The sequence below is a fragment of the Eucalyptus grandis genome, chromosome 11 (assembly GCF_016545825.1).
Source record: "Eucalyptus grandis isolate ANBG69807.140 chromosome 11, ASM1654582v1, whole genome shotgun sequence".
NCBI classification, from domain to species: Eukaryota; Viridiplantae; Streptophyta; class Magnoliopsida; order Myrtales; family Myrtaceae; genus Eucalyptus; species Eucalyptus grandis.
In genome coordinates this window covers 46782834-47068623 of record NC_052622.1, presented here as the reverse complement: position 1 = coordinate 47068623, position 285790 = coordinate 46782834, and the positions used below count along the sequence as shown (strand labels likewise).

Sequence of the window (285790 nt, the reverse complement as noted above, 5' to 3'; positions counted from 1 at the left end):
TTTGATGTACATATCGTGATTGATTTACAGTCATCAACTTCAGGAAAACTCTAATCCTTTTCAAAGATCATCGTAACAGACCAGAATAAAGGAGCATTCTCGGGGAATATAAAGTGAATCAAAACTAGGCAAAGAAACCAATAATCATAACTTAAGCAATATCAAGGATAACATACACGAGCAACAATGTCGGCATCAACAACAGGGACACCATGGGCCTTGAAATGGTTGGAGACTGTACTCTTCCCTGATGCAATTCCACCAGTCAGACCAACTATCCTCATTCTTCTTGTTTTACTTCTAGTTATCGGATCAAACACTCTGAAAAGTGGGGGTGCAATCTGTCAACTATAAACCAGAAAAAATGGTAGATTTGTCATTCTCACTTCATTACCAATCAATGTCTACATGTAAACCTTAAATGCTACAAACTCTACATACAATTAATCTCATAACAAACAAGTCAGTTAGGTTGGCAAAGATAAACATTGAATATAACTTTTGATAAGAATCGCCAAGATCTGTTATTAAAGAGAAATGTATCATATGTTTTGCACATTTATCTAAACCAAAAAGCTTTGATCTTCCATATGTTTCTTGACAATCAGCAGACCAATATAAGGTAGACATACAGACTTAAATACAGGATAAAAAAGCAACTAGTGGCTGCCGTGATGTCGTAGTGAGAACACAGACATATCTAATTTCACCCCAACCGCTCTATGCTATAATGGGGCAAGGAAAAAAAGGATGTTACCAGTGCTAACTTCAGCTGCTTCAATTACAGCTTCAAACTCATGTTTGAGCAGCATCATTTCTTATTAGTCTCTAAATTTCTGCGGTAGATTCTGGCGATATCTTCAATTTCTACAGTATATCTACAGATTACTTAAAAGACCCAAAATCCAAGCAATGTTAGTAAACCTTTTGGCTCTTTGGACATGATCTGAATAAGGTCATCGAAGTTATTTAGAAAGAGTAGAATATTTATACCACGCTTACATGTCAAAGCTAACCAAGAAAACAATAAGCTGTCATTAATCAAGAAGGAATTGGAAAATTTTCACATTGTAAGGCTCCGTATGTTTAGCAAGAAATGTGACATTTCAAGAAAAAAATTTCTAGGAAGTCATTTTCTAGGAAGATAACGATATTTTTTGGTGTCTGGCTGAGACCAGAAAATGAAAAGAAAAATATTTTCCATGATTTAGAAAGGAAAATATTTTTCTTTTCTAAATAAACACGCATATCTGATGTTTGGTCTTGAGCCCGACCTCTGCGGACCCGAGTCTACAAGCCAGGCATGGACCCGAGTCAACCAAGGCTAAACACCAGACTCCATGCCCGTGCCTCTTTGTGCCCTAGCCAAGGTCCATTGAGCCAGAGCGCTGATCACCATCGGAATTATAACGATGTGGTCTCATTATATAAAGTATGGATCGTCAAGTTTCATCTATTTTGACCCCATTCAATCGGAAGAAAGTTGATCCATAGAAAATTGAGCTGCGAAATGACCCATACCCGACCCGACCCATACCCAATCCATACCCGACCCGTCCCATATTAATAAAATATTTTCATATTTAACCAAATTTAGGAAAACTTATTCTTATGTTTTTTTTTTTTAAAGATTATATTACTAAAATACGTCCAAGCAATACAAATCATACAAATCTAATCAATAATTTTTCAATTTTTTATAATTTTTCAAAAAAAATTATTTTTTCTTTTTTCTTTTTCTTTCTTTTCCTTTTTTTCTTCTGCATCCACAGAGGTTCACCAGCCAACCTATTTAAAACCCATTAAATTGCTAAGCATCCACCGACCAAAAAAAAAAAAAAATGCTAAGCAACCCATTTATGACCCATTTAAAAATTGCTCAAGCTGACAATGAAAATTGCTCACTTTCCCATTTTCACTCCCAGTCAGAAAATTGCCTTCGGCAATCAAAATATTAAAGGAGAAGAGACATGTGAGTCTTAACCCTCTCTATTCTAAAGCTGCAGCAGAACCTCACTATATCTGAAGCTCACTAGAAGTAAGCTTCCACTCAATACCGTCCACAAGTAAGCTATCCAGCTCCAGGAAGCGCTCACTCAACCAAGTTCTATACAGCATAAGAGTCAGATCTTTCTACCCCAAACAGAACTGCCAGTTTGTTTAACTTGTTCACAGTCTAATTCAAAGCAACATCATTGGTAATAAAGAACACGAACAGAGTTGTCTAAATGATCTTTACCCAAAAAAAATAGAGTTGTCTAAATGATCATGCAAAGAACCATAGCTCAAGAAGATACGAAATGCCACCAATTATATCAAGGGTACATCCGCCAAACAGCACAAAAACCTCAGATATACAACTTCCATGAATAACGTGAGACAGGCAACTGTCCTAGTAAGGCCCTGTCTACCCAGACAGCGAATCAAACCCGGCATCATCTTTCGGGTAAGTCTAGGTCTCGCTGTAAAGTTGCCATCGACTTGTCGAAGCATAAGTAGTGGAACAAGAGGGAGATACTGTTTAACTTAGACTAAAGGCGCCTATTCCTGATAGTCCACGCTATAGCAAAAATGGTGAGACTTTGTGAGTGATGATTGTAACTTAGACCAGTCGTTTGAGCCCAATCTTCAGTCAGGATATTGTCCAGCAGCAAGGACACCGATCGCTCGAATTTCGCAACGACACGAGACCAGAACGAGAACCCAAAAGAAAGGAGGGGGAAGGGGGGAGGATAGAGAGAAGGATAGCAACTCACAGCAGAGTTTAGGTTTGCGGCCAAACCGCGCCTGACGACAGCGACGGAGATCTAAAAGACCGCAGATCCGCCCAATCAAAGCGCAATCGCTTTCCGCAAGCGAATTCGATCGCCCCCTTTCCGGAAAATTCTCTCTACCCCGCCGTTCCCTCTACTTTCCGCGGAGGGCGAAGACGGCGGCGGCGGCGGCGGCGGCGGTGGTTGACGGCGGAAGGAGGAGGAGAAGAAAATGGAGGTTTAAGCGAGAAAACGACGAGAACGAAGAGGAGAGTAAATCGCGTTCGTCCTGTAATGGGTTTGGGTCCATTTTTATTGGTTGATAAATGGATGACTAATTTAAAATCTATATATCTCCATCTCTTTATTTTAAAATTCATTAGGGTGATTTGAAAAATAAGACTTGACCTATTAAAAATCTATTTAAATAAATATATGTTCATAAATGAGTTATGTACCTATTTTAACACCTCTAATTTCTACAACTAAATTTTACATAGAAAAATATAGACAAGTTAATTCATTCTCCACAGAAGACAAACATCATTTAGAAAAGGATTCTCATTTTTCTCAATATTATGTCCAAACCCTAACTTTTTATTTTCAATTACTAAGAGCGCGCATGATATAATTTATACTTCTCTATTTTTTTGTTTCTCTATTCTCCATTTTCCTAGATTTGAAACAAAAATCCGTTTGATAAGTTAATTTGATTTTTTTATTTTTGAAATAAATTTTCTATTTCAAAATAGATTTTTAATAATAATTTCTGAAATTTCTAGAAATTTTGTCATGCGCACTCTAAAATCAATTTCAACAATGTCGAAATTTTGTTATACGCACCTTAAAATTCATCGGTCAACAGTTCAAGCTTCCTTTTTAGATCTGCAATTCACCATCCTCAACACAACGCTTCAACGGAAACTTCCCCCCTCCAGCAAGAGCTTCAACATCGGCCAATCAATCACAGGCTAATCGCTATTCAAAGGAACAGTAGCAAACAGACCACAAATCTGCTGACATGGCATTACCTAATTGTGTGTGGAAACGGGCCGGGCCGGGCCGTACCGGGCTCTGCTGGTACGGTGTCGAGCCGCAATGCGCATTTCGCCTTCCCTGCCTGGTTGTTACGCTTTATATAGCCGCGCTGCGCGGCTCGTATATTCAAGCAATAAGTATGGATTTATTAATTTATTATTCCTAGGCTTTTGTTTTTTTAATGAGTTTAAATTTCACAGAAAAATGGACATAGGAAAAGGATCTCAAATTGCGTTCTCTAACGATTATCTCTTTCGATTTTTTTCCATTGTTGATTTTAAATTTGAAAAAAGGTAAAAAGAGAAAATACGGTTATATATATGTGTGTGACAAACTTACCGAACACTAATTTTTCACCATAAAAAATCTTAAACTGGTACGTATATAAAAAAATTACTTCAAACTTATTTTTTGACTATCAAAAACTAAAAACCGATACATTTATGACAAACGAAAGGTAAAACCCCTAAATTAGTACAATCATCAACTGTCACTTGTTATAAAACTCACTAATTTGACAGTACAATTTAACGGTAACAGCGGATGATAAATTTATCATAAATATATCAGTTTGTTAGTTTTTGTTAAATTTGTCACGAAAATATCAATTTCCTTTACATGGTATTAACGTGGTATGTAATTATCTTTTTGAAACATTTACTTTCAAATTTTATCTCTCATTGATATTTTTTTTAAATAGTGAATAATCATTAAATGCATTGACATGCTTACCTAATTGTGTGTGGTTGAGGGGAGACAGAGGCCTCTAGATGATGGAGGCTAGTGTTTGTGAAACAGTTCGGTGGTTGCATTCACAAAAAGAGGCATATGGTCTTTTCAAAGAAGGAATTTTTGTGTAAAGGTATCCAATTGTATTCATGATTTTAGTAATAAGTAAAAAGCGGGGCAAATTTGGGCCTAATATCCTAAAAAACCTTCAACTTTAACTTTTATCCAAATTCTATCATAAACTTTTTTTTTTTATCCATAAATAACCCACACCTTTAGATCTTGTCCCAATTTTACCCAAAAAATTTTACAATCTCATAAAAAACCATAAAATTTCACTTGAGTCACGAATCTACCCCATTAACCATTCATCCAAAAATTCTTGTTGACAATTGTGAGATGAAAAACTCCTAACTACGAACTGTTTGAATGTCCCAAGTGCGAGCTCTCTGACCACGAGAGATGGGACATTCCCAAACACAAAAGATCAAAGATTGAGCATAAAATCACAAAGGACGATTTTTCTGAAGAGTTAATAGAGGTAGATTTGAGACTCAATAAAAGTTTGTGATCTTTTTTGAGACCAAAAAAAAGTTGAATAAAATTGAAACTAGAGTTTTTTTGATAAGGCAAAAAAAAAATGTAGGGTAGAATTGGTACTAGACCTAAACTTGAGGATTGTTTATGAGATTAAAAAAAAAAATAAGTTTATGGTATAATTGGGACTCAACTTAAAGTTGAGGGTTTTACCAAAAAAAAGTTTATGATAGAATTAGGACTAAACTTAAAGTTGGAGGCTTTTTATGTGACAAAAAATAGAATTTGATCAAAAGCAAAAGTTTGAGGTTTTTAGGGTATGGGCCTATTATTTGTATTTTTGCCATAAGATCCCATCCGAAAAGGGAAAATATCAATTAAGGGCCTAAAATAGATATTGTTTTAAATAGGGGCATGAAGTAACGATTTAGTCTCAAATAAGGGTTTCAACTTACAAGCTAGTCAAATCTTATTTGCAGCTAGGGTATTTTCATCTAAAGACTTTTTTTCTTTTTTCTTTTTTATTCTTTTCTTTCTTTTTTCATCTTGCTCACCTCATTCTTGACAAATACATTAGACTCCTCATGCACAAGCTTGCATAGGTGCAAAACAATTTGAGCAATTTAGGAAAAGAAGAAAACGGAAAGATATTCGAGAAGTTCTGCAGTTTTGCAAAACTGCAAATTGTGTACTTCAATTCTACAGTCTCCCTATCAACAAACTTCAAAGCGCATGCTCTACATTATGTAATTTCACATCCTCACCCAAGCACTCATTGATTTTGGCATAAGCCAATTTTTAAGTTATTCGCCACCAATCACCTTCTCTAACGATGATAATGAAGTTGAGAATCGAGATATATCCATAAGTGGGTTTTGTCTTTATTCAATTTAGTTGTAAAAACTTATGGCAATTAAAGTAACAGTTTCATGCTCTCCCTGCTAATGAATTTGGCTATGCCGTGATAACTTTCACTTGTAGCTTCTTGGGAATGTTTTATTAGGTCTAGGTTGGACTATTCATAACATTCATAGATGCAACTTGCATTGAGATAGAACATGTGGCTTCTTGAGAGGGTCCAATTGTGTCATGCACGCTGGTTATCTATAAAAGCTATTGAATCATTTTGACTCGTGATTGAAGATATTTGCCTCCAGTTGTGATTCGAATCAAATAGCACTCAATCTAAAAAATGGATGACTCTGGCCTACACATATACAAACAAATTTGCCTCTCTAACTCTGAAATATTATTAGCACAGATTTGAGAGAGAATAACAAGACAAAAAAAGTGCAAAATCGCTCAAAAATCCCCAAAACCATGTATTTCACTGAACCAATCAATGCATATGAGTATCACGGAGATTCCTCAAAAACCTCTAATAAATTTGGCTTAGGCACTTCAATCCGACTTCTCCTCGCTAAGATCAATCATAACCTACGTGAGGACCAATTTGAATTTGAGCATCGGCGACAACAAGGACAGCAAGCTAATGGCTTACACCTCATCGTGCTTCATGCTTGACCATGACCACAAGATGTGGGGATCGAATCAAGCTGAGCGTCACATCTTGATCCACTCATGCTCGATCTAGGGCTTGGATTGACCTACATATTTTGACAAAGGTACTAGAATTGCTGTTGAGGGCAATGATGAATGAGGTTGAGGGCATTGATGGCTATTTCAGTAGGGAAGATAGAGATGGACCTTGGAGAACACGATCTAAAGAGTGAAAAGGTGGAGGCATAAGGATGATGAAGAAAAGAAAGAAAAGGAGAAAAAAAAAATTTTAAAAAGAAGGAAAAAAAGTCTTTAGACAAAAATACTCCTAGTTACAAATAAGATTTGGATGGCTTTTAAGTTGAGGCTCTTATTTGAAACTAAGTTAGTCACTTCAGATCATTGTTTGAGACAATATCTACTTTGAGTCATTTTTTGAGAAAACGGTTCCACTTCATGTTTTTAATTGAAATTTTCCCCATCTGGAAACTAACTAATACTTTATAATTTATGCTTTTTTTCCTCGTCCTTTCTCTAAATCAATTTCAAATTACATGGACTTTACATGAATAATATTCATATTGTGAAGTGTACTTATTTTAGCATGTGAATAAGTAAGCAATTTATCTATCTAAAATTAAAATTACGTCGAATAATTCAAATGTTAGATTATTTTATGAGTTGTATTTTTACTTAATATCAATTTATAAAATAAGAAAATAAATAATATAACTTAGTTGAAACATGCCATTTGACATTCCATTCAAGTTTATGTCATTCTTTAAAACCCACTTGTTGTAAAAAAATCTAAAATCCTTTAAAGCCAATCTGTTTTCAATAAGGAAAAAAATGAACATAATGGAATCTAAAGTGCACGTGACTTATAATTAATTATAAAGAAAAAGACCAGGGAAAAAAATTCATAAATTATAATGTATTAGTTTATTTCCTGACGGGTTCTTTTATTGAAAATACGAAAAGTATACCTCATTTTTTACTTATCACTAAAAACATAAATCTGATTTGATACCTCTACACGAAATTCCTATTTTCAAAGACCAAATGTCCCCTTCACCGCACACCACCGTCCGACGTGGTCGGCCACCCGCCCCGCCACGGCCTTCACCATGATCAACTCTCCTCTCCACTGCCATCATCGACCCCTCCCCTCGCCGCGAGACGCCAGATTTGGGCCATGGCCGCCCAGCTCGGATCTAGCGCGGCCACCGCCACAGGACGCCAGATTCGATGCGGCTATAGCGAGAATAATTGCAGTTTAAGACAGCCTTTTTCTTATATTCATCCGAAAGTCAATAATCACTTTCTAAACGTGGGAAACAAACAGGTTGTAAAGGGAACCCACGTCATTTATCCTTCCATCCATATGTCTCTGTCGGCCAATAAAAAAAAAAAAAAATTGGCCTGTCACGTGATTTTGCAGAAAAGGATTAAAAAATTATCTTTTTCATTTTCTATAAGCAATTGTATAAAGCTTTGCATATCAAGTGAGAAAATAACACAAGTACTCTATGAATTATAGTTTAATTTGCAAAGTTACCTCTAAAATTTTAATTTGTTCAATATAGTTATTGAAATATCGATAAACATCCAATATAATCCTTAATCTATATGAAAATACTCAATATTATATTTCTATTCATTCAAATTTAATAAAATCTACTAATGTGACTTTTTCTAACGTGTTAAGTTTTAACGATATAAAAATGAAGAAGTTACACATGGATTATTCATGTAAAATATTAAACTTAGTCCAAGATATCCATGTTATCAAGGAATGATGAATATTTTAGCCTCTTGATTTTTCTTTTTTCATTTAATGAAAAGTGGACATGTTGAGTCATGATTTTTCAAAAATCCAACTTACCATATAATAATTCGTGTCATAAAAATAACGTTTGATTTATTGTTTGAATAAATCAAATGACTATATTAAATATTTATTAATAATTTAAAAACTATTTTAAGTAAATTAAAAGTTCAAAAGTTATATTGGATGATGAGTACCATTAATGTCATTTTCGTTGCTTAGATCTCCCAACGTGTGAAAATTAATCTCCAAGTGAAAAAATGAACAGAAGATTTTCAATTTTCTGTACTGCAGCTTTGACTGGCAAGCAGTAACACGTGCAGCGCAAAATTTGCTTCTGCACGTACAGATTTTTCCTCTTTTTCTCCTGCTCATCCCTCTCTTTTTTACCTATTTTTCAATAGTACGGTGAAGGGAACTGTTGATTTTACTGTCTCGCAAGTAGAGAGCTTTGCAGCCGATAATGCGGCCATGGCAGTGATGGCACCTCTCCCCAAAGAGACGAAAAGATAGAAAGAGAGAGAGAGAGAGAGAGAGAGAGAGATGATGATTGGGGCGGACGAGAGGACAGATTTTACTTTGTGATTACGATTACACGAAGGTTTGTGTCGATTTTTTCAGACTTCTGGGGGTTAAGTCAGCATGGCCTGTTTACTTTTTTGAGAGTGACATTTTTGTTTTGGGTCTAATAGAGAGTGACATTCCGATGGCCGCTATGTGCTATGTGTACTCTTCTTCTTCCCCTTTCCTCTCTTTTGCTTTTTTCCCCGTCGTCTTCTTTACGATAAGCAGCCAACCGCCACCGCAGCGAAGTGCTGCCGCTGCTGCTGCGACTGACCCTCTTCCACGCACCTTCAATCGCCGCAGCTCTCGATCTCTTTATGTGACATGTGCATGTTGTGCACGCGGCCTCTATTCGAGGGAATAGTCGGAGTTTGCACGAATCATTACAGAAACAAAAAAAGGGTCTCCGGATCACGAAGGGTCGATATGTAGGAACTACATGTTCTGGCCACTTAGTAGCGATCGAATTTCGAAATTCCGTTTCTCTAAATGACCAGATTATTTGGTTGCATGAGCTACTACGCAACAGACGATATGTCTAGCGACCAAAATTTCATGTTCTTGTTGCCGAAAGGGACCTATAGGGTTGCTCTAGGTCATCAGTTTTGGTGACCGACGTTGGGGAGCTCGATCGCGGTGGTTGGAAATAGACTTTGCTAGAAAATGGAGTTGGCAAAAGTTCAGACACACACCTTCCGATTAGCCTATAAACCAATCACACAGAACGGGCACTACACAGTACACTAGCACTGAATCAAAAAAGGCAAACACCTGCACGACATTTATTTTTCTTTCGTCTTCTCCACTTCACTCACTTCTCAAACTTCATGCCCTCGGCCACCTTCTTGAACGCCTCCCGCCCGCACATCCCCTCCCACCACGCCTTCACGCGGGGGCGGTCGGTGACCGCCGCCGCCCACGGCGTCTTCATTAAGTAGAACATGTAGGGGAAGTGGTGGAGGTCGGCAAGGGAGAAGAAGTCGCCGGCGAGGTACTTGGTTTTGCCCAGCCTCGCCTCGTACACGTCGAGGACCCCGGCGAGCTTCGCGAGGTGGTCGTCGATGATGGCCTGGTCCGGCGCCTTGCCCTGGAGCGGGGCCACGAAGTGCTGGAAGATGATGGGCGACATCGCCGGCTGGAAGTGGTGGGACTCGACCTCGACCCACACGCGGACGGCGATGGACTCCTCGGGGCTGTCGGAGCGGAGTAGGTCGTCGGTGGCGGGGGCGTGGTACTTCTTGGATATGTACTCTGTGATTGCTCTCGACTCTGACACCATCATTTCGTTTTCCAGAAAACAAGAGAAATGAGAGAGGGTAAGACCACAAACTAGCCAAATATAATGAACAAGAGCATGAAAAACTGACCGAAAATGGTAAGATCACCATCTTCGAGGACCGGAATCTTCCCAAAAGGCTGCAATCAAAGGTACAAGAAGAGCAATGATCAACAGAAACAACCCAGAAAGAGGACACACAAAGCAACAACACAGTGGAGAGGAGAAATCGCCTAGTCTTTTCTATACATTCTTGGCGAGGAAATCCGGCATCTTCTGCTCGCCGGCGAACATGTTGACCGGGACGAGCTCGAACTCGACCCCTTTCTCGTAGAGGCACGCCATCACCCTCACGGTGCACGACGACATCGGATGCCCGTACAGCTTAACCCCCATTTCTCACTGCTTCGCTGGAGGAGGGAGGGAGAGAGGGAGGGGTGACTTCAGGATGAAGAAGGGTAGAAGAGCGAAGAGCGAAGACGAGCCCTTTTATATAGGGGGAAAGTCTTCTGCTGCAGGAGTGGTTGGATTGGCGTGCGCACAGACGCTACGCTAAGCATACATACAGACACGATGCATGTGAGGACCCGGACTTTTCACAGTGCACACATGCAGCATTGTATTTCGTACTGGAAGCCTTTCTGACCGTGACAACGATTGGACCGAACGTCGTCCGCCCCTTTCCATGATGTATAATTCGTCGAAACTCAACTTCAGATGGCTCTTCTGGGTTACCTGATGAACGGCACGCACATAATAAACACACCAAGACTTTCATACAAACTGTCATTAACTTCGTCTCGCTGGAGAACGAGTAAAGTCCGATATGACATTTTAGCAAACGAAAAGGAGTGTATTGAACAATTAACAACGGTTCAGGGACTACTGAAAAAGAATGTATACGTGATTATTGATTATTTCAAAGCTCAAAAATAATTTTCATGTTGGCTGTTCTTATTGGTGGGCCTACTGAAAAAGACAGTATGGTCTTCGCCTTATCTTGAGCTTATTTTCTAGACGAGAAGTGATTGATAAACACCACAATATTTAATCGCTCATTGAAAGAGAGAGAGAGAGAGAGAGAGTGGGTAGATAGAAGCTTGCATCCCGTTCTTAGAGCTACCACGCTATGCGATGATGATGAAAGTGACGGCTTCACAGATGGCTCTAGGTCTCCCTCTAATGGAGATTAGAGTTGTTGATTTATCTACCTCGTGGGCTCAACTAATTTTTGGCACTTGCCCAAATTTGAGTCGACAGTAAAAACTTTGCCCTTTCGTTTTCCCTAAAACCCCAATCCCTCCATTTTTGTAGTTTGAGTAATGCAGACGTTTTTGCTAGTTTATCTTTTATTCGAAACTGAAGTACCCATTTTTGGCCTCTTCCCGAAAGAGTCCCAACATCTTTTCTTATTATTTTAAAACAGCCAACTAGGGATGCTTCTTCCCAGCTCTTAAGAGAGTGAGAAGCTTAGCATGAGATGTTTAGACAGAAGTAGTTGCCCAGTCCGTCCTTAACCTATCGTGTGGAAGCTGATTAGTCATAATATTTTTAATTTCACTAATTCAATCCCAAACTTCTACATAAATAATGTAGTAGTTTCCATCAATTGCTATTGAAAATCGTTGACATGATGATGATATTGATAATGTGGATTGCTGCATTGGTAATTTACGGCAATAATTAGATAAAAAAATTATATTGATAAAATTGAAAAGTTTATTACAGAATTATAATAAATTTAGAACTAATTCGATAATTTTCCTCGTTTACAAAAAGCATGTTGCTTTCTTAGCAATCTTAAGTTTCATTTTTCACTGCCCTTTCTCTTTTTCTTTTTTTTTGACAACATGTTGAGCTTCTACGGCGACAATAACAATGTTTGGTCAATTCCACGAAAGCTACATAGCGAGACAAAGTCAAAAAGAAGACACGAAAAGGGATACGGTGGAATAATTTTTTTCTTGAGAACAACGAAATTAAATAGTGAATTATTGGACTCGTGGTCAGCAAGCTCTGGGGCTTCAATCGGTTCCATCGGGTTAATCGAAACTTGGAGGTCCAGTTTCTGAATAATCCCCTTTGTTTATATCTGCGCCGTTCGCTAACTACGAAGCATTAATTTAGATGCAAATTATTTTGGAGGACCACTTATTATATAGTATAGTCTTTTCCTTTACCATTTGTTTGAGTAGCCTGTGTTTGTATATATTTGGTGAAATTGTTCGAAAAATCTTAAATTTATTGCATTTTTATCAATTCAGTTATAAATTTTTCAATTTTGTTAATTGAATTTTAAACATTTTCACATTTTGCTAGTTAAATCCATCCGGTTAATTTCAGCCGAAATTACGACGTGAACACCGACCATCCTACATAGCACGGTCGATGCTGATCTAGAATATGAGAGGTGGGAGGTTCGAATCCCCTCATTCTCAGGGAGGTTGGGGTAGGGATGATTTAGTTTCGAGAGTGGGTTTTAATTTCCACGCCCTGTAAGGAGACAGGGTAAAAGTCACTAGAGTAGGAATAGTGTAGGACCGACAAAAAAAAAAAAAAAAAATTTATTGAATCTTTTATTTTTCGTTTTCTTCTCTTTTCCTTCTTTCTTTTTCTCATTTTCCCTTTGTCGGCCATTGTCAAGTCTTGTCAATGGCCAACCAAGGTCACTGGCCTCAAGTGAGGGACGCTCAGGCCTAGGCTAGTGACTCTCCCTCGCTTGAGACTAGTAGTCATCGGCCATCAACGAGGCTTGGTGGAGGTCGCAGGAGGAAAAAGGAAAAAGAGTAAAGAAAAGAAGGAAAAGAGAAGAAAAAAGAAGAAGAAGAATGTAAAAATTTATTAAAAATGTTAAAATATCATTAAAGATGTTCACATTAGTGTCAATCATACACGTAAAATGACTAGCGTCTATATCAGTAATTTGCAATCAAAATTGGCCGAATAGATTAAATTAGCAAAACATGTAAATTTTAGGATTAAATTGGTAAAAATTGAAATCTTTAAGACTAAATTAGCAAAAATGAAAATAGGTTTAGGATTTTCTAGACAATTATTCCATATATATTTAGCTTTTTAAATTTCACAAGTATAGAAATAATTCAAGTAAACAGCGGAGTTTCACTTTCGGTCCATCGCATGCTTTCGCTCTGAATCCCAATGCTCGGATGGAACTTCGGAATCCTTAATCTACCTTGGATTGAGAACATAATCCCAATATAAAAAGGGCCTTCATGCAGCCCTTAATCTCTCAATCTAAGGTCTCCACAGTCGGTGAATGTGCTTAATGTTGTTCGTAGAACGGTCAAAGAACCCCCCAAAAAAAATTTAATGGTTGTCAGACCCAGAGAACAAATGCCACTACCGATGCAGCAATAGACTATAGTTTATAATTTAAAAATAATAACAATTCGTTCCTCTTCTTTTCTAGGGTTTCAGCTAGTTGACTTGCGGTTTCATCTAGGCTTGGTCTTTAATGGAGCGGTTAAATGTAGATTAGCCACCCCCCAAACAAAAAAATCGCCATGTGCATCGACTCAAAGAGATTGCTTTATCAGTTCAATTCTGAAGTTTTTCATTAATTTCTCACTAGAGAAATCATCCATGTCATGTGGCATTAAAACCTGACTATATACATATATACATGTCGTAATCTCTTCACAAATTGAGTTACGAGTTTTTTCGCTAAGTAAGTAACCCTAGAGCCCGACGTCGGTGTTCGTGCTTGCTGTGCTCCTCAAAGGGCGCAATCAAGGCATCTTTGAAGACTTGTAAAGGGGAGCTCCATGCCGCTCACATTAAAGTGACTTGACCAACTAGCGGATGCCTCATGTTGGTCTCTATAGTTAAAAGATAAGAGCTCAAAATAAGTAATCAGGTTATCAAGTTATGCATATCGAGAAAACTTTATGTTATTTATTTTTGGCCGTGAAATTTTGGAGAGTCTTAAAATTTTCAAGACGGCGAGCGCAAAGTTTTTACATAATTAAGGTGTGGGGATTAATTTTAATTAGGTCGCTAATGAAGCCTTTGGTTTGTCAATGCAGTTTCTGACATCAACCTATCGCGTGGGCCGATGTCCTTCCTAAGTTTGATAGACCACTACGTGTTCATAGGAAAATAATAATGTCGGACCACTCTTTTCGTAAATATTTTCTTTTTCTAAAAAAAATTATTCTTGGATGAGGAGACATTTTCAGATTCTCGATTCATGGAGGGAGCCGAGGCTGTTCACAGTATAATTTAATATATATTATTTATTTTCATTTTGTTTTTCTAGAGAGGAGTGAGTAAAAAATGATCAGTCAAATCAAACCACAAATTTCAGTGCGGTGATCTGATGTTTTTAGAGACTCTCACGAATCGTCTTGAGATCCGACATTGCCTTTGCCTCAGAATGCGTACACGACACCGGCGTCTGAGGATACGTAACGTGACATAATACAACTGCAGATTGTTTATGCAACGGGACGTGCATTATTTTATAGTTTGCCCTCTTTCTTTTTTGAATAATATATATTAAAAGGGTACCTTTTCTTGGGCCAGAAAAATAAAAATGGGGTGAGAAAAATGCGGAGGAAAATGAAACGGCGCTTCAAGATGCGGAGTAGAAACGTGAAAAAGGAAGATCTAACGGACCGAAAGAACAAAGGAAATCTTGACGGAGTTCACGAGTGAAACGAAAGGATTTCAACAAGGAAAGATTCGAGGCGGGGGTCGCAACGAAGATGGCGTTTCCACCACGTCGAATGCGAACGGCCGTGTGAAACCTCATTAACGTAAGGTCGGGGGACGAATTGAATTATTGCTTTCAAGTCGTTGAAATAGAGGGAAGGGGATGGTCCCGAGTCTCATGTAGATGTCGCAGGCCTAAGGCTCGATTCGAACACGAAATCGTAACTAGACTAGAATGACCTGACATGTCCACATAATTCGAATCGCAGGCATGACAGATCGAAAGCTGGTCTAAAAAGTCATGAGATAGTCATATGAAATCGAAGAAAATGCTCGAGAGGACGACTTCTGAATCCCATTTTTTTCAAATTGTAGCTGTGGACCACATGTGCTCAGAACGACAGAACATGTCGGCGGGGCATCTTTTTGAATAATTCAAAAGCAAGTCCCATAAATCCAAAATCCAGTACCTATCTGTTCCCCCCGCATGTGTCCATCTTTCGCATTTCAAAAGGGGAGGAACGCAGATTTCGCAGAATCCTGCTCTTCGTTTCGTTCTCGAGCACTTCAAAGAATCAACTTGGACGCAAGCCCTGGAACCATATTCTTCGGAATCGGGCGACGATGCTGTGGATGATTACACGACCGTCTCCTATTGCTCCGCCAGAATTGCTTGAGTAGGGAAGAAATTAAGGAAGCGTGGCACTTTTTTTTTTTTTTTTTTTTTTTTGGGTCTTTACATCGTTTCTCTCTGGACAAAGTGAGATCACATGCCAACTTTACACAATACTCTGCTATCTACATAAGGTACAAGGAAGTTCTATATAGGGACACATTCAAAAACTTACATAATATAAAGCAGAGAAAAAGTCCGGAAAGAAGTCACCATCACGAGGCTTGGGATTCCAGAAAGTTGTGGTACTCCAACTGGGTCATCTCTCCACCAGTCACTTGATCAAATTGACATCGATAAAAGCTGCAAACAAATTCCAACCGAGGTTGATTAATAACCAAATCCATATATGGCCCTTCACATAGAGTGTAGAGAGAGAGAGAGAGACGATGATGATGGATGAAAGAAAGTAGTTAGTGGTATGCTCAATGTCATCTAGCAGCAGAATCTAGCAACACTTTGCCACTTTTCAATAGAAAGAGGTGCCAGAGAAAGGATAAGCTACAAACTGGGGGAAGAACACGGAGATCAAAAACCAATGCGCAGACTTATTTATAAATATATGACATCTCTTCATGCAAGGCTGCAGAAACAACTATTATACAGTAATATGGTAATACCTTCCATCCATCCCAAGAATGACAACTGTGTTCTTCTCATGACCGAAAGCAACAATATATGGAGACCCTTCACGCAAGTGATACTGAGCCACAGACCACTCTGAGCTAAAATATTTAGGCAAAACTCCTGCACAAGGAAATTCACATTTAAAACCAACTCCGTTGAAATGCAGTAAGAAGCGAAGTTATTATGAGCAGATGAACAAAAGACATGACATTAATCCAATTGGCTAATACAGTATACCTACGGCACTGAAAACTACACATTGCTGCTCACTGAAGACTCTCAGAACATACAGAAATGATGGGATGAGAGCAGAGATGGCATCTCATAGAACCAAAACTTCTTGTGAATGCATTCTATTTGGTCAGCGTCCTCCAGATGACAACTAGATTCAATTAACACACCAATGCAGCCATAGAACTTTACTCATGGCATTTTCTGATGAGGTGAGATCAGAAAGCAACTCATGCTAAGACTTGCAGAGCCCCTCAATAGCAACTCCACATGCTTTACAGTAGAAAGCCAGCAGGTGAAATGAGTGTCTAAAATGCGTTTATGCTTTCCAGCAAAAGCTGAACCTGAGAGAAACTTCATTTGGACCCTTAAGCTGTAAATGAGGAGCATCATTTTGCTCGTTATCATGACACATGGGATGTATTAGAGTGAATTTCAATGTTACATAAACCTTAGCAAGAAACATCAGCCTAAAAAAGCCTCAAAGTTTAGCCAACTTATTGCAAGTATTCTCTGGCAATATCAAAGTTTCTAGGACATCCATGACCCTAAAAATTCAATCATTTCTGCATAGAAGATATTCAACAAGAGTCTATGTTGAAGGAAGAGAAAAGCAGATTGCAAGTATGATGATCATCAATAAATAAAGTCAGCATCTTCTGGAGGACAAGTTTCACCAGTTCGGCTCAAACATATCATCAAGAATGCTATATAATATCCAAAGCCATCAGAAAATGAACAAGTAGCAATCTGCTTGATTATTCACCACAGAATTAAAACTTAGTGATAGCATGCGGGTTGGTCATCAACAGGAGGAATTTTACCTCTAAAAAACGAGCGAGATGAATTTGACGATGTAACAACAGAACTAGAATCGGATGCACTTCCAGAAGCATCATTGCCTGTGGATCCTGAGTTGACTTTAAGGCCAAAAACATGGACAGTACCCTTGTCACTTGAAACTGCTAGCCATTGTGCAGTTGATGAGAAAGCCAAGCTATGGATTACCGCTCTATCTGCACCTCTTCTCACCTGCATGTGTTTTTGTCGATTGGAATCATTAATATGCTTCAGAATCATGACAAAACTAATTACAACGGTATTCACTCAAATCTTTCAGGAGAATAATCAAAATAACTAAGAAAATGAAAAAGAAGCCCAACAGAACATGCTATGTGAATATAAGTTTATATTTCGATATAATTAATTATCAGAATAATGAAAATTTTGATGCTGGATGAAAACCATACTAGGATGAATTAGACAACTTACGCCATCATAGACAAAGAATAAAAATCCAGAAGCTAACTCAAAAAGAATTAAAATTAGCAGTCGCAACATCAACCCAATTTCTATCTGTGAAATGCCAACAAGTGATGGCCAAAATGAAATTGCCAACAAGTGCAATTGCATCAAAAGTGCACTTCTTTTCTATAATGCAAAAAGCTTTGAAAAGGAGTCCAGAGGCTTCACACATTAAAAATCCATGTGGGCTGGTCCAATGATTCAAAAAATTGAGCCAACGGAAACTTTGTAAATGCAACTGAACATTCTTTAATTTGACCAACGCGATATAAGACATAACAAGGACTCAACCTAGAGCCAACTGCCCGTAAGGGAAAAAAAATTGAAGATCAACGGCAGTACATGGCTGTCAATGGTAGGAGCAGCACATAGGTAACACTACATCTTACCAGCAACAACTGATTTGCCTCAATACACGAGGTGTCTTAACATGGTGGACTCACAACCAATGTAACTTACAAGTTAGCATCGTAAAACCAGATGATCCAACCTAACTCTCAAATAAAAAGGTCCAGGAAAAATCACCCACATGGAACGGGATTGACAATAACAAACTATAAATGGGCATTAGCAACACTATGAGACCAATGGAACCATGAGTTACACAGTGTAGTCCAACCAAATTAAGCAAAGACAACTAGAAATAGAGGTTTACAGCTGTTATATACCAGTAACCAGCTCCTAAGAAATAAAACACTACTCAATGCATAACCCCCATTAAAATTTGGTCATAAAACTGCCTAATAATTATATTCACCAAAGTCACTTTCTAGATTTCAAACCCATGTTTTGCTGTAATATTTTCTCTTAAAAGGAGTACGTCATCTGACAATTCAAATGTTCTTCCAATTCACTCGTTTCTGAGCTCAACAAAGGGCATTGGACACCTCAATTTAGCTAAAATAAAATGCACAAACCACATTCCAGTTCCAAATAGACTAATTCCTCAATCAAGACAACTTACCTCCTGCAACAGAGTGCCATCAACCGCATTAAAGACCCTAATGAGAGTCCCTTTCGTGCTCGCCGTAGCCAGGAACTTGCCGTCCTGAGAGAGCGCGAAGCATGCGATCCGCGAATCGTGCGCCATGACGAATTTCGTCCTCTTCGACGCGTAATGCTCGATCCTCACCTGCCCCTTCTGGAGCCCTGGGCAGACCAGCACGAGCGACCCTGCCGTCTGCGACACGACGCAGAGCCCCTTGGGGTTGGCGATCGTCTCAATCTGGTGCAACAGCTTCATGTCCGCGAAGTTGTACACGAACACCGTCTGCTCCAGGACCACCACTATCCGGTCCCGCCGCAGCCGCACCGACCGCACCGCGGCCCGGAACGTGAGGTCACCTATGCACCGCGACTGGTGGTCGTCCCAGATCATGACCTTGTTGGGCGCGTACTCAGGGGCCGGGCCGCCGCCGACGAGGGCGAGGATGTTGCAGCGGAAGAGCATCTCCACCACCCCGACGCCGCCGCCCCCGCCCCCGCCCCCGCCGAAGTCGCGGCGGAAGATCTCGCGGAACAGCTCGCAGTTGTAGATGCGGAAGCCGTGGCCGGTGCCGGCGGCGAAGCAAGTGTGGTCCTGGTTGAAGGAGACGTGGAGGAGCTTCGGGGGAGGGCGGGCGGGGCGGCCGGCGAGGGGGCGGGGCCGGCCGGGGCGGAGACGGCGGAGTCGGGGTCGGGGTCGGGGTCGGGGCTAGGGTTTTGGTGGTGGAGGTCGTCGTCGGTGATCAGGGAGAGGGAATCTACGGTCTGGGAGAGATCGGAGGGGTCGGATTGGGGGAGGAAGTCGTCGGAATTGGGGGCCGGCCGGGGTTCGGCCACGGCGGGGAGGAGATGGCGGAGAGCGTGGCCATGGAGGCGGCGGTGGCGACGACGACGACGACGACGACGGTGGCGGTGGTGGTGGGTTGGGCTTTTAAAGAGATCCGGGGGTGGCTTCGCAATTTTCAAAAGAAACGATTCAGATTTTTTTTTTCTTTTTCTTTTTTTGCCCCCGATTTGCTCGTCCAATTGACGGTCTTGTCCCGGGGATGTCCGCGGTGATCTGGGAGGGGGCGGGGACGATTTGAGGATTTCGCAGGAAAATGGCGGGATGAATTTTTGGGATTTTCGATTGAATTCAAGATTCGTTGATTTAGGGGGAGACAGCGTCGTGGGGAAGGAAGCGAGGGCAGCGCGCGTGTCGTTCGCGTCCGCACCAAGCAATTACGTCATCACTCTGACTTCCACGACGAGCCGTTTTGGGGAAAAAGCTCCTTTTTCCTTTTTCTTTTTCAGCGTTTCTGTTTGTCCATTTGAAAGAAGAAATAAGAGCAATGATTCGGAATCGAACATGCATAATCACAAAGTCCCTTTATGCCCCCCCCAAAAGAGAATTTTTTAAAAATATATTGGAAACAATCATTAATGATAAAGATTGTCCTTAGTTGGAAGGAGTTCTTCTTCACACAATTCCGACAACATCATAGTTATGAATTTTGGACCAACGAAGGTGGTAGGGATTGGACTGCTGCTTTGTTGGAAAGGGAAATCGCCCCACGAATCCAAGGAAAAAATTATTGCTTGAATCAAGATTACGTGATCTATTTTGTAGTTATTGTTGACTGGATAAAATGAGTTTCGCATAAAACCTACATAATCTAACTGTTTACGTGATATAAATCCACATGATTCGAGTATAGACAAACGGTTTCTTAGGTACTCACATTCTATGTGACCATTGAATCACTCACATTCAATCAAACCCATAAGTCCCATCTTTTTCCATCATATTGAGATTAAACATCGGAGGTCTAATAATCATAAAATGTGAGGATGTGATATTTAGAGAGCATACTATCTAAAGATCATATCAAGCACTCATAATGTATACTTAACGAGAAACATCCAATTTCAAAGAAGTGATGAATATAGTAAGGAAAAAAAATGCATTATGATAAGAAATTTAGCAGGATCTTATCTGGCTTAGCAAGTATCTTAATGAAACTCCTTATTTCTAATAAGGAAAAGACATGGGAGAACGACCTTAGAACATTGAATCATGACGAAAAACAATGGACGACAGTCAAGTGCGGTATAGCCAAAACAACTCTCACTCAGCCCATAGAAAATGCTTGCTTTGTCGGATGATATAGTCAGTCCTTAATTTTTCCGTGGCAAAAGAGGAGGATGAGATGCTCCATGCATGCTTCTTGCTTCCTTACCTTAAGTGCAAATTGATCGGATGGATGCCAACTACCACAACGAAAAGAACACGTTCCCACTTAGTCCGAAGACGTGAGAAGGTATCCGAAGTTAATGCCACCTCGAGATCTTAGCTTCTAAGCTTAGTGCCTTGTTTAATGTCTCCAGTGTCAACCCCCGCACCATCGCATTCGCCTTTACGTTCCCATTCCCATTCACATTCTATAATGATTCCGCCCTTCTTTTTTATATGGTGAAACAGACATAGGACATAATTGGGCAGGATAGCAAGACACGGCATCGGATGCAACGCTTCGGACACGCCAACCAGATAGGTAATTTCCATAAATACGTACAAGTGATAAGTGAAGCACAAGAGGTCAAATATGTTTTTCCTTCGTCGTTTCGATGGAAGATGCAAGCCGTTCATCGAGTAAAAAGTGAAGTACAAGAGGTCACCCAAAGGGAAGCGGGGAGAAAAGACAGGTTCAGAGACAAGAGAACGAAACTCGCGGGAGTAATTTACCAGAGCATTCCAGAACTGCGCAGTTCAAGTGCTGGACTCATTCCGACAGGGCTCATCCGTTGCCTTGCAAGGCGGGGTTGCTGGAAGCATAAGTAAACGCGGGATTAGCACATCCAATCAATTCTGCAGCAATCAATGCATACGTTTCGGCCACACAAGTTGGAAAAGCCCACTCATCGAGGTCATGCCGCTAGTACCCAAAATTTTTCTTTTGTTAAATCCAGTATCTCAACTTTTTAAACGAGAGTCAATAGGAAGCACTAGTTAAAATCGTGGATGGAATCTTCCCATCTTCCCACTTGACTAATAACACCGTTAAATAGTCATTGACTGTTTACATTAACGTCCAATGTGTCTTCCCGAGATGATGATACGTTAGCACAATCATATTGAATTGTCAAAATTGTCTAAGTTCATTCTCTCCCTCTCATCATCGTCAATTATACTTGAATTCTGCTAAACAGGTAAGTTACGTCAACAAAATCACGTGATGTGACAATTTATTTAACAGATGCCTCACATTAGGCCGGATTTAAAAAGTTGATGCACCACTGCAAAACCCAAAAAGCATATAAATTTCCAACACATATAATGCAATTCCTAAGCATTAGCAAATAAATTGGCGTCGAATAGAGCATAATGACCCTATTTAAAAAAGAAATCCAAAAAGAAGTTCATGTCAATTCCTAGTAAGAAAATCTCAGTCCAGATAAATCTCTTCAAACGAACACTATTTTCATTTATGTTAGATGTAAATTGCAGAACCCATTGTTTGATAGGTGCCACCACATCAGATGTGACAGACTTGACTTAGGGTGCGTTTGGGAACCACTTCCCAAAGCCCCTTGGGAGTCCAAAGCCCTTTGGGCACAAAAAATGGTGTTTGGCAAAAAACTTTGAAAGGGACTTAGGCAAAATGCTAGCATTTTTAAGGCTGAAAGCCCAAGGCAGGTGGGGGGCTGCCTTGGGCTTTTCAGCATTTTCGGCATGCTGAGGAGCACTGTTCACTTTTTTTTTTTCCAAAATTGTCCTCATGAATTATTGGTTTTTCCTAAGTGCGTGCCCTTAGATGAACACTGTTCATCTTCTTCGGCGAACGACCGCTACTGGGGACGCCGCGACCTCGCCGCCCTTCGTCGGAGAGTCGGGCGACCTCCGCGAGTCGCGGCGTTGCGCTCGGCGACCGTCGCCGCCGCACCGCGACCTCCGCACGGAACTCGCCGGGCCGCGCGACCCATCCGACGTCGCGAGCCTCGGGGTCGAGCGACCTCCGCGAGGGTCCGCCGGAGGTCGCAGGTCACCGGAGGTCGCAGTCCTCGCGGCGACCTCGCGGCGACCGGATCCGGTCGCGGCGACCTCGGCCGCGCGACCTCTGCGCAACCGGATCCGGGTCGCGGAGGTCGCACGACCTCGCGGCGACCGGATCCGGTCGCGGACAGGTCGCCGCGAGGTCGCGCGACCTCCGCGCGACCTCCGCGCGACCAGATCCGATCGCCGGAGGTCGCGCGACGAGGTTGCGCGACCTCTGCGCGACCGGACACTCCCGGCGACCTGCATCCGTGGTCGCCGAGGTCGCCGGAGGTCGTTGAAGGCCGCCCCTTGCCGGTCATTTTTTTAATTTTTTTTTTTTATAATTTTTTTTACCACAAAACTCCATTTGCAAGTGTAATTTCCCAAACACTATTTTGCTCAAAGCACTTCACAAAGAGCTTTCAAAGTATAATTTACCAAACACACTTTGCATTTTACAAAACACTTTTAAGTCAAAGGTATTTGCATTTTCCTAAAGGCTTTCCCCAAAAGTGGTTCCCAAACGCACCCTTAACCCCCCCAAAAAAAAAAAAAAAACAAATACAAGGGATTACGCAACCGGAGAATTCGCATTTGATTGTGCCTCAACTTCATAAAGATGAACAGAAAGCGTCGACAGATTAATCAAATGAACTACCCGGGAAGGTTCTGCTGTCACCTCCTTGGTCAGACCTGAAGTCAAACTGAGACATGAGAAAAGTACGTCGACAAAATAATGCTCTTCTCATAGCCCATCACTTGAACCTCCTTCCTGCAAAGCACTTTGGGGTCAGTTATTAACTTTCAGCAACACAAACGGACGCTTACTACTGTCACAGATCATGCCCACATCCACGTTTGATAGAACTTCAAATAAAAACAGCATTTTGAATGTGTTTTTTCCACCCAAAATTCAAGAAATAAAGATATATTTACAGGATACAAGGTAACTGAATGACCATAAATCCTTGTACTAGCAACTTGTAAGGGAAATTCTGGTCCAAAACTACAATAACTGACAAAGATTTCCAGATGTAAAGAAATCTCGGCGAGCAATATTTTTCTGTGAATTTTGGCGAACAGATGTTAGTAGAACAGTACTTCAAACCAACTATACCTACCAGGGGGAATAAATGCGGATCAGGTTTCCAATTTCGAGATCAACATCGTTGCAAATTCTTGGGTTAAAAATAACAGTCCTCTTTCTTCCTGTCAGATCTGCCTGACTACAATGTGGGAATGGGGTTCCCTGCAGACACGGAAATGAACATTCACGTCCTATTGTGCCCACATTTTTACATACATGAATTTATACACAAAAAAATAGCGTCACTATCGGTACTTACACAAAAAGGGAAAAGCAAGACGGTTTCATGAGAATAAGCAGTTACAGTTCAGTAATTCATATTTTTCCAATATGAATCAGAGTAACAAACAAAACCTTCCCTCATAATCTATTTATGATTTTCCAAGTCATTAAGCAAAAATATACACATTGACAACAGCTCTTGCACTTAAAATTGGCGTCCACCAGATGGCATAAAATCTGGATAATTACTATTAGAAAGGAGAAGCTCAATAGCCAGGCTTTTCAGTTAAGCATGTATGTAGATTCCTCCGAAATCTCTTAGATTGATGTGCAAGTTATGCAAATGATAATAAATATTCCTTAAAGTGGATTTTAATCACAATTTGACCTCTTGATTCTGTTCCAGAGAGCAAAGACAAATTGTGAGCTTTGCATCCAACTTTCTCGACAGGATCATTACATCAATGAAGCCTGACATACCTGAGGAAAAATTGACAAATAATCAAAATTAGGCCACCAAAAAGAAAAAAAACACCTTCTCCTAGACACGAAGAAACAATTTTAGCAAATTCTTAATCCATCAGTAATTTTACCAATCTTTTTGTTTGATTAAGCCTAATCTTTTATTCTATTTTAGAGGAGATGCTGCTTTCAGGGAAAAAAAAGCAACAAGATCACAAGTTGCAGTGGTACCAGCCTGCAGCTTCTTCAAGAATTCCTGCTCACTCTCCTTTTCAATCTGCATGACCTGTTGCAATCTTCCAAATAGTCCAAAGCTGCAGAATGATAGGCAAGTGCAGTCAGGACTACCGTCCGCTTTTACCACCATAAGTGTGTGAACAAAACTTTAGTCCCCAAAAACTACCCCAGTGACTTTGGAACTGTGATAAGAGCCCTTCCACTGTCCAAAGGGGTAGAATCTAAAACTCGCTGAATGCAATCCGCCATGCTTTGTCGTTTACAGTATGCTACAGGAAGCTTCAGCTCATCAAAGTTGTTCTGGATGGAAAAAATACAAACAGTCTCTAGTGTATCCAAGGAAAAAGCACGAAAGAAAAAAAGATTCAAAGTCAAGGAATACCTCATCTTCACTAGGTGATTTACTATCCATTGCCTCAATCTCCCCTTCATCGTCTGGCTTTCCTTGTCCTGTAGTGAAAGTACTTCTCTTGCTTGCAAAGCCCATCCTAGGCCGTCTTTTGCTACCAGACTTCATTATAAAGTAAATCAAAAAGTAAATCACTTGTCCCGGCTGGTATAAAATTTTCAAAAAAGGAAAGGGCAAACCATTTCATTTGGAAGGTTACTGCTGTCATGGAGTCCATCTAGAAGGTCAGCCATAGAATGCTTAGCATATCGATGTCCAAGAACTAGCGCATTGGATGGCATGCCCTCTGAATCTTCCTTTTCTTCTTGATCGAAATCATCAGAGGCATCTACCGCTTGATAGCCCGGCTCTATTCCCTTTACATCTTCATGTATTTCAGGCTGTTCACACACTTTTTGTAACCCCCTAATTTCAGCCCTTGGAATACAGGACAAGTGTTCATCCTTGCGGTGAAAGCCAAATGAAAATTTTGCCTTGGCTTTGCCTTTGGAAGCTGTTGCAGTTAGTTGACATATTCAACCGCAGATCATGCCATGCAGATCCATGGAGAAAAAAATACAGCAGACTTCAAAGAGGTGACAATGGGTGAGAAGTAGATAACATGCTATAGGATGCAACGGAACCAAGCAAGAAATTCAAGAAGGAAAGGAAAGAGTCAAACAAAAGTAGGAAACTAGTCATCACAGGCAATCCCCCTAGACAAGTCAATGTGCAGTTTCAAAGGTAATTAAACCCAAGTGCTGTAATTAGGCTTAGATTATCAATAACTATCCAACCAATCCAAACGAAGTTTAGTCTCCGAGAAATAAAGCTAGCTACCTAATGACTGACAAAAATCAAATGGTCAAATTTCATACCTATATTGCTGATTTCTCAGTTTTCAAGGACAAAGTTTGGTGATTAAAGGGAGGCAAACAAGGAACTTACAGAGAAATATAAATCATGACATAGGCAAACTGTAAATTATATTGCAAGATTCAATTTGAATAGTTCAGTCAAAAGTAAGAAATTTGATTTAATCACCACAAACTCTCGGATAGAGAGATGGAGTAGGTATAAAATCTAAATCAACTAAATTGTAAGGTCGAAGTCACAGAAGAGTATAGGAAAAAGCACGTAATCCCAAGTAAAATATAACTCATACTTATGTACTCTGTCAATTTTGACCTCAGAATAAATCACCAAGATGATTTTCTTGAAAGAGCATACGATTCGTGTCATCAAGAATTGAACTCTCTATAACAACCTACACCATTATTGTGTGACGTCAAGTCTACTTTAGTTCTATAAGCATAGAAAACTCTCCGTGTCCAAGTTGGAACTTTAAAGAACTGAGATGCATAAGTTGTTTTCCATTGGATATAGAAATTCTAAACCCTAATGAAGCAAGTTTGTAGTTGCCTGATGGCAATGTACATAAAGCTACAGAAGGAAATTTCAGAAAGGCACAAAAACAGAACAAAACATATACAATTAAAACCTCCAAAGTTATGTAACCTTTGGAACAGTGGTTTGCTCTAGAGTGGCTAGCATGTCTCAATGAACATGAAGTACTTTGAATAGACTGGACTGATTCTCCAACATCTTTGACTACCACAGAGAGTGTTGCCAATTCCTTTGCTTTTGTTTTGGAGGCATGAAAGCCAACTTCCTCAATCTTTCTATAACTCGATGGAATGGAAAGGTTAGCAAGAGGGCTACTTTCCTGAGCAAGGTACAATAAAGCAAATGAGGCTTAGATAATGCATGACAATATACAAGGGCAGGTATGCCATAGCCAAGTAAAGGGCTGACCTAATTCTTGATGTACCTCATCATCAGATATCACTTCATCATCATCTGCAGTGCAGCACATGAATTCACTCTTCGGAGAGCAGATGAAGCGGCGGTCATTGCCAAAATCAGGAACTTCAACTTCATCCTCCAGAGGGAACTCAGCTTGCTCCTAATTGAACAAGTTTCACAATTAACAATAAAATTAATTATACTGAGCAAAAATAAGCTGAAAACATAATCTAGAGAAACCTTTAACACCTGCCTCAAATTGTTTAACCGAGCTCGAAACAACAGAAGTTTCTCCTGCATCTGTTCAAATTGCAGATATTTGAAAATTCAGTGATAGAGAACAGTTAATGTGAACACTAGGGTAACAGTAGCAGCATCACTTGCCAGATCATAGGTCGATTATTAAGGAAATATCAACATCGATATTCTTCACAACGAATTAAAAAATACACAGTGATCGTCGACAAACATATCGATTCAAAGTGAAAACGACAATTTCAAGGGAAAAGGAAAAAGAACCAGAAATGCATATACCTCTAAGTTTTTCCAGCTGAGACAGAATTTGCAGTCCGTCCTAAGTAAAAACACAAAATACACAGTCAGAACAGACGATCCATGCGCATTCGGTATCTCAAAAAACCGAGTTGAATTCGAGAGGCGGCAGCAGCATCCTCGCACACAGGCTTAGAAGCATGAACGCTCGTTCCGTATTTTCCCGGACAGAGCGACCAGAAGCGGCCGAGCATAAGGATCACGCCGGACGCAATCCATCGAAACGAACGAACGATCCGACAGAGAGCCGAGCGCTTACCTCTCTCCCGGCGCGCGCGTCCAACGAGGCGCAGTCATCCGACAGGTCGCCGTCGATGTCCTCCTCGTCGGCTGCCATTGTTCAGGTTCACCGCAACAACGTGAGAGAAAGAGAGAGAAAGAGAGAGCGAGGGTTGTCGAGGCGAAGAGCGACGTGAGGGCACCTGAGAAGCTCCGGTCGGAGACCGGATTTTCCGGCAAAATGTTTCGCCGCCGCCGCAGCCGCCGCCGCCGCATCTCTTTTGACTCAGGTCGCTCCGGCTCCCCGAAATTTGAAGTGGGAAACGACCGAGTCACTGAGTCGCGGGTGCGAGGGCCGAGTCGGGGATGATTGGGCCTTCGGTGGTCTTGCTGGGCCCCACGAAAGCTTGAATCGCGGTTCTTCCGTTGGGCCGGAACCGGCTAAGGGCTTCGATCGGCCGGTATCATTAGTTGGTACTAATGATGATTATTATCGAGATTAGCGATGCCTTTTGTCATTAGAAGTAATGATCACTAATAAGAAAAGTTATTCTTATTGTCGAAATAAATAAACCAGATTGATATATGAAGTTAAGGAACAAAATATTCAAATGTTTGACGCGTTGAACTATGTGTATCTTAACTTAGCCACTACAATGACTAATTATCATGTACATCTTGCCCTAACACAGATATTAAATTTTCTAAATCAAGAGATGATTGCAAAGGCATATGTACATATGCGCGCATATATATATTTATATATTATTTGGATGGAAATATACTATATCAAGTTCTAATATATAGAAATGTGTATTTATTCTAGTTTTAGCTCAAATGCCTGAAATGTAGATAAAAACACAAAAGTTGTACTGCAAAAGTAAAATTTGTAGCCTTTTCCTTATCCACATTTTCATAGTATTAAAATGAAATAGATTTCTTTACTGGATAGATAGATAGATGTAAGGGTTAATATCCTGAAAAACCCCAAACTGGTACACAGGTGACCAATTTCAAACTAATTTTTTTATTATGAAAAATCTCAAACCGGTACACCTATGATAAATTTACCTCAATTGACCATAAAAAATTCCAAATTAATATGTTTGTGCCAAATTTACCCCAACCTAATTTATTCAACAGTAAAAAATCCTAAACTTATACATTTATAATAAATATACTTTATGTTAAATTGAATTAGTACCATAAAAATTATAAAAATTATATAATTGTGACAAATGAAGAGTAAAATCCCAAACTAATATATTAGTCAACTGTCACATGTCATTTAATTTAGTAATTTAACAGTAAAATTTAACAGAAACTAGCATAAAGTAAATTTGTCACAAGTATACTAGTTTGGGGTAAATTTGTCAAATGTCTATCGGTTTAGGATTTTTTGTGGTCAAAAAATTAGTTTGAGATAAATTTGTCACAAACGTACCAGTTTGGGGTTTTTCAGGGTATTAACCCTAAATGTAACTACTAATCTATTAATTATTCGCATTTAAAACAAGAATGCCCTTAAAAAAAAACACCCCTAGAATATAGGTACATTTCTCTTATCACCTTCAAGAATATTTTAAAGTACTTAAGAAATTCTAGGTACTTAAAAATTTCAAGGCTTTTTCGATCATATTGGATCATTCCTTAATCTATCATGTTTTGAAAATCTCTAAACCGTGACATTCTTCTTACCTAATCTGGTAATGCCCTCGTCGCATCTACGGCATGAAAGGCATCAATATGCTTCCAGAATTGCTAGAGGGCTTTTGTAGGTTCTTAGCTTGCTTTACTCTTTAGTAGACCCTTGTTCTCACTTTGGTGCACAATACCACTTTCGTATGACTTGACTAACCATTTTGTTTTCACCTTGAGAGGTGCATGTTGTGACTCTCTTCAGTTGAATCCTCTTCATTTGGATGCAATGATTTAAGTATACTCACACAGGACATCAATGTACCTTTAACTTTGGCAGGAGCTCTAGTTTGTATACCACATTTCCAATTCACTACAACCCTTGAGAACGGCCCTTTGTAACGACAAATCAAACCCTTGTGAATGTCTCAATATTGAAGAACTAAGTGTAGCTTGGCCAATATCAGGTCCCCAACTTGGTACTCCACATGTTGTCGCTTCTTGTTGGCCCATTTTTTCATGCACTTCACGACTTTATATTGCAAGTTCGTGCTAAGTCCACTTGTTCACATTAGTCCTTAGCGAACTAGTAAATGGATGGGCTACTCTCTTAATAGCCCGTTACAATCATACTCGGAGTGAGTAGTTCTCAAAAAGACTCTGGCTTGTGGACTGACTATGCTACAAATTATAAGAGAATTGGGCTCCATTGATTAATTTCGCCCAATCTTTTTGCATTATGCTCACATAATGTCGGAGGTACAACTCTAAAAGTGTATTCACCTCTTCATTTGGCCATTGCTTGAGGGATGTAGACTCATGGAAGTTGAGGTCTAATTCTAGCAACTTTAACTTATTTAATAATCTCTCTATGAACCGATGATTGTGATCGCTCATGATTATTTGCGGTACGTTCCAATACTTGACAATATGTTTAAAAACAGCTAAGCCACCACTTTGGTCGAGCAATCCTTTGTAGTTGGCATGAGTGTCGCGTATTTAGAGAATTCACCGCGACCATGAGAGTCTGACGCCTTGCGGACTTGGGAAAATTTACAATGAAATCCACAAAAAAAAAAAAACTCTCCCATGGACACTTGAAGATGAGAAGTGATTCAAGAAACTTTGTTGGTAACTGTTGCTCCAATTTGTCTTGTTGACATGCTAGACATATTTTTGCATGTGCTTCGACATCGTCACGTAGTGAGGCCAAAGTACCCATTCTTTACAAGAGCTAACGTGCAGTGGACCCTTGGATGATGCACTCACTTAGAATTATGGTACTTGCATAATACCTCCTTTTGTAACTTTCCACCAAGAGATATGCTTAGTTGTTGATCCTTGATGTACAAGTCATCTTCACAAAAAGAAGGGCTTTTAGCAATTGAGTCATGTTGTAGTCCCTTCTTGATTCGCTCGGTCTATGAACACTCGGGTCAATTGATGGTTGCTAGCTCCATCTTTTTGGCCAAGTGCTTCAACCACAGAATTAGCTTTCTTAGACTTACTTTTTTTTACACATAATCGAATTCAGCAAAGAAGTTTTACCAACGGGCTTACTTTAAGCTTAGCTACTTCTATGTTTGCACAACGAAAGCTGAGAGATAGTGTCGCCATGTATGAAGGTAATGCATCACTACCATCATCTTCTTCTCTTTGATTGTGTACCATCGAGTATCATTCAACTTCATTGATTCGAATACCATCGAGTGTCCTTTTTGCATAAGTACACTCCGAATAGCATAATCGAAGGCCCCTGTCTCTACCTCGTATGATTTGGAAAATTAATGTGGGGCCAAACATAGGCTCCTCAAACATTGCAATCCAATCAAACATCTCTTGACATTGATTAGTTCACTCCCATGGCCTTCCCCTTTTCTAGCAAATCCATGAATGGCACATTGATGCTCGAGTAGTTTTGGATGAACTGCCGATAGTAGCTAGTGAGACCAGCGAACAATTGTAGCTCTATTACCTTGATTGACAACTCCCACTCCAAGATAGCCCGAATATTTATCGGATCCATGTGCACTGATCCACCCCCATTGAAGTGCACTAAAAGACGGTACCTCCCATTGTGTGAACGCATATTTTTTGTTTAAGTGCTCAATTCTTTTGCAATATTTGACAAATATATTTGCGTGCTCAATGTGCTCCTTGAGTGTTCGATTGTAAACCACATTGTCATCCATGCAAACCCCAACAAAATGATTAAGCAATGTGTGGAGTATCTTAATTATTGGTTTGTAAAATGTTGCCGCGCATTGATCAAACTGAATGGCATGATAAGGAATTGATAGGAGCCATATTGTGTTATACAAGCAATCTTAGGCTCGTCCCCCTCAGCAATCCTACACTCAGTAGTACCTTGACTGCAAATCAAGCTTTGTGAACCAATGTGCACCACCACGTTGGTTGAGCAATGACAATAAATGGGATTGGCTACTTATTCTTATTGTCAGGTTGTTCAACGCTTGGTGGTCGATACACATACAAGTGACCCATCATATTTTTTTTCGAATAGGACCGGGGTGCCAAATGGTGCCTTTAAAGGGTAGATGTAGCTGACATTAAGCAACTCCTTAGGTTATTTCTGCAATTCCCCCACCTTTAGGAGTTTGATAAAGTGCCATAGCAGGTGATCGAGCATCGAGCACTAGCTTGATATAGTGATCCACCTTACTCAAGGCAGTATCTTCTTCGACAGTTCGCAAGGCATTAAAAAGAATTGAGGACTTGGGATATTTCCATTGTGATGTCACTCTCTTCACTTGTGAATTCTCAATGTTCAAATTTCCTGAGTGAGTTATCTTTCCTCTCTTTCCTCTCTTAGAGATTTGCATTGCCAAGCATCACGAGTCATGTCGTGTTGGTCTATCACAAGCTTCATGCGCCCCATCGCAAGGGGTATTGGTGACTTGTCTCCACTCGGGCAGTGAAATTTGTTGTCATCTCCTCCACCAACACCTTTGTTCTTAAGTCGAGAGGCTAACTTATCCCCTGAACTTGACTTGTATTACTTGAGTGTCTTAACTATGGGCATGACCATTAAGAAGTCTTTCGCACTATGCCATTTCAACTTGACCCATCCATCATTTGAGAACATTCATGAATTGGATAATCTTCCATCCATTCATGGAAGAGATTTGTAGGTTCAACAACGAAAATTCTTTCACACACTCTCAGACTCTACCTCTTTATTTCAATTGACGAAGTTTGTCTCAAGCCTCCTTATTTGCATATGCGGGGTTATATTGTCAACATAACACCTCGAGACATGTTTCCTAAGTTGTGATTGGTTCGCCACTTCTATAATCATGCATACGTTGCCACCATAATAAAGCATTTCAATCATATCCATGGTTATAATAATTATCCAAAATGCTTTGTTAGTAACTCTTGTTGCTTGGAAGTATTATTCCATGTATTCTGGGAAGTTGTCCACATCTTTAACCACACTTGAGCCCTTGAATTCTTCGGCTTATGGGCATTTAGTCATGGACTAGCTTGCATAGCACTCACTCCACTTGCGTGTGCATCCTTCAATTAGGTGATCTCCACCTTGAACTTGATTGTTTTCGTGTGCATGGCTTTGACCAACACTACAAAGGAATTGTCTCATTGTTAGAGTTCATTCGCTATGGCGTTGAAGGTGCCTAGCATCTCTTGTCAGAGTTCTCCTATCCTGGATTCAAGCTCCTATACATTCACATAGAGCTCCCCATTCCGAATTCAACCCTTTGATGCTCTAATCATGTCCTCAAATGTGTCTTAGACCTCTCCCTTTGCCATTTCCATGTTAACCAAACGAGCCTCTAATGTAGACAACATATCCCTTGAACCCTCATGGTTCCTTTTCCCCTTAGTGATTTATTGATCAATAGCATTTCCGCCTTATTTCTCAACGATCTTCTCACCTTGTTGACCCTCTACATAGACGGACACGTTCTTGGAATGGTTTGCCATCATGACTTGGATTGATTGCACTTTGATACCACTTATCACAAGCCAATCAATCTAGAGTGAATTTCCTCCTAAGTCAACTTACTTACCACAATCATGAGAATCTTATGGAGAAACTCGTAGAGAGAGAGAGAGAGAGAGAGAGAGAGCTTTTGAATTTCTATTACTTATGAGATAATACAAATAAGGAGAATGGGACAACTATATATAAGTATTCTTTTGATTATGGTCATAGATCTCCCCTTAATCCAACAGTGAAAAATTCTATTTCCCCATTTACCAACTATCTAAATTTAATACAAGAATATCTAAGAATATAATCTACATTTCCCATATTGTCCTCAAGAATATTCTAGAGTAAGAAACCCTAGGTTCTTAGAAGATTTAAGGCTTGCCCAATTATCCTAGATTATCCCTCGATCCATCATGATTTAGACCGTGACACCTACATGTCCCTTTTTCTCACATGAGACGGATTATAAAATCCTATGCTATTATTGTTTAGTTCCATTTTTATTTGTCATACCTATATTTTTCTTTGCCAATTTAATGCAGCAAAATAGTTTTGTATCATGTGCAATTAGAAATAATGACACACCAAATGAATATAAAAATAGAAAATTCATTATTTAATATAATGTAATGTCATTTGATCTTCAAGAGCTCGACAAGTGAAGATGATAGCTTAATCGATAACAATTCCGTTGCTACAGTTGCCCTTAAGGTTGATTCAAGCTCATTACTACTTTCTATTACTTTTCACCATCAGAAGATTGATTAACAAACAAATAAAATGCCATTCATTTAGAACCATGATGCTCCACCATGGATGGATTAACCTTGTCATCGGTTTTTATAATGGTGTATCATTAGGAAATTGATGAATGAACAAATGTAATGTCTTTCTTCGTGATATTTTCTCATACACCATGGATGATTCTTGTTCATTGACACCTTCTATAATTATTCACTTGGAAATCATTTGATAAGCAAAAACGAAGCCTTTTATTAACTGTCATTACGATGTGACCAATGTGGATGATTCTATCTTATTGCCACCTTGGACAATTGCCCTTAGGAGATTGATGATCGAGTAAAGACCGTCCTTTTCATCAACAATCACAACGCTTCGATTTTGTGTCATTCAACCTTATTGCCGCCTTTGACAATTGTTCTACAATAGGTCAACAAGAAAACATAATGGACTTTGTTGACAACAATGATGTGTTCACTGTGGATGATGATACGGTTGTTCAAAACGAGGAAATTAATCAACAAGTAAACACTACCTTTCACCAACAACCATGAGGCTCCCACTTTGGATTATTTATCCTCATTCCCACTTTAGATTATCCATTATCATTCTCACATTATGTCGTTATACACCACAAGATTGATGAACATTGAAGCATTATGCCTTTCGTCAACAACAATAACTTGTCAATCATGGATGATTCGACCTCATTGATGCCTCGTTCAATTGTTTACTAAGACATTCAATGAGCAAACATGAATCTAATTCATAAACAACTATGGTGGAATTTTTCCCTATATTGATGCTTCGTTAACTTCTCAAGGTGACCAACCTACTTCAAGTCCATGGGAATCACATGAGCAATTGAAGATTGTGAATACCATTATTGGTTTAACTGGATAATTAGTAGCATAAAAAAGGAGAGGCTGATTTGATCGGATGATGGGCTTTCATTTTCAATAATAATGATATCGCTTTTACACTTGGAGATTCAGATTGTGCGCTTGCATATGCACTCCATGCTTTAAGTTAATAAGAGTTGATCATCATTGAACCTTGATGGCTTTGAGGCCATAGTCAAGCAAGTTATAGATATGGAAAATTCTAAATAAGAGTCTGAAGTGCTCTTATTTTCTCAAAAGATGGCTTAAAGTAAATATTGCTTCTAATAAATACCCGAAGTGTCTAAATTAGTCTCAAATAAAGGACAAAACATGCTGGTTGGCAAAAATTTTCGCCAATCAGTGAGCATATGATATTTCCATTGATTGAAATAAGGGCATTTGGTTTAAAAGTATTTTTATTAAAAAAAAGAGTCTAAAATTAAAAATCTCAATATTAGTGTTCTCTTCTCCAATCTACTAAGCAAGAAGTGTTGTAGAGCCAGCATCAGTGGGTATTGGTGGCTTATAACTAGATAGTGATGTGAATCAAATGGCAATATTGATGACAATTAAAGGGTGAATGATTTTGTAAGAAACTCAAATTAAAAACTTTTCTTATAGTTCACGTAAAACATTCATTTCCCAATTCAAAAATTATTTCGATTGTGTTTTTCATTTTGCTTCCCTAATTCGGCCATTGTTAGTTTTTTGAAATTGAGCTCTAATTCGAAATCTTAATATCCTTAAATCCTCTAATTTATTTTGTTTGAACAATTAGTTTCCTAAGTTGGTTCAACTAGTACTTTGTTCAACCAAGACTTACATTTATTAAGTAACATGTATGAGTATGTCGTGAAATACAACATTGATAGTAGTACATTTCATTTTCTAATAACAAGTTGTATTTATTATATATTTTCTAATTGTATTTGCTATCATCGTGGTCCATACATATCATATCATTCATGGTCTATGTTTGCCAATTATTTAATAATTTCATTTTGTTATTTACATATATGATGTCATTAACAATCACTTTACTACCTTATATTTTGTTGCTTATTGCATGAACCATTTTTTTCCTTATTCAATTTATTACATAGTCTCTACATGAATCTCGTTTGTTAATAATTATTCATTTCTTGTGTATTGTCAGTTCTCTTCAATTAAACTCAATTTGGTGATGGAAAAAATCTGATATGTATTAGGTACTAATTTGGTTGTGTCATTTCTTAATTCAAATAAAAGTTTTAAAACTTATAAAAAGTCTACAATGATTGAATTTAATTGATTTCATTACTATTTTAATTTCTCATTATAGAATTAGACAAATTGTAAATGAAATTTATTAGTTTAAAGTTGATTAATCATGTTATTAACATGTATTAAAACAGGGCAATGGTGATTATCAATCTAGACTGGTGTAAAGACATTAAATTGACATTTATAAAAGTGAAAATGGATTTTGTGTATGAGATATGAAATATTTCAAATTTTACTAGTTTAATGACTCCACAAGTTCGAATGACACCTCCCAATATATTTTAATATGTTGTAATTGTAGCTTGTGTTTATCAGTGTACATAATTAAGTTGGTGTGATTTTATTGAATTTATATAGACGACTCTAATATATTGACTTTTTTTCTTGAATTTGCATTAGGCGAAGGATATGAAGAAGTGAACTATGCCATGTTTAATGGGAGATGTGTTGAGGATGTTATAGAAAATGATTTACTATTATTGATCTTAATAAGTTATATAGAATAAATATACGATATAGAGAATGTGAAGATTCAACATAGATGTAGATACATTATTTGACAATGTAGATTTCCTAAATATGGGTAGTTAGTTTGAGTAAACACAACAAGTTCAATGTGACTTGGTTATAAAGGATCCTATCTTCAAGTTGGTAATACGCTTTAACAATGTTAAAGTGTGTAGAGAAGCAATTATGAATTATGCTATAAAAACTGTGAGACCTGTGATGTTTGCTAAGAATGCACTAAATATATTACAAGCAATATGTTTAGACGGTTATGATTATCTCATATATCTTTCAAAGTGTAAAGAAAACATAGTATACAAGTCAAAACCCTTAATTTCATCCATTTAATAAAGTTCTATATCTTCATTAATTAAGTTCTAAATGATTGACAAACAAGTATTGTAATTGTTGAGGAATAATCCAACATAGACAAATGTTTCAATGAGGAAAACAATGAAATATGAGAATATTTTGAAACTATTTGAGCAAATGGTCTAAAGAGTTAAGGTTATAGCAATTAATATGATTACAATATTCAGGAGTTATTGTTAAACACTCAATGATTTCAATCTACAATCCATCTTTATAATCAAGAGTGAGTAATGTCAAGACTTATTCAAATTTAGAGAAATCTGCATATGCTTAAATGCAATGAGAAATGGTTTTTAGAAGGATGTAAGCACTTTGTGGGGTTTGATGATTGGCATTTGTCATCAGAGTACAATATTATACTTCTAACATTATGGATATAGATATAAATGATTAGATGTATTTATTTGGTGGACAGTTATGAAACAATAAAAATATCAAACATGACATTGGTTTATTAGTATGATTGCAAAATATTTGGGTACTAGACTTTTTTATGTGATAAGCAAAATAAATTGGTGTAAACACTAGCTAATTTGATACTTGAAGCAGAATATAGATTTTGCTTGAAGCATATTTATGAAAATTTAAATTGTCTTACAAAGGTTTAGAACTTAAAATTTTGGTTTGGAAGGCTATAATAGAAATGAGGATATAGATTTTAACTTGGCAATGGAAGGGTTTAAGGAAATTAATAGAAAAACTTATGATTGATTATTACAAATGCCTTTAGTCTAGTCAAGTAATTCCTACTTCAAGACAAGCTTAAAATGCGATGCTTCCTTGAATAACTAGTGTGAACACTTCAACAAGAGCATCATCAACACTAGACACAAGCCTATTATCACATTGCTCAAAACTATAAGAGTACTATAAGTGTGTAACTCATGGAGAGGATTTATAAGTAAATAGATGAGTTAACTAATTATATTAAGATGATTTGTTCTAAAATCTATAAGATATTAGATCTTCGAAAGGAAAAAAAAAGTGACATATAATGGATTTCTACATAGAATGTGGATGATGAGTTTCAATTGAGTGGACCATATAAAGACAAGAGGGTAATTAATATAAGACATATGACTTGTAATTATAAAAAAAATGTGACATCAGTGAAATCACTTATTGTCATAATGTAGCAACTTTTATATATATGAGAAAATTAGCTAAAAGATGGGTTCGCATATGTTTCAGATTAGAAACATTCATGTAGACTTATAGCCATACTGTACATGCTATAAATTTTAGGGACATGTGGCTCCTTAAAAAGGATTTACTCCCATCCACTCAGCATAAAAATGAAACAAAGAATAAAATTGATGAATGAAATGACCTATAACAATTTAAATATAAAGAAGAAGAAAGTTATGCAATAGCTTATGGGAATAAAGTTGAAGAGGGCAAAATACCACAATCATTAATGAAAAATGTGGTAAATCAAATCATAATAGGTATGATTACAAGAATTTAACGATTGCATCAATGACAATAATAGCAATAGCAACATCATCAACTACAACAGCTTTTACATCTGCCTCATGTTATAAGATGTAGAAAAAAATGGCCAACAAAACAATTTAAGACAGTTAATTTTTTTTTTTTTGGTGACTCGGGAACCCCTGTACAACCGACAGCCGGCGAGGTAAACCCGAGGTGACACTAGCGTAGGACCCACCACCATGACGTCACGCTTAAGACCTCTAGTGACGCCTCTGGGATTCGAACTCCTCCCATTTCGTGAGAGGGAGAGAGCTTGAGCCAGCGACGCCACCGCAAGGGGTGGTTTAAGACAGTTAAATTTTGTGTCAATTTTAGCAACATTTCAAGCTCAATATCATTTATGAAAAGAGAGAAGATGTAGGCATTCATTTGTGTTTTATTTTGTCTTAAAACTATTATTACTCATACTGGATTTTATTTTGACTAATGATTTATTTTATGATTCAACTGTCGGTAAATAGGAGGATGTAGGGATATCAACATTAAAATAATTGAAAATTAGCAACTCTTTTAGAATACGTAAGAACAACAATACTAACAGTACAAATTCCTTTTATTTAATAGTTAGTTAAAATGAATAGGTTTGTTTTAAAAGTATCTTAATGGATACTCAGACCCCTGGAGTGCTAAAAGTTGGCACAAAGGGACACTTAAGCCTTATTTGGCAATTTATGTTTTTGTTCCTCGGAACACAAATTTTTGTTCTTTTGTTCCCAGGAACAAAAAAAGAACAAAAACGCATTTGTTTACACTTTTGTTCCTGAGAATAAAAAATCTATTTTTCTGTTTCCGAGAACAGATTTGGAACGAGAACAAGAAGTATAAAAAAACTTGTTTCTTGTTCGCGAGAACACTTTCGAGAAACATTTTCCTCTCATTTTTCTTCTTCTTCTTCTTCTTCTTCTTCCTTTTGCCAGTCACTGGCCTTGGCCATGGCTAGTGCTGGTAATCGGCCAGATGAGAGCCGGTGACCTTGTCGAAGTGTTGCCAACCCCCAGAGAGGCCGAGCCACGGTGAGGCCGAGCTCGCCCAACCACCGGCTCCGCCTCGCTGAGCCACCTCCAGGATGTCGTCGCCTAGCAGTGGCCCTGCGAGGCTCGGCCTTCCTAGCCGACGCGAGGTCTGGCCTCGCCAAGTCAAGGCGGGTCAACCTCGTCGGGGCTAGGCTAGGCTAGGCTAGCCTTCGACGAGGCTTGGCCTTGCCGAGCCACTGTTGGGCGACGTTGACCTAGCGGTGGCCCGTCGAGGCCGAGCCTTGCCGGTGGCTGGGCGAGCTCAGCCTCGCCAAGGGCCGGCGAGCCTTGCCGTGGCCGGGCGAGGCCGCCGGCGATCCAGCCAAAATGAAGAAAAGAAAAAAAAAGAAAAAGAATAAAAATATTAAAAAATTAAAAGAAATAAAAAAATTATACAAGTTTACCAAACGTGTTTTATTTATTTATTCCAGAATAGAAATTTTGTACAGTTTCCAAACGCGTTCTTTTGTTCAAAATTTGTTCCTCGTTCTACTGCTTCCGGAATAATTTTTGAATAGAAATGTTACCAAACACACCCTTAAGTGCCAAAAGTTACGAAAGTGATATTTAAGTGCCAAAATTGGAGCAAAATAGATCACTTAAGTGCCACCAACGAGAAAATACGGTCAAAACGCTAATATGTCAATTTTCCGGTGAGCTGCGCACAAAACGACATCGTTTTGCATGCTGATGTGGCTAAAGTGTCAAAACGACGTTGTTTAGGTATAATTCAAATTTAATTATAATAATTAATTAAAGTAAATTTAAAATAAATAATTAATTGATTAATTTAAAAGGGGAGGGGGAGGAGGCCGCCGGCTCCCCCCGTCGTCGGGAAGGTGGGGGAGTGTCGGTTGGGGCCGCCGAGCCCGGGTCGGGGCCGGCGGCCCCAGCCCGACCGGTGGCGAGGGCCTGCGTGCCCTCGCCGTGATCTGGGGCAAGGGTCGCAACCTCCCCTAGATCCGGTGGGGGTCGCCGCCCTCGCCGGCCAACCCAAGGGCCGCCCCCACTGGAGGATTTGGGCGAGGGCACGCAGCCCTCACCGCCGGTCGGTAGGGGCCGCTGGCCCCTAGCCAAGGCTTGGCGGCCCTAGCCGACACTCCCTCTCCTCCCCCTTTTTAATTAATTAATTTTTTAAAATTTGCTTTAATTTATTTTATATTAAAATTAAGTATACCAAAACGATGTCGTTTTTGTGTGGTTCCACGTAAGCAAAAATATTAATAAAAAAAATGCTAGGTAGGATTTCCGGCAAGTTTCGCCAAATGTGGCACTCAAGTGTCCAATTTTTCATAAAAAGTTGCACTTTCATAACTTTTGGTACTTAAGTGTCCATTTGTGCCAACTTTTGGCACTTGAAATGATCTTTTGCCTATCTTAATGTTAAAGTCTGCATTGCTCTACTGTGTTGAAAAGATTTCTTATGTTGTGATGTTGAGAAGATTTCTTATGTTGTAATGTTTCTGTTTTTCATCATACAATGTAGATTAATTCGAGTTTAACTGATACTATTTAATTTACTAAGAATGTTCTCTCAATAGAATGCTCACTTTTTGTTCACAATGGATATACCATCATCATCATTAAGCTTAGCATAATAAGAATCATCAAGCAACTATCATCAATAATTATCAACAACTCATCTTTAAATACTTGAATATGTGTTTACAACTTTAATATGTGTGCTTTGCATTATACTCAATAGAAAGCTCCATTGATCGCCATCCATTATAATACAATCATTCTAAACTCTAAAAGACACCTACAAATAATAACTAATCATAGCCCTATCACATCATCCTGAAGGTAGTACATTATTCAAACACCTAATAAATATTCTCATTTTGCTTTGTTGAAGATAGGTCTTAATCAATTATACTCTTCGCAAGAGCCCAAGGAAGATTTAGCAGCTTGGATCCAAACTCCTGATTTGGTTTGCAAACTTTTGATGGATCTCCACCTCTACTGTAACTAAACTAACATGATCATAGAAATAATACAAAAGATATATACCGAAATTAATATCTTTGATAATCAGTTCGTTTGATTATAAAAAAATGCATATTTGCTTGTTTGAATATATTGGGATAATCGGTTTACTTGATTTTAGAAAATGCATATTTGCTTGTTTGAATATATTATGCCTAACAAATGATTAGTAATTTCATAAAAACATGCTCTTTTTGACATATTCTTCATTGTATTCAGACTCCATGGTTCTGCACTAATCACGCAAGAATTAGACACATTCGATAACACTAGTCTAATTAATCATGCATTCACATGAAAACATTATTAATCCAGTGTGAGTAATTAATTCATTATATTATCCAAAATATATTGAGGTTGTGGTATCCAACTCTCGCCTTTTGGTGATTAGTAGAACCATTGATTTATCTAATGTAAGCTAAAATAATTTAATGAATGTGTAACTTAGCAACCATATATTATGTTTTATCACCGAATAATTCACCTTACACATGTAATAAGTAAAAAGGAAAAAAATGATGACTTTCTAACTTACGATTAGTCAAAATCAAACACTATGATTAAGAATCAAACATTATGATTAATCCCTATTGCCAAAATGCCTTTTTTCCAATGCTTAGAATCAAACACTATGATCAATATTAAGAAACTTCACCCAAGATTCAATTCATTGAGTGTTAAATTGAGCTTTGACGTAATCCACCTATGATCACTAGATTACTGTCCCTCAGCTATTGACTGTTGCCAACGCTTATACAAACAACCATTGTATGATTGAAGCAAACATAACATAAAGTGGAACAAAACCAATAATTCAATGCAAACGAGTTTGAAGATTAGCTCATTTCATCATTTTGGAAATTGACTCCTCTATGGCGACCATCATTGAATGTAGCAGAGGATGACATGCCATCACATAATAGAAACGAAAAAAAGATGTATTTAGATTCAAACTTGATAATAATGAAATATTATTGAAATTATGTCCAACAACCAATGATAAATTTATATAATGCAAAACATGTCTATGTACCCTTAAAAAATCAAAATCATAGACTAGTCTATATAGATTAAGTTTAGGCATTTCGTCGAGCATGTGGTGTGTGGTTTGGTCATGTAGTTTATATATAAATTTACACTAACGACTCATCTCAATTCATCATAATAAGAGTAATCAGCTCAATCTTAATTATATGAGATTTTAAGCCAACACTACCTGAAGATTTAGTGTGTGTTTTCATTTTAAGAGCAAACAAGAATTTCATTTAATGGAACCCACGTTCATGCAATCGAATTTCTAACTTCAGACCATAAGAAATTCGAAGTGCATATATTTTAAATATGTCACAAAGGAGGATAAGAAGCTTGAAATTAGGCAAGATGAAGCAACAACCAACATTTTAGATGATTAACTAGAGGAACCCATAACATCACGTTGCCGCTTGGCCAATTGTTGACAGCTCCCAGTGGTCCTTTCTTAAGCAAAACCTTTTTTTTTACCCTATTAGTTTTGTTCATTACATAGAGTTATAGAAGAGAATGCAAATTTTGGGATATTTAATGGGATAAGTGCATTCGAAGTCCTAAAATTTGTCATGAAAATACAATTAAGTCTTAAAACTTTCAAAAAGTGCAATTAAGTCCTAAAACTTGTCATAAAGTGTAATTAAGTTCTAAAACTTTCAAAAAGTGCAATCAAGTCATAAAACTTATCAAAATTGTTCAATTTAAGTCATTCCATTGATTGCATTTTTTGAAAGTTTTAGGTCTCGATTGCACTTTCAAGACAAGTTTTAGGACTTTATTGAACCTTTTAAAAGTTTTAGGACTTGATTGAACTTTTGTGATAAGTTTTAAGACTTAATTGCACTTTTTGAAAGTTTTAAGACTTAATTACATTTTCATGATAAGTTTTAGGACTTCCAATATACTTATCCCATATTTAATTTTAGAGTTTTGGTTTTTTTTATTCAATTTTTTTAAACAAAAATGCCTTATTTCGGTCACCGAAAATATCACATGCTCGGTAGCCAGCAAACATTTGATCGGTCAGCAAGTTCTGGGCTTTATTTGAGATTGATTTGGATATTTCAAACCTTTATTTGAAATAATGTCTACCTTGTGTCCTCTTTTAAGAAGGAGATAAATGTACTAGAAGTCCTAAAATTTTATCTGAAAGTGCAATTAAGTCTAAAACATATAAAAAATATAATTGAGTCTTAAAACTTGTCAGATTAGTGCAATTGAGACATTTTATTAACTTTGTCTAACTTGATTAATGGAAAATATTGATGCGATTTTTTTTAAAATTATTTTATCTATTCCACACGACAACATGGCTAAAACAACATCCTTTTGGTCCAAATCTAACTAAATTTAAAAAATTGAAAAAAAGGAAGATGAGAACTACCAAGAAGGACTAGCAAGGGTGAAGGATGTCCAGTAGGTGTCGCCCAGCCTTGGCCACTGGCCGGCAGCCATCCCCTACCCTAGCTAGTTCTCACATTTTTCTATTATTTAAATTTTAGCTTATTTTTAGATTTAATTTAAACAAAATTGTATTAAAAGTCAAATTGGACCAAAATGGCATCGTTTTAGTCTCATCATTGCCACATACGAGAGAGAAAATATTAAAAAAAGTCACATTAGTATTTTTTGTTAACAAAGTTCGATAAAGTTAACAAAATGACTCGATTATACAAATTTGACAAGTTTTAAATTTTGATTGTGCTTTTTAAATTGTAGGATTCAATTGCATTTTCATAATAAGTTTTAAAACTTCCAATACATTTATCCCTTTGAGAAAATAAGAGCATTTCAAATTCTTATTTGAAATTTTCCCTAATATGTATGTAGATATGCACAAGCAAAGATTGGGCCAAGTAACAAATAAAAGTTTGAACTTAAAACTTATTTACAAGGAGTTATGATGGGAAAATTATAAAGCAATACTTTTCAATAAGATTTTTTTTTTCAATTAGGTAAATGACACAAATATACCCTAAGTATTGTTTTTTTTTTTTTTTTTTTTTGGTCGGTAAGTATTGTTTAAATGTATAATGTTGTTATCTATGAACTTTTATTCATTAAGTGTGACACCTTGAACTATTCTTAAATGTTTAAACTAGTCCCTAAAATTTCAATTTGTTCAATTTAATCCTCAACTTTGCATAAAAAGTCAAAGGTTCTCATAATTATTAACTGGAATTTGGAAAATCTTTTCTTTTCAATCAATTTCCTAAATTACCAAAAAATAAGACCATCTTTTTATTACCTTTTTACATTTTTGGTATTTATAAACATTACAATAGTTCTATTTTAAGTATATTTTAGCTTATGATCTTTATAATGGTAAAAGAAGAATTTCATTTAAAGATGTACTGGGTTGCTTGTTGTTTTAATTTCTTAATTTATAGATTGAATTAAATTTAATAAAGAGAACACAAAGCACAAAAACTTGAAAAAAATTATCTATTTAAATAATCAGGAACAAGATTTGGATTAATATAAGTACTTGAAATCTATAGATAAATTAATAGTCTATTTAAATATTTTTATGGAAACACTTATTTTTAAAATAAAGGGAATATGAATCCAATATAACCCTAAATGAAGGTATATATACTTGAACGGAACTATGGTAATATTTATAAAGACTAAAAAGGTAAAAGGCAATAAAAAGATATCATTTTTTTTTGTTGATTTAGGCAATTGATTGCAATGAAAAGATATTTAAAAATCTGGTCAATATTGTAATTTTGAAAATTTGAGAATAGTTTAGAAGGATTGATTTGACTTTGTTTTGGAAAATTGAGGAACTAGATTGAACAAATTGAAGGTTTAGAGACCAGATTGAATACTTAAAAAGATTTCAAGGGCCGCATTGAATTAAAAATCCAAGAATGACATTGCACATTGGGTACCATTTGTGCCATTTTTCTTTTCAATTTTATGTTCAATTAACTGGATTTTCTTGAATTACTTAGAATAAGTGGATTTCAAAGAAATTAACCTTGATGAAGTTTAAACAGACAGTCTTTCAAACAAATTGGAATTTGTAATAAATCACCTTTTCAAATCATTTCTGAGCTTTGACAAAAAAAAAAAAAAATTTGCAAATTTGAGAAAAATGAATTCAATAGTACATAATTTGCAAAATAACGACTTTCATTTAACCCATGCAACCTAGATCGAACCAGATTGCATCAATTGTTTCCCCAGTTTCTTCAAGATGCTTGCATAATTCCATAGAGCCAAGTTCTGCTGCCCTATTCCACCTTCCATTTTGAACTACAGACATCATTCCATGCTTCCTTGGCTCCCTTAATAAGCTCGAGCGCAACTTCCTTTCCCAAGAAAAGCAGCACACCACATTTCCACGACCTTACTTATTTTATTCAGGCCGACAGAACACTCGAAACCAGAATATTGTCATGCGGTAAATGACAGATCTTATCAGTTGGGGAGTCTTCCAGCATTTTCAAAGGCTTAACTGTCCAAGCATCCATTCTCTAGGTGATTTTATCATTCATGGCTTGCATTCCTTGTCAGAAAGCCTACCAGAAACAAGGGGCAAACCATGACTCTAACTGGCTATTCTCTTTTTGGAAAGCCACTCATGGTGATAACCTCTGTACAATGATTTGGAGTCATACCCAAAAGTCCTCAAAAAAATAAAATTGCAGGGCATTTATAATGAGAGGATTTAGACGAATTAATGGACAAGATCTCATTACATAGTCAAGTTTAGTAAGATTGGTAATTGATAGGCTGTAACCTATTATCGGAACCATGGCCAATAATAGGTTGTCACGTGTCCTAAGGATACGGACCAATAAAAGGTCACTATGGTCATGAAGACGCGGACTAGTATTTGGCCTACTAAAAGAGTTAGGAGTAGGTACGGTCTTTTCAAGTAAGTCTCGCCTTTTATGAGGTTCCGCTAAAATGAGGATAACTCAGGATTCTATCGCTAATTTTGACTTATTCCCTAATGGAGCAATTTTTCATGAGGTGCCCTTAAAAAGAACTCTTAGACATGGAAATTACAAAAAAGTACAAATTATACAAAAGCTAAAGCCAAATTATGCACTAATAAACTGTTGAGGTTTAGTTTGCCATCCAAACAAATAATGTCCCATCGTGATCACTCCGAGGCTTGAACTCATGAAACGCGAGTGGTTTCGCACTAAGGTAAATCAAACCGGACAGCATCCCTCTCTCTTTCTCTTTCTCTCTCTCTCTCCCTCCCCCTCAATCTTACAATTCGTTCTGCTAATTCTACATTCTCTCTCTTTGGCCAAGTCCTAAAGAATTTAACTTCCCTCAACTGGAACAAAATCATCTTCTGTATATGTATCTTCTCTCTCTGTCTCTCTGTCTCTCTCTCCAACATGACTATTTGCCTTATTCCCTCTGTTTCTTGTTTGCTTTGCCCTCTGCTTCCTCCTTAATTTTTCACGACTGAAAGGTGGCAATCAAGTATCAACCCAAAGACCCACTTGCTTTGTTGTTCGTTTGAGCGCGTGGCTTGTTGACGTGTGAGTTCTTTCTCCAATGGTTACATCACTGTTTTTTCCTCGATCATTCTTTGCATGCTCAACCTTGTCAGTTATATCCATTTGGATGCATCTCATCATTGTTTCGTTGTTTATCAGTTAAATGTGTTTTGGAATTGTATGGGTCTATACAAAACTTTGACTGATTGTGGTTGACATGGTGATTCTACGATTCCTTCACTCGACTGCTATTCGTTTTAGCTTTGATGTCTATTTATTTGATGTGACATTGCAGGTTAGGGGTATCTTCTGAATTTGCAGATGTCTCGACGATTGCTGCTTGTAGCACAATAGGTGTTTTTTCATGGTAGCGTTATTCATGTATTGCTTTTGGGTTCTGAAGCAAATCATAAAATGTGTTCTTGTTATTCATGATCGGGAACTTTGAATGTGGTTTTGTTTGCTTAGTGATTGATTCGGGAATGACATTCTTCTCCTCAGAAAGCATTTGCTTGTGATGTTTGCTGATTTACTTATTAGCAAGTCGTTTTGTGATCTTATCGTGATTGTTTGTTGCTCATTTTCTAGTTTCAAAAACACCCATTTTCCTTTTTGAGCTGGAATGCAGATTTTAATATTCTAGGTAGGCAAATGACTGAGCACTTGTGGAAGATAGATACGTTAGTAAAAGTTTCAACTTTAGCACTTTCTTCATGTCATTTGATGATTTTGGTACAATAGGAGAACTGGGTGGTATTTCAATTGGCTTGGATGTTGCATATCACTCTGATGCAGTCTCGTGTATAGTATCAATATCAAACCAGAAGTAATAGATGATGGGGTTCACTAGTGGCTTGTTATGAAAACTGAGGCATCTAGTAATAGGTTTATATCCCCCTTTATCAGTGTAGAATATTTATAGTTTGATCATATACTTGAACAGGCCAATGACATTTATTATTACAAGATTGATTGTTCAAAGCCTTTGTAAGTGGTCCTAAACAAAGGCATCAGTCCCTGCTTTTCGTAACTTGGGTTGCACAAGATGGAAACAAATTGACTCTCTGTTTAAATCACTATCAATTTACTTTAGTCTGAGTCCCATAACAAGTCCCTTCTTAAATGTTCTATAAGGTTATTCTTTGACTTGCAAGATCTTTATGCTTTGATTTTTCCGAAAATGTTTTGATTTACATTATTTAAGTGATGGACTTTCTTTATTGATCACAGCAAGATGGAAGGTAATGAAGAGAAATCTGCAGACCAGGTACTTTCTACTTGTTTATCTGAGACAAGTGATGGTTTTGGAGATCCACAGGCCATACCACGGGTTGGAGATCAGTACCAAGCTGAAATTCCTTCATTAGTTGTGGAGTATGTTCCTATACAGAACTCAAATGAATTAAATGGGGCCCAATTTGTCAGCAAAGGAGAGAATCTGATTGCCCCAAATACAATGTTTACTGGAAAAGACATGAAAGATCTTGAATGGCTTGGTGAAGTATATGGAGCTGATAAGATGGATGTGCATTCTTTAGCAGAGGAACAGAAAACAAAGATGCATCTAGATGTTGGCGTCTACTATCTGCCTGACTCATCCAGTGAAGCTTGGACTAATGCTGAATGTGATGGCTTTCTTCTTGGTCTGTATATCTTCGGGAAGAATCTTATCCTTGTTAAGAGGTTTGTTGAAGGTAAACCGATGGGGGACATACTGCGCTATTACTACGGGAAGTTTTATGGTTCATCAGGATATAGCAGATGGTCAGGCTGTAGGAAGCTCCGGAAGAGGTCTGTTTCTGGGAAGAAGATATTCACTGGATGGAGGTACCAGGAATTACTCTCTCGATTAATTTCTCGTGTCTCAGAGGATTGCCAAAAGCTTTTTATTGAGGTATGTTCATGCTTATTCATCCAGTTGGACAGATAAATTAATTGAATTTGCATTGGAACCCTCATATTTTGATGTTTTGACTTGAATGTCACAGATCACTGCCCTTTTTTCCCCTAAAAAATGTTCCAGCACATGATCAGCATACTAGTAACTCTGGCTTGGCAGCTGATGTCTCTGGTGTTTGCTAAGATAACTTTCAGCATTGTGTTTAGCCTTTATGATCATTATTCTCATTACTATGTTGTGGCCTGTTTTAATTCCCTGGCAATAATTGCTCATACACTTAGTGAACATTGATATTTCCATGATAAACATCTTATTTTAAATGCTGTTAACCTACAAGAAACTTCAACTCTATAGATGATGAATGTTGAAATAAACAAGTTCAATATTGGACTCTGTTATAATGCCACGGCACTTTACAATAATTGAAACTTGATATTTTGACCATTTAGATCTCTAGATTTAAACATTGCTGTTGTGTCAGTGAGAAGTGTGTTTCTTCCACGCTGTTGGTGTTAAACATTATTTGGGCAATGTAACATGGCCAGTGGGGCCACGGCTTGGAAGATTGAGCGAAGTGACTTATATCCTGGGAATTATGGTTTTTCCTTTGAGCAAGCACCAGGGATTTTTTATATTTGAGTATTTTCTGTTCCTCTGCTCATTGGGCTAAGTACCGAATTTTGCAATGCATGCTAGGAGTAAGTTCCCGCTATTATTGGCTCACACCTGCTAAGTTAATAGCCATAGCAGCTTGATAAGGTTGAAAGGAATCTATGGAGTTAAATCGTCCCTTCATCCTCTTTAAATTTCACAATATTTAAATTTGTTAAGTCACTGAAATTACCGGATCTTTCTTCCCTGTTGAACTGTAAAGGCCCTAAAGCTGAGGATCTGTTCTGTTTCTCTAAAAGTATGGTTTCAACATCAGACAGGAGTACCTAAAAATGTTACCCTGAATTTGCCGCATTATTTTTTTGCCTCTTGTCTTAGGACTATTACTGTGAATTCACACTGTTTTCGCATCAGCCAATTCATTCCAATCTTTAGGACACATCAGTTTCTGTGAAGGCTAGATATGCTGGCGCAGCACTATATTTGTTACTCAATCTGTATCCTTGTAATACATATGTTTTAGTGAGAAAAGCATCACATCATGCTGATCTAGATATTTTGGCTGCAGGTTTCTCGGCAAATGGAAGAGGGAAGAATTTCATTTGAAGACTATGTATTCACTGTAAAGGATGCAGTTGGTCTTGGCAATCTAGTCGAAGCAGTAGGAATCGGCACAGGAAAGAGAGATCTCACCCGTGTGGTCAACGAGTCAACACTAAAGAAAAGCTTGGTTCCACCGATTCCAACTGGCAAATCTTGCTCTTCACTCTCACCTGCCAAAATAATCGAGTTTCTAACAGGAGACTTTAGGTTAAGTAAAGCCAAGTCAAGGGATCTTTTCTGGAAAGCTATTTGGCCCCGCCTTTTAGCTAGAGGATGGCACTCCGAGCAGCCTCAGAATTACAGTCTTTCTGGGTCAAAGGATTCTTTGGTTTTCCTCATACCAGGTGTCAAAAAGTTCATAAAAAGGCGTCTTGTAAAAGGAAACCACTACTTTGACTCTATCAGCGATATCTTGAAGAAAGTTGCATCGGAGCCCGAGCTTATCGAGTTCGAACTTGGAGCAGTAAAAGAAATTAGTCTTAAGGAAGAAAGCTGGCAGGACCCATCTTCGAAGGGGGACTCAGATAATGTTTTAGATAGGAAATGCCACCAGAGGTTTATGCAGCCCCAGAATTCAAAACCCAGTCCCGCTTTGGCTGGCTTCATGATAGTGGATACTAGTTCAGTTTGTCAAGGACAGGCTAAGATGAGAGGGGTGAGACTTTTACCAAGTGAGATGACCTGTGCATCTACTCATTCTGGCCAAATTGAAAAAAATGCTTCTGAAGTGTCTGAAGACAAAGATGATGCAACTGATAATAGAGCAGGCTCTCATAAATTAGGTGATGCAACAAGTGCTTTTGATGATAAACAGCCAATCTTGCTTAAGAAATGTCGATTTGACTTGGAAATGAATGCTGGCCACCCAGATTGCGAGGGTTCCACCACACAACAGCAAGATTTCAGTCCTCTTGCTTGTGGAGAGTCAAACAGTTGCACTGGGAATCTCTCTGCACAGAGAGAATCATACAAGAATGAGTTTCATTTCCTTTCGCCTGTCAAGAACAAGAGCATAGTCTTGCAGGGAGGTTCATCTCAAGACTTTACAGTTGCATGTTCTTTTGTTGAAGTCAGTCCGGATGAGCTCAAGTCTGAAAGCTGTAAGGATGAATTTCCATCTTTGGACAAGAAATATTCCCATGCATCGATCAACTTGAGTCTCCAGCGAGTATCAACTGATACCAGAACTCATGAAACATTGACCCCGAAAGTAGTGCAAAGTCATGATCAAACATGTTCTGCCAAATCATTATGTCCATCCTCTGGGTCAGATCAGCCAACAGAGCAGCACAATCCATCCTATGGCAATCCCAACATAGAGCAACAGTATAATAGGTATGGCTGCAGGAAAAGTACTAGGAACCGGCCATTGACAAGAAAAGTATTGGAAGCGATGGAATGTGGGTTCTTCAACACAAAGAAGAAGAGGAAAGGAACTGGTCATTGACAAGAACCGGCCATTTCAGCACCGGTTTTTCCCCATCAAATGCCCATGACAGCAAGTGTGAGCCCAACTTTCAACGATGGTTCAGGACATTGTGTCGCACACCCCAGAATCAAGCAGGGAGGCCCCCAAAAGGGACCTCAATAGTAAATGCAACGTGATAGGTTAGTCTTGGGCTTGTCTCTTGAATCGATAGGTGGTCATATTGCTCGGAGCTTGTTGTTCGTCATATCTTAGCTAGTTTTAGTTCCTTTTCAATGTGTTTTCTGAATATAGAGGGAGTTGCCCTTTTGATGTTTATACCATCATACACATGAATAGTTTGAATTCACAAAATCTAGGGACGAGACAATGACCGGTCAAGTGAATGATTTATGTGAGAAATGTCAAAACTTGGATGAACCGGATCTTCATCCTGGAAAGCTGAGGAAGGTAACATTGTTTTGGATTTGCAAAGAACAGAGAATTAGTTATAAGTTGTTGGATAGCTTTCATTCTTTATGGTTTAGTCTTTGCGTCATCTTTCTATACATTCTTTGATGGCAATAGAAACCAGTAAATTTCGTTCTTGGTCACTGTACTCTAGTGCAATTCGTAATCGTTTAGTCGCGAAATCAGCCAAAGAACAAATCCCTCCTTAAGAGCCGTTAGTTCCCCGTTCAAATCCTTCCAACCAAACATATTGTTATTTCCTAAGGCTTCTAGACAAAGCAATTCACAGTACATTCGTACATTTCATAGCATGAAGTTACTTTCACATGTCAGAGACTTGTGCCTCTTGAATTGGTCAGTAACTTCTCTACATGATAATACTAAGAAATTGTATAGGGTAACCATTGCACTGTAGTTGATAGGTTTTTATTTTTGTTTTCTAAAGGAACTCAATTATTAGTGACTAGTTATTATTTTATGTGATAAGTAACTTTGAATTCCGAAAAGCAATTTTCGACCACCTTATAGTTGGTAAATTCTCAATGCGGATGGTAGTACCAGTAACTTTCATAGAACAAAATAGGCTTGACCATTTTAGCTACTATTGATTTTCGACATGGTCAGTAGCTTTCAATGTAGTTTATTCAAGAAAAACTACGCAACCAATAACTTATTTCCACAGGGACATTAGCACTTCTTTGTTATCAATATTATTCTATAAGCTGGCAAAACTTGAGTCAATGTCATCGACTGTGCGTTTCGAGAACAGATGCATTCTCCTTTATATTAACACTTTCAACGAGGTGTGGAGGGAGGCATTTCTTGCATCTCCTACGTTTTCTTCAACCTCAATCGTCCTAAAACTACGAGGGTTGTAACACCCTAAAATTTGCAAAAGCATCATTACCCGAGCTACTTCGCAAAGACTTATTTTTAATATGTAGGCATGTCGGTGATTTAGAGGGTGAAAACCGAAATTCGAACATGACTAGTTCCTTCGTGCTCTATGAGCGAATATGAATATGAATCTCAAAATTGAAGAGATTTTTTTAGTTCACAGCCCAAATATCTCGAATTCTAATCATTAACGATATAGAATGCTCTATTTATCTAGTTTTTTTTATATCGAGATACAGATAGATGTCAACAACTTGTTCCCCAATGCAATACAAAAGTCTTAATTGTACAAGTGAAAATTGGCTAATGTGTATGGGTGATCGGTTTTAAGATAAATCAGTTAGTTCTCACTTTGAATTAGGAACTACATCAAAAAGGCCAATTTCCTATTTGTAGAATTGGAACCAACAAACTTGATCCTGGACCCACTTGAAAACCAAATCAACTGATCCGATTTGTTTCCCGAGTGGGTCCAGGAACTAGTTGTATCTCCACAAGATTGCAAGCGTTGTCGCATAGTCTAAACTCCTTCATGGTGTTAATAAAATAAGCTCATGATAAGCTAAACATTGTGATTATTTCCACGAACAAAGCTATAATGATCATCTCTATGATCAAAACTATAATGATCATCAAGAACTAAGTCTAAGAAGTGTCAAGCCGCAAGGGAGGCATGACTAAGATGAGAGAAGTGAGAGTGAGAAATGTGAGCCACAACTATGCGCAATTGAGTTGGAGCAAGAAAAAATGGGAATTAGAGTTTTGGAAATTTGGAATAATAAGAATTTTAAAAAAAATTGGTTTGGTCCGGATAATCTGGGTGGATCCACCACCTAAAACTAAGAAGCAGACCAATATTCACTGATTTCAAGTCTTAAAAATCGAGAACGGTCTAAAAACCGGCCGGTTCAGTTAGGTTCTTTAACAATACTTTAGCCCTAAAATTAAAAAATTCTCTATCTTTATAGGCCCATTTCCAAAGTTGCGCGTCATTTGAGTCCGAGTTTACGAACCACGTTCGGCCCACAGTGGCCCATTCCTGTCCTGTGTCTGCACCTCTCTCCTCTTCCACTTTCCACTCCCAACTACAAAAACCCTAACCCTAATTTCAAGACCTGCGCTGCGCCCTCCACTCTCTCGTAGGTTCTCCTCGTGTATATATATATCTGAAGGAGAAGCCACTTCGACATCCGTCGCTCCCAGCTGCGGAAGCGCATGAACTCTCTCTCTCCATCTCTTTTTCTCTCTGTTTTGCTTTTGATTTTGATTTTGATTTTGAGTTGATGGTGTAGAAAGGGAGGAGGCGATGATGCTGAGAACTACCTATTTTCTGATGGAAACTCATTCCTCAGTGATTACAAAACTTACCAATGGATCCTTCTGAGCCCTCTCCCTCCCTTCCTCTTCCTGCCCTTTTCCTCGTCTCGATGAATTCGATTCGGTTCGTGACGAAGTTGCGATCTTTTGTCGCCGAGCGGTCTTGATTTATGCTTCTTGCTTTTTCGCTTTTTGTTGATCTTTTTCCTTCTTCTCTCTTTTTTCTTTTGAAGCTGAATCAGAGCCATTGATGTGATGATAACATTGTCGGAAACACAAAAATATGTCGACTAAAAATTATCAGACTACAATTATCTGATCAATGGTTCGTCGAATCTTTCTCGTCCAGCCTGTTCCCTTCAAGCTTTTCCCGATGTTCTTTGCTCTCTTTGTTTTTTGTTTTTGTTTTTTTTAATATTATGATAATCTTATGCTTCAGATTTTTTGTCCTTGATTAAGGCGAAGCCTTAGATTGGTTGGAATTTAGAAAAGGATTTGGCAGAACTCGAAAAAGTTGTCGATGGATCCGACAATGACCATCTGGATAGACAGCATTGTCCCATAAAGGAACCGTCATCATTTGTTGGGTAGCCTCTACTTCTTGGCCTATAAATCCACATCACACCAACATTCTTTTGAATTCTTTTCATTTGTGACCAATGGCTTTCTTTCTCCGACCTCAGGTTCATGGCCAATAAATCCACATCACACCAACGTTCTTTTGAATTCTATTCATTTGTGACCAATGGCTTTCTTTCTCCAAGCTCGGGTTATAGAAGGAATCGAGATATCAGTAATAATGGGTTGTAGAAGGAATCGAGATATCAGTAATAATAGGTTTTTGGGGAAAAATCTAGCCAAAACAAAAAGACAAAAAAGTTAGAACAGTTCAAAATAACAGCATTAACAGCATCGAACTTTTTAGTATCTCATTCCAGCCCCAAAGAGCGACAGAAAACAAGTACAAGGCTATTCAAAACTTTAGCCTTCAAAACTTTAGCCTTCAAGGGTGAAACAAGTCTTTTCATGGACCTAATCATTAGTGTGTGAACCATTACCACATACTATGAGGAAGGGGAGGAACAGATTTTTATTCTTCATATATACTCTCTAACCTAAATGGCATATGTTGGCGCTTCACGGGAGATATCTCCAATGAAGCCTCTAAACTCGATTGCTACTTGGCCTCCCGATTCATTTCTGATTCATTTCTTCTAAATCATCATCGCATCGGGGTATTCGACGCCCTAAACTTAGTTGAAAGCTGACATGAACTATGTTAGTGTCGGTCTTCAAAACCTGCTCCTCGGCTTCTTTCGCTACCTCCATTGCGTCTCTAGAACAAAGAATGATTAACATCATCAGACGACCCAGTACAAGGTCATATTTTAGCAAAGAACGAAGCCACAATAGTGGTAAGAGTATCTACCGTATTAACATCTCTGGAGGCATGGAGACCTCAACCTCAAGTAGGACTTTGCCTTGCAACACGTGGTGTGTTATGCGCTCCACAACCATTTGCTGAAACAAGCTGGAGACTGTCATTTTATATGCGGTTGCAATGGAAAGTTCGGAAGCCAATGCCATGAGGTGACTTTACGGTGGAATATGGCATGTAACTATAAAAGAAAAGCTCAAGCCATATGCAAAGGCCATGCACATGATGCTAAGTTTCAGAAAAACCCAAGCACTGGTATGGCCTAGTTTCATATTTACATTTGGCCACACTGCGCTTTATTTGGACCAAACTATGGATCTGTCCTTAGCAACACTAATTGCAAGGCACACTAGTTGGCTTCAGGAAAGTAATCATCCATATGTAATGTATGCACAAACAGATTTCCGTGCCCAAGGATGCAAATTCTGAAGTTATAATTCAATAGAGTGAGATGTTCTCAACAATGTAATGAATGCCTGTCTATTCAAAACACCAGCAACTAGCAAAAGATGCAGCAACAATCATAATAATCAAGTTAAATTGCCAGTGCATATCTTGAATTCAACATGAAAAGAACTAACAAGTACCTTTGAAAGCTTTGATGAGACAGCATTATGGACAACAGCTTCAATTGCCTTGTCATCGACACAATTGTTTCTGTTCGGCACAACTAATCCCTCTGAGAGTTTTTGTTCATCCATTTTTGTTGGAGAAAACTGAGAAATCGAAGGGTCTACAGATATTTGACAAAAAAAGAAAAAAGAAAAATTAGATTCAGCAAGTTGAATGAGAATGCCGCAATGTCTTTCAGAGGTTTCATATGAGACATTAGTTGAAGCTGAGGGAAAATAACATCTATGTTCAGCAGAGTTCATTCACTTTGCATTGATTTCAGAGTTTGTAAAAGTACTAAGATGAAATTTTAGTCCCTACATATTCATTGTGACATTAATCAGAGCAAAAAACTGATGTAGGATTGATGATTGTCAAAGGAGTGAGCCCATTCTGGATTTAACTTTAAATGGAACTTATCCTTTTGAATGATGAAATTTTATTGGAAATTGCAGTGAACACCTAGGAAGAGTAACCTCCTTTTGGTTTCATACCTAAGGCTTCCATTGTAATATTTAAATAATAAATCACGCCTTCATCTAACAATTTAAGCTTTTAGAACAGTTGACTATAATCCCACCAAAATCTCACATGATATAAAAACTAGAGGTTCTGAGTTCAAATTTTACTAGACTTCATTTGCCTTCCCAATTAAATTTCCACGCTTAGTACTAAGCAAAAGACCAAGCTAAGCGTGAGGGGGAGTGTTATAATATTTAAATAATAAACTATGTCTTTATCTAACAGTTTAAGCTTTCAGAACAGTTGACTATAGTTGAAGAACTACATAACATCATCAAAAGCCGTAAAATAGGGAGGTTGAGGAAATTGTCAAGATACTAATAATAGACTTCTAGGTTATGTTAAAAAGGACAACTAACTTTGACTAGTTGAGAAATTCTAATCCCATTGGAGTGTTGTCTGAGTGGCAGATTGATGCAAAGGTCAATCTTCATTAAACATGACGATAATCTCAATGTCACAATAATTATCAACTCATTTGATCTAGTGAATTGGATCATAAATCTTTACTGTATTGTTCATGCCTTCAATCATTCTTTGCTGCTATCAATTTTCCATGAGATTTGACTTGAAAATTTATGCAGAATAAATAAATAAAAGTAAGATGCCGGAACGATGAGATTCACACTTCCAAAGTTTCTCTCTGAAATTTCTTGAATTATGACAACTAACAGGAGACGTGCTCCAATTGCTTAATTCCTCCTATTTTCTAGTAACTTCATGTCCACCATGAGATTTTTCTCGAAAAGTTATGCAGAATTAATAAAAAAAAAGGATCACCGAAACCCAAGGCTATTACTGTAGCCTAATCTATATTTGATCTCTTCATGCCAGTAAAGAAGTAACAAACCAAGAATGCCCAGTTTCATCCATTTGACTGAATAAAATATCATCAAAGACGCTAGGATGTCCACATAAACAAATATAAATCTGGAATTGACAAGGAAGGATGATACCTATGTGTATGAAAACTTCCGTAACTTCAGGGTGGGACTCGTGAATTTGATGACGAACGGTTTCACCAATTCCATGTGCTGCACTAACACTAACAAATGGATCAACCTGTGGCACATAAGTAAGACAAATTGTCAAGCAAAACCAGTCCTGCAGTTTCAATCACACTATGTGTGAAAATTGGAAAGTTCCAGCTGCTTCCTATGAATTTTCATTTATCACTACATGAACTGAACTTTGAAATTATTGGAATAAAAACTCACCTCAATATGCACATCAAGATAAAGAGATGAACCAGCTCTCCTTCCCCGTAATCGATGACATCCCTAGAAGAGTATCCAATTGTCATGTTGTACAAGTGCTTTTTGTAGCATTGCATAGTTTACATTGAATTTGAGAATATTTACTCGTTAAAACACAAGTCTTACCAGAAATCATTCATCACCTAACCAAGGATTAATTATTATGATTCAAGGGCTACAAATGATCAAGCGTTAAACACCTCCAATCTAATGCTTGAATTACAATACGACTCTCTACATATGGTTTAAGTGCCGAAAGCAAATTTGGAATGCACATAATGTCTACTTTGCACAAGGGATTTGTTCAAAGTATAGAAAGTTGTAGAATGAGTTCCACAAAAACTAACTACCATTGCAAAATAACAATAAAAACTACACATACCTTAACTCCTTCAACTTTAAGTATTGTTTCTTTTATTGGATCTAAATCTTCAGCAGGAATTGCAGCATCCACCAGTTCCAAAATGCTAAATTGTGGTCAGAAAAGAGATGTCAGAATGAAGAGTTTAGTTAGAATGCCATGATAGTACATCCAAGCTTAGGCACTAAAAACTTATTTATGACCATGGATACTTTAAGCGCTGAAAGAAAGACGAGAAAATTGAGATTAATGTTGAGAATAGGATAAAGTGGAAAATGCGTTAGTTCAATGGATCATAGATACAATGTGAAACTTTTATGTGAACAAACCAATCATTATTACGACTTCCTCATTACAAGGTACATTTTAGCCATGCGGCTCTTCTCAGCTAACTTACTTGAGTGCCTTTGGCTAATGAGGAGTGACTGAGATTCTTCAAAGAAATAAAAACAAATTTTCATGCCCAAGATGAAGGAAGGAGCAAGTGATCATATAATAGTATTGAAATTTAGTATAATAGAAGAAATCATGTTATAATACAAATGGAAAGCACTGAAATTAGGTCTAGCAATTATTATGATTGTCTTGTTAATTATCCAATAACAATGAGAGGTAAATATTCAGAAAGGAACAAAACCTTTGGTGACCAGTTTCAAGTCCAGCCTTAAAGATCATGCCTGATACAACAAGTCCTGCTAGGGGATCCAGAAACTTTATTCCCAGGATGGAGCCTCCTGAATCAGGACAAATGACTCCGTATCAGCATTTGTCAATTAGAAACCAAAACGTTCATAGACAATGCCTCAAGAGTTGAACTAGAAGGTTTATTGAACTACTGCTAAATCTGTGCAATGCATGTAAATTTTCTTACCTACACCAAGAAGAGCAACCACTGATGAAATTGCATCTGCACGATGATGCCATGCATTTGCTTTCATTAGTCCACTGCCTTGCCTTTCACCAGCTCGTTTTGTTATCCAGTAAAGACTGTGTTACAAAGAAGACGTGCATGAACATATTATTAATTAAAAGATATGAAAATTGGTGAAATATGAAGTTACATGTTTGTCAAAGCACAGAGGTGAGAAGACCCACTTGAACAACATTAACAAATCGTATGGTCATGCAACAAGGAGAGAACCATGCAATGTATTCGTATACACCATGCACACTAAAAATTTCCCTTTCTATGCAATCTCCACAACAAAAAACCTATTTTATTACGTTGGCAGAGAAAACTGATAAACCCACCCTTCTTTAGTAGATATTGATATGATTGTCACACTGAGAGCAAGGATGGGGTGCTCCATGTCAACTCCATGGTGATGACCACCGTGATGATGACTGTGAACATGTTCATTTAGGACGGAATGGTTGACTATTTCAGGTGTGGCAGACAACAAACCCTGCAAGAAAATAAAAGCAGACCTTACAGCTGAGATGAATGCATCACTTATTAAATAAGGAGATCGAATTCACTCGATCATCTGAGAATATTATTGCAAGGAACGGTTTAGGGAACTACTACTTTTTCCAGTAACACATATTCTTCGAGACAGAGAATGAGTAAGAAACATATCATACAAGCAAAAGATCTAGAGCATGCCAGGCAATACCACCAGCTGTAGCCAAAAGCATACAAGAGATTCCTAGTGCCCCTAAAGTCTCGAATTTGCCGTGTCCTGCAGCAAAGAAAGCGAAGCCTTGAGCGAGCAAACACAGTTGCTTTAGTTTAGCATCTCAACAAAAACAGCACTAAAACAGATCATGTCACAGAACCTCATCAACGACGAATAATCATATTAATGTGCATATCTATTATGTGTCAGAGATTTCTCTTCTAGAGCGTTATGACATGTCATGTAATCTAATTATTAGTTTTCAACCCAATGTCGATTGAAAGTAAGCAACACGAACATTCACATGAGATAGAGAATAAATGTCATGGCCACACACAAATCGGATTCACTGTAAGGCCCAGCAAGGCATGAACCACCATGCATCAGGTAATAGAGACTCAAAAGAAGAGATGACTTTTAAAACTGGACCATTACATATGATCCATAAGGAAAGGGTACGTGTGTACATCCACAGCATTTATGTTATCCAAAAAGACAGACACAAAGGTTAAGTTGCCAAGGCCATGCAATTTCAGAAACATTGATACTGTTCTTCAAGATCCCTGAGGGTTTCTACAGTGTTGCTCCTTTGTGTTGATTTCAATTCATATAGAATACAGGTATAGATTGAGATGAGAATAAAACTTATTTAAGTCAGACTAATGAGGGTATGCGTATAAATAGATTACCATAGGGGTGATCTTTGTCTTTAGGAACGTTTGCAGCTTTATATGACCATAATGCAACGCCACTAAGAACCTGCAGTTAGGAAAAAAGTGATAGATAGAAGAAACAAGGACAAAGCATAGCTGTTGAGCACAAAAAATGGATGTTTGACTATGCCACGCAAAACTATCCATATGCGACCAAACACAAAACTAGCCTTTTACTTTACTCCCCTGGATACCCCAAATAGTCCGATTGCGATTCAAATGAAAAGAAGAAGTACAGCGATGAGGTAAATCTGGGATATGCTTGAGCTAAGGATGGGCTCCCCACTGAATTTCTAAGATAACTCAAATTTACATTTTCAAGATGATATGATGTCCTCAAACGGTTCATCTTTTTCATTTTCAAATTTCCCACAACTTTGTTTTACAAAAGGAGGAAAACCATCACAAATCTTCTTTGCTCTGCCTTGACCAATCTACGGAAAATTTATATATATATCATAGCCCACTCTCATCAATGGAAATGCATAAACTCTGTTTACACATTCAAAAGTTTTCTCAGATTCTTTGGCACTTAATGTTTTTACGTTAGAATGAATACATTAAAAAAGCTATTGAGTTTGCTTCCCAGAGCACAAAAATTAAAACAACCCAAGTCGATCTGAAGCAAACCCAATTTCGAAAAGCAATCCCAAAGAAGAAAAAACTCTATTTCTCGATCCAAAGATATAAGATTGAGAACAGCCAAAAGGAAATGAACACAACCAAGTGTAAGAGAGCTAAATTGACCAACCACATCGGAGACAGAATGCGCAGCATCGGCAATGATGGCGGTGCTTCCGGACAAGTAGCCCGTCACGGCCTTCCCCGCGGCCAGGCAGACGTCGGCGGCAAGGCCCAGCCGGAAAATCCGCACGCCGTCCTCGCCGGCGGAGAACGGGCGGCGGTCGTGGTCGTGGTGGGAATGGCCCAGGTGCCACCTCCTGGGGACATCGTAGTGGCCGCCGAAAGACGGGTCTCGAAGGTGGGGACGGAGGTGCTGTCGGATCACGCGACCGTGACGGAGGATCCTGTCGGCGTCCGGCGATGTTCTCGAGACGGAGGCTCTGTAGACAGAGCTGCTTAGGTTCCAAAATCTGAAGCCCATGGTTGTCGGAACGAGGTTTGTTTTTTTCTTTTCTTTTCTTTTCTTTCAACGATGGCTATTTTCCATGGGAATGGGGAAGATATGAGCTGAGAAGTGTCTGTATTTTTTTCTGAATTATAAGTCATCTTCACTCAAATAATTGACTTTCTTAACCCAAGAAACTTTAAATTAACTTCAATTTTGTAGCGGTTTGAATTTTATGTTTTTCCTGCAATATCAGTACATCATGTTGCTCTCTTAAAAGAAACTCAAGGTGAGACTCTCAACCCTTAGGAAAAAAAAAATAATGATAATAATTGCACTTACAGTCCTAAACCTTTGGCTTAACGATTTTCAAAACGCTTTGGAAATGCTATTGGTGTGGCACCATGTCACCAACGATATAATTTTTTTTTTTGGCAAAACACAAAAAGCCAAAATTCCCACAAAAAGTGAAAAAAAACCCTCAACTATATTTAGGGTGACACGTTTATCATAAATTTTTTTATGACATAAATAACATCAAATTTATACCTATATGACATGTTTACTCTCCATCAAGATTCTATTAGATTAAGCTTCTAATTCATTAAGTCACATAGGGCTGTCAACATTACATCTGTATAAATAAAAGAGATAAGTTCATTAGAAGTCCTAAACTTGTATGAAAGCGTAATTTAGTCCTAAAATTTGTAAAAAGGTACAATCAAATTCTAAAACTTATGAAATAGTTGCAATCAAGTCATAAAATTAACACCGTAAATTTAATTAACGAAATTTTGATTTGGCAATTTTATTAAAAAACAAAACTAAAGAGAAAGAGAGAGAGGAGAAGGGCTGGCCAAGCCATGCTGGTAGCACCAGCACCAATGCCACCCATCTCCGAAGGGGCCAACAACCTCCATCGGCCTTGAGCGAGGGTGGCTAGTTCTCACCAATCCTAAGCTGACCACCCTCGAGAGGCGTCGCTGACCTCACGCAAGGGCCAGCAACCCTCACTAAGCTTGGGTTCATGCTCAAGCGCCCAAATCTAGGTGATGCTAACCCTTGCCTTGGGTCGACAAGGCCTCGCTTAAGGCTAGCGAAGCTCGCCGACTTTAGGCAACAGCTGGTGTCGCCCAAATCTAGGTGGGTTTCTAGTTTTGGGCGCCCTTGCTCGAGTCGACGAGGCCTTGTCCAAGTTCTGGCAAAGGCCAATCACTCTCCTCCGGTGATGGGTGGCAACGGTAGCAGCGCCTTCCAACATGGCCTACCCTGCTTTTCTCTTTCTTTTTTTTTTTCTTTTTTTTCAGTTTTGTTTTTTAAATAAAATGTTAGCTTTTTTGTAGTTTCTTTTTATATGATTTAAATAAGATTTAAAAAGAAAACATCAAAAAATGCCAACTATTAGAGATAAATTAATTTAAAAATGACAAGTCAACATTTTTCGTTAAATAAATTGATTGTGTTAACTCTAGGAGTTAATTGCACCTATTTAACATTTTTTAGGACTTCTAATAAATTTATTCCCAAATAAAAAGTTGGGTCAATGTCTGGAGTGGTAGTAGTAGATATATAAGTAGAACTATAGCTAGAACCCCTATAAGTAGAATTATAAATTCGTATTTATGGGTCATAATCGAGTTTTATAATAATATTTTTTGGCTAAAAAAAATGCTGTTTTAGGACAATGTCTGGAGCGGTAGTGGTAGGCATACGGGTGGCAGAAAATGCTGGCTTGGCATTTTCGGGTACATTTCAAGGACGCCTGGTATTGAAGTCATCCGAGGGATTGTCTCTGAGTAGGAAGACCGCGGATGAAGCTTCATTGCATACACTCATCAGGAACCTGCAAATTCGTTGGTGAGTTTGAACAAATCCCCGTTGAATCAATTCTCAACCTCTCGGGTAATTTTACTTACTTCCAACTTTTGTTCCATGGTCAGGTAGAAATGGAAATGCTTTCAAGCTGAAGTGGAAGTGTAAATGATGCGTCATGGGATGTCCATTCTCTACAGGCAGCTGCGCTTTTGCTATACAACCGGTCAGATACGTTGAGGCGCTTAGCGATCGACTCGTGCATGGATTGAATTCAATCCACATGTCTTGGTTAGAGGGCTCGAGTCTCCATCGTGTGGAAACAAATTGCTGCGCAAGCAACCAAGCACATCCACGGTGTCCTGGACCCACCACTACTTCGAGAGTTCAGGTTATTTTCAGTATCGAGAGCACCTTTTCTCCATGACTGCTGCCTTCGATTCGGCTTTTGCTTCATTTAGTTTAAGGGTTGCAGAAAACATTTGCTGCAGATTCCTCTCCCTCCATTGATGCACACGATGGAGCGGCATAAAGTCTTGAGGCATCAACCGCTGGTTGAAGAATGTGTCAAGCGCCAGCAGCGTATGTTGAAGGTATGAGTCTTCCCTCCAGGACCCAGAATTAGCTTCTAAGTCATTTCATTGTTCCCATCTTAAAGTTGTAATGTGACTGAGATTAGATATGCTTGCAGCCAGACATAAAAGAGTAATCAAGAGGCGGATGGAAATTTTGATCGCCATAGACTTTTCAGAAAGGGATGAGGACAATCCGAGCTTGCTAAGATACATACCCCGATGGCCGCACACCAGATTCTCGTTCTAGTTTTCCATCCCTCATCTCTTCCGAGACAAAAAGGGGGGATAAAACATCCTTTGATAAGGCATTTTGTATTGGAATTTAAGTTAGATGCCATTCTTTTTGCTTGTTTGGTGATACAAAATATGTCAAAAATCATACCTGAACCCTTAACTCAAACTGTCTGCTCATAGAACACAGTTACTCTTATCTTGAAACCCTTAACAATCCATTGATTGTGTTCCTGTCATTACAAAATATTTGGCTTGCTTCTTTTCCCTGTCTGACACGTTAAACATTCCGGGAATGAACTAGGGCTGGAGTAACAACAGGAAGGCGGAAATGAGACATGGGATCGGGACAACGCTAATTTGCCTGATAATACATTGCCAATGTATCTGATATTGACATGAACTAGCAAGACACGTCACGAGTGCAAGATGTATGCCCGCGTCATTCACTCAAGAAAATAGCAACAAATTTAAGTTTTTGTAAATATGAGGCAGATCTCTTGTTGGCCGAAAAAAAGAACGGGGAGATCGTTCATTGAGTAGCTGGGAAAGGGATCTATAGATGTTATAGAGCTGTAACTTGAACGAGTCTGGTGCAACCACGGACGAACTTGTTTCAGGTCGACCGGTGTTTGCTTCCTAAATTTACCTGATTACTCGAGTTCGTGTAATCAAACCCAGTTTAGAATTTAACCAAATATCATATCTTTGCCTTTTTTCGTCGTTCAATTTAACGTTTTCTCGGTCACCCTGGAGACATAAAAACTTCTGCTCTACTGAGCTGATGTTAATCGTACTTCTTGGGTCACTTTCTTTGGGTAGTTTGAATTCTGGTAATTGTAATTGCATTACACGCAATTGATTCGACAAGCCGAATGATGATGTGGCCCAACGTCAAAGCGAGACATCAACCATACACCGAGAGAGAGAGAGACGGACGGACAGACAGACCGCTGAGGGTCGCGAGACCATTACTCAAGCTTGGGCAAGAATAGCCGGACCATGGCCGGTCTCCATCCTTTTCATTTTCAGGCTTCTTTTTGTGTGTTTTTCTGTTCAAGAAACCAAATCAGCTAAAAAAAAAAAAAAAATAAGAATGTACTCTAGATCGGGCGATTTCTGTATTTGTTAGTCCCATAATCATGTTGAAAACCATGAGTGAAGAATTTGTAGTACTTGATGCTCAAACAGTCTTCAGTAAAAACAGCACACAAACACACAGTGCACTATAGACAATACTTTTTCGCTGTCAAACAACCCATTAACATTTTGGCCAGATCAAGTTCCATTAGATCTCTTTGGCTGATGCGATGTGATCATCATTTCACATGAAAAAAAAAAAAAAACCCTCAACTCCATAGTGCTGACTCCGTTTAAAACCTCCAAAGGGATACAAAGGTCAGACAATTTATCTGGGAAAGAATCAGATTTGGTTCTCAGATCGGATTGCTACACCATTAACATGCTCCCAAAACTTCATATGCCCACAGCGACAGATATAAAAAGCAAAACCACTGTCAAAACCTTTAGATGCTCTCATTTCGACTTCAGCAACATTTTTATGCGCCCAAAAATTTTCAGGGGACACCGCAATCTAATTTGCACAAGCATTAACTGAGAGTGCACAACAGAAACTAATCAGGACATCACATTCTTGAATTGATTAAATAAAGAACTTCTCATATCTATTTCTACTGTCTACAAAGGCCAGACTAATCAAATGAAAAATTATGTTGCTATCATAGAGATATAATTACAACTATGTGTACATACCTATCATAAAGTTACATCGTCTTACAAATTGGAGAGAGAATGGTTCACCCAACAGCCTCCCCATGATCTCGCTTCTAATTCTAACACCTCAAAGAATTAGGATGTTTGGACAAATACCTATTTAATAGTTTTGTCCCTGTTCAGCTAAAGAAGTTCCTTTGCATTAGACACTGCAGAAGGAAACAAAGTCAGGATGAGTATATTTCAACGCACTAAAAATGTCGAAGCCAATTCGTCAAAAAGTTCAACTACACGGACCTCCCAATAGTACAACCACAAGGGGAGAATGGGAGCTTTGCGTTCACAATTACTGTACAATCTCTTGACACCATAGAGAGATCCCGCCTTCCCTTTATTCATCTTATTGACATCAACAATTGGTTAAAAATTCTCATACTGCACTGAAAACTCTAGAAGTGACCTGCACAAATTTGGACATATAGTCAATAAAACAAGCAAACATGCTTCTGTTGGGGGGCCATAGGTTTTTTTCTTTTTCTTTTTCTTTTTGTGGGTGTTCACTGTTGGGGGGAAGAAGCGAGCATTAGCTTTACAGAAGTAGAACTTACCAAAACAATGTAGTTGTCTACCTTCAGCTAATACACTGGTAAGGGATTGCGCGCTGGAAATGGTCTATACAGAGACAGTATATACATGCTGGCAGCTTCCCAAACTTGAGTTGTTTTATTTAACCACAATAATTCAGCAGGCCGAAAACTTATTCCCGCAAAACTATGTATACGGATACAAATGATGCTTCATCAATTGTGACTCTGATATGAACCTTCAAAATCATCAATAAATCCTCAATGCATCTCTAGATGACAATACCAGATTCTTCACCACTGGCAATCAAGTGAGGAAGCAGCAGATGCATTAAGAACCATTAATCCGTACATTCTGCGAATTCATATCTCAGACTTTAAGGGAGGTCACTGAACTGTGGCTTTTTTGTTTTGCAGATTTAACCATTTAGTTCAGGAACTGAATCGAAGACCAGCCTCCCTTTCATTCCCCTCTAGCTCGACACCAGTCGATACAAGCACCAAGCAGCGTGTACTCATGATTTTGAAAACTGAACCCTTTTATCGGCTTATAGCCTCTGTTGCGAGGCGTACGAGTCCCAGCAGTCCCTCTACATCTTGGAAGTTAAAATCAAGAGCCTTCTTAATGCACGAAATACCTTCCTTGGACTGAGCATCCGCTGCTGCAGCTTTAGCAGCACTAAAAGCAACCCGTGATTTTTTAGAAGCCTCCATTGCATTGTTTACATCCTGTGCCTGCAGAAATACACATTTAAAGATCTTAACATTAAAATTATAAAAGTACGACAGTCTAAAAGCAGCCATGGAAGCACAACATATTTAGCCATAAATTTTAGCTTTAGAATTTTCCAAAATACCAGCGCAGAGGAAATTTGACATGGTATCTCAATCTCATCATGATCACTTACGAAACTGAGTAACCGGGTGAAGTTAGACTTCATCCGCATGGAAATAAAGTTATTTCCAAGAACTTGAGGAGAGCTCACACCCTTGGGCTGGGCAACTTTATCAGCTGTTGCTGAGTTGTTCACATTATCTACATCTGATGCAGAAGAAGAAGGAGACTCGCCTGATAAAATGGTCAATAAGCACCAAAGTCGCATCAAAGGCATTGCAATATCCAGTTTCTTCTTATTGATCAGAACAAAATCATAGTTTGAAATCACAATGCATTGAAAATAAAAGGGAAACCATATAATGTGATTAGTTGGAGCAATATAATGGTACAGAAAGTTAACATGTCAAGCTCTGATCCCAAAAGAAGAAATAAAGAAAAGAAAAAACAGAACAGATGAATAGTTTTCACGGGGAAGTGATGAAGGCCTCGCTGCACAAGGATTTACAAACTACATGAGCTATTCAATGATTTAACAGGAAAGCAACTGGAATAACCTAAACCCTACATGACTGAAAAGGAAATCAGGTTTTCATTGCACATATGCACACACGCACATTCAGAGAAACAAGCATAATCTAACACAAAAGCAATCCATTATCAGGATGAGGATATCATTCGCAATACCTTGAGGATTTGTTTTGAATGCTGGCAGCAACTCAAGCCGATCTCTGCTTGCAGCAGAGTTGGATGAATAAACTACTTTCATATATGCTACTTCCATGCATTTGTAGGCCAAAGCAGCAGAGGCCATATCTTTGGACTTCTCATATTCATGGGCACAAAACCTAAGGATTGCACAGATACTAACTTATCAAAAAGATGAGGAAAGAAGCCACAACAATCCAGGTTTACCAAAGAAGAGGGCCAGAAATGAAATAGGACACCGTAAATGACATGCTTTTGCTTCTACGTGCTACCCTAGTATAGAACAATCTATACAGACTTAATAGACCATGAAGAGATATCAATCCAGATTCATGAAAGTCATGCACTCCACAGATAAAATGACTGTTCAACCATACATGCCGGTTCCCCATGTCATAAATACTTTTGGCAAGGATCTGAATTGCTTTAAACCAGAAAGGAAAAGCAACACCAAAACCAGATTTGGATAAATAGAGGAGTAACTCTACATAGAACAAGGATGTACTGAAGCGATCAGAGCTTCTAACACTGAAGCAGAAGTACATGACTCATGATAGGCTGTCAAGTAGGGTAATCAATGAAGCCTTATACTGAACCCCAGCAGGTTGATTAAGAGGTAAGCATGCTTTCTTTTCTTCTCAAGGCCTAGGTCTCTACCACCACAAATTGTTCTTAATGCCACCCAAGTAGAGTGGGCAGGTGTGATTCAATTAAAACCAGTGCGCATGGCACAGGAAATGCACAATGGATATCAGCCGAGTGCTCAATGTGCACCGAACACCCCATTGTTATAGACACAAATTGAAGCCTCATTGCAACAGATTAAACCACTGTCATCAAGTTATGTACCATTTCTTCAGATACAAATATCTATAAGAAAGGCTAAAACAAGAACCGATGGGTAAGTCACTGGAAAACTTTTGGAAAAGCTTTGATATTCATATCATTTCTCAACATCGAAAAGAAGCACATGTGCTGCAAAGTATAGGGGCCAACACTTGATACTTACTCGCACAAATTTGCAGTGCTGCTATATACTGATGCTGACTGATTCATCTCTCCATGCTTTGTACTGTCGCTTTTGCTAGATTCGAACAAGGATGCTCCATGAAGAAACTTGAGGGCTGCCTGGAAGTAAAGACCAGTTCTTTCTCCAGAGGACTGCAAAAATGGAATGTAGCTAAGACACCAGAAGATAGGGGTAGAGGTACCCTTTTAAGAGAAATAAATACAAGTACCTTCAGACGATCAGCAAGATGTTTCAGATCTTTCGCCTCTTTCAAAGCCTTTGTTGCAGCTTGGTTTGATAGATAATCTCTTCTAACTGGACTCTGGGCATCGATATGACGAACCCCATTTCCATTGGAGGTGAGTCGTCTTGAACTCTGATGCTGACTACCAATTTCCTTATCTGCCTCCGCCATTTTCATCTTCGCCTTTGATGCAACATTACCTTCAACAGCGTCTGCTTTTGCAAGTCCTGCTTCATTTCCCCTAAGTGGCAATGGAGCGACTGCAGAGCGAGATCTCATTATCTCAGTATGACCTGCTCCTGATGGTGGCACCAGAAGTGGCCTCCCTCTTTGAGATAAATTTCCTGCTTGATCAGCTTTATAAGAAGCTAACCCTACGGATGATTTTTCTTCATCCCAATTTGAATTAGAAGGTACATCCTGTGTATGCCCAGCATCTAATTTCACATCTCGATCCTCGTGCCCTCTCAGATTCGATTGACTTCCTCTTGAGGTCCTCCCTCTCGATTCTCCAGCAGAATCCTTCTTTTCAAGCTCTTTATGCTCATTCTCCTGAAGATCTATATTGTAATCCCTGGACATTGCTTCCTTTAAAGACACAGTTTCTTGGAAGTCATCAAAAGAGATCTTAGTAGTCTCAGCATCACTTCGGTATTTGGAACTCTTGCTTCTGTCCTTGACTTGTGAAGAAGAGTCCTTTCCAGATTTCTGAGAATGATACCCACTAGCAGGATACAGGTCCCCATTCTCTCTGTCATTACTGCACTGGTCTGAATCCTGTTTTTTACTCGGACAAGGAGTATCCTGATCATAATCAACTTCTTCTTTAATAGATTTGCGATTAGTGACTTCTGGAGAAGGCAGAGACTGTCCTTTTGCATTGCCAGCAGAAAAATCATTTCGAATGGCATAGTTTTCACCTCCATTATCAACATCAAAGCTCCTTCTCGGGCTACCGATGGGAGGCAAAGTGGCATCTTGAGAATCATATTTCTCCTTGAGCTTTCTAGTCACTGGAGTAAGCTTGCCAGGCTTTGAACTTCTAATAGGAGATGAAGAAACTGATTCTGCTGGAGAGCCTCTTGTATCCTGGAGACTTCCTCTGCTTTTACGGGAACCACAAACCTTAGAAGAGCTTGAAGTGGCTGCAACAGGTTGTGAGGATTTTGCTTTCTTTTTCGCAGGATCTGTGTCCACACCAGCCAGATCATCTTCAAGCTGTTGGTTCCTCATCTTACTGCCCCCTTTGTCAGATCTACTGCTTCCTTTGCATAGATCAGATTCTTTTCCTTCAGACTTGGAAGTTCTTGGCTTCTTTTCTTTCTTGCGATCGATCTCTCTGACTGGAACCTCACTGTCATTATGTTCAAAGTCCATACTTGGTAGAGATTCTGAACCAGTCTGGGAACCATGGATGTCCCTTTTCTTCCTCTTTTTTGTAGCTAACTCTCCTTCATAGGAATTCCCAGCTTCGAGGCACCCACTATCTGAAGAATCCCGCACTTTGTCTCGCGGATACTTGGCAGAGACTTGAATCTTCTCAGCTGTGTTGGATTTTGAGACCTTCAAAGCAGTTCGGTCATCCAATTGCTGATTTTTCCCCACAAAAGCAGGAGATCCACTACTAGAGCTATGACCAACCTTCCTTGTAAAACTACCATCATCTGACCTCCAATCTTCTTTAGCATGCAACACTCCTTCATTCTTGACTTTCTTTGAAGCCTTAAGGTAATCTGGCTCAGTTTCCCTCTTTCTACTGGACTTCAGCCGATTCCCATCACCTGGTCATTATACCACTGCGTAAGTAACAGAGTTTTGACCAGAAATATTTCCAAAAAAATGCAAATTTCTAGATTAAAAAAAAAATTTACCTCCACTGGAATGTCGCTCGCGTATTTTATGCTTATGGCCGTGTTTCTCTGCTTCTAGGTCATGATTCTTACTTAGCCGCCGAACATCAGCTTCATTCTCCAGAGAAGTCCCATTTACATCATTTAAGCTTCTACTATTAGATGATGCAATGAGCTTTTTCTCAGAGTCTAAAGGTTGAGCAGGACCATCTTTGTTCCTTGGAAAAGATGGCTTTTTTATTCCATGTTTCTTCTTTTCACCAGAAGATAGAGGTAGAGCTTGAGGACTACAACTTCCCAAATTCTTATTTAAATCCTGGTAGGAGGCAAAGTTTAGGCCCATCACATCAGAAGTAAGAGGAGCACTTTTTTGAGCATCAGGAACAGGGAGACGAAACATTTCATATATTGCTCTTGTAGTTTCTTCCTCGCTTACACTACATCGGTTCATCCCAGACCTAAACAAGTCAAATGAGCAAATTAGTTGTGGAAGTAGACCAAAATTGGATAGATCATGGAAGCAATGTACACCCTCACTACCTCATTTATTATAAATTAAGCAAAAATCATTAGCTCAAATAAACATATCAAGCACCTTATTTTTCTATAATTATTGGTTTAAATCACAAGAAGAAAGATGCCACTTGAAAGGAACTTACAGCCAATCAAGCATGCTACAGACCCACTTCTCAGGCAGGTCAATGGGATTTTTTCCAAATGGTAGAAGCCGCCATTTTCGGCACTTATCGCAACCCACCCAGTTTTCTCGTATTAAGACAGGAGCCGCAGTAGAAGGAGCTGCATCACCAGTGGGGTTAACTCCAGAGCCAGAGCCTAAATGTGTAGCTGTATTATACTCTGCTTCTGATGTGGACGCCATGTCAGTTCTCTTGCTACTTAATCTCTCCTTTTTCACGTCATATCCTAAGATGCCTTTTTCAACGGCACTAGAGTCCTTCCGCCTTTCTTCAGGGGCCATTTTCATCAGCTGATTTTGACTTTCTTCTTCTCCACACATATCCCCAAAGAAATCTTCATATCTCTCCCTTCCTTTTCCGGGTTTTTTGGCCCGTTTAGGGTCCTCGCGCCCACTTCTAGACTTAGAATTGTCTGTACTATGGCTCTTGTTATCCTTGGTCACAGATGTTGAACCACTCAAGCTCTCTTTGGATGCATCTGCAGCTGCCGCACCTTCATTTTTAACTTTCACTTTTTCTTTCCCATTAGAAGATGGATTAACCTTTCCAGAAGGTAAAGTCAACCCATCTTTGTCCATATAAGAACCTTTTTTAGCAGTAAATTCACAAGGACTATGTGTCTGAACCACTGGCTCAGCTGAATTATTCTTTCCCCTTATGATACATAAGTCAGGTTTTGACTCCCGAACATTTTCTTCCGCACTAATACCTTCTTTCCTGGAGTGAACGGCAATATCATCAATGGCAGTTCCTCTTTTATCCCTTGCAGGTTTCCCAGCACCACGAGCCTTGGGCTTCTCAAGCGAACCCAATTCTTGACTAAACAATGGTTGTGTACTCTCTTCTGCAGCTTGATCAGAAAGGATATTGTCCAATGCTACAGTGCTGGCTTCATGGGCACCATAAGATTCCCCAGGTGTGCTTTTCACCATATCACCTGGAGTGCCTATGTTAGATATGATTGGAAGCTTCAAAGTCTTCAAAACTAGTTCCTCACATGCCTGCGTGTCAATGTCCAATTCCATCTTGGGTGCACTGGGTGCAGCATCAGCACTGCTCCGAGAGCCCTTACGGCTTTTTGCCCCCTTCAAATCCTCATTTTTTCTTGATGAACCCGATTTCTTTTTGCCGATCAACTTTTTCCGATCCTTCGGACAATTAATTCCATTTGCCTGCATGCCAGAGCTTGCTGGATCGGCACTTGAAGCAGGCCCAGTCCTGTGATCAGATGGATGCTTCTCTTTTATGGTGAAAAAAACAAGATCGTCCGCAAGTGGTGATAGCAGCAAATCTCCATGCACCGGGTACGAAGTCATCATCTGATCCACCGAATCAGTAAACATATTACAACTAACCTCGAAATGGCAATTAAAAAACTGGTACATTCAAAAAATGGTCAGGAAATTATTCACCCTTAAAATACTGGTGGGAGACTCAAATGACGTGTCATGGGGTCCATGACTCATTCCCTCACTTTCAGAGGGGCTATCCTCCGTCGATGAAGTTGGGGAGACATCAAGGCCAAGACCACTGTATATTGCAGCCCTTTTCTGTGTCGACAAGTTATCCGCACCTACTTTGATTCTAACCTTCAGCATTTTCTGATCAGACAAATTGGCAGACTTACTGTCAGCATATTCTACAGCCTGGAGAGGTGGCATGCACCCATCTTGCTTAACTGACTTTTCCACATTCGTTTTCTTCCTTGAAGTGTGTGATATGGTGGCAGCAGAAACAGGTCGATCTCTATTCATATGGGCAGCGGGCAAGGAAACTGAAGAATCGTTGCGCAAATCCTGAGTCAAAGCAGAATTCTTTAAGTGCTAAATCCAGTAGTAAAAGGAAAACCAAATTGAAAAACAGGTTTCTCTCTAAGGAAAACACTCTCTACCTCTACATTCGAAGCACATGTCGACCGTGGTGTACCATAATTCTGACCTCTGGGTGGAGATTTTGAATGGGACAAGACAGGAGACCGCCGGTCAGCTGGTAAAAACGAACCGTAACCACCAAATTTTGCCCCTGTGGAATACATATCCCCAAAAACTTAAGGTTATACACATCCGTCATTCTTGGATCACAAATAAGTATCATCTTTAACTTTTCCAGTTACCCAAGTTCTCAGCTGATACCCCTCCTTCAAAATCTTTACGGAAGTGTCCCAGCACATGCTGAAGTTTCTCTCCCTTCAAAATTAAAAGAGCAACGTCAACCATTCCCCAGTAATTACACGGTAAAGGGGACAAGGATACATAGGAAACCAATCCTGAAGACACTTAGACAATTGACCAAAAGAATGAAGGAGACAGAGTATCGGTTTATACAAAGATATAGCCATACCCATACTGTACCCAAAAGTCTCATGAAGAAGAGGAAAATTACTTCATAATCCTATCCACCATTCTTCCTCTCTTCGTACTAAATTTTTTTCAAGATCAAAAACTTCGCTTAAGTAAAAACCCTTTTCCAGCTAAATACCTTTCCCCACACACATAAAACTGCTGGGAATGAAAATGAGAACGCCAACAACAGCTAGACAATATCCTGTGCCAACATATCTTTCTCCTTCTCAAATTAAATCGTTCCATCAAGTGTTCTTCATTACCTCCAGATTCTTAAGACTTAGCCTCGTATAGAATGCTTAGAACACGTTTGGTGAACAAGAAACTCAGTCCAATAGCATCCAAACCCCGTAGCAAGAACAAATCTCTGTGCCATACAGACACATTTAAACATAACCACCTATAAAAGTGTCTCCAGCCCACAAATGGGAGGTAAAGTGGACCAAATATGGCAAGTCAAATCCTAAAATCCAGCACTTGTTAAACACAAGAAACTCCCCACAATAAATGAACTGGTTCAGAGAATGTAACAGAAACGAATACAAATTAGAAAAGAACTCACAATGTAAGATAGAGAAACATCAGGGTCTATGCCGTCATCGAAACCATGACCGTTCTCATGGAAAGAATAAGCCTCGCCCTCCTCGAGCTCTGTATCCTCCATCTTTCCGTCGCCTCCAAAAGATCCTAGAGCTAAACTTTTTCTTGCATCTCTGTTTCTCGCGGTAATCATCAAGGGGCCAAAAAAACAGCAAAAAAGAAAAAAAAAATCAAAGAAGCTACTCAAGAACCGAAAGCTGTCTCCTCTAAACAACAAGAAACCTTCGACCCATTATCCAGCTCCGAGAAACAAGCAAGACCCAGCTGGGGATTCCCCAGCTTCGATCAAAATCGAACCTGATCAAGAACGCAACGCCCGCCCCCCTCTCCTCTCCCCTCCCCTCCCCCAAAAGAAAGAACCAAAAGAAAAATCCGAAATTGCTTCAATCAGAACAACCCCTCCAACCAAAAACTCCGCACTAATTGACCAATCGACCTGCTCGAGAAGACGCTCCCCAGCTCCAGTGTGCAGATCGCTATGGCGTGATCTACAATTCTCTATGTGGGTAAGAATCGAATTAGCAGAGAGGAGAGAGAATCAGAGAGAGAGAGAATGAAAGAAAGAAGAGAGAGAGAGAGGTCTCTCTGGTTTTGGTGTACAGAGCAGCCGCGTTATTTTCTTTTTCCCCTTTTTTTAATTTTAACTCAAATTTCCTTTTTTTATTTTTTTGTTCTCTTCTCTCTCTCTCTCCGTGCCCGAAGCGAAATCATTACATTACGCAAAATCGCCCTGTATGAATTCCATAGAAGACCGACCAAAAAAAAAAAAAGTCCACAGAATTGGAGACCGGACTGATCCGAACCAACCAGACGGCGAGAAAATCATTGCAAACGGAGACCGGTAAAAAAAAAAAAAAAAAAAAAGCAAACTTAAAAACGAAAAAAACGTTTTTTTTTTCTTTTTAACCCACCAGAGCTAAAGCCGAGGGATGTTATCCAAGCGTTCCCCTGCGACGACTTGTCCGAAAAGACTTGGCCCCCGACCCCGACCCCGACCCCGCCCCCCGCCTCCTCCCCTCCTCCACTCGCCCGTCCCAGCGCGTGCGTCGCACTCGCTCTCTCGTTTCGAACCCGTTTTGGAATTCTGAAAGCGGCGACCGTACTGGAGAGGGACGCCAAATCTCCCGCACGCTTTATTTTTTTTCGACCTTTTGAGCAGGGATTTGCAAAATAAACTGCCTGGACCGGATTAGATCGGCTGGTGTGATCCGATTTCTATAAATGTTGATCCAATTCTTGATTCTTAAAAATAAAATTGGTGTCTGGATAATCCGATTCTCTATTCTAAAGAACCAACAAATATCTCAATCTAGTTACAAGTAGTGAGAAAAAAGTAATAAAAAATAAATAAGATTAGATTGGATAGATAGTTTAATCCGGTTCATGGTCTTAAGACCAACTGATCTGGTCCTCAACTTCGATTTTTGCGAATCAGACTGGACTATGAACCAATCACCCATACTTTCTAGTTTGTGCCACAATGATGTCATGAGATGGTGTAATTGCAACATGTTTTGATTGGACGAGTTGGTTTTGGAGTTAGTCATGCATGTTTTATTGGGGAAATATGCTTTTTGCGAGGAACAGGAGGCCATCGCGGACATGTAAAATGGAGAAAGAACTAGGAGCGACCAAAGAGGAAGTTCTCAAACAAGAAGAGCTTGACTCCTAAGGGGAGATAAGCCATTTGCACAATTATCATGGTATCTCTAATTTAAGTATGGGGTAAGATTGGCAATTCTATAAAAGCGAGACAAGAGCCAATGGTGGCTCAGAGATATAGATTGCCAGATGTGATTTTGAATTTTGTAAGTTTGCTTAGTGGGTTCGTACCAATGCTAAATTGAAGGTTTATGATTTTATTTGTTGATCGTGTTATGAACAATTCCATCTAAAAATATGAGAAAATCTCTCTCTCTCTCTCTCTCTCTCAAACTAGTGACATGGAGACGAATCTTGATATTTGAATTTTTAAATGTTGCCGATGCGCGTTGGGTTGCAATAATGTCTATTACATTATAGTTATGACTATTACACGTTATGGTTTTTGCTTGGAATAGCAGTCATTATATTGTAAAATCATTAATTATGGCCGTCACGTCCATTAATAACATCAATTTATAATCACAATCGCATTGATATATTGCAATTTATAGTATGAAATAATTTAATAACATATCATAAACTAATATATCCGAGATATATTATGCTTAAGTATGTAATTATTTATTCGTAACATCGTAATTAATAGAATTATTAGAGATTATCTTCGGATCATTTGTTTTTTTTCCTCATTCTTTAAATGATTGAGGGCACTTTAGATCAATCCATATTCGTCCACTTTCACATTGTCCAAACGTACAATACCATAATTATAACATTCATTAAACCAAACTAACAGGATGGTCGGTTGTGACGGTTCTATCCATTTACAATTGCAGCAATGGTCATCACAGCTTTTAACTAAAATTGCGGTTAAAATGCCCAGCGAATCTCTCTATCGGATGATGGAATCTCATTTATTGCAGCCAATTATTGCATTATTCGGGTCTTGAATGGCACTAATGCAGAGTTTAAAAGTATAGACAGGCCGTTTCCAAGTTTGACATGTTGCTTTCTTAAGAAGGTTAGCTTTTTTTTATAAAAAAAATATCTATCACACGCCCGCTATAACGTATCTCAAATCAATTTTGTAAATAAAAATTGACACTAGTTTCCTTCAAATTATCAACATTAGAAAATTACAATTATTTCATGCGAAAATGATGATACTGATAATAACGCGGATCCTAATAACTAATCTTTAAATGGTTCCAATTTTGAAAATTTTGGAAGAAGTTAGAGTAGATTTTTTTAATATTGGAGTAGATTCAGAACTATAGTGAAAGTTTTTGATATCGTATTAAATGAATAAAAAATTAGGGCAAAATTATTATTTAATTTTAAAGTTGGGAACTTTATAGGGAAATAATCCCTCTTACAAGACATTGCACTTTAAGTTATTGAAACAGGTCGCTTTTAGGTTATCTTATTACGTCATGTGTCGTGGTCGCAACGGTGGCCCTGGGCATTGGGCACTCTGCTTGGAGCCACAAACCGTCAGCGCGTGTGGCGAGTCTCTCCAGCACAGGCGCGTGGGTTTGACGTGTTCTTAAAAGTCTGCGATGACCTCCGCCTGCGTGGGAAATCTCGCAGACGTCTGTTCTACTGCGGGGAGTTAAAAAAAAGAAAAAAAAAAAGATCTGTTTAGACGATACGGTTTATCTCTTTGTTTTCATCTTCTTCCTTTTTTTTTTCTTCACCATTTTGAATTTGCAAGCCACTTGATTTAGGAGGAAATTAAATTTGTTACGCATAGAAAATGATTCGATCGAGAAAAGATCCTCTTTACTTTCTAGCTGTGATCTTTCAAGAGACTAAAAATGTTAGTGGATATAAAGATATATTTACTCCGATGATGACTGATTGGTGATTTTATGATGATATTAATAAAAAATTTAAGTATGCAATAAAAAAGAAAATTGGTCGTATTCATAGTTGCGGAATATGCTGTAAAAGGACAAAAGATAGCGTGAGCATTTAAAAATTCACAATCATCATGTTAACCAAAAATGATCATCAAAAAATTATAAATTTTGAACTTTTAAAAAGAATTCACGAAAATCCACGTCTCCTGTCAATGAATCATTAGAATCTAAGCTTATATTATTTGAAAATAAAAATAAAAATTTAGAGAGGGCCCATATAAGGATTAGTGACCATAATTAGCTCATAAAGTTTTCGCATTCGCTGGAATTTAAATTCCGATCTCGTTGTCTATAAGCGACATTCGACGGTCGGACAAAATACTGAATGCAGCTCCACTTACATCCATCGTGCCCCTACATGTTAAATTAATTTTCCTACAATAATTGAAATTGAAATTCTCATAGATTCGCCTTTCTTTGTCCGTTTTGTTGACTTTATCATGTATTCACGAGTGAAATTTTTCTTGGTACGTATGAGGGTCGTCGACATAACAAAACCTTAACGTATGGTGCATTTATTTTCTCGAAGAATAAATGATTTAGCAAAATATTTTCCTAAAAATGATTATTTATATAAAAAAATTTAATAAATAAAAACATATGCCTAAAAATATTTGTGGAGGATGAAAAAATTATTTGTTCATTCATTTTTATAAGCAATATAAACCATCATTTTTTAGAAAAAAAATTAATCATTAATTTTTGCTAACAAACAAAGCCATAAATTTAGATTGGAAATGGCACTTTTTAAAAACCTATCATTACTTCAATTAAAATTCTTTGATGCAGATTGATTAGTGTGATATTATATTCTCTAAGACAAAAAGTTGATGACCATGGATTCAGCCCATTGTTTTGGGAGGCACTAGGTAAAGAAAATTAGGAGATGAATTGCCACAAAATTAGATTTTCTCCGATGCAACTTCTCATAAAAATTTCAATTTGTCTCTCTCTATTTCCTTCCTAATTTTCAATCTCTCAATTTTCCATCCATTTCTTAAATTAAAGTAAAGTAAAATTAATTTGGGTTCTTCTAGAATTGAATAGGTTTGGGATTTTTCATATTTGAAATAGGATGGGAAGGGATTGTCAGCATTATCTTGTCATATTTCATCTTTTTCAATAATTGACTGTTAGCATTAGTAACCCTTTGGACGTTAACATTGGGAAAATTGTCCAAAAATTATAAATTTATTCAAAGTTTCCAAATTTATTGTATAACACCCAATTCGATCCTACACTTTTCTATTTGATCAATTTAGGTCGAAACATTTTGACAATTTTCTAATATGGTCCATATGTCCAATTTATGATGGAAATACGTGGCGGTTTAGTTAATGTCAATTATTTTACATGACATGACTAGTACTGGTGAGAACAATTTTTATAATTTTTTAAATTTCTGATTTTTTTTTTTGTTTTTTTGCCTATTGTACTATCCATCTTCTTTCTCCACCGATCCTCAAGCCTCCACAATGGTTGGCGAAGGTCGCCGCCCACAAGTGAAGGGTGGTCAGTGAGGAGTGGTTGGCGAGGGCACTGCGGCCCTTGCCAAGATCTGGTGACGAGATAAGGGACAATGGGGTGGTGTACGGGAGCCGGCACTTCGAACGGTTTATTAGTGCGTCGTAGTCGAACACTTGCATCCTTGACCATGCTATCCAAGTCATGATTGTCGACTACAGCCCCTCATCAACCATCGCCAAGGCATGGCGATTGGCGAAGGAACAAGATGAACAATAAAATATTAAAAAAAAAGAAAAGAAAAAGGGAAATTTCAAAATATTCTAGAAATTTGCAAAAATTGTTAACATTAGCATTTTTTGGGTCTAAATTAGTTGGGTGGATCACAATGATAAGTTGTCAAAATGTAAAGACTAAGTTGATCAAATAAAAAATTTAAGACTGAAACGATGACTTTATAATAATTTGGGTTAACATCCTGAAAAACTCCAAACTAGTACATCCGTGACACATTTACCTAAAACTAATTTTTTGATCACCGAAAACCCTAAAATGACACACTTTTGACAAATTTACCCAAAACTGGTACGCTTATGATAAATTTACACTATGTTAGTTTCCGTTAAATTTTATTGTCAAATTATTAAGTTGAATGACACGTAATAGTTAATTGGTATATCAATTTAGGACTTTACTTTCCATTTGTCATAGTTTACAATTTTCGTGATTTTTTTTTTTTGGTATTAATCCAATTTTACAAAATGTATATTTATCATAAATGTATCAGTTTGGGGTTTTTGGCAGTCGAATAAATTAGTTTGAGGTAATATATCAGTTTAGGTTTTTTTTTTTTTTTTATGGCCAATTGGGTTAAATTTATTATAAGTGTATCGGTTCTGGGTTTTTCATAATAAAAAAAATAATTTGGGATAAATTTATTGTATATATACCAGTTTGAAATTTTTCAATATATTAACCATAATAATTTTAGAGCTTTTTGGCCAATTCAGCCAATTAGCATCAGGGTCGTTCTGCCGTCATGGAATTTAAAACTCTCTCCTTGTGACGGTGGACGGTTTCCTCACGAACTTTTTCCCCCAGTTGCAATGAAATATGTGCTTCCGTGGAAGAAAGACTAGTTCAAGAACTACCCATTTGACCGCGCTTAATTGAAAGACATGCTTGACCATTATTTAGGCACTCGTTATTATTCTTTATCGAACTCAGGAAATTAGATACACAAAATAATATTATAATTCTGTAAAACAAAAACATCTCGTTTTCAAGATACCATATTGATTTGGTCTTTGTTCCTGAGGAAAAAAAAATTCATTTTAAGACCATATAAATACCTTTCTTTTTCCTACGAGAAAATCTATTTTTCATATATGAAGCCAAATGATAAATCTATCTCGAATGAGTGTGGTGAAATAGAAATTAGTCTTATTCATGCACCTTGTGAATTTTGGTAGAATGAATAGTACACTCAACAAAACAAAAATTTTGTGAATTTTGGTAGAATGAATAGTACACTCAACGAAACAAAAATTCACAGATGCAAGAATTATTGATGAAGGGAAAAGTTATGATTAAAAAAACCTATGCTTACTTTGTAATTTACCCATATACTCTTATTAGTATTCATTTCGGCACATTTTATGTTGAAAAAAGGAAATTCAAGAGCATATTGACATTTCATGTGAAAATATTTGTGTGTAAGCTTTTTCTTCTCGAAGGTAGACGCGCAATTTCAATATTATCAAAGGATATCCCAATGATTATTCCGATTGACAAATAATCCTTTCGAACTACGGATTGACAGAGAATCCTACGTCATTAATCAGCAAATCGATTTTCATAATAATGACAAAATTAAGAAACAATTGGATTGGACGGTGATTGACTTGACTCCTCTAGCTCGGCTCCCGAGAAATTAAAAGGAATTAAATTTCTTTTCAGTCGGCTGCTCACCAAACTGAAAGTGAGCGAGCACTTGATTCGCTTGCATCTCAAGGAAGTTTATAACACGTGCGTGATATATGGTAAACTATGTATGGATAGTTTAATATGATAAATTCCATCAAATTTAACGGTTCAAATACAATTTAATTTCTTATATATGATAAATAATAATGAAGATAGCCACGAGATGAGAGCTATTTCTGTAAAAAGTAAGATAGACTAAATATTTATACAAAATATGGTAAATTGATAAAATAAAAGTCGCAAAAGAGGACAAAAATATCTTATGTCATGTACCGCATGGCAATGGCAATGGCATGTGAATATAAATAAAAACAAGAGTTTTGAGATTGAAAAAACAATAATTGGTTAAAACACATGTCACGTGAACGACATGATTGGCCAATTACATCACGACAACCGCACAAATAAATAAGTCGAAATGCTATTTATATGGAAAATTAAGAGGTGTTTGATCAAGGCAAAAGTCAGATCTTGATTTAGCCTATAGCAGACTGCTTGTGGTCTAAAATCAAGAAAGATCCTTAACCCAGGAATTAAGAAGCGAATATTCTTGGGGAGTTCTCTGGGGTCATATTCCACTTCCTGTATTCCATGTAACTGTCCGCCGACCCCCCTTGGAAAACCTACTCAGCCCTTCCAGCCTTCAGGGACATGCATATTGCATAACGCACCGACGAAGTATACAGCAACGTTGCTGTACCATGGCAGGAGAAGATAGTAATGGAAAGAGACGCACGGCGGAAATGATTTCACGGGATCCCAGAGACGTCGAAGTTGCAGGGTCGTGCCCAGCAACTTTTTTGTTGATTTTATGGCGCTTCGTACCTCGTAAAACAATCGCATCTACTACCGTGCAGCGTCGTACCGTTGGAAAGAGTGCCCGGATTTGTACACTGTTTGGAACCTCACCTGCGTCAAACGACTTGTAACTTTTACCAGTCGGTCGAATGATCAACCTCTGGAAAGAGCAGTTGGAAAGGTCACCAAACCCAGGAGAACAAAAAGCTTTTGGTCAAAAAGCTCGAGAGCCGATCAAGAAGCTGCACGGTAGCTGAACAAACGGCTCACGTAGCTGTTACAACCAACGTCAGGGTCTGCAAAAGGAAGTCCTCTATTGGATTCGTCTGCATAAGACATGGAAAAGGCGAAACAATCTCCCGGTCGAGAAGAGGACGTAGACAATTTGAGCAAGTTAAATAAACGCTACCGGGGTATAACAACAGAGTCGGCTCCACACACCACTAGCTAGAATATTTACCGACATGAGCTAACGTCACTTGAGTATTTCATTTACTCTAAGGACTAGCACAACGTGGGGCTGCATGACTTTTGCAGGGATAAATATACTAAAAGTATCAAAAATTATGTATGACGCTCTTTTAGATAACAATTTTTTTTTTCAGATTACTTAAACGTCACTTAAAAAAATTATTATTTAAGTGTCAACTCCAATTTGACTCGTTGTAAATTTGATGTGGCTATATATTTTATTAATTTTTTAGTCCTGCATGGCTTGCAGTGTGCCTAGTGAGCATATAACTCCTAAATTACATTGTCTAAAAGTTGTTAACAGTAATAATTAAATGGCTAAATTTTGTTTAAAGTGATTACTTAAGTGCTAATTGTTGTTAAAAAGCAATTACTTAGTGCCAAGCACACCACGAGAAAATGCCATGTGGATTGGAGTTTTTAAAAAATTTGCCAAGTCATATTAAAATTTTAATTATAAATATCACGTAATCAATTTGACTGGAATTTCTTACCATTGTCATTTTTTTTTCGAAAGAAAATTGTATTCATTATTCAAAAGAATGCAAAAGTACATGGGTTTTCATGACAAAGTAAATCGAAACATAGCATGAATACTAAGAAATAAAGCCGAATTCAAAACACAAGAATGATTAATGGAGTAATTGCAAAGTTAAGCACAAACTCGTTTTATATGAACAGATCTGTTAAACAAAATTGGGATCGATAATCGGATCTCATGTCTTTATCAGTGATGAGCACATGCCGAAAATTCCTGCTTCAATAATTATGGGGTTGCTAATTGGCAGTGCATGTCAATGTTCGACTTCCTCTACACTATTGTCGTACGAAAACAACCATAATAGGTTAAATAAATACATATTTAACATGTGGAGAGGTAAATTTTCGTAATTCAAAGAGATACCAAAAGTGCTGCGATCATTATTGAGATTGGAGGCAAATAACTTGTACACGAATAGAGTAGGGGTATCAAATCTCCAAAAGCATATTTATTAAACTCCCAAATCTACATTGGGAGAGGATAGCATCCAAATCTAGAATTAGATCGAGAGAGTTCAAACTCTCAAATTGAGAACTAGATTGGGAGAAGAGAACTTCCAAATGAAAATCGAGAGAGAAAAAAAGTAAGAAAAGAACAATAAATGCAAACAAAATCAACAAAAGAGAGGGGAGGGTGAGACTAGCTCAAAACCTCTATGGTCGGTCGAAGATGATGGGAAAAGAGAGAGAGGAGAGAAAAAAAATACTTGGCTTCCTCTTAAGTTTCCTCGTCACTTAATCTCGCTGTTAGCACTTAATCGTTTTTCTTCTATTTGGCACTTAAATAAGCCAGTGAAAATTTTTGATACTAAAATGAGCTCCATACATAATTTTTGATACTTTTAGTGTACTTATCTTCCTTATACACCTCGTGTTTCAGTCCTCCACTCCGTTAGGATGCAATTCAAAGGGATGATCCAGGTGACGTCTTCGCTCCAACAGAGCTTGCGCTGGTGATCCAGGCGCTGCTAGTGGTGTCGTCTTCAGCAGCTTCAGCGCCCGTCAAAACAGGAGTAAGAGGAGCGCTTTCTTGAGCACTAGGAGGAAGAAGATGAGACATGTCGTATAAGGCTTTTGTAGTTTCCTACTCGCTTACGCTACACCGGTTCATGCCATGCCTAAACAAGGAGAACGAGCAAATAAGTCGGAAGTACATTCAAATTGGACAGATGAAGCAACGTAAACCTTCATCATCCCATTTACTGCGAATTAAGCGAGTGTCATCACCTCAAATTAGCAACAGATCAAGCGCTATCGATACTAGTTTAAATCACAAGAAGAAAGGATGCCACTTGAGAGGAACTTACAGCCAATCAAGCATGCAACAGACCCACTCCTCAGGCAGGTCACAGGGATTTTTTCCAAATGGCAGAAGCCGCCATTTTTGGCACTCATGGCAACACACCCAGTTTTCGTTTATTACGACAGGAGCCGCGGTAGAAGGAGCTGTGTACCTGAAGCCTAAACCTGCTCCCGATGCGGACGCCATGTCAGCTCAAGGACCTAAAGCTCTCTCTCTCCACAGCACCAAGAAGCTGAGGAATCCAAGAACCCTTCGGAATTCCTCAGCTTCGATCAATGCCGAACGTGACCAAGAAGCCCAACGGCCCCAAGAAAAAAAGGATCCCAGTTGCTTCGACCAGAAGAAACCTCCAGCCGAAATTCCACGCGACCGTCCAGTTCGCCCGGTCGGAAAAGATGCTCTGCAGCTGTACTGGGCAGATCGCCGCGGCGTGATCCACAATTCTCTACGGGGGTAAGAATGGAATGAGCGCAGAGAGAGATTAGATGGTGACAGACTTTAACTCCTGCAACTTCCTGAGAAGATGAAGCGTTCGACTTCACCGCCAACTCGGCCAATCCGACGCCATCGCGCGGTTCTTTCAGGCACATCCAGCTGCTCACCAAACTGAAAACGGACTTTGCTTTGCTTATGTTTCGAGCAAACATTCGATGATGGTGTTTTATATATGTTAAGCTACGTATCACACGTACATTTCTCTCACATTTCCTCCCATCGCGTGCTGTTATTGGTTACCATGTAGTTTATCGTGAGGTGAGAGAGAAAAAAAATTGCCTAAAAGTTCATGTAAGTGATGAATATATTTGTCATTACAGAATAGAAGACAGATCATATTATACCTCGTGACAATGATACGTGCACATAAATAAAAATGTGATTTTAAAATTCCAAAAACAATTATAATTGATTAAAGACATATGTCACGTGAAAGATGTGATTAACTAATCACACCGCACTGAGTCATTGACCATATAAACAAAAGCATCGGAGCACTATTGCATGGCTCCCGCTTACAACTAAACGTCAGAAAAATTAGTAGATGTTGACCCAAGAAAAAGGAAGATTTTGAATAGTTGATACTTAGCGGACTCTTCCAACAAGGAATTATGAAGCGAATATTCTTAGAAGTTGTGCCACTTTGTTATATTCCATTTTTTTTGGTATTCCATGGTTCAAAGCTCAATGGGTGATTTCTTTTCTTTGGGGAGCCAAAATTAAAAATTGAATGACCATTAAAAGAATGTTGTCATGGAACTCTCCAGTCTTCACCCATCGCCATCCAAAAAGTTCTAGGCGGCCATTAAATTTTGAACTTCTCAATTGTGCTAAATCGAACCTTTTGGTGATTTGTTAATTTAATTCTTCTAATTAAATTTGGTTGGAAATTGCAGAAGTGAACACTTGTTGGAGTATGACCGACATCGATGTAAATAATTTTTACAAATTTTCTAAATTTTTGATTAATTTTAATTTTTTCTATCTTTTTTTTTTTTTTTAATCCCTTCACAAGGTTGGTGATCTTGAGGGCAACATAGCTCTTGCCCAATCACTTGCGGGCTACGAGCGAAAATTGTTGCCCTCATGAGGGCGGGCAAGGCCTATGACACCCTTGTTTCAGCCCACAACGCCCTTGGGCAAGAGCTCCGTAGCCTCTATCGACAACCCAACCTCATGGAAAAAAAATATCAATAAAAAAATTCAGAAAGTTTTACGAATATTATTCATATTTGTGCTAATCATGCTATATAAAACAACCACATGCATATATAAGCAATTTCTAGTTAAAATTAATCGAAATGACTAAATTGATAAATAATCGAAAGATTCAAAACTAAGTTGATGCAACTGAAATAATTAAAACTTAAATAGCCGCCGATGCATAAGTTTAAGACTCTTAAGACAATTATCCCACCTATTGCCTCGTAAACCTCTTTTAACCGCCCATGTGTGTGTATATCTATATATATATATATATATACCCGCGCGTATAAATCCAATATGTAAACGACAAGGAATTCTTCAATGGCGGAAGAAAACTGAATGGGAAGAAAAGCTTAGTGGAGCAGAAAAATACTCAGCAATCGCATCACGACTTGCGTGTCCATTTCTGTCAGATCACCTTTACGGGATCTTGGAGATGTCGAAACCGCATAGATTAGAATAAACTCTCTATCGTGAAATGTCGTGCCATGCATCTTTCTCAATTTTTAAAGCGCATCTTCGTAACACGATCGCAATTTCAACCATACAATGTTGTACCATTCGAAAAAAATATCAAAATTATAAACTATTTTGAACCTCACGAGCATAAAACAACTCGCGACTTCACCAGTCTGTCAAATGGTATGTCCCAGAAGGAACAGTTGAAAAGGTCACCAAACCCAGGAGAACAAAAGGGTCAATTCACAAACGTGAAAAAAAAAAATATGATTAAAAAGCTCCATGTTAGCTGTGACCAAACAACCGGTCCAACCGTAAACAAGCAACCAGGCCCTGCAAAGAAAACTCCCCTATCGAATTTGTCTTATATAGACTCGGAAGAAAAGTCAATCTCCCGGCCAAGAAGAGGACCATGAGAATTGGGGGCAAGAAAACAATTCACATCACAAAGCTAAGCCTTCAAAATGGCCCTTTTATTACTATAACTACCACTACCAGGGCACATGAACAGTCTCATCTCTATACACCACCAACTACAATTATTTACCGATCAGAGCTAAACATGACTCGAGTACGTTATTTACTATTAAGTACTGGCAAAGCACATAGCTGCATAACCCTTTCGCGCCTCGTGTTTCAGCACTCCACTCCATTAGGATGCGATTCGGGCGGCTGATCTAGGCGACAGCTTCGCTTGAAGAGAGGTTGCGCTGGTGATTGGGGGGCTGCAAGTGAAGTTCTGGCACACAAGCGCCACCACTCTGTCTTCAGCAGCGTTGTTTTTGGTCATCAGCGCAATGTTACTGTTATGCTCTTCCCAGAACTGTACCTCCTCTGAGTTTGCGGGATCGATGTGAATCACCTGTCAACAATTGCATTTTAGGAACTATACGTGCAATATGACACTAAAAAAAAGCCCTCTATATTCTGATACAGTTACATACTGTTTTGTTCGGTTCATATTCCGCATGAGCAGCAACAAGCATCTTCTCAAACTCTTGAGCATCTTTCCGACCAATCACAACGATTTGCTTCTGAGAAGGCACGGAGAACATATCAGCCGCACAACACATCAACGGCACGGCCATAGGCACTTCCTTCAATCTCGACTCGAAAACGGCCTACATCATTGTCGCGGCAGCATTGAAACAACTTATTTTCTCTCAATGGGAAAGAAAAGCAAAGAAAGATTCTGACGAAGTGAATGTTTACCAAAAGATGCTCTGCATTCTGCCTGTACCCGGCAGCCCTACTTCCTGAAACTAAAGATGCCAATCTCACGAGATTTATTGCTGACACTGAATTTCCTGATGGCTCAGCCCCATCGTGATCTTCCTTAACACGGAGGAGGATGGATGGATCTTGCCCTGTGGTGTTGAAATAGGCCCCTCCCTCTTTGTCAAGGAAGAGTTCATCCTGAAAAATCGCAATATAAGAAATAATTCAAAACAGATAAAAAAAAAGCATACAATTTAATAGCAGTGTGCAAAATAAACTTTGGCTGATAGATCTAGCCTGTGTGTCCTGCAACTGAATCGCCCATTTTAGCCACTGTATAGAACCGCCAAACTCATACAAATCCAGTAACCCTGCTATTAGAAAAGCATAATCGTCCAAAAATCCCGGAGCTTTGGATGGGCCTTTGCGGAAGCTATGTTGAAGTCTCTGTGTCTGCTCATCATAAAGTTGCTTCTTTATAAAAGAGGCTGCCTTCTCCGCTGCCTCCAAGTACTCATTGGGCTGCAAATGGAAAATAACAGTGTGTTCATGACTACATGCTATAAGCTTTACCAATAAGCACGTCAGCTAGTCAACCAAAGCACCATTAACAGTACCCATAATTATCAATAGATGAAGAAAATAGCAGTACATAAAGAACAATATCTTAACCGCTAGTCACAAGCAGAAGGCATGTAATTAAGAATAATCACTACAATAAATGCAGAGCAGACAAAAGCATTAAGTAAATCAAAAGGCAGCATAGCTTACATCAGAGCCGACAACAGGAAAATGGAACTTGGTTCCTTCTGCTTCAGTCCTGAGAATTCTAGATGCTCTTGCAAAAGATGATATCACAAGCCCATTCCATGAAACGATGACCTGGCAAGCACCTCCAATTAAATTATACATGACAGGTAAAGACACAGTGCATGTTTTATTTCGTTTGAGGAAAAGCAGAGGACAGTTCCAGGATACATTTTGGTCACAGAGAAGCATTACATTAGTCTTTTTCTAGGTTCATTACATGGAGAGATTTCGCAATTGTTCCCTCACAAAAATAAAACAACTCTCCCGAAATTACCTTGTCATCCAAATGTGGTCGAGGACGCCTTACTCTTACATCAAAAAGCTTTTGTCTACATTCTCCCAAAATGTCAAGATATTTGCTTATAGGCATCCCGTGCTTTGATGCCTGTGCTGAAGGATCACCTCTCTCAATAAGCACATTTTTCCCCTTAAATTCATTGTGTGGATCACTTGCTCTAGAGAGGTCGCAGTTGCCGGATGGTTTTATGTAATAGTGGTCCTTGAAAAGTTCCGAGTGCTCTCCAAGTACATCATCAACCTTCAGAGAAGCAAACCAACATTTTCAATTTAGACAAGCAAACTAGCTCAACTCTTCATTCCAGAGATTAGTCACAGAAGACAAATGAAGAAGCTACAGACAGAAAGGAAAAGAAAATGTTAATCGCATTTTTTCCTCCTTATCAGGGTACCAACTTAACAAGCAGTATGCATAATGTCATCATATCCTGTCAAGTTTATGGACGTATTTGTAGGTCCTGGAGAGTTATGTGAAGCACATGTGAAGATTCTATTTGTGTAAATTTTGCGTCTTTTGTTGCTCCCAAACAGTCATTGGAACAGTCAACAGAGCAAAAATGAAAAGTTGAAGCCAAACAAGGATAGCCCATATCATTAAGCTAATCAAATGAATTTTCAGAGTAGAGATGATATGACTAAAAGAGAAGCCTAGCAAGTAGTCCATTTTATATGACATTTATATCAAGTAAATGACAAGTGGAGGAGGTACACAACGAAAAAGGACACTGAGAAAATTCAAAACATATTGATAGCTCGACTATTCAGATTATAAGGTAAATACAAAACGTACATGTCTAAATAAATCACTTGGAAATGAGGTCAGATGCCTCATGAACTCACCTCTTTGCTAGTCCACACATAGAAGGCACCTTCCTTTTTCCTTGGGTCTCCTTCATATTCTGCGCTATCTGCATCCTCTGCTGAAAATATTTCACCTTCAGATCCGGTCATGTCTCTCCTCAGATAGTCCAGAATATCACGGGAAACACACGAATAAAACACATCTTTCGTGATTGCAAAAGAATCCAGATATACATTGGTAAGCTGTCCTTGATCATACAACATCTTCTCAAAATGTGGAACTGCAAAGAGAAAGGAACTTCAGTTATTTCTATCAAATTCACATCTCACAGAAAAATCTAACAGGAAATATCCACCCCCAAGTAGAAAAAAAAACCCAAGAAAAGGGGGAAAAGACAAATTCTTCCCCTTTGGAAGGAACTGACCGTGCCAGCATTCATCCACACTGTATCTGTGAAAGCCACCTCCAATGTGATCATGGATGCCTCCTCTCGCCATGCACTTCAAGCTAAAGAAAACCATACCCGAAGTCTTATCTGCCTGACTTGATTTCCCAGCCTCCTCCAGCTTTTTGGCATAATAAAGCATCAACTGCGCTTCTACAGGTCTGGGAAACTTCGGGGCTGATCCAAATCCACCATATTTTGGATCGTAACTAGCTGAAAGCTAGAACAAAGATATATATCCCATCAACAATGGAAATCACAACATACAACTAACATATATATATATATATATATATATATTTTATTTATTATTATTTAATGTGAAGCCAAGCCTAGAGCATTTTGGTCAGCGGAAGGAAATTCAAGGTGACAAGATAATAAATTGAACAACTGTGCATCAATGTAGCAAAGTATTTGGAGGGCACTTCTTTGTGAAGCCAGTGCTGTATACTAAGAGATCATCTACATAGACTAAGACAATTCGAAAATGTCAAATACAAAATCATCACCTGGTCTGCACATTTGTGCACTGCAGTTTGGGGAAGTCCATCTGACAACTTATTCAATTCTGCACTCACTGATAGTGCTTCCGAGAGCTGTTCAATGGCAAATGCTCCACTTTTAACAAGCATATCCCTCCTAGTATCCCATGCATCTTTCACCTTTCTATAACAACATGATTGCAGACAAAGATCAGAATCGATTAAGCATACAACTACATAGCATTTGCACGGACAATCAACACTCCTCCTAGAATTGAAACGTTCAGCAAATACAAACCACTAGCATATATAATACACGAATGAGTATACATTCTCACCTTAGCACAGTCTTGAAGCCTGGTCTTCCCAACTTATCATCGGGAGGGAAGTAAGTCCCACCCATTAGAGGTTTCAGGTCAGGTGAAAGAAAGACACTCAGAGGCCAACCTCCACCACCATACAAGGCCTGCACATATGTCATGTATACCTGGAAAACAGAAAATAATTTCTTTTATCAGGGGTTCAAGCAATAATCTAGATATGTTAACGGCACATTAGCTTCACCTAAATTCTATACGCAGCTCCACATTACCAAAGTATTTCTGATATATACTAATCATTGCCAATATAACGCCCAGACATCTTTCATTTTTATTTAAGTTGAAGACAAAATTAAACACAACACTGACAAAAACATTGCTAGTAAATGAATAGTGACAATTATAAACCAAAATTATCAGGAACATCCCCTGAGTGAGAAATAAGATACCTTGTCAACATCCGGTCGTTCCTCTCGATCCACCTGTAGGACAAATGTGTTAAAATATTCAGAGCCAAATAACTAAAATAGCTTCAAAACTAGCATGCAAAACTGAGTAGCAACCAATGCACTAAAGCAAAGGAGGCGATATCCTCCTGTATATCTTTACCTTGATACTGACAAACCAATCATTAAGTAGCTTTGCAACTCCCTCGTTTTCAAAGGATTCCACCTCCATGACATGACACCTACTCATGATGAAAAGTTCACTATACCATTAAAAACCATCCACCCAAGATATTGCACAAAGCACGAGCGCATTAAATTAGAATAAGTCTCACCAGTGGCACGTACTGTAGCCGACTTCGAATGAAAGAACGGACGGATGCCAACAAGAGATGCACAGAAAAAAACATGTAAGCTGGCGACGCATTATGATGTTATCAAAAGAATCAGACCCGAAAACCACAAAGAGAACGAAAACGAGTTTCATATTACTTGATAGGAAGATGGGCACGTCCCTTTTTCTTGCTTCGGCGAAAGCCTCCTCACCCCACGGGTACCAGTCGACCTTGAATCCACAAAAATCGAAACTTTAATCAATCTCACCGTTTTACAAGCCGCGATGAGAACGTACCGATTCCCCTCCACCATATTCTCGTCGTTCAAGTCACTCCAAGATTACCGGGGGGGGAGATCCAAACAGTGTCAATTCAGAAACCAATTCAAAAACACTCGAAAAATTCCGACGCACGGGCCAGTAAGCGACGACCCAATTTCTACCGAACGGAACCTCAAAATCAAACCGTCGAAAGTCGAAACATTTCGCTCCCGAACAGTTCGCTCGGAGAACAAATTCATACAAAAGAAAAAGAAACAGAGAGAGAGAGAGAGGGAACCGTTTTCACGCACGGGATTATGGGCGTGCTGGAGGAGATAAGGGCTGTGCTCGGAGGCGAGACGGTTGGCGTGCCTCTGAGGCGGCTGCGACGAGGACGACGCCGGGGCGTCCGTGTGCTCGGCCATGGCGAACGCCCTGCGAGCGCGGAAGGGTCGAGGGAGGACCACCACGGAGAGGGGCGGAGAGAGCGGAGGAGAGCCGGTCGGCCGGAGCGCGTGCTGGAGCAACCGGGAGCCGCGGGCGGGGAGGGAGTGCAGAGAGGGAGGGCGCAGAAGCAGCCGGGGAAGCATAGAAAAATGGCAGGAAAAGGAAAGGGAAAAATTGGGTCAACCTCTGGACCGATATATGAGAGAGAGAGAGAGAGATGGAGCACTCCGAGGAAGGGACTTCGACAATGGAGAGGCTGCCATGTGTGTTGGTGGAGAGTCGGACATGGCGAGTAGGAGGGGATGGCGTGGCATGCAGGCAAGCGGCGCATCAGAGGACTCGTTGAGAGCCTCTCGCCTGCGCGCGCGTGGGGAGACGATAAGAGTTTGGACCTCCGCAAGGCTCCGGTGTCTCGTTCGACGCCACGCTCGTTCGTGCCTGAAGTTTGATGATTGAGATTTAAAAGATCTGATAAGCATTGGTACAAGAAATTGTTGAAAATAAGAGGCTATTAAGAAATATTAATTATATTTTATTTCACGTTATAGGGGCAATTTGGAAGGATCGTTGAGATTAAGACAAAATTTACATTTTACTTTAATATATATATAAAGAAAAGTTCTAAATAAAGACTTGAACTGTCCTTATTTTCTCAAATAAAGACTTAAAGTGAATATTATTTTATATAAAGGTCCAAAGTGTCTTTATTTTCTTAAATATGACTCTCAAGTAGATCTTCTTTCAAATAAAGACTTGAAATGACTGTATTGGTCTAAAAGAAAGGCAAGAACTCACCATCTTGTGGATGGCAATTTTGTCCTTTTAATTTTACTAATTTTTCCTTTTTTTTCTTTCCATAAAAAAAACTAAAACTTAAAAATAAAATAAAATGAAACACATAATACAAAGGGCTTCCTCCCTACCATCCCATGTGGTGGTGGTGGTGGCGTTGGCTTCAGGCTCCTTCCCCTAATGCAAGGGAAGGTGTTCGAATCTCCGTGTCGTTACTAGTGGTCTTAAGTACGGTGTCGTAGTGGTGGTCCTACGTTAGCAACGCTCCGGGTTTACCTCGTCGGCTGTCGATTATACGGGGATTCCCGGGTTACCAAAAAAAAAAGGGCTTCCTCTTACCTATGGTTGCCAACCCATCATTGGTGGGGCGGTGACGATAGCAGACGCCTAGGTAAAGGTGGCTGACCATCGCCTAGATTTTTCCTCTCTTGTTTCTAGTGAGGCCATCACCTAGGTGAGGTTGGCTGACCCTCACCCAAATGTAGGAGTGGGTCAGCACCATTTTCCATTTTTTAGTGAGGTTGGCAAGTCATATGAGATTTATGTTTAAAATTAGGGAAAATCAAATTAGTTGCAGCAGGTATGCTACCCACCGGTAGGAAAATCTTATGTTCAAGCTCTTCAGGGATTGTTTTTTTACTGTAAAATACCCAACGATTTAGTTCATAGAGATGCTTAGTGATGCAAGGATGATAACATTTATAACTAAGCGAACTATATTTCTCAAAGGATCTTACCGGGCTAAAGGAGAAGTGTTTAGAGAGACATTGAGAGATTTGGGAGATCCGAGGCCTTTTATAGGCCGTTATAGGGATGGGTACATAAAAAATCTGAAACAATAGTAGGAAATAAAGATAAGACAGGACAACACAATAGACTGGGGTCCTTAACATAATTACAATGAGCAAAGGTCCATGACCAAATTATTGTAAGCTTAGGATTTTGAATAGGGATTGGGTACTATTTGCTATAGTAGCAAATAATGACCGATGCTATGGTAATTTTATTACAAACTTATCTCCATCCGGAGTTATAGTTATAGGCTGACTTGTTTGAGCTGTGAGTGAATTCTCTTTGTAGTAGCAAAGCATCCCACATGTCTAGACCATTTGAAGAATGTCTCTCTTCAAGTTCATGTCTCCTGGAAGGTCTTGGAGTGTTAGTCTCCACGCTCAATCTTTTAGGTATGATTGGTTGACACTAGTTTGATATTTGGAGATAATGAGAGATGGTGTTGAGGTCTAGTCCAAGGGATAAGGGAAAAGGTTCGTGATCATAGGGGTCCTGAAAAATGGGTTCCCTCAATTGATCTTGAGAGGATTGTGCAGGATCGTCTATGTTTGCCATTTCTTGCTCCTGTGATTGAGTTGTCTTTGCTTGATTTGTGCTCGATTGAATTCTTCTAGACCTTCACGGTTCCAAGGAATAGGTGTCAAGTAGTCCCATACTTCTTTAGGAATTGTCTGATTTTCTTGACGTAGAACTCTCTAGAATTCTCTACAATAATATATAACGGATCCGACACAATCAAGAAATGACTTCTAAACACGATCTTCTCGAAGATGTGGCTGAGGTTTGTAGGTTGTAGCACCTATTTTGATTGGAGCATTGAAGAGGGTGCCATTATTATGTACCAAAGGCCATGGATGATGAAAAAACACAATGGTGCGTGTTTTAGGCTCTGCTCGGGCAGTTCTTAGTTCCACTAGGAAGGGGCATTTTCAGTAAGCAGGAGGATAAAATCACTTGAGCATAGTTAAGAGATTTCTATCATTCTGATTTTCATTATTATAATTGAGTGCAATTAGTTTGAGAAATTTGACAATGAATTTTCTAGTGGGAAACTCAATAGCTATTAAATACTTGTTGGTTAAATACCATAATAGCCATCGGAGTTTTTTAGGGAAATCATCTTCCTTTTAGATTAATGGATGTATAAATGGATACTTAGGGTTTAATCCAAAATGATCAAGAATTAAGCCTCCATGCAATCTGAAGAGATCTATGTGGTACCACATGAGATTATCAAGACTTTCAGTGAGTTTATCATTTTGGATTTGCTCAATAATCTTTTGAGGGTATTCTAGACTTGGCTATTCTCACATTTTTTCAATTTTATACTTTTCTGACTAGGAAAAAGACTGCATTATAATGTATATGTTGATCTCTACTAATGCTTTTGGTTTGAAGAGAAAGTCAACAATTACATTTTTCTTACTTACAATGTATTTTGGTTTCAAAAGAGTACTTCGAAAATCACTCAGCCCATCGAAGCAATTGGGAATGAAGAATCTGCTTCTACTTGGATTTGGTCATTTGGGGAAAAGATCCCATATCCAATTTTACTAGGAAATGATGGCCAATAAGATAGAACTCAAATTATTTTATTCTATTCTTTACTGTCAATATCTCTTTGAAAGTAGAGTGATAATACATTTCAGCTTGAAAAAGCTTTTTACTTTTGTAAGCGTACTATTAATTTCTTCAAATAGTATGTGTTGATACCTAAATTTTGGCGATCCGATCATTTATTTATTGCATAGAAAATTAGAGGGTAATTTTATCCCTGAAAAAATATTAATTGCATACCATATACTTAGGTGCATTTATTCTTAATTTGCTTTTTTTGCATTTATTTATTGGACCGGTGACAGGTAGGTTCGAATTAGTGGTTCTGATCTTTAACTTGAAAGGCCGGACTAAGTCCATGAAGTGAGCAAATCGGCCCAAGCATGTATCTTCGGAGATATTTTACGGATTTATCTTTGTGAAATTTCAATTCAAAAGCAAATATTGGAAAAACAAATATCGTGTTTAGAAAAGCAAATATCGCGTTTGGAAAAGAAATCTTCTTGGATATGGTTTTGGAAAATTAAAAAAAAAAAAAACTAATCCATGGCCTATAAATAGGCTAATTTGCGTAAGATTTTGGGGGGCCACACATTGAATATACGGCCGCACAAAAGGGTTTGTCTCTAGGTTTTAAGGTCAAAAAATTCAGGCACAAATCTCCTTCGAAAAAGACAGCAACAGGTGCATCGAACTAGGGTGTGCGGCGCCGAATGAAGCACCACCATCTCAGCTCATTCTCTCGATTCTTGAACTAATCGTTCCCACTGCTCGCGATCTCGCTCATCAAATTTCGAACTTTCAGCCGAGCATGCGTTCACCATAATGACCGCAGCAGTCCGCGCAGGCGTCAAAGCCTTTCTGGGGGTGCGAGCCTTATGTGATGAGCGGTGTTGTTGAGTCCAGAGAATGGTGGGGGGATTATCCACTAGGTTGCTGAACATCTGCATAGCTTCCGTGTGCAAAACGACATCGGGAGCACGACCTCGGCGAACTCCAATCTATCCAAGCCCCGACGACGAAGGTTGTTGTCTCTTGAGATGAGCCGAGTCCATCCGTCTTCGAGCCGCACTGAGACCAAACCGAGGAGATCATCAAGCTTTCAAGGGAGTTATCAATTCTCAATAAAAATTCCACTCTTCTTTCTCTATGGTCACGTAAAAGGGGCACATATCATGCCCATGTGAACACCTGAAAATAAGAGAAGAGTTTTATGATTTTCTCATGGCTTCACTTATTTATTTTTTTTGTCAGTCCTATTCTATTCCTACTCTACATTCACTTTCACACTTTTTCCATACCTCGTGTGAAAACCCACTTCAAACTCACGCGTCCCCACCCCATCCCCCTGAGAAGGTGGGGATTCGAACCCCTCACCTCCCCCTTCCATGTTGGAAGGGTGGCCATTTGGGTGAATCCCAGTGGTTATGGCTTCACTTTCCTGACGTGGTTATTATATGTTTAATGCACAGCCACACACAACCATGATCTCCATTAATCGCAGATACCTCCTAGCGCAAGTCCAGCCCGCTCCATTGATTTTCCCAAATTTGTTGAGTAGTTTGTTGCGACAATTTTTCAGTCCAATTTAGCAAGCTGCCGCAACCACCGCGAAGTAGTCCCTCCTCAGCCAAATATCACCGTGAATCAAATTAGGTATTTATTTATTTAGTGGAATTATTCCTTAATGTATGATTGAGATTCCGACATGAAATAGCCCCTCAAATTAGAGATTGACAGTCCGATTTTCGCGCCCGAAATCCGACTCACAATTCCTTGCAAAATCGACAATCTGATCTCATGCCCGAGATTTGATTCACAATTTAATTTGAAATTAGCCAACCCGATCTCATGCGCGAGATATGGTTCATCAATTTTTGGATAACAATCTTATCTTGTTGGATGTGCTGTTGTGTTGTTTGAGTCAACTTTGTTATCATAAAAAAGAAAAAAAAAATTGAGTTAGATTAGGTTTATCTTGCATATTTAGAATAGAAGTTTATTTCGATTTTTTTAAAATAAAAAATCCAAAAAAAATGCATTCATTTAGGATGTTATTTTTTTTTTCATTTGAATTGCACGTTGTTAGTTTTTTTTTTATTTGATTTGCACGTTTAATTATTTGGCAATTTTAATTTCGAATTTCATAAAAAATAAAAAGAAAAAAATAGAATTAGGGCATTTTTGCACGTCATTGAATATTAAGATAAAATTGCATGTTTCATTTTAAGTTTAGATTGATTTTTCAGATTGATTGCATCTTAGGCTAGAGATTGCTGGGTTAAGATAATATCTTAGTTTAAATTAGGATTTAGTCTAACCTGATCTTTAATATAAGTTGGATAGAATCTTAATTTAGATAGATAATTTTTACATTTTTCTTAAATTCAAATTTCATGAAAAACACCAAAAAAATTGTCTTAGAGTAAATTCATTTCATTCTTTAGGATATATTGCATTTTTTTAGGAAAATAAAAGATCATGTGCACGTCATATAGAATTAGGTTCATGAAATGCACGTCATTACTAAATTCATTTAATTAGAACTTCCTTGTCATAGAGTTAGGTCATTTGATTAATTTAGATTGCATACTTGTGTCATATAGTTTAGGTCATATTGCCATGTCATATCATTTTATTAGTAGCATGCATTGCATGATTCTCATTAAAAAAGTAAAAACAAAAATTGAGTGATTGTGTGTTAATTAAAAATCATACCTAGGATCGTCGATATGAATTCTGATTTAACATTGCAGATGCTTTCGTTGTATGATGTAAGTTTTGCAATTTATTCATTATTAATCTGGGTGTTAAATTGGTGGATTGCGCACCTACATGATTGCTTCACATGTTAGGAAAATAGATTTAAAATCAATCCAAGCTGCCTATAAAAGCATTTTTGAAAATAAAAGAATGGTACCGAAAGGGCATTAGAGAAATCTAGTGTAACCAAGTCTCATACCCATAGTCTGTGGTTCGTAGAAGTAAGGTAAAACTCCCGTTACTTTATTTGGGTTTCTAATTGACCTACTAAAAAATAGATTAGTGACGACTCCTAGATAAAATCTATCTGTATGTTAAGAATTTAAACCTAAGTTGCGAATTCGTATGAGTTTGGGAGAGCCCGAGTTAAGTCTAGGCTTAACAATCCATTAGCCAAACTCTAAGTGGTTCACTCGAAAATTTGGTTGCAACAGTATGGTTGCCTCATATTCATCACTAGCATTAGTTTAGAGGACTCTCTTCCTAGTAGATAGTATTTACAATGGAGGAAGAGTTTGCATGACCTCCTTTAATTCTGCAACCGCTCTAGTTTGAGCCTTTCTCCAAGGCAGAGGACTTTTCTTTAACATCAATTGCAATGGGATCAATAGTTTTGCAATGTTTGGAACGAAATCTTTAAGATAATTAATAATCTCAAGAAATTGCCGAACTTGCTTTGTCTTGAAATTTTTTCTAGGAACTTCAATAATTCCCTAACAATATATGATCCTGGATAATATGTTCCTTTGTTAAGGTGCATTCCAAGGAATTCGATCTCCATTTGGGTAATGATCATCTTTCTTTGAGAAAGCACGATTTCATATTTCTTCACAATTTCTGCAAATTGCTCAAAAAGTTGACAATGAGATTCTTCATCTTGATTGTAAAGTAATATGTCATCAATGTAAATTATTGCGCTAGGAAAAATTAGCTAAAAGATATGACACATGGCTTTTGAAATAAGGAATAGGTGACATTGAGACCAAAAAGAGAACTTTCCACTGAAAATGCTGATTTGAAATTCAAAACTTTATTTTGGGTCTATCTTCAAGATGAATGACCAATTGCCAAAATCTAGCCTTGAGGTCAAATTTGGAATTGATGTGAGCTTTAGTTAATCCAGCGAAAAGAGAATTTCGAGAGGGTAATGGAAATTTATCATCTTGGAGGAAGAGATTGAGGGGTAGATAATTTATGACTAATTCAATGTCTCCTCTATCCTATTCGGCTCGCTTGTTGACATGAAAGACTTTGCAAGCCTATTGGGAATATGAGATTCAATAAGACCTTGCTGTAATAGTTTTGAACATTTTTTCTGAGCAAAAAAGAGATGTTATGGATTCATTCCCGTATGACTTCCTTGGTAGAATTTATATCCTCATTTTTTTTAAAGGGAGCCAAACATAGAATTCTAGATTTTTCCACAAAGGATGGGAGCATCTCTGAGAGAAGTTAGAATGAGATTATGTACAAAATTCTAACAAATTTTGCATGATTGGATCTATTAAACTCATTTGGATAGAAAAGAGCATTTGGATATTGACAAATTTAAAGGCTCGGTCTTTATACTTAAACCCTTTTCGAGAAATGATTTGTAGTTTAGAAACTTGGATCTTAATGTCCCACTCAATGATCAAGTCATTGTTGAGAATGCTAGATTTGAAGATTTTGGCATTTATAGAACACTAAGGAAAAACCTGGATGGTCACTGATGTAGTATGCACATTTATAAAAAAAGTATCTCCTAAGACAAAGTTGAAATACCAAACAGTAGAAGTCCAATATTCTTCGGTATCTATAATTGAAGCACTAGCACCAGTTCCAATAAGAGCAATGGCTAAAATTGGAGTCTGGGTCTATAGGGGTCGGCGATATGTGAAAAGGATCTTCAGAGTCTAGATTAGAATCGATTTCACTGGAAGTTTGATAGTAAGGAATGAATGAAAGAGTTTGTTTAGATGGATCTTCATTAATAGAAAATAGTGATTCAACACCATCATCATCCTTAAGAGAGACATCGGTTTCAATTCAATGTGATGAATTAGATGGTTCTGACCTTTTTTTGCCTAGGAACAATTTTTGGCGAAATGACCTTTTTTGTTGCAGATAAAGCAATATGTTGATTTTTTGCATTTTGAATGGTCCTTTCATCTTTGTAGAAACTCCATCTTTTTTCCTTCGAAATTACTTAAATCTATGCTTGGATCTTCCCACTTCGAATCTCTTGAAATGCTTCTTTTCTCTAGAGTATTTTTTACAATAGCCATCGTAATTTTTTTTAAAACACTTGATCTTAAGATGCTCACGGGAACAAGCACCATCGAGTTCTCGTTTGTCCTTGATGTAGCTTTTCATCATTTGGCATTTAAGACATAAATTATCCATACAAAGATGAATTTCTTGATGTATTTCTCCAAATGGAATGTCCACAATTCTCCCTTGTTGAGAAAGGACCTCCCAACTTATTGAGAAAGCTCTCTTGGAATAAAGGCTAAGAAGACTTGCTTTAAGTTTGCATTAGCCCTAAGTTCATAGAAAAGTTTGAACATTTCTTGATAATATCAGTTGAGATGTCTTTTTTGAAGAGAACAACATTTTCTTTTGAAATATTCTCCTCTTAAGCTTTAGCAGGCTAGTGGGTTTACCTATAAAAAAAAAGTGATAAGACAATTCCAATGGCTTGGGCAAAATCTGCCATGAGCACAGAGTCCATTTGGTTAGCATCTGAAGTTGATTGCCATTAATGTTTGAGATTGCTGGTAAACCTTATGACAAATTCAAGAAGGATCTCATATTTACTGTCAATAGTAAGAGCTCGAGTATTTAGCTAGAATGGAATTCTTCAAATTTTTTTGGTCATTTGGAATACGATATGTCATTGATGGTAAAAAACTATTTAGAAGAGGAAGTAGGAATTTGGGACAGGTTATTTGGTTGAATAGCCTCTGGTTCAGAAGTATTTGATTCCATTTTCTATTTTGGTGAGTTAGTGATAAATATCAAAGGTGTGGCTGGTAAAATGGGAAAAGATTTAACAGCGGAAATCGAAAAGGAAGAAGAGGATGAAAGAGTCTGAGTTTGAATTTGAAATTGTATCGATTGGAAGGATCGAATCTAAGGTAGTTTGAGAGCGATCTTTCAAATCACTGGGATTAGGTTGGTCACCTTCCTGATTACTCAAGTCTCTTGGGAAAGATTTCAATGGTTTGGACACCATCATCTGGTTTAGATCCTCCCTTATAGGCTTCACAGATTCTTCAAGTATCTTTTCTTTTGCTCTTTCCTTCCTTAATCTCTCCATTTCCTAGATGCGATTTCACATCTCAACCATATCGCTTCTATCTCGTGTGGTAGCAGTTTTTACAAGGGTAGCAAAAACTAAAGTATTTTGTGGAGATGGAAGGGAGTATTCAATTCTTAGTAAAGTAGGGAATTGATCGGTAGGCTTGAATTTTCTTTCTTCAAGGAGATGGATTTACCTTTTGAGCTTTTCTATTTCAACCTTTGGGCTTTCAAGATAATGATATCCCAAATACCATCTTGATTCTACGGCATGAAGTATTATCTCGTAATCTAAAGCATTTTCTTGGTGGATTCATCATATTTTTTAAGATCTCGTTGCCGCATCAATGATTCTGGAATCAATCGTCTTGAAGGCATTGTTGGGTGCTAAAAAAGCTTCCTATTGCCAATTTAAAACGGCTTCAGTAGTAAGAGTTCTTTTTTACCTTCTCTATGTTAGTTGGAGCAAGAATTTTTTAACATGAAGATATTTCCTCTATGGATCAATAAATTATTCAGTGGCGGGAAAAGAAAGCTTAGAGCCTTCCTTGAGGAGAGTGGGAAAATCTACTTCTTGAAACATGAAAATAGTAGGGTTTATTTCCTTTTGATGTACTTGGTCAAGTGCTAGAGTTTAACTTGGGAATTCAAGTGGGTATAAATTATTCTTTGCCCACTTAAGAATAGGTTTGTGAAATGAAGAAGCAACTGTTTTTTTTTTTTTTTTTTTTTTTTTTTTGTGAGGAGGTGAAGGCGGTGAGCTGGAAGAGATGATGGTTGTGATATATAAAAGGATAGTGAAGATGGTGGTGAGGATGAGCTACAGACAAATCTCCATTTAAATACCTTTGGTATAAACCATCTCTAGCCTTTCAGGCCTTTCATTTTGGATTTGTGATCGAGTTGACTTCATCAGGAGAACTCGTATATGAAGAACATTGATAGAAAAGATTCCAAAAATAATGACCGTAAGGGTCTTTATAGTAATGGACGGGATTTCCATCACTTTGGAAGTATTGGACAAGTTTCCTTAGGTCTGGTTCAAGGAGGGTCTAGAACACAAGGCTGAATCATAAACAAAGTTTGGGAGATAGAATGACTTTCTTCCTTTTTTTTGCTGAACTTAATGGCAACAATGACATCTTTTTTCCTAACAAATTCAAATTCTGAGGACTGGAGTGGCTTATTGTTATGATGTAGCTTCTCATAGTTGGTAATTTAAGTTTCTCGGAGTAACTTGGTTAACTTCTCTTTGGGAATTTGCCTAGGGGCATGGATAAAAGAGGCCTGATCATTTTGAATGGAGATGAACAAAGCATCTTCATTTCCATTTTGGAAATTAAGATCAAGGGCATGATTCTACAGTCAATAGATCATTTGATAATGAAGGGTTGTGGTAATTGAGTCAGTAGCTAGGGTGCTCTTGTAAGCTGGATTTGAACCTTTAAGAAGGAAAACAACTGAGCATTTGAAAGAGCAACATTAAAATTTGGATACAAGGTCACAAAGACTATCCCCACATTCAATGCAAGCATGTTGGTATTCTAAGAACTGAATGTTTAACAGGGCCATTTTGGCCATAACCGACAAACCTTTTCCACCATTAAAAGTAAGTACAAGAATGCACAACTTCATAATGAATATGCAAATATCCTTATTGGGTCCATTGTTTAGGAAATTCAAGGGGAATCTGAAGAGAAACAAAATACTCATTTTTAGTGGTGGAAATAGGATGTTGATCAAATTTATTCTTTAACCTCCTTGGTAGTATGACGAATAAGATGTCTTATGGAGTGGATGGGAGAGAATGAAGAAGAGGGTTTGACAAAAGCTGAATAGGGGTTTATAAGAAGAAGTTGGGTTTCAGAAATTTTAGTATCATCACTAAAAGAAACATCATAAAGATAATCGATCTTGGAGATATTTGATATACAAAACTCAAACAAAGAGGAAGAAGGTGAAGATGGAGAAAGAGTAATGGGAGCATTGAAAGTTATTGGAATAATATCTAGATTAGTCATGATTAAGAGAAAATTTTCTTAGTACTAGATTTGCCATCTAGGTGCATAGAACAGACCAAGTTACAAATGAAACCATGACTCTGGTACCAATAAGAGGATCCATGCTTAGAATTAGGCAAAATCAGGTAAGTTGCAATAGGTATGCTATCCTACAGTAAGCGAATCTCATGTTCAAACCCTTTAGCAAGGGTCGCCAGCACGAGGCTAGCGCCGGCAACCTCGCTGGCCATCATCACCGCCTCACCGGCGATAAGACGGCAACCACTCTCCCACTTGTATGTTTGCATTTTTTAATAAATATTTGTAATTATTTTTATATTTATATTTTTAATCTAATTTAATTAAAATTTAATAAAAATGTGTTTGATGAAAATATCCCTATCAGCTAGAATATTTTGTTGGCCAGTGAAATTAAGTCCTTATTTAAAACAGTCATAATTATTTCAACTTCTTATTTGAGAAAATAAAGGAACTTCGTGTCCTTATTTGAAATGATTTTCACTTCAAGACTCTTATTTAGAATTTTTTCTATATAAAAAAATGGGGTGGAAATGTAACATTGCATGTGCCCGAAACTTTTTGCATCTAACACCGCCAGCTAGGCTGCTACTAGTGCGTATTGCATCGTCAAGTCAAATACCGTCTCCACCTAAATTTCTGCTGCTCCCGAAGATGGTGCTCGGACAGCTTTTGGGCTTTTTTAAAGTGGGCTTATGCTTCGCACTCTTCTTATATCATCTTGTTTGTCCAGGGAATAGTGGGCTTTTCCTTGTGTTAGCCTAAGACCGTTGACTTTTGTGGCTCTTGACTTTATGCACAACTTAGGCCGCGCAATGAGAAGATTTCTATTTCTCATTTTCTCTGTTTTTCTATTCCCTAGAACAGATTTGGAACAAAAATCTGTTTAGTACCACAATTTAATTTTTCTATTTCTAAAACAGATTATATTCCAAAAATAGATTTGAAGTAGAAATTAGAAATTAAAATTTTTAGCTTTTCTATTTTTGAAACGAAATGAGAAATAAAATTTTTCTCATCGCTCACTCTTGTCACCATCCATCACCCACCGATTGCCCATGGGACGCTCGACACCCGCCACTCATTGACCGCTTGCCACCGGTCGCTTGCCATCGATCGCTCACCACTAGACTTTGGCCGCTCATTGTCGAGCACGGCCATCGATGCCGATGCTCGTCGGTTGTTGGCCGCTCATCGCCAACCGCCTGGATGCCGAGGCCCATCGCCAACCATTGGACCTTCATCGCGATTGCTCGCCACTTGCCATTGGCCATTTGATTTCGGCCGCCTTGTCGAACCGACCAATGGCCACTGGCCGCCACCCACCGGCCACCGATTGCCAAACTTCGGACACCGGACATTGAACTTTGGATGCCGGATGCTGTTCGTCGACCGCCGAACGTTGGATGCCGAACTCCAAACGTGGGATGCTAAACGTTGGATGTTGGACTTCGGCCGCCGGCGTCGACTCCGCCACGGACACCGGTCGTTGCCGATCCTAAAATAATTTTTTTATTCTTTTACAAAACGAATTTTTATTCCGAAATAGAAACTTTAAATCGTTATCAAATGCATTTCTTAGAAACTCGTCCATGGAGTAGAAATTGAGAAATCAATTTTTGCAGAAATTGATTTCCGTTTCAGAAATTTTGTTATGCTCGCCTTTAATGACCCAACTCAATAAAATTGTTGGATCTTCCCTCCCGCTGATCGCAATTTAAGATGACCGGCCATTGGGTTTTGGGTACCCAAATCTTTGCTCCACGCCATAACTTGGGCTAGTGGCCACTTAATTCTGAAAATGCTGAAGAAGCCTGTAGTCCAAACAAGATTCTGAATTTCCATTCAATACATTGTGAAAATTAAAAAGAATTGCTTGCTCTTACTAGTGTCTTCAAAATCATGGCAAAGGCTATATTGAATTGTGCCCGGTTCTAATTGAACTAATGAAAATGAATCGAGCTGACCATAATCGATCAAAAGTTACAGTTACGATAGGACAGACACTTGACCGAATTGGCAAATTTGTTATGATTCTTAAAAAAGTTAATGCATGGCGAAATATTGTCTACACGAAGTTTCAAGTATTCTCAATCAATCAAAATTAATGTTTTTTTTCCTTCAAAATCCTCCATTAAATTCTTTTGCTAGGGACATTTCAAGACAATAATTTAAGCAAGACTAATTCAAGGTAATCATGGTCGGGCTCATGATGATCCACGGGTTTATATTCCTTAATACATTAAAGTAAGCATCCTCAAATTCTTGTGTTGAATTTTTTTAATTTTATTTTAATCTTATCCAAAACTAAAAATCATGATTCCCGTGTAGTCCAAACAAGATTCTGAATTTTCATTCAATGCATTGTGAAAATTAAAAAGAATTGCTTGTACATACCAGTGTCTTCCAAATTATGGCGGAGACTAGATTGAATTGTGCCCAATTCTAATTGAACTAATGAAAAATGAATCGAGCTAACCAGAATCGATCAAAAGTCATAGCTAGGGCAAGACCGACACTTGACTGAATTGGCCAATCTGTTACGATTTAAAAAAGTTAACGCGTGATAAAATACTGTCCACACGAAGTTTCAAGTCTTCCCAATCAATCAAAACTAATGTTTTTTTTTTTTCCCAAAATCCTCTGCTAGGGACATTTCAAGACAATAATTTGAGCAAGACTAATTCAAGGTAATCATGGTCGGCTCATGATGATCCACGGGTTTATATTTCTTAACACATTAAAATAAGCATCCCCAAATTCTTGTGTTGGATTTTTATTTTATTTTAATCTTATCCAAAACTAAAAATCATGATTCCTCTGTCTTTATGCAATGCATTTCGTCTATAAGGTACAAAGGGGTAAAAGTGAAAACTGGAGAATTCACCCCGCATCAATTATTTTCTTTTTCGCAAACGAAAAGAAGTAAAGGGGAGGATTCCATGAACCCCACTTTGCATTACTTTAGGTGGTAAGTGGGAATTCAATTTTGACCCGATTTCAACACCGACTGAGCATCACCAATCAAATTCTTGACCTTAAGACCTGACTTCACAGACATCCCAAGTGAATTTGCACCAAAAAATGCCAGCCCCAAAGTTTTGTTGGCATGTCGGACTAGGAGTGTACCAAAAAACTGGGCATAGAATTCAAAATGGTGGGCTCAAAGTGTCTCTTGTACACCACAATCATGGCCACCAGCTTTGGTCACCTGCCCTAATCATTCAGCTTACTCTGCTTTTCACCCCACTTTTTCTGTCCTTCCTATCTTCTTTTGGCTCTCGCAGAAGAACAGGCTTTGGATGTAATATCAAAGAATGTAGGTCTCAAGAGGAGGAGATTTGAAAAAGGAAAAGCAGAAATTACTAAGGAGAGATGTGTTTGACTTGGCTGAGACAGAAGTTTAGATGCTCATTAGCTGAGACAGAAGTTTAGATGCTCATTTAAGGCATGCATAACCAAATTCTGATTTTGCAATGTTAAGTTTTATTCATGTTGTGTAAAAACTTCAAAAAGTTTGCATATACGACGGCAGCTTTATTTTCTATAATGACTTAGGTTTCAACGACTATCTATTATTGTGTTGTTAAACCCGAAAAAGGATCATTAGAACTTCAAATTTTATTTCTATTACAAACAAATATAATGGAAAAAATTGACAACTGCATAAGTGGTATGTTTTTTTAGGTCTTTGCTTTTGATGTAATGGGGCGATTAATTAACATTCGAATTTGACGAGGAGGAGGAAGAATTACACCAAAAGCCCTCTTCGTTCCTTCCTTTTTTTTCTTGTTAGGTGGATGAGCACGAGGGGGATCTTGTGCTTCTAGCAAAAGCTAGTGACACCTATAATAACATTATTAGGATTGCTTAATTAATGCGATTAAGAAGGCTGATGACGACTGATAAATTGTTTAAGAATCCTCGCCCCAAAAGCATATGGTCCTGAGTACTTTTAATTGAAGATAAGAGAAAGACTTTGCAGGCCAGGTTGAGATTGTTATTCTAGCGAAGAGCCACACAAGTTGTTTCTTTTTATGTCACCTTTGTTGAAGCAAGCCTCTCATCATTGATTCTTCCGGTTTGTGGCGTCATTATAACTTCTTGGAATTTTCTTATATTTATAAAAAAGATGAAAAAATAGAAAAGAAAAAAGAAAAAAAAAAGAGAAAAGAAAAATCCCATTAGCATATTGTTTATTGGCTTACTATTTAAGATAGTAGGCCAAGACTTCAGTAAGATGTGAACACTTAGCAGATGGCCTAGGATCCACCGATATGTACCCGGACAAACCAAGGTTTCATGATTAAAACTCTTGACTGATTTAAAATGCCGTTCGTTAGTAAGTACCATGATGAGAACAAATCAATGTGATTTAGAAGGCATAATTGCCATTAGAATAACGTTCAGTTTATCAAGATTGGTTTACAATATGTGAGGCACTACTGGGCTTTTAAACAAGTGTGTCCTCTTGAATACCTAGATAATATTATAACAATTTCTGCATCGGTTGTAAACTAATCTCGATTCACCTTTTGTCACCATCTATTATAATGACTTGAGTATCATATAGAGATATGACTTAAGTATTATATAATGCTACGAGATGTTAAGGAGATGCGCGCGCGCGCCCACACACACACACATATATATTTCTCCCTGTGAATTTGTAACTCTCTAAGTTTGCTTGCCGATTCTTCTACTGTTAGAAAACAAAGAAAATTACCATAAAGTTAGATCAGATGGTTGAAAATCAAAATTATTGCTTGCTGGCACTTTCGGTCATGGAACGATAAACATCAACAGCAGCTGTCCACATTATGACTATATTCCTCAACTTTTGTTAAAGTGATAATGCAAAAAAAATAAAAATTAATCACTGGTAAAGCCGGATCTAATTAGCTTCTAATCCATAGGCTTAGCTAGAAGACCTCTTTCTTAAAAGATACGTATAAAAAATATAGAATAAATATAAAAGAAGGTTCTTCTAAAAGGTTCATGGATAGTTAATTAATAGGACAATATAGTTGGATAGATGTGGCACACATCAGCTATAGAGGGATCATGTACACCACACACTTTGTCAAATATATAATGAAAAGATTAAAAGAACAGCATGCGGTTTCTTCACAAAGCTGCAATGTAGATGCAGAGAGCATAAACTATACTTTAAATAGAAAAGAGAGATTAGCTAAGGGTGGTGGTGATAAAGGGAAAATAAACTAAGGGACTAGGGACCATTTCAATGATCCTGGCCATTTGCTTGGCCAAATTCTTTTTTGCTAGAACATTACATGATATGTTGCTGCAGATGGAAAACCCACCAGCCAAAAGCAGGACTCCATGATGTGATCATCATTGCCATCGGGTCGGTTGTGATCATATGTCATGATGATCAAAGCTATGTGCACCTGAGAAATTATAGCGTGGAATTTGGGCCATTGAAAATGACAGATCCCATAGTGACACTGGATCTAACGGTGTAGATTCATTTCAGTACATGTACTAGGTTTGTCGAATGATTTCGTGTGTACTGCACGACGGAGGAACGTTTTATACCATTACTCTCGAAAGGGTAAATTTACTTTTACTCTAAAATTTGGAGAAACCCAATTTTTTAACTACACAAAACTGCAGTAAGAATCCTAACAATTTCATCACTTCCTAATTTTCTCCATCCTTTTGGGTTATCAAATAAGTCACCTTTTGAACTCATGTGAAATCTACCCCCAAATTAAAGCTCCTCCACAAACTATATGTTACTTACCTTTTTGCCTTTTTTAGCATCATGTATTTGCAAAATTTTTCAATAAGGCCACTATTTTCTTTTACAAAAACCTAACTTGTTATCCTTTTACAAATATAGTTAGAAAATTATAAAAATAAAAATGGCTGATATAAGGCCGTATAAAAATATTTTCCAACTTAAAACACAAAAGTGAAGAAGAGCAGAAGAAAATCGCACAAAAACCAAAATAAAAAAAATAAAAAAATAGGGGCATAGTCGAAATTTATAAAGAAATCTAACGGGACATTCCCTCTCAAAAATGGTGTTAAAGGAATGAGAGCGGATTATTTTTCTTAACAGAATTAAAAGGTGGGGGATAAAGTGGAAAACCCTATAAAAAGATTGAGATTGATTTTGTTATTTGGCCACATTTTGAATATAACTCAAAGAACAATCCAAAAGGGAAAAGAAAGAAAAGAAAGAAAAGAAAGGAAGAAGAATAATCAACTCCATCAAAAACAAAAAGCAAAGAGAAAAGAAGACATCTTTCTTTTCCCTCTGAAAGCGACGAGGGCGAGCACTGCACTTCCACACGCGTGTATCCAGCGGCCAGCGGCCAGACGTGTAGCAATCACAAGTCCAACTCATGTTCTTGATGATAGTCCTTCGCTCGGGCGAGCGATCGGGATCAGTTCGTGCGTACAAATGATTTGGTCTTATCACGAAAGAACCGCTCCTTATGCGTAGCTTAGCCTAGCCGTCATCATTATGGTTAAAGCAGCACAGCCCGCACAGCGGAGAGACAGACAGGCCTTCAGGATTCCTGCGATTTTGCTCCAGAAAAAAGACTCTTTTCACAATCTTTCACCGAAAAGCGATTGAAAAAATGCATGCACAAATCCCTCTCTCCTATCTTGCTCGACTTTTTCTCTTTCTGGGGACCAAGATCGGGAATAAAACCCACATACTCATTATTAAAAAAGAGAGCAAAAGGAGACTCCATTAAAGTATGAACACAGGGAACTCCAAAGTCGTCACCACCTCCCTTTAATTCCTCCTGCATGGCTTCATGTGACGCCCCCTCTCCACACAACTCCTCCGTCTCTTTCCTCACTTTTTCACAAACGTACTCAGAGAGAGAGAGAGAGACAGAGAGAGAGGAGAGCTAAAGCTGAGTAGTCCATTAATGAAGGAAACATGAGTTTTGGTGGATCAAGGTGAAAAGGGTCGGCTTCTTGAAAGAGAAGGATTCGATTCTTGCTTGCTGATCGACCCCAGAATTTGTGGAAGAGAATTTCATCTTGTTGCTGGAATAGAGTGAAGAAGAGTTGAAATTATCGTTTTCGTCACTGTTACCACTTCTCTTTCGGTCAGAATCTTCCTTTTAAAACATTGGGGAAAGAGAAGAGATGGGCGTCGTGACAGTGGGCGAACTGAAGCCCAGCATATCAGGGAAGCGGTCGTTCCGTCCAAATTCCAGCGTGCGCCACGCTTCCGAATGGTAACTCTCCTTTTGTTTTTTCCCTCCTTCCGCAACTAACCGTGTCGTTTAGCTAGGTCGTTTTGAGATTTATCTTTTCGAAGGAGTTACCCTCTGGCGTCTGCTTTTCATCAGCAGTGCATAAATGCTGCGAATGCATAGGATTGAGAAAAGATTTTGTGCACTTCCAGGTTGATTCACAAGACCAGGTTCTCGTAAGAATACGGAACAGTTAGGCCACAGGACAAGACAGACCCAATTTGTAGCATCATGGAAATTATCAAACTGTTCCTTTCTCCTTGTTTTTTTCTCTCTTTTTGCGCGGGCGCGCACGACAGCGTCACGGGATTCGGTTGATAAACGTCCACGTCCTGTCCTGGTCTATTCCCATGTTGCGAACTGTGATTGCCAACATTTTCTAGACCAATTATTTGCGGACTGACTATCCTCCGGCCCTCGCGCTTAGTACGGAGTCCCCGACTTCGCTGTACAAGTACTGTTCGCACGGGCATGCCGAAGCTCCTGGATTCACACACTTGCACATCCGATTTATCGGAACGAAATCCACGAGGGACCCATGCGTGGATCATATCTAAATCTGTTCTTGTCAGAACTGCTGAAGTTTGATTCCATTTTTTCCATCACTGTTTATTTGCCTTCGTCTTGCCTCCCATGCTGTCTCAAGCTGCTCAATTATAGGGTCGGTTATTCACTGACTTGACCGATTATGGTCGAATCGTCGGTTCGTGGTGGACCCTGCTTTTAAAGATTCAATGAGTTCAATTCTGTATAAGTTGAGTTCTCGTCTAAATAATACAAACATGAACGGCCTAAAAAAATGGCGATACAGGCTTATAGCAGTAGAAGTTGCTGCATGGTTTTTGAATTATTGGCCCTCCCAGAGATGTACGCAAAAAGTTGAACCTGCAATAGATTCACACTTCTAAGCTTCGATCTCACCTAATGTTTGCTTGCAGGCCGATATCCGATGTTTCTAGCGATCTCACTGTGGAAGTAGGAACATCAAGCTTTCCTCTCCACAAGGTATGGAAAGCAGAATTCGGTGTAAAAATATTGCCTTTTTTGTATTTTCTGTATTTTTCTTTTCACTTTCTTTCCTTCCATTTAGAGAGAAGATTATTCACGGTGCTTATTGTTTGAATTTGATCCTTTAAACGCCTAGCTGTTGCAGCTTGTCTGCAATCAAGTAAATATTAGTCAGTGTCAGTCGGTTAAGCAAGAAAATTCTGTATTACCATCACTCGCTAATCCCTAACAATTCCAGAGAAAAAGATATAACTACTATGCCTGAGCATATTCAGTTCAATCTCCGAGTGGCTTTATTCTATTCTTGTTCAAATTTGCCTACTCACAGATCTGACTATTTTGCAGTTTCCTCTCGTTTCTCGTAGTGGACGAATCCGGAAAATATTGTTGGAAGCAAAAGACAACAAAATCTGCAAGATAAATCTCCCTGCTGTCCCGGGAGGTGGAGAGGCCTTTGAGCTTGCCGCGAAGTTCTGTTACGGCATGAATGTCGACATCACATTAGCAAACATTGCTTCACTGCGATGCATCGCGCACTACCTGGAAATGACCGAGGAATTCGCCGATAAGAACCTAGAATCTCGAGCAGAAGCATATCTCAAGGACAATGTGCTTCCTAACATATCCCACTCGATCTCAGTGCTCCATCATTGTGAGAGGCTCTTGTCAGTAGCAGAGGACATAAACCTCGTCTTGAGGCTCATAAATGCAATCGCGAGTAATGCCTGCAAAGAGCAGCTCACCTCCGGCCTCTCCAAGCTTGACCATAACTTCCAGGGGAAAGTGGTAGAGCCAGAAACGCCTTCCGATTGGTGGGGCAAATCACTCGCCGTGCTTAATCTTGATTTCTTCCAACGAGTCCTATCTGCAGTCAAGTCGAAGGGGCTGAAACAGGACATGATCAGCAAAATTCTGATCAACTATGCGCAAACTTCTCTTCAAGGCCTCTTGGCTAGAGATCCCAATGTGATGAAAGGAAGCTTACCGGATTTAGACTTAATAAAGAAGCAAAGAGTCATGGTGGAAGCAATTGTTAGCTTGCTTCCTACACAGTCGAGGAAGAGTTCGGTTCCGATGGGGTTCTTGTCGAGCTTGCTGAAAACTGCGATTGGATCATCGGCTTCTATTTTGTGCAGATCTGATCTGGAGAGGAGAATCGGCCTTCAACTCGACCAGGCAATTCTGGAAGACATCCTAATTCCCGCCACTTCCCATGGGAACAGCCACAGCATCACTATGTACGACACTGACTTGGTCTTGAGGATTTTCGCAATCTTTCTGAACTTAGATGAGGATGAGGATGAGGATAATCATTTGAGAGACGAGAGCGAAATGGTTTACGACTTCGACAGCCCCGGATCTCCTAAACAGAGCTCAATTCTTAAGGTGTCCAAGCTGTTAGACAACTATCTCACTGAAGTAGCGGTGGACTCAAACTTGTCACCGTCCAAGTTCATAGCTTTGGCAGAGTTGCTACCGGACCACGCTCGTGTAGTGAGTGATGGACTTTACCGAGCTGTGGACATCTTTCTGAAGGTGATCCTCTGTTTGTGTGTGTGTGCATGTCGCGAGTGCAGATCATAAGTTACTCATATCATTGAGGCCAAAATTCGACCCTTTGTCTGACAGGTACACCCGAACATCAAGGACTCGAGCGCTACCGCCTGTGCAAAACCATCGATTGCCAGAAACTATCTCAAGAAGCCTGCAGCCATGCAGCGCAGAACGAGAGGTTGCCCGTGCAGATGGCGGTTCAAGTGCTGTACTTTGAGCAGATCCGGCTCAGGAACGCCATGAATGGAGGCCACAACCAATTCTTTTCTTCGGATCGCTCCAGGGCCAGTTCCTCAGCGTTCCGGTAGCGGGGCCGGTAGCGGGGCCATATCTCCAAGAGACAACTACGCATCGGTGAGGCGAGAAAACCGAGAGCTGAAGCTCGAGGTTGCAAGAATGAGAATGAGGTTGACTGACTTGGAAAAGGATCACGTGTCGATGAAGCAGGACCTTGTACGGTCCCATCCTGGTAACAAGCTTTTCAAATCCTTCACCAAGAAGCTGAGCAAGCTGCATTCTTTGTTTCGGTTAAGTGCAATCAAGCCATTAGGAGGGAAGGCCAACTCCGAGTCGCGGTTCTTGTTTCAGAAGCGGAGGCGGCACTCAGTTTCTTGAGTCATGTAAAGGGTGTGTGAATAGTGAGTGAATGTATAGTATGATAGCTAATGAGGTTTTTTGTGTAGTGCCATGCTGATCATTTTGATAATGGGCTTTGCTTTGCAGTTATGTGATCATTCTTGTTGACATTTCTCTGATAGTAAGCACTTGAATCTTACACATGTTACCAAGAAAAGAAATGCTCTGGGTCGTGATGTCGATATCAACTGATCTTCCGAGTTCGAAACTACTCGATTCAACAAGTGAGGCTCGCTTTTGATATCTGATCCTTAATCTTCGGAGCAACTGTTGTTCTTACGATGCCTTGAATCCCTTGATCCCATGATGAACAAATTGCCTTTTTGACTTTTGACCTATTTTTCTATACATAGTGCTACGTTTCTGTCTACAGAATCCTGAGAGTTAAACAGGAAGACAAAAAGGGGCCATCGGTGACATAAAGCAAAAGAAGACAGTGCATCCAGACAACTGGATATCATGAAAGTGAAAGTACAGGCTAATGCAAAGTTTAAGCGAGCATGCGTGATTATATTAGACAAGTAAAGTGCTGATGACGCGATGTCTGTGTCCTCCACTAATTTCGGTCTGCTAAAAGAATGTGTTTGATTTTGCTTCAAATATTTGTCGGCCAAACCACATTTTGAGTTAAACTATCACAATTAGGCAAAAGAGCCGAAACTCGGTAGCTGCAATTTATTCCTCTCTTCATCACTTGGGCTATGAAGTAGCACCTCTTTTCTGATATTTCTAGCAATCTGACGAACCTTCAGATGTACAGAACTCAGATGTTCAATAAGTAGGTTGAAATCAATGTATTCTTTGAGTTGAAAATCACATACTGTAATTAATTATCACCTAAATAAAATCAAGCAAAAGGATTACTCAAGATTCAGAGTATGCTCCCATCAACAGATTAAAAAATGACTATAGAAAATGACTATCGGGAATGAAATAATCCGTTTTTTGAAACTATACTGCCAAAAAGTGTCATTTCATAACAAGTTTGGACAACACACACAGAATTAAGTTCCAACCTCTGCTCACATCTGCTGTTTCGAGACTCAGAACGCAACACAAAAACCTATTGCTGCCTTAAAAAAGTACAACACGCGTTGACCATTGCCACATTTCAACTATATTTCCGCGATGAAGATACTTCCCATCTCTATCTCGTCAAATTGGGACCACAGAGTTATAGTGCTCTCCAAGCCCATATGCGTGCCTATGGTAAGAGAGCATGATGCTTAAATTGGACAAGCCAGTTCCGCCATCAGACTGATATTCCTTCCCCATCTCCACATCAGGGAATGATCCGGAAAAGATTTTTATGTGTTTTTTAAGACAGTGACTTAGCGCACCGAGCTCCAGCTGTCCTCCCCATGCGGCTGTCGACTCCACTTCTTTGCAGTAATTCTCGAATTTCTCCGCTACTGACTTCTTCACTATCTCCCTCGACTGTATTTCAGATGAGAAAATGGGAGAAACCCGAAGCGTGTTTCCTCATGTAGGCAGCGATCATTTCTCTAAGCTCTTGATACGTGTAAGGAGAAGAACCCCAGAGAGCAAGGCTAATTGATTTTCCACAGCCCTGTAAAGGCAGTGCCCATCTGGCTTTATCTCATTAACAGTCAATCCAAGGGGTTCAAGCTTTTTTCTAATTCTCGTTTTCTAGCAACCGGTCGCTCACGATATTCTGCTGCTCTTCTTGAATCCTCTGCTCCTTGCTGCTTCTTGCTGAGCTCTTTTCTCGCGTCTCTTCACGCCCTTGCTTGGTTTTGAATGTTCAGATTGGCTGGCAAAGACCCCAGCTATGGCCTTCACCAAATTGTCGAGATTCCCTTAACATCTCCATTGGTCCCGTTGTAGCCTAATGAAGCAAGTTCTTCAGCCTGTCTTTCCTTGAGTTTATTGGAAAGCCTAGAGATTTCTTCCTCCACTTGCTTCTTCTTAGCTTTCTGTTCAGCTTTGCTGCCCTTTGCAGCCCCCTTTTCAGTTCAGTTTCCTTGTTTTGTAGCTGTGACACCTCTTCCTGAAACATTGTTCCCAGTCTTTATCGCAACAAAAATTCCAGAACGCATACATTTGGTATGAACAATCAAGAAGAATCAAATCAATCAGCACTATATACTGCAACATAACCGATTTTTTGAAGAAGGAATCATTACAGCTATAATAGAGCAACAAGTGTCATAATAAGGCTGACAATATAATTTCGAATAGTTACAATAGGCAATTTTGCATCGAACTTATATCCTTTTCACTTCATCAGTGTCGATAAGATCTAGGAATTACATTCCAAAATCAAGTCAAATGTCACATATCTTAGACATGCAATAACTGCATAAGAACTAAAGCATTCACCTAATCCCATATTTGGTTTTGAAACTTGACTTTGAAACAAAGTGTATACAAATAAACTCATTTGCAGCTTCATCCAAACTTGCATTCATTAACACACAAACACCTACGCCCATATACAAACAAAAAAAAGTATCAACTACTCTCTCTCTCTCTCTCTAACAGAGATTAACAGAAAATATCACCCCTTTCTATGGATTAATACATGTCAGGGATACTTATCCTCTTCGTGACAGGTACCAAAATGCTTCACTTTTCATGGAGGTTATAGCCATTACCATCATTAGCCACACCAATAGATAACACGGCTCAAACAATCTATCCCTATAACTTGAATTTTGTATAAGTCATAAAACCGCGTCTTTAAACCAATGACAGTCGTTTTGTAATGCAACAGCAATTGCCTAATTAGAACGTATGCAGTTCCGATTCAGGAAAAACAAAGATATTTTAATCTAATTTGATGGCCATATTTTAGAAGCAATGGGAGGATAAGAAACAACTGTTCCTCCATAAAAAGATGGAAAAACTAAACTGCACTATCGACTCAGTGGAAGATTAACCAGTAGCTCAAGCACACCAAATTCTAATGCAAGCGTGTATTCAGCAAAGAAGGCCAAATAGACAAAAACCAAAAGAACGCACACCTGTGCCTAGAAAGCATTTCATCTTCGAGTTCGGCCTACTTTCAGGTACACTCTCCAATAAGCCATCGGGCAAAGCCGCCAACTACTTCAGTCTGATCCATTTGGCACTCTTATCCTATGTACCAGAAACAAAACAGTGAGGGCGGGGCTTCCCCGTGGCCAACCTCAGAGAATCCACAACCAATATCCGATCGACATGTACCAATTAAATGCAGAAATTCACACTCCTAGAAACAGCATACCAATATCGACAAAAGATAGCCGACGCAAAGCACTCTACCATATACCCACTAAGAATCTACTCATAAAACATTTGCCAGCCAATTCTCAATACACGAGCAACCCAAGTTTCAGAAAGATAGGTAATACATGTGTGACTACGGGCGGTCATACTGCTCAAGAAGCCTTGATTCTGGACGCATAATCCAACATACAAAGCTTCGAAAGTAACCTGATTTACGAGTACAAATTGCCCCAAGCTCGGACGCGGCAATATCAAGCCATATCACAACCGGAAAAAAGAAGAAGCAAGCGTTCCAGTTTCACCAGCAAAACAGTCATCAAAATCAATCCTGGTCGCCTTGCATCCCCAGAAAGGCCAAGATAACGATGCAAAAACGATACAAAACTTGCGAGAAGAGAAACATCGGAACCCACTAAAGGAAAAGATCAGGCGACACTTTTCATTCGAAACGCTAATGAAAATTCCATCATTTACCTGCTTCAGTCGATGATGGCTGGTCGCCGTGAAGTCCAGAGGGAGAGGAGAGAGGCAAACAGTGAAGAAGAGGCAAGAGGAATGAAGAAGAGGTTTCTGTTTTTCATTATTATTATTTTAATTCGAGTTAAATTATTTCGTTATTTTTTTTTTTCTCCACGGATTTTAATATTGTCAGCGGGGTCAGAGGCGGAACCCTAGTCTGTTGGGTTTGGTTTGACCGGCCCAAGCCCGGATGAGTCCGGACTTAATTATTATTAATTTTTTTTTGGGTAAGGGTCCGGACTTAATTTTATGTACGAGTAGTTGCTAATTACGTATAAATAAACCTTACTAATTTTCGACAGATATTTAAATTTACTTTTCACCCTGAAAGTTATTGAACACTCGGCAAAAGTTCCTAAGCAGATATGCATGTACTTTTCGAAATTGAAAAGTTATTAGCCGAAGTGGAAAGTTATTTTCTGTGAATTAAATTTTTTTGGGATTACTTGTCTTAATAAAAACTTCTTCATTGCGTAACACTATCATATTTGATTTGGATGAGAACTTAGATGTATATATAAATTTTTACAAAAACTTAGAATGCCAAACTAACCTATATCTATTTATCTACCTCACTCAAATCATGTATCCTAAACCTATCGAAACCCTTTGGTTAGAATTAGGAGATATTCGGGCAGAACGTAATATGTGATTTGGTGATAATTGTCAATATCAAATGACATCTTTTTTTAAAACTATCCAATTCCATGTTGAATTAGGGAGATATTTGTGTTGAATGTAATATGTGATTTGGGTGATAATTATCAATATCAAATCACATGTTTTAAAAACTATCCAAATCTATATTTGTATCTAATTCCCTTCAAGATCACATATATCTAAAAATTTCTGCTCCATGAACTCAGCTCAAACAAGCTCGTCTTGTTCTATTTAGGAACATTCTCCAGCGAAACAACGCATGATTCCTCAACCCCATCACTAAACACCTCGACATGGTGCAAATCCCCGAGCTCCAGTGTCAAGTCGACTGTCTCGCCTCCAAGCACAGATGGCTCCTCCTTTCGTCGAGAGATCTTGCACATCTTTCTCTTTCAACCCACAACTCGAGATTGAATCGACCTCCTTAGCACAACCGGCTTATATGTGTTGGGACATTCACTACGGCTCCCACATCCTCAAATTGCACCGTTTTCATCATTAGTAAAACCTATACACCCTCTCAACAATCGAATTGTAATAGACATTCACTATCGTAGTCGAACAAAATTGATGCAGCATGGTTTTCACCATGTAAATCCAAATTTCGACTCAAGCTAGTAGCCTATGCCGAATAAGATCTTGTATTGTGTGGACTTGAAGGGAAGATAAGTATATTCAATGTTAAAAAGACGGCACATGGAATGTCATCCCTTAAAAGGATAAATCATTAAGGTATGGAAACCCATTTATTGGAAATCAAGGGAGAGATTTTTGCAGTCAAGAGAGGATGCCAAAGGATTACATAATAATTCTTCTGTTAAAGATTAGAGACGCATTTGTTGGAGTGGGAGAAAGAGGATTATGGAAAATATGCTCCGAATTAGGTAGAACAATGGAGTCAAATCTTTAGAGCAATCAAGTTGGATTTTGAGGGCTGATATTACTTTTTAAAGATTTATTTGCCTCAAATACCACGGGTAAATTTCTTCAAAATACAATAAAGTCTTAAAACGGTATCACTAAATAGTAATTTTAGTATTTTTCTAGGGCCTTTCTAGGAAATAACGGGAAATAATGGCTATTTATTTGTTCGTAAGAAAATGAAAATGGAAGAAGAAGATTGCGATTGAATAGACACGTCAATAATTTATGGTAAAAACAAGAAGTTATATCCGAATAGATACAACTTTCCAAGGATTAAGAAGTTATGTCCGAACCCGTACGAACTCTAAAAATAACCATTGGAAGAAATAATAAAATCCAGAATTAAAAATAAATTGTTTCAAAACAGACACTATAGTTAATTTTTTTTTATAAAAAAATCAAAATTTTTCAATAAATAAAAATAATGATAATCGGTTAGTGTTAAATTTCGTCTACGTGCGCACTCACATCTTTTGATGTGAGACAAGATACATCTTATTTTGTTTCGTAAACAAACTACCGACGAGGATGTCGACAGCGTATTACTTACTAGTTGGATGCTTATGACTCGATAGCAATGCCGAAACAAAATAAAAGAGGGTAAGAAACTGATTGTCGCCATTCATGCGGCTCTTTGACGATCGTGTTGCTCGAAATCGATTGCAGAGAATGATTTGTCTAGCTGTGCTTATTGATCGAGTTTGATTTGAGAAGAGGGCTTTTTGATGCTTGTCCTAGTAATCAGAATACTTTTGCTATCATTTACTTCCGCTTGTTAAATATTTATATGAGCTACAGTGTCCTTGATTTTTCTTATTTCTGTTCTCCAATTTTCGTGAGTTTTCACTGCTTAGTTTCTCAGGATGGCCGAGCACATGTAAAAACACTGTGCAAAGGCACTTATATCGTCCATACATATCTGAATGATTGACCATATATACACTTACACAACATAAAAACGACAACCTTTTTTGTCATAAAATTGGCTTAGTTGCAAGTTTGCCCCCAAAGATTAACTGGTCAATTTTCAATTACTAAATTCGTAGATTATTGAGAAATCGGAGAGAGTCCGATTGACTTTCTTTTTGCATCGTTTCTTATGTATTAATGGGATTTTTTTATTATATTTCCACTAAAGTAATCGCCGCTTACCAAACGAAGGCGCTCCCTCCTCCTCAATTCTAAAATAACCCTACAAACATCATGGTCTACGCCATACATCATTCTTTCATTTTTGATAGTTTTAAATTTACTTTCATCTTGAACAGTAATTACTCAATAAAAGTTCCTAAAGCACTTGAAAGCCTCTACGGGTTAATCTTGAAAAGTTATTAACCAAACTGAAAATTTATTCTGTGAAATTAATAAATATTTTCGAATTGCTTTTCTATGTGGAAAGTTGCAGATCATGTATAAAAGTCACAAACTGTTGATTTAGTTTTAAATTTACTTTAAGACTGAAAATTATCACACGTGGATAATCATATCCATAAGTATGTTAATAATTGATACAACAAGCAACAATATCTTTATAAATTACAATTACATATTAAATTAATGGTTATTTTTTAATGACAGCTAGCATACTTAATTTACTTTATTGAATGTTACATATGATTACATGATATTCTGCATTTGAATATATCTGAATTATCCAATCCAAAAATCAAATCAAAACAGAATGCCCGATGTCATATGAAGATGAAGGTTTTTTTTTTTTTTTTTTTTGGGATGAAAATACGATGATTCTTCATTTAACCTCGGAAAGTTCGGAGTATTTACATCAAGAACATCAAACAAGATATTAAATTAAACAACAAGGTCAGTAGGGGACTAATTACCCAATTACTAGGGAGGAGTTCTCCTCACACAGCTTTGCAACTGGGCCGCGGGTCATTGCTTCGCCTCTCTCGGCAACGGGCCAAGGAAAGGTCCAAACTCTTTAATTTTCCTATGATCCGGTCCACGCTGGCAACAGCTTCCAGCTCACTTCTTCTTCATCCGTAACTCCCCACACGAGCGTTAGACAATTTGAATGTACTTCCCATCTTTGTTCTTGCGGCTGGAGAGAAAAGTTAGGGTTTCCAAGAGGGAGATTGCTTCTACTTGTTCCGCCGAGACGCTCCCACCTTCTGGAGAATCCATCGATTAGCATCCCCGTGAGTCCCGCAGATGCAACATGGCTAATGTGTGTTCCGACTTCCCTCGGTTTCTAAAGGTTAGCCGATTCGCTTTCTTGCCTGGACGGAGGAGGGCATCTATATTTGCTCCTGAGTGAGCCTGGGGGGGCCACCCAAGGTACGTGTGATTCTCGCTCGTTCTCCTTGACCGCCTTTGCTCTGTGTTTCAAAGTTTGCTTGTAAAGCAAATTGAGATTCTATGCAATGGTCTCTGTTCGCCGCAGCGCTTTCTCCTCAAGATGTATTGATTTCCGGGTCTTGCCATATACACCACAAGGTTGTTGTGATTTATTGAACTTTGTTGCGCTTTGAGAGTTCTCTTTTCGTGTATGCAACCATTCATCCAACCTTGTTAAACCTAACCTCGGCTAATCTTTATTTGCACGAGTTGGCTTGCCGATTTGAGCTGTCCATGGGCATAACAGCAGTGTGCATGTTCAATGGTCTCCCGCTTTTTTGGCATATGGGGCAAAGTAATGCAATATTCTTCCCTGTATAAATTTTCACCGTAGAGGCCAGTGTTGGGCATGCATTCCGAGGAATAGCTTTACTCTTAGGGGAATTCCCAACAACAAATATGTTTCCAAAGGACTGTGTTTCAGCAGAGGATGAGGCTTTGTTGGTGGTATGGGGTTGCCGCGTTATCTCTTGGGAGAAGTAGCCACTTTTACAAATATATGATCCAGATTTAGTTTGCATCCATACTAATTTATCTTCATGCCATGGGTAGACCAATAGGTGTAGCAAGGATCTCTCACAATTCCTTTGTTCATCAAACATCATTCGTATCATCTGGGTTCATTTCATGTGCCACTCCTCTCGTTCTATTAGTTCACCCACCTTCTTCGTCACATTCTCACCGCCGGCCCACACCACTCCCAGCCATTTATCTTCCCTCACCAGCCACCATTACCTACAAACCACATAAATTTTGGAGATATAATCCCTTCCCACAATAATGCTTCGCCATTCCCACGAGGGGGTCTCCTAGCCACTCCCAGCCTTTCAGAAATCGCACTTAGGTAATATAAACCCTTCATTAGTCTACTCAACAGTATTAGGTTGCTGTGAAACCCTCCATGCTTGCTTTCCTAGCATTGCCACATTAAAACCTTGCAAATCTTTAAAGCCAAGACCTCCTTCATCATTCCTAAGCTTCCGAGTCTCCCATTTCTTCCAATGAATCCCAGAAAGTTTTTCCCATTTTTCCACCAAAAGTTAGCAATCTTCCACTTTATTGCTTACATGGACACCGGATCTTTGAAGATAAATAGGCGTATCGTGGAATAGCCTACACCACCGATATAATTAATATCTCATTTCTTGCTTTATTAGCAAATTTTTCTTCCAGCTTTCTAATTTCTTATTCACCAGCCAAAATCCAAGCAAAAACATCTTTTTTAGAGCCTCAATCCGAGGAATACCTAGGTACTTCCCTGTTTTGTCTATTTATGGGACCCTCAACTCGTGCCATATTAATTTACTTCCTCAGCAAATTTCGCTAAAGAAGATACCTGATTTATTTAGATTTATGGCTTGTCCCGATGCAAAACAATATCGATGTAGTATTTTCGCTAAATTTTTGACATTCTAAAAATAGTTCCATTGAGGAAGAAAATGGAGTCATCCGCAAATAGCAAGAAGTGGGATGTAGCAGGACAAACCACTGCTGAGCTTAATCCCCGAATTGTACCACTTTTCAATAGCTTTTTCTCATCAATTGTGAGAGGACATTGATCACTAGAATAAAGAGAGATACAGGATAGGATCACCTTGTCGTATTCCTCGTAGGCTTGAAGAAATGCCGAGGCTCGCCATTGAAATTAATGCTAAAGCGAGACCGCTGACACGCACCGGCAAAGACCCATTACACCCACTTCACGTAAAACCCGTTTTTAGCAAGCATTCTCAAAGAAATCCCATTCAATGCGGTCATGTGGCCTTTGCATGTCCAGCTTTAACACCGCTTGGAATTTACGTTTCTCTCTCGACTCCGCAGCTGGACAGCACTTCTTGCACCATTAGAATGTTGTCTTGAATCTATCTTCTCCCACAAAACACTATGTTCCTTGCAATAATGCTTTGGTAGCATAGGTTTGAGTCTATTTGTCATCACTGGGATATTATTTTATAAACAAAATTGCATAGGCTAATTGGCCGAAATTGTTCGGATCTTTTTCAGATCGGGGATTTTGGGGATAAGAGATATTAAGGTTCTATTTAGATCAGGGTTTAGGTAACCCTGTCTCAAAAAATTATGCACTTCTTTGAATATATCCTCGCTAATAGATGTCCAATGACTCCAATAGAACAATCCATTCAGCCCATTCGGTCCAGAGCCTTAAGGGTCTCCTACATAGTTGTATCAGAAGCTTCGTGATTTCCTCCATTGTGATTGGTTCAACAAGCCTTCGATTCATATTTTCATCAACTAAAGCTGGAATTTGTTGTATGACAAAGTTGTAAGTTACGCGGCCCCACCGAAGTATACAAGCGAAAGAAAGCTGTTGTTATCTCCCTTAAGGGCTTCTTTTATCTTTCACCATTCATTTCTGGGTATTTTTAGCAAGGCAATTTTGTTTCTAGATCTCCTCCTGATCATGGTTGCATAAAAAAATTTGTGTTTCTATCTCCCCATTTAAGCCATGAAATCCTCGGAACGCATACCCCGGTACATCTCCTCTTGTCGCCATAGTGTTCACCCCCGGAAGCTATCTCTTGCCGTCTCACTTGTCTTGTTCCGTATTCGAGCGGCTTGTTAACCTTTGTAAATCATACCTCAGCTCATTAATTCTGGTTTTTGCATTACAGCCTGCTACTCCAAAAATTTCTAGTTTTTGTGCCACTCGTCTGCAATTTTTTCCACCATACTAAATTTTTGAGGTCCCAATTCAGCCCAATTAGTCCTAACGAGTTGCTATCAAGATTCCTCATTTTCAGATCAGAATGCCTCATATCTGAAAACTCCCTCTTTTTCCTCTTCCTTCGCACGTTCAAAGATAATAGAGCGGGCTGTGATCCGACCTAATAGCTGGTAGTGTTGTACATTCAGCATTGGGGTGTGCTATCCTCCATTCAATATCACATGTAATGCTCTATCGCCAAGTTTCTTGACTAAATGCTCCCATGTTATGTTATTTTTCCAGGTGAAAGCACAGCCCTTTGCTCTCCAAATCATTAAAGAGCATTGGAGAAGGAAGTCCCTAAATGCAGTAAGTCTGTAAGTTTCTGTCTCTTCTTTGCCCACTTTTTCCCAATGGAGTATTGAAAACTTTCAAGCAAAGTCATGGTAAATGGTGTCTAATGCTAGTTTTGTAGATCCTCCCATAACACCACTCTTTCTTGAAACTCATTGGGGGCATGTACAAAGGTAATATGCATTCGATGTCAAGGTTTCTCTAAAACATTAAGTATTAATATGGCTATTAGACCAATAGTCCATAAATAACTCTACTTGATCATCTCGTAAAAGTGCTAATCCCCCCCAAGAATTCCTTTTTGATTCACCATGAAAATGTTTTCTAAGATCTCAGTCCTTCTTGTATGCGTTGCACCTTGTTCTTGATTTTTTTTGTCTCCATTAAAAAAATAACACTAAGCCTTTCCCGGGCTGTTGTGAATTTTCTGTGGCTTGAATTGTTAAGGGTGTGCCAAAACCCCCTCGACAATTCCAGCTTAATAGCTTCATGAATGATCCTATGGCTTATTAGGCTAGCTACCAAAGCCCACCGGGGTTAGACTTCTCCATCACGTGGATGGGGTTTCCACCAATGTGTGGTGTCCAAAACTTGAGTTTTTAAAGATTGAGTGCCATACAAGCAGTAAGCGCTTGCCTTTTCTTTTTTTTTCGATTTCTGTTACCTTTTGAAAATTCGAGTTTTTGATTTCACCAACCCCCTTCCTCTCGATAGTATTCTTCTACAGCCATCGCCACCTCCTTAAGTTGTTCCTCATATAGAATCATTGTTGACTCTGCATCAATATAGCTACTTCCTCTCTTTTGTGGTCTCCTCTCCATTAATAACATTTCTATAGGTTGGATATGAGTGCATGTTCTCTAATTGATTTTGCTGTTTTGCATTTTCATGTCCACATATGGGTAAAACTTGTTCTGAATTTTGTTCTTGTCTGGTTCTTATATGTTTCAGATCTACATAGATGGGAGTCTCTGGCACACTCTCTACTTCGGTATTATCTCTTGTTTACCATAAAATATCTTCCCCATACGGCCGAGTGGACAAACTTCCGCCACACATAAACCTTCCCTAAGTTATCTCGCTAACCTTGATTTCATAGGGCATTTTTGCAAAAGGTGGCATAATGCCCAATCTTCCACAAGAATAACAAGAAGGGGGAGTCGTTCGTATTTGAATTCTACCCACAGCCTCTCTTTTTCTCCAAATTGACTAGAACTCCCGTCTAATCACAAAGGTGTAAAATCATATCATAACTCGTGGAGTACTCTAGATCACATTGCTGTAATACTAGTAAATGACTAGAGAAAGACCATGGCCTCATGTTGAATACTTTTGTTTCTCAGTCAGATTGGAAGGAGAAGGAGAAAACCCTGCTCATGTACAAGCAAAACATTATCAACTTCACACCCTTTTCATTGTATTGAGAAAAGCAAAGAAAGTTCGCATCTCTGGACAGGTATAAAATTTCCCAAACAAAGTTTTGTGGCATTCGATAGTTTTTCTTCGAATATCACCTTTTATCTCAACAACATCTTCTTCCGACCATTACATTTCCAAGCTTTTAAAGAGCCGAACCCACCTCTCTTCATCGTTTTGACTCGCCATTTTCCGTCTCGCAAATAGCGCCGGCTGGCTTGACTATTTGGAACCAGCGAGGGATTACACAAATTTTTGATTTGGCTGGAGCTCGATTCAGGGGTATATCTAAAAGAGGATCCGAATGGGCTTTGAACTAGGATTGATTTAGGTTGACGGAATTTCTGGCAACTATATGATTCCTCGCCGTGAGGATTTTACCGGCAAAATAGTAAGAAATGGGTTTTAGGGTTTTAAGATGGGGTGTAGTAGCCGAATTGGAAAACACCGAGTGTGTGGTCAGGATGATGGTTTGTGGGGTTTCCATTACAGCAGTGAAGGAAGGTTCAAACTTGAAAGGAGATGAAGATTGAGACCCCTATTCGGGTAGGATGTACTCGCCATTTGGAGCGCGAGAGAAAACCCTTTAGGTGATTTCATCAACCTCCTGCGATTGGCATATATATATTTTATATGAAGATGAAGGTTGACGAGTTGAAAATCCTTCTAGTTATTGGTTTGAAATAATTTTTTATAACCTACAATGGTTTTGTTTTTGAAAATCTATTCAGTCAAACTAAAATGGAACCTAATTAAAAACCCGTGTTCAAATAGGAAATATTTGTAAAACCTATCTCACCAAATTAACCAATTGATTCTCGATCACCTATACAAACAAAATTTTGTTTTCATAAGTAGAGCTTTTTTATTTAGAAAGTTCTTATCTTCAAAATTCAATTGTCAATTGTCAATTAAATAGATTGAGTCAATCAAATTTATCTTGATGTAGAATCCAAACTAGATCACTACAAATTATGATATTTTGGGCTTGTGTCATATTCTGTCAAGTGGATTTCATTCTGAACTTGTTGTTCAAAATCTGTTTCATTCTGAACTTGTCACGTTATGTATCATGTTCTACACTTGGCCATTCCGAACATATCACATTCTCGGGACCCGTTCAATTTGTATGTAAAGTCTGAGGTGTTCAGCCAAGTAGACTTCACAATATGGACTTAAGTATGAACATATTCATCCTTAGTCTAGTTCTGAAACATATTTAGCCTTAAGGTCTGGACACAATTTGAATAAGTTCTAACTTCAGCAAAAAGTATATTTGGATCTTCCAAGTATAATACGGATAATATCCTTTCACACATTCTATCATCTGCATAGTCTGTTATTCAATCATTATACACACAATAGCATTTGATTTATTTGTCGTTTTCAAAACATCATTAGGATTTCCACATCATTCTCATTATGTGAAAGAGATAGAGACATTGAGAGAAAAGTAAGCATCATGCCACATGCTGGCCATCACACCCTACCAGGAACCAATGACTAAGGTGATCCACATTGAGCTTAAAGCCTCCTCTGGCGCTTCCAGCTTGTGGTGAAGTCCGCTCCAAATATGATTTTTCCCCTTGTTTTGCACTCCAATCTTTTGAAATTTTTATGCAAGTTGGGTGCTTCATCTACTGTCAACAATGGATCTGGTGTTCTAGCTTTAAAGATTGCCTTGTTTTTGCTTTCCATAAGTACCAGGAGCACTTTAGCTATGAGTTCAAGAGGTGGTGGGTCCCAGCATCACTCTTGTAGCTTAAAATCCATTGATCTATACTTGTAAGTCCTCTTATTTGGATTTGAACTTGTAAGTTATGATCGGACTAGATTTTAGTTGTCTTAGGGACGTAGGAGAAAGAGATGCTCAGGAGTTTCAGCTTTTTTCTTACACAATAGGCACCACGGATTAGGTTAAATTTCCACTTGAATAAGTTTTCCTTTTGAGGGCATGGCATTTTTGACATATTTTCCATAGGGAGTAGTTTGATTCTGGGCAGAGGTTTAGTTCCATACTATAGACCATAGGGTTCATGGAATTTGGAGGATGAAGCTGATGGTTGGCTGGGTTGTCTGCATTTTTTTTTTCTGAGATGGTTGTACACGCTTTTAACAAAGTAGAAACCTGATGGGGTACTGTCCATATTACCTTCTCATTTTCTTCCATTGTTGAAATGACAATAGCCAAGATTTCTCCACTATTCTCTCATCAAACAAGTTGGCAAGGCTTTGTTCTTTTCCATTTGGCTTGATTGCTATCTATTAGTTCAGCCACTAGCTTAGGTTCATCTAGGCTTGTTGGTCTTGCAATTGTGCCCACTCTTATCCGCTTGCCTTCGAATTTTTTAATCAATTTTTCATTCCCAACTAACCATTGAACCCAGCCAACTATTACAACTCTTCCAACTAAAGAATGCCAACCTTAGTATGATCTTTTGTCCTTCTTGCATACCTAAAGCCAATGTTGGGGTAATAGAGACCATCATAATTTGACACCAAAGCATCAAAGGTGATTGCGCAACCTTTAAGCCTATTTGCCCAGCATAACCCTATTAAAAGTGATGACGTCTTTAAATCCATACCCTTGCTATCCTTCCTTTTCTTCATTACATCCAATATTTCCAGTGTACATTAGCCTTCGAGTCATTGTTTTTCCATCGGAATGAAGGGATCTTATGTTCAATAGCTCTACAAACTACAAGTGGGACCTTGAAAATTGACATGTGGCATATTGCAGGAGAGCCTAGATGACTATTTTTCAAAAGTATTTCCTCCTGCCTTTTGACATAATTTTTTCCTTCCATCCTTCAAACTTCATATTAACAAAAACGAGAAAATACTTGGGTATTCTCAGAATTTCGCAATTAAGTCATAAACTTTTATATGTTTTATAATTGAGTCAATCCGGGTCAATTTTAAAGCTAAAATTTATTGACGCGGATGCCAATCATCCTACGTAACACGGTCGGCGTTGACGTAGAAAATTTATGAAATAATTTTGTTTGACTTTTTTATTATTTATTTATTTATTTATAATTTTCTTTCTATATTTATTTTTTCCTTCCAAGCCTGGTGAGGGTCGATGGTGTTTGTTGTCCTATGTGACACTATCGACGTCCACATTACCGATTTTCAGCTAATATGTAACGGATTGACTCAATTGGCAAAATGCGAAAGACTTAGGACTCAATTGTAAATTAAAAGATTTATAACCGGATTAACAAAGGGTCAACAAGTTTAAGACTTTATGAACAATTTTCTGATAATTACCTAGATCTAGTGGGTTCAAAAGATTGTTGTCGTTGCCGATATTTTTGGATTTTGAGGGGTTGTTTAGACACGAGGACCATTATCCATAGCGAGTATAAACTTGGTTCGCCAGCTTGGCTGATGATCAATATCGTTGGCGAAACCATTAAAGAGGCCCTGAATACAGAACCCGTGCTTGGAAATCCTCTCCTCCACCCATTTTGCGCCGTGCCCGTCCTTTGAGCTTATATAAAACTGAGGGTTTCTCCGATCATCCAGAGAATCTTTTGGAAGCCTTTGTCTTTCTGGGTCCTTTGAGAAAATGATCAGCAAGATAATTAAAGCTAAAAGAAGGTGGCGAAACTTAAATCAGAGACATAGCTTGAGGGTCCAAATCCTGTGATGCGATTGGGACTGATTCAACTTAGTATTGAAGGAGGGTAATTTAATTATGTTAAATTACCCCCAAAATGGAATGAGATCCTCTACCTCTTCGATATATTTATTTGCGTTCCCATCCATTTAAACTATTAATTTAGTTCCACATCAAAAATATATAGTTATAATATGTCTTATATACAAGGTAGTGCTTTCGCCTAACAGAGACTTGGTAGATTTTTTATTTTTTTAGTTTTGCTGATACTTGGTAGATTAAATCTACGTGCATTTTTATGCTTAACAACACTTCACTTAGGGAGCTTTTCTGGGCCTGGATCTTGATCGGCAGGTCCATGGAGGATAAGGCATGATATGGCGAATTATGACCTCCTCCGGCCCAGGACCACTACCCTATCACCAAGTTGTGCACCACCGAGTGTCTCCACTCCCCGCAAACTCGTTCCCGATACACGTCTGGAGTCTGGCTCCCTGCAGGGGACATAGGTGAAGGCGGATCGGCCTCAATGTGCTCGAAGCTAGACAATTCAAACCCGTTCGGTCTCTCAAATATGTTAGTGTTCATGTGCGTTCCGCACGCTACCCATAATACCTAATTCCTCGATAACATTTTTTATGAGTACATTTTTCATTTGCAAGGGATGGACACCTTTGCAAATTCAGATCATTTGACATCAAATGAGTGATTAAAAAGATTTGACAACTATTGAAAAGGGGCAAATACCATAAAAGATCTCAAGCTATACCCATTATGATACAAATATCCCCATTTTTTTTGTGCCTGTTTTAAACTTGTGCCTACTATGACACAAATACCCAAACTATTTATGTGTCCTGAAAAAGCCTAAACTTATATATACCCTATTTCACTTTATCTCATGTATATCTTTTCACTCTGGTATTGTTTTGAGTTTTTTTATGACATAGGAAAAAGTTTGGGGGCATTTGTGTCACAATAGGCAAGTTTTGTGATTTTTAGTGACTCCAAGAAAATTTTTTTGGGACATTTGTATAGTGGTGGATATAGTTTGAGATTTTTTGTTTTCTTTTTCATATTTTTTTCACATTAATTCAGTATATACAAAGGTAATTTTGCTTTTCATTTTTTTTCCCGTAATCAACCAGAGAAATGTTGCTTGCCAGCCTTGGGAATTTCAGCCACTGAAAGCGGATGTCTTTGGGTGCTTTTCAAAGTTACCAAACACTGGAGGGATGAGCCTCATCAACTATCGAGCAACTCTCTGTGTATCTCGTCTTTTGTATGTCGCCCCAGCTAAGTCCTCCTTTCTCTCTCTTCCCTTCAATATTTCCTCAAGCTCTGTATAAAAACGAGGATTACATCAAAACCGATCACCAGTGAACCGTTAATATAAATATCGGATCTAGAAATTTAACATAGTATCTGAGCATCCATTCAAATTGTCGCAAACCTTCAATTAATTGTTTGGTTCAAGTTTTTAGATTGACGATACACTTTAATGAGCACGAGAAATTTAGTGTGATTTGGATAATAACATAAGTAATGATAAACCTATCTAAACTATTATCGGACAGGGGGATATATTTCACCCGTTTTATAGACCTCAGAATCTCTTGCAACTTCCATATCATCAGGCTCAAAAGGAGATTGCCGAGTATCGTGACTCGCTATCGCCAACACGATAAGATTGTCCACAAATCGTCTCTTCATCGATTGGTTCTTCATTCTCATCCCTCAATGCTAGCAAGCAGCTTATCACGTTGTTCTTTAGCATCGGAATTGCCTCTGCTTTTGAAACTCCTCCTTCCCGTTCTCAAATTGGCAAAATGCAGTCCACGATCCTCGACCTGATTCGAAGCCTTGAAAGACGCTGCCCGGGAGGGGCTCAATGGGGAGAGACCAGATGGCCTTGAAGGCAAGACTTAAATCGCCGGGTCTCTCCTTGGTGAACTCATTCTGGTGTCAAAGAGGATGTCGGTTGCTACGTTGAAAGTGAGCTTCACGAAGACGACGGCCTTGATGGTCTCAGCTGAGAATTAGGGTTTCTAACTATGTCATCCATTCTTTGACATGTTTTATAGGCTTGGCCTAAAGAAGTTGCCATTTGCTCCCCCTTATTAATTTGTACCTGCAGGATATTATGTGAATATTTATACAATTCATCATCCATGAAAGTAGTTTCAAGAATTTATCATAGCTAATGTATTCTCAGAAGGCTTTAGCATTTGCATGGAATGTGGTCATTATCTCAAATGGTTAAAAATCCGAATGACGCTTCAAATTTTAAGAGCGAGCACTTCCTAATTTGTGACTACGAACGCCCCCGATCAGTGCAATGGCAAAATTATGAAAGCAAGTGCATAATCGCTAAATTACAAAAAAACTAGTCACAATGATAACTCAAAACTCTGTTTGGCAATCAAGATAAAATTTGAAATAGGATATGAATTATCCTATCTTAAATTTGGTGCTTGCTTAGGATAGGATAAAGTTGGATATAAAAGATATAAACTGAATAAAATTATCCTATGGAAGAAATAAGATAAAAGTGGATAGATTTCTAATATCTATAAAAGGAAAGTTATTTTCTTGAATAACAAACTTATTAAATTAACAAAATTAAAGTTAAATTTTAATATAAATAATATTTGAATTCTAATTTAAGAAATAAAAATAAAAAATAATTTTTTAAAATTAATCTTATTTTATTTATGTATTCAACTTAAATTCTATCTTATAATATACATTCAATCTATAAATTATATATTTATATTAATTACAAATTTTAGATATTTTTGTATTGTTGGTATATTAGTATAGTTTACTATTTAATAAAATTTTATTAAAGAATGATGGAAGGGGAAAAAAATAAGTAATAAAAGAAAATAATTTAAAAATGAGGAAAATAAAATAAAAAAGAAAATAGAAATAAATTGGGAATAGTGTCGAAAATTTTTCACCATCTCCGTTTATAAACTTTTAGGTGCATTTACAATGATATGCCGTTGATATATAATGTGAATATATTTGCTTTAATATTGAGATTCACCTTTGATATAAAAAAATTCCAGGATTTCATATCATATCCTATTTAGTCCTATCTTTTAATTAGAAATCTAAACGACCAAACATAACAAAAGTACATGGATCCAAAGAGTTCAAAAGACTATTTTTGCTAGCAATGGCCTAGCTTGTAATGGGGTTTTTTTGGGGGCAAGGACATCATCATCAAAAATAAAAATGTCTGACCGAAGATGGATGATCGTAAACTTAGTCTAGTCCTCTCAATGAATGGATCACACTTGGCAATACCTATGCATTTGGTCAATTGATATCGCAATGAGATACAAATTAAGAATGATATTGACCACGACATACAAATTAAATATGGGATGGAATTGTAATAAGAGGACATATTCATAAAACTTCCTAACAACGCTCTTTGTAGTGATCGGCCCATCTCTATATGGCAAGCAAATTCCACCAAACAATGATATAAAAGAAGGGAAGACGCACGTGTTTTTTTTTTTTTTTTTTTTTTGTGGTTGAATGAAAGAGGTTAAAGTTTGCAAAAATTCTTTCTTTGTCTTCCTCTTGATGTTAGAATGCACATATGAATGAGGTGTATTAGGAGAATCTCACAATGGAAAAATTGATATGATGTAGAGTAATTTACATCTCTAATCGACTCATAACTTATTCTTTCGAGTGAGTATGGATCCAACTAAATATATTAAGAGGCTCGAATATGGGCTCTCTAGCGATCTCCCCATGCAAAGGTATCATACTTTTACTATGCATACCAACAAATGATATTAGAGCCGATGATTGTGGTTTTTAGGCAAGTAGATGTTGTGTGTAGCAATGCGGGCCCATAGGGATTCAACTTAAGATAAGTTGATGCAGAAGAATACTTGAATTAAGGGGGACAACCCTAACACTGAGCTCACATGTGAGAAAGAGATTGTTACTTGAATTAAGGGGGAACAATTTTAGTACTAAGCTCACATGTGAGGAAGAAATTGTTAGGATATATGTGCAAGTAAGTTGTATTAAGGAAATTCTACATCGGAGAATTGATGTGGTGTATACCAGTTAATATATCCTAGTTGGCTCAGAACTTATTGGCTTAAACTTTTAAGTGTAGTGGGTCCAACCTGGATATATTAACGAGCTCAACTTTTGCTTCCTCTTAGCGATCTCCTCATGGCAAGATATCGGCCTTTACTATGCGTTCAACACTTGATTCTACTATAAACTCCAAAAACAATAGAAGTTTCAGCGGTATATGCAGCAAATGTTTCTTTGGAAATGACCAAACGTCCATCAAGATCATATATTATTCCAAGAAATAAAAGCCCAAATCCATACTTAAGAATGCATTCTCCAAAGTGTCAAGACGCAATCATTCAAGGATCAATGGAGTTTCCAACTTTGGTGCCATAGTTAAGTATGTATGGGACATAATCATTACTCCTATGTTTTCAACGCTTCAAAGAAAATTGAAGCCCCATCATGATTTGTTCGAAGAAAGTATTGTGAAAATCAATCATTCATCTTATCTTTCAGAACATTCTCAAATAATTCTGCATCGTAGAGCCTGCCTCTCGGGTAGAGATTCCCTTCCGATTCTATGGAAGCTTTCACCGCCACACCATAAACCCCTAAGAATCCTTTTTTGTCCTCCAAATGTAGCATTTTCCCTCTACACGCCATGGATACCCATCCAGCAAACCCTAAATTCCTCTCCACCGGAACAAACCCTAACCCCTTCGCTAGATCTCATAGCGCTGAAGGAATCTGCCTATGCCTTCGTATACTACCACAAACCTTCATTCTTCATTCTCCAAAACCACAAACCTCAACTAGTAGAAAGCTTGTAATATGCTGCCGTATGGAGCACCGGATGAGAATCAACGTCGCCTTGCTGCCCTGCAAAGTTTAGGCTATTTATGGTCGAAAAGTGATGTGGTTGAAGTGCAACAAGAAATCCCTCCCAACAAACGAATGTAATGTAGTCATACTTCTCGGTAAGCTATACTCGAAAAACCCAATGTGAACTTTCTAGCATTCAAGAACACTAAGGATAAAAGCGTGAAAAACAGAGGCTATTGTGTGTACACAAGAAAGAACCAGGGCTTTTTTTTCCTTCAGATTTGAATTAGAGGAAGATAAGGAGAGAGTTTTGAAGTTTGGACCATGGTCCTTTGCTAGCAACTTATTAGTGTTAAAGCAATGGGGCCGTAAATCCCAAAACACTCGCTATGATTTTTCCATATCTTATTTTTTGGGTGTATTGGTTTACCTGGATGGCTCATAGAAGAAGTATTTTCTGATGCTGCTGGTAAAGTGGGAGAAGTCAAGGAAATACAACTAGAGTCCGAGGAATCAGCCCCTATAAAACCTGAAAGTCAAAGTGAAGTTGAACTTTCAGCCCCTCCCAAAATGTGGGCTTTAGAAAACTGAACAAGAATCTATGGGTGGAATTCAAATATAAATGTCTCCCCTCTACTTCGCTTACTCATGGTTGAATCGGGCACTATGCATCATATTGTGAAGAGATACCATATGAAACAACTAATTGGGCAGCTAACAAGGTTGGTAAGTACGACCTTGTCAGTGGAAGTAAGAGATTGTAGTCCACATTGGGAAGCATTTATGGTAAGGCTGATCCAAATCGTAAAGAAGAAGAATCAGCCCCCGAAACTCCCTTAATGACACCAATATGGAAGTTGTTGCTTGGGCGAAGCTAAGACAAATACCAACCCTAACAAAAAAGAGTTGACAGCCCATCTTCAAAGGAGGCAGCGAGGAAGGAGATAAAAGTACAGTAGTAAAAGAGGGGCGTGGAAAACAAATATTGTACCTAGAAGGCCCTAATGAAGGGATAAAACCTACAGGATGTGATGTTAAGAATGCTGAAGTATCAACAAGCAAAAACATAAAAGAGTAGAATTTACTAGCTCTTTTGTTCTTGATGAAATGGAGTTATTAGAGACCCCCGTCCAATTGGTAAAGAGGGGGATTGGGCTTTAGTGGCTAGCCCTAATAAGCCACCAAAATGCCATGAAGATCCTAGCCTGAACCGCTGGGGTTGGGCAACCCCGACAGTCCAAGAAATTAGAGCCTTAATGGTTCAAGAATGGCCCAATATGGTCTTTTTGTTGGAGACCAAAACAAGGAGACGATGGTAGATAAAATTAGAAGAAAACTACGATTCCGCATATGTTTATAGAGCAACCAATCGCACAGCTGATGGCTTGGTGCTTATGTGGAATGAAAAGGTGGATGTTAAAATAAAATCGAGTTTGAATATATGGATGTGGAATGCAAGGATCTTTCAAGTGGCATACATTATGAGAGTTACTTTCATACATGCTTCCACAACTTTTACAGAGAGACTATTATGGCAAAAGATACGGGATTTGCACTCCAACAACCCATCCATGGCTTTGTGAGGGACTTTAATGAAATCCTATATAGTTGGGAGAAGGCTAGGAAGAAGTCATCAACATCAATAGCAGCCTTTCGAAATGCTTAATGATTGCTCCTTAATGATATTGATACAAAGGTTGTGCTTTTACTTGGGCCATAGAGATGGTGAAAATTTAGTGAAGAAGAGGCTAGATAGAGCATTATGTACAATGGAGTGGAGAATTACCTTCCCAAATGCTGAAGTGGTGGCCCTCCCAACGGTTGGTCTGCACCACAGCCCACTTTTTATCGGCTCCCCAGACTTCCCTAAGCAGGGAGAAAAAAAGGAAGGAATTCAAGTTTGGAAGCCTACTAGATGAGGAAGAAGAGTGGGGAGATTATTAAACGTTGTTGGAAATCATTCTATCAAACAACCTTGTCCCGTAAAATATAAAGCATGTAACAAGGGAATTGACAGCATGGAGCAAAACTAAATTTTCTACCTCTTCCAAATTAGAAGTTCAAAAGAAACTCATTGATATCACAAATGGGGACTTTGAATTTTCCAACAAAAAGGAACGCCAAGAAATAAAAAATATTGGAGCGGCTTTTGGCGTTGGAGGACATTGGGAATGAGGCCTGTATAAATTGGCTGCGTTGGGGAGATAGGAACTCAAAATATTTCCACGCCACCATGGTCCAAACGAAGACAACACAACAAAATTTCTATGTTGCTCAATGAAGACACTTGGTGGGGACTAAATAATATAAAATGCCACATCTGCCGCTTTCTCTCCATATCTTAGATTTGAAAAAAACAAAAACACAACGGATCGCCAAATGGATCATACCACTATTGACATAAATGCATATCCAAACGATCGACATAAAGACAAACAAAACATCCGCCATTCTAACCTGTTCAAGAGGCACTTGTGACAAAACTTAATGGTACACTGCTTGTCTCCTTTCATGTTTCTGCAAGCAGCTGTGAAATCCAACGTCTTCTGACGGCACTGTAACATTCAAACAGCCAGGAAAAAAAAAAAAAAAGAGGGAAGTCAACACCGAAATTTCCCAAAGAATGCAGTGAAAAATGGTTTCACATCGCTTTCATTTTCAGTACCCAAAATCAAGCATTGGCGCAACAGCCGCGCACAAGCAGAAAAAGCCACGGGCAAAAGAAAAGGGATACGGCAGTGAACAAGCGTCCACGGTAACCACCGTTTCACGCTCCGTAAAACATCGTCATCCTCCAACGACAAACCAAGACTCTAGAAATTCAAACGCAAGATTCAACAAACTGAAAGAACGAAAACGCAAGATCCTGCCACCACGACCTCGCAGAACAATCACCGAACCAAGAGAGAACAACACCGGACGAGCACGAATTCGAGCGAGCAAAGCTCAATTTTACCTGGTGGCACGTCTTGCCATTAAAAGGGCAGTAGATTCGGCCCCCGACGACTCGAACTCCGGGGTTGCTGTTGCGCTTGGCAATGCTCGACCCGTCGCCGCCGCCGCCGTCGCCCTCCTTCCTCTTGCTCTGGCTCTGGCTCTGGCTCTGGCTCTTCTCCTTCCGCGCACAGGGAGAGACCTCGCTCTGGCGACTCTGGCGAGAGCTAGAAGGGACGGCCATGCGGGACGACGCTGCGTCTTCCGCTCCGACGCAGAGAGAGAGAGAAAGACGGAGAAGAGAGAGAGAGATCGGAAAAGCCAACGATGGATGGGATCTCTGCTTTACGTGGGCTGGAGCGACTCCTTGCAGAAAAAGTCGCATCGAAGCACGGAGTCTTCTCATTAAATAATACGAATTCTGGATTTGGAAGAGATTTGAAATTTGGAGTTCCTCCCCATTCCCTCTTCGCCAGTTGGCGCCAACTCTATTTCTCTCTCTCTCTCGAAATGTTTGCTTTTCAGGGGCGTGAAAAGAGTCGAAAACGAAAAGCGCGCTTCGCAGTTTTTCCTCGTTCGGACAGTGCGCTGGCTGGGGGATTTTGTCGGATTGGAGGGGATGTGCCAGAAAAGAAAAGGAGGGAAAATGCCCATGGATTTATGACAGTCTCATCCGTCCTAAAATGAAGATGTTCCGAAGATTATTAATGCCCCAAATCCGTAGCGTTGAATTGAGCTGCGGATGCTCTTAATTATTCACCCCTCTTCGCCATTAAAGTCGTGGGTTTCGACTGTTCGCGCGATTCGTGTCCGAAGGACGAAGATGATTGATGCCGATGATTTACTCATGTAATGCGGCAATGTTGGAAAGGAAAATTGAGTATCACTTTTTGAATTTGGTATTCACATAAAGAATATAAATCATTCTCCATTATAACCAAAATATAGATTTCTTTTACTGTCTAACAGTAATTTCATCATGCGAAAAACCGATTAATTTTCATGTATAGATTTACTTTACTTTTTTGATTGAAGTTGATTGTAAATTGAAAAAGGAAGTATTAGGAATGGAATAAAAAAAAAAAAAAGCCAGTACGCGGGCAAAAGTGGACGTCCTCTCACCAAGTTGAGATACCCATTTTTATCCTCGGAACGTAGATAGAAGACGCTTTTTCAAATCGAGATTGCGTGAAACCCTCATTTTACCAGGGGAGTAATGTCCTTTGACAGCCTGTTGGAGAAGGGGAATCGGCTTGGAGTTCCTCCTCGTTCGTCCTTGAGCGAGAAGCTTTTCTGGATTTAACGTTGGCCCGATAAAGAAGGGGCGTCAGGCTGTACATTGGCTCCTATACGCTCCTTCCGTTCGCTCTTCCGGAGGATGTTTTGGAGGATCCCATCCGTGGACTTTGTTCTGTGTTTTACGCAATGCTGATTGCTGAGCGAGGCTTGGACTCGGTTTTTGCGGTGGTTGATCGGTCCTCTAGGATGGCTTATTTCATCCGTTGTGAAGAAGACGTCGGACGCGATCCAAGGGGCGAAGGTACTTTCTCGAATTAAAAAATACAACAAGTTGCGCGGGATTTTAATGGAATACCTCATGTCATGACATCGGCTTCCTCGATCCAGTCACTTCTGGCTAATTTCCATCGTGTATTCAACTGTACTTTCAATGATGGCAGCACAGTGAATCACACTTCAAGCAATCTAATTCCGTGTATTTGCTGAGTTGAAAACGGGATGTTGCATTTGCTCAGGCTGACTTTGCATATAACAGCGCAATTCATTTGGCTGTTTACGCTATGGGATGGCTTGGAACAGATTGTTACTCGGCATTTCCTAACAACGTCATTGCGTGAATTTGGCTGAACAAGCCTCATTTGGTTTAGTTTTTGTAATGAGCTTTGGGCCTCTAAAACCTCTTTGAAAATACAAAAGCATTTGGTAAGTATATTTTAGATTTCTCAGCCAAATGTTAACATTCCAAATGCTGAAAATCTAATATAGATAGGGATTTACTTTGGGTTTTTAACTCTTTGAATATGCAAAGTCTACTGTTCATCTGCCTATTCATCTTCTTCCCCAACCATCCCTCTTCCTTGATCCGCCACCTAAGATCTAACAACCACCACTGTCGCCTAGGGGTTGCACCTCCCTGGCAACCACTACCTAGGGTGATGCGACTTACAACTCAGGCAACATCACTTGCATCACGCAACAACACTTGGGAGTGCAACCTCATGCGCTTTGATCATGCGACTCGAGGCAATGCCTAAAAGTCACGCAACCTTAGGGTCGCCTACTTGAGGTTCACACAACCTCGAGTAGCGGGTGGCCGTCCAGTAATTTTCCGAATGTTATGTAGATTTATCTCCACCATATTTAATTTTTAGATTTAAAAAGAATGGTAAAAGCCATTTATCAATGTGGATTTTACTAAATGGTATTCACACAAAAGTTATTTTTCAATACTATTTAAGATTATAATTTATCAAATAGTATAATATTTTGAAAATTTTCTTTATTTTAAAGATATTTTTATTTTTCCAAGCCTATTTTCTCACAGTCAAATCAAACGGACCATCAAAGGTAACACACGGGAGAAAGTAACACAGATTGGCCGAGGCGAGGCCTTGTTACCAACCGTGGAGGTACTGCGTTTGGAGTTGACGACGATGTCGTGATTTATCTGCCGAAGCAAGGCCAGTACGGCAAATTTACTCGTACTTTGTCAGCATGTCTAGACATTCATATTACCAGGACGTGTCAATGGGGTCGCATCCCTTTGGCACGAATTGTACTTTAATTTCAATGTTCTTATACGTGATGCCCATTCAGACTCGTTAGAAAAAAAAATCGACATTATTCATAAAAATGCATATATTCACTTTCACTTTTGAATACCCACATTGAGTAGTTTTCTTCTCCAACAGCAACTTTAGAAGAATTCTTATTAATACATACATGCTGAGCCTCTTGAGCTAATGCAAATCAATCTCTCCCCCTCAAAGATCCACCTATGTCGCCCCGCCGACGCTGCCTATATTGCATCCCTATCTGAACTACCGCGCCATGGTTTGCAAGGTCTTAAGTTCGTTCCCTGTCTCCGCACGTTCCGATTATGGAGGCTCCGTCGACAGCTGCGTCGGTCAAGGTTGTGCTCCCACCATCGTCGAGGAGCTGCAGGCCACGGCGGGGCTAAATCTGGCTTTGCATCTTTGGCAGAGCGAAATTTGGCTCGGTTAATGACGGCGCAACCTCCGGAGCCATACCAAGGACAACGATGCCGGATATGGACCAGTCATGGGCTCGCCAATCGTGCAATGGAGCGGCGGCCGGGGTGTCATGGAAGAGAGTTGGTGGTTGGGTGGCTGTGAGCGAATCATGAGCTAGAGTCGGCTACATCAGCGGCGGGGTGATCGCGACGGACCGGACAGTAAGGTTGTGGTCGTGATGGTGAAGGACGACAAGATGGAAGTAATTTTTTTTTTTTCCGATCCTTTACTGCTGGGTTGTTTGTCGCAATTAAGAGTGAGTTTGACCTTATTCCGAACGGAATCTCAACGGCCACCTTGTTTTCTTGCAAAAAAAAAAAAAAAAAAAGTGCCTTGAAAATCATCGTGACATCTCCATATGGCAAAGTAGCCATATGGACATCTTCGGCAAAAAATATTAGTATATATTCGAACTCATCCAAGGTTGAATACAGTACAGAGAAAATCTAATTACGCCCCTCGACTATTAATGTACGAACTCTTTTGTCGAGAAAATGCCATGCTTCATTTTGACTTATCATCTCATCTCGTTGATAGAACACGATCATTGCAATCAAAATCCTAAGCTAACCCTCCATTGATGGAACAGACTGGAGAAAGGAAAATAATCCACTTCAGACCTCATTGCATCGCGCGCACCCACCGTCCCTATCCCCTTGGCACCATCTTCCAGGTGGCGACCGAGTGCCATCGTTGCCGCTGCGAGCTTGACCCGCCGGCTTGGTGCTCGTTTCAGCAATTTCCCCCGATGAAGATAGTGACGGTCCAGCCGAGGTGCGTTCGAGGGAGTCAATGTAGGCAGGCACATAAAAATCGGGCACGTGCTCCGGCGCCTCGTAGTGGCAGTCGAATTCGTACCACTCGCCGTCCACCTTCCGGACGCAGGTCCAATCTTCCTTATAGTCCCGGAGACAAATGAGGGCACTCTCCTGCTCAAAATCAATCAGGGATTTCCTAGCATTCTGGGGGTGAAGTGGGGTGATTTGTATATCCCGTGTTTTTAAGGCCTCTTGCAAGACCTGCAATTGCTAGAAAAATATTATTTAACCTTACGAGTGAAATTGATTATTCAAGAAAAATAATAAATAAAAAATCCACCATCGTCATCGTATCTGACATGCATTGATTAATGAGAAAAAGTGCAAATTTTTTCTTCAAAATGAGGAAAATAATCTACATCTAATTAAATGAGTTCCATTTAAAGTATCAAAGGGCCTCCCTAAAATTTGAATGAGGGGCCTTTCGAATCTTAATGGTCTTGTTTCTTGACTTCGATAGAAGCGAAAGAAAAGAAAGGAATCAATTAGAGAATCAATAAGTTGGGTAAACCTCGACCTGGAAGCCGAAGCCGAAACCAAAAATGACGGAGGAGTACTGAGAGGTTGAATTCTCGCTTTTAAATTGAGATGCTCCTTTCGGTCGAGCTTGATCGTGATTGCTGTCAAATCAGATTCACCGAAGAGAGGCCCCTGTAGCAGTGCGTTGAGGCAGTGCACGGCAGAAGGAGTCGACCTGTCACGCCGCGTCTCATGGTACAGCTTCGCTCCTCGGTTGCTCGATCCTGCCATTTTAGGACCTTGTCCAAACCACAGCGATCGTGTCTCCAAAGATAAATCTTGAAAAGAAATCGACTTACTTTGTTCTTAGAGCTCGATCAAGTTGGGGGTGACCACAGGTGACTCATGAAAGCTGAAGAGAAGATGAAAAAAAATCGAGAGCAAAAATGCGAAAGAAAAGTGATAGAAATTACGTATGAGTATACTATTATATAGTTAACGGTGACATGTATTTTTCGGGGATATAAAAATATATTTGTCCAGAAATTGTAATGAAATCACCGTGGGTCTCACAAATTCGTAATTGCTTATGGTGTAGTAAATTGTATCTAGACCATACTTACTCATAGCCAACACATGCGAGGTGTGCCTGGAATAGTGGTATTCCTGCCAGCTGGATATTTGATTAATTTCCTTATTCGGTAAAATAAATAGTGTTTCTAAATGGCGATCCAATTTAATTTAAGTCATTTCAGACAGAAACAATCTTAATATGAACTGAAGAGAGAGACGCTCTTTTTAATTTTAAAATTTGAAGTAATCTTTAATTTGATTGAAATTTCAGATTCTGGATCCCCATTCTAGCATTCGAAGCATTTACGAGGCCTACTGTAATTTTCAAATACCTCATAATCATCTGAAAATGCCCTACACCCTTCATTTAATGATCTAAGAAGGATCCCGAAATGGGAAATTTCGAAACTCAACCAAATCAATTTTATCCACCTCAGTATAACTCAAACCAGAACTTTTTTTTTTTTTTTGGGTCGTTCTCTAACCATAATTGAACTTTAAATTTTAAAAAAAAACCCTGAAATTTTATTTTTTCTTTTGGGTTTGTTGCACAGCCTTATTACAAATCAGGATTAATTCGAAGAGCCTGCTTGAAATTTAATAAATATTACCAAAGAAGTATCTTCGAGCTAATGAACTCCTAAATTTTCAATTTATTTTAGCTAAAGTGTGGGGGAAAAAACGAACGAACAGGTATATTATGGCTACATTTGGTGGAGCTCTGGGCAAATACAGAGTCATTTTCTTAAAGACGTTTGACTCGAATTGTATTTGCTAAAATAAAAAAGCGCCTGGATAATTGAGTTTTAGTATATTTTGTGTAAAGTAATTTCCGAAGTAAAAAGGAAGAAAAGCAAAAGAGATGGTCATGGTAACTGGTAAGTAACCCAACCGCTTCCTTCTTGTCGGTACTACCCGCGGTCTTCCTTGTTCAGATCCAGCTCCGTGTGGATCTTCTTCCTTTGAGCCTTCCCTGCCGACGAAGAAGCGTTGCCCTCACCATCGGCGCTGCTGTCGGCCTCCGTCTCGCTCCCCGTCGTCGCTTTCAAAATCGTCTGCCTATGTTCAATGAGCGCGATGACTTTTACCTGCTCAAGCGAGGGCCGCCACGAGCCCGAATGAGGGCCTCACGAGGTTGTGTGACCTTGGCGAGCCTCGCGATGAACCAATCTAAGCAAAAATAGATTTGAGTGAGGGCCATCATAAGCCCGAGCGAGGGCTCTAAGGTAATGCGACCCTAGCAAAGAGTAAATCTCAGCAACCCTTGACACTCATTGTTAATGGTTAGATCCAAGTAACATATCAGATCTAAGAAAGGAGCCCATTGTTAAGTGTTGGCTTGGGTCTGCAAAGAAGAGTCACGAACAAATCTAGGCTCGTTTAAGTAGGTGGCTCGATCGCGGGTCAAGCAGTGGGGATAGGTGAGTTTTCAAATTTGCTAGAGATGGCAGGTCGAGCAATGGCATGATAGAGGAGAGAGGGGAGGAGGATTGTGTGTAAAAGTGAGGGTAGATTTGGGATTTAAATAATTTAATGAGGACAAGATGGGAAGACAAAATCATGAGTTTTTATCTTTGTCAAAGCTCACATCTAGCCAATGAGATCCCAAAAAATTTTGCTGAACACCTGAAATTTTCCCAAAGGAGCATTGGAGGCATTGATCCATGTCGGAAAAATGATCAGTTCAGTTAAAAGCTATAATATTTAATTCTTCCAATTTTTATAACGTTGTTTTTATACATTTGAGTGAAATTTTAATGTAGCTATTATTTGTAAATTTTTGTTTGAAATTATTGATTTAGTGGCAGTCGGCTTACCTGACACCACGATGGTCTGACATGGATAAATTTTGCAAGCATGACGAAAGATGAACCGAAGTCGTAACAATCCCAAACCGCGGACAAAAATCTCAAAATCGAGTCCCCCAATTGTCGAAGTCAATCATGCATGACAGTAACGTGGCATAACGATTTATTTGGTCAACAGAGAATGCAGCGAGAAAGTAGGGTAAATGCATTCGAAGCTATATTAATTTTAAGGCAGGTGATTTCGGGTTTTATTTCCGTATATCGACACCTTATCGGACTATCACTATATAAGGTACGTGTCAATTCCTACTTCGAATTAACATTAAACATCTGACAAAGCATCTTCCAAAGCAAAGCATATCCATGCCTAACATATAATTTTACTGGTTTTTGGGTAATAAATCCCATACACAAAATCATGGAAAGGAAGACACATATCTATCCATATGAATAAATCAAAATACGAAAGATGAAAAATTGATACTGACTTATCAATGTATTCGTCTGATTTAGTCTTTGTTTGCAGAAACCATCAAGTGAATTTAGTACAAGCCCAAAATCAAATATGAGACAAGTTTTTACCTTTATAGAGCTTTTTAAACTTCATACATTGCTACTAGTATTGACAAAATTTTTTATTAAATTTTGTTCTGAACATATGTTTCCAAAATAAGCCAAATTTAGAAGTTTCAATGGCAAACAAATTTTAGATGGTTTTTTACCCGGGAAATTTTATTTCTAATTACATTCACATGTGCAGCTATTTTACATTGTATATTAGAAGTTTCTACTGCCCATAGAAATATCTGTAGTGCATGTGCCCTATCTAAATTGTATAAAACACTATACACATAGTAAGCCCATCTTCGTAGTGTGGTCTATAGATTAGACCAACTTAAAGCACTGTAAACGTAATATCTATATGTGTATATTTATAGAGAGAGAGATATATAGATTAGTGCGAAGAGAAATTGGCAACAATATATATTACTCAAAATATTCAAAAAAATTGTCTTCTTAATATTAAATAACCGTGTTGATTTGAAGGCTTAAAATGCAATATAAATAATCCGAATTGCCACCTGGCAAAATAAATAGAAAATGACATAAATAATTCCTAAACTTTTAATTCAATATATAAAGGGATAAGTCGTTGCGAGTCACTTGAAGCACGAAAATGATTGAGTAAAAAGTCACTGCAAAAATGCAAATAAATCTAAAACTTTGTCAAAATATTTCATTTGAATCATAAAATCAACGTCATTAGCATTTTTCCATTAAAAATGTTGACGTGGCATTTAAAATTAATTTTATTTTCCACGTGGTTTTTTTTTTTATTGATTTTTTATTCATTTAAAAACTAAAAATTAGATTTATTCATTTTATCTTATTTTCAACCAAAAAAAGAAAAATGAAAATTTATTTAAAAATAAAACAATTCAAAAAAAAAGGCAGCCTCGCCGGAGGGGCCGGCGGGTCGCCAACCCCGCCTCGGCCAAGGCGAGGCCCCACGCCCTAGGCGAGGGGCCGACCCTCGCCAAGCTTGGGCGAGGCTGCCTGATCTAGGCATGCCGGCCCTTGCGAGGCCCGTCGGGGCGGCCGTCGCCGGCTTGGGTGACACCTGTCGGCCCTCGCTCGGGGCGGGCGAGGCTCGCTAGATATGGGCGAGCCTCGCACGAGGGCCTGCAATGCCTCGCCCAGGCCGGGCGACGGCCGTCGGCCCCCCACGAGGGTCGGTGTGCCCAGATCTAGGCACCCTTGCCCGAGCTTGGCGGGTCGCCGCCCTCACTCCGGGGCCGGCGAGGACCGCCACCGCGCCTAGGGCTAACGAGGCTGCCATTTTTTTTTGAATTGTTTTCTTTTTTAAATAAATTTTCACCTTTTTAATTTTTAAATATTTAAAAAATCCGTGAAAAATAAAAATTAATTTTAAATGCCACGTTAGCATTTTTAACGGAAAATGCTAACGGCGTCATTTTATGACTCAAACAGAAACATTTTGGCAAATTTTAAATATTTGCATTTTTTGCAAGTTTTATGACTCAAATGTATTTTCATGACAAGTTTTAGTGACTTCCATAACACTTATCCCATTTATAAATATAGTCTTGAGATTTTTTTTTATCTTATTTAATATGATTTTTAAACTACTTTCAAATATTTGACGTTGTCTTTAGTTTGTTTGGGATGTTCGATATCCTCCTTTCGATGGTTAGAATTAATGGAATTCACTAATTTGGGCTGCAAACCAATGACTCAAAAGTGGATAAAAGAATTATGCATCGATTTTCCTTAATGTAATTTACCTATACACATAGGCATTTGTCACGTTCCATAAATCCTTCCATACTCGTGACATTTATGAGCAGTGCTTGGGGTTATCGAGTGAAAAGTGAGGAAGTAGAGGGGACGAACACAATTGGTCCGTGGAAGTAGCGTTAGGAAGGTTGGTGCTAGGAGTTAAAGGATAGAAGTGTACAAAGAAGTTATCCACCATATTGTCCACTAGAACAACTATAGAAGGAAGGCTGGCCTAGCAAATTCCACTCACCAGATGCCACACGGGTCGTTTCATGGCCAAGGAAACCGTCGGCCCGTGACACGTGAATATCATAGCGGAATCCCTCCGGTAAGTGGGTGAGTCGGAGAATCGAACTCCTCGCTCCAATGTGGGTTGAGCTAAGAAGTACTAGTGGTCTACCCGATCCTAAAAGGGCAAAGAGTGAATTGCCGGGGCAAAATGTGCTCGAACAACGCGCGGCTCTCAGCTCCTAGGATGACAATGGGGGCACTAGGAAGAGTTGGTTCCTCACTGAGCGGACACTGGGTTTGAGAATAACCGAATCCTTGCTAAATATGGATAACGTTCTTGGATCAATCGGTGAATTCAAAGAAGAGGTCTACTGCCACGTTTTCAACAATGAAAGAACATTCATTTGGTTGGCTAGGGTCAAGATGCTTAGTAGGCAAAAATTGTGTTGCCAAAATATGCGATTGGCGAAAAATGCCACACTTGCCAAAGATTGTGCGGGTGATCGAGAATGGCCTGAACAACTGAGATCAAAAGAGGCTACCAACGGAGCAAAACCTGTTTTGTTGGGCAAGCGTGACCATTCGATGCGAAATCCCGAATGTGATGCATTAATGGTTAAGGGACGCAAGGAAGCGACAAAATAGATCGCAACGAGCATGCTGCGAAATTAAGTGGAGGAGAATGTCACGGTCCGTGAATCCTCCCGTACTCGTGACACTTGTGAACGGTGCTTGGGGTTATCGAGTGAAGAGTGAGGAAGTGGAGGGGACAAACACAACTGGTTCGTGGGAGTAGTATTAGGACGATTGATGCTAGGAGTTATAAGATAGAATGATTATATCACTTAGTAACTCTGAAGGCGGGGTTGGCTTCTCGTGCACAAACTAGTCGAGAGTTGATGCCGCTCTCCTGACGAGGCCATAGTAAGCCAAAACCAGTTGTTGAGTCTAGAGAGATCTACTATCTCATTCGACAAACTAAATGCCTGAGCGAAGCTGGGCGTGGTACAATATCATACGGAGAAATTATTCACTTATTGTTCGTTGGAACAATATAGAATGAAGGCTAGTTTGGCGAATTCCACTCGGTAGGCACAGCACGGGTCGTTCGCAACCAAGGAAACTGTTGGCCCATGACACATTCATTTTAGAGTAACTTAATCCTTGAGATCTGCAAAGATGACGGCTGCTAAAGTAAATGCACGAGCAATGAAACATCTCAATTTATGCAGGTAGATTGATCAAATCTGAATTTATGGCTTCATAATGAGAAAATCACCAAAATATTTATAAACATATTACAGTTTTTTCAATTAAGTCATAAACTTTTTTTTTTGTCAATTTAGCCAAAAACCTTTTACATTTGTGCCAATTTAGTACATCAACCCAATTTTTACTAGCCAACGTTGATGTGGATGCTAGGTGACAACACTGTCGTCGACCAACATTTAACGTGTCAATTTTTAATATAATTTTTTAAATTTTTTATGTTCTCTCTTTTCCTCTTCCTCTAACCAGTCGTCGAATCGGCTAAAGGCCTCATCGGCCATTAGGGTGGCAAGGCACCTGTGCCACCCTAGTGGTTGGTGAGGTCGAGCTTGCCTAGACTTGGCTAGGTGAGACCTTGGCCGGTGAGGTCTAGCTTGCTAGCTAGAGGAAGAAGAAAATAGAAAAAAAAAAAGAGGAATAAAATTGAAAAATAGAATAAAAAATTAAAGAATTGACACGTCAACGTTGGTCTCGTTGCGGTGCCGACTAGCCAAAAATTGTCCAATTGATTGAATTGACACAAATACAAGAGATTTATAAATGAATTGGAAAAATTATAATAGCCATATGACTATTTTGATAATTTTCCCGTTTTATAAGCTATTGGTATCAAACTTCCCCATCGCCAAACAAGGTGTTGAAGCTCAACCTTTTCATGGAAATGAAGATAAGAAATGCTCAATATAAAGTAGCTTCTCAAGTAGTATGCTTGCCCAAATTTTCTGGCGGTTCGGGACTTTGAAGTCGAATTTCCTATGAACATTTAATGGACCCTTAAAGAGGTTGTGCCATTTGGAGTGCAAAATCCAAAAAGCGCTTACGAGTTTGTTTATTTAATAGGAAAGCTGCTTTTGACTTTCCTATGTTCAAATGATGGAAAATTAATCGATTTGCGAAAAATTGTTTTTCATGGAGTAAAGTAACAAGCTTGAATTGGGGGAAAACAACTTAACCTTTTGGCCAAAAAGAAATCACTTTCCTTAAACCACCTAATAAATGAATAGTAACTATTTTTCATACCAATAATTTTCATAGAAAATATTTTCTTTTATCAATGCATCTTAAGTTGCTCTTAGATATATGGCTCGACATTCTTGGAAAACGATCATATCGAGTGGCGAGAGGAGAATTGATTGATAGTATCAGTTTCCCTTTCGGATTTCACGGGTTACAAGCCACTTGGCACCGGACCTCTTACACATGGACCGCGGGAGGTGAAAGATGGCAGCACTTTAAGTCGAAGAGAAATGCTCAAAGTGAGGAATTCGATGACCATTGCATTAAAGTTAGAATATGAATTTAGATGAGATATTAGCATATCAAGTTTGCATTAATTTAAAAAAATGTTAATTCTATAAAAAATCTCCCAAACTAATACATGCATGTTATTTCTTCTTTAATCATTTTTTTTGTCGCAAAAATTCCCAATCTAATCCATATATAACACAATTATTCCAAATTGGGGTACCCACACCACATTTGCTCCCAATTTTGGCAAAACTTGTGCCACATTTACCCCCAATCACATGCACAAATTTGAGATCTTTTGAAAGTAAATGTATCACATGTGTGTATTAATTTAGAGTAAATGTGGCATGGTGAACCAAGGTTTTAGTTTGAAGTAAATGTGACACATTATACTAATATAGGATTTGTGGTGGTAGACCCTTTGCAAAAAGAAGTAAATGTGAAATCACGTTATACTAATCCCTTTGAGGAAGATTTGGGCAAATGCCAGCCCGTATTTTGAGCCCCCATTCCTAAATGCCAGCATTTGCAAAAGGGGAGGGCCTCACCTTAGGCTTTTTTCGGTACCAAATTTAATTTAAAATTATCCTCAAATTTTTGGAACTTCCTCCAAATCTTTTAGAACATTTCGAGCCTTGATGATGGTGCGAAGGGAGGGAGCCTCAGAATGGACACCAAGCTTTGATCCTAGACGACCGGGCCGGGTTTGGAAAACCGTGAAAATATAGGCTTGAAGCCCCCAGATCTAGCGTTTATTTTCAAATAATGGCTCAAACGCTTTTGTTTTCAAATACTTTACAAAGATCATTGTTTTTGCTTAAAAACACCTTTTAACTCGAAGATATTTGCATTTTCCTAAAGTATAAAACACACTTATTCCTCCAAATTTAGAACATTTCGAGAGCCTTGAATGAACCTCAAAATGGATCTCAGAGAATGGCCTAATCTCATTTTTATTTTTTCAAATAATGGCTGAAGTTTTCTTAAATAAGAGTCTAAAGTATAACATCAAAATCGTTTTTATCAATCAAATTTTCAATCTTTTTCATCGTTTTTTATCTTTCATCTTCCCTCTTCCCTCCTCCAGCTGTGGTGGAGGTCACTAGACTTAGGGGGGACCGCCTTCACCTGACGTTGGCAAGAACTGCCTCACCCTCACTTATGTTAGTGAGGCCAGGCGAGGCCCACCTCGCCTGCCCCCTTCTTCAGCCTAAGGTCGGCAACCTTCGCTGGCCACCAACAAGGCACAACAATGGCCAATGAAAAGAAGAGGAAAAATCAAATAGAAAAGAAAAGAAAAAAGAGGAAGGAATGAAAAATTAAAACATATTTAAATACATGCTTAGATTTTTTTAACTAAAATACCAATTCTTTAATGGTCGGAATAGTCACTAGCTAGCCAAAAATCATTATTTGAGAACTGATTTGACCACTTAAAATCATTATTTGAAATAATGTTTATTTGAGTCATTATTTGAAAAAATAATAACACTTTATACTCTTATTTGAAACATGTGTCCGTTTCTAATTTTTATTTGTGAAAATGATGGCGTTTTATACCTTTATTTGAAGTTTTACCATTCTTTTCGGAGCACAATTTAAGGGATGCAATGGCTTGGTATCCAATTGAATTACAAAATTGTTGGTTCTTTACATAAACACGATTATGGCCTTAATTGCGTGACTTGGAATTGGATTCCATATCTTTGACTCCCGAAAGGAACTGAATTTGAGAGTCTTGATGGCTCCATCTCAAATTGAAGATGGTCGCGGTCTTGCATGAAATTTCAATTAAAGATAAGCACTAAACGGATCCCGATTGCGATACGAAAGTCAAGAATAATGTATTGCCCAAGTCCATCTCAAATTGAAGATGGTCGCGGTCTTGCATGAAATTTCAATTAAAGATAAGCACTAAGCAGACTGATCTTGATTGCGATACGAAAGTCAAGAATAATGTATTGCCCAAGTCCACCTGTCACGTAAAATTGATATGCAGTAGTCATTGCGTGGGATCATTTTGAGCCAATATCGGTGGGCTAGGCTTTTGAATGTGGGAGCGCCCAAGTCTTACTCATTTACCTCTCGAGCCTAAGCGGGCCAAGGGCTTGCTCGCCTGTCGACAGCCTTAGTAACTCCCGGATATGACGGGGCTTTGCTTTCTCGAAAGTCCTTGACAATGGACGGGGATGCTATAAATGATATAAATAGGCGATAGATGATTCAAATAATTAAATATTTCATCTATAGGATAAATTTAAAAGTAATTTTGGTTAATAAAGAAGCCGTGTTGCAATTACACGTATAAAGTTGTATAAACTGGACAAAATGGATTTTAGGAGCTATTCTATTATTTGTACCATGTTGGCTCATATGCTCGCCATGTGATACTTAATTTTGCTAAAGTGACAGCCACATGGCAAGCCACGCATGCCATACTTTTACCACACAAGGCACTACCCACATTCGATCAATTACCATCGGTTTAATAATCCGTCGTCCTCAAATGTTGCTTATGAAACTCACGTGTAAATTTAAGAATGGACGAAAAAAGTACTAAATATAACAATTACGATAAAGATAAAATATCTTATAATAAACTTTCATTCCTCTTCCCAAGACCTATCTATTTCGATTTTTTCCCATTTTAAATTTGAAAGCAAATAAAGTTTAAGCATCTTTAAATATATATATATATATATATATATATATATATATATGTAACTTACTCGTCTTATCTAAAATCATAACATAAAAGAGATATATATCTTATTAGATGAATAATATATCATTGAAGTGTAAATTTTGTTGACTATGCGAATGAAAGCATTAACCATTCAATTTAAAATTAAGTTAAAACACTTTGAAGGATAACTCAATTTATATGGATAAATTTCACTAAATATTCACTAATTTAAGCATACAAATAAAAGAATAAAAATTTCAACTCATTTTGAAACGTGCACGTTTATATTTCATTTAGTTTTATTTCCTTCCTTTAAGATGCCCTTTTATATATATACACACTTCAAGCAAATTTGTTCTAGAAAAAAATGAGAATGAGAATAAAGTGATCCAAATTCCACTTAATTTGAAAACGAGATATTCTTAGGAAAGAAAGCAAATAAGAGAGAGAGAGTTAACGAAGTTTATCCATTACTTTAGTATTCGAAATATAGTTAACTACATAGAATTGCCTCTTATCCAAGTCGTACTTGAAATAGATATTAGAATATTTTTAATCACAAAACTATTGATAAACATCGAATTAGCCAATCAAGTTCTAGCACCAGGATGAAAGGCTCCTTTCCTTGTGTCTTTGTAAGTAGGAGGTTCCTCAATTTATATCGACACCTTTCCTAGACGGAGATATACCGAAAGCACAAGGGATTGTTGCTTCTTCGAGATTGAAATTCTTGTTTCGCATAAAGCTGTCATTTACGAATATATATTCGTGCAAAGCACATGGTATTTTTTGTCACCTCATCCCTCTTTAATGAGAAAAATTGGATCATTGATTTGTCGTCTATCAAATTCAGTCTTATGGTTATAAATTCGATAGATATACACAAAAATTGTCTTTAATACATTTTAAACGTATATGCTGGTTTTTCAAGGAGGAAAAAATGCTCTCAATGGTAAAACCATCAATCCAATCAGAAAATTTTTCTTTCAAACATGAAATATGAATGGAAAAACATGAAAATTAGAAATGATAAGTGCATCAATAATTTCAAAACTTATCGCGACATCATAATCGAGCTCTAAAACTTTCAAATATCGCAATGGAGTTCTAAAACTTATCAACTTAGTATAATCAAATCATTTTGTTAGTTCTATTCAAATTTGACCGGTAGGAAGTGCGGACGCGATTCGTTTTATTATTTTTTTAAGACAAGTGGTGCCGAGAAAAGAATTACCGTCCGTTGACGCCGTAGGATACCCAACGTAAAAAGACGGAGCGGCCCTCGAGAAGCCCCGAGACTCTCAGGACTGCAGTCGATTCCCGTAAAAGACACCGGCCCGTGGTGTCTCCTCCCCTCTTCACCTCCAGCGACTTAAAACTCAAGTTGTTGTCTTTCGACCCAAAACATTAAAAAAAAAAAAAAAAAAAAAAAAAAAACTTGAGTTGTCTTATATCGTATTTCTCTCTTTTCATTTTTATTATCTTTTTCTTTTTATTTTCGCCATCTCTCTCCCTCTCTCTCTATGAATTGCGTGCCTATTTATAATGTCGTGGATCCAATACGAACGATCCCTCCTCCCGTCGCGAACTGCAAAAATCTGTCTCTCTCCTTCTGTTGCGTCTTCCCTTTCCATCGACGTCGATTGATTACTGAATCTCAGCTTCTAAACCCTCCCCCCCCCCCTTCCCCTTCCCTCCCCCGCCCTTCCCTTCCTTTTTCTCTCTCCTAGGTTTTCGAACCTCGACTTCTCCCCCCCCCCTCTCTCTCTTCTTTCTCTCTCTAGCGCCTCGGCCTCCACCTGTCATTGTAGGGTTTGCGCGACGTCGCTGCTCCCCCAAATGATCGTGCGAGACTCCGCCTTTCCTCCGCGAAGCCGGCGGTTCGCCTCTGCAATTCGGCGTTGATTTGCCTCTCCGAGGTTCGTGCTCCTCGTCCCCCTTCGCCTCTTCCGTCGGTGGATTTGTCTGCTCTGCGCTTTTGGGCTTTAGGTTTTTCGCTCTCTCTTTTTTTTTTTTTTTTGGTTTGACGGCGTCTTTGGCTTGCCGGGGGACCTCGGTTGTCAGTGATTCCGCGCGGGGCGGGTGGGAAGGAGCGATTTTTAGGTTTTCCGTTCTTTTCGAGTGTCGCTGTGCGAACTGCTCGGCAGCGGCGGCAGCGTGTGCGTGCGTGGGGGAGGGAGTTAGTGGATTGGTGAAGTGTTTTTTTTTTTTTCTCTCGAATGTTGGGTCGCGAGTGAAGCGAATTTCTTCCTCTGTTTTCTCGTGCAAGTTTCTGCCTTTTCTCCCCTTCGTTTCGAAATAACCACTGGGCACGCCTTTGCCGTCTAAGGACGGCTTCCTGTTTTCTCCTGGTGCTATGACTTCGTGCTGGGATCCATCTAATTGTTTGGGGGCATTTCCCTTTGTGTGTGGGTATTTATTTATTTATTTTGTTTTTTTTTTTCTTTTGGGCAGTTTGCTTGGAATATGTCCAGGATGCTTAATCATGGGTTTTCATTTCAATAATAAGTAGGCTACTCGTTTGCATACTTTCTGATGCTGCTGCTTAAGCTAAGTTTACAAAATTTTGATCTTTTCTTGTCACGGGCTTGCAGTTCCTGGTTGCTGAAGTGGGGAGCTCTTACAGGAGAAATTAGATCCTTCAGGGAAGGGTCTACTGCGGCAATGCGATTTCTTTCTACTGAATGATTGTTGCGATGGACTTAAATGCCTTGCCCGAAGAGGATGAAGAAAGTTTCGATAGGCATGTTGTGGAGGAGTATGGCGCACAAACGGAGCGCAATGAGTCCGCCCTTGATATTGCCAACCGGGTGCTTACTAATTCTCTCTTTTGTCATTCCCTCTCTGCAGATTGTGTTTCGGCATGTTTAATCTGATTTAATTCTCCTCTGAATTCTTCCCTTTTCCCCATGGTACGGTTATGCAAAAGTTTGTATTTTCCAGAGCTAGCTTGTTGTTAGGTAACGCAGGTATTTGGAGTGGAAGTTTTATTATCTTTCCTAATTCTTATGCTTTTGGTGCTTTGGAAACTAATAATATGCAGTGTGCTTTGTCGATCGAGCAAGTTTGTGCACTTCGGCTTCTAACCATGACAATGCTATTGTACTAAGCAGCATAATCCTCTACAAAATTATGCTGAAATTTTATCAGCATAGTCACTTAGGCTTCTAATATGCCCGCGGAAACTTTAATTAGATGATGGCGTGAGATAATGAGAGCAGCGGATCAGCTTCCAATTTTAACTCTGTTCCAGTTGTCAGTCTGCATGAACTAGTTCTTTCTTTTTTTCATTAAAATTATTAATGCCAAAAAAGAAAAAGGATAGAAAATGCAGATGTTGAGTGCATATATGCTATCAAATATGTCTAATTCAAATTTATGGCTTGAAATTGTAGTTTGTGCAGTGAAGAATAACATCCTTTTTATGGCAGGAACGTGATGAAAGGCGCAAGAGATTGAGGAGAGAACGCTCAGATGAAAGAACAATGACTGTCTCTCAGCGTTCTTCATATGATCAGTTTCATCAGACGAGACACATGAATAATAATCATAGAGGATCTAATGTTCCACATGGTATTTTTCTAGTGCCACTTTATTTGTATCTTTCTATATCATATATCTGTGACAATGCTTTCACTTGTGATGTTGCATTGGGATGTATGGGGATTGCGTTTGAGCTGTTATGCTTGTTCTTCCGAGATATGGTAGCACCAGGGGCCAAAATTCATTTAGTGATCTGGTTTCTTTATTTCTTTGGCTTCTGAACTTGATAATTTGATAGTAGCTTTTGACATAGGGTGGCTTGTGTTGTTTTCCCTGATTACAAGATACTTCGTGTCTTCAGAAGTTTGCATGCATTTGAATGCGCAAGAAGGGAACTGGGTTTCATCTGTTAGGACGAGCAATTTGTGAGACTAATCACTCATTTATCTTGAAAGGACTATTATCTCTTGGGATTTGAGCACCATCCCACTGGTCATTTAGTGTTTTGTTTTTACTTAAATATTTTAGTTATTTCTATCTTGGCATAATTTGAATTCTGTTTTATATGCATGTAGCCTGATTTCTCTCTTTGATTAGTAAGTAACTGATTTGACTTTAGTATAGAACCTATTGTTAGTTTATGATCTTTCTTATGATAAGACAAAGTCATGAATCCTGAGATAACTTTTGACCCATATCAACAATTTTAGTCATGTGCAGATTGAAATATTACTTGTAATGTACAAACTAATATAGGGTGAATTTGGGAGAACTTTGAAAAGCAGCTTTGTAATCCCAAAGTTATTTAGTGAGAAATGGTAATTGGACTTAAAGGCAGCTCTGTGTTCAAAGAGTCTTGCAACAATCATACCAGACACCAAAATTTTAGTTAAAGGACTTTTGAGTGTCCAAAGCTATGTTTCACAAAATAGCCCTGATATTTGTAGGTCTCAAATGAGTCTGCAATTTATTAGGTGAAGTCACTGTGTAATGTGTCATGGGATAGACATGCGCATTATGTGTATTGTTATTGGAACTTTGACTTGAACAAACGTGAGAGTGTAGCCTGACCAATTTCAGGAAGTCCTGCAAGTAGCTACTGTGAACTAATGAATGACGTTGTTCAGTTACGGAGCAGTCAAAGTCATGGGACCAACCTTTAAAATGAAATCCCCAGAAGAAAAAAATTGTTTCAGTGAAGCGTAACCTCACTGTAAAACAATTTTCTGAATGACTCTGCTCCGGGGGATCTTTTTCTTTCCGTAAAGTCCTATAGATGTGTCTGGGTTTTTGAACTACTGGTAGAATCATGAAAGCATTCACAATCATCCTCTCAATTACATTTTGGATCTTCGATTTTCTATTTCGAAATTCTGCACTTTGCAGTCTCTGTCCTTTTAGAAAAAAATTACACTGGGTTTTCTATTTTGTGGTTTCTGAGACTTAAATGTGTGAAGTGTTCTATTTTTGAAATTTCCGGGCGCATAGTTTATTTTTAAAAGTAGATGATGCAAAATGTAGGATGAGAGAAAGCTAGAGATGGTTTACTTTACTTTGGCCAAACCATTTCCTCAGGGTTGAAATCGTTCATGGTACATTTTTAATTAGCTGGCAAAAGTCCTCAGCTTTTGGCTTGTGGGTTAAGTCAGAAAGATCTGGGGAGTATAATAGCCTTGAAGTACAACTAATTCAGTTTTGTTCAATCACTAAGGTGAGAGAAGGGTAGGCTATGGAACTCTTTACGGGGGTTATGAGTTTATTTCTTAGTATATTGGACTAATTGCCTCACAAATTCTGTGAACATTTAGTTTCACTTTGTGCTTTGAACAAGGACAATTTTTATTTTTTTTTTTTTGGCATGCGTGTGTGTGTATCCTATCCTATGTTCTATTTACACTGTTACTCTCTCACTTTTGCAATTTCTGGGAGTTAAGCACTGGACATCTTCCTCCCCTTGCCACTGGACCAAGCAGCTAGTGGTAATTTGAGCAAGGTAACGCGTTTTGGCAGACAACATTTAACTGTCTTGGCGGTCAGACATTGTTGACTGCCCGAGAAAGACAATTTGTGGTCTGATCTACATGAAATCTTCAATTTGGTCATGTCAACAGTGGACTCTGAATTGTTATTACAATGTTCATCATTCAATTACGAGGTTCATGTTGCAAAAGTTCTGCAAACAGTGCTCTGTCATTAACGGAAAAAAGCAAGAGATTGTTAGGACAATGAGATTAATATTTATAAATCTTATGAATAAGAAATGGTTTCTGGAAAACCGAAAACTCACTGAACTCAATCTAGTGGCTGTAGGAGATTCTAGTTGTAATTTTGAAAGCTAAATTTTGCCCTTTTTGGTTAGAGAATTTTTTATGCTGCACAAGACTTTGAAATGAAGTAATGGATATATGCAATTTTTTTCCCATTTGATTTTTTGCGTGTATTGTAGTTTCTCTTCCCCTTGCCTCTTGATGAGCTTGCTATAACAACAAGGCCACTATATACATGGAATGAGGAAACTTTTTTTATGTAATCCCTGAGGAATTTTGTGTACTCAATTGTAGCCTGAACCCTTTTTTTTTCCTTGTGGGTCCTAGTGGGTCCCAGTGTCGTCTCTTTTCAGAAATGGTTGTGATTGCATACGGAGAATATCAAATTTAGTCCAGAAGGTACCCAATATGCCCTCTGGAAGAATTGATTTCTCTTTTGAATTGGAGCTGCTTTGTCTTAGGACTTTGAGCTAAGGGGCATTCTTTTGCTTAGACTTGCGAATTTTATTTGTTCTTCTACTTGCAATGAGTGACCAAACAGAAATTAGTGGCCATGAGAAGGCTTTTTATCAGGTGCTAGTTTAGTGGAGCCTTTGTTAAACCTCTCAAAATATCATATCCACTACTGCCTGTTATCGGTGACTAAGCAGAAAGTGGCCAATGGGGCTCTTTATGGAATTAATTGATACCTTGGGGTCTATCATCAAATATAAATGGTGAAGGGAGAAAGACCAATCAAATTGTGGTTCATTGTGGAGCTGCGAAATCAGAGAGTGTGTATTCGGCTAGAATGTTGGCTGTTGTCATTCACTTGGTGGGTCCATTGTGCCCCCTAGTCTTGGACTGGAAAGGATTCAATTCCTTTTCATTTCTAGAGGAAACTTATGAAGCCGCTTTTCTTTAACAGATGTTCCTTAGCTCTATCTATACCTTCGCCTCAGATTGTTCCTGTACACCTTGGTCACATACAAAACTAGTTGATTCATTGATGGAATTATGATGTAAAAGTTTTGAATTGCTCCTTATGCATGATACAATCTTTCTCTAACTAGTCTCTGTAATTTCTTTTCACAACCGTGGTTCTTTTGGGTCTGTTAGGTTTTTGGGACATGAAAGTTCACTTTGTTTCCAGCACTCTGTAATCTTATTATACGTTGTTGATGAGAGGAGATCCTGATGCTAATGCTGCTGTCCAATAATAAGTGTCTCGAAAATTTATATTATGTGTTTGCAAAAATTTTGGGGTCAATTATTGAATTATTGCTTGTGAAAGTGCATCTCATTCCCTCCATTGGTTCCCTGGACAGTTCTAATTTACTTTGTCGCTTGAGTGGACATCAGGGAAATCAGATTGGCCTGAGGGGAACCTATATGCCTTGATTGTCAAAGATTGGGGAGCATAAGCAATTTCCTTTAGTTCTCATCTATTGTTTTCTCTCATATGTTAATAGGAGTCAAACTGAATGGGGTATTTGGGTAGGACTTGCAATATCTTCATTCTGTTCGAAAGTGGATGCTTTCTCTTTCAATTTTTAACAATTGGCTTTATCCACCCGAGCAGCACTTTATTGGTGTCTTTTGGTCTTATAGGTTGGTTAGACTGCCCAGCGTATGGTCAAGAGATATTTTGCTTAATTCCTTCAAAGACGCCACTTGGTGATGGCTTTGACATACCTCCTGGTAAAAGATATTCGTTCAAGCAAGTTCTACATCAACAAAGAGTTTTAGGAAGAAAAGTAAGTGGCTGGCTTTGACTCCATTCACACTGCATACTCCTTTATGATATTATGGCATCCATTATGCAATAGAAACTTCTCTTTTGTTTTTGGTGCTATTTTTTTGGATTTTTTTTTTTTTGGGGGGGGGGGCTGGGGGACGTGGTTGCAGATTTCCATGCTGTTCAGGTCTTCATTGACCATTGTCATTTTACTTCGTTTTGTGAAACACTTGTACCAGAATATGATTCATGCTGTAAAACATATGACTGCAAAAACTAGGATTCTACTTTTGAGGCTTTGGCTTTATCCATGGCATACAGCTGAGACCATTTGGATTTTTGAGGATTTATTTCCATTGAAGAAGTATATGAGTATGATTTTCATGTAGTAAGTGCAATTTCTTTTTACAAATAACGGGTAGAAAACTTATGAGTCATTGAAAGGTCATTGAGAAGAATTATTGGAATACCGATTGTGGGTTTATTATGTTCACAGCATCTGTGACAAATGAAGCATGGAAAGGTATCTTGTGTGCATGACCATTGCGTTATTAATAAATACACATGCCGATTTCAATTCATGATTGTTGAGTTTCTGATATATCAGAACGCCGCGAGATTTTATTTTTTTATTTTTTTTATTTTTTATTTTTTTTATTGGGTCAGAGTGGTGAGATGTTTGACATGCTACTTATTTGGAGCCTACTTTAATTTTCTCTTTCCTTAACATAGGGCTAAGAGTACAACATTGAAAAATTCACAAAAAGTGGTTAAATATCTGCAGTGTACTCGGATGGGCCTTGAAGAAAAAGTGAAGTCCAAGTCAATAGAAATATTGCTAACTCTGTTTATCAACAAATAAAAGGGGAAAAAAATTAAGAGAGTTATGTATGTGCAATAAGTCATATACTCAATTTATTCATGATGTGGAGTAACAATTTGTTTTGAGTGAAGTGACGGAGCATGGAAAAACCTATCTGCCATTTCATTTTATGTTCCTCTTTTGTTAATGTAGATAAAGACCTATATGGGGGTTGTTATCTTAACTTGTTCAGACTTTTAGATATCTAAACTTCTTTTTGTTGATTTTACAGATTGGCTTGGTGATTGACTTGACGAATTCCACAAGGTATTATTCCCCAGCAGATTTGAAGAAAGATGGTATTAAGTATGTCAAGGTAGGTATCGGCCTGAAGCTTGAAGCCTGTGGTTACCAATATGTTTGCGAACCGACGAAGTTTTCCTTCTCTAAAATTTAAATTTTGGGTCCAGATTCGATGTGTTGGGCGGCTTGAGGTTCCAGAGCCTGCAGCTGTAAATGAATTCGTGTTTGAGGTATGTTTCTTCTTAGATAGGTGGTTGGGGTGGATAAAATTGGGGGACGAGCTTCTGGTTTTCCTCATTGGACATGATGATGTCACGGGTCTTAGCATCGTTTCCCAAAGTGATAGTATTCCGGCGATATTTGCTTAGGTTGTCTTGTTCTTGATTTTGTTTTAGCCCAGGTACTTTGGAGGATCTAATGAGATCAAAGTGGAGCAATATTGTAGAAGTTGTCAGTAGAGCAGATAAGTGATGGATACACAGGTTAGAAGGGGTAAAATAAGAGCACATAGAATTTAGAAGGAGAGGATAACAACAAATATGGAGCATTTAGATTGTAGGGAAGACTTAATATAGAATCAAGTGCAATGAGGTTAAAGGGCCGACACCACTTGGTTGAATAAGGCTTGGTTTTTGTTGTTGTGGATGTTCTTGCTGTTGTCACCTATATTCTTTGAGATGAATCTACCAAGTGAATGATTACAAGTCACTGGAGAAGTATTATCGACTTTCAAGTTTTTCAGTTGTATAGTCCCCTTTTGTAATTAATCATACTGGCATAAACTGGCTAAAAGATGGATAAAGGAAAACTTTTGAATGGCTCTTATAGGTGGTTTTGTAATGATGGAAAGTAAGAAACGAAAGCGTTTTGATATCCTGTTGTTGGCCAATGACAATGACTACCCTTGGAGGACATTTATGGCAAGCTGGGTTTTGTTGGCATTTTATTAATGAGCTTTGTGTTGATCATATTTCTTGTATTTCAACTGAGCAGGCTGTGTAAGATTTTTGCTTAGGGATCATTTGCACCATGAATCTAATTTGGTGAAAGGAATTTCCCTCATGACAGTTAATTATCTGTCATTTAGTTCTAACTTGCCTTTTCCCAATTCTTTCATAGGTAATTCAATTTCTGTCTCGCCAGAAACATTCTAAGAAGTTTATCTTCGTCCACTGTACGCATGGTCATAATCGTACAGGATACATGATCATCAATTATTTGATGAGATCCATGCCGATGTCGGTCACCCAGGTGGTAACAGCTATCCTAATTCCATTTATGTGGGCTTTTGAAATGGTTTCTTATGCTTTATTTATTCTGCAGGCCATAAAAATATTTTCTGATGCGCGTCCCCCTGGGATTTACAAACCTGAATACATTGAGGCATTGTACACATGTTATCATGAGAGGAAGCCTGAAATGGTCATTTGTCCTCCCACTCCAGAGTGGAAGAGATCCTCTGATCTTGATCTTAATGGTGAAGCTATGCCTGATGAAGACGACGATGGAAATTTAGCTGCTCCTCGGCATGTAAGAACTGGAAGCATATAGTATTGATCTTTGGTATTATGGTTTTGCAAGATGAAACTTCTGCAGGAAACGGTTCTTAGGATGTTAGATAAAGTTTTAGAGAACGCATGTATACAAGAAACTAGCAGATTGAAAGGTTCTTCTGGACTGAGCATTAGACCTATTTTCTTCTTCCTCTTTTGTTTCTTAAATTTAAATCCACTGCGCATGAAAGATGTTGGATCACATTTTAACAAACTTTTGTGGGCTTTGTTAGAGAATATGTTGTCAAGCGTTAGAGCTGTTGGTGTGGTCCTTATCCTTTTGTTAGTTAGCATAAAAGAGGAACCATCATCTGAATCATTTGAAATGAGTATATTCCATTAATGCATGCTGCCAGCATATCTCGACATTTGTTTCTTCATTAAGTTTTGCAGTCATGTTTTGTCATTGCGATATGTTGCTCTTAGTTCAAATCTTTGCCATTGGGACATGTTGCTGTCACACTTGTCAGTCTTGTGGGTGATCTTAATAAGATTCTTGTCGAGCATTTAGTGTGAAGGTTAGAGATGTCGCAAAAGTGCAGTGGTTTGACACTCCTGGGGGGAAACTGACTGCGGATGCAACTTTCATCTGTCAATTCAGAGTATGCAGATAATTGTGAGAGGGTGTTTACATTTTCACATGAAAATCAGATAGAATAAAGTTCAGATGTATGTCTTCTGGCAGATCCTTCCTATGTATTTGGAAGAAAGGGCTTTCACAGTGGATGTTGTTTTGGAATGTCATTTTAGTTAGCCTTTTCATCTCTTTTTTTCTTTTCCTCCCTTTTTTTTCAGTTTATCCCGACTCTTTTGGCCCATTTTGCTGAAGTAAAATTGAAGTCAGTAATAGATGTTGCAGCAATTTAGAAGGTGGATGATCTTACCTGTCCTCGTGTAATAGGAACAACCATGCAGGAGTAGGAAATTAATTAAGTATTGTAATCTCTTCTATACATCGAAGCTTTTATTGCTAATTTTTATGGAGAGCCATGAATGGTAAAGACAGTGTGAGAGATATTATACTGGATAAGAGGTTGACTTTCATATAATGGGAAAAATCTCAAACCAGTATGGTTGATGTTGGCAATCATCCATTGGTAGAAATGAAAATTGACCCTTCCGAAAGGGTTGGATAAGTTTAAAGTGTCTATGGGTGTGTTGTCTATAGGCAGTCCTTTTTTGCCTTTGGGGTCTCTCTCTTGACTGACGGTGGACTCTTCTATATGAGGTGCCCCTTATTGCTCTTTTAATGATTGAGATATGTATGGTTTGTTTCTAATCTACTTGCTCTATATGATTTTTTAACATTGATTTTCGAAAAATGAAATTAACTTCATTGTAATACTTTTAACAAGTCCTTTTATTTCAGGATAATCACGAGACTGAGAAACCGATGACAAATGATGATCTATTGGGCGAGGAAATACCAAGGGACCAGAGTGATGGATTTAAGAATTTCTGCTATCAGACTCTTAAGCTCAATGCGGTGGGAAGATCATTCTATGATTTATTATGATTTTTCTTTTGCAAGCTCATTTATTTACTTATGTGGATATGGTCTGATCATGATCAACTTTTTAAAAAAAGCTTAAGCTATTATGTGGACTGGGTTGGATATGAAAATGGGCCAACATCCCTTCACACATAGGTTGAGATTTAGCCTATGACAAGCATTGGGATATAATATACTTAGGAATGATAATGAAGGGCTCAGGTAATTTAAACAGCTGTCGTGAAACTATTAAGATGTGTTACCATTGCCGACGTGTTCAAAAGCTGAAGCTGTGAGATGAAGATTAGATTAAATAATTCAGTGCTTCTAGAACCTTGCGGGTTCCTAAAACCTTGTGGGATGAGTTTTGGAGTGAAGGGTACATTATTTTGAGCCTTGAAGACAGTGCATGAATGTTCAGATTAGATTGCTTGAAAGATGTTAGAGTGAATTTGTCATGCTTCCTGTAATAATAAAAGTAAACCTCATCCTGTCCATTGTAGTCAGACTCAATTGTCCCTCCTATGCCAATGTGCTGTGTAGATGATGTCATCTTAATTGTTCTATTATTTCTCCATAGGCCCATTTTGTCTTGTTTACATACAGATGTACGGGGATTTGTTTAGCTAGTAAGATGCCCTTTTTACTCCTCTTCATTAATTCCATGCTGGACTCCCTCACTCCAACTTCCATTTATCGCATGATTTTCAATGTTAATAAATATGGGAAATGATGAGTCAAAAAAGAGACAAAGAAAACAACGTGAGTGACGCAATAGGTAAAGTCTTAGCTCTATGTTACTCACTATTGATGCTTTTTCATAATTTCAGGGAAGAGGAGGCTCACAATTTCCCGGATCCCATCCTGTTTCCCTCAACAGGTTTGATTATATTCTGGAGTGCATGAAAATTTTGGAAAAATCAATTAGGCATGGGAAAGATTCACTATTTGCTTCGGACATTTGCTGATGTAATTATGGTGTTTCTTTGAACATTAGTCATCAGCAGTTCTTAACATGAATTCTCACACAAATCCTATCCCAGTTTCATATGCTAAGTTGGGTTTGTGGGATGGGGGGCGTTCTCCATTAGGGCAAGTATGGGAGATCAATATATCTCAATTGCTGATTGTGGCGTAAGGGATATTTGCTTACAATGGGTTAATCTATATCTGTTGGTTACGCAAATAGTGGAACTTCTGCCTAGATCATTGATCTATGTTTTTCTTTGTTTTGCCCGCTCACCTGGGTATTCTGCTATGAGAAAATTTGGAAAGAAGAAACAAGCTATCTTGAATGGATGTTTGTCTCATTTATCGCAAATTAAGGAAGAAGTGCACTTGCATTTTGCACATTAAAAATGTATGCATGGCAGTTGAGATATTAGATCTGTTGTTGTCAGAAAATGATTTGTTTAAACTGGTAAAATCAGTTAAGTTAAATCCAGTGTGGTTTAGTCAAAGCGCCTGCTCCTGCTGGAAGGAGTAGTTGGCTTGTCAAACAGTTCAGATAGTTGAACTGCCGGGTTGTTAGCTGCTGAGGTCAATAATATAGACATAAAATAAAAGATGGTGGGGAGAGAATGGAAGTTGAATCCAGACCCATTGGCCATAACTTGATGAGTATGGGTGCACACATTAAAGAATAGTGAGCGAGAGCGTGGCTTAATTGTTGGATCTTCATTCTGTTGAAGAGAGGTTAGGGCTTGACTCCGGATATTTTTTATTGAAATCCAAAACCTGCTGAGCCTATCTGCACCTGTTGATCTGTTTGATGGTTGAGCTGGGTCAAATCTCAACTGAAAGTGAACTGCAGCAAGATCACAGTTCAACTGGTCAAACTGGGGAGAATAGCTCCTCATGCTTAAGTTGTAGGAGACTCTCAAGCTTAGGAGACGCAAGGTTACTGATGGAGGAAATTGTGGCCTCAGCTAGAATTGCATAAAAATAAGGATTCTTGATTCTATTAGGTCAGAAATAATCTGGTTTAGGAGATAGTCTGGCTGATGTTCGTCCATTTTCTTTGAACAGTCGCGGTCTGTTGGGCAGTTTTCTGAAAACTCTCGATGCAGTCTAAAACTTGAAGAATGATTCCCAGAAATGATTTTTGGGGATAAAAATGTGCAGTGGGATTAGTTTTGATGATCTTGAAATGTGACTCTTTTTTCTGGGCTAGTGCTTAAATTAACATTCACTAATCAAAGAAGCTGCGTTTCTGTTAGACAACTGCCTAAATATAGTATAGTAAAATAGGTTTTTACTCTAATGGGCTTGATCCTTCAAGAGTAGTCTGTTTGGATAGTACAGATACAAAAATAAATTTAGTGCTTTAGTTACATATTGATAATTTTTGCATTAATATTAGGCATTCTGGCACTTTCTTTGGAGAAAACAGGTGCACTGAAAATCTCTCTTCTGAAAGTGTTATCTCTCTTTCTCTCTCTCTCTCTCTCTCTCTCTCATGTGCGTGCTGCACACACACAAAAGTACCCAGCGAAAGATAATAGTCTGGAAACTTGGGCAAAGAGCTAGGCTTCTTTTCTTTCAGGGAAAATGTGACGTAATTGGAAAACATTTCCTAAGAAATCATTTTTTGGGAGATGATGATGTTTTCCTACGTATGGCATCATTAAAAAAATATGTATTTCTGTCTTTTGGAATAGAAAATTGATTTGTGTTTTTCGTTAGGTAGTGAATTATCTTTTCTGGAGCACTTTGTTGCATTGCTTGACTTTAAGTCAGATATCTTCAAGAATTTTCACAATCAGAGAGGGAGGGAGGGACGGGGGGAGAGGGAGGGAGGGGGGGGGAGGGGGAGAGAGAGAGAGAGAGAGGGAGAGGGGAGGGAGGGAGGGAGAAGAAGATGCACTTCTGAGGCTGAAGCTGGAAGAATCGCAAGTGACATGACTCTTTTGTGTGTTTTGGGAAAATGATTTCTAGTTTTAATAAGGAAATGTCATTTTCCATGTAATGAATTAGAGTTTTCTGTCGAGCCATATCATTTTCCTAGATTCTTTGTTCAAACAAACGCAGGAACTTGAAGAAACCAATTTCCTGCAAACCAATGTAACATTAATCATGAGCCATAAACCAATGATGCGTGTTTTGAAACCAATGTAAAATTGCCTAGAAGTACTGATCTGGAAGATGTATTTTTCTTTTTTCCTCTTCTTTTTGGGTCGTAATCTGGCAGTATTGATAGCTCTTTCATTTCTAATACTTTTTGAAACGGTCTGGCTTTGAGTGCCAATAAAAGGCACTATGTCTAGCTATGGGCATAGCTTTTGCTTTGCTGAAGTTGTTGGTGTCCATGATAGGAATTATGTGCTTAATTGCATGCAGGGAGAATTTGCAACTTCTAAGGCAGAGGTACTACTATGCAACATGGAAGGCTGATGGAACTCGTTATATGATGCTAATAACCATGGATGGATGTTATCTGATCGATAGAAGCTTTAATGTTAGAAGGGTTCAGATGAGATTTCCTTGCAGATTAGACGTATGAAACTATCTCCATACCCTTTAATTCTTCTCTTTTAGCAGTTGGGTTTTTTTTTTTTTTTTTTTTTTTTTTTTTTTTTTGGGGGTGTGGTTAAGCTTATTATGCATCATGTTTGACATTACATTCTTCGGTTTTGAAGGGTTCAGGCGAGAAAATCACCACTATACGCTACTGGATGGTGAGATGATCATTGACACTATGCCAGACTCACAGAAGCAGGAGAGGAGATACCTAATTTATGATCTGATGGCATTAAACCACGTTTCTGTTGTAGAGGTAGTATGTATGTCACTTCATTCTCGGAAAAAAAATTAGCTGAGGTTCTTGCCCCTCGTTAAGAGAATATCGATTGTGCTGGGCCTATGTAACAATCGTGTATAAATTTGATTGATTGGTCTGGTGGCATGACACACTGCTTTTTTGACTTTGTTATGTGCTTTCTCATTAGTAATTTGTCTGGCTATATCCTTCCTGTTTGGCTACCTTCATGGTATAGTATTGACCAATAGGCAGCATATGTTTAGTTTGTCCTCTCAGAAAAGTTATCAAATTATCCGGTTGCACTCCACTCTGCTAATTTTAGAGCATGCATTTTCCTTTGTGATATTTTATTTTGTGAACTCAATAGAAAATGTGACATGGTTCCTGAACATGGTGTAGCGCCCTTTTCATGAGCGGTGGAAACTGATTGAGAAAGAAGTGATTGAACCTCGAAATCATGAGCGTCAGAATATATACCAAAGCAGGAATCCTCATTACAGATACGACTTGGAACCATTCAGGGTAAGGACTGTCTAATGTTGGTTTGTATGCTCCACTTTCTAAGCTTTTGATGGTAGCGTTGGTGATTATCTGCTTCACATATTGTCAGGTGAGAAGAAAGGATTTCTGGCTGCTTTCCACTGTGACAAGGCTTTTGAAGGAGTTTATTCCAAAGCTTTCACATGATGCAGATGGACTTATTTTTCAGGTATTTGCTTGTGACGCTGATGAATCTTCTCCTGATCAGTATTCTGTTTAACCATTATACCGAACATTTATTTTTTTGCTTCCAAGAAGATTATAGATGCTGTAGCTTTTTTCTTGTGTATTGTATTATGATCACAGGAGGGGGATTCTGCTGTTATCTGTTATAGTATCTTTGAATCAAGTTAACCCTATATGTGATTACTCAAATTGGGATTATGCCTGAACAAGCTCCTCCTTGCTCATGAAGAAATGCAACTCTATATTGATTGATTGATTGTTTTCTACATCTTTAATTTAGAGCATTGTTTTCTATATTTTTTTGTTTAGAGCATTGTTTATCACTGACGGTCCTCATCTGCTAGGGTTGGGATGATCCTTATGTTCCTCGCACCCATGAAGGTCTTTTGAAGTGGAAGTATCCTGAGATGAACTCTGTTGATTTTATGTTTGAGGTGCTCACTTAATCCTTAGCCATGCTTGAAGACCTTTCTTCTTTTAACCTAGGGGACGTGACTAATCTAATGTGGTGTTTGTTACCAGGTTGATGATGATGGAAATGAGCTTTTGTCGCTGTTTGAACGAGGCAAGAAGAAGCTGATGGAAGGAAATCGAGTTGTATTCAGAGGTCAGAAGTGAACCCTTGTTTCTTGTGTACAAAACTTTTCCAAGAAACTATGCTTTGGTCCTCATGCCTTGGACTTCTCGTGCACTTTAGCATTTTGAAAGAGGTCAACCATATGAAAGCAGTTTCTTTTGGGTGTTCTGCTTGACACTGTATCTGGTGCAATTATTGTGGATGTTCTTCTTTGGCCTTTACCATTTTGCATGGTCTGAAGATCTCTGCTGTGAATGCGTTTTGTTGAAGTCTGATATATTATTGGCCGAAAGACAATTCGTATCGTCTTTGCTGTAGAACTCTAATTTAAGCTCACGTGCATTGATTGGTTTATCCACTCAACATTTTCACTATTGGGATTCTTGCTGTCATAAGTGGCTGTGGTCACCAGACTACAGTACTAGCAGTTTGTCTAGGAAGGAAATCCCCGTCCTCCCCCTTCCCTTCTCTCTCTCTCTCTTTTTTCTCAAGAGTGTCCATCTGGCGTTTCTACTATTATCGTTTAGCCATTTGTTGAAGATAGTACTGCTGCTGATTGCCATTTGGAGTCATCCTCCTTGCTGCTATAATTATAGTCTAATACATGCGTCTGAACTTGCAGATGGTCTTGATCCCTCTTCATACTCTGGCAAGATAATCGAGTGTTCTTGGGATGGTGATGAACAAGTGTGGGTCTGTATGCGGATCCGGGTAGACAAAACTACTCCCAATGAATTTAACACCTACAGAAAGGTCCTTTCCATGTTCACAACAACTACTATATTTTGCCGGTAGTTGAATTAGTCAGTTGCTGAATTAGGTGTCTGCCTATGTGAAATCAGGTGATGCGAAGCATAAAGGATAATATTACAGAAGAAGTCTTGCTGGGTGAGATCAACGAGATCATTCGCCTGCCCATGTATGCAGATCGAATAAGGCATGAAAGCAAAGCTCATATGAATTCAGCACGAAGAAGGTGATCTGTATGGAACCTAACGGCTTCCACCGCGTCTTCGGAAATTCTGAAGAACCGACGCAGCTATGTCCTTGAAGGATGCTCAGTAATTGTGGGTCTGATCTGCTTGAAGTCCGGTTTACCAAATGTAGACTCACTTGGATAGTGACAACGATCTTGTGGGCCATGCTGGCGATTAGTCCAATATGGTCGCTGCGCATATAAGTTTTTAAGGATTCAAAATATTCGTTTCTCTTTTCTGCCCACCACCTTTTCCCTGTTAGCAGTGCAGAGATTTAGGGTTTAGAGCACCGTGTATATTTTGTATTTGTTCTCTTTCTAGCAATTGTTAGCTTGCTTAAAAAGGTAGCCATTTTTAAAAATCGGATCGACAATGAGGTATGTGATTTTGAGTTATATATTCTATGTGAATATAGGTTCTCTCCTCTCCTGTCTCCTCACTTTTGTTCCTGTTCCTGCTGGGATGGAATCATTTCCGGACCGTTGTACTTTTATATCCCAAGATTCCGCTCCATTTTGAGGTGTTGATGAGGCGAAGTGTGCCGATGGCTCTTGTAAGTAGAAATACCTGGCTTCATGTTGGAAATTTACATGTAAGAATTCTATGGGAAATTTCGCAGTCCAACACAATGGCAGATATCTTATGAACTATGTAGCCAATTTTGATCAGACTATGATTTCCTTGCGCTAGTGCCACTGACGGTAGCAACTGGACTGTGAAAGCCAAGGTCTAATGCGTTTTGCGATTACATTTTTCCTTCGTCTACATGGACAGGTATGAAGGGATAGGTTGAGTTTAGCCGCAGCCCGGAGGCTTGGGCATTCATAAGATGATCTGTCTTGAGCAAGGATTTCATCTCCTCCCAAAAAATCTGTGACTGTAATGGTCATGGTGCTTGTGGTTTTGATACCCTTGTCGCAGTGGTAATTTGGGTTACGAATGCTTGCGCGCCTTCGTCAATGGTTGTAGACTGGGTACTCTCTAATCACCGACGAGGGCTGTAGCATATGAGAGGGAGAGTGGCGTGGCCGAAGTCCGGTAAGACGCGAATGACCTCTAGATCTATTTGAAAGACTGCTATGCCTTTCCGAATGTATCCCTGTAAACATCCTACTCATGAACACCTACATCAACAAAATCCACTACCGGAATGGTGCAAAGATGAGCAATGAATCCATGGTTTTTTTTTTTTTTTTCGTTCGAGTACAAAAAAAAGTGTAGAGACTAGCTTGAGAAAAAACAATAGAGGGATGTTCATGAATTTCAAGTAGAAGTAAGTGGACAAATTGCGGTATTACATCGAAAAATCAATCAAAACTATGTACGTTTGTGCGACTGCTTTGTCTGAATTGGTTACACATGTTTGCCTCAGAGCAAAAAGAAAAAAAGGGATAATGATACTAAAAGTCTCACGTTAGTGTCGATTATACTTTACGGATACAAAGAAAAAAACAAATCCAAAGATAGAAAAAAGGGCATCTTGCTCCTCTTCGCTTCGTCCTCTAACAAGATTGATCGAGGTTGGCTTTAGTTTGTATGAAGAAAATGTGATTAGAGGAAACTACATACGGAATAACAAGTGTAAATGAACATCGAATAATTAACGGCAAATAATAGAGTTTGATCAGATATCAAAAGGCTTATTTAGTAACGTCGAGTTAATTTTTCTGCTCCTGGGAAAAAAAAGTGGCTAGAGAATATATTAGAGAAAAAAGAAGCAAAAAAAAAAAATGTAATTCTTTGTTTTCGGAAATAAAAATGGAAAAATCATTTCAAAATAGAATTCGTTCCCGGAAGTAGGGAAGTTACTAAACGGATCTTTAGTCCAAATCGGTTTCGAATGGACTCATTCTCACATTTTTTTCAGCGGCCCAGCCCATAACACTCCGTGACCCTCGATGGGCAGCTCGTAATTACGAGCAGAAAGGAGGTCAATCTTCACCCTAGCCTCACTCGCAGCTTCGCTCTTCGCCTCCTTTAAACTTTCGACTCCGCCGGCGGCCCACCGCCTCTGCTCCATTTTCTCTCCAGCTGATCCGCCGCCGGCAAGTCGGCCACGGTCTCCCTCCCTCCGTCCCTGCCTCCCTCTCCCTCTCTCTACCGTACGAAGAGACCTCCCTCGTTCCCGGCGACCTTCTCCCTGGAATGAAGTGAGGCATGGCGAGCGAGCCGCTGCTTCGCGAGCGCCCATGGCTGCCCACCTCCCCAAGAACCCGCCGCTCTCCCCGAAGCGCCTCCTCCAGCGCCTCAAGGCCGAGAGGAGCCCCCTCGCCGCCCTCGCCCTCCTCCTCGACTCGCCCGCCCCCTCCCGCTCCCCGACGTCTTCCACCACGTGCTCCGCCGCCTCGTCGGCCCCGGGCCCGCCGCCGCCGCCGTCCCCGTCCATGTCGGCCGCGTCGTCCAGCTCATCCGGGCCCAGGGCTGCCGGTGCCCCGAGGACGTCGCCCTCACCGTCATCAAAGGGTACGCCAAGAGCGCGATGCCCGACCAGGCGCTGGACGTGTTCCGGAACATGGGGGAGATCTTCGGGTGCGAGCCCGGGATAAGGTCGTATAACTCGTTGCTGAACGCGTTCGTCGAGTCGGGTCAGTGGGATCGGGCCGAGTCGTTCTTCGCCTACTTCGAAACGGCGGGGTTGGCGCCAAATCTGCAGACGTATAACGTTTTGATCAAGATATCGTGCAAGAAGAGGAATTTTGAGAAGGCCAAGGAGCTTTTGAAGTGGATGTGGGACAACCATTTGAAGCCTAATTTGTATAGTTACGGGACCGTGCTCAATGCACTCGCAAAGAGTGGGGACTTATTGGGTGCGTATGAACTGTTTGATGAAATGTCTGAGAGAGGTGTTATGCCTGATGTCACGTCTTATAACATTTTGATTGATGGGTTCTTTAGGAAGAGAGATTATGTGAAGGCCTGTGAAGTCTGGGAGAGGTTGGTGAAATCACCTTCTGTATATCCAAATGTTGTGACTTACAATGTGATGATTAATGGCTTCTGTAAATGCGGCAAGTTTAGCGAGAGTTTGGAAGTATGGAAGAGGATGAAGGGAAATAAAAGAGAGATGGATTTGTTCACTTACAGTAATGTAATACATGCGTTCTGTGAGTCGGGAAATGTAGATGCTGCTGAGAAAGTGTACAAGGAGATGGTTGCCAGTGGGCTGTCTCCTGATGTGGTTGTGTACAACACAATGCTCAATGGGTTTTGTCGAGCGGGGAAGGTTATTGAGTCCTTTGAGTTGTGGAAGGTAATGGAGAAGGATGGCTGTCGTAATATCCGTAGTTATAACACATTCATCAGTGGCTTGTTAGAGAATGGGAAGGTGGATGAAGCAATTTTGATGTGGGAACAATTGCATTCTAGTGGATGCTGTGCTGATTCAACAACTTTTGGGTCATGGTAAAAGGGATGTGCAAGAATGGATACTTAAGTAAAGCTATCAGACTCTTAGAAGGGGCAGAAGATGAGAACATTGATTTAGATAACTCTGCATACTCATCGATGGTGAATGGTTTGTGCAAGGAAGGAAGATTGGATGAAGCAGTCAGCTTTCTTGGTCAGCTGGGTAAACGTGGCCATAAGCTGGATCCACATGTTTGCAACCCATTGATTGACGGATTTGTTCACAACGGTAAATTTCAAGATGCGATCCACCTTCTAAAAATGATGAACAGTAATAGTTGTCCTCAAACCATTGTCACCTACAACATTCTAATAAAGGGTTTATGCAAGGCTGAACAGTTTGGTAAGGCTTATGACGTAGTGAAGGAGATGCTAGAAAAAGGGTGGAAGCCGGACATGATCACCTATAGCTTGCTGATGGATGGCCTTTGCAAAGGCAAGAAGGTTGACATGTCCCTTGAATTGTGGAGACTGGTCCTAGCAAAGGGTTTAAAACCTGACATAACTATGCACAACATTATTATTCATGGGCTTTGCTCTGCAGGCAGAGTAGAAGCTGCCCTACAACTGTGTTCAAAGATGAGGGAGCAGAACTGCTCTCCAAATCTTGTCACCCTTAACACGTTGATGGAGGGCTTTTACAAGTTGAGAGATTGTGAAAAGGCCTCAGAAATTTGGCACTGCATCTTAAAGCAAGGGTTACGGCCAGATATTATTTCTTACAATATTACTTTCAAAGGTCTTTGTAATTGTGGAAAAACATCAAATGCTGTTAGTTTCCTAGATGACGCTTTGGCTCATGGAATAGTACCTACCGCTATTACCTGGAATATATTAGTCAGAGCTATAATTAAAGAAGCAACTCGATCTACCATATCATAATATCAAGGAAGTAAGTTGCTAACTTCTGTTATTTTGCTTGTTGACTTTTTTGCTTGGCATGTGAATTTTGATTGTATTGACCACCGAATAAATTGCTCTTGACACCCTTTTTTAGCTTGTGATGAGAACTATACTGGGACTTTCATGCATGTCTCTGATTATGCTTCTTTGGAATACGCTCTTCGCCCTTCTGTCAACTTTTCTTATATATATATTTTCAAGGATCATGATCGTTTAAGCTTTTGCTGGGCTTGTTGTTCCAGATATCGGTGACTTTTTATTTTGGATTCTGGTACTTGTATCCTCATCATTTGGTGGTTGAGAACATGCAAGGTCTTTCAGCTAACCGGATGCCTGATGATGAGGCACACGATGGATAGTTTCGCGATATGATGCCAAAGTTCCTCCCACATAATGGGGTAAGACTTTTCTGCTGTTACCATTTAGCAGTTATTTAATTTCATAATCTTAACATGTTTTGTTTTCTTCAGCTAATTCTGCATGGTGGGTTACAGACATTTGCCTTTCTGGAAGGCACTGTGAACCACCCATTCACTTATCCTTAAAGTGGTGTCACCTTACCCAAACTTGAGTTCTTATGGTATGTAATTCTTTTTTATGATTCATTTGATTATATTTGTAATCATGAGACTGCATTTTTAGAAACTGTCAGCATTAGTACTTATGTCAGCGGATGTTGGCTGCTTTCATCTATAAAAAAATTCTGCTGTTTTCAAACCAAGAATGGTTCTGATCTAAAGGTATGCCCTCCTCCTGCAGAAAAAAAGATATATTGCCTTCTCTTTGTTTTTACTGATTACGCCTTTGGCATCTTAGATTTTTCCATGATTTCTAAATTTAGGGGGCTTCACTTTTATCTTGCCTATTTACTGATTAGTCAAGGTCAAATTGTAGTTGCAATTCCATGAGGAAGTTGATACAAGTCAGTAAAGCATCAGAGATGGTAATTAACTTACCAGTGTCTTGGTAATTAGAGATATACTACTAAGACTGAATACAATGATGCTAAAGCAAAATGGAGCATGATGTATCAACCCAAGAAATAAGATTATACTTGGGGTTATTTTGTCATGCAAAAGATATATTGCCTTCTCTTTGTTTTTACTGATTACGCCTTTGACATCTTAGATTTTCGTTTTTACTCATTATGCCTTTGACATCTTAGATTTTTCCATGATTTCTAAATTTAGGGGGCTTCACTTTGATCTTGCCTATTTACTTAGTCGAGGTCAAATTGTAGTTGCAATTCCATGAGGAAGTTTATACAAGTCAGTTAAGCATCAGAGATGGTAATTAACTTACCAGTGTCTTGGTAATTAGAGATATGCTACTAAGACTGAATTCAATGATGCTAAAGCAAAATGGAGCATGATGTATCAACCCAAGAAATAAGATTATACTTCGGGTTATTTTGTCATGCAACAGTCCTTTCCCCCTACACCCTAAAGAACAGCATGAAAGTATCATATAACCAATTCTGTCTTTATGAGATTCTTTGGAGAGGGAAAAAATGCCCCGTGTTGTCCCTGATATCTCTTGCTTTAGGCAAATATCGCAAAAGCTAAGATGTGTACTTCCGGTCAATTCAGGATGAGAAGAAGGAATCAACTTCAACCATTGGCTTGCCCTTCAAGGTCTCAATCTTAAACGCAAGGTACGAGTTCTGATTTATATGCTCATGTGTATCAGGTGATAGGGCATTACTGCTTCTGTGTTTTACTTGGTCTTTGTTCTCTGCGTCATTCTTATCTCCACTCTAGGGATCCTTTGTAGGATTGCAATCAATTCTGCTATTCACACACGACTTCGAGAAATTGATATGCTCCTGGCTGTGCTTCATCTTTTTCAAAGGACATTAAAATATTATTCAAATTCTTCGTACCTGCAATGGTCCTTTAACATGCCATCTTGACAAGTAGTAGAGCCTCACGGTTGGGACGTAGACTTACAAGTGGCGTGTTCACTTGGAGGTAGCACAATGGCGGTAGTTGAGGAGCTTTTAATTGGTAATTGGCACGTCCTATATATTTTTCTTTACATTGCATGGACTGGTGAGCATAAGCAAGGTTCAGGAGATTGATGTCATCTATTTATGCAGCCATGAAGCATGCGAAGGAAGGCACAGCTGACATTCATAGGGGAATTTTCAACAAGAATCGTGCCGCCTTTGTTCTCCTAAGCTGTGAAGGAAGATACAAATACAATGTACGAGGACTTCAGGCTGTTAATTTGCAATACTTGTAGAATAATAGAGCCTAGTTGAGTAAAATAGTAGGTTCCCCTCTCTCTGGGAGATCAAAAAAGTTCTAAAAATGTATACCAAATGTGCATAGTTGATTAGGTGGGATGGAGAGTATTAGAAATCTTTAACTTCTGGAAAATTCAGATTGTTTGAGATGTGTAGTAGGTTCTGTAATGAGAGTAATGCTTAGATTGTGGCCCCCACTGCAAAATCTCAATAGAAATACTGCCTGTAATACAAAAGATATCTTAAACAAGTGTTTTGTTTTATGTTCTATGCCACGCCCCTCGTAAATTCAAGTTTCCTGTATCTATCCTCAGCTCTTTTCTGTTGTCTCAGTGCCACCTGTCTTTTTTTCGGGTAAACAGTGATTATCTTGAATAGGTGGAGGAGGTGCGATCCCAGACAGGTTGCTGCATCGCAACGACTGATCTGCATCATTAGGAAGGCACTGAGATCCGTCCCTAGAGTGAATCTTTTTTCGAGTAAAAGGTAATAGTTTGGACACAAAACAAGGGGGCCAGAAAAACCAGAAAAAAGAGAGTAAAGAAGGTGGCAAGAGTTGGATGGGTAGTACAGACAATTTTTAAGTCTTGAGACAGCTACTTCTCTAGCTAGAGATTCGCACTCACCCACCGTCGGTTCAATCTTTGCTTCGAAACCAAACTTTGTTTCTTGGTTTGCTCTGCGACATTTGATGCATGACCTGAAAAGTATTTCCTACCCATATTCTTTAGTTGTGGTATCTGTCTGACACGGACTATGGGCTTTGTTTTTCTGAGGTTCCTCGTTTGAATATGACCCAGTTCACTTACGCCATGAAAAATGTGTAGCAGAAAAGACCAAGTCAATCGATTGGGGTCGAAGCAACTTTGCTATTTCGTAATGCGCTGTCGAAATCTCATGCTTCCGTGAACATTTTTTCTTTCTTGCGCATGCTTTTCGGTCGCTATAGCGAACGTCATGCCCAGAATTTTAGGAGCACGACATCCAACAGTTTTTCCAAAGTAAAATCTATATATATAATCTTGAAAACATTTTTTTTTTTTTTTCCCTTTGTTGACTTTGAGTTCCTTGGAATTAAAAATTTAGACCGTTTATTTGAAGGAAAACTGTTTATGCAATTTTGTTACCAACTTTTCAGTGTTTGGCTGATTAAAAATTAATTGATCTATGGAAAAAGATTTCCATTAAGTAAAAACAATAAACTTAGACTGGAATAAAACTACTTCCCTTTATGGTAAAAGGAAATCATTTTCCTTAAACCATAAAAGAAATAAAAATTAATAAATTTTCCTTGAAAATGATTTCATGGAAAATGTTTTCCTTAAACACTTTCAGTAAAACAAGCATACCCTTGCTTCATTTGTTAAAGAAAATGAATGACTTGGACAATAATTCCCTAAACGTGATTCCTTGCATCATTCACAAAAATGATTGAAAGAAAAATATATTCATTGTTTGTAAAATTATTTAAATATAACCTCAATAATGAATTTTTTACATAAACTAATTATATCAAGAGCGATATTGATATAAGCAATTAAAATTAGGAAAATATTTTCCAATAATTCATTTTGGCAAAATAAACGCATCGTGAGGTTGGTGAGATTTTTCTCTAACTTATCAAGTGTAACGCCATGTGCTAGTAAGTAGCTATGATTAAAATACCCTTGTAATAGGGTAGGAACAATTATTGCTTGGATTCAGTTTATTTAGATCCATTATCATCTTCAAGAAACAAGGGATACACATTAGATCCAAAGAAAAAAAGAAAAGAAATGAAAAGAAAGGCATGTTTTGACATATCTCTTTCACCGTTTTATCCACTATAAAATACAACGTACAGTAGAAAATGTGTACCTTGACAAGCTTCGTAATATAGCATCTTTCAAGCCACATGTTCGTGTAAACACATTAAGGCTCCTAAGTATACTTGCAGTAGTCATATTTTGTGACTGTATTATGGTTCAATATAATGTATATGTTAGACAATGTTTAAATAAAAATAAAAAAAAGTTGCTTAGAATGAAACTTTATGTTGGATCCACATAATCACAAAATTCCATTCTTACATCAATTAGAACCAACCTCTTCACCTCATTTAGATAAAAAAAAATTGTTAGGGTTAAAAAAAAACTAAATCAAGTAGACACCGATTCTCTCTTCTTTTTTTTTTTTTTTAGTCACCAAAACCTCTAAACTTGTAGTATCATAATAGAAATACTTTTCATTACAGTTTTATAAAAAAACGACTAGTAAAAATGTGAAGTGGCAATTTCTGTGGATGACAACAGGCAAATAGAGTTGATGTAAATTTGACGCGATAAAAATATGACAAAGTCATTTTAAATGAATAAAAAATTTTCTTGTCTTTTTATGCTTTTCTTTTAACTTTTACGTCTTTTCAGTTCCTCCCCCGTCTTCTTCCTTGGTGTGCACATGGCCGACGTGTCCACTTGGCGACGTCGATTTTCTTTCGGCCACGCTCTACGCTATCTCACAGTCTATTTCTCACTCGCTCTCAGGTCAACCTTCACTCGAGATCATGACCGGCCTCCACGCTACCTCAGATGTGGAGTTTGGCCTCAGATCAGAGGTAAAGACCTCAAATATGAGTCGACGAAGAACGTCTCACAGCCTCAGCCTGTGGTTGGAACCTCCATTAAAAGCCGTTTCTGATGGTAGCCGAGTCTTGACTGTCTGTGATAATCGTGGCCAACCATGGTGGTGGTGGTGTTGCCACTGTCATTTCGTAGTGAAAGTACTAATAAGTTTGTCATAACTCATAACATAACTTAATGTCAATCAATCTTCATTCTAGCCAAATCAACACTACGTTTAATACCAAAAAAGACTTCAAATTATGTTAATTATAACACGAAAATCTAGACTTTTTTTTTGTATCATTAAAAAACCTTAAACTTGTTAAATGTAACACAAATATCCAACTTTTTTGTGTCATGAAAAAACTAGAATTTATATTAGTATAACAAATATATCTTGGATGAAATTAAATAGATAGTATATATATCACATACGTATAAATTTATATTTTTTGCTACACAAAAAAAGTTAGGGTATTTTTGTCACAGTGAATATAATTTGGGATTTTTTTTTTTGGTAATTACCCGCTAAACTATTTGCAAATTACACACATATATACACATATATTTGTTTCGATAACATAATCCCTTACTAATTTGAAATATATAGCTCGCACTGTTGAAGAAAATAAATAGTTTTCATAGCACAATCTCGTGCAAAGCACGGATGAGAAAAATAGTACGTACTTTAATGTCGTACCCGGTCCTTTGAAGCTGAGGGGTACGGCTTCCTAAAGCACTTGAGTGCGAGAGCTATTCCTAAATATCCTAGGAGGATTCAGAATGATAGAAGCAACATCCACAAATGGGAGAGACCACCTAAAATCGTGTCGTGTTCTTGCAGTACTAGCACTCTGCATCATGTACTTTTGAGTATGCAACTTGGCCATTTCTATGCAGAAATCCGAGAACAAAACAATCTAGATGTCCTTTATAAAAACCGTCAAGATTCCCAAGCTCCCACAAACCCTAACCCTAGTCACCTCAATCTCTCCACCTCCCACCGCCCACCACCAACTGCCCCTCCGGGAGACCACCCAACCGCCTTTGACCACCGTCTCGGTACTGATGTTGCCTTCCACTCCCTCTTCCCCCCCTGCCCTCTCTCTGTCCACGCGCGCAAGGCCGGGGGAGGGGGAGAGGCAAGCGTGCATGGTTCGGAAGACAGCAATGACCTTAGAGGGCGACAAATGCGGTGGAAAGGAGGGCAATGGCGAGCTGAACTAGGTTTGCCACATTGGGATCCAGGGTCCTATGTGGTCAGGCACTAAGAAGGTGGTGAGGGTACTTTGGAAAGAAGGTGAAGAGTTAGTAATTTAGAATGCGGGTCAATAAATGAGTAAAATGTGAAGTTGGATATTGAAGATTTTCCCAAAGAATTTGGCGAATTAAGAGCAAGCGTGCATGGTTCGGAAGGCAACGACGACCTTAGATTGACATTGTCCGTGGTTTCCAGGACCAGGATCGCAGGTGCTGACGGCCTAAGATTGAGGCTGCAAATGCGGTGACTACCTTAAATTTAATTTCTCATTTAAGGTTGCCATGGTACACGTGCCTAGGGAGGGGAGGGGAGTTTTTTTTTATGGTGGTGGGGGGAGGCGGCAAGGGCAGTGGAAAGGAGGGCAACGACGAGTTGAACTAGATTTGCCACACTAGGGTCCCGGGTGTGGTCCGGCACAAAGAAAGGTGGTGAGGATACTTCAAAAAAAGAAAAAGTGGAGAGTTAATAATTTAGAGCGCAGGCTGATAAATGAGTAATATGTAAGGATAACTAAAGAAGTTTTTCCCAAAAAAATTGGCGAATTAAGTAGCGGTACCCATGTATTTGTAGTCAACTAGATTTATCGAATCTAGACGATAAGTAAAGGTGAACGCACCAGCAATTCAATCAAGAGTTTGCGGCAAGAAACCAGAAGTTAGTCGATGCTCCAGCCAAACTTTTTCATGCGAACAGTTGGTCCGAAAAAAATTAATTCAAATAAAAAGAAAGGCATGGCAACTGAAAATAAAACAGATGTAATTGTCAGAAAAACAAGGGATTCTAGAATGTATGGTACTGCAGCTTTTGATAGGAAAGAGGTCAATTTCATGGAGCGCACACCAGAAGTCGAGTGGCAACTTCCAGGATCAACTCACTGAGCGAACCTCTGAAAAGGAAAGAAGGAAAGAAGAACGAACGGACCATACGCTTTATGTGATATGCAAGGAAATGAGAGGTTAAGACCTCCGGGGGTATATCCCTTTGTTAGCTGGGGAAAATGAAAATCTTTATTTCCAAGATTTCCCTCCGCTTCACCTAACCGAGCAAAAACGACATTGCAGCAATTCTCTCCGTATCCTATATAAGTTTGCGTTGGCTAGTCGCTCATTAAAAGCAAAATATCATAGTTCCAAAGACAAACCTGATCAACCAGAGAGTGAGACCACACAGAGAGAGAGAGAGAGAGAGAGAGAGAGAGAGAGAATGGAGTCGTGCTGGGTTCGTCTCCTTGTTCTTCTCTTTGGGGTGCTCGTTCTTCCTGCAATGGTGGAGTGCAGAGTTCGACACTATAAGTTCAATGTGAGTTCGTGGTCTTTTGTTGTGTGTAGGGTTTTCGTCGTTCAATGGTGACATTGCTGTCGTTTTTCTTCCCATGCATGCGCATGTATTTACTGTTTCATGAGCTGCTTCGCGTTCTACCTTACACGCATGATAAAGGAAAAGATTATACGTTTACTATCATACATATCTTTACTCCATAGTCAAGCGATGTACGCAGGAGAATTTCGGAATCTAACTTCGCTGTTTTTCGTACAAAAATGGGGCGGTGCATAATGGGTTTGCTTCATGCAAGTGGCGACAAGCTTGCCTTGAATGAGTCCATCAGTACATCATACTAGTCGGATAGCCTTGGTAAAAGGAGGACATAAGAATATGAAAATACGAAAAAGAGAATGCTATATAAATATATATAGCTCTGCATTGATAGACAGAGCTAGTAGCAAGAAGATATCAATCCTGCTGCTTTTGGGTCCTATAATTAGAAGTTAGATGGACAATCAATAATGGCTTTAACTAATATGGTTGGTCTCACTACATATGATACGAAAGAACTTCAATGCGTCCCCTCTGTGTGATGATCAAGTCTCTCCACGTACCTAACGAGTCAACAAAAAGAATCTCAATGCGTCCCCTCTATATAAACCGCTTGTCAATTGGATTTTGAGTTGATTTTCCCTGATTTTCGACTTTAGCATGGAAAGAGGAAGACATGTGATACGTTAGCAATTTGTGTTTTCATGTCATAAGCGACTATTCGTGTGAGTTCGCATTGTTACAAAAATATTTCAACGTGATCAAAAGTATTTTCATTAAAAATATATAAATCTATGTCAATTCATATAAATTTAAAGTTTAAATTAAGTCCAATTCGAGTTTCTCTTAATAAAAAAACAGTGTGCCGTATCAAGAAATGCCACCACATGCGTCAGCCTAGAATTTCTCTAAAACCATGCCAGGATTAGGGAAAGTCTTAACTAGAGATCGATCTGTTTTCTTGTATGGTATGCGGGGTAGGTATCAGTCTCATATCCCCACCAAACCACTGTTTGCCAGTAGAGCAGAAGAAGACTGACCGACCCCCTGCGGCCATTCTCAGGAAGATGTTCTGAGATTCTGCTGTAGATGAATAAACATTGATTGGGTATGGATGATTCTTGGGCAGGTGGTGATGAAGAACATGACGAGACTATGCTCCACCAAGCCCATCGTCACCGTCAATGGGAAGTTGCCAGGACCCACCCTCTACGCCAGGGAAGGCGACAACGTGCTTGTCAAGGTCGCCAACCACGTCAAGTACAACGTTACTATTCACTGGTGAGACACCCTACCTAGTCATCAACCATCAATTAGGTTAAAACTGAGACTTTTAAGCTGACAAACTGTGCGGACCAAATCTGCACACGTTCTTGTCTGCCTGGCAAAATCAAAACACAAGTGCTGTAGCAGTCGCAATTTCCATCGTCTTCGGAGATTGCTGCCATTAGAAAAATATTCTGTCTTGACATTTCATTATGAGCATTGACCCTTTTCATCTTTTATAAGTACGAATTTTGAATTCGAATGTATCGTAACATGTGCACGGCATGGCAGGCATGGTGTTCGACAGCTCAGAACGGGCTGGGCCGACGGGCCAGCGTACATTACCCAATGCCCGATCCAGACGGGCCAAAACTTCATCTACAACTTCACGATCACGGGGCAGAGAGGGACGCTTCTCTGGCACGCGCACATTCTGTGGCTGAGAGTGACCCTGCACGGCGCCATCGTCATCTTGCCGAAGCGTGGCGTCCCCTATCCCTTCCCCAAACCCAGCAAGGAATATGTTATCATCTTGGGTGAGCCCACTTTAATCAATTTGATAGCTGTCACGAAGAAGCACAGCCATTATTACTTAAACACCATGATGGACGAGGGTACGATTGAAATCTAATCTGTCACAAGATAAGAAAAAGGGATGCTAGCTTCCGGGAGAAAACAAGAAATTCACTGTACTCGCTCTTAAATGCAAGGGTTGAGCCATAACCATAACAACCATGGCCTAAAATCTGAGGTTCTATAATGTGCTTTTTGTTGAAGACTAATAACATACTTCATCTACCTGTAAATTTGACAGCTGAATGGTGGAAATCGGACACCGAAACCGTGATCAACCAAGCTATGAGTCAGGGATTGGCGCCAAATGTCTCGGATGCTCACACCATTAACGGACATCCCGGGCCTGTCCCGGGTTGCCCTTCAGAACGTAATAACATCTGCCGATCCAAATTCTGATCTGCATGACATTGACCATTCTATTTTCACCTATTGATGCTAATATTTTCATGAATATTTCTTTTTATCGTTTGAAGGTAGCTATACGTTGCCGGTGGAGAGCGGCAAGACCTATCTGCTGCGGATTGTCAATGCTGCACTCAATGAAGAGCTCTTCTTCAAGATCGCGCAGCACAACCTAACCGTGGTGGAAGTCGATGCCACGTATGTGAAACCGTTCCAAACGGACACCATCCTGATTACTCCAGGTCAGACCACAAACGTCCTCCTCACTACGAACCAAAACGCCGGCAAGTACTTGATCACCGCCTCCACATTCATGGAAACGGCCATCGTAGCCATCGACAACGTGACCGCAAGCGCGGCCGTGCACTATTCCGGCACCCTCGCCAGCGCCTCCACGGTGCTCACCAAACCGCCTCCTCAAAATGCCTCCGCCGTGGCCAACAGCTTCAACAACGCCCTCCGGAGCCTCAACTCGAAGAAGTACCCGGCCAAGGTCCCAAAGACCGTCGATCACAACCTCTTCTTCACGGTCGGCTTAGGGGTCAACCCCTGCCCCACTTGCACAGCCGGGAACGGAAGCAGGGTCGTGGCGGCCGTAAACAATATCTCATTCGTGATGCCGACGATCGCCCTCCTACAAGCTCATGTCTTCAACATTAGCGGGGTCTTCACGACCGACTTTCCTGGTAACCCTCCGACGACATACAACTACACTGCGACGCCGCCGCAGAACGCGAGCGTGCCGACCATGAACGGCACCAAGGTCTACCGGTTGCCGTATAACGCTACGGTCCAGCTCGTTTTACAGGACACCGGGATAATCGCGCCGGAGACCCACCCCATCCATCTGCACGGATTCAACTTCTTCGGTGTGGGCAAAGGAGTGGGGAATTATGACCCAAAGAAGGATCCCAAGAAGTTCAATCTGGTTGACCCAGTGGAGAGGAACACCATTGGAATCCCATCTGGTGGATGGATAGCCATCAGATTCATAGCAGACAATCCAGGTAACAAGAAACATTCAACTTAATTTATTCCCTTTTCTTTTTCTGTCAAATCATTATATAATCTCATAAACTTACTGATTTAAGATCCTTTTTTGGGTTCCAAATGAATAGGAGTTTGGTTCCTGCACTGCCATCTGGAAGTGCACACAACTTGGGGACTGAAGATGGCATTCTTGGTGGACAATGGGAAGGGGCCTAAAGAGACCCTGCTTCCACCTCCAAGTGATCTTCCAAATGTTGATCATTTGATCATGAGGACGACAAGCGATTACTAATGACACCAAGTTAGTGGAATTTCTCATTGAAAAAGAAGAAGAAGAGCAAGAAGAATAAGAAAGATGAGGAGAGAAGCCATAGAAGATTTGACCAAGAAGAGAGGGCAATAAACCAAAGAGACCCTTGAGATCACGACATCCCGCAATTGTTTCTAGAGTAATAGAAGGATTTACTCGACACTGCTACAATAAATTAAGGAAGACAAGGAATTTGGTTTTTTCCTTGGAGGAGTGTAATTTGTTTTTTGGCAAGCTATACATGAATACATGGAATAAAGAAAGAGAATTCTGAGATACAGGGGAACCGTGCACTGAAAGTCATTAAAGAAAAAAGAAAAAGGCATCATTGGCCGTTTCTAATAAATTAGAGATGGTATACAAGGATAAAAAGATGATCTAGTTTAGAGGGTAAATTTAACTTCCTCAGTTTACCATAGTGAAAAATCAATGGCCCTAATTAACTTACAATTAAAAAAAAGAAAAGAATTTCATGACTCCAATCTCTCCACCTCATGACGCCCTAGCCGTGACAAAAGGCTAAGGTTGAAACGGGCTGGAATTGAAATTGCAAGGAACTGAAGTACATAGGAAATGAAATGCATTGAAGGGAAAGGTTCAAGTGATGATGCGCGTGCTTGCCTTCCCCACCCACGCCACTTTGACTTGAATTCCTCCAAAGCTTCGACACGCGCATCGCCCAAACCCACTTTCTTCTCTCTGGTCCAGCCTCCACGAGCGAGTTTCCTCTTCCACTTTGCCAAACTTCACGAGATTCGACCATGATGGTAGAGCACTTTGGTCGAGCTCTTCCTCTTCAAGGTCAATTAAGCTGTGAGTAACTTTCCCTCTTCAAGCAAAGAAACATATACATGATCGAAGGGTGCATCCACTTTTCATAAAAAACTTTTTAAACATGTTTTAGAAATTGGTTATCAGTAGGTATACACTTCGGAATCTCTACTTATAAACAACAAGAAAAAAAAAAATTATTTATATATACATTCAAACAATTGTCAGTCATAACTCATAAGCGAAGTTCATCAATCAAAAGTTTATTTGATCTCAAATATGATTAAGCGACAACGATAAGAACTTGCATGTGGTCAAGTCACATGACACAACCATGTGTACTCTTTGCCTAATTTTACAAACATGGCGTGTGGGAACAACAATAAAAGCTACCAAATACGTCGCATGTGCCAAAATAAAATTTCAATTTAGAACAATCACATGAAGACTTGAATATTATTGGAGATTAAAATATCAAGCATTGATCTTCATAAGCCAAATGTCAAAAGTCAAATGGGACACCCTCATATGGTAATTACCACTAGTCACTTAGAGGTGATTGTCTAGAGCTGTGTGATGGAACCCACCCGAACTAGACTAAACTAGACTAGACCGGACTGATCGATTTTGGGTGGTTTCGGGGGCTAGTTCGGTCCATGGTTCCTATTTTTGGAACTGATGGCTAGTCGGTCCGATTCCCAATTCTTAGGTGGAAACTAGACTGATTGGACTGACCATTCATATACATTTTTAATTTTTTTTCTTAAATTTCTGAACAGCCATTCTTCTATTAGGCCAATTAGGTATTGTTTGGTAACTATTCCAATAGTGACTGATTTTGATTTTTTGTTCCCTGGAGTAATTTGGGAACAAAATCGCGTTTGGTAAAATTTTTGTTTCTGGAAACAGATTTGGAGTAGAATCAAGAATAGAAAAAAAATCGATTCTTATTCCAAGAACAAATTTGAGAATAAAGTCATCTTCCATTTTCTCTTCTTCTTCTTCTTCATCTATAGCCATCTCACGATTGCCGTCCGGCCGCCGTTATTCATCGTGCCGTCCACCGTTGCCGTCCATCGCTAGCCATCGTCGTCGGGGGCGCTAGTCCGGTCCATGGTTCCTATTTTTGGAACCGATGGCTGGTTGGTCCGATTCCCAATTCTAAGGTAGAAACTAGACCGATTGGTCTGACCATTCATGTATATTTTTAATTTTTTTCTTAAATTTCTGAACGACCATTCTTCTGTTAGGCCAATTAGGTATTGTTTGCAATGATTCGATGACTGATTTTGATTTTTTGTTCCCGAAGTAATTTGGGAAACGAATGCGTTTGGTAAAATTTTTGTTCTCGAGAACGTATTTGGAGTAGAATCAAGAATAGAAAAAAAAGTTGATTTCTTATTCCAAGAACAAATTTGAGAATAAAGTCATCTTCCATTTTCTCTTCTTCTTCTTCTTCATCTACAGCCATCTCACGATTGCCGTTTGCCGCTGCTGTTCATCGTCACGTCCACCGTTGCTGTCCATCGCTAGCCACCGTCGTCGGCAACTGGTTTGGCGAGCTTGCCGGAGGCAAGCCCAGCCATCGATGAGTCGAGCCTTGGCGGGGCTAGGTGAGCTTTGACGGTGGCTAGGCGGCCTTGCCCAACCCCGTCGAGGCTTGGCCTCGTCGATGGCCGGTCGGCCTCGCTTGGTGAGGTCGAGCCTCGGCGAGGCCGGGCAAGCCTCGCCTAGCCGCTAGTGAGGCTCGGTGACGAGGGTCGGCCTCGTCGAGGGCCGGTGACGCCCGTGAGGTCGCCACCCTCGTCTAGGCTGGTTCCGGTCCGTCCAACCGGCTTGAAAAAAGAAGAAGAATAGGAGAAAAAAGAAAAAGAAAAGAAAAAAAAAAGGAAAAAGTATAAAATTATTTAAAAATTAAAAGAAATTGATTTGGAACAAATTAATGAGCATGGTACCAAATGTAATTCTATTCCAGAATCATAAATTTTGGACAATTATCAAACGGCTCAAAATGCTTAGAATCTGTTCTCGGGAACAGAATAAAAAAGAATCATTTCTAATCAGAATCTACTCCCGGGAACGAAATCGTTACCAAATGCGCCCTTACTTTTTGAACACTTTCCCATTCTGCCGGTACTTTCCCCATTCCTTTCCCTTCCACTTCTCTTTTGCTAACCCTAACCTTGTTAAATCAACCCTTTCCCAATTTCTCTCTCACAGGCATAGCCTCACCTCATGCCTTGCTCCCACCTCACGCCTTGCTTCGAGCGAGTCACTTGACTCTCACGGCCTCGCCTCTCACTCGCTCAACATCCTCTCGTGGCCTTACCTCAGGCCTCCTTTCCCTCTCATGGCCTCACCTTCTATCTCATTTAACATCCTCTCATGGCCTCGCCTCAGGCCTTGCTCGACATTGACGCCTTTCCCTCTTACAGCCTCACCTCCACCTCACTCGTTGACCTTTCCCTTTTGCCTCACGACTCGGCTTGTCAATGCAATGACAACAAGTGATTTGGTCCATTAAAATCGACTGGACTAGAAACTGATCATCCCTATGATTGCTAATTGCTTATTAAGTAACCGTTCCGACCTAGCTAGAATGGAAACCTAAAACCTAAATCAGCCAAGTTAGAACTATGTTTCAAATTTATTTTGATGTTTTGGGTTTTGGGCTTGGGCCGCCCACAATGGGCTTGACCCAAGCCCAATCCAATTCTATTTAAAAATTCCCTGAGGGAGCAAGCAAAGAATGAAAATAAAATCTCCCATTGAAATTGCAAATAATCTGTGAGATCAAGAGACATATTTGGTTGCGAATAGACAAGTATGTCGGGGTTATCCCACATCAGTCATGAAAGACGTCGTAGGTCAGTTTATAAGTGTAAGGAAAAACTTACTTTTTGAGCTAGTTTTTTGGGTTAAAAAGCTAAGACTACCCAATTCATAATAAAAGCCCATCGACCAAAACAAAACAAAAAAAAAAGTATAAAAGCCCCTACATACACAAATATCATATGGAGTAACTAAATTTTTCGGGAAGCGAGGTACATTCCACCAAACCCATTATTGCTATTAGAGTACTTGATTGTCTCTCATGCTTTGTTTATATCCACAAAATGCTATATCAAAGTGTGTTTTGAGCATGCATTCCATGATTAACACATCAAAGGATAAAAAATCGGTATGTTTTGGAAATGGTCTTAATTTTGTAAGATATTCATGTATGTTGTGGTCGATATATCCTTGAATGATTTCGGAAGTTTGGAGTTAGTTCGGTTTGCGAGAAAATCAGGCTCGAACTCGAAAACACCAACATTTTTCGAGACCTATCTCTTTCCGAACCTTAATGCAATGAATTTTATAGCATCAGACAAGTCAAGAAACAAGCTTTCTAACCATGTATTATTGTACTTTTTGAACATCTGTAAATATTTTATAAATTATGTAGTTTAAATGAGAAATCTGTAGGGAGGTCCATGTCATGGTTGGGTTTGAAAAAAATTCACATATGTCGCTACGTGGCAATATGACTGGGATGCCACATTGGATAGTGGTGTGGCAATTAGAGGACAACCATCTCGGTGTGATGTGGCCCATGCACAATCTAACATGTGGCATAGAATGCCGTGTAAGTGGCTGACTAGGCAAAACACACAGTGTGCATAGAATAGCATTTGGCGGTGATGCTAGTCTTGCCGGATTATCTTTGTTAATCAGCATGTTAGGGTTAACAAGAATATTTGCATTGGGTGATACTGATGGAGCCACTAGCCTTTGGCAATTGACCTACCTATCAACCAATTTGATTTGTTAAATTATTGTTAATGATTTGGTTATTTTGACCAACATTATTCTAAAAAATGGAGCGAAATTAGGAACATACCTCGTTACCACTTGATTTGTTTGTAGTAGTTGGTTGAACTATCTTGGTCTCGACAGGGCATCATTCATAGCATTTATGACGATTGGCTTGATCGTATCAGATATATGACCCATAATATAGTTGATAATATCATGTTGCTGCTCTTCGAGCATTATTCTCATGGTCGATACCGTGTAAGAATTTGGAGTAACATCCTTTAAGTGCTCTTCAGTGTAATACATTGAAACTTTCTTGTGTCAATTATCTTCTGCCACTCTTCTAGCGGCTGAAGTTATAGAATGCGTGATTATCTCATTACTAGTTTGTGGTAATGAGTCGTTGTTGCCAACGGCACAATGGCATTATCAGATTCTTGTTGATTTTTGGTTTTTGCCATCATAATCTTGTTGAATCAACAAAATATGTCCTATCAGGTTTGCCAAAAAAACATTTTGCTAAAATGATTATGCATGCTGAAATACCCTTCATCGAAGGTTGATCTTTGATTTTATTTGAATTAGGTTCATGGCAATAAGTCGATCTTTGATTTTTATTTGAATCAAGTTCGTGGCAATTCGGATAAGAAGTTGAATGCATAATGAAGAACTAGAATTAAGTAAAAGTGTTGATGATATGTCATTTCAAGAATATGAATGGATTGACAAGTGAATTGACAAAAGATATGAAGGGTATATTGTTAATTTTGGACTAGAAAGTATATGACAGGAAATTTAAAAGTAGGAAAACTGGAATGAATTGTGGCTAGCCATTTAAATTGCGAAAAAGTAAAGATAAATATAAATTTGCAAAAGACGTTGAATATCATAATTGATTGGAGATCTTTTATGAAGAGTATAATGTGACTATTTATAACCCATAATCAATAGTCACAAGTGGTCACTAAATTTAAAAAGATGATTTCCTAATCCTATCTTTAGAACATATAACTTTCTAATCATATTTGCAGTCACAAGAAATTATAACAATACTTATCCACAAAAAGTTACAAAATAAAATATTGACAATAAGCATAACCACTTAGAAGATATGTCTTTGTGCCGACTGTTCACTGATGATGATTTCCTTGGCGAGTTGTGACGCTCTTCAAGTTATCGATAGTGTTTTCACATCAATAACTAAGAATCTTTTGGGTGTCAATAGGTGTGATTCAGACAAAATGAAATTCTCTTGTCAGAGAATGCCAAATTTACACGGGATTGGCACTACCAAACGCGAGCTGCGGCCTCACCCGCTTCGCGAGACCGATGCTCATATCCTGTCAAAAACATTTCTTCCAACACTGTCTCCGAGTCTGACAAAAAACCCAGCAGTAAACACGAAGCAAAAAAGTCTGTGTTTCCCTAGTATCCACGCCACTTCCCTCTCTGTCTGTCTCTCTGTCTCTCTGTCTCTCCCACGAAACGAAATCAAGCACGGAAAGAGACACAACCGAGATTGGGTCGTCCTGGTTAAGACAGATTCCTGCAACAGAATCAAGACGGCCAACTAAAAGCAGAAAAAGAGTTCGGTCCACACTTGCCACACATCACCTCAAAAGCAGCACTCAAAGACAGCAACTTCTTGTCTCTCTCTCTCTCTAGCTCCTCATTTTACTCAACCTTCCTCTTCCTTTTGACCAAACCCCGCCCAGAGCTTCTTTATTCGGATATGGTTTTTCTCCCTACTATACTTAACCGTCCTTGTTCATACCTACTCCACGATTTGTCTAACCCACATAGCGAGAGACCCAATTGCGGATGAGTGGCATGGTGCATGCTTAGCTTAATTATATTATGTCAGTCTCCTTTTCGTTTCACCACTCATTGACCTTGCTTTTAAGAATGGAATCTGGGCATCATTCGTAACCGACAAATGTCTGACTGTTTAGAGAATTCTTGTGGGTTTTGTGCTGAAAGTTTTCCAAGAACCGATGAACTATCTAACCCTATGGGAGTGAAAGTTTGTAACGGTTGTCTTTCTATTCCTCCTCCTCCTCCTTTCTTATTATTATTAGGAAAATGACACAAATAAACCTTAAATTTTGGCTAATGTATAATGCGGTGTCTAGACTATTATTTTGTTCATGTGATCTTTTAACTATCGATAAATGTTCAATATAACCATTTTAAACAGCAAATGAAACTTTAATTGATGACATGGATTGGTGAGTCAATATTTCCATCTTTTTATCCATCTCCTTTAGAAAAGGAAAAAAAATTAGGGCGTTAGTATTTCATTATTGTTTGATAACACAAATTATTATATCATAATTTTAGATGGATATCTTATGTGAATAATTTATGTGTAGCTTTTTTCTTTTGGGTCCACCGCTCTCATTTAACATATTGAAAGCCACATCAACATATTCCACTAATTTAAATTAATGAAAAGACAATATTTCATATTATTTAGAGACTAAATTAAACATTTACCTGTAATTCAGGGATTACGTGAATAAATTAAAAGATTAGAGACACTGTAGTTGGATCAAAATTTGAGAATCATTTGAGTCATTTACCCTCACTATTATTTTGTAATTATTGGCTGTCCTCGGATCGGTTCGGTTGGGTTTATCATTCAAATAGAACCTTCACCCAAGAACCTTAAAAGAAGATGAAGAAAAGCCAGCATCTGGGGATAACATATGATATTCCCAAGACTAAAACATGCACTTCCCAACAACATTTTCTTCCAATTTAAGCGTTAAATACGGCCACGAATGTGAAACTGAAGTTTCTTGGTCAAAATATGCGATGTCCTGTTTCGCATACTATGAGAATACTATATTATCATTTAGTCTTTATCATACCCACCTAACAAATAATGTATATAAACATGACAGAGACCGCAGGAGGTAGAGTAATTGCTCGGTCAAGTCAAAAACTCCTTGTGCATGGGCATAGGCTTTTCAGAAACATCAACGGATTTCAATCATTTCAAGAAGAAGTTTCATTAATTTCTGCTTTTTGTTAGCTTGTGCCCCTTTATCTTTTTCCTTCTTTCTTGCCCATACGTGATTTCATATCAGCACAGCAATATAAATTCAGCACAATCCGGCCACTGTCGTAGTTGCTCCTTCATATCTCAATTTCATTTCAGCTCCCGTCTCACAAACCAACAAGACCTTCTCTCTCCCTCTCTCTCTCTCTCTCTCTGTGGCACACACAAACACAAGTCAGGCAAAGACTTTCTGTCGAGCGAATTTTCTCCTTAGTGCCCCTAAATGTCTAGAAAAGCAAGCAAGAGGGTTAGTTTCAGTCCGGACATGGACGACAAGCCCACGATCTTTCTCGAATACGGTGGAAGCGCCAAAGATGGAAGAAGCAGAAAGAGGGTCACCGCCACATGGTCATTCCGGCTCTCCAAGGAGCTGCAGTTCTCGCCGTCGGAGTTTCTCCGGCGCCTCGGAGATAAGGCGACCAAAGTCCTGAGATGCGTGTCGAGCAGTAGGTCTTCACGTAAGGTGTCGTCGTCGGCGCCTCAGCTCATGAGGTCGCGGTCCTTGGCGGACCAGTCGGAATCCCACAGAGCTGAAGCTATCGAGGATTGCATCAAGTTCTTGAATTCCTCGTGCTCGCTGCAGAGGTCGAGTTCAGTTTCAAGCGCTTGTTAACGCCCCAACCTTTATTTCAGTCGCTATCTGCTTTTTTGCTGAGGCATGTGATCATGCAAACTATGTAAAGGAAGCGCGAGAATTGTGTTGGGTGATCTTCGAGAATCGTTGTTCAGATTAGAAAAATACGGGTATATGCTTTAGGTGCAATCCGACTGTGGTCAAACCGCGTAAATCATGTGTTTGCTCAGCTCGTAGACACACTTTGTTAAGGTAAATCAAATGGAAGTGATGCAGCAAGTACGGTATGAGTACTATTTTTCCATGTGAATTTGATTGTACTATGGCAGCCACTGTCCCCTCTGCAAAACCATTTCTCGGACAAAGTCCCTGTTGATTCCAACAACCACAAGGTTTGATACGATCTTCCAGGATCGAAACAGTTTCAATCGCACCTGCCATTCCAACAAAAACTTTCTTGGTTTGAACCGTGACATATCATTCATCTTCGATGTTGGCTGGATGCAGTCTATGTAAAGCGTCTGAGGTCTTCATTGTAAATGATGCAAAGCGTGCGAGAAAATTCAAGCTAAGTACGTCAAATTCATGTAATAAAGTGCCTCCGGATCATGAGCTCGCCGAGGCGGATTTGATATCTCAGGTCTCTCTTTCAAAAATATGTCGAATTCGTGCATATGATTCTGGCAGCGTAGAGATAAGCCACCTCCGATAGAAGTCAAAACAAGGGTAGGAAATATTGATTCTTTTTCGATTGGCCCATTTAGCCATTAGGATCGTTCCTTTTCCGGACATATATTCAAAGAAAAAGTATTGTAAGGACCACCCACAATTCTAAAGCGTGACCAAGTGTCTCTCTTGGCGACAGCTTTCTCCCAATCTTTTTGACTGCACTTAAATGCTTACCCGCACAAGTTCTTGGCCGCTTCTAGCCTCTCGCACACAGAAAATTAAAGAAGGGGCACTGTCCTTGCGTGTTCTACACAGCAAACATCGGAGAGATTGCTCGTGTGAGAAAAGGGGCTTAAATGTACACAGCTCTCGGGTCTATCATTCAATAGCTTGTTGACGACAGACGTACACACTAATTTCTTGGTCTCTGTGAAATTAAAGTAACATTTAATGGCAAGAATCAGGAATCCAAGGATAGCTTTTCGAGCTCCTGCACTCCATGACAAGAGGCTTTCTTCAACTCCAGAGCTCTCTTGTAAGGCGGGGCGATTGGGGGTTGCACGGGATCGAGGCTCTTGTAAGTCCCATCGGGCGCTTTAGGGAGCGGGTATGACCGGTCGGAATCATAGCCACTGAGGTCGCCGCAGGCTAAAAATGGAATGTACACCTTATTCGGTCCCTCCAACCATCCACTACTGCAATCTGTCATGCACCACACAATTGAATATTTACTGCATTGCCACATATGGCTAAACATCATTCAACAAAATCAGGCACTCAATAAAAAGCCACTAGTATTGGAAACTTCAATTTTGATAAAACATTATATCCACAAATGATTAAATATCATTCATGAAAATCAGGCACTTGACAAATAGCCGCTAATATTGGGAGCCTCAACTCTGATAAAACTTTTTGGTCCCAAAAAAAAAAAAAAAAAAAAAAAAAACTCTGATAAAACTTTATAACCTCGTTTTCTTTTTACATTCCAGAGCAAATTGCATTGATAACAATCCAAGAAGAGGAAACAGCTGACCAGAATATTCTCTTTTCAGCAAATTTTACTTCATAATACTCCGATTACGATGCAGAGTTTGCAACTTAAAGGACTCTATCACATATTCAAGCTGCATCTAAAGATTTCATGAAAATTACAAAACAATATATTTCTTGAAAAAGTCATTTAACATTGGTAGGCAATCAATTGAAGAAGAAGATGAATGAAAGAAAAAAAAAGCACAGGAATGTCATAGTTACCTAGGTCATCAACTCCAGATGGACTCCCGATCTTTTCTAGTAGGCGATGCAAGTCCTTAGGATTAAATCCTTCAGGGGGAGAATAGTTTTCACAAACAGCAAATGCCTCTGTAGAATTAAAAAGATTGGCGTAAGTTTTTATCATTGTATAGGAACTAATGAAAACAAAAATCACTAACATTTTTGTCGAACAAGATCAAAGTAATGCATACATCAAAGACCAGCTCCATACCATTTCTCCCCTTGATAGATATTCTTACGTGAGGCTGCATGAAATCAAACAGATCACCTCCCTCCTTCCCTCTCTCCCTCCCTCACCTGTCCAATCCCTCATGTAATTTTTCACACACGTAGACATTTCCTGATCAGGAAGAAAATCTAAATCTGGTAAACCCCAGGCAGCCTTGAGACCTTTAGATACAGACCCATCAACATGAGAACTTAAAACATCCAAGGATTAACCTTCTTGGTGGATGCTACCCGGATTACTGATAGGATGCTCCAGAGAAAATGAATCAGACCCACTCAGGAAAACTACAATTGGACAAGCTTTTTTCTTTACTTCCTTAGATGAGGGTCTACTGTAACAAGAACTCGAAGATGCCAATCCAGAGCAATTCAGACCCACTCAGGAAAACTAAGATTGGACAAGCTTTTTTCTTCACTTCCTTAGAAGAGGGTGGTCCACTCTAACAAGAACCCGAAGATGCCCGTTCAGAGCAATAGCTGAGGTTCACTGGATGTTTTAAACAACCCATTTCAACACATATTACCCAGTGTCCAGAACAACTAATGTGGTCATGTACCACGAGGTCTGCTTTACCATCTTCTCTGTTTTTATTCCTACAGCAGTGAATTCTTCAAACACTCATTGATGATGATGTCATCAAATGTTCTTAAATGGAATGGCAAAAATTGCATAGAAAATGAAAAGCAAATAAAAAGAGAACATAAATACTTCGTGCATGAGCTTCTAGAGAGTGCAATTAAAATGGCATGGTTCTAAGCATAAATTTTTTTTAGATAGTTACCATTATGAATTTTGCTTAACAATGTGAAAGATTTTCAAAACAGGGTCGAAACACAATACAAAAAGTATTCTAAAATATAAGTGGTCCAGCTGTTAGGCAAATGACCTAGCAATTTGACATGTAGTTAACTCACTATCTAGATGTATAGTTACATACCATCTTTTACACATAACAAAATACACAGAATAAACATGATTGCTAAGATAAATGAATCAGTGACTGACCAGCATTGGAAATTTTGAGAAGACAGAACTCATACCTATGCTGGAATTACGACTACTTTTTGGCTTTGCAAATGTCACGATAGGGAAGAATAACTTCAGCTGCAACAAGCAAATGAAGAAGGTATGGAATGACGATGTACTAGTTCAAAAACCACACATCAACACAATGGTAAATGATCTCAACACAATATAATTTTAATGACACGCTTGTGAAAATGAATAATACATTGCGCATTGGCAACATCACAATTGGAAAAGAAGAAAATCAAGGATTGGCCAACTCCCCATGACAATTCTTGGAATGAAAACTAATAACTTTCTAAAATTACTACCCATCAGTATTTACTTTATATGATGTATAACATACCGGACACTTGTACAAAGCACAAAACAATTCCAATGTCATGTAAATTCTCTACGACTACCAGCTACTGTAAGTGCAACTCTCACAAGAGCAAATAGATAACTTACCTGGCAATAAAGAAGACTCGTGTCTTTCCCACGAAATATTTTTGCGATAAACTTTCCACCTTCTTTTAGTACATGAGTAACAATGGTTAGTCCCTGCAGGATGCAACAGGTGAGTAGAGAGGATGGGAGGTCTTTCTACCAGGGTCATTCATGGCTAATAAACAAGGTTATACTTGCAACAGTTAACAGGTAAGAATCTTAAACTAGATTGATTTTATTGACATAGCAAATTGACTATTCTTGGTTTCAGTGGCTACTGGAACTATAAGGTACTATTAAGCAGGACTCCCTCATTTTTCCAGGTTAGCTTTCTCCATAACTTCATTTTGAGTACTCTATTTTCCCTGGTTCTCACTTTCTCTTTACAGGTAATATGGAAACAAGAAGGAAAACAGCTAAGTGGACAAGTTAAACCCGATAGTTGAGTTACCTAATTACTTATGTAGAGTTTTAACTAAGGGGCAAGTTAGCTCAATTAAATAATGCCATAATACTGGGACAAGAACTCAAAGAAAACCCTATACAACTGAGTGAAATCAGTCACAATAGATAAAAAGAGCTTGTATAGCAGGATTTCTGCTGCTCACTGCTGTTTGTAACTTTTCTCCCTGGATTGAACTTGCTATTTGGCATCTAAAGCTTGTCAAAAACCCGTAAGTCAAAAAGTAGAAGCCAGAAGCCTATCTTCACTTATACTAACTTCTTTAAGTCAAAAACGCAGATATTGTAGTTTCAAAAGTTACAACGTCCAAACACAATAGTTCACTAAAAAGTAAAGCTAAACTCAAAGTGTAAAAAATGCAGTTGAAGTGAAAAAGCCGCAGTTAAAAGTCTAAAACACCCTAAATGGGCTCTTAGAATTCCTGCTGAAGGAAATGACCCTAAAATATGAAAGATTCCAAGTCAGATTATAGTTTATCCTTGGGAGTAACTACAAAACTTACTGCCAAAATCAGTTGAGACTGAACAAACTCATCCATGTCATGAAGACCAGTGACTGCAAGTTCCAGAAGTTAGAATAGCCTTAGCGAACATTTCACCGAAAAGAGCAGACATAAGGGCATGAACTAGCAGGTGGCCCAAAATAATACACTCACCATCAGGAGCACCATCGCAGACCACCAACTCAGCTTTGCAACCGTCAAAATGTCTGATTACCTAGCCCGAGAGAGAGAGAGAGAGAGAGACACGAAAAATAAGTAATCTTGTGAAATATATATTTATGAAGCCGTGGACTGCAAGAACACAAAGTTCTTACATAACATCCTGAAAAGTAAATAATAAAATAGCTCTGCTTGCATAACGTAAATTGAAAGTTTTTGAATCATGAAGCTACATCCATAGCCTTGCATAATTCTTGGTAGGATTTTGATGAATAAATTATTTACATACACAATTCTCCAAAAATACAAAGAGGAACATCACTTGAAAATCCAGAATACTATACTAAAACCAGGCCTACTGCACCTGTAACAATTTACATTGGGGTAAAACATTTATTCATCCAAAACGCAATTAGGAAATTGTAAGTATTTTGTAATCTCTCTTACATCGACATGTCTGGATACACATCATATCTACGTCGATAAAATGCACCCAGAAAATCTGAAATGGCTTCAGTTCATATTTCATAGCCTCTCAAATAAAGTTATTTTGCATATTCAAACATAATCTTCTTCTATTTAAATAAGCATCGTATTACAGTAAGCGTTTACCACATAAGCTACACTTTCCCCCTTGCATTACTTCTACAAAAAAATCTCCAGAAAACAATGTAAAGGCGAAAAATAAAATGATTATTTGGAATAATATCTCAGCAAATTTAAAAATATATATATTTGAGCGACACAGCTTGTTGAAATAATGCAATAGTTGATGAAGTTAAAAAGACACTTTTTAAAGTTTGGGAGGCTTTTCTTTCATTCTTTCTTTCCTCCTCTGCTTCTGCTTCTTCATTATATTTATTTTCTGTTTTGCTGTGTCAGGATTTTTATCTTTATTATTATTATTATTTTTTTTTTTTTTTTGGGGGGTGTTGGTTAGGACCAATATGATTTGAGTGGGAACATTTTGAGCGTGGTAATGAAAATAAAACGCAAGATCTGTTATGGTCCATCTGACATTTATACCAAATTTATGCTCTTAAAACTTTGAAAGGGAAATAGAAAGTAAATCTTGTTCCTACCAAGCATGAGTAAGGCTTTATTCTCTTTTTCTTTTCTTTTCAAGATTCGTCACCTTGTATCATCTCATTTCTCATTGCCAGTTATATGTCATTGTCCACCTTTAAGTGTCACATCACAAGCCAAAGAAACTTACCACTTCAGCTGTTCGGGCATTTGTTATATCACCCTGTACTTGGATGACTCCTTCAATTGGAGCCATAGGCTGTAGATCAATTGCGACTATAAGAGGAAGATCACCTTCCCTGCAAATTACGACAAAGAACAATGGTCTAAACAGAAGTCTCAGCAAAAACACAAACATCAAGATGTAATACCAATATCTCTAAGAAGCAATAACATCAAAATCCTCATTCTAAATATGGCTATGGAAAAAGTTTGTCCAAAGCAGGTGAAAAGGATGCGGTACTCTGATGTCCAGTATGCATGTTTTTCAGAAGCCCATGTTCAAAATATATTACGAAGTTTCACACAATAGAAAGTTTCACACAATAGAAAGTATGTCAATTGGAAAACACATTTGATCCTTCAAAGGCTGTTACATGGACTTCATGACCCATATCTAGTGCAGAAATATGGTTCAATGTCCACTTTCAGTATCTCAACTGATTTGCATCGTTTACCATGATATTCTCCTCCAAGTCACCTACCAGATTTAGAATGCTATAGAGTGAATTGAAGCATCCGCTGAACATGGATTTAGCCAGTATCCAGTGCTTTGAAGAGAAACATCAAGCTTTTAGGAAGTGAGTCATGGTTAAATGCCATGGAAGCAGTTCAGATTAAGGCCCAGTAAATGTTTAAACTCTTTATTCCCCATTGCCCTTTTCAATATGGTGTCCAAACTCTTTGTATAATGTAACCAATAAATAAGCATGACAGGAAGTTAACTACTACAAGTGCACACTTCCAGAATTGATTCTGTCACCTAAATATCTGCCTTGAAATATCAAAATAAATTGAACATTTGTTAAGCAGACAAAATGGAACCGCCAAACTCAATTTTATTGTCTTTAAACCACAACATTCTGAGGGCACCATACCTGAATTACTAAGGATAATCTATTAAAAATTTGGGGAAAAGTAAAATAAAGAAGCATGGTTGGTTCACCAAAGGCTCATTTAAATAGACACCCGAGAGCTTGTCAGGTATGAATACAACAACAGCCAAGTTATACGATCGATCATCCACAACTCATAAAATTTCCAGCCACTGTACTCTAGTCTGATTCCCCTTTCGAGATGAAATGCTATATAGTGAACTAAAGACTCAACAGACGTAAAGCATCTCCAAGGCATTCATATAAAAGAATCGTAGAATAATTATCTCTGGGCTCCACGATGTGCAAGTCATTTACCAGGAAAAAAAAAAAAAAACTGACTTCCATGACCATCAAGTAAGAACCCTAAAGGAAGTGTCTGAAAAGACATGATAAAAGCAAATAGATAGATAAAGGGAGACAGGCAGGCATGAAGAAGTTGCCAACTACAGCACCTACAATTTGATGTTATTGCCTGAAAGATAATTTTGAAAAATGTTTAGAGACATATGGCCCAGCATCCCAGCTCACAAAAACTCTTGATGTTCATTTTCAACAAATGCTTTGAATCTTTAGAAAGCCTCAACTTTCCTTTTTTGGATTTGAAACTTGCTCAATTGGGATGCCTATCTCAATATAGTACATGATTGGTTTTGTACAAATCACATCATTCCCATGCCAGGTATAGTGTGATGCGTAGAACATATAACAAAGGTGTGAGCCAGCGTTATCAACTCTTGAAATTGTTCTCACATGATATATCAAATGGGGAAGTCTGGCCTTTCAAACTTTGGAAGAAGCATTTGAAATTCTCATCACGTCTAAATAACAAGGAAAGAAAAAACAAAAGTCAACTAATTTCTCCAATGATATGGCAAATTGACGATGCTCTCATAGTCTGAAGATGGTTTTAATCAATTAAAGAAAAAGCCAAGCCTTAGCATCACCTTAATAGCAATTTTTACAAAAAGAGAAATCATAGTAGCATATAGAATCAACATTTACATGATCAATGAAGAATTTTATACCTAGCATCAGGTGAAAGCTTTGCAGGAAGATACAACTTACGACTTAAAACCTGCACATGGAAAGCACGCAGCATAAGCTAACTTTAATCTATTTTAACCAGCACAATTCCACACATGGCAACAAGCCTAAAGGAGAAGCTATAGAGGAAAAGATGTTAATGACAAAGTTATACAAAAAACAAAGAAATTCGCACATGGATCAATCAATTCCAGCATACATGAGACTTGAGTAAGACAGGCAAGGCAAACAATTTCCCGAGGATCTCACCAGACTGTGGTTCTTAGAAGAATATACTTTAGGAAGAAGGATACACTTCGAAAGAAACACACCCATGTCCAGTGTTTGTCAATGCCCGCAATGCATTTCTTATAATAATTAGCTGAGAAAACTTCAAAAATAATTATCATACTATGAACATAACCAGTTTTAACCAGTCTTTCAAGTAAGAAGGAAGCTGTGATACCTAATGCCGCAAAAAGAGAAAAGAAGGAACCTTGTGCTTTTATATATGCTAAAATCTACATAATGTTGAATGGATACAGTTTTCATGTTCAGGTGCTAAAATCATCTGATTGATCACAATGCAGAAATGTGCATTTAGTGACAAGAAGAGATACCTCCTAAATAAGTGATTCCTGTTTTCTTCTGGTATGCTCATTCCAAATATTAGATATGCAGAAAATGAACAAATTGACATTTGCTTACATCTAAATAGTTAATGAATGACTGGATTGTTCTCCTATTAACCATCAAATATCATAACTTCTTTTAGTCTAATAATATTCCCACTCTTCAGTAATTTAAGGTTCTTGGCATGTTTCGGAATTTATTCCAATAAGTCTTCTTTCAGTGTAAACGAAAATCAGAGAAACAACTCAATTACAGAATGGTCTTTCCAAAACCATTTTACGAGTATTTTGTGCTGTTGAAACTTGAAGATTTGACATTGATTAAATAAAATATCATTCTCGGTTTCATTAGAGATTGCCAGGTCATCTATGTCTGTACCTATGCAACAATCAGGATGATTCATTACATACAAAAAGTTGACGTGACTAAATTTTCTTCCATAAAGCAGTTGACACAAGTCATAAATTACTTGCTTTAACATTTTTAGTAGAATGTAAAGTTCTTATAAGAGCACCACTGGAATAATATTCAATTTTTCACTAGGCATCAGTAATCAACACCCCCCTATCACTGAATAGTATACCTGACTCCAACTACCAGGGGCAGCACATAAATCTACCACGCGTTTCACTCCTGCAAAAGCCAAAATAAACACAAGAAAGGTCTTAGTATATCCAATATGATGATTATGTTTCCTCCACTGCAAATGCTTTTTAGCAAATAAAATACCCCGTTTCTCAAAATATGGATGCCTAATAAGAGATGCATCTCTTTTGGCTCATCAACCCCACAAATGAAAGAACTCATTCAATATGATACACTCCCCCTATCAAGCAAGCATCTACTGCAGAAGAACATGAATAAGTAGCTGCGATTATTGTAATGCTCGATAAACCTTTGCCATCAAGCATGGCATGAACAATAGAGATCTCATGCTTTGCCAAAGATGCAGCACCAAACCACATTTGAGACAATCAAACATTGACTTTCCTGTTTAGCATTGAGAAAATAGATGACTATGCAATTTTTCAATCAAACGTGATCTCTTGCAACATGTCAAAACCTATAGACCTCGTTATATCGTTCTAAAAATCATCATTTAGGTGAGGGCGGAGTAAACACACAAGTTGACTCAATGAATTCGCTAAAAACACGAGTTGGCTCGTGACAAGGCACTTATTATAAATTGTTATATTATCTCGAGTTGGCATCTTCAACTAGCACAGGGAGAAAATCAAGCTCACTTGCACGGTGGGCCAAGCCTCACTAATTAACCAAGCCCATTCATTAGTTATGCAAGCACAAGGAATAGATTTCGGCCCAGCCAAGAAGCAAAATGGATTCAATGACGAGGAAGAAGCCAAAGAAATTCTAGACTTTGCAGAGTAAATGCAGTTTGAATTGCAAGGCTGCCGGTTCAATTTTTAAGTTCCCATGTGTTTTAAATTTCCTACGTCTTTCCTAGGTTTGGAATTTTAAGTTTCCTTGTGTCATAAATTTCCTTTGTCTTTAATGTTTGACTTCCAATATAACATGGGTAATTAATTGATTCATCATACCGGAGTATACATCAAAAATCATTTTATTAAGTACATAACATCTCCAGGGACAAGTTTATTGTTCTAATAACATTTTTTAAGGATACTTCGCAGAGTTTCTAAAGTCTTAGGATTTGAAGATTCGATCTTCTGATACATATTATCAAACTCCCTATCGATCTTAGTTGAGCAAGTGATCTTGACCACCTTGATCTCTCGTATCCACTCCCCATCCCATCCTCACTATATCTGTGTGTCTGCATGCGAGAGAGAGAGAGGCCCCCTACCATCAAATATATTGAACTCCTCGTCTATTTGAAGAAGTTTAAAAGCACTTCGAGCGCGCCAACCTTCTTCTTTTGCTTTCCGATAGTAGATATCCTACAAAGAAATTTACTCTGAGTTCAATATGGGTGGAATAGGACAATCCCATCAAACGGATGTCCTGCAAAATGTTAAGTTACCCTTTTGTCCCTTGAAGCTTTGCCCATGTCTTATTATGCTCCTGTAAGAGAACCCCACAATCCACCATATTCAAAGAATGAAAACAACATTAATAAATCGGACAAAGGAGCGATATTGAGTACAGAAACTAAATTTCGATCAAGCAGCTTCATGAGGAATAAAATTCAGGGTTTTCAACATCAATTCAACAACAAATCTCTCAATTTTACTGGCAGTTACTCATAATGGCATTCCAAAGTCATCATCGTTGAACTGAAGACCCACGAGATTCAAACAACATGAAACCTCGTCAAGAAAAGGAATACGGCCTAGGACTATTGACCAATAAAAGTTGGTTTAGCGGCTGTTGCTCCAATTAAAAGTTATTCATGAAAGGTGGTTCAACTTTGACTTGTAACATACTAAAGTAGCTTGCATACATTGACCACCAACATGAGTACATGATTATGTAACCACGTAGCATAACATCACCATAAATGTCAAAGATTATGCATACAGCAATAATCTCAGCAAACCCATATTTAAGAATGCATGATGTCGAAGGCACCCCATTATGTTATGAAATATTGAGAGGAAATCCTAATTACCAAAACTAGTTAAAATGATGTCACAACACGATTCTTGTAACAGTCAAAGACATAAAAGCGCGCCTGTCCAGAATCAGATGCTTTGAGCAAGTCATCCCCTTTCCTCCAACAACTAACAAAAGTCCCAACACCTCGGTCAGCTCATCACAATCTAAGGCTTTCGATGGTCCACATCAGCTTCCCATTGCAGGGTATCACTAAAAGGAGCATCCATAACCATCTGTTCCGAGCTGAAAGTGAGTGGCACCGGCATCTCCACAGAACAAAGTCTAATCATGTATCGTCTTTCTTAGCTAAAGGCCGAGCTTCGAACTTTTCATATCAAAATAAACAGATATTCCATAGCTATCCAATTCAAGGACTTCTACACGCCTCGAAAGACCATTTTCTTCAACAAGGACAAGGCCGACATTGGCTTATTACATCGAACAGGTGGAGGGCATTTCCAGGTTATGGAGCAAATGGCGCCAAACAGAACATCACGAACCAGGCAACTATCACGTACGACACGCAAGCTAAGGTGACTTGGCAGAAGAGGCTAATGAAAGCACGCAACTTCGGAGCGAGAAAGCAGATACAAGTACAAAATCGAAAGAGAAAGAGCGAAATTGCAGAGTGACGGACAAGCAATACCTCAATCAAGCGACGGAAGGCGTTGAAGGCGATAGAGAGAGAGAGGGAGAAGGACGCTTTCGACGGAGCACTCGGAGGGTTGGAGAACGGCGGAGACGAGTGGAGGATTTGCTGTTTCTGGGCCGGGCGGCGGAACTGGCGGCGGCGGGCACGGGGTCGCAGAATATGTTCCGACACCAGGGGAGCGAGTGCGTTTGCCTACGTAAAAAGCCAAAAAAAAAAAAAAAAAGAGAGGAAATTTTGCACTTATAATATTATAAAATAATAATAGGACCTACAAAGTTGGACTCAATATATAAAGTGATTCCTGAATTTAAATCCATGCAGAACCGAACCTAGAACTATCGGACCAGATTCCTCTCGACGACGAAAGAGGAGCGCTGGTGTGGAGTTGAAGATCTAGTTAGGAAGAGAGAAAACCCACTAATGTTGTGAGTGTGTGATTTCAATTTTAAAGATATAAAAAAATTATCTATTCAGTCTGAATAATTTGATCGGTTTAGTTCCACTCTGAAATCTGAAGCTGGATTATTCATTACTGGTCCATTTTTATGGAATCAAAAACTAGACAAGCGCTCTTATCGGTCTTGGACAGTTCCTGTTACACACCACCGATAGATACTAAAAATCTAATTACATTTAATTCTATGTTAACTTGACTGCACGTGGGTTTTAGCTACTCAAAAGGATATTTTAGCTAAAAAACACGTGCCAGAGTTTCAGCCTACGTGGCACTCATTATGTTGACGTGTATAGCAAGTGGCGTTTTATTACATAACGAATAAAGGGAAAATTCTTAGACAAAAAAATAAGTAAAGGGAAAATTCTTTGACCAAAACAAAAGTAAAGGGAAAATTCAAACGATCGAAATCGAGCTGTTTCGTCATCTGTTTTTTTATGTAATAAAAACACAGGAATTAGGGTTTTTTTTTTCACAAAAATCAATAGATCCCTTGCTGGGGATTTAGAGTTTAGACTTTCCAAATCTCCCCCACAAACATTAACATTGAAATTGGCATTGGTGTCAATTCTTTCAAGGCGATGATGATTCCTCATCCTAAAAGATCTTATGAGGAAGAAATTTTTGTGATGTGTAATGTTATGCGATGGCTCAAATTTATATAGCAAGCACGGTCCTCTTGCGTTTGATATTGAATTGCACGATGGTTAATTTCTGCATCATTTGTCGGCAAGTAAGAAGAAGATGAAGAGTCTAAAGATACTTATTTTCTGAAATATGTCACGATTATTAAGTTTTTTTTTCCTTAATCAAATCCAACGTCGGTCACTGGAGGACTAACGATCGTCTCTGGGCTCTTCTATCTTTAAGACAGCTGCTGCTGGGCCATTTGACATTGGATGTCATACACAATCGATTGAAACTGCCGTTGATACTACCACTGAAAATTGTATGAGCAACGTAAAGCGGAAGCCGTAAATATCACTTTTAACAAAGTTGTAACTGAATAGGTTTGGTAGACCGGAACTAGCCTTAGCTGCATGGATATGGACTAGGGATCATGTTTTTGTATCAATAGGTTGATTGAGACATGAGAATTTGTTTAGTTAAGAAAGTTGAGTGATTGAGAACTGAAATTCTTGTTTGACAAATGAGAGATGATAAGAGGGAAATGCGAAAATGAATTCATCATCAGATCGAGAAATCATCAAATTGCATATACAAGAGACTTCCTCATTCACATCTTCACCGCCAAAAACTACTGCCCATCTTCACCCACAACTTAACCAAAGGGCGAGCAAATCAAAGCGCCGCAGCCAGGCCGAGCGAGCGAGCGAGCATTGCACGTTCTGGATCTTTGAGTAAACGAGATAGGAACCACTGCAAAAAGTTCTCAAAACTAGCAGCGATTCAAGTGCCAAAAAATCAAAAGAGAGGTCACGAGGCCGGAACGACGACAGCAAATCTAGAGCTCTCCCACACCTCAACCCCCTCCACCCCCACCCTACCCACGAACAGCCGGTTCCCGCCGCCGTCTATCCGCCGTATCACTCCCCTCTCCCTCTCCTCCCCCTCCCCTCCGCCGCCGCCGCCGCCTCCGCTCTATTCACATAATTCCTCCTATACATTTCCTCCCCTTCATCCGCCCCCTCCGCCTTCTCCGCCCCCGCCGCCGCCCTCGACCACACCTCCAGCTCCCCTTCCCTCCCCACGAACACCTGCCCCCGGTAGCACCGCACGACGCTCGTCCCGCCGCCGCTCCTCGCCGTGTTCCCCATGCCCGGGTTCTTCTCCCTCAGGTACACCCACGGGTCGTCCCCCAGCTTGCGCAGGTCCGCCATCCCGAGGTCCCCCGACTTGGAGCACACCTTGAACAGCCTCGACGACTCGGCGTCGGCGTCCACGTCGGCGAACGAGTCCCCGAACCGGCTGCTCCGCCCCGACCCGGGCTCGTTCGTCTCCCACGCCACCTTCCCGGACCTCGGGTCCCACAGCCGGATGTAGCCCGAGTACCCGAACGCGCCGCACGTGACGGCGCTCCCCGCGAGGAGGCCCATCTCCGGCAACCAGGCGAGCTTCCCGGGGGCCATGTGCTTGGTGGAGCTGCCCGGCTGCCGGCCCAGCGCGGACGCGATCTGGAGCGTGGACTTGTCGACCTCGAGGACGCAGTTCTCCCTGTGCGGGCACTCGAACGCGGCGTACACCGAGCCCGGCGAGTCGGCGACGGCCGTGACCCAGGCCTTGTGGATCCGCGGGTCCGTCGGGTCGTTCCAGTGGGCGGCGCCGACGTGGAGGCCGCTGGAGAAGTCGTAGAAGTGGAGGCCGGCGGCCGATTCCGACCCCGCGGCGGCTATCTCCGGCCAGACGCGGCGGATCGAGGTGACGTCGTCCAGGTGCGTGCGGACGGTGGCGGAGTGGGCGAGGTTCCAGTCGTAGCTGGAGATCTGGCCGCCGTGGGCGATCCAGACGGAGCCGTCGGGGTGGGCGGAGAGGGCGGAGGGGAGGCCCTCGGAGGCGGGGCGGACGGTGGCGACGACGGAGGCGTCGATGCCGTCGAGGGGAGCCGGGGACATGGCGGAGCGGAGGCGGGATTCGACGCCGTAGTAGACGGCCTCGTCGGCGAGGTCCTGCTTGGAGAAGCGGAGGGCGGTGGAGGGGAGGCGGTCGGTGCGGAGGAGGGAGAGGATGGCGGAGAAGATGTCCGGGTCGCGGTCGATGAAGATGGGGCTGGGGTCGGGGTCGGGGTCCTGGGCGGCTCGGCTGGAGAGGGCGAAGAGGAGGGAGTCGGGGCCGGCGGACCGGAGGGTGGAGGCCGTCGTCTCGAAGAGCTTGCCGCCAACGTTGAGCTTGATGCGGTCGGGATTGGGAGGCGGCGGGGCGGCGGCGGCGGCGGCGTTGGAATCGCCGTTCTCCATGCCGGGACGGTTATGAATTTCTGCGATTGCGATTGCGATGGCGATGAACAAGAAGAACTGCGACTGAGCTTCCGAGAAGGAAATTGCGGAGGAAGGAAGACTGGAGCTCGGCGAAATGACCATTGTGTCCCCATTAACTTCTGGGATATACATTTAGGCCCCATTATTTTTATGTGGCTTTCTGCAAAAATTCTTTTTCTCTCTTCCTGGTATATCTTATAACATTATAAAGGCTCCGTTTGCTTTACAAAGAATTTCTTGCCAGAGAATAGTTTCTTCAATTCCGGCATTTGAAATACTTAGGAATATGAGTTAACTGAAATTTTTTTCGAGAAAATGTTTTTCTGTTTTGAAAATAAAAAATTATTTTTTGAAACACGACTAAACCTTCACACTTAAAATAACGATAAAATTTCGATGCTTGAAATAAAAACTCTTGAGCAAAAGTTACTTGATACTTGTACCTAGGAGTGAGAGATTTCAGGATTGGTTTAGGTTTCACCCAAAATCCAGAACTTTCTTTATCAAGACCTACTCCTTAGTTTTTGGAATTTGAAACATTCCTTGCATATCCTGACCTACCTTGTCAATGTATTTTAGGGTTTACTTAGACATCGGCTCCTATTTTTTTTGTTTCCTTTTAATTAAGTAATTTGAAAGTGAACACAATAATAAAAATCTCCATTCTTCAGTAGCAATAATCCATGGAAGATAAACAGGTAAAATAATTAGTAGAATAAGTTACAAACATGTAATCAACAGAGGTTGAAAGGAAGCACAGAAGGGGCAAGAAAAGGCAAATAGAGCATACAGGAGAGAGGAAGAAGAAAAGATGAAGGGGGAGATAGGGAGAAAGAGAAGGAAACCGGGAAATGTTTGTTCTTGAGTGCGTTTCCCAGAGAATCAACTGTCATCGGAAAACAACATGGGAAAACTTTTGTATTTTACGGGATCTTATGGTGGTTTTCGGCAAAGATAGAAACTCCAATGAATTACTGCGAATCTTCTATCTCGAATTTGGAAGGTTGGTGGGTAGATCGGATTCCTTATCAAGTTAAGGCTATAGTGCCATCAATGTTATGATAAGCACCTATTCTCGAGAGATGTATTATTTAGTTATTTGTAAATGAGACCATATCACACATTATTCTTAACAACTTTCTCTTCTCCGTAGCTTTCTCTTTAAAACAACCTTTTCTTCTTCTCTTTTTTTACATAAAATTGATAATACATTCAAAGTGAAATTTCAAAAGAGAGAGTGAGTATTGTTGAATTTGTTTCTATGTAATGTATATCTTGGACGTTTATTTGCTTTAAACCCAATAAAAACAATAGTGAGAATGTAGATAATAACTTAAGGATAGTGATCTTCATCACACATTAAATATATAAAAAAAAAAAACTATATATTTTTACTAGTATCTTTATCAACAAACAAATTTTCTTAACAATCCAATCATTCACGAATTTTATTGAACTTAAGGAGGGCATGCAACAACACTCCTCACATCTCGCCCGCCCAATACAAACATACATACACTTAGTTAGGAATACAATAATTCATATACATTAAGACACCATCCCAAACCACCCTTATTTTTTCGAAGAAAAAAAAGCACCCTTTTTTTTTTGTTTTTAATTTCAAACGATGTACTTGGATCTGAAAAAATTGGATTTGACAAAAACAGCCCTGATCACCAGCTGATGGTACATTGCTGCGAGTGCCGCTCCGGTAAATGGGCCCACCCAAAATATCCACTGCATCCAATAAAATATCACAGATTAGTTGAGTGGTGGACATGCCATTTGCACTCTAAACCCTCAGTCTCGACTTACTTTGATCTTTTTTAATATTTTTAATAAGTGACTAAAGTCCGAAATAATCTTTTCATGTATATTTTTGTCGAATAAAAAAAATTCAAAAATGATGGAAAGGGGAAGCTTACATGGTCATCCCAGGCTTGGGCCCTGTCATAGACGAGGGCTGCCCCAAAACTCCTGGCCGGGTTAATGCCAGTCCCGGTTATGGGAATCGTGGCCAAGTGCACCACGAACACTGCAAATCCAATGGGCAACGGTGCCAATACCTGACCACATCACAAGAGCAAGATTTCAACATGATCCTGATGAGCATTGCCGATAAAGTGGAGGCACGCGTTTTGTTTTCAAGAGCAGATTTGTATTCTTACAGGGACGTGGGAGTCGCGCACCATGCGCTTGGCATCGGTGGCGGAGAAGACGGTGTAGACGAGGAAGAAGGTGCCGAGGATCTCCGCCCCGAGGGCGACGCCCCTGGAGTAACCGGAGCTCACGGTGTTGGCGGCGCCGCCGAGCGTCTCGAACTGGCTCTTCTGGAAGCTCTTCACCACCAGGGCGCCGCACGCAGCTCCCATGCACTGCATCAGTATGTACCACACCGCCCTGACCAGCGACAGCTTCCTCGCCAGCAGCAGCCCGAAGGTCACGGCCGGATTAATGTGACCCCCTGTATACGATACAATACCGTTCATCATTAACCGTCAAGTGTCAACCGTTGAATAATATCTATCGCTAAAGAAATGTGATCAGAAACTTTTCTTTAAACTGGAAAACAAGGCAAGCAAAACGTGCCATTTTTGCATAGAAGTACCGAGGACCAAACCTGAAATGCCTGCAGTAGAATACACGAGCGCGAAGATCATGCCACCAAAGGCCCAGGCGATGCCTTGGGGACCCACGGTCGCGCACTTGTTGCTAGATCTCTCCACGCCCATCACCGTGAGCACCGTCACGTAGAGGAACAAGAAGGTCGCCACGAACTCCGCTATCCCAGCCCGGAAGAACGACCACGAGGATAGCTCCGCCATCTCGAACAGTGGGGCGGGCGGCGGCTCTTCGTAGTCCTTGCTTTCTCTGAGGGTCGGGGCGGCCGTCCCGATGGCTTGGCCCTCGCCGTAACGATGCGCTCCCATCCTCACGTCTTCTTCTCCGCCCTCCATTGTTTCCTCCTCTTCCTTTGCGGTTGTCTTAGGGTTGCTCGAATGGATATGAGACTGTGAAGGAGAGAATGGGATGTAGTAACGTGGTTAACATTGAATGCTTTTTATAGAACCAAAATCGGATCCATCAAAAGGATCGATCGTCTCGTGAATCGCAAGTGAAGTGAGGGATGCGCTTGTGGGGGGTTGGAGACATGGAGTGGCGTGAGATTTGGAGAAATGGCGTGGGATTCCTCCGAAAGGTTCTGCTCCTTTTCGTTTTCATTGATAAGGAGAGATTTAGACTTGTTTGTTTCATTAAAAAATGTTTTTAAATTTTTTGATATTCATGTTAGGAAAATGAATTAATTAGGAAAACTATTTTTCATGAAGGGAAAAAAAGTCTTCTAAGATAGGGAAAATATTTTTCACTTTTGAGAAAGAGGAAAACAATTTCCTCACTCAATTTCTCTTATCTTATACTCATGTTGAACTTTTTATCTTTCTTTTTTTGTTCTTGTTGTCTTTTTTAAAAAAATCGAATTTTTAGTTCTTTTTCTTTTTAAATTTTGTCTTGGCCGATCACCGGCCACAATGACCGCCGGCAACCAACCACAAACGAGCCTCGAGCTTGTCGCTCACCGATTAACGATGAGCCAGTGAGCATTAAGCTCGAGCTTGCTCATTGGCATTAAGCAAGCTCAAACTTGCCTTTAGCCGATCGCTGACCGTCGATGTGGCTAATGTGGCTGGCAATCGACGAAAGAAGAGGAAGACAAAAACAAAGAAAAGAAAAATAAAAAGAAAATATAAAAAAAAAAATCAATTTTTAAATATAAAATAATTAAAAATTATATTTTAAAAATAAAATGTTAAAAATATTGAAAAATAGTGCAAGAAAAAAAATAAAATTCTTATCAAACGACAGAAAATATTTTTCACATCTTTTTAAGTTTTAACTTAACACTAGAAAATAATTATATTTTTCAGGAAAATGATTTCCTAGAAAGTATTTTCCAAAAGCACTACATTTTCCGCAAAACAAATGGAGTTTTAATATTTAATGGAAAAAGGTCCTTTTTATGCACTGACTTATTTTTTTTATTCGTAATTCATATTTTCAATATTATAGAAATCAAAGTTATTTTGTGGTGTATACTTAGAACGTTGGTTGATATGACGCAAACAATATTTCATGTAGATTTATGTTATGAATGATGCAGTGGACGGAATCAATCTTAAAATGATAATTACATTACAATTTGTTTTGTCAATCATTTGAGGTTGAGGCCTAGTCTATCATGAACAAAGTAGATCACGACTACTGACAGTTATGGATCTCAAAAGTAGTCTCTATGTTATCTAATTTTGGTCACAATTGAATCTAGCTTCATGCAAGAATTCTCATACACCGGACCCCAATCATCTGCTAATTTGAGATGATTTCCTTGTATTGATAAATGATGATATATAAGACACCATCCATGTAGAGAGTACTATTTGCACAAGGAGAGTGCCAGAGAAGAAAACACCAATGCTACCGTAGTGTGTTGGAAAAAAGAACGCGTTCGCCTTGCTTAAAATTTAAATGAATTTATCATTGGGTTATTCTTAAGCGACAAAAAGAATGCGTAGAAAAACCCAGTACGTCAAAAGAGGAGATTTATAGTCTTATATTTCGTAGAATCGGAATTATATGCAAACCTCAATGTGTACGCTTAGGCGATGTGAGAATAAGCCCCATCAAAGGCCCGTTAGGATTGAATAGTCTAATTTGAAAGAAAGTCTAGACAAAACAGTCAGGCATAGCTTGCAACTCTAAGGGATAGAGGACATTATCATATGGCCTCAATTACAATTGGCTATTTCCAGGAGTAGGTGCCAATAGGGTTTACTAGTTAAATTAGGCTGGCTCGAAGACCATCATGATCTCTCCCCCAAGTGTCGCCACTAAAATCACAACGACACGCGAAAACCCCAATGGCAGAAAAGTGAGTTTCACTCTTTTCCAGGTTTTCCAGGAGACTCAATCCATTTGTCGCGCTCAAGTACAGATTCCATCTTGATCTCTTACCTCAATTGGATTTCGAAGATGAAATCGACATGGATCAGTTGTCACGTTCGCTTGTCGTAAGGATTTTAATTACTTGGCTTGCAGTCATCCTTCCCTTCAAATAAAAGTGCAAATCATTTTCAGAAAACGACAGTGAAAAGGTTACAGAAACACCATGCAATAAGCGTCCTTCTCGCTCAAGTAAAAAGAAAAAATTTGCTCTTGTTAGAACAATTTTTAGAATAGCAAAACTTATTCCCGTGACATAACGATGAGAAAGTGGAGCAGCGCGACTTTTCTTTTCTTTGATCCGGTTGAAGTACCCGTGAGATGACGGTTGATCTCAACTTGAACGGAATCGGAGTACATGTTATTTTGTCTCCCTTGCAATCTCACACATGTATGCATATGTCACGGGCCAAAAGAAGGTCGACCTAAGAGGTTCCCCGGAGTCGACCGTGACGCATCTGTGGTAGACCTCTTATGCTTGCTCAGACTCTCAACGAGCCTTCTCCCCGAAGTTTCTATTAGACTCTAGCTTCATTTATGTCGGTAGCTGGTAGTTGAATATTTATGTCAGTAGTTGAGGCGATGCGATCTCGTCCGCTGGTAGAATTCTAGATCGATGGTTGTAATACGAGGCCCTCAATTATAAGAAGAGGTGTCCTCCTTCATTTGTAAACATCCGCTACTTTCGCAATACAAAGCAAAACTTCTTTCCAGAGCTCTTCTCTCTAGATCCTTTCTCTCTCTACGATCCAAGTAAGGTGAGCAAGTGAGTGTTCGTGTGGAGCAAGACTTGGCTTAGGTGCTTCAGCGATCCAATCCGATCCTAAAGTGCCCGAGTCGCCGCGCGATCACGATCCCAATCGATCAACCGTGACACATATGTCAAGAATTCCAAAGACCCACCACGGAAGGTGCCCACCTATGCGGGCAAGAACCTAATGGATCATATTGACTAGTGAGGGAGTTTGCTAGTAGGAAAAGGTATATGATACCATCATAACCACGTTATATGCTTTATTCAACTTTACAAATGAGTTTTTAGTGAAATGCAAATGCCTTTGATCTAAAGCCTATTGGATAAATGCAAATTACATTTGGTAAAAATTACTTAACAAAACTACTTTGTCATAAATAGTCTTTGGCTTTTTCTTTTTTTTTTTTTTTTATGGCAAAGGGCTTTTGGGCCTTTTTTTTTTCTTTTTTCTTTTAAATCAAAACCCTCTGGTGAAGGGCTAAGGGTGTCAGCAACCCAGATCTAGCACCAACAATCGTCATTCAAGGTCATGCAATTCCCAACAAAGGTCGTGTGACCCAAGTGACTAGCCAGGGTCATGCGACTTCAGGCCTCATTGCTTGAAGTCATGCAACTCAGGTGAGGGCTGCCTCAATTGCGACACCAGAGGTTGCGTAACCCAAGTGGCCGTCACACAACTTTGTCGACCTTGCGTTGACCCCTTGCCAACCCGATCTAGCCTTGTCAACTACCCTTTCTCCAAAAAGATGAACATTAACGAAGATAAAACTGGAAAATTAAAGAATTGGTGAGAACGGCTTTAGAGGAAGAAATCTAGGTTCAACATTTGGCCAAATGCTATAAGCCCAATAGTGTTGAGCTTTCGACCTTTCAACACTAGCATTTAGCTGAAAGCCTTTTGGGAAAACTTGTCAAACATCCCACAATTTCTCTAAGGGGCTTTTAATGTCGAAACCCCTTGAAAAAGCTGAACCAAATGCACCCGTAATCTTACATGCATATCCGAATTCATATATTCATCGTTGGAGCTTCATTAATGTAAAGTGAGACAAAAACTTCAGATTCTCCGTCAATGTAGCAGAAGAGACAACCTCGCTGCCATAGACATTTTGTTAAGAGGACAAAATTTTCCCTCAGTATTAACAACCAGAAGAAAGAAAGCAGATCACCAGCACCGTCAGTCCAGGATCAGTATCAGACTCGGCCTCTGTTAACTGAAGCCCACTTCTTTTCAACGGTGCACTTGCTTCATGGAGGGCGGGCTTTGCAAAGGGCACTGATACTCCACCTACATGGGCTTGCTTTGGACTGATATCATATGGACAATTGAATCTCTATCTCTCTCATGATCTGTAAGCGTCCTGGTTCCGCCCGATCAATGGCATGTTTGTCCGCTAAATGGGCCTTTGGCTAGTGTTCCCCAGGAATGTCCTTTCGCCTGAAGACATGGTTGAATCCAGTTGCGATTAGTGCATTTTCTGACCTCTGAACATATGTAATCCCCATTTAGTTATCACTAGCTTTCGAGCACTCGCACAATCCGTTTCTCTTTGCTGAGAAAAGTAAGAGAAAAAAACCTAAACGACATGTGTACTTGATCTTTCTAATCTTGGAATGGGAGCAAAGCCAAAAGAGGGTGTGCTCCCGTTCTTTGTTGCTTTGGGCAAAACTCTCGTCTCAAATGGAGGCTTCTCCTCTGTGATTTTGCATAGAAGCCGGCGAGCCGGCTGTTGATGGTGAGGAACATGCCTTTGAAGGGTCTGGTGCATACTCCTTATGATCAAGGGCGTGCTCCTTGAAGTCGAGGATGCCCTCCTTTTCAGCCCAGGGTGTGCGTCTCATTGTCAAGGGCGTGCACCTTAGTTCCCAACGTGTTTGTTAGTCATATCTGGATGCTGCTTGTAATCGAATCTCGGTTAATCACTTCAATCTTGACTCCTAGTAAACTAAAAAACTGATTCAACCAGTTTCCTGCATAAACGCGTTTTTGAGTGAAGAACACTAACAAATTCAACCAACTACCGGCCCAAGCCAATCGGTCAAAGTTCAATTTGCTTTTTATGTTGCCCTTTCGACTAACTTTTTTAGGGATCAAGATTAGAGGTGACGACAATCACCACGATACCATGTGAATATAATGATTTTCTTTTGTTGCCCTTAGGTTACAATCTGATTTAAGATCTAACTAGAAGGTTTTTGGGCAAAAAATGGATAATAAACTAAATCCAACTCCTCCAAAAATGTAGGAAATACGGCAAGATTTAAGCAAAGAATTGCTTCTCTACAACGTGACCATAATTTCTTTTTACACCCAGAGGTTCAGGCATAGAGACTCGGTTATTTAAAGGATCACGAAACACCCTGTAAATCTCATGAACCAATTAAGTTCAGACTTTTGACCTATACATGATAACCCTAATTTAAAACAAATAAATTTATTAGAAAGTCACGAAATTAAGTCAAAGACCTCAATCATTTTGCGAATCCCAATCCCATTAACAATCTCACGGAATCGACATCCACATTCTCGAAATCTTAGAGAGATACGTGAATCGCAATTGTGCTCACAATCTTATAGAGGGGGGGTGACGGAATGGACAAGACAAAGGGAGGATCTCGCAGCATGTGGGGGAAAGGGGCGATGGGACGCGCCCCATCCCTCCATCAATTAGGGCTTGGAGAATCCTGTACCACCCTTGGTTCACACTCCATATGTGCCCTGTCCCGGACGTGCACATCGCTCGATTTTCGTCCCTTGGGAGATGACGACGGGGGCATTCGAGTCTCTTCACAGGGAGACAGGCCGGAGACAGTCGCCATTGCTCCTTCAACTTGCGGCTGGTGCTGCACACCTGGGGTAGTGGAAGCAATCCTGCCCCCATTATTTCTTCCCACGGTTTGATGAAACTAGAGGCGATTTGAAAGATTATCGTGGGAAGAACATGCTAGAGGATGGGGAATTTGTGCTTAGACAAGCAAGATTATCGCAATTATGATGATTGTGATTGACACTGTCCATCACTCAATAAACTCAGAGTAATTTGAAGTCTCATGTCCACCACCCAACGTGGGGCTAGAGCCTAGCCTCAATGAGAGGCACCTGAGAGAGGCAACTTATGTATATGTACATAATACTAGTTGTACTTGGACAAGCAGGGTTATCGCAATAATGATAATTGTGATCGGCACTATCAACCACTTATGAACTCAGAGTAATCTTAAGTTTCACATCCACCGTCCAATGTGGGGGTGGAGCTTAGCCTCAATGAAAGGCACGTGGGTTGGGGAGCTTATGAGTATGTACGTAAACATCAACTGAGTTAGAAATTTGGATAAGTTGAATCCAGGAGAGAACCCTTCGAAATTCGTATGGTTATTTTTCCAGGAGTTGTCATGGTTCCTGTGTTTGTCTTCGTGCTCTACTATTGAAAATTTTAGTCTTTATGTGTTGACATCGGCTAATTGGATGATTTGCCCCTCTGCAACTGGCACCTATCTTTTAGTGGAAAGAACATATGTCACGAAGTATATACACAGTAGACTCCACGATGCATTGTTATCCTTGATGACAAGGCTGTGCATTTCCACTACCGACGATGATAAATTTCTCATTTCCTGAGACTTGACTTCACCTTAATTCCTATCCATAACTTGCCTTAATCCAATCAAATTGCCTGAAACAATAGCTATTGTAAGTACTACATGCATCATAAGAAGAGCTTACTACTTAAATGTCAATGTTATGAGTAGGTTTTGAACTTTTACTCGACATTCAAGATCGTCCTTGAACTTTTTTTATTGGTTTATTGCCTCATCTTGCCAAATTTTCTCCATATAATCATTCCGTTTCTTCAATTTATACACTTTGCTGCCCAAGTGCCATCGCCTCCCACCCCCCAACGACCCCTATCTCTCTCCCCCAAACAAAAAGCACTTCGACGATCGGCCGCACTCGCTGCTGCAATCCACCGCCGCCGCCGTACTTGAATGTTACCATTGCCGACTCGGCCACCAACAACAACGTGAAACGCGACCTCCACCACTTAAACAAGACAAACTCAACACCATCACCACCACTACTTGCAAGAATAGATGCCACAGATGAAACAATTTTCTAAAATATGAATGCAATTTTGACTTTACTGAGGACATAATTAGATGAAAATGTCTCATCATTATACACCCTAGCAGGACTCTGCGTGATATGTGTTTGTATTCTTGAAAATATGCTTGATGACAAGGCAAATACGCATGAAACCTAATTTTGAGTTTGCATGCGCAATTAACTAAGTGGCATTTATTTATTGGTGGACGAAATAATATTGACAATCAATGGAGTGATGTTATCATTTGCGTTTAGGCAGGGTATTTTCGTCCTTTCCGCCATATATCTAATACTAACTATTGAAATTTGAAAAAAAAAAAAATGTATTTTTAAGAGGAAGTACTCTATAATTTTGAGAATGCTATCTGAGAAAACGTGAGATGGGCAGGACCTTGATTCACGATCAGGTGGCCATTAGCTACCCAGCATTAATAAGTCCAACTGGACCAAATCCGTCAAAATTAAGACATATGGGTTGGCTTAAACGTAGGGATTTTCCAAATACTTCAAGTAGACAGTAACGATCTACGAAAGTATAATTTTGTTAGATTTTACTCACTAGAATAGCTTCTATGTTTAAAAAAAAAAAAAAAAATCAAGATCTTACTATCATAATAATAGTCTATAACTTTATTTAAAAGAGGGATCAAGAACATTATCGGGATTTCCTCCAAACAGAAGATCAAGAAGTTAATAACTTAAAAATAAGAGACAAATCACAAGTTAGAGAGTAGGGAATGAGCTTACCTTACTTGGAAATGAGACATCGATCTCTACTTTCAGTAGAATTTTTTAAGCAAAAGGCCTTGCAAAAGGACGCCAAAATGCGAGAAAAGGCCACTCGGGCCTTGCACAGGGAAACGAGGACGTTGGGCTGGGCAACAGGCCCACTAAGTAGCAGCCATTGCACGGTGGGCTGCATTGGGTCCATGGGCCTGATGGGCGTGGGTTGCGTTGCCCCGATCCTATCAATGCCATGGGCGGCCATGGACCGTGCCACCACTTGGTGCGAAGCGATAAATATACGTCAATAGCCACTTGTTAAAACTCATGAGTTTAAATTTTGAGTTTAGCTGAGTATAACTAAATATATCTGAATATATTAATGAGCTTGTCCTTGTCTTCTCTATTGATGGTCTTCTTAGGATAAGGTATCTACCTTTTGTTGCATGTTCCAACAAGTGGCCATATCAGAATCGGTGGTTGATTTGGTAGTCTCCCAACGTCTCCCTCCCGGGTGTTTGGTGACTATCTCGAAGAACGAATCTCGAATGCAACTCCCAAGGCGAATGGCTAATGAATTGTTTCTGTCAAACTTGGTTGGACTAAGGAGATCAAGGAGGAGTCTCTAGGGCAATCCTTGCCAAACTTGCCCAAATCAAGATAGAGATTTTACTTGAGACATGATGGTGTGGAAGGGAAACCGAATTAAGAGGAGTAGGATATACAAGACTCATGCCCTAAGGGAAGATTTATTTGAATGTATGTCTGAAAAGTATATTAAACAGAAAAAATCTCACATTGGAAATTCGATAGTGTACGAATAATTAAATATACGTTGATTTTATCATAATATATTGACTTATATTTTTGAATAAAGGGGATCTAACCAAATATATGGATGAAATTCGGATCAAGACGCTTTCTTGACCAACGGTTGAAGCTAAGATGTTGGCACTTTTCCCGCGTGGCCCCCCATCGCTCGACGAGGAGGAAAGTTCTTAAAGGAGGATCTGATTCTGCCCTATACGCCGTGCGTCCTGCGGTCATCCTAACGTGACCAAGATGAGAAATAATTGAATTTAGGCTGTCCTTTCTTTAAGGCTGACAAGATTGGATCGGGAAGAATGCATCGCATTGCATGCATGTCGTGCGGAGAGAGGCCCTTGGCTTTTTGACCCACATATTTTCTTTGTTTCGAAGGCATGGGAAGACGAGCCTCGGCGCGACACCCCTCTGACCGATGCTGTCAAAAAGAAAAGGCGTCCGAAGCTTGCTGGACACTGCATCCTTTCCTGGCCTCCGAGGAGGCCCCCGTCAATCGCATTATGCCAGACTCTCTCTCTCTCTCTCATGTGTTATTGAGGGAGAGGTACACGAGTTGGTGACGAAGCAAAGCCGGACATCGATCACCTGTCCATGCATCTTTAAAGCCAGGCAATTCACCTTCTATCTACCCCTCCTAACAATCACCCGCAACTTTTACATATCACGGTGATAAAAATATCATAAGCATTATAATTTTCGTACGACGTTCACTTAAATGTCATAACTTTTAATCAATCGCTAAAGTGTCAAAATGTTTAAAAAATATTCATCAAAATGCTGAAAATCCGACATGGCATAGTGCTTGTGGTGAACGTTATCAAAAAATCATGATGCTCAAATGATCGAAAATAATAATAATAATAATAATAATAATAATAATACTCAAGTCAGCAAGATGCATAAATTATTATACTTATATGATCAAAAAAATTATGATACTCAAATAAGTATTGTATGAAAATTATGATAATTATAATGTCTTCTTCTCGGGATATGGAGTAGATGTCGTCCATTGGATGCCCGTGACTTTGACAATACATGTGTATGTGTATATGGATAAAATGCCGAAGGTTGGGATTGTCAAATTGATTGAAATTACCACCATATGACCTCCATAAGTCGGCATCATCATGCTTCAGCCATTTGAGTGCTGATCTCTTTTAAGGTAATTGTCAACTTCAGCGTTGTTTACAATTTCAGATTGGGGGAGTAGGTAAGCGGATGTCGCGTAGCGTGGCGCCTAGGGAACAACGTCAACATTATACTTGGGTAATCTTGGGAAGATGATCAGTAAAGTATGGTGCATTTGGCAGCGAGCACGTCATTGAACGAAATGCTCTCGATTTCGATTTTTTTCGTTAATCGATCCATATCAATGTAATCTTTTGCGTACCCATAATGCTGATTGTAGGGCCATAGAGGTGCCATTTCAACAAATATGAGAAAAGAACCACACGCAAAATAAAAGAAACAAGAGAGGTAGGGAGTCGGGGCACGAGCGAGAGAAGCTCAGGCGAGGGCTAGCGAGCATGTGCGACTCTCCCCGCACTATTTCTGAGGGAACCGAAGGATTCCAACAATTCGTGCTTTATTTTTTGAAACTTACTTTATGTTTCGATGTAATCATCAATTTTGTTGGGATGGCATAACGATTAGTTTATTGATTAAGTGGCATCACATCAATACCATTTATAGTCTGGCCATGGGACATCGCATAGGTTTCGATAAAGAAACACAACTGGAAAAAATGCTAAAGTGCCATCGGCATTCAGTGTATTCAATTAGTAAAAGAGATTCAAGTAATCTAATCGAGAAATGTACCATATTCGATAACCATTAGCGGAATTTACTCTTGTTTTTTTTTGAGGTAATAAGCCTTAAGATAACGTAATTAGGAAAAGCTATCTCATAAGAAGAATCGAAGTTTTGCGTTTTTGGGAGGAAAGGAAAAAACAAAAGGAGCGAAAGTAAGTGGAACGAATGTGAGGTGGAAAGAAAGTTTTTCTCATCGCGCTGTTTTGGACCTAAAAAGTCAAAATGAAAAGAAGTATAGTGGAGAGAAAGTAGGAGTGGCGAATCAAAATCTATCTTTCGGCGGAAGTAGAGAAAGATGCCACGTGCCATATGGTTCATGTGCTAGTAAAAGTTTGGGGCTTAGTGAGCAAGGTATTATAAAAGTTTAGGAAAAATTATCAGAGAGGTATTTGAAATTATTGTGTTTATGTCAATTCCCACCTAAGTTTTTTAATTTAATTAATTTATTCATAAACCTTTAAATAATTTATCAATTGAGTCTTTCTAATTAATTTTGACCGGAAATCAATGTGGACGTATTATGTGACGACATAACCGAGTCACGACATAAATAATTTTTTAAATTTTTAAAAATAAAATATTTTATTTTTCATTTTAGCTAGGGAAGACTGTTGAAGACCTTCCCTAGGCCTACAAGCCCTTATTGGCCACTAGCAAGGGCTCTTTGCACCCTCACCAGTGACCTCGCCGGTTGTGGGCAAGGCCTTCATGGCGAGCAAGATAGCCTTGTCAGCCACAATGAAAAAAGGAAAAGAAATAAAATAATATAAAAAATAAAAAAATTATAAAAATTATCCATAGTATTAGTTGTGCCACCTAAAACAACTAACGTTCATGTTTTCAATTTGCGATCAGAAGTGGTTAGGAGGACATAATTAGCAAATTATGAAAATGTTTAAAATTAACAAAATCAAAGATTTAAAACCAAATTAGGCAAAATTGGTCGGAAGGATACAATTGACAATTTTGTCAAAAGATGTAATTTTAGTTGGATATATCGATAAGCTCGGACTTAGACCCTCCTATAACGATCTCTCTAGATAAAAGTATTGGGTTTTCATAGCCCGTTCTTGTCGCAATCAATCTGAGCAACTCTTTCGGTGAAATTGAAGGACTCAATGGCTTCTCTCCACGGGTGCCCAACGCACCGAACGGGAAGAAGATCATGGAGATGGGACGGCACCAGGTTGGAGTTTTCTTCTTCCTAGTTCTAGGGCATATCATCGATGATGACTAATAATGCCGCGAGGGTTCCAGCTGCTTCCACACCGTAGATCACAAGGGTCGCTAAGTTGGGACTGTTCCAGGTCAACTGGGACCTTCCATGTTCTTGTTTTTCTTTCCATGTTCATAGCATTCGACTTACTTCTCGGGCCCGAAAATTCCATGTTAGGTTTCTTGTTCTTTGTACCACAAGAAGATGCTTCTCCATCGCCCTATTACATGTTTTTTTTTTTTTTTTTTTATTTATTTATTTATTTATTTATTTATTTATTTATTTATGATTACTATCACCAATTTAAAAAAGTGGGACTCGAATATTTTAGCTTGGCAATAATTTGGTTTCGACCAGTAATTGCGTGACAAGTTTACACTCTACGTCGGTAGTTAATGTAAAACGTGCTGTTGAACTTGATAAGGATTATGTACCGACAACATTATTCCAGCATAAGGATTGCCAGAGATAATGATTCCAAATAATTTAATTTTAACTGCTAATTTTTTGACGATTTGTGCGCCTAATAATCATCAATATAAAACACGCCTGTGAATTTGAGCACTAAAATCCCACATTAATATTCTAGCGCGTGGAGATAACAAATGATAGCCTTTTTTGAGAAAATTGTCCAAAAAGTTGTAAATCTATTATACTTTTGTAAATTTAGTTCTAAACATTTTAATTGCACTAATTGCACCCTAAACATTTTAAATGTTGCTCCTATATTTAAATAACAATCATGACACAAAGAGATTTGCTTTTGCTTTGCATGTCATCATTCTCGATCAATATCGCCCAAGAGGAATATGAATCGTTCTAGATATTCGGATACCGACTTACAAGATGAGGCGATGCATTGTAAAAGTCTCAACGTGGCTCAAGTTTTAATTAGTTGCGTAGAGATTGTCAAACGTTTTCAATATCAATTTCATAAACCAATCTCTCTATAATTAGTTATATCTTATAATTCTAAGCACATCTAAAATCTACTTCCTATTTTTTCAGGCATTTATTTTATTGTAATTATGCTCTCTTTATTTATATCATTTCCAGAAATTGAGTTGAGATTCGAAAGAAAACAAAGGGGGAAGATTGACGTGAGTGTAGGGTCACAAACTTCCCTTTTGCGCCACCTTAATTATCTTTAAACTTATCTATTTAGTGCCGAAATTTTTTTGTGCACTAGCTTATCCAAACCATGGCATGACAATCCTTTCAAACAAGATTTTCAGGGGAAACCCACAAGCTTCACCTTTTGCATTCCACTCAAACAGCAGTGTAGTCTTTTTGTTAGTTGGTGCCTGTGCTCACATATAACTATATTCGTCCGTATTATCATTATAGCTTGACATTATAAAATAGGGATCTTCATATAATTAGGTAGGTCAGGCACATCAAAAATGGGGAAATTAATATTTCCTTTGAAAAATGAAAGATTGTTATACACGAAACGAAAAGTTCTCTGTCGAGGAATCTTTAAAAAAGAGGTAATCTTGAAGGAGAATTTAGGTCAATGATAGGCACGATGACGATGGCGTGTAGCGTGCAAGGCCATCTCTATGAAAAAGTATTGCACAGCAATTAGCCGAAGAATCAACAGCTAGTACATCCAAAATTCCTGCACCAAGTCTTCTCAATTCACTGCTAATTCCCCTCAAATCATCAACCGATTAGCCGAAGAATCAACAGCTAGTACATCCAAAATTCCTGCACTAAGTCTTCTCAATTCACTGATAATTCTCCTCAAATTGTCAACCGTAATTCTAGTCGAAATAGACGTTATACTAGTCTTGAAAAGACTAAAAACCCATTTGATATAGATGTCGCCAAACTATAATTGCGCTAGGACGTAGGTGCACTGTAAAGTACCGTGACTTTTGTATTTTGTAATACTAGCACATGTTGTAAAGTTGTAGAATCTAAGAACTAGGTGCAGCAATTTCATAAAAGCTGTTGGAAACTATTGTAACTATAGAGGTACTGCTATCATGAGGTGATTGCCAAACACCCCATAAAAAGTTGTAGCATCCATTTTCACAACTGAAACTGTTCTGAGAAAGTTGTACCAAATAGACACTCCAATACAATATTGTTTTTTGCAATTAGTAAAATTAAACAATCTAAGAAAGGGATAACTTATAAACTTATTTGATTGCTATAAAATTATAACAAAATCAAATAGAAAATGAGGTACGGTTTACTAAATCTCCTTAGGTTGATTAATTCCTACTAACAATACTTTGCAAATTCACGAACTATACCTCCCAAGATACAACACTCGAACCTATTTGTACTAGCACTATGTAAACATGAGTCAATCAAACTTTCCCTTGAACCGGTAAACTTAGAGATGTTGTGTAATTTGCTTTCAAATGAAGAATAATTGAATTCTATTTATAAAGTTTGAAAGAAATTTATTTGAAGAAGGAATCTAGTGAAGGTATCGAGCTTCCACTGCACACTTTCAACTAAAGGTATCAAAATCGATTGTTGATTGGTAGACACTCTCAATATGTATTGGTGTTTCATTCTAGGCTGTGGGTGTTGTGAATAGTATCACAATCATAATGGCAACCTCCATGGTTCGGTCTATATGGAGAGATTAGGATTGAAAGTGGATATTGAAGATTCAAGTTGAGATATGTTGGTGTATAAGGATACTTGAATTGGGGAGGAACAAACCTAACACTGAGTTTACATATCATGTATGAGTTACGTTAGATAAGTCTCACATCAAAGAATTAGTGTAGTATGGAGTAGTTAATATATTCTAATCGACTAATATCTCATTGGCTTAATCTCTTAAGTAGAGGTAGATACAACTAAATATATTAATGGGCTCGGACTTGGCGATATCCCTGGATGAAGGCATTAGACGATTACCACGAGCTCCCAACAGATGATATAAAAGCCGATGATTGATTGGCACAACGCAATTTTTGGGCACTGACATTGTGGTGTAGCAATGTAGGCTAATAAATTTCATTATTTGGTCTGGAGAAAGAGACTAGGGATGAAGTTGATTGTTGACAAAGATTCAAGTTAAGATCCCAATGCATAACAATATTTAGAGTGAGATGAAAGCAAAATTAAACCGAGCTTATATGTGAGGAGGGGATTGTCAATATACATATGTGAATTATGTTAAGAGAAGTCCCACATCGAAGATTTGATGTGGTGTGGAGCAATTAATATATTATAATTAACTTATAACTCTTTAATTTAAACTTTTGAGCGAATGTGAGTTCAACTGCTTGCTCCCAATAAGAAGGACGGTGATGGCAACATCATTTGGAGACTTCACAAGGAGGGACAGCAATTGGAGTGGCTGGGCACGATAGAAGGTAGAGGTGGTGGGTGGTAGAGACATTGAGGGTATTGTTTATAGCTAAGTGAAATGTACTTTTGAAAATAGATATGTGCAAGTGGCATTTTAGTGAAAAGTGATGAATGTTTTGTTTGTATTTTTCCCATTTTCCAGAGTAGTCCAGCTTCTAACACGGGAAAAGAAAAACAATGAGTCATCTTTCGAGATCAAGTTCGACCACACTATTGGAATAACAACAATAAAGTGAATCAAGGACCAAGCATCTTCCTTAATTCGATTTTTGGCCCCAAAAGCATCACAAGAAAGAGGCAGAACATTAAAAAGCATCCCTAGGTAAGACCACATAAATATTCCAATGCCAAAATAATAATAATAATAATAGTAAGAAAGAGAGAGAGATAGTGAAATTCCATAATTTAAGAGGAGGCATTCTGGTAAGTAGCCATTTATAGCTTAGTGAGGATAGGACTACTTTTGGGCGTCGTGTTGGGTAGGGACACATGACTAGACAGTTTGGTACGAAAGAGAGAAAATTTAATGAGATGGGGGCCTCATGATGCATCAATTATCAGATTTGAAGCACAGGTTCTCTTATCCGAATACCCCCTTTATCCGTCCAGTCATTTGTCATCAATTATTGAAGCGTAATATTCTCCTCTATAGGGTCAGTAAAACTATAGTGAAAGACCATTTTTCTTTTTTTAATCCCATTATGCTACCATCGTGTTCACATGTGTCGAATAACAACAAATCTTGGTGACTCTTTGAGACTTAAAATCATGGACGGCATTTGTCGAGACTATGAATATGACTGTTTTAAACACATCAAAGAAGGGTCATGGACTTCTGACTTTAAAGCATTGATGTCATCTGTAGTGTCGCCCTGTAGAAACCCGTGATTTTCGTTATTCGACTCTTCGACATCGCTGTCCTTGAAGCTGGCCCTCATCAAATTGGGCTAAGTTCGTCATGAGTCACTATGGTTAACTACTCCAAGTTAAGTTATAGGAATTAAATTTTCAAAAGGGGTTCTCAAGTGATAACCATTTGGAGTGGGCCAGAGATCAATTAGTAAGTTGTCTCACTTGCAACTCAGAGTGCAATAGCAGTAATGATTTGTAACCAACCAACTATGCCGTGGAGGATTAATAACGTAGAAATATAACTAATCTAACATCACACGATTGTGAATAGTGAAATCAGTCGTTGACTACTAAATAGATAGTATGTTATGTTACCTTTATATTAACCATAAAATAACTTTTGACATATTATTATCTAGTTCATTTGTTGCTGTCAATTACATAGCAAAACAATAAAATATGAATTATGCAATCAATTATTATTCGTTATATAACAATTGAGATGATTATCAATTGGTTCATACTTTATTGAAATCAATTGTAATAAAAAATTACGAGATATAATTATTACACCAATATAATTATTATTTAATCTTACAGTGATGGCATCTTCGATAATTTACTGATATTTTCGTATTATGGTAATTTTCAAACCAAGCAAGTAATAGCTACTTTATTACTTAAATCAAACTGTGTAATATCGACATCATCTCATTCGATTCCAGCCGTAACAAGTATTATGATGGGATATGATGGATTCATCTTCAGCTTTTAATGGGTGCAAATTACGTTAAATTTTACGTTAAATTGAAGACTATCGATGTAAAATTGATGGATGTAACCACTAACCAGCCTAGAAAATCAACTTCTAAGGCAATTAATATGAAATTCTAGGTCAGGATCTGATCTGCTCTGAAAATGATCGCGCCTAATTATGAGCCCCCCTCTTTTTTTTAACTTCCTAGTCTTTAAATGGGGGTAGATTAAGGAAACCCGAAAGCGAACCTTTAACTTTACTTTATAGATATTTCAATTTTCAACTCGATTAATCTCATTACATGGAAAGATTTTATCACCAATTTTATTTATCAAATGACGCGTTCCGATGTTATTAATTAGAGGTTATTCATAGTAATATCCATTCTCTACCGTAACACTTCCTTTCCCTTTTCCGTGCACTTTGTACATATCATCGTTATGCTTTTTGCTAGAAGAAACGCATTAATATATTAGTCAGTTACTAATGAGAATCGTTACTTTATCTTCGACTTGTATGAATATCATGCTTTTTGATACATATAATCGAGGGTAATTAACTAAACCTTTTCCGGGAAAAAAAAAGAAAGTAAACGACCAAAAAACTCATGTCTACTGCGAAACGATGACGAGTTTGGATTAAATTCTAATTTATTCATAAAGACTACCCTTGTAATTGGTAAATTTAATGAAAATCAAATATATGAAACTAGGAGCAGAAGTCTCAATTATATGATGTTCTGTCGCGGAGTGCGTCGCGATGGGTTCTCTCCACTCTGCAATCAATTGCTTTCAGCATGCAAGGCGCCATCTCAATAATGTTACATAATTGATTTTTCGACAGTGGAAACTGATCGAAATTATGGCTACCGATGCAATCTTTAGTATTTTATTTTCGGTGTTTCCATGTTTTAAGGATGGAAAAATTGCAAACAGTAGCCGGATGCAGTGGGGCTGCGGGTCATGAGTTTGAGTGGGTTTTCTCTATGTAGCTTTTTCCTTTTTTAAATTAGATTCTATCTCGATCCCTAGGACATTTCAAATTCCCATGACCAAATCTAAACTATAATATCCAAACTCATTTCAAGTTTTTCGGAAATCGAACCACTATTTTCCTGTCCAAAAACATAAACTGTGCCACTTAAAGCTGTTACAATTTTCCAAATCGAATCATCGTATCTTCTTTCGAATTTCTAGGAAAATCCGGGCATACCGAAAGCCTCATGAAATTAAAAAAAAAAAAAAAAAAAAACGCATAATTTGGGAGAATGGGATATTTAGGAATTTTGAGGAGGAGGAGGAGGAGCTCACGATGATCGGATGATGGGGAGTGGTGGTGGTGGTGGTGGTAATGGGCCCTGAAATTCTTCGTGGGCCCGAGATTTCTTTGGGGGGAGTGGGGCCCAAGGGAGGGGCAGGGATGGGAACATTCTCCGAACTTTGATCCCTTTTTTGTGGCCTCAAAGAAACCCCATCTTCACTCCCTCATCATTACTCCCCCCACTAAATTTGGTTCCACAACACCTTTCAGTCGCGACCCCTCTAATTGGCTCCTTTCTCAGTCAAAATTTGCTTAGTCACTTAACCACGACATCGTGGGTGGAAAAGGGCGTAGGAAAGAATCGATTTGCCCGAGGCGCGAAATTATGCGGTCAATTGCATTGGTTGAAATTGGAATCAACGTCTTTTAAAACAGCTCAAAACTTCAAAGGGTAGATAATTCAAGATACGGCGACTTCGCCACGCCCGATCGGAGGAAATTTCCCCCAACCGGCGACATGATCAGCAAGCTACACGCGTGGACACCACCCACGTTTGTATTTGGTTGGATTTGCATGTGGGCAATGTCCATAAGTCTTCGCGATCCTCACTAAATTTCGTTCCACAACACCTTTCAGTCGCGACCCTCTAATTGGCTCCTTTCTCAGTCAAAATTTGCTTAGTCACTTAACCACAACATCGTGGGTGGAAAAGGGTGTAGGAAAGAATTGATTTGCCCGAGGCGCGAAATTATGCGGTCATTTGTGGTGGTTGAAATCGGAATCAGCGTCTTTTGAAACAGCCCAAAACTTCAAAGGGTAAATAATTCAAGATACGGTGACTTCGCCACACCCAGCCGGAGGAAATTTCCCCCAACCGGTGACATGATCAGCAAACTACACGCGTGGACACCACCCACGTTTGTATTTGATTGGATTTGCATGCGGGCGATGTCCATAAGTCTTCAAATGTAGGTCTATCTTTCTTTTACTGCTTTGAGGGATGGCCCAAGGCGCACGTCATGTCCAATCTTATATTTCCAAAAGAAGAAAAGCGAACGGGGAAAAAGTCGCATGAAATTTCTCTTCGGAAGTGGGAGAAATAATGAATTGCTCGGAGGAGGGCGAGTGCGTCGATACCGAACCCCTCACCCAGCCGACAAATCCCCCCTTCGCGGGGTGTCTTGTAAAGCATCGGAGCAACACGCTTCTCCCTCCACCTCAGCACGTGTCGCGCAGGGACTCCTCGCCTCGCCCGCTTCCGCCCCCAAACCGCGGTGGCTCCACCGCCACCTGGTGGCCGCCACCATCTCCGGGTCAGCGCCATTGACCCACCCGTCGTCGCCTCTGTACCGCACTCGACGCAAAAAAAATTATATACTTCTCCACGAGCGTTGCGTAGGGGGAGCTTTTCACGTGTGCGCCTTTGGAGACGGCTTCTGGCTGTAGCACGAAAGCCACGAGATAACGAAGAGAGTGGCAATACAGAAAGCTTCTCGATTCCTTTTGTTGTATCGTGATCAGGTGATTTCGGGCATATTTTCTGGAAATACTTCGGTATGTCTTGCTTCAATCTGGTCAAAGCAGGTCACGTGTCAACCTCATGTGTTTCCCTTCGACCTAGTCGATGTCGAATGAGATATTGCAGATGGGGGCGGAGAGATTTAAGACATGTAAGGTTGACACATGACCAGATCCTCAAAAACTTACCTTGAGTAGGAATCGTTGTTGGTCCCTAAAAATTGACTAAAATAAGTATTGGTCAAAACATTAACTCCATAAGGTATCACATGTACTAAGTAAGATCGACGTTATAATCATAAATGTCGTGTGACTTATTGTAGTCAGATTGTGATTGGCATAGGTTTGGCTAACAAGAGGATTAGCATGTGCAAGAATGGCATTAGCTAATATTGGCACCAAGGTCTGACATATCCGGCATGAATGATTGATATCAAAGAGGGAATCAAAATCGATACATTAGAAACAGTCGACATACACTTGGTAAAAGCAATTGGCATACACATGGTGGGGGCAGTTAGCATAACGGGGCAAAAGTAACTAGCATCATGCCTAAATGGTTAAAATTTTGAGAAAGTGCATGAACAATTACATTCTTATCAAATGTTGTCCCTAGAACATATAGAGTGATGGAGATCGTGGTTCGACACATGGTAGTAATAGATTGGCCTACGTGGCGAAGTGGTTGCCGTGAGTAGCAAATGTGTCATTAGAAATTGATACCAGCCACATCCAAAACTCGTGAAGGAGCTCCAAACGTCGAGGACACGTTCACACCATGGAGAACACATCTAGAATTTGGAGAACAAGCCTTAGAAAGTGGAATTTGACATCCCAAAAACTCCATGGCTAAAATTAGAACGTCTTACATGAAGAGGGACACTCATACTGTCCCTAGAACGTCCAAGTTTTTCGTTCCTTTGTCCTTCATTTTACCAAACTCTTGCTCTTGTTAGTTTGATTTGAGTTTGCGTTGACGGTTTCAATACTGGGTCACCCATAAGCTTTGTTTGTGTTCCTTCCTAAGTTGAAAATTGCTTGATTGATAAAACAAGGATTACGTATTTTTATATTTTGTCAATTTTGAGTTTCACCTTCATTGGGAAGTCTTCCTTGAAGAGGTTAGGATTATTTTGGGAAAAGCAAGAGCCGAATACGAGATCTCGTGTTTCATAAAAGTCCCAAATGACCTGACTGTTGATGATCCTTATAATTGTCATAAAGAAATTTATTAGTAATTAGTTACTTGTCCCGCGCTTTGCATCATCTTGTATGCATTCTTGATTTCGAATCATTAGTAATATCAGTCGCATAATCCTAGGATTGAACGATGATAAGAGTAAAGACGGCGATTGTATGATAATCTTCATAAATAAACGAGGAATTCTAAAATTGATATGGGGAAGAAGGAGCCATATAATGTCATGTACTATTGACAAGCTGAGAGATAAAGTTATTTAAGTGATTATAGGAAATGCAACATAAAATATTAAAAGAGAAAGAAAGAAAGGAAGTTGCAATCCTACAAACTAAAGCTCGTGACCTTTATCTTTATCAACATTTTATTTAATATTTTATATGTACAATTCTACATCGATAGGCTTTCTTGAATCATGAAAGCTATATATAAAGGTGTGCTTGGGAAGTGGGAACTATAATCATCTAAAACATATATATATGGTATGTTCGAAATAAACTCTATCATTAAAGAATATATTTGAAGATATTTTTTATCCTCTAGCATAAGAGGCAGAAGTTATCAATTTTTTAAAATTTAAATTCGATAAGCAAAAGAAATTTGGAGATGACAAAGCAATAAGGTAATGCAATAATACCTATTGATCGAACGTGGGCCAAGCGGCAAACCTATGCCTCGTGGTAATTGACATGCAAAGTGAAGTGCCACGTAAAATTAGAACAGACCTTTCTATATTTTCATTTTCATAAGTTTAGTTGTTTTGGTTAGTTAATTTTCAATTTAAAAAATTTAGTTTCATGGGTTTGGATAGGCTTTGTTGAAAACGGACCCAAGCATGTCCTTAAAAGGCTCTGACCACTAGGAAGGTCTGGGTAAAGGCCGAGATCCGGGCCTCGAAAAATATTCCGGCCCCATTGCCTTACCTGGCCACAACCCCTACATGGGTTGAGGGGCACCTGGATCCCCGCGATGCCTTCCCCTGGGGAAACTCAGGGCGTGGTACAGGGAAATGAAAGGTCCGACCGAAAGATTGGGTTTGGATAAGTTTTGTTGAATTAGATCAACTATCTTATTTATTCATTGGATATAATGAATATGTTCAAAAAATAAATATTATTTATGATCACATTTGGAGATATTTTTTCTTTATTGATCTACTTTCTATAATTTAAACTCAATAAGCAAATGAAATTTGGAAATGACAGAGTGATAGAATAAATTTTATTGGTCAAATGTGAGCCAAAGTAGTAGAGTTGTGTCATGTGTCCCATCACGTGGCAATCACAATGACAAAGTGAAGTACGCGACATGGCGAGCATATAAAGTAATATTCTCTCTATTACAATTTTAACAATATATAATAAATAACACTAACAAAAAAAAAATGAGATTCACTTAATCTAACTTATTCCAACGATATATTGAGTTGGCTTTCTTGAAGATCAAGATAGACAATTTGTTAGGGTGTAATTTATACTCTCTACCGATAGAAACGCACAAAGATCCTGCTCCTAGTGAAATAGCAAGGGTCCCAATGGGTAGCCCTGATGGGGTCTTAGGGGACAATACCCTCGAGACACTGGAGGTTTTTTATAGTTTGGACTTGTATTTTATTGATAATTTACACTTTGACCCATAAATAACTAATGAGTATGTACAATTTATTTCTCTTGTAATTGAGAATTATAATAGAGAGTTTGGAGATATTAATTTTAGTGGAATCCTCTGTTGGTTGTGGCCCTAATTTAAGGGTGGAATAGGATAAATCTTGTGTTTTGATTTCTTTTTCTTATATTAACTCTTTATTCTGTTGTATTTATGTGTCTAATCCTAACATTATTTAGTAAGTAGGTGAAGGCCACTCATACCTCAATTGCAATGTTGAAAAAGAAAGGTGAATATCTAGAATGATAAGTGTTGGTTACACCCATGGGTTAGCTCAGTGTCGAACATATGACTTATGTGGAGTAGGCTACACAGGCTTGATTCCTTCGAGCACCAAATGCAAATAGTTCCATATTTAGGCCACTCACTTCAACTTAGGCCCATGTCTCACCTTGTTCACAAGATCAATAAGATTTTTGATGGGTTTGGAATTAACCTAACTAGGGTGGGTTTCCTCGTCATAGAACTAAGTAGTGCCGATGTACATATTCATGGTAAAACCTCCACAATATATGCCATCAATTCCACCATCAATGTACAAAAAATCATTTATCTAGTCATCGTTAGTGTGCGATTAGTTTTGGAGCTTAATTCTTTAACATGCCATCCATCTCATTGTTATCCCGTGAACAGATAGCGATAATCGACCTAACAAAAATTCCAACTTTACAAATGCCCCGAGTATGAACACTATAAAGAATCAATATCTAAATCCCTCAAGATGTGTGGCATGTCGTAGCTTCAAACAAATCATAGGACTAAACAAATCGCGCCATCCACTAGATTGTGTCTAGGGTTCTCCCCATTTAACTAAAAAAAAAAGCCATAAGAATACTAATGACCTAATTAAGTATTCTTTTTAAATTCGGAAAAAAACAATTTAATGGGCTTCGTGTTTTGGTCAAAAAAGGAACAAGGCCTTGATTCCTGAGATAATGGAGCAGCGATGTGGGGCGCGGGTCCCACCTCCCCGGGACGGGCCAAAATCCGAGCCGTTCGATGTCCGAAGATCGAGAGGCCATTCGCTCGTGTTTCGCGGTACGTGTGGGGGCTTCGGTCGTGCGTGCGAGAGCGCTTCTTATTGCGCGCGTGTCCGTCCTTTTCACGCGTGCGAGCGTGTGTCTCGAGCCCTATCATTAGGGCTCGGCTCGAGCCAACACCTTATTATTCCGGGAGCGAGCCACGCCCCGTCGGAAATCCCAACCGACGCGGCTCCGGAAAATTTTTAATTTTAGTTTAATTGGTAATATCCTATGATATCCCGGGCCTCCAAATTTCGGCGATTGGTTGAATCAAACGGCCCACACAGCTGAGGAATCCGTTCGTACGTGCCTCCACCACCCCACTCGCCTGCGGGTCGCGGGAGCCACGCGCCGCGCGTTGAACCCATGTTCTATTGTACTAATCCAATATCAATATTTCATGAGGTAAGTCCCGAATTTTTATTTTTTTTATTGCCTCGATCCAATTGATTTTTAGGTCATTCTAACATGCCATCATAAAAAAATAATAATAAAAAAATAGGAATTGAGGGGAAAAAAAAGAATTGTCTATTGACTAATAGACACTCGTTGCAAAATTCTATGGGTGTTTGCAACTTGACGTAAGCTAAATTCATATGCATCATTATACTATGTGGATCTCATGCAATACTCACTTGAATGGTGAATTTGAGCTAAATGCCCATGCGTTTGATAATTTTTTCTTAAGACAAGACACGGATGGTTTATGAATCTTGTTAATTTGTTTGATATGATTCATGAATAATTGGTAGATGTTCAATTTAGTCCGTAAATTATATAAAATTATGCAAATAAATAGACCACATTGAATATTTACCGATACTTAAGGACCCGTAAGGAGGGCTTGAAAGGGAAGACTCGGTCCCATTTCCATGAGTGATTAGATGAGAACAACGTCCCACTCACATTTTTAGCTCTCCCAAAAATTCTCCCTTCTCTCTCTCTCTCTCTCTCTCTCTCCCTATCTCACTCACTCACTCACTCACTCACCAAACGAAGACCCAAGAATCGAATAACCCAGTGAGGGGGCATACGGGGCATTTGGGCTCTTGTCCCTCTCTCTCATCCTTTTGCCAAGGGAAGAGAGAGAGAGAGAGAGAAAGGGGAATTTCAAAGCCCACAGATAGAGAGAGAGAGAGAATAGAAAAAGGAGAAATACGAGTAATTTGTGAAGTATTGTAAGGCTTCCCTTTTGTTGTTTTGCTATAAATATAAAGCACGTTTCGCCAGAGAGCCGAAACTGGAAAAGGTGGTCTCTTTTGCTTTCCTTCTCCCCACGCAGCAGCCTCCCCTCCGAGCCTCCCCTCCTGACCTGCCCCCCTGACACTGCGAGGTCGTACTGAGGTGGCTCGCTCCACTGGCGTTCCACTGAGACGGGCGGCTTTGTTTTTGCTTTCGAGGATCGCCGTCTTCGGCCGTCGCTTTTCGCACCCGCTGCTGCAGATTGGTGGCTCATTTAATTCTCGTTCGCATACCCGAGCGACAAAGGAGAGGCAGCCTGCCTTGGAGCCGCGGGGAAGAAGCTCGCACAATTATTTCGAGCATTCAAGTCTCGCTGCCCCCTCCTTCCCTCCCTCTCGCTTCGGCCGTGCTGATACGGACAGCTGCTCTCTACATAGAAATCCACGAGAGCTCTTCAACAGCGGACTCGAGTCTGAGTTGATTCTGTTCGGTTCCTCTCCGTTTTCGAACTAAGAGACCTGTCGAAACCCAAAGGGTACTTATTTTTTTAGGTTCCTTTGGTCCCGATCCATTCTTTCGAGGTCTTTCCAGTTTTCATTTTGCTCGGAGCCCTTTGTTTTCTTCGGATCTGAAGTCTTGACGGACTTGGTTCTCCTTTTCTTTTGGTCCCCCCTTCAGATCGAAGCGCGAACTTTCGTAGAGGGGCAACGGAAACGAAGACGCGCGGAAACGCACGCACAATGTTGGGTCAGAAGCAAGCAGAAGAAGCCATCGTGGCCTCCAACCTGAGCGAGTCGACGGAGCATGACGCCGTCAAGCTGGAGGAAGACGGCGGCGCCGAGAAGCAGCTGGGCGACCGCTCCCCCGGCTCCTCCATCTTCAACGTCAAGAGTATCCTCTGGCACGGCGGATCCGCCTGGGACGCCTGGTTCAGCTGCGCCTCTAATCAGGTAACGATTCCAAACACACCCCCCCCACGCCAAAAGCGTAAACGAAGAAGACCCATTAATTTCCGCAAGCTCTCTTCACTGTTTTCTTCATCTTTTTCCCATAAATTCTGGGATTATATGTGTAAAAATTTGTTCATCAGGTGGCGCAAGTGCTGCTGACGCTGCCGTACTCGTTCTCGCAGCTGGGGATCCTGTCGGGGATACTGTTCCAGATATTCTACGGGCTCATGGGAAGCTGGACGGCCTACCTCATCAGTGTCCTCTACATCGAGTACCGAACCCGCAAGGAGAAAGAGAATGTCAGCTTCAAGAACCATGTCATTCAGGTCTCTCTCTCCCTCTCTTATTTCTCTTGTTTTTCGGGATGAATTCTTGCTCACATCCTCCCCTACTGCTTCCCCAATCTACTCTCTCTCTATATCTCTGTATTAATATCCATGATCCGACATGGTCTCGATCCCGCACACAACACACCCACCACTCTACAGTCGCTCTTTTCTACGGTCTACATTAGACAAGACATCGATTTGCACAGTATTTCACTGAATAAACAAACGATTGAATCCGTCGGTTTGCTGCGTATGTGCGGTGGGTTTGATGAGCAGTGGTTCGAAGTGCTGGATGGATTACTGGGTCCTTACTGGAAAGCGGTGGGACTCGCCTTCAACTGTACTTTCCTCCTGTTCGGTTCCGTTATTCAGCTCATCGCCTGTGCCAGGTAAAAAAAAAAACTGACAAGACTAATAGCGACCAACTCATGACTCGGTCTTTTTTTTTATTTGTTCTCTTCCCTCACGCTACCCCCCCCAGAGGAGGAGGATGAGGAGCGTGAAAAAGACCGGTGGAGAAAATGGCCGTTTTCCTGATTCCGTCTGATTTTCCGCCCTTTTTCACCCCACCGCTCGTCTTGATGTTCGCAGCAACATATACTACATCAACGATCATCTGGACAAGCGGACGTGGACCTACATCTTCGGCGCCTGCTGCGCCACCACCGTCTTCATCCCTTCCTTCCACAACTACCGGATTTGGTCATTCCTCGGCCTCGGCATGACCACCTACACCGCCTGGTACCTCACCATCGCCGCCGTCCTCCACGGCCAGGTTCGCCACCGCCAAACCCCCCACCGCCCCCGCCGCACGAGCCCTTGTGCGCTAGCTAAACGAATCCGGACATGATGATTAGGTTGTGAGACGAGATTTCCTCTTTTTTTTTGTTGTGGTGGGGTTTTTGCAGGAGAAGGGGGTGATGCACACGGCGCCGTCGAAGCTGGTGCTCTACTTCACCGGAGCCACCAACGTACTCTACACCTTCGGCGGACATGCTGTCACTGTGTAAGAACACTCTCCATTTTATTTCTGAATTTATTTATTTATCTTGGCAACTGCGAATATTCTATCCGCTGTCGGTACCCAGAAGAAAAATAAATTTATATCAGAAAATCGAAAAAATTTCCATCTCTGATGCAATAGTTTCTACGCGGCTTCTCTTTGCAGCTTTTGCCGGCTAATCCGGAATTGAAATCCCCCAACCCAACTCCCTCCCCCCAAAAAAAAACAAAGAAAAAAAAAGAGAAGAAAAGAGAGTCAGTAATCATGCAAAAATCCAACTTTTGGTTCGCTCTAAGCCAACACGAATCATTAGTCTCTCTCCATTTTCTTTTTTTGTCCTTTTCACTGAGCGGTAAAAGGAAATTTGTCTTCGTCTTTTAGCCCAGTCCTGGTCTCGAGCCACGGTGGTGAATGTAACAGTAAAAAGATAAGCGTCCTTTTTTGAAATAAAACGGGACTTATTATTATTATAGTGTGTATATATATATATATATGTTGGTGAAATTTTTATGGTGAACGAAAATTGGGTTCGCAGGGAGATCATGCATGCAATGTGGAAGCCCCAGAAGTTTAAGTACATATATCTGATCGCCACGCTCTACGTCTTCACGCTTACCATTCCGTCGGCCACCGCCGTCTACTGGGCCTTCGGCGACCGGCTCCTCGACCACTCCAACGCCTTCGCTCTCCTGCCGAAGACCGGGTTCCGCGACGCCGCCGTCATCCTAATGCTCATTCATCAGGTATACATGCACACACACGCCAGTCTGCAGCATCTTTCGTGATTGTAAGGTTGTAGGTACATAATTGCTTCGATGTGAGCACTAGCTGATGTGCTTTTCTTGGGCAGTTCATCACGTTCGGGTTCGCGTGCACGCCGCTCTACTTCGTGTGGGAGAAAGTGATCGGGATGCACGACACGAAGAGCTTATGCCTGAGGGCGCTCGCCCGGCTGCCGGTGGTCATACCCATCTGGTTCCTGGCCATCATCTTCCCCTTCTTCGGCCCCATCAACTCCGCCGTCGGCGCCCTCCTGGTCAGCTTCACCGTCTACATCATCCCCTCCCTCGCCCACATGCTCACCTTCCGAACGGCCTCCGCTCGCCAGGTAAAAACACAAAAACCGTCCCACCGCCCTCCAATTCGTCTCGGATTCTCGATCCAATGCGCAATCATTTCATCAAGAACGGTGCATGGACCTTTAGAATAGATTAGTCATGATTAACTTCAGATTACCCAGAGTCCAGCTTTGAGTAAGGGTTAGGTGGTCTCTCAAAGTCCATGACTGGCAGCATCGAAGTGCGAACATCGAGCGGGAGAGGGACCACACGAGTACAAAGCGAGCATTTAAGAAACGGACCTGAGGGGATACATTTAGGAAATGCACCCTAGATAGGTGGGACGTCCTTTTCAGGACAAAGAATTTTTTTTATAAAAAAAAATATCTCGAATTTTTCTGATTTTCCCATGAACGAAGTTCGTTATAAATGATAATATTTTTTATTTTACGAGGTGGACTGTCGTCCTACGTGTCCCTCTCTGCTTAGATGAGCTGGACTGCGGCCGAGAGAGGCCTCTGGTGAACTCATTAATCAATCAAATCCCAAACCAAACCCACTAGGCGAAAAATTGACCGTTGCCAGACTCTTTTTGTCAAAGCTTTTTCTTAGTCTCCAACCTTTTTGAAATTTCAACCTCGGAGTAGGTCATCTTAACTAAATTCTCATTGGAGCATCCGAAGCACCAGTGATAGAATTTCGACCAACGTTAGATCCCGGAGACCCTGGTTCGGAATCTGGTAGTTATTTCCGAGCTGCGATTGGTTGTGATAGAATCGAGATTATCTGTGCGATGGCGATGTAGCTGATACTTGATCCATCGGGTTTTGAGGGTTGGCCTCTGATCTTTCTTTCGCGCCGTCGTGATCTGCAGAATGCGGTGGAGAAGCCGCCCTTCTTCCTGCCGAGCTGGACTGCGATGTACGTGTTCAATGCCTTCGTGGTCGGGTGGGTCCTCGTCGTGGGATTCGGGTTCGGCGGGTGGGCCAGCATGAGCAACTTCGTCAGGCAGGTCGACACGTTTGGGCTCTTCGCCAAGTGCTACCAGTGCAAGCCTCCTGCGCCCCCCGCAGCGGCGGGGGCGGCCGCAACCCACCATCGCTGAGCCCGCCTCGCCTCACCTCGCCTCGCCTCCGCCGGAGTTAGTGGCCTCGATTTCTCTTCAGTCCCCGCGAGTCCATAGATTGTAATATACATGGGGAGGTAGCAATTCTTCCCTACGTTGTGTGTGTGGTTGAGTAGTCTGCTTCTTCTTCTTTTTTGCGCTTTTCTAATGGCGTTTCCATTTATTTTTTATTTGTTAATTTAGGTGGTAATATATAGAGAGAGAGAGAGTGTGTGCTGAATGATGGAGATTCCTTTTGGTATTAATTTAAAAATTTAGATAATAGTCTTCAATTTGGGCAGCTGCTTTTTGAATTTCGCCTTGTCCTTGTGGTACGAATTAATTAAAATATACCTGCACGCTACTAATGATTAATACCATGTTCCCGTAGTGCATCGAACAACAGGATTATTTCATAAATGAAACATATATCATTACTATTACTTCAATAATTATCACTTCACCTTGCTCATGCCACGTGGCACGACCCCTAGTGGATGTATAGTAGGGGAACAAGTTTTTCGTAGCCCTTACGACCCTAGATTCTGTAGGAAGACGGACCGGCCTTTGATCATATGGCTTATAACGTGCATGTGTAGATTCCACTTAATTTAAAATTCGCGGCGGGACTTCGTCTAGCTCTAGGCACGGAAATTTTCATAATACACAAATGTTCGATACGGGGAGATTCATATATTACTCCTGTGATAATATTTTAAATTTAAATAATGTTATAAATTTTGATGGAAAAGCGTAAGAATATTTTTACTTTTTAATATTAAACATACATCGCTCGTCTCATTGTAATATTGTATTAATAGAATGCACTTACCCCGTACGGCTTGATTCATTAACAATTACTTCTTCATATCTCATGTCTATGATTTGCTTTTGTCGTCTCCATATTTTCTATTTGATCTGATACATGTGAGCCGAACTCTGATGGGTGGTTGCCTTTGTCGTCTCCATATTTTCTATTTGATCCGATTCGTGTGAGCCGAACTTTCATGAGTGGTGAACTTCAAGAGTAGAATTTAAAAGTCACTTCAATAGCTCTCTCTCATGCCTGTGATTTGCCTTTGTCGTCTCCATATTTTCTATTCGATTCGATTCGTGTGAGCCGAACTTTCATGGGTGGTGAACTTCAAGAATAGAATTTAAAAGTCACTTCATAAGCTTTCTCTCATGCCTGTGATTTGCCTTTATCGTCTCTATATTTTCTATTTGATCCGATTCGCGTAAGCCAAACTTTCACGGGTGGTGAACTTCAAGGGAAGAATTTAAAAGTCACTTCATAAGCTCTCTCTCATGCCTGTGATTTGCCTTTGTTGTCTCCATATTTTCTATTTGATCCAATTCATGTGAGCCGAACTCTCACGGGTGGTGAACTTTGAGAGTAGAATTTAAAGTCACTTCGTAAGCTCACTCTCTCTCTCTCTCCATTCGAAATTTCAAAGTGGCAAAAGCTTTGTTGCTTATGGTACAACATCCTTATCAATGAGCTGCAATGCGATGCTAGGTGATACTTTCTCACCTATTTCATTCATGTCCTTCCCACTTTGCCATCCTCGAAACTTCCTCGGACAGGTACATTTTCCTGGTCCAACTGTATAGTCTATTCCAAACTACTCATCTATCAAAAGGATCATACTTTGACATCATTAAGCAATACGATTAAATCCGTGTATGTCAAACATTAGGCCCCCATAGAGATCACTTAAAAGGGCGACCTTTGAGGCGGATGTTAACTTATAAATAATTTCACGAGCTTTCTCCCACCCCCATCCCTACAAATTAATTCTAAACTTTTCCAAGGTCAACTGGAAAGTCCCAAGGAAAAGCATGGTTACTGAACAAACCTGATAATTTTTTTCCTCAGCCATTACTTGCAAGCATATGAATCGGATAAGTTCTTAAATGGTGCCGTGGACACAAATTCGAAAACCCTCTACTTTCCGTCTATCATCATTTTGTACTTGGGCTTCGCCCTCAACTCTTCACGTCTTCGTTAGGACATGGGTAGGGGTGGCAATGCGGATCATGGACTTTTGGACCCTGTCTAGTAAATGACTTACAGGGCCCCGTCTCAAAATTTATAAACTTGATTCGTTTCTAAATGGGTTGAAGTAGCTGGCCCATTCTCGACCCATTTATTTGGCAATCCCCGTGTTTAGAAGCTACCGGCCCTTAACCCGTATCCAGATCCGCTTGTCCATTTGAATCTGGTCAACTGATGAACGGCCCCGATGGGCCTGTGCAGACTCGAGAGTTCCGGCATGGGAAGGCCTGAACAATGAGCTCCTATGAAAAGGTCCGACCCGCCCAACTTTGGTTCGGGTCCGGTGGAAATGGTAGTAGGTGCGTGTTGATGTGCCGTGCATATTTTATACTAATGTGGCACTTGTCAGTGTCGTACCAACATCGCATGACAATTTTTGCCATGTGAGTTCATCGAATTAATTGAGTGACTATTGGTTAATTGATGAAGGTTTGATTGCACAGTTCGTGAAACTTATGGGGCTTGGTCATGCAAAATATAAGTAAAAGAGAATAGATAAAACAAAACACTAAATTAAGAGAGTTGGAACTGTGCTTAATTCCGACGGATAATATAAAATGATTAAGAAAGAGAAAGATATCAACGCATGAAATCCTGTATCACCTTGCTTAATTTTTCTTTTTAAAATTTCGTCAGCATTGTGAATGAGCAATAGGAAACAGTAAAGCAAGTAAGGTATGCCACAAGGACTGCTCTCATTGACAAAAAAAAATAAAGCGGCACTTTCGAATAGAAGGACCAAAAGTGTATTTTTCATTGAGAGGCACGTACATGTGATCGACACGTGTTGAGGTCTAGTGTTGACTTAAAAATTATGGCCGAAGCTTGATACAAATACTAAAATATGACAAAAAAGGGTAGGCAACAAAGATGAACTCTCCTGAAAATATAGGGATCAAGGATATCATATCTTTCAAAAAATAAAAATAAAAACCAACTTAGCAGTATAACTAGGTCGGGGTCAACTCCACGTGGATTAATACTCGAGCACGACTCGATTAGTCATTAAATCTGAGTTGAACTCAAATTAGCTTCATTTGATCATAAAATCTGACCATAATGAAAGATTAAAAAGATCGTTTGTGCCTGTTTTTCCGGAATTTAATCAATTACGAAACATCTTTTCCAAAAAAATTACTCTTCGGCTTTTAATGCGAGCAAACGGATTCTGTATCGACTTTGGAAAAAAATATCTAGACAGACAAGAAATAACGATAAATTTTTATTTCAAACTTCGAACTAAATTTTACATACAAAATGTGTCGGAATTCAATAAACAACAAGACTTGAAAATACAATTTCCACAACAAAACACGTATACAAACTATGTCGGAATTTAATTGAAGACAAAACTCAGAACGTGCAAAGATGTTATGCCAAAATTTAATTGACAGCGCGACACTCATAATAGAGATGCTCACTAAAATTAAATCGACAACGAAGTATCGAGATAAAGATACGTGTTGAAATTTAATCAATACATGAATCGGAAAAGATATAACTAAGAAAAAATATAATGCAGGAAAGTAAAGATAATAGAATATTATGTTTTGATTATTGAGGGGGGCTTCTTCCAATTGATAGAACTTGGTATTTATAAACCTTCTATCATAACCATTTGAGAGCAATTTCTTCATGGTTAAACTATAGTTCAATGCTTCCGAAAATAATGGCCTTATATTCTCACATTGTCAACTCCCTTCAAAATAGTAGTTTTATCTCAAATGAGTTGTTCATTTCTCACGTTATCAATTTCCTTTAAAAAATATAGCAGCCTTATCTTTTGAGAAGGTTGCTCATTTTCCCTTCAAAATAGCAACTTATCGTTCGTTTTCCACATTGTCAATTCCCTTAAAAAGAACAACTTCAATCTCTATTTTCACCTAAATATATTTTCCACGATCTCCTTAATTGGATCTTCACTTGCCCGAGCCTTGGTGCAATTCTCCTCAGTTAAGATGCTCATTGACAACTCGGGCAAAATAATCCCAATCATTTACCACTTTTTATACCTAAGTTATCAAACATTATGTAATATCGACCAATCTTCAATTCATTAAATTGGCTTCCTCCATAGATGATCAAATATGCCCGGATAATATATTCTCCACTCTTTTCCCATTTTCTTCATTAATTTTGATAGTTGCATATGAAGTTGTCGAGTCCACTTTTGTTGCATCTAAACAATCATCACATATCGATAATAATTAAATATCAGCACTCTTGGTTGTCAACAGGTGCCACTTATTAAAATAATTGAATGAAGATTTCCATCATTTATGCAAATATTTAGACATAATTTTCTGTCAAAAATAAAAATAATTTTTATTAATTAATTATTTTTAACGATAGAAGCTATTGCTTTTTTTTAAAAAAATTTAATTAATTAATTTTCTAAAACCGAGACTTATTTATGGCGCATTTGGTAACCTTTCTATTTTAGGGAATAATTTTTTTATCATAAATGATTTTTTCTAATTATGTTCCCAAGAAAAATTTCTCGAGAAAAAGAACGCACTTGATAACTATTCAAAATTTTTATTCTCGGGATAGAAATGCATTTGATAAGATTCATAATTTTTTTCTTTTTCAATGTTTTAATACTTTTATTATATTTTTCATTTTTTTTCATTTTTCTCTTATTCCTCCTCCTTCTTATAGTTGGTCGCCGGCCACCACTATGATCGACGATCGGGTGGGCGAGGTTTGGTGAGCTTGCAGCTCGTTGGAGCCTCAATAGGCCGGGCCGAGGTCCAGCGAACTTGCCAGATTTGGGGAAGGCCGAGTTTTGCCTAGATCCAGCGAGGTCGATTGTCATCTGGCCACCGGCGAGGCTCGACCTTGTTTAGATTCAACGAGGCCTAGCTCGCCTAGCCACCGGTGAGGTCATAAGCCCTTGTTTGCACAGTCACCGGCCATGGCCGAGGCCGGCAAACCGACCAAAGGGAAGAGAAGAAGAGAAATGAAAAGAAAAGAGAAGAAAAGAATAAAAGTAGCAATTGATTATAGGAATTGTTCTCAGGAATAATAAGCTATTTTTTTTTTCTTCTTGATTCTATTTCAAATTTATTTTCAATAATAAAAAAATAGATTTTTGTTCTTAGAAATGAAAAATAAATCAAATGAATTTCTGTTTTTTTTTTTTTAATTTTATAAAATAAAAGAATGAAATCAGATAGTATTTGAAGAAAAAATGAACCTGCCCTTATTGTCGAGACCTCGAAGGGTAATGAAGTAGGCCGATGAAATTTGGGGATAAAGAGAAGTAGCAACGTTCGCAGGCTACCTTATCCGCTTCCAACAATGGCTTCCCTCCTGCTCGGAGCTCCCTCCGTCGCCTCTCCGGCGCCGCTCGCCGTCTCTCCTCGCCTCGCCTTCTCTCGCTCCCAGACCCTAGGCGTTTCTCTCTCCACTTCCGCCGCCGGCGGTTCTCTCTCTCTCCCCGGCGCCGCCGCCTCCCCTCCGTCCGTCCCTCTCGGTAAGCAAGACTCCGCCCCCACGCGGCGGCGATTCTCGGTCTCGCGTTCGCCTAATCCCTCTTCGCGTTTCTCACTCTTCCGGCTCTCTCTCTTTCAGTGTACTGCGGCAGAGGCGACAAGAAGACCGCCAAGGGGAAGCGCTTCAATCACTCCTTCGGCAACGTGAGTGCGCTCTCGGCCCTCCTGTCGTCGAGGAATTAAGGGTCGATTCGGCCCTTCTTGTCGATTTTTCATGCGAAATTTTGAAACTTTTCGTTTGCCCTTCGTCGGAATCGTTGGGGATTTGTGGTGCAGGCGAGGCCGCGGAACAAGAAGAAAGGGAGAGGCCCGCCGCGCGTGGCTGCTCCTCCCGCCCCTCCGAGGAAGGACCGGTTCGAGGACAACGAGGTTATCAAGATCGAAATCGATGAGTCCCTCTTCGCTAATTGATTCCGGGCGAAAGCTTGTTGATTTTTCCCGGTCGATGTAATCTCTTTTCCCATCGAAATGCGTTCGTTGGCGCTACTGTTTCGTCGATACATGCTTATGTGAAATTCTCGATCTCAATGCGGTTCATATGTGGTCTGATCTTGTTCTTCTTCGTCTTGATTTTTGAAGTTGTGAAACTTCATCATCCCAGGTTAGCTGAAACAACTAGAAGCTGACAATTAGCGAGAGGTTTTTGATGAATTAGTCGCGGTAATTTAGTTGGACTTAGTTCATTTAAACTTGGTTCAGTCACTGTGTAGCATATTAGATGCTAAGGAAAATTTTTATAGGGCTAGCTTATGCAGAAATAGAATTTGGATGAGCGGTCCGTTTCACCTGGAAATATGTTGGTACAAAAGGCTAGAATTGGTTCTACCATCTTACTTGGGAAGATCCTCTATCGCAGTAGAGAAAGAATGCTATTTTTCTGTGGGTTTAACTTATGTTCTCGAGGATGAGATTCTCATTATGCTTTACTATTAGAGAATTTTGGAGGCAACATAGCGGTTTCAAAATGATTCTGAATCTATGCCGGTGATAATCATGTGGCTTCTGTAAAACAAAAAATTGAAGGGAGGTCTTCGGGAGGCCCTCTGTCCAATGTTTCAAAGATTCTTATTCTCTGCATTTCCTTTCAGCAACCCTGCCTGTAGTAAGCGTGGTTTGATCTTGAAGCTTCTCTGCGCTTTCCCTTGTTATTGTCAGAGCAAAAATTCTGACAAAGTTGAGCTTTTGAGCCTCTGTTCGAATCTGAAAATTCTAACGTCGAATCGAAATGGCACTGAGGTTTATGTTATTTCTCTTCTTTCATTCCCACCACCAGTTTGCCGTTTACTTGAGTTATCCTGCATGTCAGTCGTTCCGCTGGTGCAGCCTTTGTTTTCTGCTGGGACTCAGGAAGCTGCAGGAAGTAGTTACCACCCTCCAACTCGGCCTCTTATATCACCTTGCTGTTAATAGGCATTTCATGTGAAAATTGTTTAAGGTGAAATTGAAGCAGCCGCTTCCTTGGTCCTTATGTTTTACTCCTGAAAGGAACTGGATACCGCAATGAATCACAGTAGATGATAATCACTGCTATCGCCAACAAGAGAAGCTTTTTGACTCGAATCATAATGAATTATATGAGGAAGTTGTTGAACTTGTCTACCAGTCGTGGACAGTGATTCGATCTGGAAGTTTTACCTGTTAGTTCAATACCTGGACCATCATCAGTACTTAGCTTTGTGACTGGCACTGACATAAGAATGTCCATCGTAAATCATTTATCTTTTGGTACGTATGAGCACTTGCATAAAGTTTAGATATCTAATGAGACAGTGTACACCCCAAAACAGCATGCCCGCGATACAATCACCAATGGTCTTACTATTGTTACCACTTTATTGGTATGAGAGTATTTTCTAAGGGGGATCCACAACGACGGTGTTGGATTTTACTTGCGTTTGGTCTGTTGAGTTGGTTTAATGACTGGAAATTGCCAGGCTCGCCTTTCTGAATTGATGGCGATTATGTACAAAGCATTTACGTGAAAGGTCACGAATTTTAAGGAAGAGTTTACTTTTACCTATTGGAATTCCTTGATGGAGTTTGGATTCTGCATATGTACGTTAAGCAGCGACCTGTTTGGCAGATTATCAAGTAACTTCCTGAATTTTGTTGTTCCGATAGCCAATCTATTTAGCGTGGATAAGTTATGGATTGATGTAAGGCGGAGTTCAAGTCATGAAATACCCTTCGCTTTGATGCAAAGTGTAGTGGAGTGAAACTTAAAGGTAGGATGCTGAGTTTTTGAGTCTTTCATGTACATAAGTGCAGGATTTTCTAAAGACTTCCATTTGAGATCGTAAAAACTTTGTAATTTGTTAAACAGGCATGTCAATTGTCTGCTAGCTTTTAAGTTAACAGAAAAGGCCTTTTTCAACCGCCAGCAAAATAATTAAAAATAAAATAAAATTTGAGGTGACTTCGAAATTGTTTGATTTTCGATTCCAACCTAAAGTCAAAAACAAAACCCACTCATCAACTAACAAAATGTGGAAATTATAATTGCATTCAAAATTTATAACATTTATCTCCTCGTTCAACATATAGATTTGACATTTTTTAAATATATTATTTCTTTGAAGGGTTAATATCCTAAAAAACCCAAACTAGTACAACTTGTGACAAATTTACTCAAACTATTTTTTTGACCACCAAAAACTCCAAACTAGTACATATGTGACAGATTTATCCTCCGTTAACTTTCATTCGATTTTTCTATTAATTTTGCTGACGTGGTTGCTGACGTGGCAAGTCATGTGGAAATTCATAAGTTTAATACCATTAAAAACCCAAAATTTGTATATTTTTGACAAATTTACCTAAAGCTGGTATATTTACGATAAATTTACCCTAAATTAATTTTTTCAATCATAAAAAATCTAAATTGGTACACGTGCGGCACATTTACCCTCTTTTAATTTTTCCAAATTTGACCAAGTTGTGATGTCTAATCAATTTTATTTTCTGGATTATTCTAACATTGCCTCCATATCATTAATACTTGATTTTTTTTTCCTTTTTATTGGAATCATTATTAGAAAACTATTCAAAGACTACTAAATGTGCACTTCATTATTGTGCCAAGAAGATGTTTATTAACTAAAAGATAAACAGATAGCTTGCGCACATATACAAAAGAATCACACTCAAAGTACACCTGAAATCAACGACAAACATAAGTGATTTTGGTTTCGGCATTTCAACGAACATGTGATGTATGAGTCACTCATACCATTCACATGCAAGTTTCATGTTAAAATTTTGACACACGAAAGACTACGTAATGCTAATAAGGACATGGACTAACATGAATGACCAGCAAAGCAAGAGTAATATGTCAGTGTATAAACAGATTGCGGACAAGCAGTAAACCATGTGGGGTTGAGACATATAAATATAAAGCCAAGTTTGTCACAAACCAAAAATGGGTGAAGCAACCACAATATGTGCACTTCTTTTGTATATGTGCGCAAGCGGTCTGTTTATCTTTTAGTTAATGGACATCCTCTCGGCACAAGAATGAAGTGCACATTTGGTAGTCTTTGAATATTTTCTAATAATGATTCCAATAAAAAGAAAAAAAAATCAAGTATTAATGATATAAAGGCAATGTTAGAGTAATCCAGAAAATAAAATTGATTGGACATCACAACTCAGTCAAATTTGGGAAAATTGAAAGATGGTAAATGTGCCACACGTGTACCAATTTAGGTTTTTATGATCAAAAATTAATTTAGTAAATTTATCGTAAATTTGTCATAAATATACAAGTTTTGGGTCAATTTGTCATAAATATACCAGTTTGAGATTTTTAATGGTATTAAACTTATGAATTTTCACATGGCTTGCCATTTCAGCAACCACATCAGCAAAATTAATGGAAAAATCGAATAGAAGCTAACGGAGGGTAGATTTGTCACATATGTACCAGTTTGGGGTTTTTTGTGGTAAAAAAAAATAATTTTGAGTAAATTTGTCACATGTGTACCAGTTTGGGTTTTTTAGGGTACTAACCCTTCTTTGAAAGCAAAAGGTACGTGTTAAACGCTGGGGGAGCAATGGTACTTTTCCTGAATGATCCCAAATGAAATTCATCCAATTGAACTATGCGGGTGGCCCTCCACACAGGTATGATCGGACGATTGAAATGCATAAGCCTTAGACAAATATTGCTTGTAGGAGTGAGGATTTCCGAACCAATTTGCAGCGGACTAATGACGGGCTTCTTATAATAACCAAATCGTTACACAAAAACTAGAACTTAGTAGCCAAAATTATATTTGAGGGCTAAAACTCTAGGTATAGATTGTTGCACGCACTAAATTTTTAGATCGGTATAGCTTAGAGAGGTGTAAAAAATTCTCAATCAATAAATTGGATTGATATATCTAGCAACCTCAAAGATGCTCGCGGAAAACACTTTCTTCATTTTCTATCGTTTGATTTGCTTAGAAAATGAGTTAGCAAAAAATGTTCTCCTAGTTAATGGAAAAAGTTTTCCTACCAAAGCTTCAATTTAGGAAAATAATTTATTTTTAAAAGAATGGAAAACATTTTCCAAAATATGACTAAGTCAAAACTTCACACTTGGACACGAAAACCCCAATGATGGTTCTCTGGGTCTTGGCATTCAAGACTTGGTCTTTGGCTATGGGGCCCGAGACTCCAATGCTTGGAGTTGAGCCCTTGACATGCATGCTTGGGTTCATTGAGGTTGGGCCCGAACCCTTGGTGCCCTTTCCAATGCTCTAGCACTCGAACGTGGGTCCCTAATGCTTGAGCTCTGGTCTTGACCCTCGGGCTTGAGCACACAAAGGCCGTGCATGGATCCTTGGTACTTAGGCTTGGGTCCTTAGTTAATGACACTTCCATTCTTACATTTTATTTTTTTTACATAAATTGAATTTTTAATTAATTTTCTTTTCTTTCTTTTTGTTTTCCTTCTTCCTCAATCATTGGTTGACCATGATTGGTGACTAGCCATAGGCAACAACCTCGCCCATGATTGGCGAGGTTGGCGAGGTTGCCAGATGTTGGCGAGGTCTAGCTTGCCATCAAACATATGATTATATATGTTTACAATAGAAGTTGATTTCCGCATCACATAATTTAAGAAGTTCGATTGAACAAATTAAGAATTGGAGAATTCAAGACACAATTGGACTAAAATGGATTATTCATTCTCAATATTGTACTTTGTGTGTGTTTTTAGTCGGGATAATTGTCTAAAAAAATTTAAACTATTATATGACAAATGATATAGTGTTAAACTTTCCAACCTAAATATTTTATCGTGGTGTTTCTAACAAATTTTGATAAAAATCGCCGACATGAACATTGAAAGGACCATATTGGAAAATGTTAAAAGGTTAATAACTAAATTAGCAAAATTGAAAAATTTAAGATTGAATTGACTATCACACAATATGTTAAGATTTTTGGAGAAAATTTTTCTTTTTGATTTTGCGAAATGACATTATAGTTTGTTTGATTATCTAATTTGACTTACAATATTTGAATTTTACATTGATTTTATAGAAATGAGAATTGAAACTTGATCCTTTCAAACTTATTTAACTTTAGGGATTATTATTATTAGGCCCACTCTCGGTGGAAAAATATGGTTCACACACACATTGAATGAGTGCCAGGTATAGTTGAAATTAACTTTGCAACTAAAATCATTCAAACTTCAAAGTATGAAAAGACCGAACCGCGAATTTAGAGAGCGAGGGAAAGCCGGTGGCGCCAGTCAAATAAAATAAAATGAAAAGTTTTCCATCGGGACGACACGTCATCGATCCGCACCATTCCACATTGGACCAATGAAAACCCGAGCAACGTCTGAAGAGCTCGGGAACGGAGATCGCAATCTGAACCGTCCAAGGCAATCAGATCCAACGCTCCCCCTGCCTCACCACGCTCAAGTCGAGACGCAACTTGCCACGCGGGCGGAGCCACCCGGCCACTATATAAACTCCCTCTCTCCTCCTTTTCTCCCATCTCACTCCAAGACTCCATCTTTGAAATCGAAACACAAGTTCCTCTTCGTCGAAAACCCTAGAGTCAGGAAATTTTCCCTCGCTTTCTCGCATTTTCTCGAGAAAAAAAGAAGAAGGGAGGAGATGTCGGGCCGCGGGAAGGGAGGCAAGGGGCTGGGCAAGGGCGGCGCGAAGCGGCACAGGAAGGTGCTGCGTGACAACATCCAGGGCATCACGAAGCCGGCGATCCGGCGCCTGGCCCGCCGGGGCGGCGTGAAGCGTATCAGCGGGCTGATCTACGAGGAGACCCGCGGGGTGCTCAAGATCTTCCTGGAGAACGTGATCCGCGACGCCGTGACCTACACCGAGCACGCCCGCCGGAAGACCGTCACCGCCATGGACGTCGTGTACGCCCTCAAGAGGCAGGGCAGGACCCTGTACGGCTTCGGCGGCTGAGCCATTGTCTTCTCGGTGGATTTTCTCATCGTCTTAGATGAGGGGTGGGTTGCTTTTGTAAATCTGTGCCGGTGGGGAATTAGGCTGGTGTTGTTGTAGGGCGGTTGGGGCATACAGAGCAATGCTTGTTTATGTGCTGGGATTCCCAAAAACCATTTTGGGTTTAATCTAAATGTCTTATTGTGTTTTCGTTTCTGGGTTTGAATTTGTTTGTTTCGAAATTTGAAAGAAGTTACCCGAAGGGGCCGAGTGATCAATGTCAATGCTGATCTTAATTAGATTGGAATCAAGTCTTTGACAGAGGTGAAGAAAGAGATTAGTGCTGAATTTGACGATGAGCGTTCATCCATGTAATTCTTTTTCTGGGTAGTTTCATTGATGGCTGGTTGGGTAGATGGTGGGTACGGTCCATCTGCGCAGCGCCTTTCATCATTTGTGGGGGTGAGGTAGTTTTTATTGGTGGCATTTCAAGTCATGTGGGCTGGAAAGGTTAAAAGTTCCATGCCCCAGGCCACAGCTTTTGTCATTAAGGGCTAGATGATGATGGAGCTTGACTCTTTCAATTCAACGTTTTTTCAACTTTAATTATGCCCACTGGATCGGTTTGGGTTTCACAAATGTTAGAGGTAAATATGAGCCAATGTGCACGGTTTAAAAGTTGATTAAGACATGATTAGCGATAACCTCATCAGCTGTTTAATGGGAGGCAAATGCAATGCTGGTAAAGGACATGAAACTTTCTGAACTTTATTAAAGGCCTGGCATGGCAGTGTCCCCAGCTTCGTAGTGGTTAAAGGAAAGAAAGCTACAATGAATGGCACTTTTAAGGTAAAGTATTACATATCAATGCGGCCAAAAAAGAAAAAAGAATTCTCAATGGCTTTAGAATATATTTGTAGTTTATCTTTATCTGAAGGTTGGTGGATGCTAACCTTTCTTGACGTTTCATGGGTATTCTATATCATCTTCTAATTGGACGCCCAATCAGAACTCCACTAAAGTTGAAAAATGGATAGCGATTTGTACCTTTGTCTGGAACGGGTATGACCTTACAGTAAAGGAGGGATGGTACTTGTATAACATCTTCTAGGCGCAGCTTTAGAAACGTTGTATTTATCATTGACAATGGCGTGAAGGCAGCACAAGTCTTCGAATATTGTCAATCTGTCAAATTAGGTCGCGCAATTACTTTTTATTTGTGCAATTGGGTTCTGAAAATATATCTTCTTTTGTTTGAATTAGTCCTTTTGCTAAAATAAAAATAGAAATTCGGACGTGGACGAACGTGTAAGCGTTGCATCAATGCAGACTGGGTCAATTGGTGTGTACATGTAATTGTCAAGTGTTCATTGGATAAAATGTCGAAGAATCTTTAACCCAGAGGTGTTTGGGCAAATCGAATTGCAATTCGCCGCAGAGAACGACGTCATGAAAGAAGCTCACAGCGACGAAGAAGAAAGCCTCGGTCTCGCGGCAAATGCCCCCAAGGTGGTGGAGTATTTAGAGCCAGTGATGTCACGAGACCTCCACAAGTTCCCGGACAACTCGTCCTTCGGTTTCGACTGCTCGCAATACAATGCTCCATTTGGTCATTGCTCCTTCCCTCAGTCCCACTTCCTCATCAATTCCAGCTACTTTGCCGCTCCAAAGAAGCTTTGCTTCGAATTCTCTCTGCAGAACATGGCGACGAGGAAGAAGAAGATCAATCTCTCGATCGGTAATAAGAAATAGAAGATGAAGAAGTTGATCATGGAAATCGAAGTTTGGATCATCGAATTTCTAGTAGAAATTTGTCAAGGAATTTAGGTGATCGTTTTTCCTTGATGTATTGAGGAAGCCGTAAGCTAAGAAGTATCGACACTTTTTGGAAACAATCATATTGTGTCCGATATTCCAATACGTGTTTGATATGCTTTGACACGTTCCGACACGTTCTGATACGTGATCAACTCTTCTCAACAAGTAGTCAACTCTCCTTGACACATTTTGACATGTGAATCCAGAATTCTGATACATATTGAGTCAATTTTAAAAATTTTCAATAGTTCAAGGGTCAAAATGTAAATATATGAAAAAAAGAAAAAGAAAAAAAGGTAGGGATGGTAGCTAGGCACCACTATTGCTGCCACCGTTGGAGGGGCCCGACGACCTTGTTGCCCTAGGTGGTAGAGGGGGGGCAGCCCTCACCAACCTGGGCGATGCTTGGGCTAAGGCCTTGGTGAGACTCGCCTAGATCTAGGCGATATCACATCCTTGCTCGAGCCTAGTGAGGGTTACCGACCCTCGCTCGGCCTGCTCCGGGCCGGTGAGGCCTCATTATGAGCTAGGGAGGTTTGCCGACCACAGGTGAGGGTTGCATTGCCCAGATTTGGGTGAGCCATGCTTGGGTCTTGCCTGGGCTAGCGAGGGCTGCCCCCCTTTGTTGTCTAGGGTTGACGACCTCACCAACGTCGTCGGTGGCGTGCCCGGCCCCGATTATGCCTCTTTTTTTTTTTTTAGTTTAGTTTTTTTAGAATTATTTTAGCTTTTTAAAATTTTTTACAATTAAAAAAGTAATACAAAATGCCACATAGAATAAATAAATAAATTTAAAAAGACCATTTTAGCATTTTACATTAAACAAATTGACAGTGTTAACGGAAGGATTTGATTGAATCAATTTGATAAGTTTTAGGACTCAATTATATTTTTACGATAAATTTTAGGACTTGTAATGCACATATCTCTAAATTTTATAGCGGGATGTTGATTGCTCGTTTTTTTCCTCCAATTTTATGGAATACAATTGAATCTGTTAAATTAAAACAAAGAATGATATTAATAAATGTTGGATTAATACTTAATTTTAGGCTCTTATTATTGTTATTATTTTTCTATTTGTGCATTTATAGCATATCAGAACGTGTCAGAGTTATTTATTTTTTGAGAAATGACGTATCGGCATGTCGTGTCACGTGTTCGTATCGATGCCACATAGGCCGTAAGTTAAATAGTTTTAGTGAAAGGAAGTGAAGAAGATATGTGTTTGGTGGAAAAATGTAATTTTCATTATATATTCTTTGTACAAGTATGCTTTTATTTATAGTACAAAAGAGAATCAAGGAAAGAATAAATATGATTACATTCTCCTATTCTATTTTCGAATATCCATGACTGAATCAACTAAAATCAGAATAAAAAATAAAATCAATTCTTTCTTCAATACTTAATACCGAAATCAACGGCTTAGAACTGGCGACAATCGAATACAAAGAGTACAGTGAACGACAGTGGAATTAAGCTCTGCGGTGAATAGAAAGAGGGCGGAATCCTCGGAGTCCCGCCATGCTGATCTAGTACTGGTCTAGCTGGACCATTTTTACATTCTTGAGATCCATCCCATCAGTACATGGCGGCTCCCAATCTAATATAAATGCCTTTTTTGGAAGGATACGATTCGTCATCATGCCCTTGAGTACGGTCTTGCCTTGTCTGAAGCATGACGCTGAAGTTGCTAGAGAACGAAGAGAAGTACAAAACAGATCACATCCTCTCGCCGGCAAAAATAAATTTCTTTAAAGAGATTTCAGACGTCTCGAACTCGCTGCGAATTCCCTTCGTCACCGAACAGAACAGTTCCCCTCATTCCATCACGACACAAAAACTATGGTGATCTCCAGAAATAACAGAAGAGAAGGACGACGGCGATGACGGAGCAGAAGAGCAGGAACAAGAAACTCCGAGCTTGCCTGTCGATGCCGAGACTCAGACGAGAAGGATCAGGCAGATCATCGAGTACCAGAAGTCCCTGTGCTGGTCTTCATCATCTTCTCTGTCTAGTTCCTCTTCAGCCGCTGCCGCCACCGCCGCTGCCGCCGCATCGCATTCGTCGCTCTCTTCCTCTCGCAGGAGCAGCAGCCTGATGGAGCTCATGAAGTCGGGAAGCACGTCGCTGCAGAGGCTGTTCGAGATGGAGCACACGAGCTTGGCCGACTATCTGGACGAGTACAGCGCCACGCCGGTCGTGAAGACCGTCCCGCTGTGGGGTAGCAGCGACTCTGACGCCGACCGGTTTCCCGATCCCTGGGATTCCTTTAAAGCCAGCAGGCATTACGAAAGTGCGAGGAGGAACGAGGCCGGGAGTTGCGGGCTAAGCGCGTTCGCGTCACGCGGCACCAGTTTCGTGGAAGAAGGGAAGAAGACGAACGCGACGAGGACGAGAGCGGTGAGCAGCGAGAGGAAGTTGAAGAGGAAGAGGTCGTTCAGGAGGTTGCCCGGTTTCAGGACGTGGCGGTGGAGAGGTTTCAGGTTCCGATGGCGGCTGAGAAGGCTCAGGATCATGATCTGTGGCCGGAAATTCTGAAAACTTAGGAAGCAAACTTGAATAACAGTCTCAGATGTGCAGTGTTAGAAGATTAGAGTTGGGAGTAGTTATGATAGCTGACAGAAAGGAAGAAAGAACAGCAAATGATTATGTCATATTCCATTACATTTCTTGTTTCTCATCTACAAGATTATCAGATGAAACTGTTGCATCATTTACACGTGGCCCATGTGGGGCAAGAACCGAAGAGATTTTTGTCGGAAAGGGAAGGAAGAATCATGAAAAGAAATAAAGAAACCAAGAAAGTCAAAAAGAGGGGGAAGAAAGAAAAAAATTCTGGTGCTGCCGATTGCATTTGCTAGAGGGCACCAAGAAGCTTTACCCTTTAGTTTGGCGTCTATGAGGATCGATGAGGAATCAATCAATTCGACTGAATTTGCTATGCTTTAGACCCTGATGATGATAGATCAAGAACTATAAATGCGTTCGCAATTCACGCAGTTGTCTGCCATCAACCTCGCCATCACGCTTCCCTCTTCAATCCTCAATCCCCTGCTCTGCTTGTTCCACAGATGAACCCCATAGGTGTCCTCGCTCAGCTGCGCGATCTTGGCCTCGACCCACCTCGCGTCGCCTTTGCTCCTGGGGCTCCCGAATAGGCTGCCGATATGGGTCCACCCGACCGGATAGAACGCCATCGGGGGCATCACGCTGAACCTGCCCCTGTATCCGACTCTCGATTCGACTCGCTCCACGACCCGGGACACCAAGTAAGGCCCGTTGTGACCCCACTTGCTCCCGTCGAACGTCAAAGCGAACTCCTGCATGAACTTGCGCAAGAGCGGATGGTGTCGGTCGAACACCATCGCCGCATTGTTCAGCCTCGTCCAGTTCCCCGAGACGGGGGCGATGCTCTGCGCTCCGATGCAATTCCTCAGTGGACTTATATCTTTCAGGATTATGAAGTCCGTGTCCAAGTAGACGCCGCCGTATCTGTACAGGACGGCGAGCCTTATGAGGTTGGAGAGGTTCTGGGCTAACGGGATTTCGCCCGGGTCTTTGTTGCCTTTCCTCAGCTCGTCAAACCAGGCTTCGGCCGGGGTCCTCCTGAGCAGCTGGGCTAGGTCCGGAGTCGCGGCCAGGACCTTGAACCCGAGGTCAGTCACAGGTTTCAGGATCTTGCGCCCTCTTCTTGAGTCCATCGTCCTCGACACGATCACTAGGCATCCCTTCGGATGGGCTCGGAAGAGGCTCTCGACGCCGAGGAGCTCCCTGCTCCCGAAGGAGCTTGCCGGCGAAATCCACGTCATGAAGAACTGCGATGAGCATCCCTGGCCGAGGAACCTTGTGACCCGGGAATGGAACTTCCTCGCCGTGTTGTCGGACTTGAGTATGTCGAAATTCACCAGGTTTTCGCGCAGCCACCGGATCCTCTCCTCCTCCGTGACATTGACCGGAGGGACAAGAGGGTACGACGAGTGATCATCAGGATCATCCTCCTCGCCGGCTTCGCCGAACTCTTCGGTGATGGACTGGAGCTGCAAGGAGTGGACCGCCGATGGGAGGATCACGAATTCAGGCCTCCGGGCCTCTTGCTGGTCGGAGGCCGAGTTGTTGAAGGGAAGCGAACGCAGGGAGACATCGGAAATGGCGGTGTCCGAGGAGACGATGAAGAAAACACCGGCTAGCGTTATCACGGTGAGGGCGAATGGTTTGGCGTGGCGGGCGGCCCGGTGATCGAGTACCTTTCGGGACAACTTAGAAAGTTTCATGGCGGCTGTGGAAAGCTGAAGTAGAGGGGACGGTCGTAACGAGATGGCCCAGGCTTTATCGCGTTTGATGGTTTACTTGGATTAAAAAAGGTGCCGAGCCAGAGAACTTTGAACAAGTCTCCTCTTCGCTTAGTCTATATCCAAAGCTTTGAACCTGTCTTTACGAGTTTGGGAAACTTCTTAGAATTCTATCTAATCGGCCGAATATACGGAGAAGCCGATGACGCGGATGGAAATAAATTAATTTTGGGACAGCGAAGTATGAACAAAGCTGGTGGCCCTCACGAGAATGTAAATAAAAATGTGTGTATATATATATTGGGATATTGCTTTGTCGGAACTTAGCCATGGCAAAGTCGTCCGAATGATTGGGTGAGTTCATTAGTCATGTTAATTTAATCTAGACATACTGCAAATTTCATGTACATTTGACCTACTGTTCCATTGCTTGAGAACCGTGGCAACATAATGCCGTGATACGCACGAATTTAACAAAATCCCTGATGAAATCGCTTTTCTATGGGGTGAGGTTCTTGAATTTCATTTATGAGGTGATTCATGTAATTTATTGGATCGTTAAGTCACTTCGGTTTGATTACAGATGACCACCCCGATTAAGAAACTTGGAGTACGCATTAACAAGGGGTGTCAAAAATGCCAGGAACGAACTCAAATCAACCTTTTTTTTTCGGTTCAGGTCTATAGCGGCCATGGAATTAGGTGTGGATAGTTCGGGATTTCTTATAGATTTCTCATTTTTGGGCACATGAAACTTACTCATCGAAACCTAGAACCTGGAACTCACTTTGTCATAAGTTATAAAGTGTAATAATTTTATTTATTTATATATTTCATTTTTATGTTAGAAAAATGAAAGTAAACATAGCAACAAAATAAAAGCTCATCATTTATCAATATCAACGATCCATAAAAGATGAATACGCAAAATAAATAATAGAATGTTCAAAACACCTAACATAAAACCTCAATTATAGAACTTTAGTACTCATTTATCCATGAAAAATTGTTCCAAATTCTAACCACTTGAAATCAAAAGAAACAACTATCATAATTAATTACATAATAATAGTTTTAAATTTAAAATTACTATTAATTAAACTAAGATAATTATTAGAAAGCCTCACTATATATATGCATTCCGCTTCAACCGGTAAACTTTATTGACCAATGATAATTTCTTCATTAAGACAATCCATATATAAAAAAAGAAAAGATAATAAATTGAACATTCACTTATTATATATATTAAAAGAAATTACAACATGTAAAAATATAAACATCACTTTATGTTCCGGTTTGGGAGAAAAATTGGGGATTTTAGTTTAGGTTCCCAGCTTGGTTCTGGTTCTGGTTCCAATTCCTAGTTCTATTACGGTTTTGATTGGAATCGGGCTTGAACCATTTCTTCATAGAACTTAGAACTTGATCGGTTCCCATCGGTCTGACACTTCGGTTCTTAGTTCTATCCTGAAATCACACTCACTCATATAGAAATCTTTGTGTTTGGGTTGAGTCGTCATTGATTCTGGCTTGATCCGAACCTGTGGACCCACTAATAGTAACTTTGGAAAAATGATTAGCGCCGTATTATATGGACTTGTATTTGTCTGATTTTTTTTTTAAATTTATTTATTTGCCCTGCATATATTCTTTGACGGGTTGTATGTACTCATTTCCACATTTTCAAGTTATTGCGTCATCTCCTTAAGATTTTTTCTCCGCCGAAAGTTGGCTGAAAGTTCAAGAGCAAAGAAATTCTTTATTTTATACGATAATTTATTAATCCGGCAGCCATTATATATGTAAGGCGAAAGCGATGTTTAGAATTACACAGTTTACATGAGTCTCATCGCCTTCCAGTCTTCCACGTGGGCAGCACCAGCCCCGCAACGACGTCGCATCGGATCGAATTGACCGTTTTGCCATTGACGATGACCAAAGTGCGTGAAGCCGTCACGAGCTGCCCCAAAACGACTTTATTGCACGTAGATGAAGCAACTTTGACGGGGACGCGTCTTTGGCGTGACCCATGCTTTTCACTATATTTCCTCGCCTTCTAGAAATTTAGGAAAAATTAAAAAATTAAAAATATATATTCAATTACAAAATAATAAAAAAAAATAGACAAATTATTTGATTATTGCTCTTGACGTGCGTAGCAATCTTATTCTATCACATCAACATACATAAAAATCATTAACTTTTAAATTCGTATGCACAATGGTCCCAGAATTATGACATACCGTCTACATAATTATTAATATCATAAAAGGACACAATGGTCATCTTTGCATGTCAATTTTGGCATACGCTACTTGTTGAGTTTTGTTTATGACAAAGTAATCAATCATCTCTATGTTAGGTAAAGGTATCTTGAGGCAACCACCTTCTTTGCAAACTCTCCTCTCTTTTTCGTCTCTCTCTTCAAGGGCCATGAACACGTTTGGCTTTTTCTTTTTCCTTTGTTGTTTCCAAATTTAAAAATCATTATCATCATTCCTAAGTGTTTCCCCTTATTTGCATTAAAACACACCTAACACTAAATCAATTTGGGTATAGTTGTATTTGGTTTTACAAAATGTTATTTACGAAACAAAATATTAAAAAATAATAATAAAAGTTTGAGGTATAATCGTTTTTTCGAAAGAGGATTAAAGTGAACTTTATTTCAAATAAGGGTTTGAAGTAACCAATGTAGTGTTAAATAAAGAGCCAAGGCCTCGGTGAGCACATGTGTCTCATAAGCCACTTTTTAAGATATGATTGGGGGCGTTTTTGTCCAAAGGCAATTAATCTTTCTTTCTTTCTTTCTTCCTCCAGTTGAGTCCCTAGTTCATCTTCTTCTTCATTTTCTCTTCTTTTCTTCTTCCTTGGCACACTGAATGAAAGGCCCTTCGCGTCAAACAGAAACACAGAGCAGAAGCAACAATTAGGTCCAACAATTTCCCTAAGAATTCGACCACAATTAGGGACTTCATAAAATGAAAAGAAAAAAAAAACTTTGATACTTCTCTTTCACAACTCACAAGTTCAAACTTAGATTATAAAGCAAGCCTCAAAGTTCCTTGCTGAGAAAAGTTGAAGCATAGTAAAAATCAATTACTTAGGCTTATTTTGTTTCGCAAAAAATGAATGATTTGAAAGATATTTTTCTAAAAATGATTGTTTGTATCTCTTACAAAAATAGATAAACAAATTTTTTCATCGTTTATGAAAATTGTTGTTGATAATGAAAATATTTTTCATTAACTAATTATTTCAAGTTATACAAATAATCATTTTTAAGAAAATATCTTTCAAATTATTCATTTTTCACGAAATAAATAGGGCCATGCTAGCTGAAATTCTCAACCATTTCAAGCAAAAGATGAGTTGGGATGGAGACAAAGAATTAAATCCATTTGCGCTTAAAACCAACAATATATATATATATATATATATATTAAACGCATGGACCTGAGTTCACTAAAAATTAAAGTGGAGGCTTGTGCTCTGCTTCAAAGCCTAACTTTCCTTCTGTCCCCCAAGCAATAAACGATGGTAATTGAGTCATATATCTTAGAGGTAGTCAACGCAGTTCATAGCTCTGATCAGGTCCCTTGGGAAGTTTGTGTACTTTCCGCTGAATTTTGTGAGGAGGTGGCTCATGCCCTAGAGAGGCCAACTCCATCGCAGAGTGAATCGCAAATGCCCATAGGAGAAATTCACGGCCACAAAATTAGGTCTCTCTACACCCCTAGGCACTTTGAAATCTTTTATGTTCCCTTCTGATTTACCTATTTGAATCCAATAAACTTTATTTCGACAAAAGAACAAAAGAGCCACATCGTTGTTCATTCACCGATTGACTCATTCCGAATTGGAAACTAGTTTAGGCAACAAAAGTGTATTCACTCCATTGGGCACTTGTTATGTATATCTTCAATGGTCAAACTACTATTATTAGATCACACTCGATGGTTTGTCAGCTTGGTAGGTAGCGCGTGATTAGATAATATGAAGTTAATCATGGGAGCATACCCCACCATACTCCTTCCATTTTGATCCATTATTGGTATGACATGGATTGTATGTCCATTAGTACCTACTAATTCATTATACTATGCGTGCATGTTCAGGCCATTACTTCTCGTTGGATACAAAGACTATCCCCAATTCCATACTTGGAAAGAATCATCGGCCCCTAATTTAATTTCCTTCTCTAACGTTTTCTTTATAATGTGATTAAACGAACAAGCTATATCTTACTTATTTAGGAACCATAAGACATAATTGTCAACATGTTATAAGATCGAATGAGGTTGACAATCTGCTGGTTAAATTTTAACACTATTAATTGAAAAATTGATGACAACCTTCGTTTACCTAATTTGTTCACGGAATAGGATTCGAAAGCAATGGCATGATTGTTTTGCTAATCATTAAACTTCTAGTCTGCGGATAAGTGGAGCATATAATATCAAATTGATGCTGTCTGGTATAGTGTTACCCATGACTAAGGTTTTGTTAAACTAGGATAAGATAAAAATATATGATTAAAGCATTTCGTTTAATGCAAGCGCCGCATTTATTTGGGAAGTTCAGGTACTTAGATAAATAAATAAATAAATAAATAAATAAATAAATATATAAAATTTAGATACTTAATTGGAATTAGGGCAATGTTCCAATACTTGCAATATAATTAAATTTAATCTTTATATTAGACCCGATCAAGGTGCCTTCACTCTATTCGGAATAAATCAATCAATCAATGAAACTTGGAACGACGAAACTTGATGGTGCGCTCATCTGTTATTATCCAAATAACACTATGATACCAAATTATGTTATTTTCGGGAACGTAATGGATGGCATGTGATGGGTTAGCAAACTAGCAAAATGGTCATCTTTCGGATATGCAAATTTGTCATCACCCAAACTCGAGTGCACGACTTAAATAGGTTAATGACTTAGTTTGGGTTCTCCTAATCTCATATTAATTCATGGCTAAGGTTCAATTTTTTACCACGCAAATGAATTTTATTTAAGATTTCATGGTAAGTCGATTAGACACCTAAGTAAAATAATAAGCTAATTATTTTACTTCTACTAGCCAAATAATTTGGATATGGATATTTGGTTACACTAGATTTCTCTATTGTTTTTTTGGTATAGTTCTTTTCATGAAAATATTTATTAGGCAGTTTGAATTCATTTTATTACTCCGTAATATGTGAGGTGACCATGCAGGTGTGCAAATCTAGCAATTTAACACCCAATAAAATAATAAATGAATTGTAAGATTTATCTTATGGCAATGAAAGCATTTGTAATGTTAGCTCAAAATTTACGTCACTAACCTAGATATAATTTATAATTAGCACGCAGTTACTTAATCTTTTAGGATTTTCTCTTATTTAATGAAATCTAATCTAGGTGCAATGAAATAAAAAATATATATACACTAACATGCAAATTATATGTTATGCGACGTTACTTACGTGACTAAATCAAATGACAAGCAAATATTAATGCAACTATCCTAATATGTCACATGTTTAAATGATCTTAAACATGCAACGACTAAATGATGTGCAAGGGATGACCTAATTTTAGGTGACACATGCATGCATGATTTTTTTTTAAATGTTTTTTTATTAAATTCGAAATTAAAATTACCCAATAATTAAACATGCAATTTTAATTAAGGAAAATGAAATCTAACATCCTAAACTAATGGTTTTATTTTTATTTGTTTTTTTTAAACTTTAAACATTCGGAATAAATAAATTACCTAGTCTGCAATCTAGCGAGGATCGAATCCAATGTTCTTTTTTTTTGGGTTTCTTTTTAAGTAAAGGATAGATACTGTTGGGGAGAACTTGGGGACGCAATTTACCACGGCCAAACGCAATCCAGGATCAAGTTCTCCCCCGATACTAAATCAACTTAAAATCTCTTAACCCCTAGCAACAATCAGTAATGTATAGCCTCATAGTATGCAAATATAACGCCAAAATGATAAGTAAACAATGCAAATAACGACACCAAGGATTTAACGTGGAAAATCCGATGTGGAAAAAACCACGGACCGCCCAAAAAACATCCACTAATCACCAAGAATAGCAGGATACACAAAGTATTCTTCTCTAGTCACACACTAGAGACTCAACATCAACATTACAATCATCTTTTTCTCACCACATAGGTAGACAAATAAGTTTGGAGTAAGAAAGCCTTAATCGCAATTGAAGAATTTGAAGATGGTTCTCGACGAAAAAAAACCATCAACTCATAGCCCTCGGTCTCACGAACGACATACTGAAATTTGAGCCGATTTCGTCAATATTTGGCATTTGAATCAAAGCCGCAAAGTTGCGGTCCTCTTCCTCTCTTTTCTTCTCCCTTGCTTGCATTTTTTGTTTCTCTCTCCTCTCTTTTCTTTTTCGACGGACGCACACCTCCACGCATGACACTCCACTTCCTTTAGTTTAGTTTAGTTTTTTTTTTTTTTAATGCTGTTTGGGCCTCACATGAAGGTGGACCTAGCCAATAAATCTCCCCCTCCACCTCATGTGGGAAGATTCGTCATGCCCGCTTTTCTTCTACAAGCATCAAGCTTCATCACGGGCAATGCCTTGGTCATCATGTCGGATTTATTGTTGTCGGTATGAACTTTCTCAAGTAGGAATAACTTCTCTTCTAAATTTTCTCGGATCCAATTGTTGGAGAAATCTTTCCAGAATATTTTGAAGCTGACAAAACGTTTCTATCAGTTTAGTCTGGATATCGATAGTTAAAGTTTCAAGACTTTGTAATCTCAAGACTCAAGACTCAAGACTCAAGATTATTCTCACTGACAGTCTTTCTAATCCAGTGACGAAGGATATCCAAAACTGAAGTATATGGTTGAGGATTTGATCCTATCCTCTGGAAAAGATCCCTTGGTTGGATAATCATTTCGGATTCTTTGATTCTTATCTAAGATCAATTGAAGATCCAATGTTCGACGAAACATTCTTTCTTGGAAACCAAAATCCCGATTGTATGGGCGAACGGGATTGATGGGCTATCATCGAGATTCCTTAAATAGCTCGATGATCTTCTTAATTGATTCCGTCCAACGGGTAGATTGGAGGAATTCCTTTGGTAAGTGCCAACGGCTATGATGGCATAAAGGAGTATAAAAGGAAGACGTTCTAGTTGTTTTAAGTGTGTGATCGATAGAAAAATTCCGTAGTCTGAAGAACCTTGATTGTTAGTCGATACGGTTCGAGCGAAATTGTATACACAGAGAGTGTTTATACTTGGTGATACCTTGAGCGAGTGTAGTAGATCATCTACATCGAGAAATCAAGGAAGATCAACACCGTAACATCTCTTTGTTCATAGTGGAATCCAGCCAATCGGCTGTCGGTGCGAAGAGTGGATGTAGGCTTGAATCAAGCCGAACCACTATAAATCTCGTGTTTAATTCTCTCTTTCCCTTACTCGCCCTTACGATTGATCTTTTTAATCCTTCATCTGTCTAAGTATTGTGCAATCTTCAAGAAAATTTTTATAAACCTATTCACCCCCCTCTAGGTACTCGTACTAGCATTATCAATTGGTATCAGAGCCTGTGTTCTTACTTTATTTGAAGTGTTTTACTTCAGAGTAAAAGATCCATGGCTAGTATGCTAGCACTAGGGCTGGTGGAAGGGCAAAGCAATACCAGACCACCCTACTTTGATGGAAATGATTACAACATCTGGAAAAACAAGATGAAAGCTTTTCTACGATCAAAGGATCCTCTCGGAATGGGATGTGGTGGAAAGAGGAATTACTCCTCCGCTGCATCAGCATCCGAAAGAGGGAAAGAAACTGTTGAAACCAAATGGAATGTCTCAAGAAGAGATAAACAAGAGACAAGCACTCGATGCAAAAGCAATTTACTCTTTATATTGTGCTTTATCACCAACCGAATATAATGAATATCTTCTTGTGATACAACAAAAGAAGTCTCGGATAGATTACATATCACTTATGAAGGGACAGACCGAGTGAAGGAGACCCGAATTAACATTCTCCTTGGTCAATATGAAGCCTTCAAAATGAAACAAGGAGAATCTATAACGACATGTTTAGCCGTTTTACGATATTGTTAATGGTCTTGAGAATCAAGGACAGAAAATTTCTGATCCTATGAAGGTGAACAAGCTACTGCGTGGACTCTCTAAGGATTGGAATCATATAAAGACTTCAATAAGAGAGACGCAAAGAATTATGCCATTATCTGTAGACGAGTTGATTGGAACTCTTCAGTCTTATGAAGTGGAACGAATTAATGAAGACGAAGATCCAAGAGGTAAGAAATCCATTGCATTAAAATCTAACGATGATTCTGATGATACGACTCTGAAGAAGATCGGACGATGAGGAGCTTGCACTTATGATTAGAAGGTTCGGAAAGCTGAATAGAAAAGGAAGAAGGTTCAACTCGAGGAAACAAAGTCTTGAAACAGCAAACCAAGTTTGTTGATAATGAGGAACCAAACAAAGATGTAGTTTGCTTTGAATGTAAGAAAAAGGGACACATCGGACCAAATTGTCCTCTCTGAAGAAGAAAAGAGGAAAAGCTGAAAAGTCTCGAAAAGCTCTCAAAGCCAAACTTGGAGCGATACAGAGTGTGAAGAAAGTGATGAGGAATATGCCAACCCGTGTCTAATGGCACAATCGGACTCGGATTCTGGATCGACTCGACGGTGAATTTGAGGTAAGTGATTATAAAATCCCTGTCAAAGTCTCTAAATACATTGATGAATTATGTCTTAGTCTTAAGACTTCTCTAAAAAGGATTTCCGAACTTAAAAAGGAAAACTCAGTGTTAAAACAAAAGGAAAATATTTTAAAAGAAAAAGTGAAAAGTTTAGACTTGAATGTTTCTACTCTTAAGGAGAATGAAGATAAACTTTCAAAAGAAAATGTTTTCTTAAAAACTGACTTATCAAATATTTCAAAGAAATTTTCAATAGGGTCTGAAAACTTGAAAAAGTTCTTTCACCAAAGACCTTACTTTAATAAGTCTGGTTTGGGTATGACAGCAGAAACAATTCCTTTAATTGATTTTCCAAAAGTAAAAGAAAGAATTAAGAAAAGACTGTCAAAAGAGGCTTACAAAAATCATTTCAAGAAAGTCTTTGTAAAGTCTCGTAGGTCGAAGTGCTTTAAGGTGTTCAAAGTGTAATCGGGATCATTTTGAAAAAGAGTGTCCTATGGTTTGGAAGCCTGTTAAGAAAGTATGGCCTAGTAATGCTTATTCTACTAACGCCAAAGGACCCAAGAAAATTTGGGTACCAAAGAAAGCTTGAGACTCTCTTTGAATGCGGGTCTCTGTCAAAAAGAAAGTTAAGTGGTATCTTGACAAATGGATGTTCAAGACACATGACAGAGACTCAAATTGCTTCATAAAGCTTGTTCAAGTGAATGGTGGAAAAGTTTCATTTGGAGGAAACAGCAAAGGAAGCATTGTGGGATTTGGAACTGTGAAAATTGGAAATCTCACAATAAGCAATGTCTCTCTAGTGGAAGGACTCAACTACAATCTTCTAAGTATTAGCCAATTGTGTGATACTTGGTTTCAAGATCTCCTTTCAAGAAGGCACATGTTCTGGAATTAGCAAAGACTCAACTTAGTCTTTCATGGGTCGAAGGCATGGAAATATCTACCTCCTTGATGTAAAACCAAATGAAGCACAAAGTGCCTAATCTCAATTCAAGATGAAGCAGTCTTATGGCACGAAAAGCTTGGCCATGTCAACATGAAACAATTAGCCAAAATCTCATCAAAGAAGCTTGTTCGAGGTCTACCTAAATTGCCATACCAAAAGTCTGATTCATGCACTCCATGCATTTTGGGAAAGCAGTAAGAAATTCATTTAAGCAAATAAACCATGTTTCTACTAATCATGTACTACGATTTGCTTCATATGGATCTCTTCGGACCAACCGAACCCGAGCATTGGAGGTAAGAAATATTGCCTAGTAATTGTGGATGATTACTCCCGCTTTACTTGGGTATATTTCATTGCAAGTAAGTCGAAACCTTTTCGTATTTTGAAAAATTTGCTAAAAAGGTTCAAAATGAAAAAGGATGTGCAATCTCAAGCATAAGAACAGATCATGGAAGTGAATTTGAAAATCAAGATTTTACGAAATTTTGTGATAAATCTGGTTTTAATCATATGTTTTCCTCTCCATATACTCCAGAGCAAAATGTCCAGCAAAATGGAGTTGTGGAAAGAAAGAATAGATCTCTTCAAGAAATGGCTAGAACACTTTTAATTGAAAGCAAAATTTCTTCACGATTTTGGGCCGAAGCTTGTCTCAACAAAGATGCTATATTATAAATAGAGTCTTTTTAAGACCTATTTTAGAGAAAACCCCTATGAATTGTTCAAAGGTAAAAAGCCTATTGTTTCATACTTTCATGTGTTTGGTTGCAAATGCTTTGTTTTGAAAAATGCAAATGATCGAGTTGGTAAGTTTGAAGAAAGATCGATGAAGGCATCTTCCTTGGATATTCTATATCAAGCAAAGCCTACGAGAGTCTATAACAAGAAAAGCCGGTCGGTGGAGGAATCAACGAATGTTAAATTCCAAGACTCAATGCAAGATGAATCCAGCCCGATTCAGCATGAAGAATCGAACCTACTCCGCACCCTCCATCGCTTACAACTCAAGAAGCATCTCGGTTTAAAAATCCAACATCAAGAATCTCATGAAGATTCAAATAAAGAAAGAGATCATCAACCGGGCGGATCAACCAAGAATCGGAAGCATAAATCCAGTCATCCTAAAGATCTCATTATTGGTGAAATCAATGAAGGAATCCGCACCAGATCAAAAGGCGTGAAGAATCTAGTGCTGTGGCTCTTATTTCTGAAATCGAACCAAAAGCATAGAAGAAGCTTTATCGATGAAAGTTGGATCGAGGCTATGCAAGAAGAACTCGACAATTCAACATCAATGATGTCCGGGAATTGACATCTAAACCAAAAGGTAAAACATTATTAGAACCAAATGGGTATTCGGGAACAAGATGAATGAAGAAGGAAAAGTCGTACGAAACAAAGCAAGACTCGTGGCCAAAGGATATACGCAAGAAGAAGGAATAGACTATGATGAGACTTACGCTCCGAAGCAAGGTTAGAAGCTATTCGTCTATTACTTGCGTTTGCTTGTTATAAAAATTTTAGGTTATTCCAAATGGACGTCAAAAGTGCATTCCTAAATGGATTCATCCATGAGGAAGTTTATGTGGAACAACCACCTGGGTTTGAAGACCCAAAGAAGCCGGACTCGTCTTGAAAAAAAGGCATTGTATGGTTTAAAGCAAGCACCTCGAGCTTGGTACGACAGACTAAGTAAGTTCTTATTACAGAATGGTTTTGTCAAAGGTAAAGTAGATACTACATTGTTTATCAAAAAGGAAAGCAAAAGCTTTTTACTTGTTCAAATATATGTGGACGATATTATTTTTTGGATCATCTAATGAAAGTCTATGCAAGAAATTTTCTAAGTCCATGTAGGATGAGTTTGAAATGAGTATGATGGGAGAGTTAACATTCTTTCTTGGACTTCAAGTGAAACAAATGAAGGAAGGAACTTTTATCCATCAAGAAAAATATGCGAATGATCTTGTCAAAAGGTTTGGATTGGTAAAGTGTAAAAAGACCGACATACCAATGTCATGTTCTCAGAAGATAGACAAGGATGAAGAAGGGAAGAAAGTAGATCAAAAGCTGTACGGGAGCATGATCGGTTCACTTCTTTATCTTACTGCGCTTCTAGACCTGATATTTTGTTGAGTGTTTACATTTGTGCTAGGTTTCAATCGGATCCCGAGAGAATCCCATCTCGGTCTTTGTAAAACGTGTTATCAAATACGTTGCCTCATCTTCAAGCATCGGTCTCTGGTATCCCAAGAAGGGAGACTTTAATCTTCTAGGATACTCGAGATGCGAGATCTGGCCGGTTGCGAGTCGATAGAAAAAGCACCTCCGGAACTTGTCAACTACTTGGAAACAGAACGGTGTCTTGGTTTTCGAGGAAGCAAAGCACCGTAGCTCTTTCTACAACGAAGCGAGTATGTAGCTCTTGGAAGCTGCTGTTCACAAATTCTATGGATAAAACAACAGCTACAAGACTTTGGGATTGAAGACTCATGCACAGAAATCAGATGTGACAACACCAGTGCGATCAATCTCACCAAAAATCCAATCCTTCATTCAAGAGCAAAGCATATTGAGATTCGATATCACTTTATTAGAGATCATATTCAAAATGGAGAAATCTCGATTAAATTTGTTGATTCAAAGAGTCAACTAGCGGATATATTCACAAAGTCTTTGGAGAAAAATCAATTCGACTTTATCCGTTCAAGACTCAACATTTTGAAGCTTGAAGAAGTTAAAGTCTAGAGACTCACCAACTCTAAGACTCTAATCTTTCGGACTTTAAATCCTCGAGACTCGGACATTCGTGGCTATAGACGTAAGTTGTATTTCATCTAAGAGGTACGAATTTTCATTTAGTTATTTTAACTCGAAAAGGTACGATCTTTTATTCAGATATTCTATAATCCGAATGAAATTTGAAGATTTTTTTTAAGAATAATTTTGGCAGTTATTGATTTTGAAAAGAAGTGATCGTTCACTTTCCTTGCACTGATTGAACTTCCCTTTTCAAAATTGAGTTATATATATATACAGTTTTTCTCTTCCCAATCTTCAAAACCCTAAAAGGTACTCTCCTCCCGATACTGTTTCTACTGCTTGTTCGTTATCGAGAAAGTGGTCATTTTACTTGGGAAAGCAAGTGAAGGAATCTTCCAATCGACAAAGAAAGATGTCTTCTTCGAGGAAATCATCAAGAATCGCAAAGGGGACCACAAAGAATGGAGAAGGGACCGACTCACTTCGATCTCACTGAGGAAGAAGACTTAGCAAGTCAGCGACAAAGTCCGATTCGCTCTCATCCACGTCATTCGACACCTCCTGCCCCACAAGGTGAAAGTCATTTTCTGGAAGAAGAGATAATCGAGGATGCCGACCCAGTAAGAGTTCAAAAGCCCTCCTTTTTGTATAAACTTTATCGTGCGTTGAAAAGCACAGGTACTCCATTGAATTATATAGATGAATTCCTTAAGGACAAAAATTATGGGAATGAGTATCTTTTCTCAAGAAAATGGAGGAATGGGGAATTGCCCCGAAAGGAAAAGCGAGAGGAAGCACTTGCGAACATTCCAAGTGATCCTCGTATGCCGGACAAAATTTAATTGAAGGGAACGATGATGACAGAATGTTCCTTGAATTTCAACCGAAAATGGGAGTGGCAGCAAAGGTGAAAGGAAATCGGATAGATTTGTTCAAATCCAAGGATCAAGAAAAAGTGTATTCCTGTGCTGTTGAAAAGAGGGGTGATAAACCCTAGAAGTGTCGATTTTGACTTCCTGGACGCCATCAACATAAACTTAAGAGAAAAGTTGAATTTGTTTCAACTTGAGAATTTTTGCTCTGACTCTACGAACGGGTATGCTCATCTGACCGCTTATTTCTATTCAAATCTTAGCTTTCTGGATGCGAATAGAATATCATTTAGTGTACGAGACCAAGTCTACTTGGTAGATGTGAATATGTTGGCTGATATAGTTGGAGTTGAACGAGGACGCTATCTGTTGGAGAAATCTTTCCAGAATATTTTGAAGCCGACAAAACATTTCTATCGCCTAAGTCTGGATATCGATAGTTAAAGTCTCAAGATTTTATAGTCTCAAGACTCGTTATCTCAAGACTCAAGACTCAAGACTCAAGACTCAAGACTCAAAGTTATTCTCACCGACGTCTTTCTAATCCAGTGTTGAAGGAAATCCAAAGTCGAGGTTTATGATTGAGGATTTGATCCTATCCTCCGGGATAGATTCTTTGGTTGGATAATCATTTCGGATTCTTTATATCTTATCTAAGAACGATTGAAGATCCGATGGTCGATTTAAATAATCTTGGATTATTCTATTCTTGGAAACCGAGATCCCGATTGTATGGGCGAAACAGATTGATGGGCTATCATCGATTCCTTATATAGCTCGGATGATCTTCTTGATTGATTCCGTCCAACGGGTAGATTGGAGGAATTCCTTTGGTAAGTGCCAACGGCTATGATGGCATGAAGGAGTATAAAGGGAAGACGTTCTAGTTGTTTTAAGTGTGTGATCGATAGAAAAATTCCGAGTCCGAAGATCCTTTGATTGTTAGTTGAGACGAGCGAAATTGTATACGAGAGTGTTTATACTTGGTGACGCCTTGAGCAAGTGTGGTAGATCATCTACACCTAGAAATCAAGGAAGATCAACACCGTAACATCTCTTTGATCATAGTGGAATCCAGCCAATCGGCTGTCGCGCGAAAGAATGGACGTAGGCTTGAATCAAGCCGAACCACTATAAACCGAGTGTTCAATTCTCTCTTTCCCTTACTCGGTCTTGCGATTGAATTTTCAATCATTGCAAAGTCTCTAATTGTTTAAGTATCGTGCAAACATCGAGAAATTTTTGTGTATACCTATTCACCCCCTCTAGGTACTCGTACTAGCTATCTCAATTGGTATCGAGCCTGTGTTCTTACTTTGTTTGAAGTGTTTTACTTCGTAGTAAAAGATCCATGGCTAGTATGCTAGCACTGGCCGATGGAGGGGCAAAGCAATACCAGACCTCCCTACTTCGATGGAAAGGATTACAACATCTGGAAGAACAAGATGAAAGCTTTCCTACGATCAAAGGATCCTCTGGAATGGGACGTAGTGGAAAAAGGAATCACTATTGCTGCTGCATCAAACACTGAAAGAGGAAAAGAAACCGTTGAAACCAGCGGAATGTCTCAAGAAGAAATAAACAAGAGACAAGCACTTGATGCTAAAGCAATTTATTCTTTATATTGTGCTTTGTCACCAACTGAATATAACAGAATATCTTCTTGTGTCACAGCAAAAGAAGTCCGGGACAGTTACATATCACTTATGAAGGAACACGACGAGTGAAGGAGACCGAATTAACATTCTTCTTGGTCAATATGAATCCTTCAAAATGAAACCAGGAGAATCTATAACCGACATGTTTAGTCGTTTACGATATTGTCAATGGTCTTGAGAACCAAGGACAAAAAATTTCTGATCCCATGAAGGTGAACAAGCTTCTACGTGGACTCTCCAAGGATTGGAATCATATAAAGACTTCAATAAGAGAGACGCAAAGAATCATGCCATTATCTCAGACGGGCCGATTGGAACTCTTCGATCTTACGAAGTGGAACGAATTAATGAAGACGAAGATCCAAGAGGTAAGAAATCTATTGCACCGAAATCAAATGATGATTACGATGATGCAGATTCTCGAAGATGATATGAATGATGAGGAGCTCGCCCTCATGATAAGAAGATTCAGAAAACCGAATAGAAAAGGCGAAGGTTTATCCCAAAGAAACAAAGTTCTCGAGACAGCGGACCAAGTACGTTGATGATGAGGAACCAAACAAAGAAGTAGTTTGCTTCGAATGTAAAAAGAAGGACACATCGTAATCTAACTGTCCTCTTCAAAAAGAAAAGAGGAAAAGCTGAGAAATTTCGAAAAGCTCTTAAAGCCGAAACCCAGGAGCGATACGAGTGTGAAGAGAGTGATGAGGAATATGCCAACCCGTGTCTAATGGCGCAATCGGACTCGGACTCTGGATCGACTCGACAGTGAATTTGAGGTAAGCAATTATAAAATCCCTCAAAAGTCTCTAAATATATTAATGAGTTATGTTTTAGTCTTAAGACTTCTCTTAAAAGGATTTCCGAACTTAAAAAGGAAAACTCAGTTTTAAAACAAAAGGAAATCATTTTAGAAGAAAAGGTAAAAATTTAGACTTGAATGTTTCTACTCTTAAAGAGAGTGAAGACAATCTTTCAAAAGAAAATGCTTTCTTAAAAACTGATTTATCAAATATTTCAAAGAAATTTTCAATAGGGTCCGAAAAACTTGAAAAAGTTCTTTCAATCCAAAGACCTTACTTTAATAAGTCGGGTCTAGGTATGACAAAGAAACAATCCCTTTGATTGATTTTCCGAAAGTAAAAGAAAGAATTAAGAAAAGACCATCGAAAGAGGCTTATAAAAATCATTTCAAAAGAGTTTTTGTAAAGCCCGTAGGTCGAAATGCTTTAAGGTGTTCTAAGTGTAATCGATCATTTTGAAAAAGAGTGTCCTATGGTTTGGAAGCCTCGTGAAGAGAGTATGGCCTAATAATGCTTATCCTACTAACACGAAAGGACCCAAGAAAATTTGGGTACCAAAGAAAGCTTGAGACTCTTTTTGAATGCGGGTCTCACAAAAAGAAGGTAAAGTGGTATCTTGACAAATGGATGCTCAAGACACATGACAGGAGACTCGAGTGTTTCATAAAGCTTATTAAAGTGAATGGTGGAAAAGTTTCATTCGGAGGAAATAGCAAAGGAAGTATTGTGGGATTCGGAATTGCGAAAATTGGAAATCTCACAATAAGCAATGTCTCTCTAGTGGAAGGACTCAACTACAATCTACTCAAGATTAGCCAATTGTGTGATACTGGTTACAAGATCTTCTTTCAAGAAGGCATTTGTTCGGAATTAGCAAAGATTCGACTCCGTCTTTCATGGGTCGAAGGCATGGAAACATCTACCTCCTTGATGTAAAGCCAAATGAAGAACAATGCTTAATTTCAATTCAAGATGAAGCAATTCTATGGCATAGAAAGCTTGGCCATATCAACAAGAAGCAATTAGCCAAAATCTCTTCAAAGCGAACTTGTTAGAGGTCTACCTAAACCGCCATACCAAAAGTCTGACTTATGTACTCCATGCATTCTGGGAAAGCGGTTGCTTCATATGGATCTCTTCGGACCAACAAGAACCCGAGCATTGGAGGTAAGAAATATTGTCTAGTAATTGTAGATGATTACTCTCGTTTTACCCGGTATATTTTCTAGCAAACAAATCGAAACCTTTTCGTACTTTGAAAAGTTTGCTAAAAAGGTTCAAAATGAAAAAGGATGTGCTATTTCTAGTATAAGAACAGATCATGGAAGTGAATTTGAAAATCAAGATTTTACGAGATTCTCGTGATAAATCTGGTGTTAATCACATGTTCTCCTCTCCGTATACTCCGAGCAAAATGGAGTTGTGGAAAGAAAGAATAGATCTCTTCAAGAAATGGCTAGAACACTTTTAATTGAAAGTAAAATTTCTTCACGATTTTGGGCCGAAGCCAATTTCAACCGCTTGCTATATTATAAATAGAGTCTTTTTAAGACCTATTCTTGATAAAACCCCTATGAATTGTTCAAAGGTAAGAAGCCTATTGTTTCATACTTTCATGTGTTCGGTTGCAAATGCTTTATTTTGAAAAATGCAAATGATCGAGTTGGTAAGTTTGAAGAAAGATCGATGAAGGCATCTTCCTTGGATATTCTACATCAAGCAAAGCCTACGAGTCTACAATAAAAAAAGCCATCTGTGGAAGAATCAATGAATGTCAAATTCCAAGACTCGGTGCAAGATGAATCCAAATGACTCGGACGATGAGACCGAATCCGCTCTAGATCTTCAAATGTCTACATCTCAAGAAGCATCTCGGATTCGGAAGTCCATCATCAAGACGCTCATGGAGAATCAAATAAAGAAAGAGATCATCAACCTGGCAACTGGAAACACAAATCCAGTCATCCCAAAGATCTTATTATTGGCGAACTTAATGAAGGAATCCGCACCAGATCAAAAAGGCATGAAGAATCTAGTCTTTGTGGCTCTCATCTCGAAATTGAACCAAAAAGCTTAGAAGAAGCTTTATCTCGATGAAAGCTGGATCGAAGCTATGCAAGAAGAGCTTAGACAGTTCAACATCAATGATGTCTGGGAATTGACATCTAAACCAAAAGGTAAAACATTTATTGGAACCAAATGGGTATTCAGAACAAAATGAACGAAAAAGGAAAAGTCGTACGAAACAAAGCAAGGCTCGTGGCCAAAGGGTATACGCAAGAAGAAGGAATAGACTATGACGAGACTTACGCACCCGTTGCAAGGTTAGAAGCTATTCGTCTATTACTTGCGTTTGCTTGTTACAAAAATTTCAGGTTATTCCAAATGGACGTCAAAAGTGCTTTCCTAAATGGATTTATCCATGAGGAAGTTTATGTGGAACAACCGCTTGGATTTGAAGACCCAAAGAAGCCAGACTCAGTCTTCAGACTGAAAAAGGCTCTGTATGGTCTAAAGCAAGCACCTCGAGCTTGGTACGACAGATTAAGTAAGTTTTTATTACAAAATGGTTTTGTCAAAGGTAAAGTAGATACTACTTTGTTTATCAAAAAGGAAAACAAAAACTTTTTACTTGTTCAAATATATGTTGATGACATTATTTTTGGATCTTCTAATGAAAGTCTTTGCAAGAAATTTTCTAAGTCTATGCGGGATGAATTTGAAATGAGTATGATGGGAGAATTAACATTCTTTCTTGGACTCCAAGTGAAACAAATGAAGGAAGGAACTTTCATCCATCAAGAAAAATATGCGAATGATCTTGTCAAAAGGTTTGGATTGGAAAAATGCAAAAAGATCGACATACCAATGTCATGTTCTCGAAGATAGACAAGGATGAAGAAGGGAAGAAAATAGATCAAAAGCTGTACGTAAGCATGATCGGTTCACTTCTTTATCTTACGCTTCTAGACCTGATATTTTGTTCGGTGTTTGTATCTCGTGCTAGGTTTCAATCGGATCCTAGAGAATCACATCTCAAGGCCGTGAAACGAATTATCAAATACGTTGCTTCATCTTCAAGCATCGGTCTTTGGTATCCAAAGAAGGGAGACTTTAATCTTCTAGGATACTCGATGCAGATCTGGCGGTTGCGTAATCGATAGAAAGAGCACTTCGGAACTTGTCAACTACTTGGAAACAGAACGGTGTCTTGGTTTCGAGGAAACAAAGCACCGTAGCTCTTTCAACAACGAAGCGAGTATGTAGCTCTTGGAAGCTGCTGTTCGCAAATTCTATGGATAAAACAACAGCTACAAGACTTTGGCATTGAAGACTCATGCACGAAATCGATGTGACAACACCAAAGTGCTATAAATCTCACCAAAAATCCAATCCTTCATTCAAGAGCAAAGCATATTGAGATTCGACATCACTTTATTAGAGATCATATTCAAAATGGAGAAATCTCGATTCAATTTGTTGATTCAAAAGTCAACTAGCGAGACATATTCACAAAGCCTTTGGAGAAGAATCGCTTTGACTTTATCCGCTCAAGACTCAACATTTTGAAGCTTGAAGAAGTTAAAGTCTAGAGACTCACCAACTCTAAAGACTCGATCTCTTAGACTCTAAGTCCCGAGACTCGACATTCGTGGATAAAGACCGTAAGTTGTATTTCTTCTAAAAGGTACTAATTGTCATTTAGTCGAAAAGGTACGATCTTTTGTTTAATAATTTTGGCAGTTATAGATTTTGAAAAGAAGTAATCGTTCACTTTCCATTGCACCGATTGAACTTCCCTTTTCAAAACTAAGTTATATATATATATACGCTTTTCTTTCCCCAAATCTTCAAAACCCTAAAAAAGCACTCTTCTCTCGATACTTGTTTCTACTCTTTGTTCATCGTCGAGAAAGTGGTCATTTTTCTTGGGAAAGCAAGTGAAGGAATCCTCCAATAGACAAAGAAAGATGTCGTCTTCAAGGAAATCATCAAGAATCGCGAACAGGGGACCACAAAGAATGAAGAAGGGACCGACTCATTTCGATCTCACCGAGGAAGAAGACTTATCCGTCAGCCGACAAAGTCCGATTCGCTCTCCTCCACGTCATTCAGCATCTCCGCCCCACAAAGTGAAAGTCATAATCTGGAAGAAGAGATAATCGAGGATGCCGACCCAAGAAGAGTTCAAAAGCCTTCCTTTTTGTATAAACTTTATTGTGCATTGAAAAGCACAGTACTCCATTGAACTACATAGATGACTTCCTTAAGGACAAAAATTATGGGAATGAGTATCTTTTCTGAAGAAAATGGAGGAATGGGGAATTGCCCCAAAAGGAAAAGCAGAGGAAGCTCTTGCGAACATTCCAAGAGATCCTCGTATGCCAGACAAAATCTGATTGACGCGAATGATGATGACAAAATGTTCCTTGAATTTGAACCTAGAATGGGTGTGGCGGCAAAGGCGAAAGGAAATCGGATGGATTTGTTTAAATCCAAGGATCAAGAAAAAGTGTATTACGCTCTGTTGAAAAGAGGGGTAATCAACCCTAGAAGTGTCGATTTTGACTTCCCGGATTCCATCAACTTGAACCTAAGAGAGAAGTTGAATTTGCTTCAACTTGAGACTTTCTGCTCTGACTCTACAGACGGGTATGATCATCTGATCGCTTATTTCTATTCAAATCTTAGCTTTTTGGATGCGAATAGAATTTCATTCAGTGTTCGAGACAAAGTCTATGTGGTAGATGTGAATATGTTGCGACATAGTTGGAGTTGAACGGGGACGCTATCTCCCAATTAAAGTCTCACCCGCTCGAACTACTCGGATCTTGTCAAAGATAGGGATGTAGATAAGAAAATTATCTATTCAAGAATGAACGCTATCAACATTGTGCTTCACAAGATTGTGATCAATTGTCTAAGACCTAAGTCTACTTCAAAGACTTCGTGTCTCTTTCTCAAGCAAAGTTGATGTATGCGATCAACTCAGACGGAAGTTCTCTCTCCCGCACACTATTCTTTTCCATATGTACGAACGTGTCAAAAGACAAAGGACAATTGCCTTATCCTGTCTCGGTGACCAAGATCTTCGACATCCGAATATTGAACCGCCACATACTTTTTGTGTTAGACCGTGTGATAAGATGGTGGTAGGGTTGAAAATGTTAATGAAGATGCGTCCGCAAGAACTTTCTAAGGCAATGGAGAAATTCAAAGTGAAATCTCCAAATCAGTCTGTTTCAAAAGGAAAAGGAAAGAAGGCATTTAGTGCTTCTTCGAAAAGAGGAAAAGAACTCTTATCCTGGAGGATGAGGATGAAGATGAAGATGATGAAGATCCCACTATTCCAGCACCGACAAGAACAAGACGTTCGTGTCTTATTCGACGAACTTCAGCGGAAAGCAGAGAAGAAGAAGAACAAGAGAGAGAAGGAGAAAGAAGTTGAGGAAGAAAAAGAAGAAGTAAAAGATCGATCTGGTCGATAAAATGCTGAGAGAAGGGAAATCAAGAGATTGATCATCACTCTTCCCCTTTCGATGTCCTAGAGACAGGGGAGTTAGCGAGCAAGAGAGGTCTCCACCTCATGCTTCTTTGAAGATCAAAGAAAATCTCCCGTAAGACCCGGAAAGAAGCTCGGTCTCTCAATTGCTCGAAGAAGATGATACGACGATTCCAAATCTGCAAGACCGTTCGGAAGCGCCATCGTCGCACACACACCATCCGAGAAAGCCAATGCCGGTACACGACGGATGATTCTGTAGATCTTCGTAGTATCATGAATATTCTTCGGAAATGCGTAACCGTGATATATATTCTGGATTGTGAAATCCAAGTCTTGAAGCATGCTTGGACAAGCATCTTCGATCTCTCGGAAGAAAATACAAAGACCTCTCTCTACAACTTCAAGCCAATGCCAAGAGAGAAGAGGTAGCTCATCTGCGAGAAGATCCGAAGAAGCTCGAAGGAGTAGTCCAAATCCATTGGGGATTTCCGATCGTGCGCATTCCCAAGCGAGACATGACTCCTTTCTCACCCTTTTTTAATGATGACAAAAAGGGGGAGAACCAATTTGAACAAACATTATTTATTTGACTTTTGTGGTTATGTTTATTTTTGAGTATGACTTGAGAACTTGAACTTGAGTGTTAGACTCGAATTGGTTGTGGATTTTGATGCTTGACTGGTTGCATTTATATCAAGTATTGTTACATGGTATTACTCATGAAAGACTAACCAATTTTCTGTGGATGCAGAGTCTGGTTGTTTATTAATCTTTATGAGTTAGCCATATTGCTTGAGAAATGTTTTTGCAGGTCAAAGTTGTTCAAATCTTCAAGAAAGTTTTGTCACCATCAAAAGGGGAGATTGTTGGAGAAATCTTTCCAGAATATTTTGAAGCCGACAAAACATTTCTATCGCCTAAGTCTCGGATATCGATAGTTAAAGTCTCAAGATTTTATAGTCTCAAGACTCTCGTTATCTCAAGACTCAAGACTCAAGACTCAAGACTCAAGACTCAAAGTTATTCTCACCGATCTTTTCTAATCCAAGTGTTGAAGGAAATCCAAAGTCGAGGTTTATGATTGAGGATTTGATCCTATCCTCTGGGATAGATTCTTTGGTTGGATAATCATTTCGGATTCTTTATATCTTATCTAAGAACGATTGAAGATCCGATGGTCGACGAAATAATCTTGGATTATTCTATTCTTGAAACCGAGATCCCGATTGTATGGGCGAACAGATTGATGGGCTATCATCGATTCCTTATATAGCTCGGATGATCTTCTTGATTGATTCCGTCCAACGGGTAGATTGGAGGAATTCCTTTGGTAAGTGCCAACGGCTATGATGGCATGAAGGAGTATAAAAGGAAGACGTTCTAGTTGTTTTAAGTGTGTGATCGATAGAAAAATTCCGAGTCCAAGATCCTTTGATTGTTAGTTGAGACCGAGCGAAATTGTATACCGAGAGTGTTTATACTTGGTGACGCCTTGAGCAAGTGTGGTAGATCATCTACACCTAGAAATCAAGGAAGATCAACACCGTAACATCTCTTTGATCATAGTGGAATCCAGCCAATCGGTACCGTCGGTGCGAAGAATGGACGTAGGCTTGAATCAAGCCGAACCACTATAAACCGAGTGTTCAATTCTCTCTTTCCCTTACTCGATCTTGCGATTGAATTTTCAACTGTTGCAAAGTCTCTAATTGTTTAAGTATCGTGCAAACATCGAGAAATTTTTTGTGTATACCTATTCACCCCCCTCTAGGTACTCGTACTAGCTATCTCACTATCTACCAATCAAAGTCTCACCCGCCGCACTACTCGGAACCGGTCAAAGATAGGGACGCAGAGAAGAAAGTTACCTATTCCAGGATGAATGCCATCAACATCGTGCTTCATAAGATTGTGATCAACTGTCTTAGACCAAAGTCTACGTCAAAGACTTATGTGTCTCTTTCTGAAGCAAAGTTGATGTATGCGATCAACACAGGACGGAAGTTCTCTCTACCGCACACTATTCTCTTCCATATGTATAGAACAATGTCGAAAGACAAAGGACAATTGCCTTATCCTGGTATGGTGACCAAGATCTTCAGACACATGAATATTGAACCGCCTCAAACTCTTTGTGTTCAACCGTGTGATAAGATGGTGGTAGGCTTGAAGATGTTAATGAAGATGCGTCTCGCAAGAACTTTCCAAGGAAATGGAGAAATTCGAGTGAAATCTCCCGTTCAGTCCGCTTCAAAGAGAAAAGGAAAGGAGGCCATTGGAGCCCCATCGAAAAAGAAGAAAAGATCTCTCATCCTAGAGGATGAAGATGAAGAGGATGAAGATCCTACTATCCAAGCACCGACAAGAACCAGGACGTTCCGTGTCTCAAATGAGAGAATTTCAGAAGAACCAGAGAGAAGAAGAAGAGCAGAGAGAGAAGGAGAACGAAGCCGAAGAAGAGAAAGAAAAGTCTCTGTCAATCTGGAGAGAAGGGAAATCTAGAGCATGATCATCACTCTTCCCCTTCGGATGTCCTAGAGACAGGGGAGTTGGCGAGCAAGAAAAGTCTACACCTCATGCCGCAAATAGTGAAGGTCCAAGACAATCTCCGTAGACCTAGAAGAATTTCAGGCTTCTCAATTGCCTCAAGAAGGTGATACGTCGACACCAAATCTGCAAGACTATACGAAGCACCATCGTCTCCATCTGAAAAAGCTCATGCCGCACACGATGGACAATTCTGCAGATTTTCATCGCATCATGGATATTCTTCTCGGAAATGCGTGGTCAAATATATGCTCGAATGTGAAATTCAAGCCATGAAGAATGCTGGACAAGCATCTTCAGTCGGCCCGGAGGACAAGATGAAAGACCTCGCTCCGCAAATTCAAGCCAATGCCAAAGGAGAAGAGATAGCTCATCTAAGGCAGGACTTCAAGAGGCTAGAAGGCGTAGTCCAGTCAATGGGAGAATTCCAGATCGTGCGCATTCCCAAGCAGACATGACTCCTTTCTCACCCTCTTTTTAATGATGACAAAAAGGGGGAGAACCAATTTGAACAAACAAAACAAACAAACATTATTTTAAATTATTTTAAAACTTTAACTTTTGTGGTTATGTTTATGACTTGAGAACTTGAACTTGAGACTGAATTGGCTGTGGATTTTGATGCTTGACTGTTTGCATTTATATCAAGTATTGTTATATGGTATTACTCATGAAAGACTAACCTATTTGCTGTGGATGCAGAGTCTGGTTGTTTATTAATCTTTATGAGTTACCCATATTGCTTGAGAAATGTTTTTGCAGGTCAAAGTTGTTCAAATCTACAAGAAAGTTTTGTCACCATCAAAAAGGGGGAGATTGTTGGAGAAATCTTTCCTAATATTTTGAAGCCGACAAAACGTTTCTATCGCCTAGTCTGGATATCGATAGTTAAAGTCTCAAGACTTTGTAATCTCAAGACTCAAGACTCAAGACTCAAGACTCAAGATTATTCTCACCGACGCTTTTTAATCCAAAGGACGAAGGATATCCAAAACTGAAGTATATGGTTGAGGATTTGATCCTATCCTCTGGAAAAGATCCCTTGGTTGGATAATCATTTCGGATTCTTTGATTCTTATCTAAGATCAATTGAAGATCCAATGTTCGACGAAACATTCTTGGAATGTTCTATTCTTGGAAACCAAAATCCCGATTGTATGGGCGAACAGATTGATGGGCTATCATCGATTCCTTAAATAGCTCGGATGATCTTCTTAATTGATTCCGTCCAACGGGTAGATTGGAGGAATTCCTTTGGTAAGTGCCAACGGCTATGATGGCATAAAGGAGTATAAAAGGAAGACGTTCTAGTTGTTTTAAGTGTGTGATCGATAGAAAAATTCTAGAGTCTCGAAGAACCTTGATTGTTAGTCGATACGGTTCGAGCGAAATTGTATACACAGAGAGTGTTTATACTTGGTGATACCTTGAGCGAGTGTAGTAGATCATCTACATCGAGAAATCAAGGAAGATCAACACCGTAACATCTCTTTGTTCATAGTGGAATCCAGCCAATCGGCTGTCGGTGCGAAGAGTGGATGTAGGCTTGAATCAAGCCGAACCACTATAAACCTCGTGTTTAATTCTCTCTTTCCCTTACTCGCCTTACGATTGATCTTTTTAATCCTTCATCTGTCTAAGTATTGTGCAATCTTCAAGAAAATTTTTATAAACCTATTCACCCCCCTCTAGGTACTCGTATTAGCATTATCACCAATGATATTTCACATCAACATGTTTCGATCTTGAATGAAACACTGGATTCTTGTTAAGATGGATGGCACTCATGCTATCGCAATATAGAACAAACTTCTCTTGCTTCAAGCCTAACTATTGTAGGAATTTTTGTATCCACAAAAGTTATTTACCTCCTTCAGTAATAGCAATATATTCCACTTCAGTTGTAGACAAAGTAGTACATTTTTGCAATATTGATTGCCATGAAATAGCTCCTCCTGCAAAGATTAGTATATAACTCGGTATGGATTTTCGAGAATCAACATCACCGGCATAGTCCGCATCCGAGTAGCCACTCAACTCAGGCTTCGTATTTCCATAACACAAGCAAAGTGTAGAAGTGCCTCTAAGATATCTTGGTATCCATTTCACAGCAATCCAATGCTCCTTACCTGGATTAGAGAGAAATCTACTCACAACACCAACTACATGAGCAATATCGGGTCTTGTATAAACCATGGCGTACATCAAACTACCCACAGCCGATGCATAAGAAATTTTCATCATCTCAACCTTCTCTTTTTCACTTGAAGGACACTCATTACTACTCAACTTGAAATGGCCTGCAAGTGGAGTGCTCATTGGTTTACATGTACTCATGTTGAATCTTTCAAGCACCTTTTCAATATACTTCTCTTGAGATAACTGCAGTTTCTTATTCTTCCTATCGCGAGTAATTCTTATGCCTAAGATTTGCTTAGTCGGGCCTAGGTTTTTCATTGCAAAAGCTTTACTCAACTCATTTTTCAAGCTCTTGATTTTCTTGGCATCATGCCCAACAATCAACATATCATTCACATAAAGTAGAAAAATAAGAAAATCATTATCTGAAAATCTTTTCATAAAGAAATAAGAATTGGAGTTTGTCTTACCGTATCCTTGTTCTTCCATGAATGATTTAAACTTCATATACCATTGCCTTGGCGCTTGCTTGAGACCATATAAGCTTTTCCTCAATCTACACATAAGGTGCTCATTGCCTTTAACTTCAAAGCCCTCTGGTTGCTTCATATATATCTCTTCTTCTAGGTCTCCATGAAG

At 39.3% G+C, this 285790-nt stretch overlaps 22 protein-coding genes, 1 long non-coding RNA gene, 2 other non-coding genes and 1 pseudogene across 34 annotated transcripts in view; 12 read left to right on the top strand and 14 right to left on the bottom strand.

Moving 5' to 3' along the window:
• LOC104426739 (dephospho-CoA kinase) overlaps window positions 1-3052 on the bottom strand; it is a 6687-nt gene extending 3635 nt beyond the window's left edge. For 3 of the 4 annotated variants that reach the window (XM_010039885.3, XM_018865503.2, XM_010039886.3), the window contains exons 1-2: window positions 2757-3051; window positions 177-348 (exon numbers count right to left, since the gene is read on the bottom strand). In XM_010039885.3, coding sequence (XP_010038187.2) covers window positions 177-284 — 108 coding nt within the window. In that variant the 5' untranslated portion in view covers window positions 285-348; window positions 2757-3051. Of the gene's footprint in view, window positions 1-176; window positions 349-2756 lie in introns of all 4 variants that reach the window. The other variant, XM_018865505.2, reaches the window with a different exon arrangement.
• A 6566-nt stretch (window positions 3053-9618) lies between these two features.
• Window positions 9619-10706, bottom strand: LOC104426738 (glutathione S-transferase F13). The gene is made up of 3 exons (XM_010039884.3): window positions 10475-10706; window positions 10317-10365; window positions 9619-10218 (listed from the first exon to the last, which is right to left on the bottom strand). The coding sequence occupies exons 1-3, from the start codon at window positions 10619-10621 to the stop codon at window positions 9761-9763; spliced, it is 654 nt and encodes a 217-aa protein (XP_010038186.1). The 5' UTR covers window positions 10622-10706; the 3' UTR covers window positions 9619-9760.
• A 4523-nt stretch (window positions 10707-15229) lies between these two features.
• LOC104426737 (autophagy-related protein 18a) lies at window positions 15230-21485 on the bottom strand. Its single transcript, XM_010039883.3, has 6 exons — window positions 21445-21485; window positions 20939-20969; window positions 18700-19428; window positions 17255-17462; window positions 16193-16319; window positions 15230-15875 (listed from the first exon to the last, which is right to left on the bottom strand). The coding sequence occupies exons 1-6, from the start codon at window positions 21483-21485 to the stop codon at window positions 15788-15790; spliced, it is 1224 nt and encodes a 407-aa protein (XP_010038185.2). The 3' UTR covers window positions 15230-15787.
• On the bottom strand, window positions 21236-28049 carry LOC104426736. 5 transcript variants are annotated; one of them, XM_010039882.3, is made up of 14 exons: window positions 27911-28048; window positions 27748-27818; window positions 27471-27510; window positions 27190-27236; window positions 26962-27096; window positions 26649-26856; window positions 25331-25644; window positions 25125-25253; window positions 24909-25042; window positions 24737-24819; window positions 24432-24523; window positions 23856-23983; window positions 23393-23506; window positions 21236-21524 (listed from the first exon to the last, which is right to left on the bottom strand). In XM_010039882.3, the coding sequence occupies exons 1-13, from the start codon at window positions 27981-27983 to the stop codon at window positions 23434-23436; spliced, it is 1527 nt and encodes a 508-aa protein (XP_010038184.2). In that variant the 5' UTR covers window positions 27984-28048; the 3' UTR covers window positions 21236-21524; window positions 23393-23433. The 5 variants fall into 5 exon arrangements, 4 of the variants coding, with proteins under 4 accessions (XP_010038184.2, XP_039161444.1, XP_010038183.2 ...); XM_039305510.1 differs by lacking the exon at window positions 21236-21524 and having other exon boundaries at window positions 23306-23506; window positions 27186-27236; XM_010039881.3 differs by lacking the exon at window positions 21236-21524 and having other exon boundaries at window positions 23306-23506.
• Window positions 28050-46815: 18766 nt separating this feature from the next.
• LOC104426735 lies at window positions 46816-52142 on the top strand. The gene is made up of 3 exons (XM_010039880.3): window positions 46816-47127; window positions 48316-48979; window positions 50166-52142. Exons 2-3 carry the CDS (start codon window positions 48320-48322, stop codon window positions 51645-51647), a joined length of 2142 nt encoding a protein of 713 aa, XP_010038182.1. The 5' UTR covers window positions 46816-47127; window positions 48316-48319; the 3' UTR covers window positions 51648-52142.
• A 2128-nt stretch (window positions 52143-54270) lies between these two features.
• On the top strand, window positions 54271-54365 carry LOC120290071. The gene has a single exon (XR_005547946.1). It is a non-coding gene; the product is annotated as a small nucleolar RNA R41 (small nucleolar RNA).
• A 170-nt stretch (window positions 54366-54535) lies between these two features.
• Window positions 54536-54615, top strand: LOC120290074. Its single transcript, XR_005547948.1, has one exon. It is a non-coding gene; the product is annotated as a small nucleolar RNA Z155 (small nucleolar RNA).
• A 555-nt stretch (window positions 54616-55170) lies between these two features.
• On the bottom strand, window positions 55171-62004 carry LOC104426734 (metal tolerance protein 2). Its single transcript, XM_010039878.3, has 12 exons — window positions 61563-62004; window positions 60788-60857; window positions 60064-60161; window positions 59731-59885; window positions 59351-59466; window positions 59117-59213; window positions 58501-58585; window positions 58080-58142; window positions 57819-57924; window positions 56316-56461; window positions 55720-55811; window positions 55171-55626 (listed from the first exon to the last, which is right to left on the bottom strand). The coding sequence occupies exons 1-12, from the start codon at window positions 61914-61916 to the stop codon at window positions 55485-55487; spliced, it is 1524 nt and encodes a 507-aa protein (XP_010038180.2). The 5' UTR covers window positions 61917-62004; the 3' UTR covers window positions 55171-55484.
• Window positions 62005-64125: 2121 nt separating this feature from the next.
• LOC104426733 lies at window positions 64126-64683 on the top strand. The gene is made up of 2 exons (XR_721884.2): window positions 64126-64285; window positions 64384-64683. It is a non-coding gene; the product is annotated as an uncharacterized LOC104426733 (long non-coding RNA).
• Window positions 64684-66128: 1445 nt separating this feature from the next.
• On the bottom strand, window positions 66129-75700 carry LOC104426732 (cysteine-tryptophan domain-containing zinc finger protein 7). Of its 2 annotated transcripts, none has more exons than XM_010039876.3 (13): window positions 75065-75700; window positions 74274-74346; window positions 74052-74182; window positions 73573-73956; window positions 72122-73479; window positions 71484-71920; window positions 69598-71393; window positions 69369-69520; window positions 68339-68499; window positions 67725-67885; window positions 66841-67551; window positions 66530-66692; window positions 66129-66441 (listed from the first exon to the last, which is right to left on the bottom strand). In XM_010039876.3, the coding sequence occupies exons 1-11, from the start codon at window positions 75233-75235 to the stop codon at window positions 67357-67359; spliced, it is 5019 nt and encodes a 1672-aa protein (XP_010038178.2). In that variant the 5' UTR covers window positions 75236-75700; the 3' UTR covers window positions 66129-66441; window positions 66530-66692; window positions 66841-67356. The 2 variants fall into 2 exon arrangements, with proteins under 2 accessions (XP_010038178.2, XP_010038179.2); XM_010039877.3 differs by having other exon boundaries at window positions 67725-67858.
• An 11918-nt stretch (window positions 75701-87618) lies between these two features.
• On the bottom strand, window positions 87619-93586 carry LOC104426730 (spermatogenesis-associated protein 20). 2 transcript variants are annotated; one of them, XM_010039874.3, is made up of 15 exons: window positions 93078-93586; window positions 92664-92736; window positions 92507-92528; window positions 92335-92413; window positions 92175-92207; window positions 91744-91892; window positions 91433-91589; window positions 90903-91143; window positions 90517-90758; window positions 89654-89917; window positions 89341-89451; window positions 88867-89091; window positions 88564-88767; window positions 88296-88472; window positions 87619-88213 (listed from the first exon to the last, which is right to left on the bottom strand). In XM_010039874.3, exons 1-15 carry the CDS (start codon window positions 93354-93356, stop codon window positions 88004-88006), a joined length of 2466 nt encoding a protein of 821 aa, XP_010038176.3. In that variant the 5' UTR covers window positions 93357-93586; the 3' UTR covers window positions 87619-88003. The 2 variants fall into 2 exon arrangements, with proteins under 2 accessions (XP_010038176.3, XP_018720846.2); XM_018865301.2 differs by having other exon boundaries at window positions 92507-92518; window positions 93078-93123.
• A 17548-nt stretch (window positions 93587-111134) lies between these two features.
• LOC104426729 (BTB/POZ domain-containing protein At1g03010) lies at window positions 111135-115022 on the top strand. Its single transcript, XM_010039872.3, is given in 6 exon segments — window positions 111135-111667; window positions 112624-112690; window positions 113039-114229; window positions 114323-114341; window positions 114344-114528; window positions 114530-115022. Coding segments are annotated over 6 exon segments (1887 nt in total). The 5' UTR covers window positions 111135-111575; the 3' UTR covers window positions 114863-115022.
• A 781-nt stretch (window positions 115023-115803) lies between these two features.
• Window positions 115804-116903, bottom strand: LOC120289973 (annotated as a pseudogene).
• A 20907-nt stretch (window positions 116904-137810) lies between these two features.
• On the bottom strand, window positions 137811-138809 carry LOC120289972 (cell division cycle-associated 7-like protein). Its single transcript, XM_039305393.1, has 3 exons — window positions 138470-138809; window positions 137971-138068; window positions 137811-137853 (listed from the first exon to the last, which is right to left on the bottom strand). Exons 1-3 carry the CDS (start codon window positions 138689-138691, stop codon window positions 137811-137813), a joined length of 363 nt encoding a protein of 120 aa, XP_039161327.1. The 5' UTR covers window positions 138692-138809.
• Window positions 138810-142333: 3524 nt separating this feature from the next.
• LOC120289971 (ataxin-3 homolog) lies at window positions 142334-143287 on the bottom strand. The gene is made up of 2 exons (XM_039305392.1): window positions 143075-143287; window positions 142334-142738 (listed from the first exon to the last, which is right to left on the bottom strand). Exons 1-2 carry the CDS (start codon window positions 143285-143287, stop codon window positions 142334-142336), a joined length of 618 nt encoding a protein of 205 aa, XP_039161326.1.
• An 11534-nt stretch (window positions 143288-154821) lies between these two features.
• On the top strand, window positions 154822-171193 carry LOC104426395 (mRNA-capping enzyme-like). Its single transcript, XM_039304150.1, has 18 exons — window positions 154822-155031; window positions 155707-155922; window positions 156544-156685; window positions 160453-160598; window positions 161674-161757; window positions 161852-161914; window positions 162804-162935; window positions 163008-163214; window positions 164607-164723; window positions 165560-165609; window positions 168069-168218; window positions 168351-168504; window positions 168889-169011; window positions 169100-169198; window positions 169560-169649; window positions 169738-169822; window positions 170415-170545; window positions 170635-171193. Exons 2-18 carry the CDS (start codon window positions 155797-155799, stop codon window positions 170770-170772), a joined length of 2037 nt encoding a protein of 678 aa, XP_039160084.1. The 5' UTR covers window positions 154822-155031; window positions 155707-155796; the 3' UTR covers window positions 170773-171193.
• Window positions 167547-186322, top strand: LOC104426390 (laccase-4). The gene is made up of 7 exons (XM_010039421.3): window positions 167547-167560; window positions 182355-182485; window positions 183630-183781; window positions 184058-184302; window positions 184581-184709; window positions 184816-185751; window positions 185863-186322. The coding sequence occupies exons 2-7, from the start codon at window positions 182390-182392 to the stop codon at window positions 186024-186026; spliced, it is 1722 nt and encodes a 573-aa protein (XP_010037723.2). The 5' UTR covers window positions 167547-167560; window positions 182355-182389; the 3' UTR covers window positions 186027-186322.
• On the top strand, window positions 172728-177595 carry LOC104426391 (pentatricopeptide repeat-containing protein At3g09060). Its single transcript, XM_010039422.3, is given in 6 exon segments — window positions 172728-173085; window positions 173088-174164; window positions 174167-175066; window positions 175320-175475; window positions 175548-177083; window positions 177176-177595. Coding segments are annotated over 3 exon segments (2094 nt in total). The 5' UTR covers window positions 172728-172958; the 3' UTR covers window positions 175057-175066; window positions 175320-175475; window positions 175548-177083; window positions 177176-177595.
• A 7320-nt stretch (window positions 186323-193642) lies between the features above and the next one.
• LOC104426389 lies at window positions 193643-194561 on the top strand. The gene has a single exon (XM_010039420.3). It carries the CDS (start codon window positions 193901-193903, stop codon window positions 194288-194290), a length of 390 nt encoding a protein of 129 aa, XP_010037722.1. The 5' UTR covers window positions 193643-193900; the 3' UTR covers window positions 194291-194561.
• Window positions 194562-195001: 440 nt separating this feature from the next.
• Window positions 195002-206486, bottom strand: LOC104426388 (putative tRNA (cytidine(32)/guanosine(34)-2'-O)-methyltransferase). Its single transcript, XM_018865497.2, has 13 exons — window positions 206344-206486; window positions 206009-206206; window positions 204788-204828; window positions 204611-204704; window positions 203369-203418; window positions 202155-202204; window positions 200223-200331; window positions 199001-199061; window positions 198848-198900; window positions 197904-197996; window positions 197468-197531; window positions 196178-196285; window positions 195002-195622 (listed from the first exon to the last, which is right to left on the bottom strand). Exons 3-13 carry the CDS (start codon window positions 204812-204814, stop codon window positions 195381-195383), a joined length of 951 nt encoding a protein of 316 aa, XP_018721042.1. The 5' UTR covers window positions 204815-204828; window positions 206009-206206; window positions 206344-206486; the 3' UTR covers window positions 195002-195380.
• A 1140-nt stretch (window positions 206487-207626) lies between these two features.
• LOC120289990 (protein ENDOPLASMIC RETICULUM-ARRESTED PEN3) lies at window positions 207627-209712 on the bottom strand. Its single transcript, XM_039305425.1, has 2 exons — window positions 208070-209712; window positions 207627-208034 (listed from the first exon to the last, which is right to left on the bottom strand). The coding sequence occupies exons 1-2, from the start codon at window positions 209534-209536 to the stop codon at window positions 207906-207908; spliced, it is 1596 nt and encodes a 531-aa protein (XP_039161359.1). The 5' UTR covers window positions 209537-209712; the 3' UTR covers window positions 207627-207905.
• Window positions 209713-210822: 1110 nt separating this feature from the next.
• On the bottom strand, window positions 210823-212447 carry LOC104426387 (aquaporin PIP1-3). Its single transcript, XM_010039418.3, has 4 exons — window positions 212025-212447; window positions 211573-211868; window positions 211330-211470; window positions 210823-211141 (listed from the first exon to the last, which is right to left on the bottom strand). Exons 1-4 carry the CDS (start codon window positions 212359-212361, stop codon window positions 211025-211027), a joined length of 891 nt encoding a protein of 296 aa, XP_010037720.2. The 5' UTR covers window positions 212362-212447; the 3' UTR covers window positions 210823-211024.
• A 24149-nt stretch (window positions 212448-236596) lies between these two features.
• LOC104426386 (auxin transporter-like protein 4) lies at window positions 236597-241381 on the top strand. The gene is made up of 9 exons (XM_010039416.3): window positions 236597-237172; window positions 237316-237587; window positions 237728-237913; window positions 238193-238305; window positions 238508-238691; window positions 238825-238922; window positions 239455-239662; window positions 239770-240027; window positions 240852-241381. The coding sequence occupies exons 2-9, from the start codon at window positions 237378-237380 to the stop codon at window positions 241080-241082; spliced, it is 1488 nt and encodes a 495-aa protein (XP_010037718.2). The 5' UTR covers window positions 236597-237172; window positions 237316-237377; the 3' UTR covers window positions 241083-241381.
• Window positions 241382-246348: 4967 nt separating this feature from the next.
• On the top strand, window positions 246349-247196 carry LOC104426385 (30S ribosomal protein S31, chloroplastic). Its single transcript, XM_010039415.3, has 3 exons — window positions 246349-246619; window positions 246718-246782; window positions 246915-247196. Exons 1-3 carry the CDS (start codon window positions 246445-246447, stop codon window positions 247047-247049), a joined length of 375 nt encoding a protein of 124 aa, XP_010037717.2. The 5' UTR covers window positions 246349-246444; the 3' UTR covers window positions 247050-247196.
• A 5445-nt stretch (window positions 247197-252641) lies between these two features.
• LOC104426384 (histone H4) lies at window positions 252642-253358 on the top strand. Its single transcript, XM_010039414.3, has one exon. The coding sequence runs from the start codon at window positions 252761-252763 to the stop codon at window positions 253070-253072; it is 312 nt and encodes a 103-aa protein (XP_010037716.1). The 5' UTR covers window positions 252642-252760; the 3' UTR covers window positions 253073-253358.
• A 2888-nt stretch (window positions 253359-256246) lies between these two features.
• Window positions 256247-259306, bottom strand: LOC104426383 (lactosylceramide 4-alpha-galactosyltransferase). Its single transcript, XM_039304109.1, has 2 exons — window positions 257758-259306; window positions 256247-257395 (listed from the first exon to the last, which is right to left on the bottom strand). The coding sequence occupies exon 1, from the start codon at window positions 259145-259147 to the stop codon at window positions 257843-257845; it is 1305 nt and encodes a 434-aa protein (XP_039160043.1). The 5' UTR covers window positions 259148-259306; the 3' UTR covers window positions 256247-257395; window positions 257758-257842.
• Between the last annotated feature and the right edge of the window lie 26484 nt (window positions 259307-285790).

Excerpts from the sequence above, each read along its gene's own strand:
- LOC104426738 (XM_010039884.3), bottom strand. The coding sequence starts at position 10,621 with ATGGGGGTTAAGCTGTACGGGCATCCGATGTCGTCGTGCACCGTGAGG. Across the intron at positions 10,366-10,474 it reads CGGATTTCCTCGCCAAGAAT|CCTTTTGGGAAGATTCCGGT; the intron begins GTATAGAAAAGA and ends CTTTGATTGCAG. Across the intron at positions 10,219-10,316 it reads TGGTGATCTTACCATTTTCG|AGTCGAGAGCAATCACAGAG; the intron begins GTCAGTTTTTCA and ends TGATGGTGTCAG.
- LOC104426737 (XM_010039883.3), bottom strand. The coding sequence starts at position 21,485 with ATGAGTCCAGCACTTGAACTGCGCAGTTCTGGAATGCTCTG. Across the intron at positions 20,970-21,444 it reads CGCAGTTCTGGAATGCTCTG|TTGGCATCCATCCGATCAAT; the intron begins GTAAATTACTCC and ends TCGTTGTGGTAG. Across the intron at positions 16,320-17,254 it reads ATCTCGCTCGTTTTTTAGAG|GAGTTTTGCCTAAATATTTT; the intron begins GTAAAATTCCTC and ends TTCCTTGTGCAG.
- LOC104426736 (XM_010039882.3), bottom strand. The coding sequence starts at position 27,983 with ATGCGGCGGCGGCGGCTGCGGCGGCGGCGAAACATTTTGCCGGAAAAT. Across the intron at positions 27,097-27,189 it reads GCTCGGTTAAACAATTTGAG|GAGCAAGCTGAGTTCCCTCT; the intron begins GCAGGTGTTAAA and ends TTGTTCAATTAG. Across the intron at positions 25,254-25,330 it reads GTAACCTTCCAAATGAAATG|TCTGGTAGCAAAAGACGGCC; the intron begins GTTTGCCCTTTC and ends TTTATAATGAAG.
- LOC104426735 (XM_010039880.3), top strand. The coding sequence starts at position 48,320 with ATGGAAGGTAATGAAGAGAAATCTGCAGACCAGGTACTTTCTACTTGT. Across the intron at positions 48,980-50,165 it reads GCCAAAAGCTTTTTATTGAG|GTTTCTCGGCAAATGGAAGA; the intron begins GTATGTTCATGC and ends TTTTGGCTGCAG.
- LOC104426734 (XM_010039878.3), bottom strand. The coding sequence starts at position 61,916 with ATGGGCTTCAGATTTTGGAACCTAAGCAGCTCTGTCTACAGAGCCTCC. Across the intron at positions 59,467-59,730 it reads TCAATATCTACTAAAGAAGG|TCTTTACTGGATAACAAAAC; the intron begins GTGGGTTTATCA and ends TTTGTAACACAG. Across the intron at positions 58,586-59,116 it reads CTTGAAACTGGTCACCAAAG|CATTTTGGAACTGGTGGATG; the intron begins GTTTTGTTCCTT and ends ACCACAATTTAG.
- LOC104426732 (XM_010039876.3), bottom strand. The coding sequence starts at position 75,235 with ATGATTACCGCGAGAAACAGAGATGCAAGAAAAAGTTTAGCTCTAGGA. Across the intron at positions 71,921-72,121 it reads TGTAGCATGCTTGATTGGCT|GTCTGGGATGAACCGATGTA; the intron begins GTAAGTTCCTTT and ends TGACTTGTTTAG. Across the intron at positions 67,552-67,724 it reads TCACCCGGTTACTCAGTTTC|GCACAGGATGTAAACAATGC; the intron begins GTAAGTGATCAT and ends GTATTTCTGCAG.
- LOC104426730 (XM_010039874.3), bottom strand. The coding sequence starts at position 93,356 with ATGCTTCCCCGGCTGCTTCTGCGCCCTCCCTCTCTGCACTCCCTCCCC. Across the intron at positions 91,144-91,432 it reads TGCACAAATGTGCAGACCAG|CTTTCAGCTAGTTACGATCC; the intron begins GTGATGATTTTG and ends TCTTTGTTCTAG. Across the intron at positions 88,768-88,866 it reads TTCAGTTGCAGGACACACAG|GATGAACTCTTCCTTGACAA; the intron begins GCTAGATCTATC and ends GCGATTTTTCAG.
- LOC120289972 (XM_039305393.1), bottom strand. The coding sequence starts at position 138,691 with ATGGCCGTCCCTTCTAGCTCTCGCCAGAGTCGCCAGAGCGAGGTCTCT. Across the intron at positions 138,069-138,469 it reads ATGGCAAGACGTGCCACCAG|TGCCGTCAGAAGACGTTGGA; the intron begins GTAAAATTGAGC and ends TGAATGTTACAG. Across the intron at positions 137,854-137,970 it reads CACAAGTGCCTCTTGAACAG|ATATGGAGAGAAAGCGGCAG; the intron begins GTTAGAATGGCG and ends TTCAAATCTAAG.
- LOC120289971 (XM_039305392.1), bottom strand. The coding sequence starts at position 143,287 with ATGGCAGGATCGAGCAACCGAGGAGCGAAGCTGTACCATGAGACGCGG. Across the intron at positions 142,739-143,074 it reads GTACTCCTCCGTCATTTTTG|GTCTTGCAAGAGGCCTTAAA; the intron begins GTTTCGGCTTCG and ends TAGCAATTGCAG.
- LOC104426395 (XM_039304150.1), top strand. The coding sequence starts at position 155,797 with ATGATTGTTGCGATGGACTTAAATGCCTTGCCCGAAGAGGATGAAGAA. Across the intron at positions 163,215-164,606 it reads ATTTAGCTGCTCCTCGGCAT|GATAATCACGAGACTGAGAA; the intron begins GTAAGAACTGGA and ends CTTTTATTTCAG. Across the intron at positions 170,546-170,634 it reads AATTTAACACCTACAGAAAG|GTGATGCGAAGCATAAAGGA; the intron begins GTCCTTTCCATG and ends ATGTGAAATCAG.
- LOC104426390 (XM_010039421.3), top strand. The coding sequence starts at position 182,390 with ATGGAGTCGTGCTGGGTTCGTCTCCTTGTTCTTCTCTTTGGGGTGCTC. Across the intron at positions 182,486-183,629 it reads TTCGACACTATAAGTTCAAT|GTGGTGATGAAGAACATGAC; the intron begins GTGAGTTCGTGG and ends ATTCTTGGGCAG. Across the intron at positions 183,782-184,057 it reads TACAACGTTACTATTCACTG|GCATGGTGTTCGACAGCTCA; the intron begins GTGAGACACCCT and ends ACGGCATGGCAG.
- LOC104426389 (XM_010039420.3), top strand. The coding sequence starts at position 193,901 with ATGTCTAGAAAAGCAAGCAAGAGGGTTAGTTTCAGTCCGGACATGGAC.
- LOC104426388 (XM_018865497.2), bottom strand. The coding sequence starts at position 204,814 with ATGGGCAAAGCTTCAAGGGACAAAAGG. Across the intron at positions 204,705-204,787 it reads AAGCTTCAAGGGACAAAAGG|GATATCTACTATCGGAAAGC; the intron begins GTAACTTAACAT and ends ATTTCTTTGTAG. Across the intron at positions 200,332-202,154 it reads AAGCTTTCACCTGATGCTAG|GGAAGGTGATCTTCCTCTTA; the intron begins GTATAAAATTCT and ends CGTAATTTGCAG.
- LOC120289990 (XM_039305425.1), bottom strand. The coding sequence starts at position 209,536 with ATGTATATCCCAGAAGTTAATGGGGACACAATGGTCATTTCGCCGAGC. Across the intron at positions 208,035-208,069 it reads GGAGGAATTATGTGAATAGA|GAGAGGGAGAGGGGAGTGAT; the intron begins GCGGAGGCGGCG and ends GGGGAGGGGGAG.
- LOC104426387 (XM_010039418.3), bottom strand. The coding sequence starts at position 212,361 with ATGGAGGGCGGAGAAGAAGACGTGAGGATGGGAGCGCATCGTTACGGC. Across the intron at positions 211,869-212,024 it reads TTCTACTGCAGGCATTTCAG|GGGGTCACATTAATCCGGCC; the intron begins GTTTGGTCCTCG and ends TATCGTATACAG. Across the intron at positions 211,142-211,329 it reads CCCAAGCCTGGGATGACCAT|TGGATATTTTGGGTGGGCCC; the intron begins GTAAGCTTCCCC and ends TATTGGATGCAG.
- LOC104426386 (XM_010039416.3), top strand. The coding sequence starts at position 237,378 with ATGTTGGGTCAGAAGCAAGCAGAAGAAGCCATCGTGGCCTCCAACCTG. Across the intron at positions 238,923-239,454 it reads GGCGGACATGCTGTCACTGT|GGAGATCATGCATGCAATGT; the intron begins GTAAGAACACTC and ends TTGGGTTCGCAG. Across the intron at positions 240,028-240,851 it reads GAACGGCCTCCGCTCGCCAG|AATGCGGTGGAGAAGCCGCC; the intron begins GTAAAAACACAA and ends CGTGATCTGCAG.
- LOC104426385 (XM_010039415.3), top strand. The coding sequence starts at position 246,445 with ATGGCTTCCCTCCTGCTCGGAGCTCCCTCCGTCGCCTCTCCGGCGCCG. Across the intron at positions 246,620-246,717 it reads CCCTCCGTCCGTCCCTCTCG|TGTACTGCGGCAGAGGCGAC; the intron begins GTAAGCAAGACT and ends TCTCTCTTTCAG. Across the intron at positions 246,783-246,914 it reads TCAATCACTCCTTCGGCAAC|GCGAGGCCGCGGAACAAGAA; the intron begins GTGAGTGCGCTC and ends TTTGTGGTGCAG.
- LOC104426384 (XM_010039414.3), top strand. The coding sequence starts at position 252,761 with ATGTCGGGCCGCGGGAAGGGAGGCAAGGGGCTGGGCAAGGGCGGCGCG.
- LOC104426383 (XM_039304109.1), bottom strand. The coding sequence starts at position 259,147 with ATGAAACTTTCTAAGTTGTCCCGAAAGGTACTCGATCACCGGGCCGCC.